At 40.7% G+C, this 234,988-nt stretch overlaps 2 protein-coding genes and 2 pseudogenes across 11 annotated transcripts; 2 read left to right on the plus strand and 2 right to left on the minus strand.

The window, feature by feature from the left end:
- The first annotated feature begins 4,066 nt into the window (after positions 1 to 4,066).
- Positions 4,067 to 128,424, plus strand: UPF2 (UPF2 regulator of nonsense mediated mRNA decay). Of its 9 annotated transcripts, none has more exons than XM_059711433.1 (22): positions 4,067 to 4,191; positions 8,310 to 8,689; positions 12,215 to 12,994; positions 21,763 to 21,923; positions 37,677 to 37,874; positions 43,613 to 43,765; positions 44,980 to 45,083; positions 53,977 to 54,062; positions 75,163 to 75,271; positions 81,898 to 82,011; positions 85,411 to 85,527; positions 89,258 to 89,443; positions 91,500 to 91,703; positions 92,583 to 92,858; positions 94,960 to 95,143; positions 103,203 to 103,342; positions 103,719 to 103,823; positions 104,132 to 104,230; positions 108,294 to 108,461; positions 118,072 to 118,213; positions 121,797 to 121,917; positions 127,147 to 128,424. In XM_059711433.1, the coding sequence occupies exons 2-22, from the start codon at positions 8,328 to 8,330 to the stop codon at positions 127,154 to 127,156; spliced, it is 3,819 nt and encodes a 1,272-aa protein (XP_059567416.1). In that variant the 5' UTR covers positions 4,067 to 4,191; positions 8,310 to 8,327; the 3' UTR covers positions 127,157 to 128,424. The 9 variants fall into 9 exon arrangements, with proteins under 9 accessions (XP_059567416.1, XP_059567425.1, XP_059567444.1 ...); XM_059711442.1 differs by lacking the exon at positions 4,067 to 4,191 and adding an exon at positions 4,658 to 5,245; XM_059711403.1 differs by lacking the exon at positions 4,067 to 4,191 and adding an exon at positions 7,111 to 7,379 and having other exon boundaries at positions 43,616 to 43,765.
- Positions 73,524 to 73,591, minus strand: LOC132223356 (U5 spliceosomal RNA; annotated as a pseudogene).
- Positions 109,633 to 109,834, plus strand: LOC132223242 (U2 spliceosomal RNA; annotated as a pseudogene).
- Positions 128,425 to 186,891: 58,467 nt separating the features above from the next.
- On the minus strand, positions 186,892 to 234,601 carry PROSER2 (proline and serine rich 2). Of its 2 annotated transcripts, XM_059711331.1 has the most exons (5): positions 234,468 to 234,601; positions 217,139 to 217,191; positions 211,437 to 211,656; positions 191,871 to 192,123; positions 186,892 to 189,778 (listed from the first exon to the last, which is right to left on the minus strand). In XM_059711331.1, exons 2-5 carry the CDS (start codon positions 217,156 to 217,158, stop codon positions 188,748 to 188,750), a joined length of 1,524 nt encoding a protein of 507 aa, XP_059567314.1. In that variant the 5' UTR covers positions 217,159 to 217,191; positions 234,468 to 234,601; the 3' UTR covers positions 186,892 to 188,747. The 2 variants fall into 2 exon arrangements, with proteins under 2 accessions (XP_059567314.1, XP_059567322.1); XM_059711339.1 differs by lacking the exon at positions 217,139 to 217,191 and having other exon boundaries at positions 234,468 to 234,589.
- Positions 234,602 to 234,988: the final 387 nt, after the last annotated feature.

Consider the following 234,988-nt stretch of genomic DNA (forward strand, 5'->3'; position numbering starts at 1 on the left):
AGCTCCTGCATTGAACGTCTGCCCCCTGGTGGTCTAATCCTACACATGCCTGTATCAGTGGTCAGTGCACATCATAGTGACTGGTCGTTCCACTGGTCATTCTGCCATTTGGTCGGTTTGCATATTAGGGTTTTATTATATAGAATAATAGCTGAGAATACTTTTTCCTTTTTTTAAAGCTTTATCTATATACTAGAGATCAGGTGCACGAATTTTTGCACAGATGGGGTCCCTCAGCCTGGCCAGTGATCAGGGCCATCTCGCCCAGTCCCGATTGGGGCTGATCAGGGCGGTGGGCAGGGGGAAGGGACCATGGGAGGTTGGCCGGCTGCAGGAGCTTGGCTGTGGGAGCACACTGACAACCAGTGGGAATCTCCTGTGTTGAGTGTCTGCCCCCTGGTGGTCAGTGCGCATGATAGCGACCAGTCGACCAGTAGTTTGGTCGCTTAGGCTTTTATATATATAGATGCCACCCAATACATCCATTTAACAAAAAAGAAACATCAATTTTGAGACATGGGATGTTATACTAAACATTGAAGCCCAGGAATCCAACTGGAACCTCCTGGTTCATAGGTTGACACTCAGCTACTGAGCCACACTGTTTGGGCGATCTTTCTTTCTTACGGCTTTAAATACTAGCTATGTTGATGATGCTCTGATGTCATCTCTAGGCCAAAATTCTCCTCTGATTTCCAACTACCAATTGGATATCTGTAGTTGGATAACTGGGACCTCCTAAATCTTCAGGTTTTATAAAATTTTGCACCAATAAAGAGGACTTTCCTGATCACCCTGCAATAGCCACATTCTTTTCTTGCCTATTCCTCTCCATATTTCCCTGTTTATTTTCTTTGCAGCATTTATTCTGTTTAACCTTTTACCTTATTTTTTAATCTTTAAGAAATAACCTATTTAAACATTTTTATTTATTGATTCAGAGAAAGAAGAAAGGAGAGAGAAACATCAATTTGTTGTTACACTTATTTATGTATTCATTGGTTGATTCTTATATCGGGGATCAAATCCTCAACCTTGGCATATGGGGACCATGCTCTAATCAACTGAGCTCTCCAGCCAGGGCCATTTAACTTTTTAATTTGCTTATTTAAAAAAATTAACCCTACAATGCCTTACTTCTCTTTTGGTGAAATTAATAGAAGCTGGTGTTAGTAAACTGATTTTCAATCTTACAATTCCATGAGAAATTTCAATATGGTTTGATAGCTAGTACTCCTATGTTTCATATACATAACATTTACATTTGTTTTAATGCACCCTCAACACTTAGATTTCTTTTTTTTTTTTATCCTCACCCGAGGAGTGAGGATATTTATTCCATTGCTTTTTAGAGAGTGGAAGGTAGAGAGGAGAGGGAGAGAGAGAAACATCAATGTGAGAGAGACACATTGATCGGTTTGCCTCCCATAGGTGCACCGAGAGATCAAATCTGCAACTCAGGTATGTGCCCTCACCAGGAATCTAATCAGAGACTCTGGTTCACAGGTCGACACTCTAACCACTGAGCAACGCAAACCAGGATTACACTTAGATTTCTTATTGAATGGATATAGCTCAGCACATTCATTTCAGAAACTGTTAAGAGACAGAGGTCAAGTTGTTGAAAAATTTCCACCAGAGATATTACATGAAGAGGCGGCTGCTTGGAAAAACAGGTAGGCCCGGCTGGCGTGGCTCAGTGGTTGAACAATGACCTATGAACCAAGAAGGTCACGGTTCAATTCCCGGTCAGGGCACATGCCTGGGGTTGCGGGCTTGATCCCCAGTGTAGGGCGTGTTGGATTCAGCCGATCAGTGATTCTCTCTCATCACTGACGTTTCTATCTCCCTCTCCCTCTTCCTTCCTCTCTGAAATTAAAAAAATATATGAAAAAACAGGTAGTTTAACCTAGCTTAAATTAGCTAAACTTGACACTGGCTTTAAAAACACAGCTAGAATTAGTTATGTTACAACAGACATCCAGCAGGGGACCATATAGTCCAGTGGTTGTCAACCTTCAGGCCCTTTAAATACAGTTCCTCATGTTGTGACCCAACCATAGAATTATTTTCGTTGCTATTTCATAACTGTAATGTTGCTACTGTTATGAATCATAATGTAAATATCTGATATGCAGGATGGTCTTAGGTGACCCCTGTGAAAGGGTCGTTCGACTGCCAAAGGGGTCGCGACCCACAGGTTGAGAACCACTGCTTTAAACAAACGAACAAAAAAGAATCATGACCAGTTTTGCACCTTTGTTTCTTCGGCTCCTGACTAGCCAAAGCTGACCGACGGTACGAACAACTAGTCAGATCACGTTGGCAGAATTTAGCACTGTTTCAATTAAAATCGGAGGCCAGGTGCACAAATTTAGTGATTTAAGAGGGAGTAAGTTGTGTGGATAAAATGATACCTATTTTATTTTATTTTTTAAATATATTTTATTGATTTCTTACAGAGAGAAAGGGAGAGAGAGTTAGAAACATTGATGAGAGAGAAACATCGATCAGCTGCCTCCTGCACACCCCCCACTGTGGATGTGCGCAACCCAGGTACATGCCCTTGACCGGAATCGAACCTGGGACCTTACAGTCCGCAGGCCGACGCTCTATCCACTGAGCCAAACCGGTTTCGGCTATTTTTATTTTTTTAAAAAATATATTTTATTGATTTTTTGCAGAGAGGAAGGGGGAGGGACAGAGAATTAGAAACATCGATGAGAGAGAAACATCGATCAGCCGCCTCCTGCACACCCACCACTGGAGATATGCCCTCAACCAAGGTACATGCCCTTGACCGGAATCGAACCCAGGACACTTCTGTCTGAAGGCTGACACTCTATCCACTGAGCCAAACCACACCTATTTTAAAGAGTCGACTTGGGTTCACATTTGGAAGTAACGACACACGAATGAATTAATTCAATTAAGCAAGGGAAATCACTCCATTTGTAATTTTTAAAATTTGTTTGCTAAAACCTAGTACTTTCTAAAGCCTGTATGAAGCCCAGCCGGAGTGGTTCATTGGTTCAGCGTGAACCTATGAACCAGAAGGTCCAGAAGGTCTCGGCTCTATTCCCGGTCAGGGCACATACCAGGTTGCAGACTCATCCCCAGTGTGGGGCTTGCAGGAGGCAGCTAATCAATAATTCTCTCTCATCATTAATGTTTCTCTCTCTCTCTCTTTACCGGCCTTCCTCTCTGAAATCAATAAAAGTATATTTAAAAAAAAAAAAACCTGTATGGAAAAAGCCTTGATTCTTTACGCTGAGGTGTTTCTATGTCGAACACCTACCACTACTCCTGTAAATTTCCCCACGGGACTTTCGTACTTTCTCCAGGTCACTCGTAAATCTAGACCCATTCCTAACCAACTCCTACCTTCCTCACCAGCTATATTCTTTAGCTTCTCCAGTTTCCAATTTCCTAAATCTTCACCCTCATTCCTCGAATTAGTACAACCAAACTTTCCCTTCTTAGATCTCTTCCTTGTGTTAACTCCAGGAAACTCCCACGAGAATCACGTGGCCAAACTTGTCCTTCACGGCGCTCCGTAATTCTCCTACTGTTCCACGCCCTTACTTACCTCCTGTTAGCCCCGCCCCGCCCATTCTCGCTTCCCCTCCCTCTCCCCTCTCCCCTCTCCCATAGGCCTGCGCTTGCGCATCTCCAATGCAGGCGCCTTCCCTTTCCTGGCGACCAATCCACTTCCTGCCTCCGGCCCTCGGAACACTCCTCCCCTCAGCTGGGGCCCTGGCTCGAGGTGCTGGTTGTGGCTGTCCTATTGATTGCCTGCCTAAAAAAATTTTCTCCTCTCATCAAGTGGACAATTCGAACGAGCCACTAAGTGTGTGGCTCTTATCTGAGCCTTTGCTCGCTATATACCACCTCGTCGCTAAGCTAAGGGCGTCGGTATGCTGGCGGATGGGCGATCCGAACTGTGTTCGATCTGGCAATTTAGAGGAGAGCTTCTTCCTTTCCGCCTCTCTCCGCCCCGCCCCCACTCTCAGCCTGTCCGCGCTGGTGAGTGGCGGGCGGGCGGGCGGGAGGGCCGGCGGGCGGAGGGAGGAGGGGGAGCTGAGGGAAGGCGGGCCCTCGACTGCGAGATAGGTGGGGGGAAGGGAGGGGAGAGCCCGAGCTGGAGTTAGTGCTGGGAAACCCGGGGCTAATGTTGACAACAGGCTCGAGGTGAGTCCGGAGAACCCCCTTCCCCTCCGCTCCAACGACCGGGGAGAAGTGGGTCTGAGGAGCACCGGCCTGGACTCCTACTCCCTGTGGTACCCAAGAGCCGACTCCTCAGCCCAGCGCTCCGGGGGCGGCAAGCAGGAGACGGACCGCGGGTCCAGCGTCGTCCTCCTCAGACCTCTTTCTCGGAGGCTCCCACCAATGCGGGAGCCCCTGGCCCGGGGCAGGCATGAGGGGCGCCTGCCCCACATGCGGGGGCTGGGCCTCGCGGCTGGAGGCAGGGAGCTTGCTGTGTCTGGGTGAAGGTGTTTGGGGGTGTGGAGTGGAGCGAGGGGAGGTTGGGGAAAGCTCCTTAGGAGCGGGAGGGAGGCGAGGGCGAGGAAGTGGGGAGGGTGCTTGTGTGGGAGGATGTGGAGTAGGGAGACCAGCCGGAGAGTTTCGGTCTTCGGGGTGAGAGTGTGGGGTGTGCAGTTAGGGTTGGGGCTCTGATGGTACTCGAAGGTGACCGCGGGTCCCCACAGGAAGGGAGCCAGTGGCGGGGAGCGTGGTCGGTGTAGGGACCGAGCGAGAACGGGCTAGTGGGAGATGCGTGTTTGGGGCCCGGGGGTCGGTGTGTTTGGGAATGGTGGGCATAGATGACCTGGCTTGCTGCTTTTTAGCCTGGTGAGCCGGCGAGTCTTCCCTTTGCCTTCACCCCCGGGCCCCTGGTCCTCTCGTTAGGACAGTGGAAGGAGCAGAGGATCCCAGCTTGGCCAAGCAGAGCCAGCTGATGGGCTCGGGGGCACACGCTGGACCGCACCTTCAGCTCTTTCTGTGTTAGGACTTGTGCGGAGTGATGCTTCAGACCGAAGTGGAACTCACCCTTCTCTTTTATCATAGTCTGTAGGTGTTGATAGAAATTGTACAGCTCATCGCGAGAACCGTTTTTGAACACCGGTAACATTTGTAGAAACTTTGAGTCTTTTATGCTAAGGATGGGCTTGACATTCAAAGACGGGTAAATAAAGCCCCTTTGCGGTGCCACCCTTAGAACATTTGAATAACATGGAATTAAAAGGTAAACAGCATTCTCTTACTCTGGAGTATTTTCAGAGCAGTCTGATTGTGATTTCATACAGAGTTTGCAAAGGAGTGTTTTTAAAAGGCAAACACCCCTTCTCTGCACTCTGTCCCCCAGGACACTGCGATGGTACCTGCTTTCCTAGTGAAGTAGTTTTACTTTCTTTTGGAAGTTGAGAATATATTTAGGAAACCAAATGAAACATAAAGCCCAAGGGCCAAGACACTATTTTGGGAGCTAAAAAGGTGGTTTTAAAAGTATGGGTTCCTTTTAAGGACCGTATGAATGTAATTGTATTCAGTAAAGTAACTTGTAAGAGCTAATTATATTCTAATTAAAAGATTGCTAATTTTTATCTGTTATTTTGAGATAGAATTTATTTAAAGTTCTAGTTTTTACTTGAAATAGTTTTTGAAACACTAGATAAAATATTTGGCTCTTTATTGAACATGGATTTATTAAAATAATTTAAAAGAAGTTTAGCATTTCATTAACTAATTTAATGCTCAGTTTAATCTTTTTAATTGGCATAATATAAATACACACTGATCTACATTATGTCGTTTGTATCTTTATTTTTTTGGCTTTTTAAATCTCAGTCAGGGTATATAGTGCAAAAGAGCACTGGACAGTGAGGCTTGACCCAGCCAGCAAACTAGTTGTGTAATCTTGGGCATGTCACTCTTCTGTTGCCACCTCAATGTAAAAATTGAGAACTGAAATAAATGAAAATCTAGTAGTCCTAACTCAAAAAATCTCTCATATGATAGTGAACTTTAGTATTCTGTGTGAGAGAATATAAATATTTATTAATGCGTCCTTTATGTTAGAAGTTTAAGAGCTCTGTAAGAAAGGTAGCAATATCCCCATTTTATTGATAAATAGACTCAGAAGTTGTTGCTCAGTTTCCAGGTTGCAGAGTTGGGATGCACACTTAAAGTTTTCCTGTCTTCAAAGCCTATGTTATTTTTTTTTACATGTTGCATTGCTACTTTTACATGAACCTTTAGATTTTTGTCATACTTTTTTGTTCACTGAAATTTAGTTCCAAGTATATACTTGGAGTATATGTTTGTAATAAAAGGATAAAATGATTCAAAGAAGATACCAGTACGAAAACTTAAGGGTCTTGTTTAGAATCTGTTTTAGTATACTCTAGAACAGTATCTAACTTATGAGTGCTTATTACAGTTTGGTGTAGTAGGCACTTAAAATTTCATTACAAAAATGAAAACTGTAAAGAGTCATGAACATTTGGGAGATTTTGTTGAGCTAATAAATGATAATCCTTTATCCTGTATGAATTTGTCAGATTTCAAGTGAATTTTTTAATGTTTTAAGAGTATTTGGTATCAATTTTATCTTAAAAAATAAGTCATAAATTGTAAATTTATTAATTTTATTCCTTGTATTGCTGAAATGTGGTTTGTTGATGCTTAATATCAAAATACATATTCTTTGTAAACATTTTTTATGCATATTGATGAATATCATAAATAAGATTGTATTGGTACCTTAAGAATTAACTTGTCCCGGAACTTTTAAGGTAGACTCTACCAAAATTTAAAAACATAATGTAAAAACAGCTTAACCATTATCAGGGACTCTTTCTACTCTGAGATACATAATTCTGTGATTTTTCTTAATATCTATCATGAAGTCTTCCAACTCATCATTTAGTACTCTTAAAGTTAATAACTTCAGTTAAGAGTATGGGTTCATCAGATTCCATCTCTGTCACCAGCTATAGGGGCCTTGGTCAGGTTACTTGGTCAAGTCTCAGTTTACGCATTTATAAAATAGGGAAAATAATACCCACCTCATAAAGATTTTAGTATTAAATGAGATAAAGTGTATGTTTACTATGGACCAGTGAGTGGTAGCTATTAGTATTCTCCTTTGAAAGTTTGCTTGCTTTAGGGCATAATATTTTCACATTAAAGATGGGTATATAATTGAAGCAGTATAAGAATTGATAACTATACTTTCCAGATAATATAAATGTTAACACGGTCTTGCCACATGTATAAGTTATGCTCTTTCATATTGCAATGATTGCTTAAATAGGATTAACATGGAGGAAAGTAAGAGAATAAAAGAGAAAAAGGGGAAGGAAGAGGTGACAGAAAAGGTACAGAATGACATGTGCCTTCAAAAATTACTCAAGTGCTTCTGCTGGCCTAGGTTTTCTTTCTCTGATAATTTATTAGAGTGCTGAAATAAATGCTGTGTGTGTTAATAAGTAATAAAATACTTGTTGCAAATGTTTTGTTTGATAATCTAGTTTTTATTGCTTTAATTTAAAACCTATATTTGAAAATATTTAAGAATACTGTGTAAGTCTAATTTTTAAATAAAGAACTAGGAAGTTAAACAGAAAATGCTTTGATTTTCTCATACAACTTTCACATGATTTAGGAGTTAAAACATGGAGCAATGTCCATAAAAATTATATTCTAAGTTAGAGATATTTAGTTTTAGAAATGAGTTTGACTATTAATGGAGAGGTTAAAAGTCTAGTCTAATTTGAGATAGTTGACAGTTTTTGAATTTGAAAGTTTCATAAGGTTAGAAGAATGAGATAACATTTGTATGTCTTCTGTTTTGTCAGTTGATTTGTAGGGGACAAGAACTCATGCTCCAATTTAAATTCTATTGAATATTACGTGAAATAGTGTCATTAGCGTCTTTTAAAGGATGTGAAATGTTGGGGTTAATACTGATTCAAAATGTCTGATACATTACTAAAATATTAATGATTAAATGATATTATTTTGCAGTTGATAATGATTGAATTAGGGTGCTGAGTATATAGAAGCTCCTTATGTTCTCTACTTTTGTTTCTGTTTGAGTTTTTTGTTAATAAAAAAGTACTTAGACATAGGCATAATAATGATAAAATGTGGAAAGTGACCAATAAATTATTTTATCACACAAATAGTATTCATTTTGCATGCATTTATTTAATCTCTCACAATTGCCAAATTGCATTAATATGTTCTGCTTAAAACAATAGTGTCATATTGCTAAAAAAAGTCACTGCATTCTTTTACTCTTACAGATTGTCCTGGGTAACATAATGCCAGCTGAGCGTAAAAAGCCGGCAAGTATGGAAGAAAAAGAATCTTTGCTAAACAACAAGGAAAAAGATTGTGGTGAAAGGCGGCCAGTGAGCAGCAGGGAGAAACCAAAAGACGAGATCAAGCTCCCTGCCAAGAAAGAGGTTATTAAGGTCCCTGAAGATAAAAAGAAGAAACTGGAAGAAGATAAAAGAAAAAAAGAAGACAAGGAACGCAAGAAAAAAGAAGAAGAAAAGGTAAAGGCAGAAGAGGAATTAAAGAAAAAAGAGGAAGAAGAAAAAAAGAAACATGAAGAGGAAGAGAGAAAGAAGCAGGAAGAGCAGGCAAAACGACAGCAAGAAGAAGAAGCTGCCCAGTTGAAGTAAGAACATTATTTTAATGATTGATGTGAGAAATAGGAAGGTGGAAACCTTTGGAAAAACAGTGATGATTTGAAATAAAACTTGGGGTGCAGTTCTTTAAGAGTTGGGAATATCTTGTATATTCTGTTAGTTTCACTGACTAGAGGCATGCTTATTGTGCTTTAATTCTTTGAATTAAGTAGTAGTAATCTTTATATATTTTTTGAGATAGAGGGTAATCTTAATTTGTTTTTTTAAAAAAGCTTAAAATTTTTTTTATGGTATATTCTCTTTTTAAGTTGAAAAATCTTTAGTTCTTAATGGTTGCTATTTGTTGAGTTCTTACTATGTGCTAGGCACTAGGAAGTGTATCAGTACATATACTTAAGACAGTTTTAATGAAGTTTTCTGATCCTCATATTACAGATTAATATAAGTTAAAGAGGTTAAGTAACTTGCCAGAGGTCATAGTAAACAGTGGTGCACTGTGATTTGAACCTTTGTCCTTAAGTATAATTATATAATGCCACCCATTCTTACCTTTATCTAAATTTATTTTTAACCTTGTAAATCTATGCAAATAATATAGTAAATAGTGAAAAATGAGGTAGTCTTCATAGGAAGACTACTAGGATGTAGTGTAAATGACAGTTATTGAATGGCAGGAGCTCTTCTCTTTACATATATAGCTGTTTGCAAACAAGTTGTTATGGATCTCTGGAGTAACTCAGCCATCTACTTTCTTACAAAAGTTCTTTAGTACCGTATTTCTATTTTTTTAAATAGAAATAGGGAGAGGGAGAGAGAAATATCGAGGTGAGAGCATTGATTGTCTGCCTCCTGCATGCCCCCTACCTGGGATGTAGCCCACAACCTGAGCATGTGTCCCGATCAGGAATCAAACCGGCAACCTTTCAGTGCATGGGACTGTGGCCAGTCAACTGAGCCTCACTTGCCAGGGCAGTACTTCTATTTTTAATGAGGAATTGACCCTTAAGTCTGGAAGGCAGTAGTAATGTATTCTAGGTTTGGAATATTCAGAACCATGATTCTTGAGAGTTTCTTGCCTTTTTTTTTTTTTCTTAAACAAATTCCTTAAAAATATATTTTTTTTATTGTTTTCAGAGAGAGGAAGGAAGGGAGAGGGAGCGGGAGATAGAAATCATTAATGATGAGAGAGAATCATCAATAAGCTGTCTCCTGCATGCCACCTACTGGGGATTGAGCCCACAAGTTGGGCATGTGCCCTAACTTCCTGGTTCATGGGTCCATGTTCAACCAGAGCCACACCAGTAGGGCTTCTTGCTTATTTTATATTTTCCTTTTCTTTAAAAATTCACAAAGGTATTTAGTTTCACTGTAACTTTTGCTCCCTCTCTCCTCAAATACAAAGAGTTTAAAACAACAACCAAAAACCCAACTTTGTTTTTGGAAAAATTCAACCATATGCAAAAATAGTATGGAATAATGAACCAATACTCCCTCCCTGCCACCCCGATCTGTGCAGCACCAACAATTATGTATGTTTGTTTGTTAATCCTCTCTGGAGGATATTTTTCCCATTGACTTTAGAGAGAGTGGAAGAGAGGAGAAAGGGGGAGAGAGGAGAAACATTGATGTGAGAAAGCCACATCAATAGGTTGTCTCCCACACATGCTCCAACCAGGGTGGGGAACCTGCAACCCAAATATGTGCCCTTGACTGGCCTTGACCTGCCTTGACCAGAACTGAACCTGCGACCCTTGGATTCAAGGGCCGGTGCTCTAACCACTTGGCCCACTGGCTAGGGCTCCCCTGGAGTATTTTAAAAGATCACATTATTTTTATTTTATTTTTTTTAAGATCACATTATTTTACCTGTACATTATTTCATTATATATCTTAAAATATTTTTAATATTGATGAAAATTCAGTTACTTAATGCAAATATATGCTGCACTCCTGCTCAAGTTATAGTTTCTTAAAGTATACTCATTATTAATCCTGTGTTTGTGTGTGACTGGGAGACTTCCAAGAAGTGCTCACATATCCCTGTTCCCAGTGATGGATGAAACTTTTGTTAACATATTGTGGCTTGTAGTGGGAAAAAAAATCAGAACTACAGGGTAGCTCAAGAATACTTATCTCAGGAAGATGAAAATCTACTTTTTAAGGAATAAGTATTTAAAAGTTACGTATTTTGGTATCTTAGAAACCTCAAAGTCAGATTATCCCCATTCTCCCACTCCTGCCCAAGCTATTTTGCTATTTCTGCAATTTAAACATGTTTCATCTTTTTAGTAGAAATATAGGTAGATTTGTTTTTAACTATTCTTTTTAGGATAAACTGAGTTTGTAGGGCTTTTACCATACAGTTTTCTTCTGGTTCCTTTCCAAATTTTTAAAGTTACACTTGAATTTTAAGACCCAATGTACAAGGTACTTAATTAAAGGTTTGGTTAATGCTTAAGTATGGAAAAATGGTACTTAATGTCTCAAAACATTTTTAATGTATTTTCTTTTTTTGTTGTTAATTCTCACCCAAGGATATTTTTTCCACAGATAGTGGAAGGGAGGGAGGGGGTAAAAGGGAGAAGAGACAGACAGAGAGAGGAGAGACAGACAGAGAGGCAGACATTGATGTGATGAGAGACACATCGATTGGTTGCCTCCTGCACATGCCCCAACTGGGGCTGGGAATTGAGAACCTGCAATCCAGGTATGTATCCTTGACTGGGAATTGAACCTGAGACTCTTTGGTGCACAGACCAATGCTCCAACCACTGAGAAACACTAGCCAGGGCAGTTTTAGGTTTTTTATCCTTCCCAAGCATATTATTTTATACTAGAGACTGGTGCACAAAATGTGTGCACAGGTAGGCTCCCTAGGCCTGGCCTGTGATCAGGGCTGATTGCGGCCTTCCTTACCCTGGCTGCCAGCTGCCGGCCGGGGCCTGCCTTCATTCCGTGGTGGTCAGCACACATCAGCAAGCAGTTGAACTCCCGAGGGGACAATTTGCATATTAGCCTTTTATTATATACTAGAGGCCCAATGCACGAATTTTGTGCACTGGTAGGGTTCCTAGTGGCTGCCGGCTGGGCCTCCCTCCCTTCCCCTGGCCAGCCCCACCCCCTGGTCCAACTCCTGGATGACTTCCCTGTCGAGGGGACAATTTGCATACTATGCTTTTCTTATATAAGGATTTTTCATATTAAGCATCGTGTGTTTTATCTGTTTTGTTTATTTTTTTCAGCTTTATTGAGGTATAAATGCCAAATAAAAGTGCTTTATCCACTTAGCTTACCAGTTGGCAGAATGATTTTTAATTTAGTTATTTGAAACATCTCCTCTACCATATATAGTATTATCAGTACAGAGTTCTTATTATCTTAAGCCATTAATAAAATGTCTTTAAAAGTAATGAAAGGGCCTTTTACATTTTTTGTTCTTATAAGATTGTGATGCTTATGTGATTACTTTTTCATTGACTTTCACCTTTATGGGTTTTGGCAGTGATGCTTTGAAGTAAACAGGGTATTTTACTTGTTTGCTTTTTTTTATATAGAGAGAAAGAGGAATCTCTTCAGCTTCATCAGGAAGCCTGGGAACGACATCAGTTAAGAAAGGAACTTCGTGGCAAAAACCAAAATGCTCCAGACAACCGACCAGAGGAAAATTTCTTTAGCCGACTAGACTCAAGTTTGAAGAAAAATACGGCTTTTGTCAAAAAACTAAAAACTATTACGGAACAACAGAGAGACTCCTTGTCCCATGATTTTAATGGCCTAAATTTAAGCAAATACATTGCAGAAGCTGTAGCTTCTATTGTGGAAGCAAAGCTAAAAATATCTGATGTGAATTGTGCTGTGCACTTATGCTCTTTGTTTCACCAGCGCTATGTCGACTTTGCTCCATCACTTCTGCAGGTTTGGAAAAAACATTTTGAAGCAAGGAAAGAAGAGAAAACACCTAACATTACCAAATTAAGAACTGATTTACGTTTTATTGCAGAATTGACAATAGTTGGGATTTTCACTGACAAAGAAGGTCTTTCTTTAATCTATGAACAGCTTAAAAATATTATTAATGCTGATCGGGAATCACATACTCATGTTTCTGTGGTGATTAGTTTTTGTCGACATTGTGGAGATGATATTGCTGGACTTATACCAAGGAAAGTAAAGAGTGCTGCAGAGAAGTTTAATTTGACTTTTCCTCCTAGTGAGATAATTAGTCCAGAGAAACAACAACCTTTCCAGAATCTTTTAAAAGAATACTTTACATCTTTGACCAAACATCTGAAAAGGGACCACAGGGAGCTACAGAATACTGAGAGACAAAACAGGTGATTTTCAAATGTTTCTCAGAATTGAGAATTTATTTTGGAGCTCATACTTAAAAATGTTTAAAGTCTTCATGCCTCTGAAAGAACTTGTGGAAAAGGGCTCATTGCAGGTGATTTCTTAACATTCCAGGAAAATTTCAAAGTGTAACAATATAAATACTCATGTTAAATGTGAGTCTATTCATAGATTTTGAGTCTGATTTTTAAAAGAAAGCTGGCAAGCGTATGGTGATTTTTACTTTGGATTTGTTTTCTTCTTGTGATTTAAAAACTCACTGTTGAGGGATACATTTTCTTTTCGTTTCTATCATTTTAACTTACCTGCTATTCTTTTTCTGTGTGTTTAATTATTCCCACTCTATAACAGCTTTGCTCTCATTGTTTTGTATTTTAATTTATTGATATCATTATTGGTACTTGCTCTTTTTTAAAAAATGGTTTTTTCATTATCGGTGGTATTTTAGATCAGAAATTTCGAAAATAGTGTACCAAATTCACTATGAAAAAAATTTAAAATACAGCAATGTGAGTTGCATTTATAGAAGTCTTCTAAGGATATCCGTTTATAATTCTAGAGAAATGATGTATGTGCATATGGTAATTAGTGAAGACACCTGATTTAGGTGCCACCTTTGTTCTTACAAGATATTATAGACTACTATGTAACATCTGTACCTAAGAGCCCTCAACAAACTAGAAGTTGATAGTAGTAATTGGTGGCCAGTAGGTCAGTTTCTTAAGAGGGCGGATTTGGAGGCAATAGCAATAGTGTTTGGCTGAATACTTTGCAACTGTTTAAAGTTTATGGTTGAAAGTGTGAAATTGCTATTGATCATGAAGTAATATGGGGAGTACATGTTTCTATTTCCTTAAGACTGCAGTTGGGAAGGACAGACTCTCAACTGCAGTGTAAGTAGTGTAAGTAGTTACCACTAGAAAGTGAATGATTTAACCAGAAGAGAAGACTAATACTGTTGTTCATGCCAATAATACAGTTAGGTCAGGATCAAGATAGGTGCAGAGGCTATGTGGGTAAACCTTTTGGTGGTTGATGGTTACTCAGAGGTGAGAATTTAAGATGGCAGTGGTGTTCCTCAATGTTTCTTAAAATTAAAATTAAAAAATCCTTGTTTTGTGGTTTGAGTAGTGAGGACTGTTTTAAACTTTGAAGGGGCAACCAGAATGTATTTACATAGTCAGTAATGAGTTAAAAAGGAAAACAGTGGTCCTTTATTAATAAATCTCGCATATTTAAGGCTTCTTAATTATGGTTTACATAGTGTTTTGTCATTTTTCTGTCTTTTTCCTTTTCACATATTTTACCTAATACATCACAACTGATTTTCTAAGTATGCTTTAGTTATTTTTTATTGGCTACTTTAAGGATTTTATGTATGTGTTTGCTTTTGATTGGCCTCTCAGAAGCATAGAGGCTAGAGAGATTCTACAATGACTTAACCTAATCACCCTTCCAGTGTAGCAATCCATTTTACAGGTTATATGACACAAATTTTTCTGTCTAAAAACCACTCCAAAGAGATTAGTGCTCTGAGCCATTCCAGTATTGGACACATGTATTTGCTAGGAATTCAAGCTGAAATTTAACTCCCCATGAAATGGTTCCCTTTAACTTACTACTTTTTTTCTAGTACAGACGGAATAAAGCTACTCAAACAAGGGCCATGACCTGTTTACCTGTTCACAGTGACTTAAGTACAGAAACTGAGGCCAAGCATTTAGACATTTTAATAGCAATTTTCCATTGTCTTGATATTGTTAACTGTATTTTGTAAGTGTCTGTAAGGACTGGAAAAAAATTATTCCTTTACCATAGATAGTTTGAGAAGCACAGGCTTCTTATTCAGATATTACTCATACTATCTCAAATACAGGATGGGGCAAAAGTAGGTATAAAGTTGTGAGTATGCGAGACAGACTTTATTCTTGTATTATCATTTATTAATTATTGTATTTTCCATATGTACAACTGTAAACCAACTTTTGTCCCACCTTGTTTTTGCAGATTGCTCAGATGTTTCCCTTTCATCTTCTTTAGGCTAAATACCTCTGGTTCCTTCAGTTTGCTCCATGATTTTCACATACTTCACTGTTCTTAGGACTTTTCTTTTGGATGCATAGGACCTACAATTCCATTAGTTTTATAGCTGCCTTGTCATTCTTTGGACTTGTTGTTAGGCTTATATACACCTAAAGCCTACTTTCTTTTTATTTTTTAAATATATTTTTATTGATTTCAGAGGGGAAGGGAGAGGGAGAAAGAGAGAGAGAGAGAGAGAGAGAGACATCAGTGGTGAGAGAGAATCATTGATCGGCTGCCTCTTGCATGCCCCCTACTGGGGATCTAGCTGGAAACCCAGGCAGGTGCCCTGACTTGGAGTCGAACTGTGACCTTCAGGTTCATGCAATGCTCAACCATTGGCTGGGCTAAAGCCTACTTTCTTAAATGAACTGTTGCCAAACCATTTCTTCACCTTGAGCTAATGAAAGAATTTTTTAAACCTGATTTCAGACTTACCTCTTGCAAACTTTATTTAGATGTTTTTGGCATAGCATTTTAACCTAATGATAATTTTGAACATTGATTATATATGTATTGTTAAGTGTACTTACCTACTGGTCACTTGCAGCTTGATAAGCAGACCTGTTTTTTCATTATTCAAGTCACCATGGAAATGTTGTACAGAAGGATATAGTGTTAAAGAGCACAGTTTTGTGGCTTTTCTCCAGAAACTTTCACACATTTAAATACAGGACCATTAATCTGTTAGAGGAGGTTATTTATTTAGTGTAAATTGATCTTAGCAGTATAATAGTCATTTTGTAATGGGAGATTGTCCACTTAGATGTAATAGTTTGGGGGATATGAAAATCTTAATCACAATATGGAAAATAATTGGCATTTGGCTTAATAAATAACACATGCTTTAGGATATCTTCACTTTGAGCAGTCTCTCGTAAAGTGATTTAAATACCTGACTGAGCAAAGACATGAAGAATGGATTAGTGCAGAGTCCCTACATGGTCTAATGTTAGTCTCCTTACTTCTAAGAGGGCATGTTACAGTATACTGTTAAAATGACCAGTTTCCAACATTTTCTCCCTCCTAATCATTATCTAGTAGGTGTTTTGAGGTTTTTCTACATCATGGGAATAAATTATGGGCAGTAGTTTTCCCCAGTATGGTTTCTCTTAAGCATGATAATGCTAGAAATCTAAATGGATATTTTAGACTCATATACAATTAAATTATTTTAAGCCTTTATTCAATGTCTGATAATGATGGTTTAAAAAAATCAAATATATGGTTTTCAGTCTATAAATCCCAAGTGCGCTTTGTCATTTTAATTAGCTTGGGAGATGGCACTATTCTTAGGTTGTGAAGTCTTAGTCTATACTAATTAAAGTCTATACTTAAATATTTGTTCAACCAATTAAAAAAATAGAGTAAAAACACCTCTGATATTTTCTTAAAGACATTAATGAATGATTGAAAGCCATACAGTAACTGAATGAGACTCACGTCTTGATTGTTCTTTTCTCATGTTATCTGGGCTGATACCATAGGTATTAGATAGCTAGTTCTGTTTCTAAGCCCCTAAGGGATTTAGCAAGTGATACAGCTGACCCTAGGGTTGGGTGAATTCTATTAACTTTAAGTTTATAAGCTTTTTGTACTTAAAACTATTTTTAAAAATACATTTTGGTTAAATGATTGATCTGGAGAGTATAATATTTATACATTTAAAAACATCATCTAGTAATATTTGCCAATTTAGAGTTAATAGCTTTACTTATTGGTAGATTTTGCTTTGTATTATATTCAATGCTCTATACTTGAGATATACTTTGTACTTTGAGGTATTATTCTCATAGAAGTAATATGACTTAGTATAACTTAATTGTGTAACAGAATTGTTTCTTGCAGTATAGTGAAATGTCAGAATTTTTGCCTGAATAATTTTGAAGTGTTTTAATTCTCCGCCCCTCCCCCCCCGCCCCCCCCCCCCCCCCCAATTGATGGGAATGGTGACAAGTTTCTCTATTCATTACTGGTGAATTACAACCTTCATAATTGCAAACAGAGTTCAGCAGCAGTAAGTGATTTGCATTAAAGTTTATTAAAAAAAGAAATGTAGGTAGAATGTAGGCTTTTCCTCAATTGTTAATAAATTCAGGAGGTTTTTTTTATTTTTATTATTAATGAAAATTAAAGAGACATTACTAATGCTGAAACTTAAAAACACATTAACCTTAAATTAAATAGTGTTACCTTTCACTTTCCTTCCAAGTAAGTTGTACCTTACCTTTTACAGGTAGATTGTTGGATAAGCTGTGTAATATTTAAGCACTATTAAGATGTTATGTCATTGTGCTTTATTAGACTCAGGGGCTTTAACAATTTTGTAACTGCTCTAAAATTGTTACCTCCTTGTAGATATTCTCAGATTCTGATTCAGTGACTTTGACATAGTTGTTTAAAAATATTTGATTGTCCTGACTGGTGTGGCTCTGTTGGAGCATTGTCTCATATACCAAAAGGTGGCTGGCTTGATTCCTGGTCAAGGTACATGCCCAGGTTGTGGGCTCCATCCCTGTTTGGGATGTGGCCAGGAGGCAATCGATCAATCAATGTCTCTCTCTCTCTGCCCTCCATCCCCCCCATTCCTCTCTCTCAAATCAATAAAAATGTGTCCTCAGGTGAGAATTTAAAAATCCTCTATAATAAAACCCTAATATGCAAGTGACCACCAGGCGGCAGACACTTAATGCACGAGCTGCCCCCTGGTGGTCAGTGTGCTCCCACAGAGGGAGCGCCACTCAGCCAGAAGCCAGGCTCACAGCTGGCGAGTGCAGAGGCGATGGCGGGAGCTCCCGCCTCTGTGGCAGCGCTAATGACCCCTTGTGGGATGTCCAGCTAGGGGTCCAGGACTGCGAGAGGGCATAGGCCGGGCTGAGGGACCCCCTCCCCCACACAGTGCATGAATGTTGTGGACTGGGGCTCTAGTACATATATGCCCAGCCAGCGTGCTCAGTGGTTGAACATTGACCCATGAACCAGGAGGTCACAGTTCCACTCCAAGTCAGGGCACGTGCCCGGATTGCGGGCATGTTCCCCAGTGTGGGGGGTGCAGGAAGCAGCTGATCAATGATTCTCTCTCATCATTGATGTTTCTATCTTTCCTCACTTCTCTGAAATTTGATTGAGTATATGCCTAACAGTGCTCTAGTTTCTTTTCACACAAGATTATATAAAAAACAAATTCTGAAATGAAACCAAAAGAAAATGTAAGTTAATACTCATGAAATTTAAGTTATTCTTGTGAAAATTTGACGGTGTGCTAAAGGAGATGAAAAGTAAAACCTAGTAGTTTAATTTTTTAAATATGTTTTTATTGATTTCAGAGAGAGAGGAAGGGAGAGAGAGAGAGAGAGATAGAAAATTGAGGAAAGAAACATCAACATCGATTGGCTGCCTCCTGCACGTCCCCCATTGGGGATTGTGCCTGCAACCTGGACATGTGCTCTGACCAGGAATTGAACTGGAGACCTCTTGGTACATGGGTTGATGTTCAACCACTGGGCATACCACCCGGCCTCTAGTAGTTTTTTTGGGTCTGCTTCATGATTACTTTTTCAAGATTTTAGCCATGTCTTCTGTGTTATTTTGCATGACTCCATAGGTCAAAGCTAAAATGGATTTTTTGTTTTCTTGTCAAGATTTTTTCCCTTTTTAATTTGAGTAATAGAAGATCAGAATAATATTGGCATTGAGGTTCTTGTCTTTTCAACAGTGGACTCTGGCTCACCCCCACCCCCCCTCAGGAAAATACTGTTTTACATTGATGTTATGATCTTAAATGATCACAGTACCCTTGAAAGAAATACCTCTATTTTGAATGTGATAAATCAGATATAAGGATTAAAGAGCTTGCCCAGTGTAACTTAGCAAGTGACAGAATCATTTTCTTTCCACCTCTTAATACTGTATTTTTCACATCTTCCTTAGTAGTTATCTTCATCTGTGTTTAGTGCCTGTACTTGTTTTTAAAGTGTCTAGTAAATACATTAGCCACTCAGTACTTACCAAATGATATCCAAACAAAAGTCAGTGTATGCTTAATTTCTAGTTGGTCCTTTTTTATATCATTGAGGATCTCACTAGATTTCTTGAGGGTCTCACTAAATTTATCGGCGGTTTCTAGAAGATTCTTGAAAAACCTTATAAACGTGGCCTTGAACTCTATATCCAGTCGTTTGCTTTCTTCCATTTCTGTCATTTGTGACCTGTTTCTTTTGTCTCCGCATTTTGACTGCTTTCCTGTGTTGATAGAGTAGCTTTCTGTGCTAGGTGTCCTATAGGGCCCAGTGGCTCAGCCTCCCCAATTACCTGAGGTGGACACTGTTGGTGCACCCCTTTGTGGGCTTTGTGCACAGTCTTGTTGTAGTTAAGCCTTGATTGTAGTTGGTATCACTGGGAGGAATTGACCTCCAGGCCAGTGGGCTGTGAGAATCAGCTGTGTCTGCAGTGGGAGGACTTCTGTGCTAGAGACACCCTTCTGGGGCAAGACTTGCTTCAGTGGGGCTTTGGTGCTCACTGAGTCTGCCCCCTGAGTGTGTCCCTTATGGATCTGAGGAGTTATAATCTGGATGGTCCCACTCTGACCACTGGGTACACTGGCTTTTGGATCTCTAAGGAGGTGCTAATTTAGCCTCTGCCTGAGGCTACCCAGCAGGAGCTATGGAGAGATCTGCGGATTCCTCTTCTTTGTTTGTGGTTTGGAGGTGCTCATATGAGGCCCAGCTGTGAAGCATTGCAAGCTGCTGTGGGGCCTTGGGCCTTCTTTTGGATGTTCTGGGTGTCTCTGATCCAGCTGCAGTTTTTTAGGTAACTGTAGATTGCAAAGGGCCAGGCCATTCATATGCAAATGCCTCTGCACACATCTTGGGTGGGGTGGGGTATCAGGGGATATACAGGGCGGAGCAAACAGCTATGGCTGATCCTCAGCCCTGCCCTAAGAGGCCCCGGGTCTCAGTGTCCCACAGTCATCGCTGCGAGCACCTCTGAGAGAAAGCTGCCCTCGAGTTCCGCCGATACCAGACAGTCCAGTTTCTCCCCGTGTGAGTCTGGGTCCCCAGAGACTTGCCCGGAAATGGAGTTCAGAGCAGTCGGGAGCTTGTGTCTCCCTCCCGATTGAAAAAGACAGCCGTGCTTCCAGTTGCCAGCCCTTTCCATGTGCGCCTCCGTACCTCTGCACTTTACTTCTGCACCTCCTCTAAGTCTCAGTGTGCTTTTCTCTTTCCTTCTAGTTGTAGAATTTCCCACTCAGTCAGCCTTCCTGTGGTTCTGGGTGATGTCCGTTTTGTCTTTTAGTTGTAGTTTTGAAGTGGTTGTGCGAGTCAGCAATTTCAGGTGTTTACCTATGCCGCCATGTTGGTTTCTCCTCATGACAGTATTTTTAAGAGGAATGATTTTTAGCCTGGATTATTATGGATTAACTATTAGACATTTTACTAATCTGTCCATACAATTATAAGGTTTAATGTATATTTAAATCATAAGAAAATGATTGACAATTTCTCATTTTAGATCCTAATAGGCTATATTTTGAAAAAAAATTGGAGTTAATGAATAGTAACTAATATATATATACATTGATCTATCTTGTGCTTGTAATAGGAACCGATATTCTTAAAATAGAAAGTGTTATTTGGAATGTTATAACATTTACACAAAAGTGGGTAGAAATGGAGTAAGATGGAGAAGTCTGGAAATTGTTTCAAATAAGCAGAAGTGAATAAATGTAGGCATGGTCTTTCTACTTTATTTTTTGTAACTTTTAAGATGATAACCACAAAAAATGTTCTAAAGCATTTTCTTCCTTGTTCATAGGAAAACTCAAATGACAAGGAGCTAAAACAACTTCATAGATATTGCTTTTGAAAATCACTTTATAATTTATAATTTACTTTGTGAAATCTGTCATATTTGCATTTAGATTTATAAATTTCAAATGTTACACTACTACATAAATATTTAATTAATTAAAAAAACTAGATCCAGTTATAGACATCTCAACCATCTATACTGATATAGTAAGATTTTTATTTCACTTTATATATTTTGAAAATTTTCAGTAGTTTTGCATTTCTAATTAAGGGTGGCTTATTAGTAAACTTTGCAGAGTGGAAGAGAAGTTGTGTCCTCTGCTCCTAGAGGTGACCTGGTCTTGGTTAAGTAGATTTTTCCATTAATATTTGTTACATGGAATAAATAACCAGTAAATTAAGAATTGGCTATGTGGAAGATAAGTGCTTTTTTCAAAAGATAATGTTGATTCAAATAGTTGCGAATGTTTAAAGATATTGGTTCTTTCTATAACCTGCTTTTGAAAACAAACTCACTTAGGTTATGTCAGGAGTTGTTTTAAGTATTTTTGATTAACTGTGTTTCTGAGGGGAGTATGGTTGTAATAAGATTAAATAATTTTTATTTAGTGGCATATTGTTATATTTTATGTTTGCAGGCATAATTGTTAATCATACTCATTCTTTGAAGAACCAGTATTAAAATGTAATTCCTTAGTTGAATTGTATACATATTTTAGTTTTTAGATATATCTTGAAAATATTAAGTAATAAAAATATGTTGTCAAAGAATACTGTGGTAATAAACTTGTGTGATATATGGAACATTACATGATCATATGTATTTTGATGGGATTATCAGTTTTAATTTTTTTTAATAGGCGTATTCTACATTCTAAAGGGGAGCTAAGTGAAGATAGACATAAACAGTATGAGGAATTTGCTATGTCTTATCAGAAGCTGCTGGCAAATTCTCAATCCTTAGCAGATCTTTTGGATGAAAATATGCCAGATCTTCCTCAAGACAAACCAACACCAGAAGGTAAGATATTCTTAAAAACAAATATTATGATATTTTAGTAAGTACTACCACTAAAGTGTGTTTTGCCAGATGTGTATTGAAAATTTAAGCCTTTTACATGCCTTTAAAAAATTGTAAATGCAGTAGTAATAAGACCTAATAAGAACCTTGAAAAACTATTTGAAATGCTCTGCTGAATGTAAAAGGCTTTAAACTTAGAGAATAATAATTAACTCATAATATTATGATGAGTTCCTTTGAGTTCTTTTGTAACTAATTTCCTTGGTTTATATCCAAGGGGCCTGTCGTAAACCATACTTGAATTATAGAAAGATTCACTTTATTTATCAAACTAGAGGCCTGGTGCATGAAAATTGTGCACTCAGCAGGGGTAGGGGGCGGTTGTCCCTCAGCCTGGCCTGCACCCCCTGGCAGTCTGGGGCTCTCGAAGTCCAGGACCCCTCGCTCCTTACTGCCCGCCTGCTCGGCTCCTTAGCGCTGCCTGGACCCCGGCTTCTGGCTGAGCAGCGTTCCCCCTGTGGGAACACGCTGACCACTAGGGGACAGCTCCAGCTCCCTGGTGGTCAGTGTGCATCATAGCAACCAGTTGTTCTGCCATTCGGTCAATTTGCATATTAGGGTTTTATTATATAGGATTGGTGATAAAATGCATTTGATCTTTGGAATTCTAGTATATCAATATCCTCATTTTTAATCTGTTTGTTTTCAATGCTATATTTTCTTGCCATTTAGAACTAAATCTTACCTTACAGTTTGTGATATAAATTGTTTATTATTACGATGATGATGATGTACTTATTTATTTTTAATCCTCACCCAACTAGTGAGAGTATTTTTTTCATTGATTTTTAAAGAGAGTGGAAGGGTAGGGGAAGGGAAGAGAGAGAGAGGGAGAGGAAAGAGGGAGAAAAACATCAATGTAAGAGAGACACATGGGCTGGTTGCCTCCAGCATGTGCCCCGATTGAGGGCAGCGGTTGAACCTGCAACCCAGGTACATGCCCTTAACTGGAAATTGAACCCAAGACCCTGTGCTATGCAGGCCAATGCTCTAACCACTGAGCATGCCTGCCAGGGCTGTTTATGATTTATGAGAGGAGCTGTTTTTCATATTATTTCAAAGGTGTTCTAAACTTCCTTTTTGATTATCCTTATGGTAGGTTCCTTAACATATTGCTCTAACCTGTCACACTAACTATTTGATAAAATAATTATATTTATGTTAGGTAGATAAGTATTAATAAATTAGTAATCTTTTTATTTTGTTTTTATTTTTGAAATAAGTTATTAATCTTAAAACTATCTGTCAATCCTATTTACTTAAAAATTTTAACAGGAAGTATTTGTACAGAGTGTGTATTATGTGCCGTCGAACCCGCTTCAACTCCTGATGACTCTGAATGAGTGATGTGTAGTGTCCTGTTCTCAACACCCTGCTCAGTTCCTATAGACTCATGCCCATAGCTTCTTTTTTTTTTTTTTAAACATATTTTTATTGATTTCAGAGAGGAAGGGAGAGGGAGAGAGAGATAGAAACATCAATGATGACAAGGAATCATTGATTGGCTGCTTTCTGCACACCGCCTGTTGGGGATCCAGCCCACAACCTAGGCATGTGCCCTTGATCAGAATCGAACCTGGGACCCTTAAGTCCGCAGGTTGATGCTCTATCCAAGTCAGCTAGGGCAGTGGTCGGCAAATTCATTAGTCAACAGAGCCCAAGATCAATAGTACAACAATTGAAATTTCTTTTGCGAGCCAAATTTTTAAAACTTAAACTATATAGATAGGTACATTGTTATTAACTTAATTAGGGTTCTCCTAAGCTGGCCTTTGCTAAAAACGTCCTCAATCTGATTGAGGTATGTTCGCTGAGGTCTCCCATCCACACACGTCTTGTATACTTGTTTCAGTTAGATGAGTGTGGATGGGAGAGTTGGAAGGGGTCAACCTCAGCGAATGTACCTCAAAACAGTGTACCTCCCCCGTGCTGTGTATCCCGTTGCCCGACCGACTGACACCCCCCACTTCTTCTAATGCCACTTCTTCAAAATAGACTCGCCCAGGCCAAAAACTGACTTCTGCACATGGGCCACGAAATTTCAATCGCACTGCCCGCATGTGGTATTTTGTGGAAGAGCCACACTCAAGGGGCCAAAGAGCCGCATGTGGCTCGCGAGCTGCGGTTTGCCGACCACTGGGCTAGGGCCATAGCTTCTTTTATGGAGTCAATTCATCTCATATGTGGTCTTCCTCTTTTCCTGCTGCTTTCTATTTCTCCCAGCACTCTTGTGTTTTCCAAAGCACCCTGCCTTCTCATGATGCACCAAAGTAGGGCAGTTTCAGTTTTGTCATTTTTGCTTCCAGTGATGTTTCAGGCTTAATTTGCTCTATGACCCACTTGTTCATCTTTTTGGCAGTCAAGGTATTGGTAGAGCTCTTCTCCAACACTGTATTTCAAATGAATCAGTTTTTTCCTGTCAACTTCTTCATTGTCCATCTTTCTCGTCTTTACATAGTAATTGGGAAGAGAAGGGTGTGGATGACCATTAGCCTTGGTCTCTAATGACACATCTTTGCTCTTGGGGATCTTTCCCAATTCTTCCGAGTCTCAGCCTTCTATTGATTTCTTGGCTGCAGTCTCAGATAAGTGAACCAAGGTAAACAAAATCTTTTTTTTTTTAATTAAATCTTTATTGTTCAGATTATTACATTTGTTCCTCTTTTTTCCCCCCCATAACTCCCCTCCTCCCAGTTCCCACCCCACCCTCCGCCCTCACTCCCCACCCACTGTCCTCATCCATAGGTTCACGATTTTTGTCCAGTCTCTTCCCACATCTCCCACACCCCTTTCCCCCCCAAGAATAGTCAGTCCATTCCCTTTCTATGTCCCTGATTCTATTATAATCACCAGTTCATTCTGTTCATCAGATTATTTATTCACTTGATTCTTAGATTCACTTGTTGATAGATGCATATTTGTTGTTCATAATTTGTATCTTTACCTTTTTCTTCCTCTTCCTCTTCTTAAAGGATACCTTTCAGCATTTCATATAATCCTGGTTTGGTGGTGATGAACTCCTTTAGCTTTTCCTTATCTGTGAAGCTCTTTATCTGACCTTCAATTCTGAATGATAGCTTTGCTGGATAAAGTAATCTTGGTTGTAGGTTCTTGGTATTCATCACTTTGAATATTTCTTGCCACTCCCTTCTGGCCTGCAAAGTTTCTGTTGAGAAGTCAGCTGACAGTCGTATGGGTACTCCCTTGTAGGTAACTGGGTTTCTTTCTCTTGCTGCTTTTAAGATTCTCTCTTTATCTTTTGCTCTTGGCATTTTAATTATGATGTGTCTTGGTGTGGTCCTATTTGGATTCCTTTTGTTTGGGGTTCTCCGCGCTTCTTGGACCTGTAAGTCCATTTCTTTCACCAGGTGGGGGAAGTTTTCTGTCATTATTTCTTCAAATATGTTTTCAATATCTTGCTCTCTCTCATCTTCTGGCACCCCTATAATTCTGATGTTGGTACGCTTGAAGCTGTCGCAGAGGCTCCTTACACTATCCTCGCATTTTTGGATTCTTTTTTCATTTTGTTTTTCCAGTTGGGTGTTTTTTCCTTCCTCGCATTTCAAATCATTGACTTGATTCTTGCACTCCTCTGGTCTGCTGTCGGGAGTCTGTATAATATTCGTTATTTCAGTCAGTGTATTCTTAATTTCTAGTTGGTTCCCCAATATAACATCGAGGGTCTTATTAGTTTTCGTGTAGATCTCATTAAGTTTATCGGCAGCTTCTAAACAGTTCTTGAGAGACCTTAAAAGTGTGGTTCTGAACTCTATATCTTCCATTGACAATTTTGTCCTGTTTCTTTGTCTCCGCATTTTGTTATGCTTCCTTGGTGCACCCCCTAGTGGTCTTTGTTCGCAGTCTTATAGTTAAATCTTGATTGTTGTAGCTAATTCCAGGGAGGGTTTGACCTCCAGGCCAAGTGGCTATGAGAATCAGCTGTGTCAGCAGTGAGAGAACTTCTGTCCTCTAGGGAGGTGCTAATCTAGCCTTTGCCTGAGGCTATCCGGCAAATGCCTCTGTGCAGGGCTTGGGCGGGGCGGGTCGCACAGGATCAACAGGGTGGGCGGGAGAGAGCAGTTATGGCGGCTCTCAGTCCTGTCCCCAGGGGCTCTGCCTCTCTGAGTCCCAGCACCCGCTACAAAGCTCGGAGAGAAAGCTGCACTCGCTCTGACCGAAACCAGACAGTCCCGCTTCTCCCGTTTGAGTCTGGGTCCCTAAAGACTCGCCCGGATCTGGAGCTCAGAGTCTGCGACTCCCTCCCGATTGAAAACGCCAACCGCCAGCCCGCTCCGCGCACTCCGCACCTCAGAATTTGACTTCAGCACTGCGCCTCCTCTGAGTGTCCGTGTGCGTTTCTCTTTCCTCCTAGTTGTAGGACTTCCACTCAGCCAGCGTTCCTGTGGTTCTGGGTGATGTCCCTTCCGTTTTTTGGTTTCACTTTTGAAGTAGTTGTTCAAAGCAGCAAACTCTGGTGTTAACCTATGCCGCCATCTTGGTTCTCCCCCAACAAAATCTTTAATAATTTCAGTGTCTTCATTATCTATGTTAAAGTTGTGTGTTTCTTCCGTAGTCATGATTTTTGTCTTTAATGTTCAAATGCAGTCCTGCTTTTGCACTTTCTTTCATGCCTATCAGAAGTCATTTGAAATCCTTGCAACTTTATGCCGGTAAGATAGTATCATCTTCCTATCTTAAGTTATTGTTATTTATTCTACCAATTTTCATTCCTTCTTCCTCTGAGTCTAGCCCAGTTTTGTATATGTTATGTTCTGCATACAGATTAAACAAATAGTTAAAATGCAACCTTGTCTGACACATTTGCCTCTGGGAGATTATTCTGCCTCCATATTCTGTCATGATAGTGACTTCCTGTTCAAGATACGGGTTATCCCTCAGGACAATCAAACACTGAGGCACACCCATTTCTTTCAGAGCAACCCATAGCTTTTCATGATCAGCACAATCAAAGGCTTTATTATAGTGTATAAAACACATAAACTAACCTGAAATTCTTGGGAGCACTCTGTTTTCCAGCAAATGCTCGCAACTAGATCTCAATATCTCTTCCTTTTCTGAATCCATCTTGAACATCTGACATTTCTTACACCATGTAAGGTCGAGGCCATTATTATTGTACTAGAGTAGTGGTTGGCACACTCGGCTCGTGAGCCACATGCAGCTCTTTGGCCCCTTGAGTGTGACTCTTCCACAAAATAACGGCTCTTCCACAAAAATACCGACTTCTGTGCATGGGCCAAGAAGTATTAATCGCACTGTACATGCGCGCCTGCATGTGGTATTTTGTGGAAGAGCCACACTCAATGGGCCAAAGAGCTGCATGTGGCTTGCGAGCCGCAGTTTGCTGACCACGGCACTAGAGGCCTGGTGCATGAAATTTGTGCACTTGGGCGTGGGGGGAGTCCCTTAGTCCGGATTATGAGGGCCCAGGCCAGGCCTAAGAACCCCACCAGTGCATAATCGGGGCTGGGGAGGGACACAGGAGATTGGCCAGCCAGGGATGGACTGTGAGAGGGCTCCAGGGCATGGCCGGTCCATCTCACTCAGTTCCAATTGGCGGGACCCCAGCAGCAAGCTAACCTACTGGTCAGAGCATCTGCCCTTTGGGGGTCAGTGCACGTCATAGCGAGCGGATGAGCGGCCTTAGCATATCATTAGCATATTATGCTTTGATTGGTTGAATGGCCGACCAGATAACTGGGCACTTAACATATTAGGTTTTTATTATATAGGATCACCTTACATATCACCTTACTTGTGTGGGAAATTTGAGCAATGGTGCTATTACTGTATTCCTTGGCATCTCCTTTCTTGATGATTGGGCTATATATTGGATGTTTTCAATCTGTAGGCCATTTTGTTTTCCATATTGTTGCCATATCTTGTTAGGATTTTAATAGATTCGGCACTTGTGTCTTGAAATAATTCCATTGGTATTTCATCTACCCCTGGTGATGTATTTCTTCTCAGTACTTTGAGGGGAGCTTTCACTTCATTTTCTAGAATTACAGGTTCTTCCTCATAGTAATCTTCCTCAAAGGTATCTGTCATTCTTTTGTTTCTTCTGTATAGATTTTCAGTATATTATTTCCACTTTCCCTTTTTTCTCTCCTAGCCAGATAGTGTGTTTCCTTGTTGGTTTTGTTCAGCATTCCTAAACTATGTTTGAATTTCCCTTTAATTTTTTAATCCTATGATAGAGATCTATTTTTCCTTTTTTATTGTTCTCTTTTATCTCTTTCTCTTTATGTGATAATTTTTGAAAAATTGAATGCTGGATATGAACCCTGCTTTTGTCACCTTTTACTTTTGCCTTTCATCGGTCTCTAACAATTTTTAGTATTTCCTCGATTTTTCCTCCTCCTTTTCTTCCTTCATTGTTTTAATTTTTCCCTAATAATATTTCCAGTTTTAGTCCACTGTTCTTTTGTTGTTTTTTTTTTTTGTTTTGTTTTTTTTTGTCAGTGAAGTTTAACAGTGCCAATTTTTTTTTTTTTTAATGTGGACTTTAAATCCATCAGGCATGTTATTTACATTTTATTTTTTTAGTGCTCTTCTTCACCTTTACTCTGTTTGATATTAACAGTTTATGGTTAGTACCACAGTTTGCTCCTGGTCTTGTTTTTGCAGAAAGAATACAGCTTCTCCTGCTTTCAGTTATGTAGTCCACTTTATTTTTTTATTAGCCATCCCATGATGTCCATTTATACAGTCATCTTTTTGGTTATTAGAAGCATGTGTTTGTGATGGACAAGTTACAGGTTTCATAGAAATCTGCATGCTGATCTACTTCGTTTCTTAACTCCTAGGCCACATTTTCTGATGACATTTGATTCTGCTTTATCTCCTGCTTTTTTGTCCATTTATAATTGTCCAATGTCTTGTTTTGGTGTATGATTAAATTCTTCTTGGATCCTTGTGTAAAAGCTTTCAATTTCGCCCTGGCCGGTGTGCTCTGTGGCTAGAGTGTTGGCCCACACACTGAAGGGAAGGAATGAAGGGATATACCTGAGTTTCAGGTTGGATCCCCAGCCCTGGTGGGGTGGAGGCGGAAGCAACCAATCAATGTATGTCTCTCACATCTGTTTCTTTCTCTCTCCTGTCCCTCTCTCCCTCCCTTCCACTCTCTCTAAAAAAAAAAAAAAAAAAAAAAAAAAAAAAAAAAAAAAAAAAAAAATCAGTGGAAAAAATTGAATGAGAATTAACAGAAAAAAGAAAGCTTCCCATTTCATCTTCTTCAGCCTCTATAGTAGAAATGTAGATTTGAATGATTGTTATATTAATTAGGTTTCTTGGAAGTCTGATAGATATTCTGTCAGACCTTGCATTGTAGCCCCTAACTTCATGTGCTCATCTTGCCTAAGTATTAAAGCCACTCCTTATCTTCTGAGTTTGTCATTTCCAAGTAGAACACTTTGTAGTTGCCCAGTTGGTAATGTTGCATTCCAGTCCCCTGCTAACTGCAGGCATTGCAGTGTTTAGACATTCCATTTCTTGTTTTATAATTTCTAGCTTACCTTGGTTCATGCTTCTCACATTCCTAGTTCTGATTGTATATGCTGTGCAGCATCGTACTTTTCTTTTGCCTTTGCACACATCAGCTGGTAGATGTCATTTTGGCTTTGATCTGGGTGTGTCATTAGCAATAATGCTCTTTTCTAGTAACTTGACTGGTTTCCGATTTGGGAGTCTCATCTCTCAGCACTATCTCATATTTCAGTTTGGACTGTCTTATTATATTATTTTCAAGGTAAAACAAAAAATTTAACAAAAAGAAAGAAGGAAATGCAATAGTGGCTTACCACTGCCTTTGCATTGTGTGGGTCCAAACCACAGGTGCTTGAGTCCCAATCACCAAACACATATGAGATGTAAGGGCCCCTGTGGGTATTTGTAAAGTATCTACACTAATAAAAGAGAAACATGCAAATTGGTGTCACTCTGCTACACCCACCAGCCAATCAGATGAGTATGCAAATTAACCCAACAAAGGTGGCGGTTAATTTGCATACACAGGCACAGATCTAAGACCGAAGACAACGTAGAAGGAAGCCAAGCTCTGCAGAAGGGAGCGAAACTGCGGAGAAGCAAGTGGGGTGGTGGAGGCGGGAGCGAAGCTTCGCTCCAGCCGCAGGAAGCCCTATTCTTGCAGGAATCTTTCTGCAACAGGCCTCTAGTCCTTTTATAAGAAGGTATTTTGTATTTTACATCCTCAATAAGAAATGCCTGTTGTATATTATGAATACATGTATTTTGTTATCCTATATAATAAAGAGGAATATGCAAGTGGTTATTACACTGTGACGGGTAACGACCAATCAGCAGGGCAGTGAGCTACAAGCGGCATAGAGCTACAGGAGGGCGGGGCAATGAGCTACCTGTGGCAGAGAGCTACAGGGGGGTGGGGCAGTGGGTGGAGAGCTACAGGAGGGCGGGGCAGTGAGCTACGCAGCAGCAGAGAGCTACAAGCAGTGGTGGGTGGGGCGGTCAGCTGAGGCAAGTGGCAGCAAGCTACTCGTGCACAAATTCATGTGCAGGGCCACTAGTATTTATATATAATTGTACATAATTTTGACTTTTTAATCTCCTTATCATTGAGCATTGAAATTTTGAATTTTTTAAAAGACAATTCCATCACAGAATTTGTGTTTTGGCGGAATTTGGCTGATTTCTCAGAATTTTCTCAGTAAATTTATTATATTTTAGAACACAAATATTTTCATGGTATTTAGCATCCTTTGGTATTTACTTGGTTTATTTCTACCAAAATTTTAGATAGTTTTTAAAAAAATGCTAAATGACTTTTCAAGTATTTTTAGGCATTTTCCACAGGTAATAGATCTTGACAAAATTTTGTCAATGTTTTTAAAAGATACTTCCACCACGTGTAGAATTTTAGGGTGAAACTTTTTTTTTCTTTCAGTACTTTGAAGCTGTTGCTCTATTGTCTTTTAATTCGCATTGCTTTGAATGAGGAAGCTGCTATCATTCTTTGTTTTTTACATAATGTATTTTTTTTCTGATTGCTTTAAATTTTCTTGATTATCACTGATTTTTAAGCAACTTAATTATATGTGACTTGGTGTAGTTGTCTTTATGTTTTTTGTGCTTGGGGTTCATTGGACTTCTTCAATCTGGGTTTATAATTTTTATCAAATTTTAAAAATTTGACTCTTCTTCAAATATTTTTTCTGTTCTTCTTTCCTCCTATTGAGATTCAGTTACAATTATGCTAGGTGGTTTGAAGTTGTCCTTTTTATTCTTAAGTATTTAGTTTTGTATTGGACCGTTTCTATTCCTGTGTCCTCAAATTCACTAATTTTTTTCTTTTACAGTGTCTAATATACTGTTAATTCAATGTAAAGATGAAGTTTTTATCTCTAGAAGCTGGTTATATTTTCCATGGCCTTGACCATGCTCAGTCTATCTTTTAGCTTGTGGAGAATATGAAGTATAGTTAGAGTAACTGTTTTAATGTCTTTATCTACTAATTTTACAATTTATACTATTTCTGCATTGCTTTTAGTTATTGATTGATAGATTGATCTCCTATACATTTCTGGTAATTTTTCTACTTCTCTGCATGCCTAGTGTTTTATTGGATGCATGCTGGATATTTTTTTATTCTCAGAAATACCATTGAGATTTGTTCTGGACCTAGTTAAGTTACTTGGAAACAATTTCATTCTTTCCAGGCTTGCTTTGTTAGATGGGATCAGAGCAGTTTTTATTCTAGGACTAATTTTCCCTATTAGTAAATAAGTATTCTCTTATACTGATTTCCCATGAATTAGAAAATTCATGAGTTATTATTTTCCCACTTTCACCTAGATTCCTCACACATAGAAGCTGATCAGTATTCAGCTGAATATTCAAGGGACCTTCTGCAAATCTTTGTGTTCCTTTCTCTGTGGTACTCTGTCTTGCAAAATTTAGCCACCTGGGCTAGGGTCTTGCCAGACTCTCAGCTCTGTCTTCCTCAACTCATGGAGACTGCTGGGGTCTGCCTGGCTTCTTCCTTTCTTGGCCCTGGCCCACAGCGGTCACCAACCTTTTGGACGTCACGGATCACCAGAGGTCTGTGGACCACCGGTTGGCAACTGCTGCTCCAAAGGTTTCCTTAATATCTTACCAGGTAATAAGCTAGGGTAGTTAATTGTAGGGTCACTTTCTTCTCTCTCAGGAATCATTTTCCTGTGTTACCTGATGTCTAAGTGTTTTGACAACCATTGTATTTATTGTTTGCCTGGTTTTCTGGTACTTCATCTTGGCCTGAAGAGGCCTAAATTTTTCAGTAACTAGAATACCTTTTTTACCTCACAGAAATGAGATTGTATCATATATACTATTCTGCAACTACATTTTTAAGTTAATTATATATCATAGAGGTCTTTTTATATCAATTTGTGTTGTCATATAATTGTTTTAAATTGCTGCACAGTAGCATTCTGTTGTATGATTTTGCTGTATTTACCTAGTCTTCTGTTGACATTTAAGTTATATCTGGTTCTTAACTATTTTAGTCAGTGCTATAATAAAATTTCTGTACCTATGACTATTTATGTGTATGTGTACTACTAGTATTCAGGGATAAATCCCTAGAAGTAGAGTTCCTAAGTTAAAAGGTTATATGCATTTTTTTTTTAAAAAATATATTTTATTGATTTTTTACAGAGAGGAAGGGAGAGAGATAGAGAGTTAGAAACATCGATGAGAGAGAAACATCGATCAGCTGCCTCCTGCACATCTACTGGGGATATGCCCGCAACCCAGGTACATGCCCTTGACCGGAATCGAACCTGGGACCTTTCAGTCCGCAGGCCGACGCTCTATCCACTGAGCCAAACCGGTTTCGGCAGGTTATATGCATTTTTATGTTCAATATATAATGCCAAGTTTTCTTCCAAAAAATTTACATCCACTAAGTATATGAGAATGAATGTTTTCCTTTGCTCTCACCACTGAGCACAGTAACAAGGGCAGAAATGATTTTTTTAAAAATATACATTGCAATATCCACCATCCCCCCCAACCCCCCCACCACCACTTTTTCTGTTGCCTTTTGACTTCGTAGTATTTTTTGCCTCTCAGGACTTGAATTGTTTTTACAATTTAAAATATTATGCAAATGCATTATTTTTAAAATTTTTAAAATATATGTGCATATTATAGAGTAGAAAGTGAAATTCTCCTATCATATCTATTCTGTTCTCCAAGATAACTATGGTTAACAGTTTGATATGAATCTGTTTAGACCAGCCATGGGCAAACTACGGCCTGCGGGCCGGATCCGGCCTGTGTGAAATGAATAAAACTAAAAAAAAAAAAAAAAAAAGACCGTACCCTTTTATGTAATGATGTTTACTTTGAATTTATATTAGTTCACACAAACACTCTATCCATGCTTTTGTTCCGGCCCTCCGGTCTAGTTTAAGAATCCATTGTGGCCCTCGAGTCAAAAAGTTTGCCCACCCTTGGTTTAGACTTTGTTATATATAAAATGTATATACAAAATATATAATCAGCTATCCTCCTCCTATATAATAAAAGGCTAATATGCAAATCGACCAAATGGCAGAACGACCAGTTGCTATGTCGCAGACTGACCACCAGGGGGCAGACGCTTAATGCAGGAGCTGCCCCCTGGTGGTCTTTGCACTCCCACATGGGGAGCGCTGCTCAGCCAGAAGCCCTGAGCTGGGCTCATGGCTGGCGAGTGCAGCAGCAGTGGCGGGAGCCTCTCCTGCCTCTGCAGCAGCGCTAAGGATGTCCAACTGATGGCTTAGGCCCGTCAGTCCTAAGGGATGTCCTAAGCCGGCAGTCGGACATCCCCCGTGGACTCCTGGACTGCCAGAGGGCACAGGCCGGGCTGAAGGACCCCCCGCCCCCGAGTGCACGAATTTTGTGCACCGGGCCTCTAGTTTATGTATAACTTTATTGTTAATTTATATAGAATATTATTTTGCATGATTTCTTCTTTTCTTTTAATAATGTATTTTTGAGTCTTCTGAGTCAGTTCAGATAGATATGCCTCATTTATCTTAACATCTTATTAATGTTACATTGTGTGTGTGTGTGTGTGTGTGTATATACACATACATGTACATATATATAGATTACTTCTTAGCCTGTATCATATAGATATTTAGATTCTTTCCAGTTTTGCTCTGTTACAGTGTTACAATGAACATTCTTGTAAATCTTACTTTATATTTTCTGTTATTTCTGAGGTATGATTGCTAGATGGAATCTTGCACAATCAAACATTATGCTTACTTTAAATATTGATAAACAATGATTAGTTATTCTCCCCTAGTACTATATCAGTTTGTACTCTAGTTAAGATATGAGAGTGCTTCCTTCCCTACTGTCATGTCAACATTTGTTGATACTAATCTTTTAAACATAATTTTATGGGTCAAAGTGATGTTTGTTTTAACATTATTCTGATTAACACTGAGGTTAAGGATTATACTTTCTTACTCATTTGTTTAGAATCTTTATTTTTCTATTGGGGTTTTGGTCTTATTTGAAGAATCTCTTTATATTATGGATATTAATTCCACTATAAAAATTGCCAATATTGTCTTCTAGTTTGTCCTTTGCTTTTGTGTATTTTCTTCATTAAACAAATGATAGATTTATCTATCTTTTCCCTTAGAGTATATGGGTTTAGTGTATTATGTTTAAACATATTTGTTCTAAGGCATACAATTAATGAGTTAGGGAGGCATTTTTTTGTTGTTGTTTTTGCTGTTATTCTTGTTTATCCTTAACAACTTTTAATGAATAATCTAATTTTTCCTAGGGTTATTTTTAATCTGTATTATCATTCTTTTATTTACAATTCTTATTTGGAGAGAAGCACAGCGAGAATAGATAAATTTCTGAATGGTCTCATGATTATGAAGTAGGATGTTTAATTACTTTTAATGCTCTGAGTTTAAGAATATATAGTTGCATATAAAGGTAGACCCAGGTGTGTGTATATGTGTGTATGAGTGAGAATTTATATATGGTCTTCCACTCCCCTGAAATATCTATGTATGCCTTTATCTTTTCTTTCCTTTTCTAATTATTTATCAATTGATCAATTATGGTAATCTGCCTTATACCAAGGGTTATGCCAAAAGGAGGGATGCTTCTTTTTTTTAATTATATATTTCAATTGTAATTTACATTCAATATTATTTTATATTAGTTTCCGGTATACACAGTAGTGGTTAGACAATCATATACTGTACCCAGTGTTCCCCAGATATTTCCAGTACCCACCTGGCACCATACATAGTTATTGAAATATTTATTGACTATATTCCCTATGCTTACTTTACATCCCTGTAACAATTTTGTACTTCTATATTTTATTTTTATCTTTTAAAAAATATGTTTTTACTGATTTCGAAGAGAGGAAAGGAAAAGGAGAGAGAGAGAGAGAGAAACATCAATGATAAAAGAGAATTACCTTTTGCATACCACCTGCATGCCCCCTACTGGGGGTCAAGTACACAAACCTGGCATGTGCCCTCACCATGACCTCCTGGTTCATGGGTCAACACTCAGTCACTGAACCACATCTACTGGACTATTTTGTACTTCTTAATCTCTTTAGCTCTTTCACTTCCTCCCCTCTGGCAACCCCCAGTCCACTTTTTGTGTCCGTGAGTGTGTTTCAGTTTTGTTTATTTTCCACATGTGTGACCCCATGGTATTTGTCTTTCTCTGACTGGCTTATTTCACTTAGCATAATACTCTCTAGGTCTGTCCGTGCTGTTGCAAAGGGTAAAATGTCATTCTTTTTTTATGGCCAAGTAATGTTCCTTTGTGTGTACTAGGTGTACCAGTTAATATTCTGGATTTTTTTCAATAGATGGAGTTATATATGTTGATATATAAGCAATTTGATATGTATGCTATTTTGTTGTATTGACAGCAAGTTTCAAAACCTCATGTCAAATTTGCTGAAGGTGTTAACATCATAGATATTTTTATATTTCAAAATGTCGAATTTCATGCCAAAAAAAGAGCATTTGTGGGAAGTTTTAATTCATTACTTTATTTTGAAGAAAAAGTTATTGTATACTTTGGGAAGCTTATGGTGAACATGCTCCATCTCAAGATACTTGTGAATGCTGGTTTAAACGCTTTAAAAATGATGATTTCGATGTGAATGAAAGACAAAGAGCGTCCAGGTCAACTGCAAAAGTTTGAAGACCAACAATTTCAAGCATTATTGGATGAAGATGCGTGTCAAACTCAAAAACAACTTGCAGAAAGATTAAACATTGCTGAGCAAACAATTTCTGATCGTTTATAAGCAATGGGAAAGATTTTAAAGGAAGGAAAATGGGTGCCACATAAACTGAATGAAAGATAGATGGTAACCCAGAAAGTCATCAATAAAATGTTGCTTCAACGGCACGAAAGAAAGTCTTTTTTGCATTGAATTGTGACTGGCGATGAAAAGTGGACTTATTTTGAAAATCCCAAATGCACAAAATCATGGGTTGATCCAGTTCAACCAACAACATTGACTGCAAGGCCAAATCGCTTTGGAAAGAAGACAATGTTCTGCGTTTGGTGGGATCTGGAAGGTGTGGTGTATTATGAGCTTCTAAAACCAGGTGAAACCCTTAATACTGATCGCTACGGACAACAAATAATCCATTTAAACCATGCTTTGATCGTGAAACAACCAGAATGTGCCAGAAGACACAGCAAAGTAATTTTGCTTCATGATGATGCACCATCACACACTTCTAAACAAGTTAAAGACATGTTAAAAGATCTTGCCTAGGAAGTATTAACCCACCCACCGTATTCCCCAGACCTTGCTCCTTCAGATGACCAGTTGTTCCGATTGATGGCACACACAGTTTCTGAGCAGCACTTCAAAACATTCGAAGAAGTGGAAAATTGGTTTTCTGAATGGTTTGCCTCAAAACAAGAAAAGTTTTATTTGGATGGTATCCACAAATTACCTAAAGATGGGGGAAATGTGTAGTTAACGATAGACAATACTTTGAATAAAGCACTTTTGATGTTTCTCTTGAAATTACCATGTTTTCTTTGATTACAAAATCTGCCATTATTAACCGGTTACATTAACCTAGTATGTACTACAACTTCTTTGTCCGCTTGGATTGCTTTCATATATTGGCTATTGTAATTACACTGCAATGAACAAAGGGGTGCATATGGAAGATATGCAAAGGGGTTTATGGTCTATTTGGGGAGATAATTATGATATAAGAGGATTGGGAGTCATAAAAAAGGCTTAATGAAGGAGGTGAGACTTGAAGCTGGATGTTTTAGAAATGTCCAGGGTTATATATTTTTTATCTTGGTTTTTAAGTTTCATGAAGGTAGGCTTAATATATCAAGTGGCTACTTGCCCTCATATTAATTGCTTAAAATATTGAAGAGAAAATCATCTTTATCCTATGCTGTCCTCTAGTCTGCCCTTGTTTAGAGCTTTATCTAAAACTATTTGTGATTTGATGTTAGAGATGGTTATGTGAATAGTCCAGAGTGCTTGTTGATTGAAGAAGCTTCTGTTAGTTGAACACTCAGGATTCATTAGTTATAAAATTGAAAATGTAAAATATCTTGTGATGTTTAGCATGCTTAACCTGAAATAGTTTTGATTCTCTGTGATTTATTTTTTTATAGAGCATGGACCTGGAATTGATATATTTACACCTGGTAAACCTGGAGAATATGACTTGGAAGGTGGTATATGGGAAGATGAAGATGCTCGGAATTTTTATGAGAACCTCATTGATTTAAAAGCTTTTGTTCCAGCCATCTTGTTTAAAGATAATGAAAAAAGTTGTCAGAATAAAGAGTCCAACAAAGATGATTCTAAAGGTAAATTCTAGAGGACAAATTTTTACATTAAGTGCTATAAAAATTAGTTTCAAAATATTATTCGTAAAAAAATATTTTTTAGTTACTACTTTTAAAAATATATATTTTTATTGATTTCAGAGAGGAAGGAAGAGGGAGAGAGAGAAACATCAATGATGAGAGTCATTGATTGGCTGCCTGCTGCATGCCTCCTACTGGGGATCGAGCCCCCAACCTATGCACGTGCCTGTGACCGGAATCAAACCTGAGATCCTTCAGTCTGCAGGCCGATGCTCTATCCACTGGAGCCAAACTGGCTAGGGCTAGTTACTAGTTTTATAATATGAACCTTGACTCATTAAAGGCATGGCAGAATAATACGGAATGGAGTTTGATATATTTTCAACAATGTCAAAACAATTTAATGTGAAATAATTTGAATATCCTACCTAATAAAGAGGGATATGCTAATTGACCCTCATGCTGTCACAAAGATGGCGGCGCCCACAGCCAATAAGGAGGTAATATGCTTATTGACTGCCATGCCCTCAAAGATGGTGGCACCAAGTCTCAGCCTCGCCACGTGCCTGTCTCTGGAGTCCCCCAGTCCCCTCAGCTCCCCAGCCGCCCAGGGCTGGCCCGAGGTGCAGGCAAGCCTCAGATGGCGGCTGTCCAGCCGCCCAGGGCCACCTGAGGCTCAGGTAACCAGGGCCGGCCGAGGCTTGCACTGCCAGCAGTGGCGGCAGCAGAGGTGTGATGGGGGCGTTGCCTTCCCCTGATCTCCGGGTCGCCTCCTGCCTCTGAGGGCTCCCGGACTGTGAGAGGGGGCAGGCAAGGCTGAGGGCCTCTCCCTCCAGTGCATCTATTTTCATGTACCGGGCCTCTAGTGTTTGTTTATAATAGTGAATTCATGTGAGTGCTTGATGAGATCTAAATTTCCCCCAGTTGGATGGTTAGGGACAGTGTTAGCTCTTTAGTGCTGTTTAAGTGGAATGCTCTTCCTAGGTTAGATATCCCTCTTTGTGAGGAAGAGCTACTTTAGAAAAATCACAGGTTTTGAGATCATCAGTATGGTGGAAGGTCTTGAATGCCAGTCAAACCATGTTTTCTAATGGTAATTTTGTGAAACCATAGAGATGAAGAAGAGATGGAAGGGTCTGGTGATGGATTTGGAGAGAGAGCAGATAACTTTTTTAAAAGTAATTTTATATTCTGTTGTATTTATTAGGGAACCCATTTAAAAAATAATAGCTAATAATTTTGATTTAATAATCTCTTTGTGCCAAATACCATTTTAGCACTTTATAATATACATAAGAATTTATTTAATCCTCATAATAATCTTGAGGCAGCTATTATTGTTATCCCTATTTTTTAGGTAATGAAACTGTGGCACGAAGAGCTTACATAATTACTCAGGGTTAAATAACTTAATACAGCTAGTAGATTTGAAATTTAAGCCCTGTCAGTGATTTGTGCTCTTTTTTCTTTCCTTTTTGAAAATATATTTTTATTAATTTCAGAGAGGAAGGAGATGGAGAGAGAGTTAGAAACATCAATGATGAAAGAGAATCATTGATTGGCTGCCTCCTGCCCCCTACTGGGGATCGAGCCTGCAACCCAGGCATGTGCCCTTGACTGGAATTGAACCTAGGACCCTTCAAGACTGCAGGCCAACGCTCTATCCATTGAGCCAAACCAGCTAGGGTGACTTGTGCTCTTTTTTAAAAAATGTGTATCTTTTTATTGATTTCAGAGTGGAAGGGAGTGGGAGAGAGAGAGAGAAACATAAGTGATGAGAGAGAATCATTGATCAGCTACCTCCTGCACGCTCCCCATTGGGGATTTTACCCATAACCTGGGCATGTACCCAGACCGATAATCAAACCTTGACCTCCTGATTCTAGGGCGATGCTCAACCACTGAGCCACACCGGTTGGACGACTTATGCTCTTAATTGCTGCATTATACTGCTTTTCAAATTATCTTAAGATTAGCAACTTTTGTGTTTTATACTAAAACTAGTAGCCCGGTGCACAAAAATTTGTGTACTCGGGGGTGAGGGTGAGGGGTGGGGCCAGACCCCTCAGCCCGACCTGCACCCTCTGTCATGTTCCAGGACCTCGGCCACTCCTGGCCTAGGCACAGGCCTACAGGCTTGGGGTGGACTGGCTCCCGAGGCCCCATTTTATCAAGAGAACAAAGTTGGCGTTAGTTACAGCCCTCACTGAATCCAGTCCACTGCATCTGTGCATACAACTGCCTCCTTCATGTGCCTGCTTCGCCCTGCTGAATTACTAACATCTTGAGGACATAGCTCTTTCTTATCCTGCTTCAACTTCAGTGCCTGGCCTGGTGCCAGGGACCTGAGAGGGTTTGCTGAGTGAGTGAGTGAGGGAATGAGTGAATGAATGAGTGAATAAGTGAATGAGCAAGCAGCTAGGGGCGGCCCCACTCCCGGCTGCCTGAAGCCCACCCCGGGAAGTTGCCGCCCTGTTCCCAGCTGCCCGGTGCCCCTCTCCTGGCTGCATAGTTCACGCCCTGCTCCCGGCTGCCTGATGCAAACCCCGGGAAGTTCCCGCTCTGCTCCCAGCGGCCCCACGCCCCTCTCCCAGCTGCATAGTTCACACAAGGCAAAGGTGGCCCGGGTTCTCTGCCTTTGCCCTGCCACCCGGCTCTTGCCTGCCGCCTGGATTTCCGATCACTGTCAGCGGCAGGCGGCTTCTTCTGTCCTTCCCCTTTCGCCTCCCATCATTGTGCTTATGTATGCAAATTAACCACCATTTTGTTGGCAGTTAATTTGCATATCACCCTGATTAGCCAATGGGAAGCATAGCGGAGGTATGGTTAATTACCCTTTTTGTCTTTTATTAGATAGGATTAGGAAGTATTATACTTTGCTTTTTATGTATAAATATTATAATTCACTAGAGGCCTGGTGCACGAATTTGTGTCATAGCGACCGGTCGTTCCTGTTGTTCTAGTTGCTTAGGGTTTTATATATATAGATACATCCAAAACATTTCAACACTCCAGTACCCATTAAGCAGTTTCTTCCCATTCCGCTCTTCCTCTAACCCCTGACATCTAACAATTTGCCTTCTATGTCTATGAATTTATCTATTTTGAGTATTTTATATAACTTGGAATCACACAATGTGTGATCGCTTATGTCTATTTTCATTTAACATCATGTTTTGGGGGTATATCCACATTGTGCCTTTACAAGTACTCCATTTCTTTTTATGGCTTTGGATGAAGCCATATTATATTCCATTGTGTGTGTATATACCACAATTTATCCAATCTTTGTGTCATTTGATCTCTCAAGCCATTCAACTGTTTACTGCTTTCTTTTTGGACCATTTCTTCCCTATGGCTTCTGTGATACTAAATCCTCCTGATTTTTCTTTCTACTTAACTTGGGCTTCCACTTTCATGTATCTATTAAATGTCAATGTTTCTTAGGGTTCAGTGGAAGAAGAGGGAATAGTCAGTTTAATAATCAAGTCTACTAATTTAATCTCTTTTTAAAAAATATAAATTTTTATTGATTTCAGAGGGGAAGGGAGAGGGGAAAAAAGAGACAGAAACATCAATGATGAGAGAGAACCATTGATTGGCTACCTCCTGCAAGCCCCACACTAGGAATCGAGCCTGTAATCTGGGCATGTTCCCTTGACCGGAATTGAACCTGGTACCCTTCAGTCTGCAGGCTGATGCTCTGTCCCAGGGGTGGGCAAACTTTTTGACTTGAGGGCCACAATGGGTTCTTAAACTGGACCGGAGGGCTGGAACAAAAGCATGGATGGAGTGTTTGTGTGAACTAATATAAATTCAAAGTAAACATCATTACATAAAAGGGTACGGTCTTTTTTTTTTTTTTTTTTTTTTTTTTTAGTTTTATTCATTTCAAACGGGCCGGATCCAGCCCGAGGGCCGTAGTTTGCCCACGGCTGCATCCTCTGAGCCAAATCGGCTAGGGCGAATTTAATCTCTTAAATGTATCTCAGGTGTTCTTTATTTTGACTATTACTATTCTGATCAAGGCTACGGTCATTTCTTATCCTCCTACCTGGCTGCCCTGTGTTTGCTCTTGCCCCCTCTATGCATTCTAAAACACGATTTTTACTCTTCTACCTGATATCTTTTAATGACTTTACATTTATTTGGAGTATAATGTAAACTTAACATTGTCTCGACCCTGCATAGTGTGGTTAGAGTCTTCCTCTTGCCCGGACAGTGTGGCACATTGCTTGAGTGTTGACCTATGAACCAGGAGATTACAGTTTGATTCGGGGTCAGGGCATATCAAACTAATCCCCAGTAGGGGCTGTGCAGGAGGTAGCCAATCAGTGATTCTCTCTCACCATTGATGTTTTTATTGCTCTCTCTCCCTCGCCCTTCCTCTCTGAAATCAATAAAAACATATTTTTAAAAAGTCTTCCTCTCCAGTTGTATCTGTTAGCACATTGCTCTTTTTTCTCCCTTTCAGTCTGTCCAGTAGCCAGTCTTCTTGCCTGTTGGTCTTTATGCAATTGTTCCACTTTGTGCTTGCAATCCTCTCCTCACTATACCCCACATGACTCTCAAGTGCATATTGGTTTAATTTCCTCAGATAGACTGTGCATTTCTTAAGGACAAAGGTCAGATTTTAAGCTTTTTTTGAATGTCAACAGTTTATTATAGTTCTGAATACATAGTGGCTAATCAGTAAATGTTGGTTTTTGATAATCAGACATCAGGAAACACTAGAGAGGGAGTATATGCACCATATGGGCAGCGATTTTGTCTTGGTGCTAAGAACACTACTTAGTATGTAGTAGGATTTTAAAGGAAGAGTGAATGAGAATATATTAGTCTTTCTTCATTTAGAAGCAGCAAAACCAGTCTATACTAGAGTTTTGATTCTCTCAGATATGGTATGGTATTAAGTATCAGTAAAACATTTCTGCTTTCAGTGCAGAAATTATGTGATTGGAAGACTGTAAGAGAAGATGAGGCTGAGAAATGTAACAATTTCATTTATACTGTAACTTCATCACTCTTAAGCATAAATTCTTGAACTCAGCATTTTTTGTTTTTTACTTAAGAAAATTTCAAACATAAAGTAAGTCTAATGTAGTAAACTGGTAATCACCTATTACCGAGCAGTAATTGTCAACATTATGCCAGTCTTGTTGATTAGGTTCAGTTCCTTTTTCTTTTTTATCCTTGCTATTCATTTAGTCTTTTAATAATTCCTGGCCACTTTTTGTTGCAGTTTTTTTATTTCCCCTAACTCCTGACTTCTAAATTTTAAGGATGTTTTCCTAATTGGTCTCTCTATATACTATTGTTTCCTATCTTTCAAATTTATCTTATATATTCTTGATAAGTTAATTTTCATATTTAAATGTTATTCTTATGACCCAGCAAAGGTTATACTGTGTAAAAGAAAAAGTCTGTACTCATCTTGGAGTTTGAGACCCTCCTTAACCTGAGTCTACTTTATCTACTCAACTTTATTTCCCCCTCATCTTTACCACAAATCCTCATATGTGTATGTCTCCATCCATTCATTTAGACGTTATGGTCTTGCTTCTTATTGAGCATATGTGTTTTATAAAATATGAATATATTAAATTTATACTCAAATGTTGCCAGGTAATATGTAGATTCTAAGACAAATAATGGAAATTTTGTGAATTTTTATCTTTTTTTGAAGCAGGATTTCAATATGACTTTTAATTCAGAGACTGCGATTCTTTGTCTTTAAGCAGAGGCAAAAGAACCTAAAGATAACAAGGAGGTATCAAATCCTGATGATTTGGAACTTGAGTTGGAGAATCTAGAAATTAATGATGACACCTTGGAGTTAGAGGGTGCAGATGAAGCTGAAGATCTTACAAAGAAACTTCTTGATGAGCAAGGTAAGCACTATTTTGACAAAATTTTTAATTAGTTTTTCTACCCAAAGCTCTAGCCTAAGAATGTGGATCTTTACTCATTAATTCCTGTTTTCCTTTTGTTTCCAAGCTATCATTATTTCAGAATTTGATTTAGAACAGAAACATTGTATGTCCCATATTATATGACTACAAGTTTTAATGATCATTTAAATTCTAACTATCCTAATAGAGATTTCTTATACTTCTCTACTTCCTAGCATTATTCTGAATTTATTTTAATTCTATAATATAATCTTTACAATCTTAATATAAATGTATCTGAGAGTTATTCAAAACGGTTGAGAGATAGCCCTGGCCGGTGTGGCTCAGTTGATTGGATGTCATCTCATGCACTGAAAGGTTGCTGGTTTTTTTTCCTAGCCAGGGCACCTAAATAATAAACAAACAAATAAGTAAATAGTAAATAGTAAGTAAGTAAATAAGTGTAAGTAAATAAATACATGAAATGGTTGAGAGATAAAAGACAACTAGTAGATCAGTTGATCTGTGATCATTTTATCTGTATTTACAATTAGTTTTATAGTCAATAATAAAAAATATTGTTAGTTTTATTATTTAGGATTCTTTATTTAGAAGGATATCTTCTGTCAGTATTACTTTTCTTTCTATTGGCTTCATTGTTTCCTGCTGCAGATTTTCTTTCCTGGTGTCATGAAAAGAGGGTGGGCCTGGCTGGTGGCTGCCCCATGCTCAAATCATACGAGCTAGTGACATAAAGGGAAAGAGATTCTCTCTACTGTCTATATAAGTGTCATGGAAGGACTTAGCTGGTGACCCAGGGGAAATGGAGGTATGCTGTGATCTAGCAGCACCCTCCCCCATCAGAATCCCATGGACTTACTTCAAAAGGCAGCCATGAGAGTGCTGTTAATTAAAGACTTGCAGGAAGGGGTGCTTGTTAGATAAAAGTAACAGATTTACTATAAAACTACATGTAATTTATGATTAATATTTTGTGTCTAATGCAAAAGTATGTCACTTTATTGTTTATCTGAAAGACTGTAGTGACTTGGGGTTGTGATTCTAGAGATACCCAAACTTTCTAGGGCCAAATCTCAAAAAATGCTTCATTTTTTTCATTGGTAAGAAAAGTGCTTTAGATTATCTATTTCCCAAATAACTAATAATTGCATGTTTTTATTCTTATATTGATCTTCTGTATTTTTTAAACCTAGAACAAGAGGATGAAGAAACCAGCACTGGATCTCATCTGAAGCTCATAGTAGATGCTTTTCTCCAGCAATTGCCCAACTGTGTGAACCGAGAGCTGATAGACAAGGTTTGATTGTCTCAGTATAACTTTACTGAAGCACATACACCATGTAGGATAGCTCTAATTAATAATGTCTGCAGTTTTTGGACTATTTTAGCTCTAGAATGAACCATTTCTTCAAATGGGATTTTATATTGGTATCCAAAATAAACACACAAATTTGGAGCCAATCTGTAGATGTTCAGTTTGGAAGTGGAACTGTCTCTAAAATCCTGTTGGCTTGACACTTCGTCACATAGGGACCCCACAGTTCGGAAAGTAGAACAGAAATTTTTAAAAGCTCTGTAGAGTACTGCTGTCTTCCTATATACTTAATGGGGGTCTATAAGGTCAAAACTTTTCATACTAATATTAAGGTATTTTTTTTTCCTTTTTCACTGTTTTTGATATTTACAAAAATGATTATGGATAAAGCCGCTGACATTTTTACAAATCAAAATGAAGTGGTTGTAAGCTGTACTCGTAGCCCTTGTACTTGTCTTTGCTGCCATGCATTTGAAATTTTAAAAAAATGCCACTTTCACTTAAGAGTCTCCTTGATGAATCCATACAAATTAGTCCTTTCATTTCATTTCAACTTTTGATTACCTGCCCTTTTAATCTGACAAAATGGGACTTCTGCTTTCTTAGAGTTGTCTGGGAAATATGACGTGTTTGAATTGCAAGCTGAACTAATTGTTTTTTGTTGTTTTTTCATAGAATACCATTTTTACTTGAAAAAACTGATGGCAAGACATTATTTTTTCCATCTTGGGTATTTAGCCATTTTTCTTTTATTTTCTTGTTTTGTTTTTTTAAAGATTATCATGATAGGATTCTGTTTGTAATCACTATGACCATTAAAATAATCTTGTATTCCACTCCAAAAATTTCTGAAAGGATTAGAATAAGTGTCAAAGTCACTCATTGCCTACAGTTAATGATATTTAGGATTAGATATGTTATTTGAAACAGACTAAAACAGAATGTGCTGAATTAGACAGGAGAAGGGATATGGGTAGATCAGTAAAATTTTATTGATCCCAAGAAAATAATATAACTAAGTTACCTAATGATAGGTAAGTAATGTAATCATCTAATTAAAAGTAGATTGCAGTTCATCAATTTATAAGCTTTTCTTAGTTTAATTTCCCAATCTATTTTATTAAAATACTCAGAATGGCCCTAGTGGATAGAGCCAGTTTGGCTCAGTGGATAGAGCGTCAGCCTGAGGACTGAAGGGTACAAGTTCGATTCCAGTCAAGGGCACGTACCTGGGTTGTAGGTTCCTTCCCGGCCGGTGCCCTGGTTTAGGCACATGCAGGAGGCAACCAGTCGATGTGTTTCTATCACATTGATATTTCTCTCTGTCTTTCCCTCTCCCACTCTCTCTAAAAATCAATGGGAAAATATCCTTGGGTGAGGATAAAAAAAAACTCAGAATAGCCGACAATTTTCTAACATGAACAAGATGAACCTTACACTTCAAGGAAAACAACTAAAAGTATTTATTGCCAACGAACACATTTGAGTTGTCAACAAAAATTAGAATTTTGGAAAACTTATGTCTACTACCATAAACTTGACAGCTTCCCAGTTTTTTCTGAGGAGACTTTATCCATGAGATTTTTTTGATGGGAATGGTGGTGATATTAAATAATATAATTTAAAAATAATATGTATGTGTTTGGAAGATCAGCATAACTCAGTGAACCATTCTTCTGAGTGATCAGTGCACAATGCTAACAAAGTTTTGCTTGGTTGTTAAAGATCCACTCAAAGTGCAAGGTAGATTTTAATCCAACAGCATGGAAATTTGATAAGATTTCAGATTCCACATTTCTCCTAACCCTTAAGAAACTACCACTTATCAAAGAATATTTAGAAATCCTGAAAAGGATATTAAAATTCACCTCTTTCCCAGTTATATATATGTGTAAAGTTGAATTTTCTTCATATAGTTCAGCTAAACACATCACAACAGATTTGCATGCATAATAGATAACAGACTTGTTATCTTCTAAAAGAGTGCCACTCGTCTGTCCCTAAAATTTTATTTTAATTGTTTTTAAATATGTCTTTTATTGACTTGAGAGACAGAGGAAGGGAGAGGGAGAGAGAGAAACATTGATGTGAGAAACATTGATCTGGTGCCCCCTAACAAACCCTGACCAGGAATCGAACTCACCATCTGGGCACGTGCTTTGATAGGGAATTTAACTGAAGACCTTTTGGTACGCAGGATGGTGCCCAACCAACAACCGAGCCACACTGGGCAGGGCAACTTTTTATTTTTTTATTTTTAATATAGTTACTTCAAAAAACTGTTAACTAATAGGTTTATTGGTATTTTTAAATGAATTGGTAAGTTTAAAGTTTCTCAGTTTTAATTTGTAACAGTAAATGCCAATAAATATAAGCCACATAAATGAAGTGCTTTCAGGTCTTGAATAATTTTTTGTTGCTGTTGTTAATCCTTACCCGAGGATATTTTTTCCATTGGTTTTTAGAGAGAGTAGGGTTGGGGGTGTGGGGGGGGGGGGAGAGAGAGAGAAGCATAGATTTTAGATGCATTGATTGGTTGTCTCCCACACACACCCCTATTGGGGCTGGGGATTGAACCTGCAACCCATGTATGTACCCTTGACCAGGAGGAATTGAATTCGTGACCCTTTGGTGCGAGGGCTGACATTCTAACCACTTAGAAACACTGGCCAGCATGGGTTTTTAATAATTTTTAAGAATATAAAAGGCTCTTGAGACCCAAAGCTTGAAAATTGTTGCTTTAGGCCATGGTTTTGTCAAAGTGTAATGTAATCTTTTATCTCCCTGACCCCCCCCCCCCCCCCCATCGTGCTTTGAAGGTCCCCTGTAGAGAGCTACAGAAGTTAGGTTATTTTTTTAATTTTGGTTTCTGTACCTCTTCTTCAAATAATTTAGATGTATTTCAATAACTATTGATATAATCAAACAGGCTTTAAACTCTAAATTGCCTTACTTTTTGCAATGATTAGATCAATATTTTCAAAACTTTGTAATTATAGATTTATTTCAGTTTTAGGTAGTCTAGCCCAGCTGGATGGCTCAGCTGATTTATACCACTAAGGTTGCGGGTTTAATCCCTAGTCAGGGTGCAAATGGGAGGCAACCAATCAGTATTTCTCTTGCATATCGATATTTCTCTTTCACCCTATATCTGTCTCTAAACAATCAATAAAAATACCTCAGGTGAGGATTAAAAAGAAGGAAGCCTTTTTTCTTTTCTTTTATAGAGTATATCAGAAACCACCTCTTAAATAATTGCTTATTTTTCTAAGTTTGGAATATGACTAAATCTTTCCCATGCTAAATTTTAATTTATTTATTGCATATAAACAGAGATGAAAGAGAAATACCTTGACACTCCTGCTCCACCTCCCAAACTCTATTTTGAGTACTATAATGAAACCTGAAGGTGGGAAAGATCTCATCAGTTTTCTGTGTTAGCAATATTGTTACAAATCTTCATGGGAAAGTATCCTTTAGTGCCCAGCTCAACATTAAGTGCTGTGGCCAATAATAGCCGTATATTAAATTCTAAGTTAGCTTTCTGAGGGTCAGATGAAAAACAGGGGCCCACTCTTCCCTGTTGGATTGGACCCTGGTGGATTCTTCTGGGAGTTAGCTTTCTCATGACAGAAATTTCTTCCATATTTTGTTGTCAAAGGTCCAAATGGCTTAAGAGGGAAAAGTATTTGGGAACTAGGTAGAAAAATCTAAGACTTTTTTTAACTCAATAATTAAGGTAAACTATATAACCTAAAATGAAGATTTCTTTTAGGTCACTTGGTAATGCTTATTTCTGCATGCATTTGATGATCAGAAGAATTTATTTTTACTTCATAAAATAAAAAAAAATGGTGTTGAACTTTCTTTCATTTACCTAAAACATTTTTTTTCTTTTTTTAAATTTTTTTAAATTAAATCTTTATTGTTCAGATTATTACAGTTGTTCCTTTTTTCCCCCCATAGCTCCCCTCCACCCGGTTCCCACCCTGCCCTCTGCTCTTACCCCCCTTCCCCACTGTCCTCATCCATAAGTGTACGATTTTTGTTCAGTCTCTTCCCCCACACCCCAAACCCCTCTCCCCTCCGCCCCCCCCAGAGTAATCAGTCCATTCCCTTTCTATGCCCCTGATTTCTATTATATTCACTAGTTTACTCTGTTCATCATATTATTTATTCACTTGATTTTTTGATTCATTTATTGATAGATGTGTATTTGTTGTTCATGATTGTATCTTTACCTTTTTCTTTTTTATAAATATATTTTATTGATTTTTGACAGAGAGGAAGGGAGAGGGATAGTTAGAAACATCGATGAGAGAGAAACACTGATCAGCTGCCTCCTGCACACCCTACTGGGTATGTGCCCGCAACCAAGGTACATGCCCTTGACCGGAATAGAACCTGGGACCCTTGAGTCCGCAGGCCGACACCCTATCCACTGAGCCAAACCGGTTAGGGCTATCTTTACCTTTTTCTTCTTCTTCCTCTTCTTAAAGGATACCTTTCAGCATTTCATATAATACTGGTTTGGTGGTGATGAACTCCTTTAGTTCTTTCTTATCTGTGAAGCTCTTTATCTGACCTTCAATTCTGAATGATAGCTTTGCTGGGTAGAGTAATCTTGGTTGTAGGTTCTTGCTATTCATCACTTTGACTATTTCTTGCCACTTCCTTCTGACCTGCATAGTTTCTGTTGAGAAATCAGCTGACAGTCATATGGGTACTCCCTTGTAGGTAACTGACTTTTTTCCTCTTGCTGCTTTGAAGATTCTTTGTCTTTTGCTCTTGGCATTTTAATTATGATGTGTCTTGGTGTGGTCCTCTTTGGATTCCTTTTGTTTGGGGTTCTCTACGCTTCCTGGACTTGTAAGTCTATTTCTTTGACCAGGTAGGGGAAGTTTTCTGTCATTATTTCTTCAAATAGGTTTTCAATATCTTGCTCTTTCTCTTCTTCTGGCATCCCCATAATTCAGATGTTGGTACGCTTAAAGTTGTCCCAGAGGCTCCTTACACTATCTTCATATTTTTGGATTCTTTTTGCTTTTTGCTTTTCCGGTTGGGTGTTTTTTGCTTCTTTGTATTTCAAATCTTTGACTTGATTCTTGCAATCCTCTAGTCTGCTGTTGGAACTTTGTATAATATTCTTTATTTCAGTCAGTGTATGCTTAATTTGTAGTTGGTCCTTTTTCATAACTTCAAGGGTCTCACTAGATTTCTTGAGGGTCTTACTAAATTTATCGGCAGTTTCACTAGACTTATTGAGGTTCTTACTAAATTTATCAGTGGTTTCTAGAAAATTCTTGGAAAACCTTGTAAGTGTGGTTTTGAACTCTATATCCAGTAGTGTGCTTTCCTCCATTTCTGTCATTTGTGACCTGTTTCTTTGTCCCTGCATTTTTTATGCTTCCCTGTGTTGATAGAGTAGCTTTCTGTGCTAGGTGTCCTATAGGGCCCAGTGGCTCAGCCTCCCCAATTACCTGAGGTGGACACTGTTGGTGCACCCCTTTGTGGGCTTTGTGCACAGTCTTGTTGTAGTTAAGCCTTGATTGTAGTTGGTATCACTGGGAGGAATTGACCTCCAGGCCAGTGGGCTGTGAGAATCAGCTGTGTCTGCAGTGGGAGAACTTCTGTGCTAGAGATACCCTTCTGGGGCAAGACTTGCTTCAGTGGGGCTTTGGTGCTCACTGAGTCTGCCCCCTGAGTGTATCCCTTATGGATCTGAGGAGTTATAATCTGGATGGTCCCACTCTGACCACTGGGTACACTGGTTTTTGGATCTCTAAGGAGGTGCTAATTTAGCCTCTGCCTGAGGCTACCCAGCAGGAGCTATGGAGAGATCTGCGGATTCCTCTTCTTTGTTTGTGGTTTGGAGGTGCTCATATGAGGCCCAGCTGTGAAGCATTGCAAGCTGCTGTGGGGTCTTGGGCCTTCTTTTGTAAGTTCTGGGTCTCTGACCCAGCTGCAGTTTGTTAGGTAATTTTCAGATTGCAAAGGGCCAGGCCTTTCATATGCAAAAGCCTCTGCGCACATCTTGGGTGGGGTGGGGTCTCAGGGGATCAACAGGGCGGAGCAAGCAGCTATGGCTGATCCTCAGTCCTACCCTAAGAGGCCCTGCGTCTCAGTGTCCCACAGTAATCGCTGCAAGGCCCTCTGAGAGAAAGCCACCCTCAAGTTCCACCCGCTGCCAGACAGTCCAGTTTCTCCCCGTATGAGTCTGGGTCCCCAGAGACTCGCCCTGAACTGGAGTTCAGAGCAGTCGGGAGCTTGTGTCTCCCTCCTGATTGAAAAAGACAGCCGCGCTTTCAGTTGCCAGCCCTTTCCACTTGCGCCTCCGCACCTCTGCACTTTACTTCTGCACCTCCTCTAAGTCTCAGTGTGCTTTTCTCTTTCCTTCTAGTTGTAGAATTTCCAGTCGGCCAGCCTTCCTGTGGTTCGGGATGATGTCTGTTTTATCTTTTAGTTGTATTTTTGAAGTGGTTGTATGAGACCACAATTTCAGGTGTTTACCTATGCCGCCATCTTGGTTTCTCTCTACCTAAAACATTTTGAAACAGGATTTTGAAAAACTTTTTACTGAGTTGTCAAGCAGCAGTTGTAACCAAAGCAGATAGACAGCACCAGTATAGGCATCTCTTGCTTTCATTTCTCCCCATAGGGCAGAACCAGTTAAATCTAAGAGTTAATATACATGTGAAGCTTTTTTTTTTCCTTTTTAAATTTCTTCAGATTTATTAATTCTGGCAGTTTTCTCACTCCTGTAGTCTTTTACCAAACACATTTATTTATTTTTTATTTTATTTTGTTTTAACGCTTAAAGTATTACAAAGAGTATTACATATCCCAACACATTTATTGAACACCTATTGTATGTACCAGGCATTGATACCCTTACGAATTTTTACTCTATGGAGCGTTTTGAACATTATAGTGGTTTTCTGTTTTTTGTTTGTTTTTCATCTAACTGGCCTTTGATTATCATGGCAGGAAAAGTGTTTATTGACTTCTATTTTTATAAAATTTACTTATATTATGCAGAGTATATGTATATTTAAAAGATAATATCTAAAATAGTTATTGAAGTACTTTTTTATTTTTTGTGTTTCCTAATGATGTTGAAACCTAGGCCATTATTAGTCATTATCATTTTTTTTTAAATATACTTTTTAAAGATGTTGATATGCAAGTTGTTTTTTCTTTTTTCTTTTGGTGTGTGTGTGTGTGTGTGTGTGTGTGTAAGATTGAAGTTTTTCCAGTTTTCTTATCTGAATACATGACCTTTGGGATTTTTATTAGTAGATCCAGAGTTTTTATTTTGAGTGAATTGCTTGAATTCTTAGTTTTTCTTTGTTATTCTTATTAGCCATAATCTTTAATGTTATAAAATGTAAGCTTCAATGACATTTATTACATTTCCTTTACAAGCAGAAGAAAAAATTAAATAGATTTTGCTCTCGACTAATATTGATCTAAAGTTTTAGTCTTGGTGGATATTTTCAATGTGAGCTGGTTTCCTAAGTTAAGCCTTATCAACTTCAGTTGTGCTATTTATTTCATCAGAAGTTTTAACCAAATGGGAGGTGTTTTATTATATTATCATCTATAGTAAAGGGTAGAACGCCAATTCAGGAAAATCTGAGAATCTTTTATTTGTATCTGATCTTCAAATCTACCTAAAGATTGGTATGAATAATAAAATAATCATGTGAGTCTATGGAAGGAAAATATTTGAGAAACCCAAAAGGATATTTGTTCATAGTATAGTCCTTTTTAAAGTATAACAAATTTGTTATTTTCTTAAACCAACTATACTGAATATTTTTTTAAAAATTAAAAAATATGCATGCCTACATTTAAAAAATACCAGTTACTTCGCATTGTTGTTTTCCAGTGGTTTCCCAGAACATATACCTCTCTTAGACTTTCTTTTTTATTTTTAATATTAAATTTATCTTTATTTTTGGAAGTATTACAGAAAATCCCTTTTCTCCCCCACTGACCTTTTCTAGCCCATCCCCTCCCCCTGCCCCAGGCCTTCACCACACTATTGTCTGTGTCCATGGGTTATGCATATATGTGTATAAGTTTTTGATTGATCTCTCCTTCCCGTCCGCCCCATCCTCCCTCCCCCTCCGCCTTCCCCCAGATTCTTCAGTCTGTTCCATCCTTTTGTCTCTGGATTTATTTTGTTCTTTTACACAAATATTAGATGTTAGACATGTTGATGAAATATTGAACATATTTTTGTTATTAAAATATAGAAGAGTGGAGTACTATACTAAATAACAGTTGTGTGTATTTATTACAGTCCTGTGATATGGTTTGTTTAATTAAGTTACTAAATCTGATTGCTGACACCGAACCTTTCAGTAATTGTCGAGGCACTTACTCTTACATGTTTCTTGGAATAATCTATGCTTGGCTCTCTTAACCTACTTTATCTTTATTCCTTTTTGATTATCTGGTTTAGTATTAGTAACCTATTTGGCTCCTGGTAACTGTCCTTGTAGAAAACTTTTCTGATATCAACACTGATTTATTTAACTTTAATGAGGTTAAAGCATTGATTGTGCATTTAATGTAATTATTTGCCAAACATTGCATGATCATCAATCTAACCACTCGAAGTTCTTTTTCTAACACTAGGTTGCAATTTAAAAGTTTATGAAACATATATTTTGAGATACATATGGACAGAGGAGTTTAAGCTCAGTGATCTTTTAGTTTGGGATATGCTTATAATACTAGTCTTTTAAAACCATTTGAAACGTTTAGGAACAAGTGGAAATCCATTGTAGCACCAGGATTTCTGTTTTTAGTAGCTAAATAAAGGTTGTTGTTTTTTTTAAGAAAAAGTTTGCTTTTTCTCCTATAGGCAGCAATGGATTTTTGCATGAACATGAACACAAAAGCAAATAGGAAGAAGTTGGTACGGGCACTCTTTATAGTTCCCAGGCAAAGGTAGGTATTTTTTTAAAATAAAGAGTCATTTTTTAGTGTTTTTACTTGCAGTGATGATTGTAAGATCAAAGTTTTTATTTAGTTACTTATTTAAAAATATTCCTTGTCAATAGACATTATTAGCATATTTTCTATAACTTGTTTCTCATTGATTTTTGTTCTTTTTGTCATTAGCTCTAAGTGGAAATATTTCTTCTGATGCTTTCCTGTTATTTTAAGAGAAAATATAACCTATTTTAAGAGAAATGATCATCTTTGCTAGAAGCAGTTGGTCTACATTTTTGCTTCTGAGGAGAAAAAAAATAATAAATGGTATATAAGTTTTTTGGAGAGTTTTATTTTGTGTAAAGATCACACTAATTGAATGTGTTCAGTTCTTGCTGTTGTATTTAAATGAAAATATTCAAGTTATTTTGTAGTTATGATAGTTTAGAATTGGAAGTCACATTAGCATGTGTTGCTGAGAATTCAAGTAGTATATTCAGTTGTGTGCATTATGTGTTTAGAGAATTCTAATGCTCTAAATTACACTAAATTAAATGCCTTACTTCATCTGCAAATTTTAGGACCACTTAAGATTTTTCACCTTAGGAACCCAGAGAAGATTTATTTCTGTTTGTTCAACAATAAGTAATTAAAGAATTTTGTTAACTATTATGATTACTATATGTAACATAGCCAAGATAGATACAAAAGATAAGAATTCTAAGGGATTTTACTAAAGGTTTCTTAAGCAAGATTTTAATTTGGTTCATTCATTAATAGGGGCCCATTACCTTTTAATGGTAAGATTTCTCAGTAAAACCAAATCACTGCTTTTCTTTTTTCTTTCATATTGGTTTTTATCTCTTCTCAACATCATTAATATGAGCATTAGGTTTTTTATTTTAGTGGGGAAAGGGAAATGGAATGTGCTAATATCATGAGTAGATAACAGTTATCTAGTTGAGAAAGTAAAAAAGATGAATGTTTTTATTACATAAAATTATATATTATATTTCATCAAATGCAAGATGCTATTAGTTATGAAGTGTACCATTATTTTATGTGCAACCAAGAGAGAAAAATATTGCCATTTTGAAGGCTTTGATTAAGAAGCATATTTCACTTTCTTACACATAAAAGTAGGTTTATAGTTATGAGTACACGAAACACCTAGTTTATTCTTGTGTTATTTATAATTGTATTATTTTCCATATGAACAACTGTAAACCTTTTGCCACACCCAGTATTTTTAAATGGGAAAAAGTGCATTTTGAATTGAGGAAATATCTTTTTCCTCATTATCTTGGACCAAATTTTTTCAAATAATGCTTTTTTTTACCTTCATATTTTTCTGTTCAACTGTTTTTTTAAAAAAATATATATTTTATTGATTTTTTACAGAGAGGAAGGGAGAGGGATAGAGAGTTGAAAACATCCATGAGAGAGAAACATTGATCAGCTGCCTCCTGCACACCCCCTACTGGGGATGTGCCCATAACCAAGGTACATGCCCTTGACCGGAATCGAACCTGGGACTCTTCAGTCCACAGGCCGACGCTCTAGCCACTGAGCCAAACTAGTCAGGGCTCAACTGTTTTATTTGAATGCAGAAACATGTATAATAGTCGCCTGGAATTATTTAACAGAATAAACCAAAGTTAGCAAAAATAAAAGGCTTTGTTAACAAAAGAAATCATGCAATAATATTTAAGTAGTTTACTTACAAAAGAGCATCTTGCTTCTTTGTATCCCCATTTCATTCTACTCCACCATTGCCTGCTTCCGTCTCCAAAAGAAAAAGTTCTCAAAAACTATGTACTACTGTTTGGTTCTTACGCCAGTTATTTCTTTATAGCTGAATTTATCTGCTTTTGGCTTAGCAGATTTCTGCAAATTAGAAGTAATTGGAATCTGCTAGAAAACAGAGCCTTGAAAGTAGTAGGAAGTGACAATTTATAGTTTGAGAGGAGAAAAAATAAAGATAACAAGTACTTAAAATGGATGTATAACATTCTGGAGCCATGAGTAAGAAACCACATAGTCTTACATATCTGAAATGTATACATATAATAATTTAGATTTTTGGTGTGTTGTTTTAAATCCTCACCCGAGAACTTTTTATTTATTTGATTTTAGAGAGAGAGGAAGGAGAGAGAAAAACATCGATGTGAGAGAGAAACATTGATCAGTTGCCTCCCGTATGTGTCCCAACCAGGAATCGAACCCATAACCTTTTGGTGTACTGGACGATGCTCCAACAGAGCAACCCAGCCAGGGCTAATTTAGGTTTCTTATACATCAGCCTAAGTGATCAGGAAAGATTAAGTTGTGTTCTAAACTTTTTAAAAAATATTTTTAAAATGGTTTTTAGAGAGGAAGGGAGAGGGGTATAGAAGTAGAAACATCGATGAGACAGGAACATCATCTATCGATCTGCTGCCTCCTGCACGTCCCACTCTGAGGTTCGAGCCTGCAATCCTTGGCATGAGCCCTAACCTGGACTCAAACCTGTGACCTCTTGGTTCCTGGGTTGACACTCAGCCACTGAGCTACACCAGCAGGGTTGTGTTCTAAAATTTTTTCACTCATTGACTAATTCAATAAGACAGTGATTTTCAACTTGTGTGTTGCAAGAATTTTTACAACAAAACATTCAATACTTGACTAGTCAGGGACACTGACCTCTTTTCCCTTAGATTGTCAAATAACAAAATGACAACAGCCAACACAACAATAGCTGTCTGGTGAGAATGAATCAAAATTATACAATTTTTTTTTTTACCAAATTGGCAAAAAATATATGTTTTGGTGTGCCGCAAAATTTTAGTAATTAGTGTATGTGCACCATGAGATGAAAAAGGTTGAAAAATCGCTGCATTAAGGGTTTGCTGTATACTGTGATTAGTGCTTTAGATACAGTGGTGAACAAGAGAGGTTTGACTCTTGTATTCATGCAGACTATAGTTTGGATAGAAAGATAAAGAAGCCTAAGTGTAATTACCAAGAAGAATCACAGTGTGCTTTCAAGTATATAGCAAGTGGAACTGATTGATTTATTCTTGGGTGACAGAAAGCTGCCTGGAACAAGGGCAGTTATTTTTTAAATATTTTTAGAATATATTTTTACTGATTTCAGAGAGGGAGAGAGAGACATAGAAACATCAGTGATGAGAGAGAATCATTGATAGGCTGCCTCCTGCATGCCCTGCCTTGGGGATTGAGCCCACAACTTGGGCATGTGCCCTGAGCGGAATCAAATTGTGATCTCCTGGTTCATAGGTTGATGCTCAACCACTGAGCCACGCCTGCTGGGCCTTAACAAGGGCATTTAATCTGAGTTCTGAGAAAGGAATTATCTAGACTAGGGGCGGATGAAGAAAGAGAATGTTGAAAGAGCATTTCTGATAGAGGCAACAGTATGTGTAAGAGCCAGAGACTTGGTATCAATTTACTGCAAAACTTCTTTCTTGGTTTCTCTGGACATTGACATCTAGAATAAGCTGCAGGAAATAGGCCCTGTTTATTTATTTTATTTTATTTTTTGCCGTTTTCTTCTTTATCTCCAGCATTTAGCACATTGCCTGACACCTAGAAGATGATATTTAATGCCACATTTCAGCTCCTTCCGTCTTAATTCTAGCCACTCTTGCTCTTGCAAAATCCTGATCTGTAATGATTTTCTTGACTACCCTTTGCTCTTTCTACTTCCACGAATCTGTTTTCTATTCTATTTGTGGGATATCCTTTTTTATTATTCTGAAAATCTCTGGCTCAGCCTTTAAGTCTTATTTAGCATCAGAGCTAAATATAGGCAGTCCTTGGGTTACGTCGACATACATCGTTTCGTGGTTACGTTGCCACCTCCCATTTACAGTATTTATTAAAAAAAAAAAAGTTCTGTCATTTTGATGTATGTACATATGTGCTTTATGTTTTTATTATTTACCACTAATAAAGGTCAGGAATTGTTATCTTTCCTTTAAATTATTTTTACTGTTTCACTTCATTTCTGCTGTGTATGTGCTCCATGTAAGTGATGTAGGTGCTTATGTAGGTGGGTTCCGACTTACAGCAAAAATCGCGTTATGTAGTAGGAATGAATCTCCGACGTAACCCGAGGACCTACTGTAATACTCATCTTCGCTGAATAATTGTCTTTATATCTTTTATGTAGATATAGGTGCTCTTTTATAGCACTTTCAACCTGTCTTCATATGAAGAAATACCACAATGTTGGTTTGTGCCTATCTCCCTACCAAACTGTAAAAACTATAAGCTCTTTAAAAGAGAAAACTAGACCTTTTCATTTTGTACATCCCCAACACCAAGTGTAGTGTTTTGTACCAAGTTAAGTGTTTGAAAATATTTGATGAGTTTATGTTAGTCATATGCAAATTAAAAAATTAATTTGGAAAAATAAGTAATACACCCATAGGGCTCAAAACCCAGAAGTATAAAATATTACATGCTGAAAAGTGTTCTTTCTGTCCTTGTCTCCCCATCTACCCAATTTCTACTCCTCCCAATAGGAAACCACTATCTTGATTCTTTTGTATCCTTCCAAAGTTTCTTTTGCGTCTAGGAAAGGAAAATGCAATTATAGATTTTTATATTTCCTGATTTCTACACAGGGGCAACTTATTGTACCTATTAATCTGAACTTTACTGTTTCCACTTAACAATATAGCTTGGAGATCTTTTCAGATCAATACATAATTTCCCTTGTTCTTTTAAAGATACATTGTTTCTTTTTATGTATGTACTATATTTAACTATTTTGGACATTCCAATCTTTACCATTACAATGTTGCTTTGTACTTACCCCTTTTTTTTCTCTTCTTGATTTTATGTTAGCTAGTAGCTTATTCATTTTAGATTTTTGTTAACCAAAAGAAAGAAAGAAAAACAGTTTCTGGGTTTATTGTTTATATATTTACTGTTTTACTATTTTCTTACTTATTATTTTTGGCTTTGTCTTGATTAATTTCTTCTTTTTTAGCTTCTTTCATTTATTTTATTCCTTTTTTGATATCTACACTAATAAAAGAGAAAAATGGTAATTGGCGTACGACGATACCCTTTTCATTGGCTAATCAGGGCTATATGCAAATTAACTGCCAACTATGATTGGCAGTTAACTGCCAACTAAGATTGGCAGTTAACTGCCAATAAGATGGCGGTTAATTTGCATATGTAGGCACAATGCAGGGAGGCGAAAGGGAAAGCAGGAAGAAGCCCCCTGCCACTGACAGTGATCGGAAACCCAGGGCCGCCTTTGCCCTGCCCCCCAGCCATGATCGGAGAATCAGGCGCCTTTGCCGCCCTGGCCAGTGATAGCAGGAAGTAGGGGTGGAGCCAGCGATGGGAGCTGGGCATGGTCGAAGCTGGCAGTCCCAGGAGCTAGGGGTCCCTTGCCTGGGCCTAAAGCGGAGCCCACGATCGCGGGGCTGCTGCAGCTGCGGGTCCCCGCTGCCTGAGCCGGACGCCTGCAACCGCGGGGAGCTGGGGGTCCCCTGCCCAGGCCTGACACCTCTGCCGGAGGCCTCAGGCCTGGGCAAGGGGCCGATCAGGTGATCAGAGGGTGATGGGGGTCTACGCCTCTGGCTGAGGCATCAGGCCTGGGCAAGGGGCAGAGCCAGCAATCGGAGGGGTCTGGGGGTCCCCTGCCCAGGCCTGATGCCTGGGCCAGAGGCATTAGGCCTGGGCTGGGGGCAGAACCAGTGATGGGGGGAAATGAGGGTCCCCTGCCCAGGCCTGACGCCTCAGCCAGAGGCGTCAGGCCTGGGCAAGGGGCCGATCCTGCGATTGGAGGGTGATGGGGGTCAACGCTGAGGGCTCCCAGTATGTGAGAGGGGGCAGGCTGGGCTGAGGGACACTCCCCCCCCACACACACCCAGGGCACGAATTTCGTGCACCGGGCCCCTAGTTTAATATATTGTCCTCTGAGCATGGTTTTAGCTGTATCTCTTAGTTTTGACATGGGGTGATTTCTGTGTTTATGTTTTCTAGAAATTCTCCAATTTTAGTTTCTTTATTTTAAAATTTTTATTTACCTATTTATTTTGGTTACCTAATGAGATGTTTGAGAGAGAATTGAAATTTCCAGATAGTGGGGCTTCTTGTTTTGTTTTCTGACTTGGTTAATAATTTACATACTTTTTGCACTTCAATAGAGAATACTAATTCTCTAATTAGTACTATTCTTTAATTGTTTTTACTCAATTTGAAATTTTTTGAAATTCTTTGTGGCCTATTAAAGTGTCAATTGTTATCAATACTCTCTGAGCACATTTTTAAAAGGTTACATTCTTTGTTTCATGTTGTAGAGTTAAATGGATTGATCAGGCAGTTTTACATTATTAAGTAACTATTTTATTAAGGTCTTGTGTTTTCTTGCCCTTTTTTTTGTCCATTTGCTGGGGTTATGGGCTGAGAGAGATGAATAGAAGACGAATACAATTGATATGTGTTGTTTCTTCTGGTAACTGCTATGTGAAGTAAAACATATCTCACACTTTTTTAATTATAAAGTGTTATTTGTCTTATTTAATTCTTTTTTGGGCCTGAATACTTATTTACCTGGTATTCAGGTTATGGATTTCTGCCTTTTTTTTTTCTTCATTCTGGTATGCTTTTTCCCTTTTCAGTCTTTTATAATCACTTTATTTTAGTTGAGTCTTTTGTATATTATTGAATTGAATTTTACTTTGAGATCCATTCTGAAAATGTTTCTTATAAGTTAGACTATTTATTACATTTTTTTACTAAGACAGATAAGAATTGAGTTCTGTTATATTATTTGTCTTCTCAATTTAATTTTTTAAAGTCTGTGATCTGTTTGTATTGTCTTACTTATTATCTTACATGTAGGTTTATATGTTTTCTGATTTTAGGATGGTTTTTCTATATTTGTTTGAGTAATTACTTTCATGATTACAGGTTTGTTTAGTAAAGGTTTATACAGTCTTACTGTTTGCCACCATGAGTATGATGATAAAGTAGCCTACGTTCCCTCCCCTTTTTTCTCTCTTCTCACCCATCTGATTTTAATTAATAATGTTATCTTCCTTAATATATTTTTTACTCTTTTTTAATATATTTTTTATTGATTAAGATATTACATATGTGTCCTTATCCCCACGTTACCCTCTACCCCTCCCCCCCACTCATGCCCTCCCCCCCCCCCCACCTCCCCGTTGTCCGTGTCCATTGGTTAGGCCTATATGCTTGCATGTAAGTCCTTTGGTTGATCTTTCCCCCTTACCCCCACCCTCCCCTACCTTCCCTCCAAGGCCCGACAGTCCAATCAATGCCTCTCCATCTCTGGATCAGTCCTTGTTCATCAGTTTATGTTATTCATTATATTCCACAAAGGAGTGAGATCATGTGGTATTTATCCGCTCTCCAGTTCCATCCATGCTGTGGCAAATGGTAAGAGTTCCTTTTTCTTCTTCCTCTTCTTAAAGAATACCTTTTAGCATTTCATATAATGCTGGTTTGGTGGTGATGAACTCTAGCTTTTTCTTACCTGCGAAGCTCTTTATCTGATCTTCTATTCTGAATGTTAGCTTTGCTGGATAAAGTAATCTTGGTTGTAGGTTCTTGGCATTCATCACTTTGAATATTTCTTGCCACTCTCTTCTGGCCTGCATGGTTTCTGTTGAGAAATCAGCTGACAGTCGTATGGGTACTCCCTTGTAGGTAACTGATTGCTTTTCTCTTGCTGCTTTTAAGATTCTCTCTTTGTCTTTTGCTCTTGGCATTTTAATTATGATGTGTCTTGGTGTGGTCCTCTTTGGGTTCCTTTTGTTTGGGGTTCTCTGCGCTTCCTGGACTTGTAAGTCTATTTCTTTGACCAGGTAGGGGAAATTTTCTGTCATTATTTCTTCAAATAGGTTTTCAGTATCTTGCCCTCTCTCTTCTTCTGGTATCCCTATAATTCTGATGTTGGTACGCTTGAAGTTGTCCCAGAGGCTCCTTACACTATCTTCATATTTTTGGAATCTTTTTTCTTTTTTCTTTTTCGGTTGGGTATTTTTTGTTTCTTCGTATTTCAAATCTTTGACTTCATTCTTGGGATCCTCTTGTCTGCTGTTGGATCTCTGTATATTATTCTTTATTTCAGTCAGTGTATGCTTAATTTCTAGTTGGTCTTTTTTCATATCCTCCAGGGTCTCACTAAATTTATCGGCGGTTTCCATAAAATTCTTGAAAAACCTTATAAACGTGGTTTTGAACTCTATATCCAGTAGTGTGCTTTCCTCCATTTCTGTCATTTGTGACCTGTTTCTTTGTCTCCGCATTTTTTATGCTTCCCTGTGTTGATAGATTGGTTTTGTGTGCTAGGTGTCCTGTAGGGCCCAGTGGCTCAGCCTCCCCAGTTACCTGAGGTGGACACTCTTGGTGTACCCCCTTGTGGGCTTTGTGCACAGTCTTGTTGTAGTTAAGCCTTGATTGTAGTTGGTATCACTGGGAGGAATTGACCTCCAGGCCAATTTGCAGTGAGAATCAGCTGTGTCTGCAGTGGGAGAACTTCTGTGCTGAAGGCACCCTTCTGGGGCAAAACTTGCTTCAGTGGGGCTTTGGTGCTCCCTGAGTCTGCTCCCCGAGTGTGTCCCTTATGGAGCTGAGGAGTTGTAATCTGGATGATCCCCCTCTGACCACTGGGTACACTGGCTCTTGGATCTAAGGAGGTGCTAATTTAGCCTCTACCTGAGGTTACACAGCAGGAGCTACGAAGAGAACTGCAGATTCCCCTTCCTTTTTTGGAGTTTGGAGGTGCCCTGATGAGGCCCAGCTGTGAAGCAGTGCAAGCTGCTGTGGGGCCTTGGGCCTTCTCTTGGAAGTTCTGGGTCTGTCTGTCCCAGCTGCAGTTTGTTAGGTAATTTTCAGGTTGCAAAGGGCCAGGGCATTCATATGCAAAAGCCTCTGCCGCAGCCTGGGTGGGGCGGGGTCTCGGAATCAAAGGGCGGAGCAAGCAGCTATGGCTGATCCTCAGCCCTTCCCTAAGGGGCCGCGCGTCTCAGTGTCCTGGTAATTTAATCGCTGCAAGCACCTCTGAGGGAAAGCCGCCCTCAAGTTCAGAGTTCTGCCTGCTGCCAGACAGTCCAGTTTCTCCCCGTATGAGTCCTGGGTCCCCAGAGACTTCCCGGAACCGGAGTTCAGAGCAGTGGGGAGCTTGTGACTCCCTCCCAATTCAAAAAGACAGCCGTGTCCTCAGGTGCCAGCCCCTTTCCGCGCGCTCGAGCCTCTGTACCTCTGCACTTTACTTCCGCAGCTCCTCTGGCTCTCAGTGTGTTTTTCTCTTTCCTTCTAGTTGTAGAATTTCCACTTAGCCAGCCTTCCTGTAGTTCTGGATGATGTCCGTTTTGTCTTTTTGTTGTATTTTTGAAGTTGTTGTGGGAGGCAGCAATTTCGGTGTTTACCTATGCCGCCATCTTAGTTTCTGTCCTCTACTCTTTTTTTTGTTAATCCTTACCTGAGGATATGTTTTTCATTGATTTTTAGAGAGAGTGGAAAGGAGGGGCAGAGACAGAGAGAGATAGAGAAACATCAATGTGAGAGAGACACATCGATTGGTTGCCTCCTGCAGGTGGCCTAACCTGGGCTGGAGATCAAGCCTGCAACCAAGGTACATGCCCTTGACTGGAATAGAACCCGAGGCCCTTCAGTCCACCGGCCAGTGCTATAACCATTGGGCAAACAGCTAGGGCTATTTTTTTTTTTACTCTTAAATGTGCTTATACTTGTATTATTTGTTAGCTTTGAATGATACTGAACTTTACAGCATTACAAGTAGGCACGGCAGACTTACTAACTTCCCATCTCTTTCATTTTCCTTCTCTGTGTTTTATTTCTAAGTTGATTACATATCCTAATAGGAACATAGCATTTACATTCTAATTTGTCACTCTGCCTCATTGTTTTTATCTCAGTTTTAAGGTTTAAAACATTTTAGCTCTCTGCCAGTCCTCTTTCTCTGGTTTCTCTAGTTATCTGTTGTTGTGCTGAAGTTCATCTTCTAATAATTTTCTCAAGAAGAAATATCCCTTGAGTTTTTGTATGTTCAGAATGATATATCTGTGGACTTTTTGCTTGGTCAGAAAAGTCTTTCATTTTGAAGATCTCTTTTGTCCCTGATCCTCAGGTGTCTTTCTACCTTGCCTATAAAATTTGGCTTGAACCTGAGGATTATAACTTGCTCCCTTAGGGAGGCTGGAGTGGTAAGATAGTAAACTGCTACTACCAGTGGTATGTTTTCAAGATTCATTCATGTTGTATCCTTGATTAGAATTTCCTTCCTATTTAAGGCTGAATAATATTTCATTGTATAGTCATGCTATATTTTGTTTACCCATTCATTTATCAGTTATTGGACATTTGGGTTGTATCTATTTAGCTATTGTGAATAATGCTGCAGTGACTATTTGTGTACAAGTTTTTGTGTACATTTTATGTTTTCAATTCTCCTGGGTACATATACCTAGGAATGGATTTCTGTGTCTTAGCAACTCAGCGTTTAACGTTTTTGTAACTGCCAAACTTTTCACAGTGGTTGCACCATTTTACATTACCAAAAGCTATGATTGAGGATTCCAATTTTTCACCACTGCTTGTTGTCTCTTTTAGCTTATAGCAATCCTAGTATGTGTGAAGTGGCATCTCATTATGGTTTTGATTTGCATTTCACTAGTGGCTAATGATTTTGGGCATCTTTTCATGTGCTCAGTGGTCATCTTAATTGGAGAAATGTCTTTAAATCCTTTGCCCCCCTTTTTAGTTATGTTGTCTTTTTTAGTTATGAGTTCTTTATATTTTGTACATGTCCCTTATCAGACATAATTTGCAAATATTTTCTCCCATTTTATGAGTTATCTGTTACTTTCTTGGTATCAATTACAAGTTTTAAAATTTGATTTAATCCATCTTTACAATTCTTAAAGGTTTTAACTTTCAATTGTGTTCTTCCTTCATTAAAGAAATAGCGGTTAGCCGTGGCTGGTGTGGTTCACTTGGTTGGAGTGTCGTTCTGTGCAATGATGGGCTGTGAGTTCAATTTCTGGTCAGGGCACATACCTAGATTTCAGGTTTGATTCCCACTTGGGGCATGTACGTGAGGCAGTAGATCAATGTTTCTTTCTCACATCAGTGTCTGTCTATCTGTCTGTCTCTTTCTCTCTCTCCCTCCCTCCTTCCCTCAATCCCTCCCTCTTGTCCCTCTCTCCCTTCCTCCCTCTCTAGAATTAAAAAAAAAATAGTGGTTAAAATAATCTCATAAGGCTGGCATTTTATTTCTTAGCCTATTAATTTGAAGGACTCCACAGAAGTGAAATCTAGAATTTCCCTTAATTGGATATTATTTTATAGTTAATTTATACACACACATAATTGAAATTTCACAGAAGTGTTTATATTATAAATGTATAAAGATTAGAACCACTCCTAGCACCTCAGAAACGCTCCCTCACCTAAATGAACTTCTGAGTAGAAAGTCAATCAGAATCAGAGAAAGTACCTAAGAATCTCTTAGTTCCTTGTTTTAAATATAGGTGAACCTGGTTATTGGTTTAGTTACTTTGAAGTCATATAGCTTTAACCAGATTTTAGCAGATGGATGTTCAGACTTTCTTTAGATTAATATAAACAGAATACTCTTCAGAGGTGGAATGCTTCCCTTGATTCTTAAACAACTTTTCCTGATACAGCTTTTTTAAGGAGAGTTTGCTGGAGTTTTTTGTTTGTTTGTTTGTTTTTAAGATAAAACACAAGTCACATTTATTAGAGTGTCCACAGTCAGCAATGGTGATCTTCTTGTTGGTCTTGCCATTACTGGACCCAAGCGCTCCATGGCTGTCACAATATCCATGCCTTCTTTCACCTGGCCGAAGACCACATGCTTGCCATCCATCCACTCAGTCTTGGCAGTGCAGATAAAAAACTGAGAACCGTTTGTGTTAGGTCCAGCATTTGCCATGGACAAGATGCCAGGACCTGTATGTTTCAGGATGAAGTTCTCATCCTCAAATTTCTCCCCATAGAATTCAGGGGTTCTCAACCTGTGGGTCGCCAACTTGTGGGTCGTGACCCCTTTGGGGCTCGAACGACCCTTTCACAGGGGTCGCCTAAGACCATCGGAAAACACATATATAATTACATATTGTTTTTGTGATTAATCACTATGCTTTAATTATGTTCAATTTGTTGTAACGAAAATACATCCTGCATATCAGATATTTACATTACGATTCATAACAGCAGCGAAATTACAGTTATGAAGTAGCAACGAAAATAATTTTATGGTTGGGGGTCACCACAACATGAGGAACTGTATTAAAGGGTCGCAGCATTAGGAAGGTTGAGAACTGCTGCCATAGATGGACTTGCCGCCTGTGCCATTGTGGCGTGTGAAGTCACCACCCTGGCACATAAATCCTGGGATAATTCTGTGAAAGCAGGAACCTTTATAACCAAGTCCCTTCTCCCCAGTGCTCAGAGCACAGAAGTTTGCTGCCGTCTTTGGAACTTTGTCTGCAAACAGCTGGAAGGAGACTCCGCCCAAGGGCTCACCTTTGCCGCGATGTGGAAGAACACGGTGGGGCTCACCATAGTTGGTCATGGGCGGCTCCAGGGCGGCAGCGTCTGCAAAGCCATTTTGCTGAAGTTTTTCTGAGAGACATTCTAATTGAACCTCCTCCCCGTCCTCTTGTTCAGTTCGGAAATACGAAAAAACTGAGTTTGTGGGAAATCTATTAGTATGTTATGTCACTTGATGGCGCTGTTGCTCTGGGAACATCAACATTCTGGAAAAGTCTCAGAATTTGGATGTTGATTTCAGAGTAAATGACCCCAGTCTTTTGTATGTTATATTTTATGTTTTTTGAATCATCATCTGTTTTAGTGTTTTCTAATTGACTGGTAACAGTGTTGTCTCTTATTTTTTCCAGACATTTTGAACACATAAAATTCATAATTTTCAACAGTTAAATTCTTTAGATTGTGTTGATTTGATTTCTTTCTCTTTCTCTCTCTCTCTCTCTCTCTCTCTCTCTCTCTCTCTTAGAGAGAGAAAAAGGGAGAGAGATGGAGAGAGAAATATTGATGTGAAATTAAGACTGGATAAGCTGCTTCCTGCATGCCCCCTATTGAAGATAGAGCTTGAAAACCAGGCATATGCCCTGACTGGGAATCAAACCGGCAAACTTTTATTGCACACACAGAGCCCAACCTACTGAGCAACACCCAGCCAGGGAAATTCTTTAGATTTTAAAAAGAAAAAACGAGGGAAATTTCTTTTAGAAAACTGTTTATGAGATAAAAACCTTTAAGAATGCCTTTTCCCCTCTCAGTAACGTGTGTGTTTGCTTCTATATTCTTGTTATTACTTGTACTATTACTTGACTGGATGTTTACTAACTTGATGATCATTAACTGCTAGGAGGATAGTTAAATGTATGATTCAGGAGACCTTGAAAGTATAAGTAAGGCTTTATTATTGTATAAGGAAAAACATTCTTTTAAAAGATTCACTCATTAACTCTTGTTAAAAATAATTATCTGTCATTTAGAAGATTCTAAAATTCAATTTTCAAAGAAAGGATGTAAGGTTACTTTCTAATTGACTTTTAGAAAAGTCAAATAATATATCTAGCTTAAATTTTAACAGAAATTTGCTCTTTAAGTTGATTAAAATGTTCTATTTATGTTTATATAACTTTAATGTGCTCAATAAAGAATTTGGCACTCCATTTTCTTTCAGGCTCATTTGTAGAAAAGACAGAAAAGCACACTTGTGCAGGACTAACATTAACAAAATATTTATGGTATTAGGGGTTTTATTTTGTGAAGTAATGAATGAAGAATCATAAAAGTTGAAAATTTAAATAGGGCAGGATGACATTTAGTTTCAACTATCTATTACAACTATCTTTTACAAAGTGTAATGGAAAAAGAGGGATGTTAGGAACTTGTTAGTTTGAGAACTTGTTGAGTTTAATAGGGGGTAGAGGATTCTGAGAGAATGGAACTTCCATGTAGCCAATTCCAATAGAAATAAAACACAGGATTACTAACTAGCTGGAAAGGCTTGAAAGAATTCAGATCTTCTAGGAAATCTTTAAACTATGTTTTAAATCCCTTCTGAAGCTGAAACCACTTATCTGTGTTGTTAGGGAGCCTGAAGGGATAGCACAGACTGCTTTACTTTAAAATAAATAGCTATACCTACCTTTCTTTGGGGGCTGGGAAAAAACTTTGAAGTTGATTCAGCTAATTGGAAAAAGGAAAAATGAAGCAAATTATAAGTGTCTTGTCCAGGAAAAGAAGAAAAAGGAAATGGCCTAGGTAAAAAAAAATTGATGCTAAGTTATAATCTGAAATTTTATTGAAAAATACATTGAAAAGACAACCACGATTAAAATTAACTTTAAAATTTAAAAACTTGAGCTAGTTCTTCAAAAAATCTAAATAGAGAAGCATTTAGAAAGCATAAAAGAACATTAAAAAGTTTATGAAATGAGCCAGATGATATGCTGGAAATACTTAAAAACAACTTGAAAATCTTAGTGAAACAGATAATTGTTTGGAATAAATGCAACATTTTTAGAATAATCCAAGACAAAATAGACAAGTCATCATGGGGGAAAATGTACAAAATTATCTGTTAATTTTGTCTTGAATAGATTAAGACTAGATAGCTTTATTGATTTGTTTTTTAGCCTTTATGAACAAGTAACTTTTCTGCTATATTGTTCATTCCAGAGCATGAAAAAGAAAACATGTCATATTATAATAGGAAGAAACAGGCAAAATTTATAACAAAAAAAGAGCCAGGAAGTTAAAAGTATTGACCAATCTCAGTTTTGAATTTTGTTATACAAATCCTAAGTAAACCACTAACATCATATTTAATAGTATATTAAAAATAAAAATCTAGCCTTGACCCGGTGGCTCAGTTGGTGAGATCATCATCTGTACACCAACAGGTTGCAGTTTCAATTCCAGGTCAGGGCATATACCTAGCTTGTGGGTTTGATCCTGGATCAAGTGCATACGGGAGGCAGTCAATATTTCTCTCACATCAATTTTTTCTCTTTTCTCTCTAAAACAAATGAAAACATATCCTCACATGAGGATTAAAGTCAATAAGTGTGTGTGTGTGTGTATATATATATATAATCTAGAATGATCAAAGAGGATTGACCTTAGGAATGAAAAGATATTTAAATAGGAAACCTATTAATATATATAATATTAGTAGTGAGAACTGTATGACTATTCTATTAAAAAATTTTTTTTGGTATTGATTTTGAGAGAGAGAAACATCAGTTTGTTGTTGCACTGATTTATTGATTTATTGGTTGATTCTTGTATGTGCTCTGACCAGGGATTGAACTTGCAACTTTGGCATATCAGGATGACACACACTCTAACCAACTGAGCTACTTGGTCAGGGCCTATGATTATTTCATTAATTGCATAAAAGGTATTTGATAAATGAACTTTTATTTGATAACATATGAAACTTGATCAAGTTTAATATTCTTATAAAAATAGGATGATGTTTTATAATATAGTGAAGAATAGACTAAAGTTAACAGTACACTTAATTGTGAGATACCAGAGACATTCATTTATCTAACAAGTGGCTATTAAGCACCTACTATGATCTAGGCCAGTGATGGCGAACCTATGACATGCGTGTCAGAGGTGACACGCGAACTCATTTTTTTGGTTGATTTTTCTTTGTTAAATGGCATTTAAATATATAAAATAAATATCAAAAACATAAGTCTTTGTTTTACTATGGTTGCAAATATCAAAAAATTTCTATGTGTGACACGGCACCAGAGTTAAGTTAGGGTTTTTCAAAATGCTGACATGCCGAGCTCAAAAGGTTCGCCATCACTGATCTAGGCACTGTTTTGAGAGCTGATAAACTGTCTCCCATGGAGCTTACATTCTAATGGGGAAGGGTGACAAACAAGATAACAATAAACTTTACAAGTAAGTAAATTATGTAATACTACAGGCCCTGTGTGCCAGTGGGGTCCCTTGGCCTGGTCTGTGCCCTCTCGAAATCTGGGACCCCTCAGGGGATGTTGGAGGCCCAGTGTATGGGTTCGGCCGGATCCCCGCAGGCCAGGCTGAGGGACCCCACCGGTATATGAATCCATGTACTGGGCCTCTAGTATGTATATAAGATCTTTGGTTAATCTCTTCCTGCCCCCTCTCCCCGCCTTTCCCTTTGAGATTCATCAGTCTGTTCCATGTTTTCATGCCTGTGTGTTGAGCGTCTGTCCCCACAGGTCAGTGCGTGTCATAGGTACCGGTTGAACGGTTGCTTAGGCTTTTATATATATAAACTAGAGGCCTGGTGCACAAAAATTTGTGCACTCAGCGGGGAGGGGGGTCCCTCAGCCCGGCCTGTGCCCTCTTGCAGTCTGGGACCCCTCGGGAGATAACGACCTGCTGGCTTAGGCCTGCTCCTGGGTGGTAGAGGGCAGGCCCAATCCCTAGGTACAGCCCCTGGTCGGGCTCAGAGCAGGGCCGATTGGGGAGTTGGGGCGCCACCCCCTGTCATGCACAGAGCAGGGCGATCGGGAGGTTGTGATTCCACCCTCAGTCACGCTCAGGGTAGGGCCGATTGGAGGGTTGGGGCACCATCCCCTGTCACACTCAAGGCAAGGTCGATGGGGAGGTTGCGGCGCCACCCCCTGTCACGCACAGAGCAGGGCCAGTCGGGGTTGGGGCACTGCTCCCTGTCACTCACAGAGCAGGGCTCATCAGGGGCGTTGGGGCTCTGTACCCTGTCACGCATAGAGCAGGGCCAATCAGGGGGTTGGGGTGCTGCCCCCTGTCACGCACAGAGCAGGGCCCATCAGGGGGTTGGGGCGCCACCCTCTATCACCCACAGAGCAGGGCCGATCAGGGGGTTGGGGCGCCACCACTGTCACACTCAGGGCAGGGCCGATGGGGAGGTTATGGCTCTACCCCGTCACACACACAGCAGGGCCCATGGGGGGGGGGTGGTTGGGGCGCTGCACCCTGTCACACACAGAGCAGGGCCAATCAGGGCGTTGGGGTGCCGCACCCTGTCACACACAGAGCCGCAGGGCGATCAGGGGGCTGGGGAGCCCCCCCCTATCAGGCACAGAGCAGGGCTGATCAGGGGGTTGGGGTGCCTTCCCCTGTCACGAACAGAGCAGGGTAGATAGGGAGGTTGTGGCCCCACCCGTGTCACACAGAGAGCCGCAGGGCGATTAGGGGGTTTGGGTGCTGCCCCCTGTCACTCTGATCCCAGTGCCGGGAGGCCTCTCAGCTCCGCTGATCCTGGTGCTGGGAGGCATATTACCCTTTTACTATATAGGATAGAGGCCTGGTGCACGGGTGGGTGCCGGCTGGTTTGCCCTGAAGGGTGTCCTGGATCAGGGTGGGGGTCCCCACTGGGGTGCCTGGCCAGCCTGGGTGAGGGGATGATGGCTGTTTTCAGCTGGTCACACACCCTTCAGGGTGGGGGTCCCCACTGGGGTGCCTGGCCAGTCTGGGTGAGTGGCTGAGGGCTGTTTTTAGGCTGGGGGTGACTGAAGCTCCCAACCGCTCCTTTTTTCCTTTTCTTTTTTTTATTCTGGGCCAGCTTTAGCTTTGAGGCTTGGCTCCGGCTCTTAGGCCTCCGCTGCTGAAAGTAGGTTTCTGGCCTTTGCTTACAATGTTGCGATCCTGCTGGCTGAAGCCTAGCGGACTAAAGTAGGTTTCTGGGGTTTTGTTTAGCTTCTATATTTGTTACATAGTTGCTTAGAGTTGCAGCTCAGAGGCCTGCAGCGGCAGACGGGGAACGTTGGAGTCCTCCGTCACTGAAGCAAGCAAGCCTCATGTTAGTTTCAAGCTGCCTGGTTGCCGGCCGCCATCTTGGCTGGCAGTTAATTTGCATATTGCCCTGATTAGCCAATGGGAAGGGTAGCGGTCGTACGCCAATTACCATGTTTCTCTTTTATTAGATAGGATGTTAGAAGGTGATAAGTTTTATTTTTGAAAAGCAGTGCAGGGTACTGGGATTGGGTTGGGTGGATTTGCAGTTTCAAGGGAGCATTCACAATGGGTCTCAATGAGGAGGTGTTATTAGGGCTGACTTGCTTCCTAGGTGAGTAAGCAGCATGAACAGATATTTGGGGAATTACAGCTGTACTGCAGCTAACTGAGAACAGCCACTGTGAAGACTCCGAGGTAAGGGCTTGCCTGCTGTGTTGAGAATTAGTGAGGGGCTGGTGAGAGCAGTGAGCAGGAGACAATAGTAGATGAAGTCAGATCAGTTTATGAGGTCACAGAAGTACTATTTGAGAGATTTAGAAATTAAGTCTCCTAACTCCTAGTGCATTACTCTTTGTTATCCCATGACTTTAAGTCATTTTAATTTTTCTTACCTGTAGTTGTGGCAGTTGGAAGCAATGAACCTAAGCATACATTTAAAGTCCTGTATTTGTATTTGGCAATTGATTATGTGAAAAAGAAAAAAAGTAAAACCTAATATTCTAACAGATAGAATATGTTAAAATACGGTATTCTCACTAAAGTTTGAAAATTTAGAAAGTAAATTTGGTATTAGTATGATTCTCTTTATTCAAGAAAAGTAAATGTTTGCCTCAGGCTTTTTTTTTTTGCAGCAGGAGCAGTAGGCATTCAGAAAATGATTACATATTTATGAGAGTATCTTATAATAATATCTCATTTCTGTAATATCAAGGAGTAATGTGACCCACATGTGTGCATTTTGTGTGACAAGAGCAATGTGCTAGGAGTTGGGAGACTTGGGTTATAAATCTCTCAAATAGTACTTATGTGACCTCATAAATTGATAAAACTTTTAAAATAATTTTTAGAAAACATTTTAAATAGAATTCACCATTAAATGTTTTGATTCAGCCCTAACCGGTTTGGCTCAGTGGATAGAGGGTCAGCCTGCGGACTCAAGGATCCCAGGTTCAATTCCGGTCAATGGCATGTACCTTGGTTGTGGGCACATCTCCAGTAGGAGTGTGCAGGAGGCAGCTGATCGATGTTTCTCTGTCATCAATGTTTCTAACTGTCTATCCCTCTCCCTTCCTCTCTGTAAAAAAATGAATAAAATATATTTAAAAAGATGTTTTGATTCAGATTTTTACATAGTGGATTGTATTTTTCATTGTTTCTTATGATGTATTTAACTTTGAGTTACCTACTACAAAGTCACCATGTTGTTTACTTCTTTCAACACCTGTTCCCTTCTGAAATAGTAATTAATAATGTCAACCTCATAGAATGAACAAGTTAAATAATGTATGTTAGATGCCTAAGACAGGACCTGGCAGATCAGTAAGAATTAAATAAATGTTAATTTTTAAAATAAATTATAATGGTAAAAGAAATATAAAGTTTTTGAGGCTTTTAGGCATTAATTTGAACACTTTCCTTTTCTTGACCCCATCTCCCCCCCCAAATTTTTTTTTAACTATTCCTCCCCACAGAAATCTTTAGGAAAAGGCAAAAGAGCTATGCGATATGAAGAGAAACCAGAGTATTCACCTTTCAAATTTTATATGCAGTCTTTCTTCCTTCACTATGTCCCTTCCAGCTAAGGCTTCATCTGTCCATGCTGGGAGTTTTCGAGATCTAATTCTAAGCTTTTCATGTTATTCAGACTTTTCTTTGATGATCAAACCATTTTCATGTAGTATTCTATAGTGATAGATTCCAGGATAATTACAACATAGGATTATTTGTTTGTGGTCTAAGTGGCTTTAAGCTGTTGTCATTTTGGGGCTCTTTTGTTGAATTTTTATAGTTTTTAGCTTCCTTCACTGTCAGCTCCCATTACTTGCTGCTGTCAGTGCAGCTGTTTGTTTATCTAATTATTTATTTATTTACTAGAGGCCCAGCCCAGTACATGAATTCATGCACCATTGGGGTCCCTCGGCCTAGCCTGCAGAATTGGGCTGAAACCGGCTCTCTGACATCCCCCAGGGAGTCCCGGATTGTGAGAGAGCACAGGCCAGGCTGGAGGACTCCACCGGTGCATGATTAGAGCTGGGGAGAGAAGAGGGAGGTTGGCCAGGGAGGGACCATTGGGAGGAGGGCTCCAGGGTGTGTCCAGCCTGTTTTGCTCAGTCCCAATCGGCCAGACCCCAGCAGCAAGCTAACCTACCAGTCGGTGCGTCTGCCCCCTGGTGGTCAGTGCATGTCATAGCAAGCGGTTGAGCAGCCTTAGCATATCATTAGCATATTACACTTTGATTGGTTGAACAGCTGAATGGGCACTTAGCATATTAGGCCTTTATTATATAGGATTAGTTTCTCGTTGCTTCTCATTTTCAGTGTCTAATCTGGTGAATGTTGATTCATTGGAAAATCAAGTTTTATAAAATAATGTCTATGGCAGGAATGAAAAGTAAATTTTAGCTGATGTGTTGATTTTGATTGGTAGTAGTTGCCTGGAATGTTGTGTTAAGCAGGATTCTGGAGCTGCATCCAAGTTTGATGAGAAAGTGCTCAGATAATAAAATGGGGTGGCAGCACTGGTAATCACATATTTGCCATTTATTGTCTAAAGTAAGAGTAAATAGGCACTGCATGAGAATCTGAGAGGGTTCTATAGTGATTAAAATGCGTAAGTTAGTATGTGGGTTGTGATATGATTTTGACCCTTAGATGCCTTTTGGATTATTGGTTACACTTTTACTTTAGACATTGAGGTTTCCAAATAACTTATCAGTGGATAAGTAAAGAAAATGGTTTAAAAGGATTCTGCTTGGCACTATTTAGTTTAACTTTGTTTACTTAGTAATTATGTGATTAAAAATTTAGCCTAAGTATTTTCTTCACTTGATATTCTATCAAAATTGCATACTAAGTAAAATTGCAAATATGTGATTAAAGCACTGGGTGGAAAATACCATATTGTTAATAAGCTTTCACAAAGCAAATTGAATTTCTGTGTACTTCATTATGATGGCAATAAATAAGAATGTCTGTATGATTATTAGTTTTTTAACCATTAATTTGTGAATATATCTGAGGAAGTTTAAATTTTTTAATGAATTATTTCTTCTGTCTTTCTTTTTACACATATCACATATAACTTTTGCAGGTTGGATTTGCTACCATTTTATGCAAGATTGGTTGCTACATTGCATCCCTGCATGTCTGATGTAGCAGAGGATCTTTGTTCCATGCTGAGGGGGGATTTCAGATTTCATGTATGTATTTAAGCATTTATTTTATAATTTACATAGATACATATACTTAAAAGTTGAGTGAGGATTCTTTAGTTTAAGAATATGATTTATTATTGGTAAGCATATTTTTGAAATCTGATAGTGGCCTAACAATTCAGAATCTAAGTCTGAATTTTTTAAATATAAATTTACTCAACAATCCTGAAATGATTAAGTGATATTACAATTTGGGGTTGAGCTGCTGCTGCTTTCTTATTTCTCCATTGTAGGTACTGCCCTTTTTGATTTTGTAAAGTAAAGAGGGAGCCAGCAGGCCTCATTGGTGTTCCCAGAAGAAACATAGGATTGGCCATTACCAGTCAGGGCACAGTGCCTATACGATGCCTGTTTAGGTATTGGGGGTTCAAATATTTGGGGCATATGAGGTTCCACAGAGGATGTGATTTCAGTGAATACTGTTGTAGCCCATGTTTTTATTGATTCTTGCCTTAAGAATCTTTACCTTGGTGAATTCTTTAAAAAGTACCCTGGTAAAGTACTAGGGACCTGTTAGCAGACACCTTCCTTCCCTTTCTGGTCCCAGGAATCTTAACAGACTGCCAGTTAGTGGTTCTTCAAAACCCATATTACCTAGTCATCTTGTGGAGGTGATAAAGTTACAAATATAGTCCTGAAAAGAGTAAAATGATATGTTAGGGGTGACTGAAAGTGAGCATTGGTAGGTTTTGAAAAGACGTGAAATTCAAGTGTTTATGTTGTTAGCCAATGGAAAAATTGTGTTTACAAAATTTAGCTTTATAGTGAGTTACTTGGAATGCAAATAAATGTTTGCTATGCGCAGTATGCACTTTTTATTGCACTTGCTTTACACAATTCACTATTGCTGAGCACTTAGAGAACAATTCCCGAGGTCAGGAATCTTACCTGTAGTTGGGGAGATTAAGCAGATAGTAAGATTAAGCACTCACGGAAGCAAGAGAGAAATAAAAATGTAAACCCTAAATATATTTGATATTATAAGGAATTGCATGTTTAATTGCCAAATGACTCTTTGAGAGTCATTACCTTGAGTTCAGAGGAAGGAGTGTTAGTGATGGGCTTCTTGTTCTAGGTGTTAATCTGTTAATATGATATTTGTAGTTAAGATTTTTCTGGGCCGCTTCTGCTAAAGTATATTTGAGATTTTCATAGTATTAAGTAATGGCACGTTTCTATGTTTAAAGAAGTTTGGAAGCACTGAGATCAAGAAAGTAAAATTATTTTATTTTTGTTTTATTATAAGAAGTCTGAAAGCTTTGATAGGGTAATGTGCATTGTGACCCTTCTGGAGGGGGTTAAATAGGTAGTCGCTCAGAGAACACGCTTTGATAAATGCTGCTAGTTCAGGGACAGATACATCAGAATTCATGATATTCTTGTTGATATATTTAATCTCATCATACAAATATGAAACTTTTATTAGCAGATAGTAAGATTGTATTTTATTGAGTTATATGCATACACCCTTAACTAAATTCAAAATTAAAATGCTACACCAAGCATAATTAGTGCTTTTGGTGAGAAACTTAAAATTAAGAAAATTCTATTCATGTATGCTTTCCCTCTCACCTTTAAAAATTGGGAAGAGAGTTTAAGGAACTGGCATTTTTTTGTTACTAGAAGAATATCAGTGTTAGGAATATACTTTGGTAACCACTCCTCTTGGGGGTGAAGGGAGGAGAGAAGAAACACCTACTTTTTCCAAGATCTGTTTGTTCCCTATCCCCAAATCTGCACACTTTGCCAATGACTTTTTATTAGGCTATAAATATGCTTAACACTAATATCCTTAAATGAAAATAAAATAATAGCAACAACTAAACTTATCTCAAACAATCCCCTCCCCCCATACTCTTTCATTTCCTTCTTGTTCAAGTTGTTTAAAGTATACTTGGCTCTTCTACTGACATTTATCCTTTGTTCTATCATAGCACCCTGGCAGAGACCACCAGTGTCTTCCTAATTGCCTTATGTTAGTCAATATCTCTGCAAATTCTAAACTGCTGGACTCTTCTGCTTTTTAGGAAACTGTCATTCTGGCTCTACCACTTGCTAGTGTTGTAACTTTGGCCAAGTTACTTAAGTGTTTGAAACCCCAGTTTCCTTGCCTATTAAATGGGGATAATAGTTGTATCTTTAAAAACATTGTTTTTTATGGATTAAATGAGATAATGCATATAAAGTTGATCCCACAGTGCCGGGGCATAGATATCATTATAATAATAATTCTTCTCTGCCACCACTTTCTCCTAGTTCTTACTTATGACTACCATTCTCAATGTCCTTTGCTCTTTTTTCCAGCTGAGTTTATGTGTTGGTGTTCCCCAGACTTTCTTCCTTCACCCTCCTTTTTGACGGAACACATTTTACCTGGGGTTCAGTTAACATCTATTTCCCAGCAACCTCCAATACATATCTCTTGCCAGAACCTCTCTCCTGGTGCTTAGTAAGTTCTCATGTACGTCTAGCTAAATATGTTCATAAACTCATTAATTTCTTCTAAAAAATGTCTTTATCCTTCTCTTCCTTATATCAACTTCTATATTCTCCCTGTAAATTTGTGATATATTTTATCTGATCACTAAGAGAAATACCTCTGTTTTGCCCCTCTGACATTTAGGAGCTAGTGGTCACCAAATTCCGTTGATACTATTTTCTAAAACACCCCCTCAAATTTATGGTCTCCTTTTCATACTCACTGCCACTGCTTTTTATTTTCCAGAGCTTGAAATATGATAATAGCTTTTAAACCAGGTGTCCAAATCTCTGCCTTCTACCTAGCTCCATCCTATTATCACATCTGATTTTATTTGACCTAGCTTAAGAAACTCACCTGAGAAATAAAGGTGGTTAGCAAAACTGTATGAAAAACATATAGTAGTCAAAGAAATTCTAGTATTCTAGTTAAAACAACAGATTTGCTAATTTGACTAGTAGAAATGAAACCATTCACATATACTATGATTGAAATTTGGAGAATGAATTTGGCAATATGTTTCAAAATCCTGAAAGGCATTCATACATTGGACAACTCTGGGAATCTGTCCTAAAAATTCTATATACCCCCAACGCTGTATTCACATTATGAATTGTAATAGGAAAAAGAAAACAGAAAATAACACAAAAGCCAAACAATGGATTAAGAAAATGATATAGAGCCATTGAAAGTGGTATTTACCAAAAAGTTTTCATCTCATAGAGAAAGCACTTTTAGGGGGGAAAAAGCAAGCTATAAAATCTTACACATAATAAACTTACAGTTACATTAAAATGTATTATCAGTATGTTAGCAGTGACCGTCTTTGAATAGTGAGAAATATTTTTTCTTTTCTAATTCTCTAAATTTTTAGCAGAGTCTACTTCTTTGATAACGAGGGGACAACTTTTACATAAAAATAAACATATCAGCCTCACTGATTGACATTTTTTTAAAATTTAAATTTTTTCCCATCACCATTAATCTCCCCTATACCCTATTCCACCTCCACCCCTGTAATCACCACACTGTTGTTTGTAACTGATTGACATTTTTAAAATTAGTGTTCTCTTAGCTTTTTGAGTAAGCCTCTCGGTAAAATAAGTTAACCACATATTCCAATATAGGCCTATTTATTTATAAATTAGTATGCCTTTACAATTGTACCAAATATTTTATGTACTTTCTAAATCATATAAAAGTACACTGAAAATTATTATATCAAAACAAAAACATAAATAGAAGTTCTAATACCCCATACCCTAGTACAGCCGTGGGCAAACTACAGCCCGCGGGCCGGATCCGGCCCGTTTGAAATGAATAAAACTATTGAAAAAAAGACCGTACCCTTTTATGTAATGATGTTTACTTTTAATTTATATTAGTTCACACAAACACTCCATCCATGCTTTTGTTCCGGCCCTCCAGTCCAGTTTAAGAACCCATTGTGGCCCTTGAGTCAAAAAGTTTGCCCACCCCTGCCCTAGTAGATCAAGAGTCTTGCCTATCTTACTTTGTAGATTAGTGGTCCACAGAATAAATGTTTTTTTAAAAGGAAAATGTACTTATAGATTTAGTGCCTACTTAGTGTTTAGCCTATAGCAGATTTTCCAAAAAATTACTTGAGTGATTATAAAAATAAAGTTTATATAAAACAAAATGAGCAAGTTATGGTGAATAGAAAGTATGTCTACTTAAGATGACGTTTAAGGGTGCGAGTATTCTTTCTATAGGGGAATAATGAATGATAGGCCTTGGAAATTCTTTTTATATGTTGACATATCTGAAGAGTTTTTATTAATATTGCATATGAATTTAGTTACTCAATCTCAGTTTTAGCTGTCAATAAATAAGCTGTAAGCACCATTTTTGCTAAAGATGATTAATTATATAAGTAAAATTTTATGCGACATTAAAGTATATATAAAAATTAAACGTTGTTAATTCATCTGTACGTACTTTTGCAGAAGTGTTTTGACATACCTTTTGATCTAAAGGAGTCAACAAATGAGACTGGAAAATACTGAATGAGGATTCAGAATGAGTTAGTCTTTTTTTATAAGTGACAGTCTTTTGAAAAGCCTTTTTTTTCATCTGAAAATGAGGGAATGAGATCATTGACTTCTAATACTTCATTTAAAAATTCTATAATTTTGTTATGTTAGTGAGATTGTATCTCCTTAACCTCAATAATGTTTAAGAGTAATTGTGGAAAATACACTGTTACATGTTTTGAAAGCTGTAATGCTCAGTAATACTTAAAATTGTATGATACTCCACTGCAGTTGTTAAGAGCTTTCGCATCCAGAATCACCCAAGGAGATTTTTAAAAACATATATGTATTTCCCAGCCCTACTCCCCATAAATATCGGTGTATCATTTTTGAAATGCTTTTTTACACTTTTTTTATTTCTATATTGTTTTAACTCTAAAATAAACACATGCTCAGTGTTCATGATTAGAAAATATAAACATATAAAGTAGAAAGAAGGCAGAAAAACCACATAATTTCATCACTTAAAAGCGAATCCCAGTAATATTTTAGTATATTTTCTTTACCTTTATTTCTCCGTAGTTTTTCATGGATGAATTTATATTGTATGTACAATTTTCCATTCTTTATTTCTCACGCAGAAACATTTTACAGTGTCATTTAAAACACTTCTTATACATTTTAAAGGTTGTATAATCTTTTGTCCTGTATATTACTTGCTTATTATCAAGTGAAGTGTAGTTATCATTACTGCCACCATCATCATCGTCATCCTTATTTTTATCCCTATTTTACCAAGTGAACCAACGGGTTCAGAGGGTTTATGTGAATTGTCTAAGATCATATACCCTCAAAAAATGGCATAGAGTGACCATAAAGGCTGAGATGTTCTGACCATAGATATTTTGTTCTTTCATTTCTGCAATATATGCACAAACATTAAGCATTTTTATTTATTTGTTTACTCAGTAAACATTTAATGTCCATGTATTAGTGATAAAAATATACAAATATAGATAAAATTAATAGTAGCTAATAGTTATTGGACTCTTCTTGGTCTTTGTAAGTACTTTTGCGTGTGCTGTGCATGTACCAATTCACTTAAGACTCACAACACCCCTACTAGGCATGTTATTTTTATTATTTCCATTATACAAATGAGGAAATTGAGGCATAGAATTTGAATAACAGCTAGTAAATTATGGAACTTGGATTTAAACCCAGCAAATCTTGCTCAGGATCCACATTTGTAATCTATCCTAGGAGTTCACAAAGTAAGAAAAATTAATAATTTGATCTGATGTATTTGTTAAAGGGTCTTTATGAAGGCTGTACTCTTTTCTAAATTGCAAAGCTAAAACAGTCCATTTTATTCAGTATAATTTTGTTTAGTATTAGAAACTAGAAACCAGAAACCAAACTAGGTTTGGTTTTCTGATGAAAATATAATTCTGAGGTTAAATCCAATTACATTTATCTTGAGGTGTCTGTTCACACTGTATTGCTGTAATAGGATTTTGTCATATTCAGTATTTCTTCAAATGTGTGCCTAAGTAGGAGGTTATATTTGCAAAGGACTTGAACTTTAATATATGGCTGTGACTGCTGATAAAAGAGAATAGTTATTATATTGGAAATTTCATTATAATGAATTTATAATCAAAAATGCAATATATAGTTTGTCACTATAATACAGTAACTGAGCCTTAATAATATTTTTGCTTAAATGAGCTTTTGGTGTTCATTGTTTATAAAGCAGCATCTCCTAAAGTGTGTTCCTTATGATATTAATATAATGGAATCTTAACTAGTCATTGTTAACATTTCAAAAGGGGGATTTATGTTGCCAAATAAATTTGAGAAACATTTAATTAAGTTAAACAGATTTCTTATTTTGTGATCCTTTTAGCCTTATAAAATGCATTATTTGACTATGGAACTGTTTTTGCAAAGCACATCCTGGCACTGGTGTTATACAGAGCTTATTTTGCCTTAATGTAAAACAATTTGAATATAGCAGGAAATTATACCAAATTTACTTAAAATATTTAGAGTGAGTTCAGTCTCGTTAAAATAACAGTTCTTACCAGAGATTTCAAAGTGTTAATTAGCTAAGCAGTATCTCTTTTAATTTGTAGGTACGAAAAAAGGACCAGATCAATATTGAAACAAAGAACAAAACTGTTCGTTTTATCGGAGAACTAACTAAATTTAAGATGTTCACAAAAAATGATACACTGCATTGTTTAAAGGTTAGTGCTGAATTATTTGAATTATTTTTAATAGACAAATTTAAAGTTTTTGTTACAGATGCTAGAAAAAGTGAAATAATTAAGAAATATTTGATTTATACAAAGGAAGGCAAGAAGGGGGTAAAAAGGAACGTTAAACAGGTGAGCAAAATAGAAAACAAATAATAGCCCATCCGGTTTGGCTCAGTGGTTGACCTATGAACCAGAAGGTCACTGTTTGATTCCTGGTCAGGGTACATGTCCTGGTTGCGGGCTCGATTCCCGTTGTGGGGCGTTCAGGTGCCAGGTGATCAGTGATTCTCTCACATCATTGATGCTTCTATCTCTCCCTCTCCCTTCCTGTCTGAAATCAATAAAAAAAAATATATATATATAAAAAGGCATTTGCTTAAAAAACAACAACAATACACCACCACCACTATATGCTACCTATAAGAGACATACTCTTAAATAGAAGGTTGGGCAAAAGTAGGTTTACAGTTAGAATATGAGAAAGAGCGGGTTTTTTTGTATTATTTATTTATTATTGTATTATTTATTTGTATAACGGTAAACCTATTTTGCCCACCCCTTTATAAAAATCAGAAAGACTAAGGTAGAAAGATGGGGGAAATATACCATGGAAGCACTTTTTAAAAAGACACCTGGTTTCATTATTATCAGACAAAGTAGCCTTTAAGGCAGGGGTCCTCAGACTTTTTAAACGGGGCCAGTTCACTGTCCCTCAGACCATTGGAGGGCCGGACTATAGTTTAACACATTGTATGCGGGAAACATATTTATACGTTTTATGTTGACTGGTAGTAGAGCGCGGGACACGTATTAATATGTTTTTTATAGACTAGCGGTAGAATGCGGGTAATGTATAAATACGTTTATTTTTATACTTTTTTATTGCTCTAAAGGGATGCTAACATGCAGATATACGAATTCCAAAGGACAAAATTTGGGTCTCTAACACATACAATGGTGAATTATGTATGTACTTCCAGGTATAACGGTAATCTATTCAACTGCGTAGAGTCATCCCTTCACACAATTCTCTGCCTCGCCACGCATTCAGTGTGATTCTAAGAAAAATAATTCAGTACACATTTTATAGTAAATCACAAAAAGTTTCATTGAAAAAATATGTAAAACTAAAGTTATCGTAATTTTACTGAACGTTGCCATTTGTGCAAAAAATTAGCAAAAATGGCCCGCGCCTCCTATTAGCGCATGATAAAAACTACCCGCAAACAATGTGTTAAAAAAACACTATGAACAAATTCCTATGTACACTGCACATATCTTATTTTGAAGTAAAAAAAAAAAAAAATGGGAACAAATACAATGTTTGTATTTGCATGTGGCCTGCGGACCATAGTTTGAGAACCCCTGCTTTAAGGGATGAAGCTGTATTAGAAATAAAGAAGGTTAGTTGGCCCTGGCCTGTGTGGCTCAGTTAGCTGAGTGTTGTCCCATGTACCAAAAGGTCACTAGTTTGATTTCCCATCGTGGACATGCTCAGTTGTGGGCTCGATCCCCAGTAGGGGGGAGCAGGAGGCAGCCAATTACATCAGTGTTTCTCTCTTACCCCCGCCCCTTTCCTTCTGCTCTAAAATCAATAAAAACATATTTTTAAAAAAACTAATAAAGAAGGTTAGTTGATAGTGATGAAAAGGTCATTTTAACACGAAATTGTTACTTCCTGAATAAGTATACATCTAATAATGTAGCTTCAAAGTATATAAAGAAACAATTGGCAAAAGAAATCTAATCTAATAAAAGACAAACATGCAAATTGACCATACCTTCGCTATGCCTTAAGCCAAGCCCACCAGCCAATCAGAGTGACTATATGCAAATTAACCCAACCAAGATGGTGGTTGGCAGCCAATGAGCTGGAGTGAGCAGAAGAAGGCTTGGTTGCTCCAGTGATGGAGGAAGCCAAGCTTCCCACAGCCGGCTCGGGGCTCCACTGAAGGCAACAAAGTTTCAATTATAGAAAGTAAATAAATACCAGAATAAAGAAAAAAAGGAGAGGCTGGGATCTTCCATCGCCAGGGGGCTTGGCCAGCCTGAAAACAGACCTCAGCCCCTCACCCAGGCTGGCCAGGTACCCCAGTGGGGACCCCCACCCTAAAAGGGGTGTGACCAGCCTGCAAACACCCATCACTCACCCAGGCTGGCCAGGCACCCCAGCGGGACCCCCACCCTGATCCTGGACACCTTTCAGGGCAAACCAGCCAGCCACCACCCATACACCAGGCCTCTATCCTATATAGTAAACAGGTAATATGCAAACTGACCCTAACAGCAGAAGGACTGGGAATGACTGGTCACTATGACACACACTGACCACCAGGGGGCAGACGCTCAATGCAGAAGTTGCCCTCTGGTGGTCAGGGTGCTCTCACATGGGAGGAGCTCTGCTCAGCCACAAGCCAGGCTGATGGCTGCCAGTTCAGCGGTGGTGGTGGGATCCTCTCCTGCCTCCTCAGCAGCGCTAACGATGTCCCACTGCAGTTTAGGCCTGCTCCCCACTGGCAAGTGGACATCCCCTGAGGGCTGCCGGACTGCCAGAGGGATGTCTGATTGCCATCTTAGGCCCAGTACCCCAGGGAGCGGACCTAAGCCAGTAGGTGGTCATCCCCTGAGGGGTCCCAGACTGCGAGAGGGCACAGGCCGGGCTGAGAGACCCCCCCTTCCCCCCGAGTGCACAAATTTTTGTGCACCGGGCCTCTAGTATATACAGAATTGAATAGCACAATTAACAGTTTTGATGTATTTGGCACTATACCCAGTAGAATCAGAATTTACATGGAAAAATATTCATGTTAGTCAAAACAACCAAGATATCAAATGATGTGATATGTCTGAATCTATTTGGTTTAGAAAATATGCATAGAAAAAGATTGGGAGAATAAATACTACCAAAATGTTGTGGTAATGTGTTGTGTTTATAAATTTTATACAATAAGTCTTTTGTAGTCAGAATATTAAAAATAAATGCTATTTAAACCAAAACAAAATAATTTAGAGAATGTAAGCTATATATGTGATGTGTTTAAATATGTGACATTTAATAATACATTTAGAAAGGGCTTTGATATTAATTTCCATATATCTATCTAAAACGAGCGGTGTCAGGATGGCCGGGTGGTCTAAGGCGCCAGACTCAAGGGACTCCCTTACCTAAAACGAAAAACATTAAATATATTGAAGCTTTTAGAAAAGATTTTTATGGCAAAACACAAAAGATGTCTATTGATGAGGACTGTTAAACTAAAAGACTAGCTTTTGTTTTTTATACTGACATTTTTAAAATTGTTACACACATTAGAAATATAATGTTTTTTTTCTCTAATAGGCTTGAAGTATTGTCTTTGTGGTTTTTCATCATTATTATTATTACAGATGCTTCTATCAGACTTTTCCCATCACCATATTGAAATGGCATGTACCCTATTGGAAACATGTGGAAGATTTCTTTTCAGATCTCCAGAATCTCACTTGAGGACCAGTGTACTTTTGGTAAGGGTTTGAGAATCCTAACAAGAGCTTGAGGTTGTTGATTTACTTCAGGGGTTAAAAATGTTGACCAGTCCCTGCTTGCTCTGTCATAAAAACATAAACTTTTCTACCTTAACTAGAACATCCTATACATATGAGCTGCCATTTCTGGAAAGCCGTTGGTATTTTTCTCGCTTGGCTCTTAGTGAGTTAACAATATTGTGAATGGGGATTAAGTTTAACCAAAGATAACTTTAAAAAAAATCTTTAATGTTGAAATTATTATAGATGTAGATATCCCTCCCCCCCTCCCCATTAACCCCTTCTTGCCTGCCCCCGCCCCAGGCCTTTACCACACTATTATCTGTGTTCATGGGTTATGCACATATGCATACAAGTTCTAACCAAAAATAACTTTGATAAATGATACAAATGAGCAGGTACTCTTAATACTATTATGTTAGGTTGGTGTGCCATAAGCACATCCTATATAATAAAAGGCTAATATGCAAATCAACTGAATGGCAGAATGACCAGTTGCTATGGCAGGCACTGACCACCAGGGGGCAGATGCTCAACGCAGGAGCTGCCCCCTGGTCGTCAGTGCTCTCCCACAGGGAGAGTGCACTCAGCCAGAAGCCAGGCTCATGGCTGGCGAGCACAGCGGCGGTGGCAGGAGCCTCTCCGGCCTCCGAGGCGGCGCTAAGAATGTCTGACTGATGACTTGGGCCTGCTCCCTGCAGGGACATTCCCCTGAGGGCGCAGGCCGGGCTGGGGGATCTTCCCCACACCAGTGCACAAATTTTGTGCACCGGGCCTCTAGTAAATTATAAACAACATATATAATTAAATTTTAAAATTAAAAAATATAAAATATAAGTCTAAAAAATTACCTTGTGAGAGAAGTTATTTCATAAGTTAATTAGAATGGTTAAATGAGCATCAAGTTTATTAATCAATTAAGTTATTATGCTTATTGGTAATATTCATGCAGTTTGCTGATAGCCTTTTGCCGGTTTGGTATTAGTGTTCAAGAGAGCTCTGGTTTAGGAATCCCTGGGCATACACTGTCATTACATCAGTGTTGCTGTTACAAAAGTCTTGATTGTGTCATTTTCTCTAGGTATCTTATTTTTTTAGAATCCAGTTGTAAGCCTGAGTTCTCTGCCAATAATATTTAAAAATGAAGAAACATGAGAATTTATTTCTCCTAAACGAAAATATTAATGTGAAGGCCATGAAATAGAATTGATTTCCAAATTCTCTTTAAGTTTATATCATATTAACCATATAATAGTTATTCCAAGTTCAAATTTTATAGTAACATTGAGAAAATTCTTCCTCCTCTTTGGCTCCTACTGATAAGGTTAAATGAGACACTGCATATAAAAATGTATTAATTGAAACATGTTCTTATTAACCAATGTTACCCAATATATTTAATTAAATAAAAATGTAATAGAGATGCTAGCAAAGCTTGATTTTTATTATCTACTTTTTATTTATAACATTGAATCCTTAATATTTACTTTTTGCTGGGGAAAATATTTACTAATTGTGGTAGTATGGATGAACGTCACATTGCTGAAAACCAGAGTCCTTCCTGTCTGACTGGTTTTCTTGGTTCAGTGGATCTTTTCCGCTCTTACAGCAAAAGAAGCTAGCCTTTATTAGTGATTCTCTTGCTTTCTGGATAGAAATCTTATTTATCATTTGACGTTTTTGTGAGGCCTATGTGTCAGGCATGTTTAGGAGAAGTGGTACAAAGTATACAAAGTGGTCCATATCTAGTGCTAATTCGAATACAGTGTTGTAAGTGCACTAATAGAGCTATGCAGAGAACAGTATGGGCTCATGAGAGGGGAGAGGGTACTTAAGCTAGACTGATGAACCAAGAAATATCTTCCCTAACAGCTTCATAGTATTCACTGAATACAAACTCTTATGTCAGACGCATGGGGTATAAAGATGAAAAGATAGTCCATGCTCTCCTGCAGTCTAACTCAGACAGAGGAGTAAATAGGCAATTGGAATACATGTGTAAAAGCAATATAGGGCGTAGATAGAAGAGACATTTAATCTAGTCTTGGTATGTCAGGATAAGTTTCCTGGAAAAGTGGTGTTTATTTTAGAGACTAATCTGAGTCTTCAAGGCAGAGAAGAAAGACGCATCTAGTCAAGCAGCTGCAGATAAAACTGGAGAGGCAAGCAACAAAGTAGATTTATAAAGAGCCCTGAGTCCTTTACCAGCAGTTTCCCTCTACACACTTAAAACCCAGAGTTCTTACCATGTCAGCAGAGTCTGTTATTACTTAGCCCTCTCTACCTCTCATATCTCATTTCATGCAATTTCTTGTGGGCAACCTCAATGGCCTTCTTTTAGTTCCAGTAACATATAACTCTCTCGCCTCAGAGCCTCTGATCTTGCTATTGCTTCTGCTGTGAATGCTCTCTCCATGGCTCTTCTCAACCTTTTGTCATCTTTTGGGTCATAACTTAGATCTCACTTTCTTAGAGAGGCTGTCCCTACCCCCCTCTACCTAAAGTATAAAGTAGGCTTCTCATAACTCTCCATCTTAGTGCCTTATTATTTTTCTTCATACCGCTGATTACAATTATTATTTAAAAGATTGTAAGTTTTTTTGTTGAATTGTTTTTTCTGTCTTCTTACGTCACACTGTTAGGCTTCACGAAGGTAGGAATCATGTCTGTCTTATTCACTGGTAGTAGTGCCTAGCACATAGTAAGTGCTAAGTAAAATGTTTATTAAATGACTGAACAAATTCAGTAATCTTAGTGTTTAGTACAGTGGTTCTCAACCTTCTGGCCCTTTAAATACAGTTCCTCATGTTGTGACCCAACCATAAAATTATTTTCGTTGCTACTTCATAACTGTAATGTTGCTAATGTTATGAATCGTAATGTAAATATCTGATATGCAGGATGGTCTTAGGCGACCCCTGTGAAAGGGTCGTTTGACTGCCAAAGGGGTCGCGACCCACAGGTTGAGAACCGCTGGTTTAGTATGATGCTATTTTAAGAATTGGGAGTGCTGTTTTAAGATCTTCAGCTACTCAGTGGTTCTCAACAGGCATCTAGTGGGTAGAGGTCAAGGTCGCACAAAAACATCCTACAATGCACAGGACAGCCCCCATTCTCCCACAGCAAAGAATTATCCAGTTCACAATGTCAAATTGAGAAAGCCTAAAGTAGATGATGATTGACTAGATCTGTGTTTTTAATCACCTTCTCTGAGTTGATGCTCTGGACAAGATATAAGACCTTGGGGGCTTTTAGTTTTCTTATCTATAGAGACATGTCAGGTTTATCTGGTACAGTATTGAATGGCACAAGCTCTGAGAATAATTTTTTTTTCTCAGTTGTTTGTGGGACAGCCAGCACCCCTTTATTCATATTTTTGGTTCTTAATTTCAATCACTCATATATATGAAACTTGTCATACTCAGAGGTCATGTAGTTTGGCAGAATTATAAATTACATTTGTAGCAAAATTCTCTGAATAAAGGCCTAAGACCAAGCAGTTATTAGCTAATTTGTTATAAACAAATGATCAGTGGCATAATAATTAGTCTGCTTGCACAGTCTTAGAAATACAGAAGTACCGACTGGTTGTTTTTTTTCTTTTTCTAGACCTTTATCCTAAAATCTTATCACTGAGAATAGGAGTTTTGTAGGAATAAAGAAATTTTAGAATGAAAGTATTTTGACTAGTGTAGACTTTTTATTTTAGGAACAAATGATGAGAAAGAAACAAGCAATGCATCTTGATGCAAGATATGTCACAATGGTAGAGAATGCATATTACTACTGCAACCCACCTCCAGCCGAAAAAACAGTGAAAAAGAAACGTCCTCCTCTCCAGGAATATATCCGGAAACTTTTGTACAAGGATCTTTCCAAGGTCACCACTGAGAAGGTAAATCTTAATGGAATCATGGAATAATGGTCAACGTGAGATTTGTGGTAGTTATATAATATTCAACTAAATTTTTTTCATCCTAATGATAATAGTATTAAAAGCAGTGTACTTTCCTTCTAGCCTGTGCATGAAATTTTAGGTCAGGGACATATATTTCAGTTTTCCTAGATCAGTTTATTTATAAATTGCTTCAGTGTCCCATAAATTATAGATAAGAAATGCAGGTACTTTGCATTGTTCACATTTTGTAAATGGAGAAATTAAAGCAGAGCTGTTCAAGTCGCAAGAGTGAAGTTTAGGAGAGTTGGGATCAGATCCCAAGTTCCATTATGATTGACTCTATACAAATCACGCTAAGAAATAATTCATATGATGATACATAATATATGGGACAATATTTTGTTTTCCTATATGATAACTTCTTAATTAAAGGGGCCATTCTTCTAAATTAAATTTTTTTTGAAACTCTGACTATGTCTCATATTCTGTACAGAATATGAGACATAGTCAGTTGAATATGAGACATAGAGTTTCAAAAATATATATAACATCAAAATTTAAATTTGCCTTTACATATTTTTCTTGAGAGTAGGGGATCTTAACCTTGAATGGGTGTTAGGAAGCCCATGGCCCTCTGAAATTACATAGTTTTGAATTCTGGGCCTGTCTGTATTTTGTTGGAGATAAGGTCTGTGGCTTTCTTTGGATTCTCAACAGGAGTCACTTTCCAGAAAAGTTTAAGAACCACTGATCTGTTAACTGAATTATTGTAGTTAGTTACCTTACTAGAAACCTCACTTTTAAGTAAGATATGTTGAGCAAAACATTTCTTGGTTTATTCTACAAGTTGAAACACTACAATGTAGAACTTCTTTCTTTTTAGGAGATAAAGTAATGGAAATTAACTTCTGGACAGAAAATACATCTGGGGAGGATAAAATGAAATAATACATGGGTGGGAGAAAAGGTAATAGGAATGATAGTGCAGCTTTGATAATTGAAACCAACTTTCAGAGTGTCGGAAAATAGTTGTTTGAAACAATAAGGATTTTGATAGCTGTTTAGAATTGACTAGAATTGTAATCATTTGGTAAAACTTCCTGTAAGCAGATCCCTTTTTTTGTAGGCTTATTATTAATTTGTGGACTATAGAGAAAATAAGTTATATGGGGCTGATAAGGGAGAATTGCAATTTAATGGTTTGATAGACTATCAAATATAGAAAAATAGAGAATACTTATGAAGTTGAGATGACATTAACATTGCCAGTGAAGCTGATATGAGAAAATATTTAGTGCTTAAAAGATGGATTGTGGATATAGAAATGAAAGGACTACTCTGCAATCTGCCAATAATATCTATATTCTTTCAGAATCAAAATGGATAGAACTTGATGATAGGTAGAGCTCTGCTAATTATCTCATTGACAGTATGGTCTTTGAAATCGTAATACCTAACTTTTATGGGGTATTTATAATGTGGCAGACATTTTCCTACATACTTCACATGTTTTAACTTGTCTAATCCTCACAACAAACTAGTAAGTACTTTTATTATCCCCCCTTTTACATATGAGGAAACAGGACACTGTAATGTCAGTCTTGAGGTTATGTCTCCATTTTAAGTGATCTTTTAACCAATTAACCTTGGGTTTATTTATTTATTAATGGAAATTTTTGATTTTTAAAAGAAGTGTCTAAGATTATTTAGATTAAATGAAGCACAAAAGAAATCTTATTTTTGGTGAACCTTGAAAATTTCTTTCAGTGACTTTAGTGTATGAGTGTATACTGTTAGCTTGATTGAAGACTTAGAAACTCTAGGAAATACGGGGACATTATAGAAAGCTGGAGGAAAAATGTGAATACCATTTGTCAATAATTAGAACAATCTCATGTTTAATCTCTAATGTGAAAAATCTGATAGAGGATCTCTGAAGTATTTCCCATTTCAAAAGTTCTTTATCTGCATTATCATAATAACATATCTATATTATTGGGTATATTGGATAATATACTTGTCTAGTAATTTAAACAAAATTCTCTTTGTTTAGGTTTTGAGACAGATGCGAAAGTTGCCCTGGCAGGACCAAGAAGTGAAAGATTATGTTATTTGTTGTATGATAAACATCTGGAATGTGAAATATAATAGTATTCATTGTGTGGCAAACCTCTTAGCAGGACTAGTGCTCTACCAAGAGGATGTTGGAATCCATGTTGTGGATGGAGTTTTAGAAGATATTCGATTAGGAATGGAGGTAACACAAACTTTCTTTAAAGTTGTCAAATTGGAGTTTTGGAAGAATTTAAATAACTTTTAAATCCTATTATTGAAAAATAATAATTTGAAGACCTTCTTTTATCTATATGGTGTCTTTTACTATTACCTCTTCAGAATTAGTGGTTTCTTAATAAACCCTGCTGTTCTAGATTTACTGTGCTTCCTTCTCTCAGGCTAATCCTGGGGTTTATTTTGCCTCTTTTTCTCAAGTCCAGTAAAGCTTATTTTGGAAGAATATAGTACATTTTTATTATTTCTGGGTTACTATTGGGAAAATAAATTTATTAATTAGAAGAATTGTAATCATTTGGTAAAACTTCCTGTAAGCAGATCCCTTTTTTTTGTAGGCTTATTGTTAATTTGTGGACTATAGAGAAAATAAGTTATATGGGGCTGATAAGGGAGAATTACAATTTAATGGTTTGATTGACTATCAAATCAGTTCACTTAATGATAGCTAAATACCAAATTTAATATTTAACATATTTTTTATTAAACTTTAACATTTTTTATTAAACTTTTAAAAAAATTGATTTAAATAACATCTATTGGCTGCCTTCCACATGTGCCCCAACCAGGAATCAAACCTGCCACCCTTTCATGCATGGGATCAACAGAACTACACAAGCCAGGACTTTTTTTTTTTAACATTTTGTAGATACACATTTCCTAAAGAGAGAAAAAGGATACTCACAAGTGACCACCTTATTAGAAAAGAAGCAAAGAACCCATTAAATTTTCTCTGTTCAGTGTTTCTTCAGTAATTGATACTGTCAAGTGACAGAGGGGAATTTTGCCTCTTTTTACCACATTACTGTTCTTTAATGCAAATCTTGTGTGTGTTTTTTTCTTTTAGGTTAATCAACCTAAATTCAATCAGAGACGTATCAGCAGTGCCAAGTTTTTAGGGGAACTTTATAATTACCGCATGGTGGAATCAGCTGTTATTTTTAGAACTCTTTATTCTTTTACTTCATTTGGTGTTAACCCTGATGGCTCTCCAAGTTCATTGGACCCTCCTGAGCACCTTTTCAGAATTAGACTAGTGTGCACTATTTTGGATACTTGTGGCCAGTACTTTGACAGAGGTTCCAGTAAACGAAAACTTGATTGCTTCCTTGTATATTTCCAGGTATATAAGCTGAAATATGCAGTTTGGCACCATTTAATACATTGGTTGTGTTACAAAAATATTCGAGCAGAAACATTATAGCATTCGCATATCACATATGAGATATGTTCATAATTAGACTAAATTTGATTTATTCTTCCTGCAAAGATGCTTTAGAGATTTAACAAATTTGATGAATTTTATAATATAAACATTCTAATTCCATTGTAACTTTTATGATTGATTGTTAATTTTGAAAATTATTTTGGTATACTTTATAAATTTGGAATGGTAATTTATGAATTATATTTGGTACATAACTTATGAATTAAAAAACTTGTGATTTTTATATGTACATTTTTATCACTCATCTGTGTTCTGGTTTTACGTATACAATTATTTTTAAATGATATAACTTTTTTTTTTTTTTTAAGAAAAAACTCACTCTGGGGAAAACGTTTTTAACATGGAAGAAACTCTTGAGTTGTGCTTTTCATATCTTAATTTTAGTTAATTATGTAAGCTTATGATTTAGAGCAAGTGTAGTATAAATTGAATTCAGGTACAAATACAGAGATGTTTCTACAATTCCTTTAAAGTAGGTGTTCCAAAAGTTAACTTTGTAGGTTGGTTATTTGGAACCCAATCACTATTTCCCATAAAATACTGAGCAGGGTGAACAATTCACTGTTGAATTGTCTAGATGTTGTTGAAAGAAGGTATCAGTAGTACCATTAAAGTCTATATGATCACTACTTCTAGTATTGTTTTCACTCATCCATTGATGAAGAAAATACATGTAAAACTAAAACTGGAGGTGTAAAAATACATCCACATAATGGCTGGTGTTAAGTGGGGGTAAATGTTCTTGGGGAAGAGCAGTTTATTAACTTTATCCTACCATGAGGAAGGGGATTGCACATTTGAGAATCAGATTTCCTTGGTCTCTAAGGACTGTCTTAGGTTTGAGACTGCCTGTATTGAAAACCAATTTTGCTGCAAAGTGTTAGCTGTAATTGTCAGCATCCAAAGTAGAATCTCTTTCAGAAGAGAATCCTTATTTTGCATTTAATCTGACATCCCAAGTGGAGAGAAAAGAGCTATCCCAAAATATCCAAGAGACAAAGAGACAGAGGCATTTTCCACATTGATTAACAGGCAGAAATATGCAGCAGGCTTAAACTTGAGGGGATGAAGTAAGAAGTGAGGCCTGGGGATGAGGTCAGTGTGTTCTGCCTAGAACATAGAGTGAACAGTTATGTCTTGGAAGGCTAGGTAGAAAGGATCACCCATAGTAGTGCTTCTAAACTTTAATGTGCATACACTTTACCTGGGAATAGTATTAAAATGCAGATTATTATTAAATTGGTCTGGGGTGTTGACTTGAGATTATGCATTTCTAACAAGCTCCAGTTGAAGTCTGCAATTTTGAGTAGCAAGGACCTAGAACAAACTGGGGAAAGAAGAGTGAAGCACCCAGAGGATTACCTTTTTATACACAAGTAAATTCCTGGGTTGTGCTCTTCAATTAATGTTAACTTACAAAGTATAAAACAGAATGAGGGACCCAGGTGGGAGAAGAGAGGGAAAATATCTAAACAGTGCCATGTACACAGTAGGTGTTCAATAAATGATTGTTGATTAATGATTTTTATATTTAAAACCCTATATATTTAGATACTTTAATTGACCTTTTTAAAATTCAAAGCAGGTATTATAGGGAAAATGATGAACATTTATCAAAACTATGTTTTTGAATCTGGTTGTTTTGTAAACTTTAACATTTAAACCCAGTTTGGGAGTGGGGTTTCTGGCTTGTTCCATTATCTGAAAATTTATTTGGTATTTTATCCACAATTTTTCCTTGTCTTTAAAAAGATTATGACAATTATAATAAAACAATATTTAGATTCAAGTCACCAAATGGCTTAGAAACTGTGTAGATGGAGGGAAATAATTGGAATTAGGATCATTGCTGTCGACCATTAATGAAAATGGTAGGTGTCTTGTACAACTTTTTAGCTTAGTTGTTATAGTTAGGTGAAGTCACATTACTGATTATTATTTAAAATATTTTGTTATTAATATTTTATAGCTAAATTTATTTTTTATTTGTCATCAGCGTTATGTTTGGTGGAAGAAAAGTTTGGAGGTTTGGACAAAAGATCATCCATTCCCTATTGACATAGATTACATGATCAGTGATACACTAGAACTGCTGAGACCAAAGATCAAGCTTTGTAATTCTCTAGAAGAATCCATCAGGCAGGTACAAGACTTGGAACGAGAATTCTTAATAAAACTGGGTAAGCAATTAATTACAGAGAGACAATGAAAGTGATATTTGGCAGATTGTTTTTAGAATTTGCTTTATAATGTTATCAGACTTTACCTTTGTATACTTTCCATTTTTATATTGAGTGTTACATAGTATTAGGTAAGACATATGGTTTTAATTAGAGTACCTCTTACAATACAGTATGTAATTGCAACAAGCGTTATTTCTTAAGACATTGTAGGCTAGAAACTATAGAAGGGGACACCTGTTAGAAGTTTGGAACTACCCTACAGAATTTCAGACCTTATTCACTGGGAGAGTTGTCTCAATTTCTAAGGACTAGAGAAAATGTGAGAAATATGCTACAGGAGAATTGGTCTATTTACTTTCTCTGTGTCCTTTTGAGATTGTTGTGGAAGAAGAGGTAGCTCTTAAAAAAAATATGCTTATTGATTTTAAAGAGAGAGGATGGGAGAGGGATAGAAATATCGATGAGTAACTCAGTCGGTTGCCTCCTGCACGCCCACTACTGGGGATCAAGTCTTCAACCGGGCATGTGCTCTGACCAAAAATAGAACTGAGGACCTGTGGGTTCATGGGTTGATGCTCTACTACTGACCCACACCGGCTGAGTAGGAGTTAGCTCTTGAATCACTCTCATGAGGGACTGTAGGAGCTAACTAACTTTGTCAGTGGAAATAACTGGAACATGTAATCTTACTACTCTGATTTACTTACAGATACTTATTAGCAGGTTTCATTTTAGTCATTTTAAAATGACATGTTTTCAGGCTATTAAGTTAGTATTTTATTTCCTGCTAGCACTTGGGACCCATAAGGCTGTCATTAGGAGATTCTTACCTTCACCAATTATATTAATTGTATAAATTTGCTACATTGCATATCTGAAGAACTACTTTTCATGGTGAAAGCATTTGTACTTTTTCCCCTCTAAAACTATTTTTTCACATTACATCCAGCATATTAATAGGGTTTCTTTCTCCATAGGTAAATTCTCTTTTGGAGAATATGATTGCTGTTATCTATTTGAGCATTAATTTTAAAGGTGCTTCTAATTACGCAACTACTAACTTTTCTTACTACTCAAACCATAAAGACATATGTGCTTCTTTTTGTACTTTGCCCCAAATCATCTACTTTCTTTTCCTTTTTTAGACTTCTAGTTGTATAAAATTATCATTTTAAGCAAAGTGCTTATTTATTTCATTAACTTTTTATGCTTTGAAATAGTTGAGTCTTAGCCTTGTTTCTCAAAGATCTTTATGAATGATGCTCTGTATAGTGGGCATGAGGGAATACTAGTGTGACACCCAGTTTGGTAGCAGTAAAGAGAGCAATGTGCTTTATCCTTTATTGATTGAAGGTTAAATTAAAGGACATCAGACTCTCTTGAGGAGTCTGTTTAGAATAGGGAAAGGGAACAATAGGTCAGCGTTTGCAAGTGAAACTCTATAAAGATGATTGCAACTGGAAATTATGATATGAAGTTGTCCCAATTTAATTCTGTTTTAAATAGTCTAAGTATCAGGAAGAAGAGCTACATGAATAAACCTATATTAAATGTATTTCCTATTGATTAAATCCAGAAGATAATACAGAATCAAGGGCCTTTACTAGTTTTTCTGATTCAAGCACTTAACAAATTCATTATCTCAGTTTTATAGCAATATAATTCTAGCATAATAGTTAATGGATAAACACTAAAAATTTCTCATAATTATGCTTACCAATAGTTTTAGATAATTTTTAATATTATTAAAAGTAATACATGTTCATGGCAGAAATTTTGAAAAATAACAAGACAAAAATCACTGATACTCTATACTTAAGGATAATTATGTATTAACATTTTGATATATTTTCTTTTGTTCTTTAAATTTTTTTCTAATGTTTATACAGTTTTGTAAGTGGATTTCCCCTACATAATACATTATGAAATTTCTTCCTTGCATAAAGTATTTCTCTAAACCTTTATTATATTTTTTAAAAACTGGCTATATTCCTTCATATAAATGTACCATAATTTATGTAATTCCTGTTGTTTGACACAGATTATTTCAAATTTTGCACCACTATAAATAACACACTTGACTTATTTTCTTGTGCATCTTGATTTCTTAGTATAAACAGAATTATTGGCAAGTACATTCTCTTTAAATTTAATAACAAAATTAAGATGGTAATAAGCAATATTGTTTAATTCTGGTTTGGAAGTTCTAACTAGTCCTAAATAATAATGGCTAATATGCAAATTGACTAAATGGAGGAATGACCAATCGCTATGACACGCACTGACCACCAGGGGGCAGACACTCAATGCAGGAGCTTCCCCCTGGTGGTCAGTGTGCTCCCACAGGGGGAGCGCCACTCAGCCAAAAGCTGGGCTCACGGCAGGCGAGCGCAGTGGTATTGACGGGAGCCTCTCCTGCCTCCATGGCAGCACTAAGGATGTCTGACTGAAGGCCTAAGCCATCAGTCAGAAATTTCCGAGGGCTCCTGGACTGTGAGAGGGCACAGGCTGGGCTGAGGGACCCCCCCCTCAATCCCGCTGAGTGCACGAATTTCATGCACTAGGCCTCTAGTATTATAATAAAAGGAACAAAAATGAGGGAAATAAAAGTAAAAAAAGGAAAGAAGCCATAAGAATAAATTATATTATAAACTTAAAGAGTGTATTTCATAAATTAGAAATAAAATCTGTAGGATAGACAATAGGCCCAGAAATTGTCCAGTTAAATTCAGAACAATCATTTATGGTGAGCCAGGAATATTAAAGATAGGATAAGGGCAGCAGGTGAGCATTTGGGAGGAGAATTTGATAGAGAGCCACATCTTATATCGCCAAACTCGAGGTGGTTTAAAGAGTTAAATATTTGCCCTAACCAGTTTGCCTCAGTGGATAGAGCATCAGCCTGTGGACTCAAGGGTCCCAGGTTTGATTCCGGTCAAGGGTATGTACCTTGGTTGTGGGCAAATACCAGTAGGGAGTGTGCAGGAGGCAGCTGACCAGTGTTTCTCTCTCATCGATGTTTCTAACTCTCTATCCCTCTCCCTTCTTCTCAAAAAAATCAATAAAATATATATATTTTTAAAAGTTAAATACTTACTTTTTCGAAGTTAAAAATAGATCTGATTATCAAATATTTTCAGAGGTTAATTTTCTCAAATTTAAAATGATAGAAGAAAGCATATGTGTAGATTTAGGTTTTTAAAATGTACAATAAAAATTAATATGAAATTAGTTTTCTTGCTAAGTTGTTAACACTTACATAAAGAACACAGGTAAATTGGTAATAAAATAGAATACCCCAATAGAAAAATGAACAGGACATAATCAAATAAGGGAGAGCAGAGAAGAGTTGGTGTTTTTATTGAGTACTGCCTGATTGCAAGAATGATAGAGGAAGGTAATGTTACTGATTTTTGACAGATGAGTTTAAGTAAGCCAAATCAAAATACTAGGTTAAGCAATCAAGTCAACTCTGCTCTTTCTGACATGTTAAGTATATGGGGGAAATGCTCAGCATGTCTAGTAAACAGAGAAATGTAAATTAAAACACAATCTGAAAGGAAGTACTATAGTTTGTTACCATCTCCGTTATGAGCGTGAAAATGGAGGCACCAAGCATCTCAAATTTAAGAGGACAGTATTTGATTTCTATCTTCAAGTACACTTAATTCTGACACACACACTTAAATATTTTACTGTCTAGAGTTTGCATTTTGTCATCTCTGTTTTTTATATATACACTAGAAGCCCGGTGCACAAATTCGTGCACGGGTAGGGTCCCTCTGGGTGGCCTGCAGGGATCGGGCCGAAACCCGCAGTCCAATGCTGCCTGCAGCTCCTACCTGCTGCTCCTGCTCATCCCGGCCCCACTGTGCCTGCCGCAGGCTCGCGCCCAATCAGTCCCGATCAGGAGAGGCTCGTGCTGCCAAGCAGCCCTCGCCAGCCATGAGCCCTGTGTCTGGCAACCTCCCAAGGGGAGTGGCTTGTGGGATCGGGCTGAAACCGGCTCTCCGACATCCCCCAAGGGGTCCTGAATTGCGAGAGGGCACAGGCCAGGCTGAGGGACCCCACCAGTGTGCGATTGGGCCAGGGAGGGACAGCAGGAGGGCTCCGGGGCATGTCCAGCCCATCTCACTCAGTCCCAATTGGTTGGACCCCAGCAGCAAGCTAACCTACCGGTCAGAGCGTCTGCCCGCTGGTGGTCAGTGCACATCAGAGCTATTGGTCAACTGGTCAACTGTCTGCCCCCTGGTGGTCAGTGCACATCGTAGCCAGCAGTTGAGCAGCCTTAGCATATAATTAACATATTACGCTTTGATTGGCTGTTTGGTTGCTCTGCCATTTGGTCTATTTGCATATTACCCTTTTATTATATAAGATTTTAATTTGCATTCTTTACTTTAGATTGCAGTGCCTTATGGTTCAGCAACTGGATCGTTATATAGTTTAGCAAATGTAGAATATAATATTTATAAATAGTTTTTGAAACTAACTTGCAATGAAAATGAAAACATTATAAATAGCATGTATTTTCCTTACAAATTAGAGGTGTGATTATCAAAACAAAGACTTATACAATACTAGAGGCCCAGGGCACGGAATTTGTGCACGGGGGGGACCCCTCAGCCCAGCCTGCACCTTTTCCAATCTGGGACCCCTTGAGGGATGTCCGACTGCCGGGTTAGGCCCGATCCCAAGGATCAGACATTTCTCTCACAATCCTGGACCGCTGGCTTCTAATCGCTCACCTGCCTGCCTGCTTGGTCGCCCCTAACTGCCCCCCCCACCTTGCCGGCCTGATTGCCCCTCACTGCCTGTGCATGCCAGCCTGATTGCCCCTAACTGCCTCCCCCTGCCAGCCAGGTTGCTCCCAACTGCCCCCTCCCTACCGGCCTGGTCACTCCTAACTGCCCCCCTCTGCCAGCCTGGTCACCCCCAACTGCCCCCCCACCCCCCCGCTGACCTGGTCGCCCCCAACTGCCCCCTCCCTTGCCGGCATAGTTGCCTCTCACTGCCCCCCTGCCAGCCTAATTGCCCCCAACTGCCCCCCCTGCTGGCCTGGTCACCCCCAAACTGCACCCCCCCTGCCAGCCTGGTCGCCCCTAACTGCCCCCTCCTTGCCAGCCTGGTCACCTCATGCAGCCTGCTTATTCAGTCATTTGGTTGTCCCTCACTAACTCCCCTGCTGGCCTGGTTGTAGACAGCCATCTTGTGAGGGCTTGAGGGTTAATTTGCATATTACCTCTTTATTATATAGGATAGTTCTTCCCATGGCACATTTTAAATGGATATAACAAGCGTGTGATGGTATGTGAGTTTATCACCACTGTGATATTTTATTGAGAATACTTAGATTCATACAGTCCTAATAACTTTTGCCCCTGATAACTTTTCCGATATTTTGCTTCTTCATGTCCCTATAAATAAATAAAATCCTATCTAATAAAAGACAAAAAGGGTAATTAACCGTACCTCCGCTACGCTTCCCATTGGCTAATCAGGGCGATATGCCAATTAACGGCCAACAAAGATGGCGGCCAGCAGCCACGCAGCTGAAGCGAACAGGAGTCTTGCTTGCTCCAGTGATGGAGGAAGCCAAGGTTCCCGGCCTGCTGCGGCCCAGCTCTGAGCCTGAAGGCAACAATGTTTCAATTATAGAAGCTAAACAAACCCCAGATACCTGCTTTCAGCCAGTCGGCCACGGCCTCAGAGCAGGGAGCGCCAGTGATTGCAACAATGTTTCAATTATAGATGGTAAATAAATCTCAGAATAAAGAAAAAAATTAAGAAAGGAGAGGCTGGGAGCTTCAGTCACAGGCCAGCCTGAAAACGGCCCTCAGCCCCTCACCCAGACTGGCCAGGCACCCCAGTGGGGACCCCCACCCTAAAGGGGGTGTGGCCACCCTGAAAACAGCCATCAGCCCCTCACCCAGGCTGGCCAGGCACCCCAGTGGGACCCCCCACCCTGATCCGGGACATCCTTCAGGGCAAACCAGCTGGCCCCCACCCATGCACCAGGCCTCTATCCTATATAGTAAAAGGGTAATATGCAAACTGACCCTAACAGCAGAATGACTGGTCACTATGACACACACTGACTACCAGGGGGCAGATGCTCAATGCAGGAGCTGCCCTCTGGTGGTCAGTGCACTCCCACATGGGGGAGCTCTGCTCAGCCACAAGCCAGGTTGATGGCTGCTAGTTCAGCGGTGGTGGTGGGATCCTCTCCTGCCTCCTCAGCAGCGCTAAGGATGTCTGACTGCAGCTTAGGCCAGCTCTCCACTGGCAAGTGGACATCCCCCGAGGGCTGCCGGGCTGCCAGAGGGATGTCTGACTGCCAGCTTAGGCCCAATCCCCAGGGGAGCAGGCCTAAGCCAGCAGGTGGTCATCCCCGGAGGGGTCCCAGACTATGAGAGGGCACAGGCCGGGCTGAGGGACTCCCCCACCCCCGAGTGCACAAATTTTTGTGCGCTGGGCCTCTAGTTAACATATAAAGTCTATTTCTTTCCATGAAAACTAATAAATAGTAGATAGAAAATATTTAAGTTAAATGGAATTTAAATCTGAGACACCAACTTTCTTTCTCAGTATTTTCCATGTAAAATAGATCTCACTGAGCTTCATCCATCTTCTCAATTTTTTTCAAATTTCCAAACTTGAATGTATCTACTTTAATCACTCTGTACTTCTATATTTTTCTGTTTTTTTAAAAAAATGTATTTTTTAAATTCAGAGAAAAAGGGAGAAGGCGCAAGAGGTAGAAACATCAATGATGAGAGAGAACCATTGATTGGCTTCCTCCTGCACAGCCCCTACTGGGGATCGAGCCAGCAATCGCAATCAGGCATGTGCCCTGACTGGGAATTGAGCCGTGACCTCCTGGTTCATAGGAGTAATTTTTTTACTTTTATTGGTTGGGTTATTAAAACTCTCTGGGCTTCAGTAGTCCTCATAAAATGGAAGGGTTAAATCACATCATTAGTAAAATTTCTTTCTGTGCTAATTGACCAAGATTCTGTGAGTAAATAACTATTTACTAAACACCTACTGTGTATTTATCAATATATGGTCTCTGATAAGTTTTGAATATGCATATAAAAGAAGTTCTTTGTTTTTAAGGGACTTCTAATCTAATGTAACACTTCTGAAATAATTTTAAAAATATTACATGGTGTATATTCTTAAATGTAAAGTGCTCTGATAAACTCTCCAAGTGCTTTAGAAGCAAGTAGGGGGCAAAGTAATGGAATTTATATTGAGAAGAGTATTGATAAGCAAGATTGCACGGTAGTGTGCTTTTTAATGACAAGAATCTGACCTCACTACAGCAGAAGGCATGGGAGAAAACATGGGAAAGGGATCCGATGAAGCCATATTATGTGCCTCTTGAAAGTAGAGAAGTAGTTTGGCATTCAGATGATAAGAGGAATTAAGTAGATAGTGAAATGTGGATGAACATGGGGAGGTGGAAGCAAATTCAAGCCAGGGAGTTCCCTCAGGAGGAGAATACTGTTACTGAAGGAAAAAACTAAGTTCTGTGGTGGCACAGCTGCTAGGTGTGTCAACATATTGCTTTGCCTTTCCTTAGTCCTGATTTGCAGACATTCAAATAGATAGTCGAATGTGATTTCTCCATTAAAGTGACAATTTTATATCTTGAGTTTTTAGAGATTCTTGAAATATTTGATTAAAAAGTAGAACTGAAAAAAAAAAGTGGAAACGAGGTACATTCTATATGGCTGAGGTAGCATCTTATGTGCTGCTACTTTTTGCCTTTATTTTTTTGAGACTGATATAAACAGTTTGAAGCTCTAGAAAAGGGGAAAATGTGTTTTTTTCTTTTTTGTTAGTGACTAAGAAATATATCAGCTGAAATGAAGTTCTGTTTAATTTTTTAAATGTTTATCAAAATAGTTTAAAATTCTGTTCCTATTTTACTGTTGTTCTGAAAAAAGTGGCTATTGAATTTTCTTAATACATACTTTTAAATGAAGTGGTATTGAAAACTTGCCTTTATCTTTTTAAATGTATTTTTCTACTTTCTTCTTACTTCAAGGCCTAGTAAATGATAAAGATTCCAAAGATTCTATGACAGAAGGAGAAAATCTTGAAGAGGATGAAGAAGAAGAAGAAGGAGGAGCTGAAACAGAAGAACAATCTGGAAATGAAAGTGAAGTAAATGAACCAGAAGAAGAGGTGATGACTTTTATTTATAGCAAATAGGTACATTTGTACTAGAGTATTTTGACTATATGAGCAAAAACTTTCTTTATAAAATAAAATCTACCCCTCAGTTGCATTATAGCAAATGTAACTAATAGTATCTCTGATATAAAATCTCTGTATTAATTAAGGGTTTTTAAAAAGTAAATACTGATCATAAGATTGTTTTTATTATTATTATTTAATCAGAGAGGAAGGGCGAGGTATGTAGTAATTGTTGCCCGCTGACTTTGCTCTACATTTGGGAATAATAAAGAGTTATACAGATGTTTCAAAATCGTTTTAAGGCATGTAAAATGTAATAACCCTTTTCAAAATCTTTTAATCATCTAATGTCAAATAATTTCAGGAGGGTTCTGATAATGATGAGGAGGAAGGAGAGGAAGAAGAGGAAGAGAATACAGATTATCTTACAGATTCAAATAAGGAGAATGAAACTGATGAAGAAAATACCGTATGTATGGCTGAAAATTTGCTTCTTGAAATTGTGCAACATTTTCATAGTATTTCAGTTTTAGCCACCAAAGTTTCATTTCTTATAATTATTGAAAACTATTTCTTTAGGTATTTATTTTCAATTTGTTTTCCTAAATACTTTTCTTTAACAAGTTATTTTAATATTTATTAATGTTATATATTTTACTCACTCATTCCTTAAGTATGTTAAACAAGTTAAGTCATCAATACAAAAGGCTCTGTTATACAAAACATTAATGTTAAAATTTTTGGTCTTATTTCTTGGTTTTGTTTTATTTTAATAAGGAGGTGATGATCAAAGGAGGTGGACTTAAGCATGTACCTTGTGTAGAAGATGAGGACTTCATTCAAGCTCTGGATAAAATGATGTTAGAAAATCTTCAGGTATGAAATGTTGCTCTAGTCCAAAATATCTTCTCAATACAAAACATTGCAGCACATTCAGTTCTGGTTAATAGGAGGGTCTCTACTATCTAAACATTTGCCTCTGCAGCATTTTCCTTATTTGTACAGTTTGCAGCTGCCAGTACTTGCATTTCATGTCCTGATTTGTAACTTTCTTTAAGATAGTGTGGGGATAAATGTAGTAAATATAAGACCTGGAATAGAGTAATTTTATTGTACCAACTTTCACCTTTTCTTCCTGAATCATCTCTAAGACCCTTTACTTGCAGTTTGTTTAGGAGTCATACTTTGCAGAAGATAAGTATTTAGGGAAATTTAATTTTGTAAATTCCTAAGTTTGATATATAATTTGAATAACAGAAATACTTAAAGGAATATTAGTTATTTGATGTTTAAAGAAGTGTTAATTGTTTAATGTATTCATGACATTAATACACTGGATTTTAGAAAAAGCTCCATCATCCCAGTAATTTAGAGTAATAATGTCTTCCTATAGAGTTGCAATCTCATAGACTGTTTACTTTAGCCCTATACATCGTAGCTGTTGTTAAACACTTTGGTGACTTGACAAGAGTGCCTTTGTTGGAATGGTGGGGTGAAAGCTCCTTGGGGTGGGTTTAGTGGAAAATGAGAAGGGAGGAGGTGAAAATGATGGATAACAGATGTAGCTAACTCTTAAGGAGTTTTACTAGAAAGGGAACAGAGTTAAAAGAGGAGGATTGTTATTGAGATTAAAGATATTAGAGTCTGTATACTGGTGGGGAATAATCCTTGAGAGAAAAAATAATGGATTTTACTTTTATGGATGCTACTAAAGCTGGAAGCTATGATAATGTACAAATTACTACTAAAGGGATAGTAGGCCAATTTGCTTCTTGCTACCTATATAAAAATTTGTTCATATATCTAGAAAGCTCTTAATTTATTAAATAAATCTTATTCATGTCACTTAGGAGCACAAATCAAATAAAACAATCATTATAATCTATACTCCATGTGATAAGATAATAAAACAATTCACTTCATAAAGTAACTTTTCCTATCTTACATGAGTCAGAAGCCACTTACTTATTCATTTGTCTAGCAAGTATTTATTGAGCACCTACTGTGTACTTAACACTGTGCAGCAACAGGTTTACTACAAAGTAGTATCTAAAAACAGACCTGCTTTCTACTCAGAGAATGTAGTTTTATGGGGAAGGCAGATATTTAACAACTAAACAAACACATACTTTCAAATTTCGATAAATATTCAAGAATTAATAGAACAGTGCTTTGGTAGAAAGTAAGGGAAAGAGCCTTCTTTAGATAAGATAATCAGGGAAGGCATCTCTGAGATCATGACTTTTATTTTTAAAATAATTTTATGGGGTATATATAGGAGATTTTTAAAAATATATATATATTTCTATTGATTTCAGAGAGGGAGGGAAGGAAGACGGGAGGGAGGGAAGGAGAGAGGGAGGGAGGGAGAGGAACATATATCAATGATGAGAGAGAATCATTGATCAGCTGCCTCCTGCATGCCCCCTACTGGGGATCCAGCCTGAAACCTGGGCATGTGACCTTGACCAGAATTGAACCTGGGACCCTTCAGTACACAGGCTGATGCTCTATCTACCAAGCCAAACCGGCTAGGGCTGACTTTTAGAAAAGAGAGGTAAAATGGAGTCATTTAGGTGAAACAGGGGAATGATTTGTTGAAGTTCCTAGGCAGAAAAGAACTAGAAGGTCAGTATTAATGGAACATCGTCAATCTGTGGTAGGGTGGCACAGCATGAGAATGGATTATTGAACGGGACACCTTTGGAGTGGTTTAGCCGTATATGGAGGTGCCGCAAACAAACTAAAGCAGGGAGACTGATCAGGGAGGCTGTTGTGGTATGTGACATGATGGTCATCTGTCTTGATAATGCCAGGGCACCTGGAGAGAAGTCTGTATTTGAGCTGGATTTATTTGGTGCTTGATTGGGTAGTGGTATGGGGGATGAAGAGTCAAGGATGACACTCAGTTTTTTTAGCTTGGGCCACTTGCTAGTCTCTCTGACAGTCAACAGGGGCAGAGTGCTCAGGCATTCCACTTGGCCATGGTAAGTTTGAGAAGCCTGTGGAGATGTCTGGAGATCAGAAGAGGAACATAAACGGAGTAGTTGTGAGAGCATATTTAAAGCCATGGCAATGCCTAAATCACTCAGGTGTAAAGTGAGAGTAGAGAGAAGCAGATTCAGAGTTGAGCCTTCAGGAACCCCAATGTGTAATCCTATATAATAAAAGGCTAATATGCAAAATCTATACAGCAGAATGATCGGTTGCTATGATGCGCACTGACCACCAGGGGGCAGACACTCAATGCAGGAGCTTCCCCCTGGTGGTCAGTGTGCTCCCACAGGGGGGCCGCCGCTCAGTCAAAAGCCGGGCTCACGGCAGGTGAGCGCAGCAGTAGTGGCGGGAGCCTCTCCTACCTCCACGGAAGTGGCAGCACTAAGGTTGTCTGACTGAAGCCCTAAGCCAGGGGTGGGCAAACTTTTTGACTCGAGGGCCACAATGGGTTCTTAAACTGGACCGGAGGGCCGGAACAAAAGCATGGATGGAGTGTTTGGGTGAACTAATATAAATTCAAAGTAAACATCATTACATAAAAGGGTACGGTCTTTTTTTTTTTTTTAGTTTTATTCATTTCAAACGGGCTGTAGTTCGCCCACGGCTGGCCTAAGCCATCAGTCAGACATTACCGAGGGCTCCCGGACTGCGAGAGGGCACAGGCTGGGCTGAGGGACCCCTCTCAACCCCTCTGAGTGCATGAATTTCATGCACCGGGGCTCTAATTTATAGATAATTTACAAATCGATTCATCTAACATGATCCTTTCAAGTTTTAAGTAAAAAGTTTATAAATCTTATGAACCTAGGAGAACATCAAGCAAATTCTAACAAATTAGAACTTAGAAATAAAAAACAATAAAATCTTACACCTTTATTACCATTTTGCTTGATTTGCAAGTCTCTTGCAAATATTGAGCCTTTATTAAAAGACTATTTAAATTGTAGTACAGCCATTTGAAACCTTCATGGCTTTTCAGCATTACCTGCTTAGCTTTGAATAATCATATTTAGCTTTTTCCTCATTTGTGCTCCATTCATCAGACATAGAGGTTTATTTGGAGTTCCCTAAATGCACTGTGCTGTTTCATATCCTTATTTTTGCACCAGTTTTTTCGGTGCCTAAATTTCCTCCATATCCCATCTGCTTAGAAGAAGTCGTATGAAGTCTTTAATGTTCTCAGATGTCCCATTTTTATTCATTTTTTTGTGAAATCTCAGCACCCATCTATCCATTCCCAGTCAGCCAACTCCATCTCCAGCACAGCTTACTAGTATATAACTTGGATGAATCATATTTAATTAATGAGTTCTTTGAGAGTAGAGACTGTTCTTTTAAATATTAAAATCTCCAGCCTAACACAGTAAGTCTTCAGTGAAAGTTTGTTAAAATAAATTGGTTGATAAATCTAGTGTAAATGTTAAAAATAATTGATATTAACAAGCAGGAACTTAATGTGAGCATTAATAGATGCCATTTATTTGGAAATTTGAATTGAGTACTTGCTGTGCGTAAAGCATTGCTATAGAACACTAGGGAAAAGGGCATATACAGTGATGAAACCCACCAGTCTTGTGGGGAGAGTCACAAATAAACAGGCAGTTATGACACGAAAATTATGAGGGAAGGTGTATGCTGTGATTATGAATGAAAGGGCACAGTATATTAGAGGAACAGGGAAATTTAGTAGAAGCAACAACATTGTGTGTTTGGCATGGAGAGGCCGGAGTGACAACCAGGAGCCAAGTCACAGTTCTTCCAAGACAGGTTAAGGGTTTGGGGGCCACGCAAGACAGTGGTTTCATCTCTATTTCACAAAGATTACTCAGACTCTAATTATTGTGATTTAAGAAATATAACACTTTATGAATTGTTTGCAATTTACATTGACATATGTCAGTGTGCCTTGGAGTATTTATATTCTTTCATTTCTGTCTTTAAGCAACGAAGTGGCGAATCTGTTAAAGTGCACCAACTTGATGTTGCTATTCCCTTGCATCTCAAAAGTCAGCTGAGGAAAGGGCCCCCACTTGGTGGTGGTGAAGGAGAGGCAGAGTCTGCAGACACAATGCCATTTGTCATGTTAACTAGAAAAGGCAATAAACAACAGGTAAGAAACTGCCCACTGTATTCGTAATTGTTATCAAATATAAGGAGTAACTATATTTTTTAGGTTCTAAATTGTTTTTTTTGCCTACAAGGGGAAAAGAGTTGGAAATATTCAGTGGTAGAAATAATTTCATCTAGTATATATTCAGAAGACACATCTCTGACTTGTACAGAATGGTATTTTTGAATGGAAAGGACATTTATTTCAGTAGGGAAGGTTCCTAAGTGTGCTCATAATGGGAAAGGAAAAAATGACAGGTACATCTCAAAAAACTGCTCAGGCCCTGCCCAGATAGCTAAGTTGGTTAGGGCGTTGTCCCTATACACCAAGGTTGTGGGTTCCATCCCCAATTAGGGCGTATACCAGCGGTCCTCAAACTTTTTAAACGGGGGCCAGTTCACTGTCCCTTAGACCGTTGGAGGGCCGGACTATAGTTTAAAAAAAAACTATGAATAAATTCCTATGCACACTGCACATATCTTAGTTTGAAGTAAAAAAACAAAACGGGAACAAATACAATATTTGTTTGTAGTTTGAGGCCGTAGTTTGAGGACCCCTGGCATATGCAGTAATCAATCAATGAATGCATAAATCAGTGGGACAACAAATCGATGTTTCTCTCTCTCTCATCTCTCTCTCTCTCTCTCTCTCTCTCTTTCTCACACACACACACACACACACACACACACACCCTCTTCCTCTCTTTAAGAAAAAAAAAATTGGGTAAAAATTTTAAAAAATAGGTTGATAATGAAAAAAAAGGAAAATTCTCAATTGTCACGGTTTTTCTTAAAAATAATTGTTTTTTGATCATGAATGCGTCTCCATTCTCCTTAGATTGCGTCCCTCTTCTTTCCTGTACTTCACAGATGACACTCAGAATCATTTCCCTGACTACTAAGCTGTTACTTCAGGGATTCATACATTGACAGCTTACATCCTGCTGAGGGATTTAGACAAACATCATATACTTGCAGATAGTGAAAAGTGCTATGAAGAAAATAAAGCCCAGCTCTCAGACACAACTCTAAGATATATCATGCATTACAAATGCTGTAAGAACATTTTTGAAATCAAGCTGTTGCTTAGAGTTGATGGAATCTTGTGATAATTGACAGCATTTTCTTGTTTAGTGGTATGTAAAATAATCTTCTAATAGAATCTTAGATTCATCGCTTCTCGGCCTTTTGGCTAAGATCAAGTGTAGAATCTTAGATTCTATGAAATAGGGTAGCTACCACAGCTTATCTTAGAGTCCAATACCTGGCTCCCACACTCATTCAAATAGTCATTTAACAGATATTTATTGTTTACTTGCTACGCACCATGTACTATTTTATGTGCAGAACATTAGGCAGGCAAACAAAGTCCCTCCTCTCTTGGGAGATTTCATTCTATTTGTGGAAGGCAGACAATAAAATACATAATGTCAGGTTGGTAAATTGCTATGAAGGAAAATAAAGCAAGATAAGAGGATAGAAAGCGACTGGGTTGGGCCATGAGAGGGAGATTGCTAATTTAGGTGCATGATCAGGGAAGACCTCTAATAAGGTATCACCTATAATGGAAGGGATATTCTGTTCCCTCCCTACCAGTGCACTCTCAAAGAGATGATTGCCTAAATTTTATCTCTGCTTTTGTCATGTAATTTCATAGTTACACAAAGGATCAAAGTTGCACAGTATACCATTATTTTGCTGTAGTGCAGGTAAATCTTGTGATTCAAGAACTATATGCTAATTAGAATGTGGAATGAACGCTGGAAAGGGTTTATATCATGACTCATTTTAATAGTTAACTTCAACTTAGGTTCAGAGCCCTGTTGTAACTTTTTCAGACACTGTCCTCGTAATTCCTTTCCAGCCATAAGGTCTTTCTTCATTCTCCAATTACGGTGCGTTCAGGAAAGTTTCACCCTGTCCCACCCACAGGTCAAAGTTAAACTCTCGTCTGTCCTCCACTCATTCTCTGGAAAAATTAGGAATTCTTTGAACTTCGCACACCTGCTGTCCTCAGTGCACATGGAACTGCTAGTTTACCACAGTTATCAGGATACTCAAAGTTCAGACTTTTTGCTTTTCTTGGGACTAAGTTTTCTGTGTTCGACTTTTCTATTTCTGTCATCACATTTCAGGTCTGCTTCATTTTATTAGTTTTTAAAAGCTTTCAGTTCTTAATACCAGATGTTTGGGCGCCAAAAAAGGGGTGTTTTGCCTCCCCTCCCCTATTTATCCCCCTATATCCTCTTCCACCTACCCTCACCCCCAATCACCACACTGTTGTTTGTGTCCATGAGTTCTTTCTCTATTTTTTTCTTTTTTGCTCAATCCCTCTATCTCCCCAACATCCTTGCCACCCAGCAGAACTGTTTGCCTGCTTTTTATGAGTCTGTCTCTATTTTGCTTGTTAGTTCAATTCATTAAATTCCACAGATGAGTGAAATCATATGGTGCTTATCTTTCTCTGACTGGTTTATTTCACTTAGCATAATACTCTCCAGGTCTATCCATGCTGTTGCAAAGAGTAAAATGTTCTTCCTTTTTACGGCTGAGTAGTTTTCAATTGTGTAAATGTACCATCGCTGTTAAAAAGGTGTGTTTTTTTATCGCTTCTTGGCCTTTTGGCTAAGATCAAGTGTAAAAAGGTGTGTTTTTTTATTGTGAAGGGCAGTACATACAACTTCAGTTAGCAATACCTTGGTTCCTATTCCCTTGCAGCTCTTGCAGCTCCTGAAGGAATATCATTACACAAGAGTAAATAAGTTTTTCATTTGTCCCTCCATTTTGTGAGGCACACATGAAAATTCATTATACCTTTGTCATCTTGTTTACCCCATATGACCTTTTCAGAATGGATAGGCATAAATGAAATAAAAACCTGTCTTAAAAATACTTTTGCGCTTTGAACAATAAATTTATTTTAGCAGACTTAAATTCTAACTCATATGGTTCAAAATAAGACAGTGTGCTTATTTCTTAGAAGGAATATTTTTAGTTTAAAGTGGGTAGATTATATACTGTGTAACCCATGTAACTTTATACAAAATGAGAAGTCCTTCTTAAAATGTAAAATTTTAATTCTTAAGGAACTAGTTTTATTGAACTTTATTAACATTCTCAAACGTGAAGTGAGAGTTCAGAGTACTTGGTTATTAAGTACATTTTAAACTCAAACTTTATTTGGAATTTTGGAAAATCTTCAACTTTATGAACATTATTTGAAGAAACATCACTGGTCTTTTGTGGTCTGAAAAAGAAAATATATTTTGTTCAGATTTTTATTTCTTTATTTGAGTTTTGGGTGTTGGCCCTTTGGTGCAATGGTTTTTCTAGAAATGTGAAATGTGTTGCCTTTATAGGAATCTTTGGTTCTTAAGTGAAAGATCTCTTTGTGCACAAATTTGTGCTCAGAAATAACTTCCTCCTGTAGTCATTAGGAAAACAAAAATTTATACCATTGAGGTGAGTAGGTAGAAAGAAAGAAGGATAATTCTATTGATAATTTATTTCTAGGTTTAAATATTTATAAATTAGAATACTGAGTTGAAATAAAATGTTTTGATTACTAAAATGTTTTAAATTAATAAAATCATGATGTTTTAAAGCTATTTAATTATTTTAAACAAATGCACAATATATTATAGTTTAATGCTTGTAAACAACCCTTTTTTCAGTTAATATTTAAAAGGAATCATTTGTTTTACATGTCTTTTGATAGTAATTGATACTATCTGTCATAATAACTTGGGATTATGTATATGTATTTGGATACATATATGTATTTTTTCTCAATTTCAGCTACAGTTATGAAGTAGCTTTATTTTTAAATTTATTTATTTTTAATATATTTGTATTGATTTTAGAGAGGAATGGGGGGGAGAGATAGAAACATAAGTGATGAGAGAATCATTGATCATTCATCAGCTACCTCCTGCACACCCCACACTGGGAATTGAGCCTGCAACCTGGGCATGGGCCCTGACTGGGAATTGCACCTTGACCTCCTGTTTCATAGGTCGATGCTCAGCCACACCGACTGGGCTAAATTTATTTTTTATTGTTGACAGTTTTATAAATGTCCCCCATTTCCCCCCCACTTTTCCTCCTCCACCCAGCCCCTTTCCCCACCCCAGGCCTTCACCACACTGCTATCCATATCCATGGGCTATACAGATATGCATATAAATTCTTTGGTTAATCTGTTTCTGTCCCCTCCACACACCTCCCCTCTGAGATGTGTCAGTCTGTTCCATGCATCCAGACCTCTGGACCTGTTTTGTTCATCAGTTTATTTTGTTAATTGAAGTAGCTTTAAAATACAGTGTAAATCACCATTACCCATTATCATATTCCAGGAAATCTAGTTGAGTGACTATAGTTTTTGCCATCTAATTTGCTATAAAGTAGTACCTCTCAAAGTATCTTAGCAGCTTTATGGTAAAGGCACATGGAGAGGGTGGCGTCAGAAAATTTGTCTCTTGTGCTCCCTGTATTTATTACTGTCACTTTTCTATTCTTTTAAAGCACATACTACTTGAGAACTTTCCCTTTTGTAAAACTTGTGTCAGGTCATAAAGTGTTTTTGTCTTTTATTTATAACTAGAGGCCTGGTGCACGAATTCATGCACTAGTGGGGTCCCTCAGCCTGGACTGCAGGATCAGGCCAAAACCGGCTCTTTGACATCTCCTGAGGGGTCCCGGATTGCAAGAGTGTGCAGGCCAGGCCGAGGGACCCTATTGGTGCACAATCGGGGCTGGGGAGGGACGCGGGAGGTTGGCCAGGTAGGGAGGGACCGTGGAAGGGCTCCAGGTCGTGTCCAGCCTGTCTCGCTCAGTCCTGATTGGCCGAACACCAGCAGCAAGCTAACCTACCAGTCAGAGAGCGTCTCTCCCCTGGTGGTCAGTGCACGTCATAGCGAATGGTTGAGTGGCCTTAGCATATCATTTGCATATTACACTTTGATTGGTTTAACGGCCGACCGGACACTTAGCATATTAGGCTTTTATTATATAGGATTATTTCCCTTTAGAAGATAACTTTCTAGAAGAAATCGTTAGTCTTAGAAATGAATAGAAAGTCTTTATTTTTCACGTTTTTTATCAGATAGTTCCAGAATTTATTTTGCAATATTTTATGCTGTTTCATTAGTATGCTTAGTACCATCATCATTAGGCTTGACATTACTCATTTATGAAGGAAATTTTAAATGTTGTTCTCAGTAATCTCATAAGGGGAAAAAATGGCCACTCTATTTTCTTTCTGAGTGTGTTAATATGACAGATAAAAGCATATTAGAATTGCAGCTTGTGATTTCATGGTGATCAAGAAATTATCCATCTACATTTCTTATTGGGCTGGTATGATTGAGTACTTTGTAAAACAGTACTCTGTCATTCGCTCTGTGTTTGCATATATTTACCCTTGCCATCTCAAATAAGTCATCTTATTTGATACTAGGAACAGAGAATGTCTTAAAAGCTAATAGATATTTTATATTTTACTGAGTCAATACTCAACATTGCCTAGAATTTCTACCATAATAAAAATAATAAAGTAATTGTGATAAGAACAATAAGTTAAAATCTATTGATTTCATACTATACTTTAGATGTTCTTTTATATGCAATTATATCTTTAAAATTAATATATTAATTTATGTATCTCTGTCTGTTGATTTATACTAAAAAGGTACGTTTTACTTACCTTTACCTTGGATATATCTGCTAACCAGATTTCTCAATGGTTCTATTAAGAAATTACTTTAAATCCACATTCTGGAAATTATTCTCATAGTTATAGTCTTCCTCTCTAGAATTTGACATTATTCCCTCTTGTGTTATAGTAATTTGTCCCAGCTCTCTTTACAATGTCTACTTTAATGAGGCTTTTTTTCTACCAATAGTTTATAGCACCTGAATTTGAAATACAGGTGCAACAGAATGCTTTCCACATGAATAGTGCTGGAAAAAAAAAGAATTTCACTATGAATTACTATGACATTAAGATAACTACTGTTTAACAAGGGTAAATTTATTATGTTTTGTTTCACATATTGGATGCATATAAACTCATTCTGAGCTGAACTTTTTCATTAACTTGGGCAAGTCCTGGCAGATACAGTGCATTCTGCTATAGATCACTACACAGGCCTAAGGACAGGTGTATGGATGTAGTTAAGGATTTCAGTTTCTGCTTGTTGGTTATCAATGTCATTTTTCTAAGAAGGTGATTTTTTTAAAAAGTGACTTGTGAGTTTATTTTGCTAGTAGTTTTATTTTCAGAATGTATAGGAAATAGTGAGGGAGACTGTTATTCTGAACTTCAATACATTTAAATGCATTACCAATAGGTAATATTTATGGAGTACCCATAATGTGCTAGGTACTATCTTGTGCACTTTACGTATTTTTTACATACTCATTTAATCCTCACAGCAACCCTAAAAGGTAGTATTGATCTCCTCATTTTACCTATGAGAGAAAGGACATTCTTAACTGATTAGCTAGGTCACATTAATAAGTGATAGGGCAGAGATATGAACCCAGTCTGACTACAAAAATTCAGCACTGCCAGGCAAGTAGGTATTTCATGAAATAATTGATTGTAATGTAGAAATGAAAGGAAACTTGGAGAAGGGGCAGAAAAAAAGATAGTATAGAATTCATAATTGTGAAAGCAGGAAAAATTGCCCATCATCAGACCCATATACACTAGAATTAGGAAATAAGCAGCCTACAACCAGCAATTTTTAAAGGAGATATGGTTCAATAAAATGAGGTGCTTTCTTAAAAAACTGTGTCCAGGGTCATGGGGACAAGTAAGGGTAAATCCCACTGCTTGTGGAGAGGGTGTGGGAAAAACACCATTAACTTTTCTTTTTATCAAGAAGAAAGATTTCACCTTGAAAGGGCAAATTAAAGATTGAGTAAAATCACATAGTGTCAAAAGGGATAATTTATTTATTTTAAATGAGTCCTAGTTTTCAGGCATAAACAAATTATATTCTCAAGGACTAAAAGACTCATAGTGGGCAAATATTTCCTTTTGCAAAGAGCAGGAAAAATAAATTCTGAAAACTATACAGTCTAGTAAAGTTGATGTCAACTTTTAGCATAATTCTAGATTGGGTTTTAAAATAGATGGTTTTGGTGATTAGGAAAAGAAAATTAAAACTGAAAATATTACTGTATACTCACTAGAATGGCTAAAATAAGCAAGTATTGACAAGGATGTGCAGGAACCAGAACCCTCTTCCACTACTAGTAGAAGGGTGCAGCCACTTTGGAAAACATTTTCGCAGTTTCTTAAAAAGTAAAACACTAGCTAATTCCAGCAGTTTTCATTTAAGAAAATAAATGTGTCCACATAAACATTTGTACGTGAATGTACAACTGTATTTATAATAACCCAAAACTAGAATCACCAAGTGCTATCAACAAGCAAATGGATAAACAAATTGTAGTATATTTATACTAGGGAATACTATTCTACAATAATTCTACAATACAAAGAAATGAACTGCTGATACATACAACAACATAGTTGTATTTCAGAATCATTGTGCTAAGTAAAGAAGCTGGATAGCCCTGGCCAGCGTTGTTTAGTGGTTAGAGAGTTGGTGTGTTCACTGAAGCACCTCAGATTCAATTCCCAGTCAAGGGCACGTACCTGGGTTGTGGGTTCGCACCTTGCCCCGGTCAGGGCGCATACAGGAGACAATCAGTTGATAGATGTATATCTTCCTTCCTTCCTCCCTCCCTCCCTCCCTCCCTCCCTCCCTCCCTCCCTCCCTTCCTTCCTTCCTTCCTTCCTTCCTTCCTTCCTTCCTTCCTTCCTTCCTTCCTTCCTTCCTTCCTTCCTTCCTCTCTCTCCCCCTCTCCCCCTCTCTCCCTCTCTCACTCTCTCCCTCCCTCTCTCCCTCTCTCTCTCCCTTTCTCCCTTCCTCTCTCTCCTCTCTCTTCTTCTCCTCCTCCTCCCCCCCCCCCCGCCTCTCTCTCTCTCTCATCTTTCCTTCCTTCCCTCCCTTCCACTCTCTCTGAAAAGCAATGGAAAAAATATCCTCAGGTGAGGATTAACAAAAAAAGCGGAAAAAAAAAAAAAAGCTGGATAAAACAATATGGGTTGTATAGTTTAATGTATATAAAATTTTAGAAAGTGCAAACTAATCAATAGTGACAACAGGTCAGCAGTTACCTGGGGGTAGGATAGAGGAAGAGGTGGGTTACAAAGAGGGACAAGAGGAACATTTAAAAGTGATGAATATGCTCATTATCTCATGTGTATGTGTATGTCAAAACTCATCAAAGTTTACATTTAAAATATGTACAGTTTACTGTATGTTAAGTATGCCTCACTAAAGTTTTTTTTTTTTAAAGATGGTTTGAGCTCATAATAGAGAGTAATAGTTGCAAAGAATTCGTTATATCAAACTTAGTTCATTGGGGAGAGGGATGCGGTTTATGCTGGTAGCTAAATGGATTACCTTAAATATATTTTTGTTTCAATATGTGGGATATTTAATTATCTGTATTGTGATAAATACAAAATGTAGTTAGTTTGGTTTGTAGATTGTTTCACGACCGCACTTAATATTTTTCACTTCATTGTATCTGGCTTTAGTGTTCTGGGTATTAACATTTTAAGAAAAACATTGACTATGTACATCATAAAAGAGAATAAATACCAAGAAAGGACATCTGAGATAATACAGAGAATCAAATTGTCAACTCAGATTCAAATGAATTGGCGTCCTTGTGCAGTTTTAAGCTTTACTAATAATTTTAAGGATGCAGGCGTTTAAAAGGCATAGGTCAATCAGGCAGAAGTTTGGGATTCTGAGCACAGCTGTCCATGTCCTTCCTTTCTGCATCAGACATGCCTTTGGTTCAGAGTATTAGAGGAGGTCTCTTTAAGTTAGGGGTGCAAATTATACCCAGCAGAGAGAATTTAGGTTACAAAGCATCTCCATTTATTACTCAGATAGTTGCATAGGTTTTATCTTACTTTGTTTACCGTGCGCAATTATAAACCAAGGACATCCTGCTAAAAACAAAAACATTCCATAGATAAGGACTCTCTTCCATAACAGAAATAGATCTTGTATGTCAGTTCCTTAACTCTTCCTTCTTTCCAACATCACAGCTATCTTGAGAACTATGAAGGTCTGTGAATACTGAAGGTGGGCTAGATTTGTTCAGTATGGTTCAGGAGGGCAAAACTGGTTCCAGAGGATAGAAATGAAAAGGATGAGATTACAGTTTGCTACATTAAAGCCTTTCTGACAATTATATGAGAAGGTCTACAAAATGGAAATGCTCTCATTGCTAGGTGTGTGCTGCCAAACAGGGTGCAGGGAAGAGGAGCTTCTGCTTTTCATGCAGGTTGAACTTGATGGTCTCCACTTCCCATCCAAATCTAATAGGTTTGTCTTTAATAAAGTAGTATTATTTTCTGTATATGTTATTAGATTTTACTGTCTTTACTGACTTACAGGAAAGGAAAGACATTATTTTTCTAAACTCATTTAATTCTACTTGCTATTTTTTTTGAAATCTTTTTTTCCCCTCTTGATTTTCACAAGTCATTTGTGATTTCCTTTTCCCCCCCTCAGTTTAAGATCCTTAATGTACCCATGTCTTCCCAACTTGCTGCAAATCACTGGAACCAGCAACAGGCAGAACAAGAAGAAAGGATGAGAATGAAAAAGCTCACACTAGATATCAATGAACGACAAGAACAAGAAGATTATCAAGGTATAAAACTATTTATAGGACAGAAATATAAAAATTTGATTCCTTTAGGGTTTTTAAAATATAGAATATAAAAGATATGTTGACCTTTTCATACTGTGTATATATATATATATATATATATATATATATATATATATATATATTTAGTCTGAGAAGTTGAATGTTTTTTGTAGTCCATTCTATCTTCATTTTTTTCTCACCTATTTGTAAAATAAAAATAATTGTCATCATAATTTGCTAATTCCATAATTAATTTAGATTCTATACCATTAGAGCTATGTTTGCAGATGAGATAATAAATTTTTAATCATGTTGTCAGCCAAACTGTGAGCAAATTAACTCAACAAATATTTATTATCTTTTTTTGCCTATTTGGGAATCCTGGTCTTGAGGAACCTTTGTTCCTTCTGATTTGAGGGTATGCTCAAATTAGACTCTACTTTTATATAGACATACTTCACATTCTTGGATTAACTGGAACCTTATGCAAAGAATCCATGGATACCTCATAAGCCAGCTTTTTGGCATCTCTGTGGCACCCAGATTCTAGAGCCATAATATGGTCTATATATATATAAAAGCCTAAGCAACCAAATGACCAGTCGCTGTGATATGTACTGACCACCAGGGGGCAGATGTTTAACACAGGCGCTGCCCCCTGGTTGTCAGTGTGCTCCCACAGCCAACCTCCTGGGGCCCCTGCCCCTGGCCAAGTTTTTGCTGCCCTGATTGGCCCCAATCGCTGGCCAGGCCGAGGGACCGTACCCGTGCACGAATTTGTGTACCAGGCCTCTAGTTGTTTATATACTAGAGGCCCAGTGCACAAAGATTTGTGCACTTGTGGGGGAGGGGGGTCCCTCAGCCCAGCCTGTGCCCTCTCGCAGTCTGGGACCCCTCAGGGGACGACCACCTGCTGGCTTAGGCCTGCTCCCCCGGGGGGATTGGGCCTAAGATGGCAATCAGTCATCCCCCTGGCAGCTCGGCAGCCCTCGGGGGATGTCCACTTGCCAGCAGGGAGCAAGCCTAAGCTGCAGTCAGACATCCTTAGCGCTGCTGAGAAGGCAGGAGAGGCTCCCACCACCACCGCTGAACTGGCAGCCATCAGCCTGGCTTGTGGCTGAGCAGAGCTCCTCCCCTGTGAGAGCACCCTGACCACCAGAGGGCAGCTCCTGCATTGAGCATCTGCCCCCTGGTGGTCAGTGTGTGTCATAGTGACCAGTCATTCCCAGTCCTTCTGCTGTTAGGGTCAGTTTGCATATTACCCTTTTACTATATAGGATAGAGGCCTGGTGCACAGGTGGGGGCTGGCTGGTTTGCCCTGAAGGGTGTCCCGGATCAGGGTGAGGGTCCCGCTTGGGTGCCTGGCCAGCCTGGATGAGGGGCTGAGGGCCGTTTTCAGGCTGGTGGGCAACTGAAGCTCCCAGCCTCTCCTTTTTTTCTGTTTTCTGTTGTTTTTTATTCTGGGATTTATTTACCTTCTATAGCTGTCACTGGAGCTGAGAGCCGGCTCCAGCTCTGAGGCCCAGCTCCAGCTCTGAAGCTGCGGCTGGCTGAAAGCAGGTATCTGGGTTTGTTTAGCTTCTATAATTGAAACATTGTTGCCATCACTGCCGCTCTAAGCTCTGAGGCCGAAGCTGGCTGAAAGCAGGTATCTGGAGCTTGTTTAGCTTCTATAATTGCAGCATTGTTTCTTAGACTGCAGCTCAGAGGCTGGCAGCGGCAGGCAGGGAATGTTGGCTTCCTCCATCACTGGAGCAAGCAAGCCTCCTGTTCGCTTCAGCTGCCTGGCTGCTGGCTGCCATCTTGGTTGGCGGTTAATTTGCATATCGCCCCGATTAGCCAATGGGCAGGGTAGCGAAGTTACGGTTAATTACCATGTTTGTCTATTATTAGATAGGATTGTACTGACAAACTGTCTTAAAAATATATATATATATATATATATATATATATATATATATATATATATATTTTTTTTTTTTTTCTATTGATTTCAGAGAGGAAGGGAAACGGGGAGAGAGAAACATCAATGATGAGAGAGAATCATCGATTGGCTGCCTCCTGCATGCCCCCTACTGGTGATTGAGCCCACAACCCAGGCATATGCCCTAACCTGAATCTAACTGTGCCCTCCTTCTTGGTTCATAGGCTGATGCTCAACCACTGACCCACACTGGCCAGGCTGACAACATGCTTTTTTGTGCAAGAAATTGTTGTGTAAATAAATACTCAGTTTTCTGTCTTTAAATCCCACATCTAGCATCTCCTCTTGCAGTCGACAGCATTCTTTTTTAAAATAATATAATTTTTTATTGTTGAAAGTATTGCATGTCTTCCCCTTTTTCCCCCATTGGCCCCTCCAGCCCATGCCCACCCCCCACCCCAGACATTTACCCCCCTATTGTCTGCATAGACAGCATTCTTAATAATCCTATATAATAAAGAGCTAATGTGCAAATGGTCCTCGCGCTGGGGCCGGGGGACCTGAGGCTGCGCCCCCCTGCGGGGCTTGATGGGGGTGGGGCTGGTCGGGTCTGGGTCTCGTGCGATTTCAAGGTGCGCACGGGTGGGTGGGGACTTGACTCTGGGTCCTGCAGCGCACACCCGCCTCTGACAGGAGGGAGATTTTCATATACATTTTGCTAATTTTCTTTCATCTCTGACACTTCTATTATAGAGGAAGGACAAATAGCAATATTAAAAATATTTCCTCTAATTAATTCCCTCTTAATGTGCATGAATTTCGTGCACTGGGCCACTAGTCTATATATATAAAAGCCTAAGCAACCATCCAACCGTTTGGCCAATTTTCTAGTAGCTATGATGCACAGTGACCACCAAGGAGCAGATGCTCGGACCAGTAGAAGAGGGAGCCTGATTCCTTGTGGAACTGGCCGTGGGTTAGGTTGCTGTTGGGGCACTGTTGGCCCCAAATCTGCTTCACCCGTACCCTGAACCCATCGGGGGATGTTGGAGGCCCGGTGCACTGATTTGTGCACTGGTGGGGTCCCTTGGCCTGGCCTGCACCCTCTCACAATCCAGGACCCCTCGGGGGATGTCGGAGAGCCCAATCCCTGCAGGCCAAGCCGAGGGACCCCACTGGGCCTCTAGTAAATAATAATAGCTAATACTCAGTATAACTATGGGCCAGACACTGTTTTATGTACTTTTTCAAAGAATTTAATCCTCACAATTCTATAAATGATTATTATTCACATGTTACATTTAGGGAAACTCAACCCAAAGTTCACAAGTAATTAGTAGCAGCGCTGGGATTTGAACCAATACTATCCTGTTCCAAACACTGCTTGTAATTACTATATACTGCATCTCATACTGTTTTACTGCCTCACAAGATACTTACATAGAGCCAAATTGACAATAAGGGAGACATTGGGTTTTAAAGAGTGCATCTCATTTCTTGATATAATCTTTCAGTATTTAATCATTTTAATCTGTTTAATGGTCATTTTTCTTTAGTCAGCAACCTGACTGAACTTGATCTCCCTAGGGTTTTATATGCTTCATGGGGGAGAACATTTACCAGAGTTCACCACCTTTTCTGTTTTGCTCCTCATGACAGAAATGCTGCAGTCTCTTGCCCAGCGCCCAGCTCCAGCAAACACCAATCGTGAGCGGAGGCCCCGTTACCAACATCCAAAGGGAGCGCCTAATGCGGATCTAATCTTTAAGACTGGTGGGAGGTAGGACTGTTCCTCTCATTTCTCCCTTAGTTCTTCTGTGAATAAATTAGGTAATTCTGGATTATAGTTAATGATAAAGACCTAATTATTAGCAAAATAGAAAAGTCTGTGTTGTAGGTATTTGAGAAAAGAAACCTTATTTATAAAATAGTTACAGGTTTTTGGTTTTTTCTTAAGTCTTGATTTCAGCCACACTGATTTTGGCTTTCACTCTCCAAGGGGTCTTTTCCGTTTTTAAGTTTTTTCTTTTGCAATTTTAGAGAAGACTGGTTTATAGATTAGTCTGAGAGAAACCATAGGCTTTGTGTTAGGATCTCTCAGGTCAGTGTTTAGTCATCTTAATATTTACAAAAACTCAAAACCTGCTTGCTATACTTTCAAGCAAGCAGGTTGCGTTTGTTTTGAGTTATTTTGTTTGTTTTTTAAATGATGAAATGTCCTGCTGGGATTTATGTCATTTCTACTTGAACTTAAATTGCTAAACCTTAAATAATTAAAACTCTATAAGGAATTTCACATAGAACATGTTTCCTAATAAAGCCTCTGTTTTTTTTTTTTTTTTTAAATCTGCTTTTAAAGAATGAAATTATTCAAAGATATTCTGGGACCTCATCTAAAACTTATACCATCAACTCAATTTTCTTTCTTGTTGTCGGGTTATGACCCAAAGTGGCATTAGCTTTGCTGCTCTTACTGAGCTCTCTCTGAGGATTAGTGTTTAGGCTGAAGCCATACAACAGACCCAAGATGTCACCTTGTTTTGGGGGGCAGATGAACAGGTGTAGAAGGAAGTGTGCTGGGAGTAGTAGCAGGAGTAGCTTATTGTTGAGGAGAGTCATGAAAATGCAGATGTTGTTTGAACCTATGTCTTTTACTCACTAATATACTTGTGTGTTCCTAATGATGGTTTTCTTTGAACTATATGTTCAGGCAACTTGAATCAAATTGAAATTTAGAAAATTGGTTTGTCATGACTGTTTAGGGATCTGTTTTTAACGTCTATTAGCTATAATGTTTTTAGAAATTCAAATTAGAAATGCTGGGGAAAAAGGAAAAGAAATGCTATACAAACCCATCTAATTAAGCATAGTAAGATATTAGGTTATATTTAATTACCCAAATTTCATTAAAGTTCTTTAATAAAATCTTTGATTGCTGCCAAAATGTAGAGGCAGCTAGCTAGATTAACATGCCATGGAAATATTAGTTTCCTGCTTTTATATTTTTTTAGAGTAGCTTTAAATAAATATCACAGTGTTCTTGATAATATCTGTTTCCTTTTTTTGTCTTGTGATTGGAGGAAAGAATTGTTAGAATATTTTTATCCTGATGTTCTCTATCAAGTTCACCTGTCCATATTGCAAGTGTAGCATCTTCCTAATTGATACACAATTGATATCTGTAGTAGGGTTTGCTCCTCTCAACTTACATGCATCCAGCACCTACCAGGGATTCAGTCCTACACTATGGAAAACTAAAAAATTGGGGGAAAAACATGTTAACCCTCAGTCTATTTATATAGTCCACTGGGAAAACCAAGTACAGGTAACTTGAGAGAGCTAATTCTGCCCTAGTCATATCCTTTAAAAAATCATTGAAAGTCTGTTAAGTACCAAGCATTTCTTAGGTGGTAGGGAACAAAAATATTGGAAAACAGTAGAGTAAACTTATATGTTATAATGGATGTATATATGAACACAAAGGCATGCCTTTCTTAATTTGGCACCAGTTTTTCAGTCATTTTTCAAAATTTTTGTTAACATTTCTGTTTTTATTTCCTCCCTCCAGCTCTGCCTGCCCCTAGTTAGGCAAACTTGGGAGAATTGGCCACATTTGTTCTTTCTCACCTTTCACTGTGAGGCTAACTGAAATCTGCTGTCTTCCTGCCTTTTCACTGAAACTGCCTTTCAGCCACCAAGCTGCCTCTGAATGCTTCGTTCAGGAGTCTTTGAGGCTATCAGAGCACTTAGCATGTGGACCATCCTTTTCTTCTTGGCACACTCTCTTCACTTCACTTGGCTCTGCTGTCTTCTAGTCTTTCTTTTCTTTCACTGACTCCACCTACTTCTGTCTCCTTGTTCCTTTCTGGACTTGCCTCTGCCTAGAGATACTGTGTCTTTAGTTTCTGACTATATCCAACTATCTTCTAGACAGCCACCTAAATGTCTCAGAGGAACTTAAACCTCAGTGTGTCCCCAACCCCCAAGCCACTCTGCTCCCGTTCTCTGGCTTAGTGAATAGAAACACTGCCCACCCAGTTGTTCAGACTACAAATTTCCCTCAATTTCCATATCTAGTTAATTAACAAATTCTCTAATTCTACTGCTGTATGGCTCTTACACTTTCCCATTTTATTCCACTTCTACTGCAAGATCCTAGATCCAGCTACCATCACCTCTCATTGCATCATTGCCAGCAGCCTCCTGATCTACTTCTGTTTCAGTTTCAACCCCTTCTATTTTATTGTCTCTGCTGTACCCACAGTGTTCTTTCTAAAATGAAATCCGCTGTTTGATTATGTGAGCTCTTTAGTGGGTCCTCATAGCTTGTAGGATAAAGTCCAAACTCCTCCACTTGGTTAACATGTTGAGAGTGTACTACCTTATTGGTTTTATCTCTTGCTATTTCCCCCTCTACTCCCAACCAAGCTGGCCTTTTAGTTCTTTTATCGTTTTTTTACCTCCCTCTGTTTGGAACCCTCTCGTGCTTTTCCCCGGGCAACACTGCTCCTCCAGCAGGTGTCTCCTTGGTATTCTAAAGTCTGACATAGGTCAGTATGTATTTGCTGCCCTGGCTCAGGGTCTTTCCAAAGACACTGCTAATCACTTGCTAGCTTGCCTATATTCCCCGTGAGGTTGAAGAATGGGGGCAGAGGCAAAGCCATTATAATTCCTCCGTAGCTTTTAGTGCCTAGCACATAGATGCTCAGTAAATATTTATTGAATGGACAAAGGGTCTTTTACAAGTCTATGTGTAGTCATTTAATAAACTTTTTCCACCTGTTCTGCTCCCTAGCTCTTCTCCCTCTTATTTCCTGATTTTTTTATGAGAATCCCAACTCTTGAGCTACCCTCTGTACCTGGTTTAACTATCTTTTTAAAATCATAACTCAAAAAGTAAAATCCTAACTTGTCCATCACTCTTGAAAATGGCTCTCTGCCAACTATTGTGATATTTCCAAAACTAGTGCTGCTGTTACAGTGTCCTTGGGATAGCAGTGTAGAGGAACAAGCAGACATGTAAATGTGAGCTTTTTTTAGTCTGTTGAGCACCAAATGTTTTTTAAACTTGTTTTTAAGTGAACAAATGTAGTCACACTAACTGATGGGGTGGATTTTCCTGGTGGTTTGGTGCCTCTTTGTTTTCTTTTATTTTTAACGCCGGGCCAGACTTAGCAGAAAGATGTATATGTAGAGCAGTGGTTCACCAGATGTCTTCAGGAGAACATGCTGAGTGGGGAATTCCTATACAAAGGAATAAAAAGAAAATTCTGTGAATGAGGTCTCAAAAACTGTTTTCAATTTGGCTCTTAACCTAGCTAGTGCTTTAAAAATAAGTTATTAATATTGTTGATGCTATATGGCAGATAAAGGGAAGATTATTTAGAAACTGGTTATCAAACCAGCTTAATGTTTTCCTTACCTGTGGATTTTGATAAGGTTCTGAGGCATTATGGTTTTTTTCATTTTCTAATCAGGATTGAAAGGGGCTATAAGTTAAAATCTCAGTCTTTCTCATGGGGTAGTAATGCTCTAACATTTGTTTATAACAAATTAAAATACCAGAAATGCTCTAAGTAAACAATTATCTGGGTATCTTATAGTGCAGAACAAGGTTGTTTTCCACTCTGCTAGTGTTGAAAAAACTACAACTTAGCATCTTTGGCAGGTGTTAGTACTAATGTGGTTAATATGCTGCAAATTCATATGGATTATATCCCTGCTCCTTAAACTTTAAAATATGTATTTTAATCATCTTGACTTTTGTTAAACTGCTGGTTCTGATTAGTTTCTAACAAGCTCCAGGTAATATTAAAACTGAGTAGCAAAGGGTTACAGACTATCAGACTTTTTTTAACCCATCTTAAGGAGAATGTGCATATTTTATTAGATATTCTTTTTATGTTCTTATTGTAAGGTTAAATAAGTGATAGTTTTGTTAAAAATAGAGTCCCTCTGGAATCCAGAGTGTAAATTATAAGTACTTTTTGGGCTCTTACATTTTTTAAATCTCTCAGAATCATTGTTTGCTTATAAACTAGTCAAGTGGCACCCCCTACACTATAAGTGATATAAGTGTGTCTTATTTACCAAGGACTAGGAACATTTTTTGCCTATCGTTCATTGAATTTACTTAAAGTATTCTATTTTAGACCATTGCTTTCTCTTGATTTCAGGAGACTTTTCTCTTTCTCTCAGGGAATACTTGTGTTAATTAACCTTTTTACCATTTAGTTCAGTTCTGCATGAATATGTACTTTTTTATATTTGGATTTTATTCTTTGGAAGTTTCTTGCTAATGTACTTGTCTTGTGGAAAACTGATTGTTAGTTTGCTAGAGCTGCCATAAGAAAGTACCACAAACTGGGTGACTTAACAGAACTGTTTGCCTCACAGTTCTGGAGGCCGGAAATCCAAAGTCAGTGTATATGCATAGTTGGTTCCTACTGACGGCTGTGAGGGAGAACTGTTCCAAGCCTCTCTCTCAGCTTCTGATGTTTTGCCAGCAATTTTTGGTGCCCTTTGGCTTCTGCATCATCATCTGATCTCTGCCTTCATCTTCATGGGCAGAATTCTGCTTGTGTGTCCAAAACCCCCCTTGTACTAAGGACATGGTTATACTAGATTAGGGGCCCATCCTACTCTGATATGGCCTCTTCTTAACTGATTACATCTGCAATGACCCTGTTTCCAAAGAAGGTCACATCCTGAGGTACCAGGAATTTAGACTTCAACATGAGTTTGGAGTGTACACAATTCAACCATAACAAAAATCACAAATTCTCAGCATCTTAGAAAGTAGTTGTAGGAAAGATACCCTGATCACTGTCAGAATTGCTTTTTTTAGTGCCCCTTTTCAGGCTCCTATTGTCTTAATCCAATAAGAGTTTGTGTGCTCTTTAAAAAGCACTGATTAGTAAACAATGGCTGGTGGTATTTAGGGGTTTTTTCTTGCCAGAGGTTTGTCCTCAGTACTAGTTCTTTAACCTTGCCCTGTTTGTGCTTCTAGGAGACGTTGATCCAGCAGCACGTGTCATTTCATTAGGTCCTGTATCTGATGTTGTGGATAGTGGAGTCCTCCAGCAATTGAATGAGAGCAGTGGACACATCTCAGCATGTCGGTCTAGAGAGTTGCGAATCTGAACAACCTGGGACAGGCTGGGGCCATGAGGCAGAAACAGCAGCCTCTGCCAACACCGGAACAAGCCGCTTCCAGATAAGGCATAAATGGCCTTTTGTAATGGAAATCACGTGAGGGTTAATCTTCTCTGAGAATGGCAGTCAAGAAATGAGATGGTTAACTTGACTACTGAGCAGTTACACCCAGAAGAGCGTCTGAGATGACTGAGCAGGAGAAGAAGTGATTGTAATGGTAATGGTATGGGGGAAATGAACTTGAGTTTTAAACTTGATTTGAGTTACAGTGTCTCTGAATTGAACATCCCATGTTGGAAGAAGATACATTTGGGGGCTCCAGAACTACAGTAGGAAAGTATAGCGCAAGCAGTAAAATCTTCTAGTAAAAACTTACATGCAGGACAACAAAATGATGAAAAATATCAAAGTACCAGATAATCCACCAGGAAGGCTTTTGTTTAGGAATTTGTTTCAAGCGGAACAAGGGATGAGGGACAAAAATCAGTTTTATCCATCAGAGTCAGTGATATAAAATTGCCTATTTGGGTAAAAGAAAAATGTGAAAGACTGTTAGTATAACAAAGAGCATGGATTCAGATGGCTTAGGGAAGTCACACCAGCCCGAGAAGAGGGATTCTGAGCCCATTGTAAGTATCATTGAAAACAAATGTGCCAGTCAGCATGTCACAGAAAATGGACGAAGGACAGCAAGAAGTGGATCAGAAGATTTTGTTGACCTTCATGGGTTTACAGCCTCTGTCTCTAAACAAAGTATGGAAACAGTAGAGCTTTTATTTTGCTTTTGTTTTTGTTTTGTTTTGTTCCTTCCCCCTCCCCCCAAATAGAAATGAGGGTTCTTAGTCTGTTTCTGGCAATCTGTTAATTTATTAGGATAGTTGTCTTTCGTTTGCTTTTCAATAGGCATAGTAAATTTAGTTAAAGAGCACATCTGTATGCTACAACTTGATTACATCTTTTTTCTAGCTATTTTGCATTTTTTCTTTTACCATGTTTCAGTTTCTGCATGTAGAATTAAATAAGAAACAAAACTTGTAAAGTTGTAACATTTCACATGGAAATGCTGCCCAATCTTCACCAGCTTCAGAAATCTGACCTTTGCCGATGCTGCAATAAAGTGTTGTAATTTAGATATGCTGTAGTTGGGTTTTATTTGGTTTTGGAAACCTACTAAATGGATAAATCAGTATCTTCCAAGGTCATCTTCATCCTTTATAAAGTTGTCTCAGAGACAATTTCTTTAGCATGTCACTAGTATTGTTGCTCTCACTTTAGCATTCTGTATTTGCATTGTTTTCCTGGGTGCCTGAGTTATTAGCTTACCTTTGGGTCAGTACAAAAAGTAGCCTGTGGAGTTTAATGGAGTAAATAGGCTTAAAGCTAATTGAGATAGAAAATGTTGGCATGGCACAGTCTAACATAAGGAGCATTTATGTTTTTACCAGAATGTGTGCAAACCTGGGTGATACAAGCCATTGTAAGGCAGGCAACTCAGAAAGGAATCACAAGAACCATTGTTTTCCATTTCTTTCTAGGTGTTCATTCCAGGGCTGACTTACACGATCCAGAAGAGTGCCTGTAATCACTATTGCTAAAATTTTTAAAATTCAGCTGAGAGTCATTAGAGTTTGAAAAGAAATAGAATTTTAATTTTATAAGAAAGTTTTTAAAGTCCTTAACAATTGTTAACCCTGTTCTCAAACACTTCTCACCATCTTCATTGCTGACCTATATGCTATTTCTTACTACTTTGTGTTGGGGAAAATGGTTTACAATTTTGTCATTTCTGTTTTAAATTGTTGGGGGGGAGCCAGAGAGAATTATACTGTACACTGAGTGGCCAGATTATGACGACCACCTGACGTTTGTAGGCAAATTAGCTATAATTTCGCGCTGAATTGCTAGAGGGCCAGACCATTATAAATAGGGAAGCAGGTTGTTTACCACGACAGTAGAAGTGATTTTTTTCTGAAGATATGGGTAAACACCGTGATTTAACAGCCTTTGAACGTGGGATATATTTGAACGTGAGTGGCCAGATTATTATGACTACCCCATCAGTACTTCGTTGGGCCACCTTTTGCTTTCAATAATGTGGTGATTCTTCTTGGCATTGACTCCACGAGATGTTGAAAGGTGATGGGAGGAATCTGACACCATGCCTAATGAATAGCACTGTCCAGTTCTGTGAGATTTGATGGTTGTAGAACCAGCTACAACCTGATGGCTCTTTTAACTTTGTCCCACAAATGTTCAATTGGATTGAGATCTGGTGATTGTGGGGGCCACCTAAGCAAGGTAAAGTCTCCCTCTTGTTCTTGAAACCACTCCTGCACAATACGAGCACCGTGGCATGGCGCATTGTCTTGTTGGAAGAAGCCATCTCCATTGGGATACGCCATCAACATGATAGGATGAACTTGATCAGCAACGATACTTAGGTATGTTGTGCTATTCAGATGTTATTCCACATGAATTAAAGGGCCCAAATCATGCCAGGAAAACATGCCCCAAACCATAACACTGCCCCCACCAGCTTGAAGGATTGTACTCATGCATGTGGGGTGCATGCTTTCCTGCTGTTTCTGCCAAATTCTCACTTTGCCACCTGCATGATGCAACTGGAAACGTGATTCATTGGACCACATGACTTTTTTCCAATGCTCGACTGTCCAATCCTTGTGTTCCTGTGTGAATTGGAGACGTTTTATCTTGGTAACTGCCGACAGCAAAGGTGTTCGAACAGGCCTTCGGCTTCCATATCCCATACGATGCAGTGTACTGCTAATTTGCCTACAAACGTCAAGTGGTCATAATAATCTGGCCACTCAGTGTATATATACCCCACGTTCAAAGGCTGTCAAATCACGGTGTTTACCCATATCTTCAGAAAAAAAATCACTTCTGTCATGGTAAACAACCTGCTTCCCTATTTATAATGGTCTGGCCCTCTAGCAACTTCAGAGTGAAATTATAGCTAATTTGCCTACAAACGTCAGGTGGTCATAATAATTTGGCCACTCAAGTGTATATAATATGCACAACGCAGAGGATATCTGAAAGTCAGCTGTAATTCACCTTCATTCACATTTCATATGTCATCTAGAAAGAACAATTGTAGTGTGTTTTGGGAACCATAAAGAAAGATCAAATAAGATGGTACTTTACTCAGTTAGATTACTGTAACAAAAATAGCTTACTGGTGACCAAAAGATTAGTGATATGTAAGGTAGATTCTGTGTTAACCACCAAGAAGCTTGCTTATATTAGAAGAAAAAAAAAATGGAAAGCCACCTGATTTTTAGAAAATATTGTTATTCTCATAATTTTGCCAGTCTTTTGGACCTCTCCCCCTTGTGGTCTACCAAAGGAAGCAGATGTTAGCAAATCAGGTGTTAGCTGACAGACTTTGCCCTTTAATCCTTTGATCCCAAAAGGATTAAAGGGCAAAGCTAAAAAGACCTCTGGGAACCTAAGAGTCTGTCCTGGTGAGAGCTGCCCAGGCCCTTGCATATTCTTAGTCTCTATACTTGACCCATGGAAAAAAACCTGATGGCTAGACAGAAGAAAGGATACACATAGCACGCAGTATCTAGAAAAGCCAAACAAGAAGCAAGACTAGAAAAGAAAAGTGAACACATAAGCAAAACACAGAAATATAAAGAGGAGAGATCCTGGCCCAGACCCTGCGAGGCCCTGAGGTGGTGGTTCTGGAATGGGTGGAATGTTAGCATTAGAAGAAACCCTTAGTTGGTAGAGGTGTGAGGGCTACTCCTTTCAGTGCTGTGAGATCAGTCATTGGTAATGTCAGAGTTTTTTGTAATGAATAGAAATAACTTCATTAAAAGAAGGAAATAGGCCTAGAGTGGTGAGGCCACCAGCAAAGAAAGGCAGACCTCAGATTTCTTAATAACTGCTGCCATGTCATAAAATCTATATGTATAAAAAGAGGAAATATGCAAATTAAGCTGGGATACCATAACGGGTCACAGCCGGACAGGAGGAGGTTGCGTGTGCAGGTGAGGCCGGGAGCGGAGATGGAAACAGAGCCGGGGGTGGGGGGCGCTGGCTAGCCCCCGTGCCCTGGCTTGGGCCGGCTCCCCAAAGCCAGAGTGGACACAGGGACGGGTCTGGCCCGCAGCCTCTGTGGCTAGGCGCAGGCCCGGAGAGGAGACGGCGGGCCCCGTTCCCGTGGAAGCAGCGTGGCTCCCGCTGAAGCAGCGGGCGGCCTACTGCTCATGATATCGTGCGATGGGCTACTAGTACCTTTATAATACTCATACTGGAATACCTGAGGTAATGGTTGTTTGTTTTTATTGATTTCAGAGAGGAAAGGAGAGGAAGAGAGAGATAGAAACAACAATGATGAGAGAGAATAATTGATCGGCTGCCTCCTGCACGCCCCCCACTGGGGGTCAAGCCCAAAACCCAGGCATGTGCCCTTGACCTGAATCAAACCCAGTACCCTTCAGTCCACAGGCAGATGCTCTATCTACTGAGCCAAACAAGCAAGGGCTTTTCTTTTTTTTAAATATTTTTTTTTAATAAAAGGCAGAGATGAAATATAACTTAGGTTCCATTACAAAATGGCTTTAAGTTTTTTACATTCAATTTTTTACTTCCAACTGTCCAGAAGCCAGTACAGTAGGTCCTTGAGTTACGTCGGAGATCCGTTCCCTACAGTGTAACGTAAGGCAATTTTCGCCGTAAGGAACCCACCTACATAAGCACCTATGTCACATGGAGCACATACACAGCAGTAATAAAGTGAAACAGTAAAAAATTAAAGATAACAATTCCTGACCTTTACTTGTGGTAAATAAATAATAAAAAACATAAAGCACATATGTACATACATCGAAATGACGAAAGTTTTTTTTTTATATAAATAAATGGGAGATGGCAACGTAACCATGAAACGACGTACATCGAGCCCGACATAACCAGAGGACTGTCTGTATATTATTTAGTTGCAAATGAAAGATGCCCTATTTAAATTCTCTTAAACTCATGGGAGATTATTGTAAGGATCCTAAAGTTTGAAGCCAAGACAAGAATGTTGTTGGGCTTTAGAAATGACTAAATGCAGTCTCAACTCTCATGTGTGCTTTCTGTCTCAGCTTTAGTGTTCCTCACTGTCTTAGTCTGTTCTGGCTGCCATAACAATACCACAGACTGGGCAGCTTAAACAGCAGGCATTTCTCACAGATTTGGAAGCAGGAAGCTTGAGATCAAGGTGCCAGCATTATCAGTTTCTGGTGAAGCCTTGGCCTGCGATTGGCTGCTTTCTCAACTGTGTCCTCATATGGCCTTTTCTCTCTGCAAAGGACACCAGTCCCATCGGGTCAGGGACTCACCCTTATGACTTCATTTAATCTTGGTTACTTCCTTAAAGGCCCCATCTCCAAATACAGCCACATTGAGGGTGGAGCTTCAATCTATGAATTAAGGGGGAAGAGAGGAGACACAATTAAGTTCAGAACACTAACTGTAAACTTGGCTGCCAAATGTCCCTGACTTTCATGTCTTGCAGGTACAGAAGTGACTGGTGCTCTGCAGCAAAATCTGCATACCCACAGAACTGCCAGTCCCACTTGGCATAGGTGTCTGTCCTTGGACCAGTGATTGTGGTCATGGGGGTGGGTATGGCCGCTCTCCAGGATCCTCATAGTTACCTGGGGAGGACCACTTCCTACACTCACTATGCAAAATTGGGGCTCTCTCAGGTTTTAAATGTGGATTTTCCACATAGCTGTACGTGTATTTCTAAAGCTTGGTTTTTAAAGAATTCTGAATTTTTTTTATCAATACAAGCTCTCATTAAAACATCCTTTTTATTCTATGGCTGGCCCCTGGGTGTAGTTGTCCCAGCTTTCAATCTGGTGTTCTTCCCTAGACATTAAGACAAAATGGAGGTGGAGTCAATTTACAGTAAATTTAGAAATCCTTAGCATGTTACAAGTAAAATCATATTTTTGGCATTCTTATTTAAGTGTGTGTGTGCGTGTGCGTGTGTATGTGTGTGTGTTTTACTTTGGAAGTCCAAAGGAAACTTGACCATCTTCTGTTATCTCTATGCTTCTTTCTGGAGGAGTAACTGAAAATTGGATTATTTTTCAATTGTTTGTTTCCTTGGAAGTGGTTCTACTTTATAGTTACTGGAAAAGCACTTCAAATTCTGTTGAGTGTGTGCATGTATGTGTATAAGGACTCATGGTTTTACCCTTTCTTTGGCTTCCTACATACTGTATAGTCAGTTTTATTTGGGATGCATGGGCACACAGTGTAATATGTATAGATCATGTATCATAGGAATATACACATGAAACCTATATAATCTTAACCAACATTACCTCCAATAAGTTTAATTAAGAATAAAATAAGACCAAAATATTTATATAAATACTTGGCAATCAATTGGAAGAGAAAGGTTTGTTGACAAATACTTATTGGTACATTCTGTATCAGAGACTGATCTAAGCACTGGGGATATACACTGGTGGGGAAAAAATCCCTGTCCTCATGGAACTGACATTCTAATGGGGGAAACAGACGACATGAAAAACTCAGTTAAATTAGTGATGATACCTGCAAAGTGCTTACTGCAAGGAGTGGCACATAGGAAGGATTTGTTTGATGATAGCTACTGTTATTATTACACATTTGCATCTGCTGTTTCCTCTGCTGGGAATATCCTGTTCTGCATTACTTGGCTCATGCTACTTGCCTCTCAAAATTCAGTACAGACTTTGCCTCCTCTAGGAAACCTTGCTATGTCCTCACTACCCACCATTTGATTTAGGTGCTTTTCTTAAGCTTTATTAAAATGCCTCTCTGCCTGCCTGCCCACCCCAGGGAGGGAGTAGATGAGGTTTACAGAAGTGTGGTTGCTCTGCTGCTGTTTTGCAGAAGAGACAAGCAGAGACTCTTATTTGGGGTCTAGAAATGGAGGATCCCTGTGAAGTGCTCAGCAAATGCTTCCCTCCAGACTATGGGAATTCTGAAGTATCTGCTCAACCCCAGGAAGTGCGTGTGGCCATGTTTTGAACCACTTGGCCCTGCCACATTCAGAACAGGACTTCTGCCCTTGATCCAAATTCTGCCTGACCTTTGCTATTACTTGCCTCGCCTGGCTTGATCAATTGAGTTCAGGAATTTGGAAAGTGAAAACAGGTCCCACTAGTCTGCCATTTCCTGGTTCTCACTGACTCTGGATGGTAGCAAGGCAACTTCGGGGTCAGTGCTGGCAGGAAATTTCTCATCTGGGTTGATGGGTAGAGAATGTCATTAGTTTCATGAACTGTTTGCTTTGCAATCGAAGAGGTGAACAGGTGAGCTTCATGTATTTCCCCAAGAGCGCTATGCACCTGTATACACTTGCCATTGGGGAGCACTCAGGTCTGGTACATTTTTTTCAGTAGAGGCCCAGAGGCAAGAGATACCGACTAGGTTCTGAGGGGCAGTGAAGGCACCAGGCTGACTATGGTCCTTCACTCACTCATTAGATGTCTATTGAGCATCAGCTGCAATATTTCCTACCTGTATGACCTTGGGTAGTTATTAACCTCTAGGCCTCAGTTTTCTCTTCTGTAAAATGAGGATAAGTTATTAGAGTTGGGTGAGGAATCAGTGGGATGGTGGACATGAGAGCCCTAATACACTGGCTGTTGTATAGTGAGTGCTCAGTAAAGGTTAACTGATAGTAGTGGTAGTATTACTACCACAGCTTCTATGTACCAGATACACTGTTGGATACAAAGTTGACCAAGCCAACTTTGCCCTGGGAGAATTCATAAACCCTTCAGGTGTGCAAAGAGTGAATATGAAGTTCAATAATAATTTCCAGTAAACTATACTTGATTGCCCACAGAAAAATGTGCCTGAACAGCAAGCAGCAGGAATGCCACCTTTCAGGCCACTCTGACCTGGACCGAGTCCTGTGTCCTTGCCAAATCTATACTAATAAAAGGGTAATGTGCTAATTAGACTGGATAGACCGGGCGTCCTTCTGGACAAAGCCGCAGCGGCTGTGAGGGCCGAGGAGGGCTGGCGGCCGGCAGTAGCAGCAGCAGTGGTGTGATGGGGCAGCGCCTTCCCCTGATTGGCTGGTTGCCTCCTGCAGAGGGAAGCCAGAGGCAGCAGCAGTGGTGGGATGATGGGGGCAGCACCTTCCCCTGATCTGCTGGTTGCCTCCTGCACCAGGATGCCAGACTGCGGCTTAGGCCCACTTCCCATGGAGAGTGGGCCTAAGCCATCAGTAGGACCTCCTCTGAGGGCTCCTGGACTGTGAGAGGGGTCAGGCCAAGCTGAGGGACCCCCCCTTTTCCACCTGCCCCAGTGCACGAAGGCCTCTAGTAGAGAAATAACGTCTCTATTCCCCAGAAATCACTGGCCACTTAGATTCAAGCATAAATCTTTCATTTTCTCATGAATTTTTTCCTGTATATTTCTTCCTCAACAGGGGTTGGTGCTTGATTTGAATATTAAAGACAAATACATGGCAGTCCTAATTCATATGACTCCAAAAGTATCATGGCAGTTCCTGAGTCCAGTGTCTCCAATAAGAGTGAGCTATTGGGTCAAACCACCCTGAGGGTTTTTCTAAGATATATCATGGGTGGGGGTCAGATGGACAAAATTTCAGAATGGCCTTTGGAAGAGATGGGGATCCTCAGAACCACATAGGCCGGTGACTTGTCTATCAGCAGACAGAGTGGGCCAGGAAAATGCTCCAAAGTCATCTTCAGATTGTGGTGGATTTTTGCTGGGCTTCTTGAGGGCATTAGCAAAGAACAGGAAGTGAAAGGAGCCAACCAGGAAGCAGTTTTGACATGAGAAAGCAGAATTGTTTTTCAATTTAATCAGCTTTACCCCTTGCTTGTGTGTTTAGCACAAGGGCCTGAGGGGATTGGCTTTCAAATCAGTGAGCCCACATTTACTAGGACTTCTGTGTGCAGAGGGGCCATTGATTAAGCATTGAGACTAGGAGGAATTGTAGGGAATGACCCAAATCCTTTAGTAATTTATAATCTTGTTCAAAGCCACACACGGAATGTGTACCCTCCCACATCAACACAAGACCAGCTACCACACTGCCCCATACCATGATTCCAGTGTGGTGGGGTGCTGGCTGTGAGCTAGACAGAGCTGACTGGCATCTTGGTCCTGCCAATTACTGGGCAAATTTCTTAACCTAAGCTTTGTTTAACTCATTTTTGTACCATGAGAATCAAATTATTAATCTTTCAAGTGGTTGTGAAAATTAAATGGAAAGCATTCATCACTCATGAGGTCACAGCAATACACAAAGCAAAATCCTGCTTCTATGGCACTTAAACTCTAGAAGAGGAGACATACATAAATGAAATATTCAGAAAAATACCAAGTAGAGATAAGCTATGATGGGAACTGTGATGTGCCACCCAGACTGTCTTCTCTGAAGGCCTTGTTCTAGGAGCACTATTGGCAAGCAGCCTTGAGCTGTCAGTTCCTTCTGGGATGGGCTCAGCTGCAAATGTTGCTGGAGATGGCCTAGGGAGGCCCACATGCAAAGACTGATCAGTAAAGAAGTACAAAGACCTGGCCACCCTGAATCCAAGTCCGGGGTCATTCCAACTGCAGAGCTCCACATGGGAGCTGTTGTTGAGTCTGCATCACAGCCAACTTGCCCCTCTTGCCTCCCCTTCTTGCTCCTCTTCCACAGTTGTTGATCCCACAAGAACTCCCTAATGAACATCCTGTGCTCTCAACTCCTCTTAGGGTCTGCTTTCCTGAGACCCAGACTGCAATCCAAGTACTCTGTTGGGTGAGGTGCTGCGACTGCTTGGCCTTTTGAGATTGGGCCTGTAGAGAAAGAGTGCTCCCTGCAAAGACAGGCTGGACTGTCTTGAAGATGGGGAAAAACATCCCAGACAAGATAAGGGAGAAAAGGAAGAGCATGACTTATTTGAGTAACTGAGGGAAAAAGTGAAAGGTGGAAGAAAGAATCAGAAGAGATTTGAGAGGCAGGGCTTGTATCAGAGAGGACTTTGTCAGCCAGGACGACAAAGTTGGATTTTCTTTTAGGTATGACACAATTGATTTGATCTGATTTTAAAGGATCACTCTGGCTGCTGAGTGGAGAGCGAGATTGAAGGGGCTAAAGTAGGATTGGGGAGACCTATGAGGAGGGAACAACTGGAGACAATGGGTGTGATGGTGGAGAGAAGGAGACAGATTCAAGATACATTTCCCAAGTAGAGCTGAGAGGACTTGATGATGGAGTCTATGAAGCAGGGGTGGTATGAAGGGATTGGTGGGCTCATGGCCTGAGCAATTGAGTGGATGGGGTATTGAGAAGGTACACAGACAGTCCCCAGGTGGTGTCACTCATTGAAAGGGAGAGCTGTCAGGAGGCTCCCGCTTCCTTCATTTGACTAATTTGCATAGCCTGGCTCCATACCTAATGTTTTTACAAGCTGCCAGTGAAAATGGCCATGGTTAAATTGACCTGGTTCCTGGAGACATCCTGGCCTGCAGGTGGGAAGGCAAAGGTCTTAGCCAAAGAGCTGAGATGACATTGCTCTGGGAAAGGGAAAGGAGCTACAAGAAGAGGGTGGGAGTGCTCTTTTTTAGAACTACTGTTCTATGTGAAGCTTTTAGAGCTCAGGCCCTGCCTGTCCTCTTTGCACCCTCAGGCTGGGGCCTGAGCCTGGGCCTGAGGAGTGAAGGTAATGCTGGGTCACTGGTGAGAAAGGGGCTGACTGTAAACTGATCTCTTTCTGTTGGGCCTGACCTGGATTTTCCTTTTCCTTTAATTTGACTTTTGTTTGTTTGCTTTGCCTCTTTTCCTGAGAGGCTCTGAGACATAACAGAGGCAGCACAAGCTGTAGGTGTTAGTGGTACTTGCTCACCTGCATCAGGCTAGAAGTATGTTTGTGTTTCTACATAATATGATCCCATGCATAGAATCATATAACCCCATTACAATCAAGATACAGAACTGTTTCATTGCCAGAGAGGAGCTCTGATATGCTACCCTTTGTCACCTAGGATATTAGAGGTCCTAGAGAAACAGAAAGGATAGGCTATTATATATAGATTAGAGGCCCAGTGCACAAAAATTTGTGCACTCGAGGGGGGTGGGTCCCCTCAGCCTGGCCTGTGCCCTCTCGCAGTCTGGAACCCCTTAGGGGATGACCACCTGATGGCTTAGGCCCACTCCCTGGGGGATTGGGCCTAATCTGGCAGTCAGACATCCCTCTGGCAGCCTGGGAGCCCTCAGGGGATGTCCTCTTGCCAGTGGGGAGCAAGCCTAAGCTGTAGTCGGACATCCTTAATGCAGCTGAGGTGGGAGAGGCTCCCACCACCACCACTGTGCTGGCAGCCATCAGCCTGGCTTGTGGTTGAGCAGAGCTCCCCCTGTGGGAGCGCACTGACCACCAGGAGGCAGCTCCTGCATTGAGCATCTGCCTCCTGGTGGTCAGTGTGTGTCATAGTGACCAGTCATTCTGCTGTTAGGTTCAATTTGTATATTACCCTTTTATTATATAGGATAGAGGCCTGGTGCACAGGTGGGGGCTGGCTGATTTGCCCTGAAGGGTGTCCCGGATCAGGGTGGGGGTCCTGCTGGGGCGCCTCGCCAGCCTGGGTGAGGAGCTGAGGGCTGTTTGCAGGTTTGCCCCAGCCCCTTCAGGATGGGGGTCCCTGCTGGGGTGCCTGGCCAGCCTGGGTGAAGGGCTGATGGCTGTTTGCAGGTTGGCCACAGCCCCTTCAGGGTGGGGGTCCCTGCTGGAGTGCCTGGCCGGCCTGGGTGAGGAGCTGAGGGCTGTTTGCAGGCTGGCCACAGCCCCTTCAGGGTGGGGGTCCCAACTAGAGTGCCCGGCCATCCTGGGTGAGGGGCTGAGGGGCTGAGGGGCTTAGGGCCGTTTGCAGGCTGGCCACAGCCCTTTCAGGATGGGGTGTCCTGCTGGGGTGCCTGGCCAGTCTGGGTGAGGGGCTGAGGGCTGTTTTCAGGCTGGCTAAGCCCCCCAGTGGGGACCCTCACCCCATGAGGGTGTGGCAAGCCTGGGTGAGAGGCTGATGGCTGTTTGCAGGCTGGCCACTCCCCCCAGCCACCCAAGCTCCCAGTGGAGGCTGGCTGGAAACAGGTATCTGGGATTTATTTGTCTTCTATAATTGAAACTTTGTTGCCATGAGCGGAGGCCACAGCTGGCTCAAGGCAGGCGGGAAGTTTGGCTTCCTCCATCACCTGGGCAACCAAGCCTCCTGCTTGCTCCAGCTCAGTAGCTGCTGGCTGCCATCTTGGTTGGGTTAATTTGCATATAGTCGCTCTGATTGGCTGGTGGGCGTGCCTTGGGCATAGCGAAGGTAGGTCAATTAGCATCTTAGTCTTTTATTAGTGTAGATAGATATGAGGAGATTTATAGGAATTGGTTTATTCAATGATGTAGGCCAAGAAGTCTCACACTCTGCCTTCTGCAAACTGGAGATATTGGAAAGCAAGTGGTATATTTCAGTCTGAATCTGGAGGCCCTGGAACTGGGAGCACCATATCTGAGGACAGGAGAAGACTAATGTCTCAAGTCAAGCAAAGAACAGATTTGCCCTTCTCCACCGTCTTGATCTATTTAGGCCCTCAACGAATTGGATGATACCCACATTGGGATGGCGATCGATATCCTTTAGTCTATTAATTCAAGTGCTAATCTCTTTCAGAGAAACACCTTCACAGATAATGTGTACTAGTGATTTTTTTCATCCCTTAGCCCGATCCAGTTGACACATAAAATGAACCATCACACCTAGAAATTGCTAATCTGGCCTCATCTCTATGGTTTTGTCATTTTGAAAATGTTATATAAATGGAATTATACAGTATGGATCTATGATGCCCTTGAAATTCATCCAAGTTGGTACATGTGTCAGTAGCTTTTTCCTTGTGATTGCTGAGTAGTATCTCATTGTATGGATGTACCAGCATTTGTTTAATGATTAACTCACTGAAGGGCATGTAGGTTGTTCTCACTTTTGGGATATTCTAAATAAGACTGCTATGAATATTTGTGTGCCATTTTTTTAAATTGTGGTAAAACATACATCAAATTTACCATTTTAACCATATTTAAGTGTACAGTTTAGTGAATGTACAGGTTTTTGTGTGAGTATAAACTTTCATTTCTCTGGGACCAATGCCCAAGAGTACAACTGCTGAAGCACCTGGTAAGTGGATGTTCGGTTTCATAAGAAACAGTTGCACCATTTTCCATTCCCACCAGCACTATATGACAAATCCCAGTTCTCTACATCGTTGCCAGCATTTGGTCTTACTACTGTTTTTCATTTTAGCTACTATAATAGGTGTGCATCTCCTTATAGTTTTAATTTGATTTTCCTAATGGTGAGTAATGTTAAACATCTTTTCATGTGTTTATTTGCTAATCAAATCTCCTCTTTGGTGAAATGTCTATTCATGTCTTTTACTTTTTTAATTTGATTATAAGCAGTCTTGCATTTGTGTTTTTATTGCTTTTGTGTTTTTTAATTTTGAGAATTCTTTTTATAGATTCTAGCTACAAGTCAGATATGTGGTTTTCAAATACTTTTCCCTCCATCTGTAGCTTGTCTTTCATTTTCTTAACAAGGTCTTTTGCTCAGCAAAATTTTTAATTTTGATGAAGTCTTATGCATTTTTTAAAATTCTTGCTTCAGGTTATGATTTTATTGGTTTTTAGAGAGAGAGGGAGAGAGAAACATCTATGTGAGAGACAAACCAATTGGTTGCCTTTTGTCACACTGGATGATGCTCCAACCAACTGAGCCACTCAGCCAGGGCCAACGTATCTTTATTTAGAATAAATTATCCCTTTGATATTCTATTCAAGATACATTCAAGAATTATACTCTTTGCCTAGCCCTTGATCTCAAAGATTTTCTGCATTCTTCTTTCCTAAAAGTTTTATCATTTTATGTTTTACATTTAAGTCTGTGATCCAGTTTGAGTGAATTTTGGTGTAAGGTGTGAGGTGTAGGCATTTTTATTTATTAATTGCTTATGGATGTTTAGTTGCTCCAGTGCCCATTTGTTGAAGAGTCTGTCAATTCTCCATTGGATTTCTGTTGCCCATTTAAAAAACAAACAAACAAACAAAAAAACCCACACAAAACAAACAAACAACAAAACCACAGAACATACTTTGTGGTTCTATTTCTAGGTTCTCTATTCTGTTCCATTGGTCTCTATGTCTGTCCCTCTACTAGTGCCACACTGCCTTGACTACTGGAGCTCTATAGCAAGCCTTGATATTGGGTAGTGATTCCTCTCATTCTTCTTTGTCAAGATGGTTTGATCCAATCAAGTTTCTTTGCCTTTTTCTATAACTTTTAGAATAAGCTTGTCTATGAATACAAAATATTTTCCTGGGATTTTGATAGGAATTTCATTTTTATTTTTGAGATATTGTGAATGAAATTATTTTTTAGATTTTGTATTCAGTTTTTCCATTGCCAATATCTAGAAATACAGTTGTTTTTACATTGACATTGCTTGACCCTTTAATTAGTTCTAATAGTTGTTTTGTGGATTCCTCAGGATTTTCATCATATAGAATAATGTCATCTGTAAATACAGTTTTACTTCTTGCTTTCCAATCTGGATGTCTTATATTTCATTTTCTTACCTAATTGCACTGGATAGAATCTCCAGTATAATAATCAGTAGAAGTGGTGAGAATGGACATCCTTGCCTTGTTCCTGATCTTAGGAGAAAGCATTCTGTTTTTCACCGTGCAGTATAATACAGAGAAAACCAAGTACTCAGTACGAGGGTCCTGAGAAGCGGTGGTTTGTGGGGAAGCACTGGACTTGATTGCAATGTCTGTAAGGCGGATTCTCTGAAAGGTCAGGGGCCTTTGAGGGGACCTTGCCAAATGCGGCAGCCCCCTACCTTGACTTTTCCAAACAAGTCCGATCCCCCGGGGTGTTTTGCTAGAATCTCTCTGTTTAGTCTTTAAAGACCCGACCTTGTAGAAGCATGTACTTTCTCAAGGATACTTACCCTACTGATTGTATCTAGACCAGTGGTTCTCAACCTGTGGGTTGTGACCCCTTTGGGGGTTGAATGACCCTTTCACAGGGGTCGCCTAAGACCATCAGAAAACACATATATAATTACATATTGTTTTTGTGATTAATCACTATGCTTTAATTATGTTCAGTTTGTAACAATGAAATTGGGGGTCACCACATCATGAGGAACTGTATTAAAGGGTCGCGGCATTAAGAAGGTTGAGAACCACTGATCTAGAGGTTAATTTGAGTTCAAACTGTTGTTACAATAAAAAGCCAACAAGGCAGGTGAACAAGGCTGCTTTTACTTCTAAAGTAAAACAGTCCCTTAGCCTCTCTTTCATAGAAACCTGTGTTGGAGTAATCTATTCATCCGTCACTCAGGGTCTGCTGGTCAGCCCCGGCAGTGGTTGGGTGAGGGCATTTGGAAGCCTTTCCAAAGAGACTAGTTGGGAGGTGCATGAACTCACTAAGGCCAGGAAATCTGTGAGTGTCCTGACATTTCAGTACTGGAACTGACAACAGAAGAGGTTGAACTCAGTACTGATGATAAAGTGCAGGCTTTGCTCTGCTTCTCCAACAAGGTAGCTCTCCTCTCCATCCTCACTGTCCCCAAGGGAAGCCAGGCAGCCTCCAAAGGGTCCTGTGCCATCACAGACTTTATCTCTCTCCCCTTCACTCCAGGATGCAGAGCAGATGGGAAAACTCCCCATTATTCCAGGGAAGGATGCCAGGAGAAAGCATGTAAAACTCTTGTCCTCAGGCGCCTGGGGCAACTGCCACCAATGGGGGTTCTGTGGCTCTTTCTGTATTAAGAACCTGACCTTCATTTGTTCCTAACTCCAACAATCTGTTCACATGTTTAAATGTATGTATCCAATGCCAGCTAGGTGCAAGGTATCTTTTGAGACATGGTATGGGATGAAATAGACTAAAAAGATCCTTATTCAGACCTTTATAATTTACAACAGAGGGATGAGTTTCAAAAACTTAAACCCCAGGAACAATGTGAGCTCTGTGATAGGAGAGGCATAAATTGAGTACTGTGATTGTTCCAAGGAAGGAAACAGCACATGTGTGCATGTGCCTGTGTAAGTCTGTATAGGTGGGCTTGGTTGGGGCAGGTGGGATGGGGTGGATTACAGGCAGTGGAGCACAGGCAAGCTGAGCACTAAAAGTTGTATAGGATTTTGACAGACAACTGGCAGGAGCTTTGGGGATACCTTAGAGCAGTGATTCTCAAACTCTCATTGGACATGGGCCACTTGAGATCTTGTTAAATACAGATTCTGAACAAAGGGTCTGGGATAGGGCTTGAGAGTTTTGACAAGCTCCCAGGTAAAGCTGATGCTGCAGATTGGAGGGTCACTCTAAGTAGCAAGGATATGGAGAACAGCTATTATGATTTGGCTGGAGAATAGTGGGAGAGAAGGAGAGAAGAATTGAAAAAGTAGTTAGAGGCCAGATTCCAGACTGAGGAGATTGAACTGTATTTGGCAGGCAGTGCACAAGCTCTGAAGGTATTTGGGCCATGAAGTGAGCCAAGTCAGACTTTAGGCAGATTAGCTGAAAATCACTCAAAGGAGAAACAAAGCAGGGACAACTAGAGACATAGTTATTTTTTATCCATCCATCCATCTATCCATCCATCCATCCATCCATCCATCCAACCATCATCTATCCACCATCCACTAACATTTATTAGGTAAATATTGTGCTCCAGACACCAGGGAAGGATAAAGAAAACCCAATTTCATCCCACACTCCCCAGGGATCCCAGAGCCTAGTGGGATTGATGAACCCCATATTATGTGTGCAGGTTCGACAGGAGCTCAGAAGAAGGGAGCAGGCAAGAAGCTTCCTGAAGGAGAGGACCCTTGAGAGCTTTCATAGAGTCAGTGGGAGTTATTTGGATAAAGACAAGCAGTTAGAGGGATCCTGAGCCAAAGCCAGTGGCAGCAGCGCAATGCATGTGGGGAGCTGCTGGGAGTTTGGGGCTGAAAGAGTTTGAGGCCAGTGAGGGCTCCAGGGGTGTGGCGACAAACAGCAGGGACCAGCTCTGGTTATGTCAGTGTACTGGAGGCTCATAGGACTGACTGGAAAGTTGAAGAACCCAGCTTAGGTAGGCACCGAAAGTCAGGCCCTGTCCCCACATCTCTGAGTGAGTAAAGTGTGGTCAGCCAAAATCACAGTGCCCATTTTTGGAAGTCATAATGGTAAGTAGAATCTATAGAACATTTATAGATTCTATAGAACATTTATAGAGGCACCGTGCTAAGTGCTTTACACGTGTAATTATAGGGAATTCTACCAGTAACCTTAGCAGGGGACCCTACATTAAGATGAAGAAACAAGACTTCAAGAGGGTCTGTAGTTGGCTTGACATTGCCCAGCTACCAGGTGATGGGGCCTTGATAGAAGTTAAGTCACTGCTCTCCAGAACCCAGGTTCATAACCACTCAGAGAGAATAAAAAGGGAGGGTTCAGATCAGCTGTGGACCAAGGGAGTGGTACTCAAGGTCATAATGGGGGGATGGGCCTCTGTTAGCTAAAAGCCTTGGTAGTTGCTTTGGGCCAAAAGATGTAACAAGCAAGGTTTGGAAGGAGATCATCAAACTGACATGGCTGTAGAGCTTGTCATAGAGATGACTTTGAGGTTTGGATGGGGGAACAGAAAAGACCCCCAGGAGAGGGGCACTGATGAAGCATGTAGTGAACCACCCCTACACACACATTCACTATTCTCTCGCTTTTCCTCTCTCTCTGGTACCCTAACCCTTCAGTTCTTTGTGGCTCTGGGTCAGGGGCCCTTTGTCAGTAGAGAGATTGGGGTGGTGAGTAGGGGCTGGTGAAGGACGGCAATTGATCTATACCTGAAAAAACACTGCAGAAGAAACTCACTGACATAGACGATATCAAAAACAGAGCTGCTCAGAATCTCTGGAGGGGCTGGGGGTTACTGATTTTCTCACCAGGGTTCAAACCATCTTAACGACTCCAGGATGACAGAAGAGAAGGGCCTGTCTGCCTGGGCTGCTATAATCAAGTCTCATAGACATTTAGTTCCCACAGTTCTGGAGACTGGAAGTCCAGAATCAAGGTGCCTATGAGGCTGGGCCCTGGTGAAGCCTCTCCTGGTCTTGCAGATGGCCTCTCCTCTGTGTGTGTGTGTGTATGTGTGTGTGTGTATGTGTATGTGTGTGTGTGTGTGTGTGTATGCAGCAGGGAGAGATCTGGTGTCTCTTCCTCATAACGATCCCAGCCAATGGATTAGAAACCCACCCAAACCACCCCATTTAACTTTAATTATGTCCTTGGAGGCCCCATCTCTAAATAGAGTCACATTGGGGGTTTATTTAGGGCTTCAATATGAATTATTTGGGGGGGGGGATACATTCAGTTCATAACAGGCCCCAAGAGACCCTCTAGTCTAGCCTCTATCCTCATTTTACTGATGAGGAAACTGAAGCTCAGAGAGGTTTGCTCAAGGTCACACAGCTAGTTAGAGGCACAGCCAGAATTGGAAGTCAGGCCTAGCCTCTCCCAGACATGTGGAGGAAAGGGCAATGTCTTCTAGCTTGTGTGCCTGCATGTAGTGAGGCCTGCTATGGGTGTGCCCTGCTGTGGCTGCATGTAGTGAAGCCTGCTATGGGTGATTATGTGAGAGACAAGAGCAGAGGGGAACAGGCCCACCCTGAAACCTGGAGGATTTAGCTTAAACCTCAGGAAGACTTCCTGTTTGAAAAAGGTGTGAATCATTGTGGCCAGCAACAATTATGGGGTTTCTTCTTCCAAAAATGACAGAAAGTTTGGGAAAGGAGCAGAGAATAGACTCCATAACTGCTTAAAGATCCTTCTAGCCTGGCCGGCGTGGCTCAGTGATTGAACGTCAACCTATGAACCAGGAGGTCACAAGTTTGATTCCTGGTCAGGGCACATGCCTGGGTTGTGGGTTCGATCCCCAGTAGGGGGTGTGCAGGAGGCAGCCAATCAATGATTCTCTCTCATTATTGATGTTTCTATCTCTCTCTCCCTTTCCCTTCCTCTTTGAAATCAATCAATAAAAATATTTTTTAAAAAAATATCCTTCTAGATCAGTGGTTCTCAACCTTCCTAATGCCGCGACCCTTTAATACAGTTCCTCATGTTGTGGTGACCCCAACCATAAAATTATTTTTGTTGCTACGTCATAACTGTAATTTTGCTACTGTTATGAATCATAATGTAAATATCTGATATGCAGGATGTATTTTCATTGTTACAAATTGAACATAATTAAAGCATAGTGATTAATCACAAAAACAATATGTAATTATATGTGTTTTCCGGTTGTCTTAGGTGACCCCTGTGAAAGGGTCGTTCGAGCCCCAAAGGGGTCGCGACCCACAGGTTGAGAACTGCTGTTCTAGATTCAGGTTTCTATGATGCCATTAAGTAACTACTCAACCGAAACCATCTGAATCCAGAAGTCTTGCCAGGAGGAAATAGTTACTGAAAAAATGTCCCTGTGCATACCTTTGGCCCAGCAGCTGCCCTTTGGGGTGAAGGCAGTGACTGGGCATATGTAGTAGGGCTGTTTACCTTGGTTAGGCAATGCAGATAAGTTGTCCTGTTTGTATTTGCAGATGGAGCTAATGTTTGGGTGGGCAAGGCCAGGCCAGAGCAGGCAGGAGGAGCTGGCACCAGGTCAGGGTCCTCCACTGGGGCCAGGGGTGAAGAGGGAGGAGCAGCCACAGTCCAGCTAAGCGGCCCTATTTCCACTGCAGGCGTCCAGGCGTCCTTTTCCTGTCTGCTCTGTGCTCTCCTGGACTTCTGTGTGTCAACCCTTAACTTTCTCTTTTAAATTCTCTCTCTCTCTCTCTCTCTCTCTCTCTCTCTCTCTCTCTCTCTCTCTCTCTCTCTCTCTCTCTCTCTCTCTCTCTCTCTCTCTCCTTCTGCCCCTCTATCCTTACAACACACCCCTGACAGCAAAGTTCTGCACTGACCCAGGCCCAAAAGACTTCTTGTTGTGGATAAGAAAATATTTTCATTAGAAAATGAACCTGAGTAATCCCTTTCAGACCCACAAATGCCATTTTCAAGAAAATAGGAAATCTGACTTGTTGGGTAATGAGAGTGACTGCCATTCGGAACACCGTCACCCCTGACTTGCAGGGGAGAGCATGGTCTCTGGAGAGGTCACCTCAAGACCTAAGAATCACTAGGTCTGTTCTTGGTACAGCCTTGTTATGACCTGTGCTCAGTGTTTGCTAACTCAGTGTAACAACGCCATTGCCCTTGAGAAGACTAGGAAAGACAGGCAGAGTGAGGAGGTCATCGCTGGACAGCTGCTGGCTGCCAGGCCCTCACCCGCCCCACGCCTGTGAGGGCACAGCTAACATAGATCACATCCTCCCTTTATAAAGAGATTGAAAAGACTTTTTGCAGAACACAAACCAGTTCTCTCAGAACCTGCTTATGGGGTTGAGAGAAAGCCACGTTCTTCGGGACCCCATGCTCAACCCCACACCACATCTTCAATGGAAGCGTTGCCTTTCACCAGCTGGCAGATGAGGAACTGACACTGGGGGTCGGGGGGCTGGGGCTGGGGGGCGCATGATTCTGGTGACGCAGGGCCCGGTTTTGGATTTCACTCAGCCTCACTGTCCCCTGAGGCAGCTCCAGGTAAAGACTGTTGATTTGGAAAAGGTGGTCAAGGGTGCGTAGTGCTCATTCCACGGGTTCGGTTCACTAAAGAAGTGAGGGCACCGAGCAGAACGACCTCTGCAGAGGTCGGCCAGCTTCCTGCTGAAGTGGCAGAACGTTTCCATCTTTGGGCTGCTTTGTTTACTGGGGTCTGTGTGCCCCTGCCAGCACAGCTGTGGCTTTGCCACGCCCCGCCCCCCAGGTCCCATCCTGTGTGTGACCTAGATCTCAGCTGCAGGAATGGAGAACGTAACCTCTTTGAATGAGCTCTTGTATGCCTTTGACCAGGGGTCCTCAAACTTTTTAAACAGGGGGCCAGTTCACTGTCCCTCAGGCCGTTGGAGGGCCGGACTATAGTTTAAAAAAAAAACTATGAACAAATTCCTATGCACACTGCACATATCTTATCTTGAAGTAAAAAAAAACAAACAAAAAACAAAAAAAACGGGAACAAATACAGTATTTGTATTTGCATGTGGCCCGCGGGCCGTAGTTTGAGGACCCCTGCCTTTGACCAACATGTTACCCAGATGGGGCAGGATATCTGGATGGTGCCCCCCCCCCGCCCCCCCCCCCCCAGCCCTTTGACCTTAGATCTATGGATGCAGCCTCAGCAGCCCATCATCTCCCCCAGGGCATCTTGATCCCCACCCACAGGGTGTAGGGTGGGGTGGGGGCACTGGTGTCAAATGACAGGTTCTGTGCCCAGTCCTGCTTGGTTACTTGCTGACCTTGGACCTTGGGCTCTCTATACTTTAACTTCTAACCAGTGTCACACGCTTGTCATGGGAAGGAATTCAGGTGACCCATGTAAAGCCCTTAGCGCAGCGCCTGTTAATCACCGGTCCAGGTGGACTCAGGACTGGCTCTGCGAGGTCTGCGGCATCACTCGGCAAGGAAGACAGGGAGTCACATCTGAGTGTAGGGGGTTCTGGAGGGCTTTGTCAGATGGAGTCTTAGGGACTTGGCTTTGGCACAGTCTTACCTTGGAGGGGCTTTGTGGGCCCTAAACCATAAACTTGGCTTGAACAAGTGGACTCCTTGCCTGCCCCCTTTGCAGACTGAGGCCCAGGGGTGTTAGTAAGACCCCATCCCTTTCCAACAGGCCCAAAGACATCTTGAAGGGCTCCTGGGGTCCCAGGGGCACACTCGGCAGGCTACTCTAACTTCAGAGGAGCCAGCTTGACCCCTTCCCAGACCCCCGAGAAATGGAAACGCAGCCGCAGCTGGATGGATGCAGCCGCCGGAAGTGGAGACAGTGCAGGCGGCAGGAGAGGGGCTTCCCAGCAACCGACCTCTGGGTCCCGTGTTTAATCCACAAGACCAGGAGCTGTGATGTCATTTCTGGCCTGGCCTGTAAGTCACCTTTTGGGTGGCCTGGCCACCTGTACCAGGGCCTCTTCCTCCCTGAGGGCGGGGCCCAGGCAGCCCAGGAGCTGAGGCTTAATGAGGAGGATTGGTGCCTGGAGGTGAAAGGATTTCCAGGGGAAGCAGCTCAGGCTGATCATTACTGTGGCCTGAACTCCCAGCCAGGTCCCAGCTGGGTCTTGGTCTCCCTGGGGCTTCCATGGAGCCTTCTCCTGGCAAGGGGACTCAGAATGGAATGTTCTGGGACCAGCAGGTGTGTAACAAATGCTACAAATGCTTGCTCAGTGATGTCAGAGGATAGGCTGGCCCCAGGCCAGATGCAGAGGTGAAGGCTGACTGCTAATCCCAGCTTCCCTTCCTCCTCTTTGTCCCTTCTGCTGCCCTTACCCATCATGGGCCTCTTTCTTTCTCCTCTCTCCTGACCTTGAAACTTTTCCTCAGGAAAGGTGGGGGTGGGGGTGGGGGGGGGGTGGGCTGTGTAGGGGTGGGGTGCATTTACACTATAGTTCAGTGTTCTTCTATTCCCCTATCATTTCTGCAACCTTGACATGACCTTAGTCTTGGGCTTCTGAAACTGGGATAATGAATCTCTGGGGTTATTGGTGATGTGCCAGGGGTAAACAAAGCTGTAGGATAACCTGGGACACCTTCCCCATCAATTTTATTAGGTGATGAGAAAACAATTATCTCTTGAAATAGTCACAAATATGTTATAGAGTAGAAAAAAGTTGCCTGAATTATAAAGACAAATAAAAAAGTCTTATCTCCATAGACAGCAGATAAATTTATTTCCTCAAGACTCAGAAAAGCATAGCTCCCACATGACCACCCTGGCCACTGACTGTAGAAACATTCCATGATGGCAAGACAACCCCCTCCGGTCATTGCTAATCTTGTTGGCAGATGATGGGTTCGTAGTGACTGCTGGTACACAAGACTTATATGCCTTTCTGAACATTTACATAATATTTTAAAATTAAGTTTAGACCTTCTATAAGTGTAAACTCATATCATCCATTCTGAACCTAACACAGAACTTGAAGGGCTGTCACAAGAATGTTCTGCATTTTTGAGCATGTGTTTCCTTAAAGATTTAAAAGTTTTAAGATGTGCAAACATGACTGAGCCAGGTGTAAAACTGAGACATCACAGGGAAAAACTGTTAGTGAACCCTAAGTGCACAGCCTAGGCTACAAGGACAAACAACACTACAAGGACCACAAAGATGGATTATGAATATTAAAGCAAAAGAAGGATGCTTGGCAACCAGGAGAGAGGGCCACCCCCAGACAGGTCAAACAGGGCAGGACGTGAAGAGTCAGGAAGCTGCAAGCAAGGCTGTCAGGAGCCCGTGGTGACGGGGGTTCCACAGGGACCCAGGACTGTCCTCATTCTGCACCCACATCTGCTGCAACACACGGTGCACCTTTGAAAGGAGAAAGTTCCCTAGTGTTTCAAAGTCAAAGCCACAGTGACTGACTTTTGACAGAATCTGCTTTTATTTCCCAAAGCTTCTGTTTACTCTCAGATGACTATGTATTGCTCTCAAGATGTCCAATATTAAAATTAGTAATGGATACTGGAAGAATAAGATTAATTGCATTTATGGTGAGATAAGTAAATAAAAACACACTAAGGTTTTGTTAAGGACTCCCTCTGATTTCACTTCTGGAGCCCATTCCTGGAACTGGAACAAGGGCGGAATCAACCCCTGCAGGGTGACTGAACCATCCTTGGAAGTACTCCTTTTCCTCCTGAAATTCCCCGCATCCCCCCCCCCCCGCCCCCGCAGCGTCCCCTCAGCACCCCAGCCCCAGGGAGTGGTACTGGAACTGGAACAAGGGCGGAATCAACCCCTGCAGGGTGACTGAACCATCCTTGGGCTTCATATGGACCACCCGGAGCTTCTGATTCTAGCACACAGCGGCGCCCTGCCTGCCTTCCTCTCCTCTGGCTCTGGCTGTGCTGTCACTCATGTGGTCACAAGTTGGCCAGAACATAGCACGATGGGAAGAAAAGCAAAACAGACCAGCCAGGTACTCGTAGGAGCCCTCTCTGGATTGAGTGCCTGTGTGAATTCTCTGGGGGGCATGCGGGGATAATAATTTTTCTCCCCCTTGTTTATAGAAAAGCCAGACACAGCAAAGGCTAGAAGAAAAATGAAGGAAAACATTGCATATACATACAGAGAACCTTCTCTGGATGAAGAGTTAATTATTGATGTCCTGTGCCTAGCGCAGAAGTAGGTCCTTATCTCTATCATGAGGAAACGGAGGCTGAGAGATTGAGGAAAGGAGTGGCTCATGTCCATCAAGGCCTTACCACAGGCCAGGCAGTGATATATATGTGTTAGCACATTTACTACTCACCAATCCCATCACAGAAGCACAGGGATCTCCATTCTACAGGTGGGAAACCAAGACTGGAGACACCCGGGAAATTTACCCATAGTTCCAAGCTAATCCACATTGGAGCCAGGACTGGAATCTAGAAATGCTGGCTCTGAAGTCCGTGTGTTTCACTGCTGTGCTGCACTGCTCTGCAGATCAGGGAGCCAGCAAACACAGGACTGAGTTCCTGGGTCTGTCTCCTGCTGATGCGATCGTGAACAACAAAGGCCTGAGGCCAAATGGGGCCTCCCTTAGTCTGGAAGGATGCTTCAGACTGGCTGCATTAAAAAAAAAAAAAAAAAAAAAAAAAAAAAAAGGCATGATGCAGCTGCCAGCCAGCCACGAGTGCAGCAGACTCCTCAGCATGGCCTCTGAGGACGGTGTCCCCACTGTTCTTGGGCATCTGCCACTGACACTGGATCCACACCTGGGCAAGGGTGGTTTTGATCTTTCTCTGCCTGCCACTGGGGCTGGCTCCGGCTCGTGCTACAGCCTAGGCTGCCATGAGGACTGGTTGATGAGCTTGGGAAGTCACCCTTGGCCAACACAGGCTTGGTTCTCCTGGGGGGCCACCCCTCTGTCATCACCCCTCCCTGGCCAGATGGGGGCAGGTAGTGTCTCTGTGTGCAGAAGGAGGTGCCGGGTCAGCTTTTCTCCCAGATGGCAGAGCAGGAAGCCCCAGGGACCGAACCCAAAGAAGGATAGATGTGAACTAGACAACAGGGAGGGTGTGAAATGTTAGGGCTGATTTTTGAGAGGGACTGGGGGCGGGGAGGGGGCAGAGGGACACTGGTCCAGTCTGGCTCGGATCCAGATTGCAATTCTGAGCAGAGAAAATTGGGTCCAGTTAAGACCTGAAAGTGCTAGGGCTGGAGAAAAATACTTTCCTGCTCATTCTAAGCAACTAAAATGCACAATTGGTGCAGTAGAATTGCTAGTCGACACCCCAACATTCATTCTCTTTTATTTATTTATTTATTTATTTATTTATTTATTTATTTATTTATTTATTTATTTATTTATTTATTGTTGGCAGTATGGTATTACAGATGACCCTCATCACCCCCTTTACCCACCTCCACCCAGCCCTCACCCACCCCACCCCACCCCAGGCCTTCCCCACACTATTGTCTGTGTCCATGGGTTATGCATATTTGTTCTTTGGTTAATCTCTTTCCCTCCCCTACATCCCTCTCTCCTCTGAGATCCATCATTCTGTTCCATGCCTCTGGACCTATTTTGTTTGTCAGTTTATTTTGTTCATTAGATTCCACATATAAATGAGATCATTTGACATTTGCCTTCCTCTAACTGGCTTATTCACTTAGCATAGTAATCTCCAGGTCCATCCATGCTGTCGAAAAGGGAAAGAGATCCTTCTTTTTCACAGCTGCATAGTATTCCATTGTGTTAATGTACCAGCGCTTTAAAAAAAAAAAAAATGACAGCACTTGTCATTTGTTGATTTATTGATAGTAGCTATTCTGGCAAGTGTGAGGTTATACTTCATTGTTGTTTTAATTTGCATCTTTCTGATGATTACTGATTTGGGGTTGATTTTTTTCATGTTTCTTGGCCATCTGCATGTCCACTTTGGAGAAGTGTCTATTTAGGTCCTTTTTCCATTTTTCAATTGGATTGTTTGTCTTCCTGGTGTTCAGTTGTATGAGTTCTTTGTATATTTTGGAAATTAACCCCTTATCAGATGTATCATTGGTGAATAAGTTCTTCCACACAGTGGGTTCCCTTTTCATTTTTTTTTTTTTTTGTGTGGTTTCTTTTGCTGGGCAGAAGTTTTTTATTTTGATATGGTCCCATTTGTTTATTTTTTTCCTGTTTCCCTTGCCCTAGGAGATGTGCCAATGAAAATTCTGCTACGTAAGATTCTGAGATTTTACTGCCTATATTTTCTCCTAGGATTTTTATGGTTTCACAACTTACATTTAAGTCTTTTATCCATTTTGAATTTATTCTTGTGTATGGTATAAGTTGGTGGACTAATTTCTTGCTTTTTTTTTATTTCCCTTTTCAATTTTTGTATCCTGCAACTTTTTCAAATTCATTTATTAAATCTAGTAGTTTTTTTTTATGGAGTCTTTAATGTTTTCTATGTACAATATCATGACCATTTATTAAAGAGACTGTCTTTACTCCATTATATGCTCTTGCATCCTTTGTAAAACAATTAATTGAGCATCAGGGCTTGGGTTGATTTCTGGGTTCTCTGTTCTGTTCCATTGATCTATATGTCTGTTCTTGTGCCAGTACCAGGCTGTTTTGATTACAGTAGCTTTGTAGTATAACTTGATATCTGGTATTGTGATCTCTCCAACTTTGTCCTTCATTCTCCAGGTTGCTGAGGCTACTCAGGGTGTTTTTGGTTCCATACACATTTTTTGAATATTTGTTCTAGATCTATGAAATATACCGTTGGTATTTTAATAAGGATTGCATTGAATCTGTAGATTGCTTTGGGTAGTATGGACATTTTAATGATGTTAATTCTACCAATCCATGAACATGATATATATTTCCATTTGTATCTTCATCTATTTCCTTTTATAATGTCATACTAGAGGCCCGTTGTAGGAAGATTCCTGCAAGAATAGAGCTTCCTGCGGCTGGAGCAAAGCAAAGAAGGGAGGAAACCCACTGAGGCGGGCTTCACTCCCGCTCCCAACCACTGCGGCTGGGTTTCTCCTCCTGCTCCCAGCCTCTGCGGCTGGGTTTGCCCTCTCACCTCCTGCCTCCCACCTCCGTAGCCTTGGCTCTGTTCTGACTCTGCCACCTCTACTTAGCTCCCTTCTGTAGCGCTTCACTTCCATGTTGTCTTCAGTATTTTCTCCCAGCCGGCATATGCAAATTAACTGCCATCTTTTTTGGCAGTTAATTTGCATATTGTGCTGATTAGCCAATGGGAGGTGTAGCGAAGGAACGGTCAATTACCATGTTTGGCTATTATTAGATAGGATAGTTTTCTGAGTACAGGTCTTTTACTTCCTTGGTTAAGTTTATTCCTAAATATCTTTTGTTGTTGTTCCAATGCTAAATGGGTTTATTTTTTTTAGTTTCTCTGAGAGTTTATTATTGGTATATAAAAATGCCATTGATTTCTGGGTATTAATTTAGTATCCTGCTACTTTGCCAAATTCATTTGTTAAATCTAGTAGATTTTTGATGAACTCTTTAATGTTTTCTATGTACAATATCATGTCATCTGTTAATAATGGCAGTTTTACTTCCTCCTTTCCAATTTGGATGCCTTTTTTTTCTTCTTCTTTTCTGATCACTGTGGCTAGGACTCCCAGTACTACCTATAGATATACAGGCCTAAGCAACTGTTCTGACCAAATAACTGGAACAACCAGACCACTGGCTGGTAACTATGATGCATACTGACCCAGACCTTGCTGCTGGGCCTGGACAGCCCTGAATCCGGTTCACCCACACTCTGGACCCAGACAGGAGGGAGGAGGGAGCCTGATTCCTCGTGAAATCGGCCATTGGTTAGCTTGTTGCTGGGGCCAACCTTCTGCGGTCCCTGCCCCAGGCTAGCTGCCCCGCTCCCCATCGGCCCTGATCACCAGCCAGGCCAAGGGACCCCACGCATGCATGAATTTGTGCATTGGGCCTTTAGTGTTAAATAAAAGTGGTGAAGTGGAAATCCCTGTCTTATTCCTGTTTTTAGTATATATATTTGTATTGATTTAAGAGAGGAAGAGAGAGGGAGAGATAGAAACATCAATGCTGAGAGAGATCACTAATTGGCTGCCTCCTGCACGCCTCCCACTAGGGATCAAGCCTGCAACCCAGGTATGTGCCCTTGACCTGAATCAAACCTGGAACCCTTCAGTCTGCAGGCCTATATTCTATCCACTGAGCCAAACCAGCTAGGCCTTGTTCCTGTTTTTAAGGGAAATGTTTTTAGTTTTTACCCATTGAATATGATATTGCCTGTACGTTTGTCATATATGGCCATTATTATGTTCCCTCTATCCCCACTTTGCTGAGAGTTTTTATAAAAAATGCGTGCTGGCCCTAACCGGTTTGGCTCAATGGATAGAGCATCTGCCTGCGGACTCAAGGGTCCCGGGTTCGATTCCGGTCAAGGCATGTACCTTGGTTGCGGGCACATCCCCAGTGGGGAGTGTGCAGGAGGCAGCTGATCGATGTTTCTCTCTCATCTATGTTTCTAATTCTCTATCCCTCTCCCTTCCTCTCTGTAAAAAAAATCAATAAAATATATTTTAAAAAAAATGCGTGCTGGATTTTGTTGAATGCTTTTTCTGTGTCTATTGATATGACCATGTGATTCTTATGCTTCATTTTGTTTATATGATATATCATAGTTATTGATTTGTGAATAATGTACTAGCCTTGCATCCCTGGAATAAATCCCACTTGGTCATGGTGTCTGATCTTTTTAATGTTTTGCCAGATCTGATTTGTTAATGTTTTGTTGAGGATTGTAGCATCTATGTTCATCAGGATTATTGGCCTGTAATTTTCTTACTTTGTAGTGTTTTCTCTCTTCTTGAATTTTTTGAAATAGTTTAATTTTTTGAGGAAACTCCATACTGTTTTCCACTGTGGCTGTACCAGTCTTCCCTCCTCTTGAATTTTTTGAAATAGTTTGAAGAGGATACATGTTAGTTCTTCTTTGAATGTTTGGCAATACTTGCTTGTGAAGCCATCTGGTCCAGGACTTTGGTTTACTAGAAGTTTTTTTTTTATTTTTTATTACTGCTTCAATTTCATTAGTTGTTAGCCTATTTAGGTTTTCTGATTCTTCCTGATTAAATTTTGGAAGATTGTATATTTCTCAGAATTTGTCCATTTCACACAGGTTGTCCAAATTATTGGCATATATTTGTTCATAATATTTTCTTATAGTACTTTGTATTTCTGTGATGTCACATGTTACTTTGCCTCTTTCATTTCTGATTTTATTTATTTGGATCCTCTCTCTTTGTTTCTTGATAAGTCTAGTTAAAGGTTCATCATCTTGCCCTGGCTGGCATTGCTCAGTGGTTAGTGCATTGGCCCATGGACCAAAGGGTCATGAGTAAGATTCTCAGTCAAGAGCTATTACTTGGGTTGCAGGTTCTCTCCCTGGCCCTGGTTGCAGGAGGTAATCACTTGTTGTACCTCTCTCACATTCATTTCTCTCTCTCTCTCTTTCTCACTCTCTTCCTCCTCCCTTCCTTCCACTCTCTCTAAAAATCAATGGGAAAAATATCTTTGAGTGAAGATTTTTAAAAAGGTTCGTTAATTTTGTTTATCTTTTCAAAGAACCAGCTCTTGGTTTCATTGATCGTTTGTATTATTATTATTATTATTTAATTTCTATGTCATTTATTTATGCTCTGAGCTTTATTTTTTTCTTCCTTTCATTTACTCTGTGCTTTTCTTGTTCTGTTTCTAATTTGTTTAGTTGTAGGGTTGGATTTTTAATTTGAGCTTTTACTTTTTTCTTGAGGTAGGCCTGTAATGCTATGAACTTCCCTCTCAGGACTGCTTTTGCTGTATCCCATACATTTTGGGTGGTTGTGTGTTCATTGTCATGATGCTTTTTTATTTCTTCCTTGATCTCATTGGTATTCCATTCATTGTTTAAAACATGCTATTTAGTCTCTGTGTGTTTGAATATTTTTGAGTTTTTAAATTGTAGTTGATTTCTAGTTTCATGCCATTGTGATCTGAGAAAGTGTTTGATATGATTTCAATATTCTTGAATTTATTTAGACTTATTTTATGTCCTAACATGTGGTCAATCTTTGAGAATGTTCCATGTGCATTTGAAAAGAATATACATTCTGCAGCTTTGGGATGAAATATTCTGTAAATATAAATTAAATCCATCTGATCTAGTATGTTATTTAAGGTCTCTGTTTCCTTGTTGATTTTTTATCTGAAAAATCTATCCAGTGATGCCAGTGGGGTGTTAAAGTCTCCTACTATGACCTTAGTCCATTTACATTTAAGGTTATTATTGATAGGTACTTATTTATTGCCACATTTTTCTTTATACATATATTCCTCTCATTCTTGAATTCTTCTTCTTCTTAAAGCACCCCCTTTAACATTTCTTGCAATGCTGGTTTGGTGGTAATATATTCCTTTAGCCACCCCCGCCTCCTGTTTTTTAATTTGCCTGGAAAACTCTTTAATTTGCTTTCAATTTTAAATGATAGCCTTGTTGGATACAGTAGTCTTGGACTCAGGTCATTGCTTTTCATTACTTTGACTACTTCATACCATTCCCTTCAGGCCTGAAGTGTTTCTGTTGATAAATCAGCTGACATTCTAATGGGAATTCCCTTATAGTTAACTTTATCTCTCTCCTGTTGCCTTTAAGATTCTCTCTTGGTTTTTAATGTTTCTCATTTTAATTATGATGTATCTTGGAGTGAGTCTCTTTGGGTTCTTCTTGATTGAGACTCTCTGTGCTTCCTGAACTTGTATAACATTTTCCTTCACCAGGTTGGGGAAGTTTTGTCATTATTTTCTTAAACAGGTTCTCTATTCCTTGTTCATGTTCTTCTCCTCTGTTATCCTTATGATAGGAATGTTGTTACATTTCATGTTGTCCCAAAGTTCCCTTAAACTATCCTCTTGTTTTTTAATTCTTTTTTCTTTTTGCTGGTCTAATTGGGTGTGTTTTTTTTTCTACCTTGTCTTCCAAATAACTGATTTGATCCTCTGCTTCATTTCGTCTACTTTTGATTACTTCCAGTGTATTCTAGATATCAGATATGGTATTCTTCATTTTTGACTGGTTCTTGTATATAGTTTCTATTTCCTTTTTCATGCTGTTGTACTTCCCACTAAGTTTCTTGTAATTATCAGGAAGTTCCTTGAGGATCCTTATAACCATTATTTTGAGCTCTATATCTGTTAGATATCTTGCCTCCATTTCATTCAGCTCTTTCTTTGGAGTTTCCTCCTTTCTTTCACTTGGGGGTTATTTCTGTGTCTCCCCATTTTTAGCATCCCTTTGTATTGGTTTCTATGTATTAGATAGAACTTCTATGCCCGCAGTCTTTGTGGGGTGGCCTTAGATCATAAGTAACCTGTGGAACCCAGTGGTGTAGTCTCTTTTATCTTCTAAGCTGGATGCTCTAGGAATGTCCCATGTGTGGTTTATTTCAGCTCTCTGGTTGTAACTGGGTCTTGATTGTTGTCCCGTTTGTGGGTGGGATCTCCCCTCAGTCTGGTTGACTGTGAGGCTCAACCGTGACCACATAGCATGAGCTGTCGTGCAGGTGCTGAAAGAACAAAGCAAAGCAAAGCAAAGCAAAGCAAAGCAAAGCAAAACAAAACAAAACAAAACAAAACAAAACAAAACAAAAACATACACAAGACCCCTACAAGAACAAAAATAACAACCGCAAAAGAAAGAGAAAAAAGAACAAAAATAATAAAAGAAAAAAATATGTATAAGAAGAAAAAAAAAGGGGGGGGAGGAGGAATATAAAAGAAAAGAAGGGAGAGAAAATATAAGAATAAAGAATAGGAAAAGGAAAATGGTATAAACAATCTCTTACGGTCAAGGGCCAGAGCAGATGACCTCCCTCTGACAGCCACATGTGTCTCCTCCTGCTTTTCACAGAGTGGGTGGCCTTGCTCCCTCTCACTTCATGTTAGCTTCTCTGAGAGACCATCCTCCCCTAAAATGAATGCCTTTGTCTCATTGTCCTTTCATAAGTACTATTTACCTCTCTCCAGGAGGCTTTTCCAGATGAGTTCCTGCTACACCTGACCTTTCCTCTGGACTAAACAGGCTGCATAAGGGCTTTTCTTGCCCAGAGGACCTGAAAAATAGGTGGAAGATTCTCATTCATCTGGGTTTAGCCCTGACCATCAAGTCCACGTCAAAATCCTATTACTTTTTCTTTTTTGCTATCAATGTGGAATTTCCTGGTCAAGGGAGGGTCAGAGTGGAAGGAGCTCCCAACAATCTTCTCCTCTGCCCCATGTATGAAATGCATGAGCAAAGGCCCATTACAACACCTGCTCTGTTTCAGCTCCTCTTCTGTGAAAGGAGGATAATAAAACCCTTCCATGCTGTTTGATTCTTGACTTCCCTGCTATTTGAGGATGGCAGTTTTCTTGGCTTATTCACTTAGAGACAACTCAAACTTCTACGGAAAAGTTGCATGTAGGTTGTATTTTTCCAGAGCCATTTGGGAATATATTGTTGACATGATGCCCCAAGACCCCTGAATATTTTGGCCTGTATTTTTTACACACAAGGACATTCCTCTATGTGACCACAACACAACCATCAAATCAAAAAGTTAATGCTGCTTCATTCCTACCATGCAACCATGGTCTCCTACTCAAGTTTCCTGTCTTCCCAATAATGTCCTTCTTTAGCAAAAGGATACAGCACAGAATCATGTGTCCCATTTAGTTGTCACATCTCTTTAGACTCCTCCAATCTGAGATGTATTCCTGGGTCTTTTATTGATGGAAAGTTATTAATCTTTTTTTTAAATTAAATCTTTATTGTTCAGATTATTACAGTTGTTCCTCTTTTTTCCCCCCATAACTCCCCTCCTCCCAGTCCCCCCCCCACCCTCTGCCCTCACTCCCCACCCACTGTCCTCATCCATAGGTGCACGATTTTTGTCCAGTCTCTTCCCGCATCTCCCACACCCCTTTCCCCCCAAGAATAGTCAGTCCATTCCCTTTCTATGTCCCTGATTCTATTATGATCACCAGATTATTTGTTCACTTGACTCTTAGATTCACTTGTTGATAGATGCATGTTTGTTGTTCATAATTTGTATCTTTACCTTTTTCTTCTTCTTCCTCTTCTTAAAAGATACCTTTCAGCATTTCATATAATACTGGTTTGGTGGTGATGAACTCCTTTAACTTTTCCTTATCTGTGAAGCTCTTTATCTGACCTTCAATTCTGAATGATAGCTTTGCTGGATAAAGTAATCTTGGTTGTAGGTTCTTGGTATTCATCACTTTGAATATTTCTTGCCATTCCCTTCTGGCCTGCAAAGTTTCTGTTGAGAAATCAGCTGACAGTCGTGTGGGTATTCCCTTGTAGGTAACTGAGTTTCTTTCTCTTGCTGCTTTTAAGATTCTCTCTTTGTCTTTTGCTCTTGGCATTTTAATTATGATGTGTCTTGGTGTGGTCCTCTTTGGATTCCTTTTGTTTGGGGTTCTCTGCGCTTGCTAGACCTGTAAGTCTATTTCTTTCACCAGGTGGGGGAAGTTTTCTGTCATTATTTCTTCAAATAGGTTTTCAATATCTTGCTCTCTCTCATCTTCTGGCACCCCTATAATTCTGATGTTGGTACGCTTGAAGCTGTCCCAGAGGCTCCTTACACTATTTTCGTATTCTTTTTTCTTTTTTCTTTTTTTTTTTATTGCTTAAAGTATTACAAATAGTATTACATATGTCTCCTTTTTTCCCCTCGCCCTTGAAATCCCCTGGCCTCCCCTACCCCCCAGTGTCTTATGTCCATTGGTTATGCTTATATGCATGCATACAAGTCCTTTGGTTGATCTCTTACCCACCCCCCTCCTGCCCTCCCACCCTCCCCGGCCTTCCTGCTGTAGTTTGACAGTCTGTTCGAGGCAGCTCTGCCTCTGTATCTATTATTGTTCAAAAGTTTATAATGGTCTCTATTATCCATGAATGAGTGAGATCATGTGGTATTTTTCCTTCATTGACTGGCTTATTTCACTTAGCATAATGCTCTCCTGTTCCATCCATGCCGTTGCAAATGGTAAGAGTTCCTTCTTTTTTACAGCAGCATAGTATTCCATCGTGTAGATGTACCACAGTTTTCTAATCCATTCATCTACTGATGGGCACTTAGGCTGTTTCCAGATCTTAGCTATGGTGAATTGTGCTGCTATGAACTTAGGGGTGCATATATCCTTTCTGATTGGTGTTTCTGGTTTCCTGGGATATATTCCTAGAAGTGGGATCACAGGGTCAAATGGGAGTTCCATTTGTAGTTTTTTGAGGAAACTCCATACTGTCTTCCATAGTGGCTGCTCCAGTCTGCATTCCCACCAGCAGTGAGCGAGTGTTCCTTTTTCTCCACATTCTCTCCAGCACTTGTCGTTTGTTGATTTGTTGATGATAGCCATTCTGACAGGTGTGAGATGGTACCTCATTGTTGTTTTGATTTGCATCTCTCAGATGATTAGTGACTTTGAGCATGTTTTCATATGTCTCTTGGCTTTCTGAATGTCCTCTTTTGAAAGGTGTCTATTTAGATCCTTTGCCCATTTTTTGATTGGATTGTTTATCTTCCTTTTGTTAAGTTGTATGAGTTCCCTATAAATTTTGGAGGTTAGGCCCTTATCAGATATGACATTGGCAAATATGTTTTCCCACACAGTGGGTTTTCTCGTTGTTTTGTTGATGGTTTCTTTTGCGGTGCAGAAGCTTTTAATTTTGATGTAGTCCCATTTGTTTATTTTCTCTTTAGTTTCCAATGCCCTAGGAGCTGTATCGGTGAAGAAATTGCTTCGGCATATGTCTGAGATTTTGTTGCCTTTGGATTCTTCTAGTATTTGTATGGTTTCCCGTCGTATATTTAAGTCCTTTATCCATTTTGAGTTTATTTTTGTGTATGGTGTAAGTTGGTGGTGTAGTTTCATTTTCTTGCATGTATCTGTCCAATTTTCCCAACACCATTTATTGAAGAGACTATCTTGACTCCATTGTATGTTCTTGCCTCCTTTGTCAAATATTAATTGAGCGTATTGGTTGGGGCTGATTTCTGGGCTCTCTATTGTATTCCATTGATCTATATGTCTGTTCTTGTGCCAGTACCAGGCAGTTTTGAGAAGAGTGGCTTTGTAATACAGCTTGATATCTGGTATTGAGATCCCACCTACTTTGTTCTTTCTCAGGATCGCTGCAGCTATTCGGGGTCATTTTTATTCCAGATGAATTTTTGGAGAGTACGTTCTAGGTCTGTGAAATATGCCATTGGTATTTTAATGGGAAGTGTGTTGAATTTATAGATTGCTTTGGGTAGTATGGACATTTTAATGATGTTGATTCTACCAATCCAAGAACATGGTATGTTCTTCCATCTGTTTATGTCTTCCTCTATCTCTTTTTTCAACGTCCTGTAGTTTTCTGAGAAGGGGTCTTTTACCTCTTTAGTTAAGTTTATTCCTAGGTAGCTTAATTTTTTTGGTGTGATGGTAAATGGGATTGCTTTTTTAGTCTCTCTTTCTGCACATTCACTATTGGTGTATAGAAATGCCATAGATTTCTTGGCGTTAATTTTGTATCCTGCTACATTGCCGAATTCTTTTGTTAGGTCTAATAGTTTATTGATGGAGTCTTTAGGGTATTTTAAGTATAATATCATGTCATCTGCAAATAAGGACAGTTTTACTTCTTCTTTTCCAATTTGGATGCCTTTTATTTCTTCTTCTTCTCTAATTGCAATGGCTAATACTTCCAGTACTATATCGAACAGGAGTGGTGAGAGGGGGCATCCCTGTCTTGTTCCTGTTCTTAGGGGAAATGGTGTTAGTTTTTGTCCATTGAGTATGATGTTGCCTGAGGGTTTGTCATATATGGCTTTTATTATGTTGAGGTATGGTCCTTCAATTCCCACCTTGCTGAGAGTTTTTATCAAAAATGGGTGTTGAATTTTGTCAAATGCTTTTTCTGCATCAATTGATATGACTATATGGTTTTTTTCTTTCAATTTGTTTATGTGATGTATCACGTTTATTGATTTGCGGATATTGTATCATCCTTGCATCCCTGGGATAAATCCTACTTGGTCGTGGTGTATGATCTTTCTGATGTACTGCTGGATCCGATTTGCTAAGATTTTGTTGAGGATTTTGGCATCTATGTTCATGAGGGATATTGGCCTGTAATTCTCTTTCATTGTGTTGTCTTTACCAGGTTTTGGTATTAGGGTGATGCTGGCTTCATAGAATGAGCTTGGAAGTGTTCCTTCCTCTTGGATTTTTTGTAGTAGTCTAAGGAGGATAGGTTTTAGTTCTTCCTTGAATGTTTGGTAAAACTCCCCTGTGAAGCCGTCTGGTCCTGGGCTTTTGTTTGCTGGAAGCTTTTTGATGACTGCTTCAATTTCTTCCATAGTTATTGGCCTATTGAGATTTTTAGATTCTTCCTGATTAAGTTTTGGAATGTTGTATTTTTCTAGGAATATGTCCATTTCCTCCAGGTTGTCTAGTTTGTTGGAGTAGAGTTGTCCATAGTATTTTTTAACAATCATTTGTATTTCTGTGGGATCTGTTGTTATTTCGCCTCTATCATTTCTGATTTTGTTGATTTGGGTCCTTTCTCTTTGCTTCTTGGTGAGCCTGGCTAGAGGTTCATCAATCTTGTTTATCCTTTCAAAGAACCAGCTCTTTGTTTCATTGATTTTATGTATTGTTTTTTTGGTCTCTATGTCATTTATTTCTGCTCTAATCTTTATTATCTCCTTCCTTCTGATCACTCTGGGCTTTTCTTGTTGCTCTCTTTCTAATTCTTTGAGCTGTAGATTTAGATGATTTACTACCATTTTTTCTTGTTTGTTGAGATAGGCCTGTAGAGCTATAAACTTCCCTCTCAGGACTGCTTTCATTGTGTCCCAAAGGTTTTGGATTGTTGTGTTTTCATTGTCATTAGTTTCCAGGATGTTTTTAATTTCTTCTTTGATCTCATTGGTAACCCAATCAATATTTAATAACGTGCTATTCAGCTTCCAAGTGTTTGAGTATTTTGAGTTGTTTTTATTGTAGTATATTTCTAATATTATGGCCTTGTGGTCTGAGAAGATGCTTGGTATGATTTCAATCTTCTTGAATTTGGGGAGACTTTGTTTGTGACCCAATATGTTGTCTATTTTTGAAGATGTCCCATGAGCACTTGAGAAGAACATATATTTTGTGGCTTTGGGGTGAAGTGTTCTGAAGATGTCAATTAAGTCCATCTGATCTAGTAAGTCATTTAGGATTGCTGTTTCTTTGCTGAGTTTTTGTCTAGCGGATTTATCCAGTGATGTCAGTGGTGTATTAAAGTCCCCTACTATGATTGTATTGTTGTCGATCTCTCCCCTGGTATCTTCCAGGAGTTTTCTTATGTATGTGGGTGCTCCTGCATTGGGTGCATATATGTTTATCAGGGTTATATCCTCTTGTTGTATTGATCCCTTTAGTATTATGAAGTGGCCTTTCTTATCTCTTGTTATGGCCTTCACTTTGAGGTCTATTTTGTCTGATATAAGTATTGCTACCCCAGCTTTTTTTTCATTTCCATTTGCCTGAAAGATATTTTTCCATCCCTTCACTTTCAGTCTGCGTGAGTCCCTTCTAATGAGGTGGGTTTCTTGTAGACAGCAAATATATGGGTCATGTTTTTTTATCCATTCAGCCACTTGATGTCTTTTGATTGGACCATTTAGTCCATTTACGTTTAAAGTTATTATTGAAAGGTACTTGTTTGTAGCCATTTCTATTTTTTTGTGTGTGTGTGGCTGCTTTCTTTCTGGGCTTTTTAGTTCTTCTTTTTACACCAGTCCCTTTAGCATTTCTTGCATTGCTGGCTTGGTGGTGATAAACTTCCTTAGCTTTTTTTTGTCTGTGAAGCTTCTTATTTCCCCTTCAATTTTGAATGATAGCCTTGCTGGATAGAGTATTCTTGGATTCAGCCCTTTGCTTTGCATCACTTTGTAAATTTCTGTCCATTCTTTTCTGGACTGATGTGTTTCGGTTGAGAAATCATTTGATAATATGATGGGGGATCCTTTGTAGGTAACTCTCTGTTTCTCTCTTGCAGCCTTTAAGATTCTGTCTTTGTCTTGTACATTTGCCATCATTATTATGACATGTCTTGGTGTGGGTCTTTTGGGGTTTATCTTGCCTGGGACTCTCTGTACTTGTGTAACTTTTTTCTTCCCCATATCTGGGAAGTTTTCTGACATTATTTCTTCAAATGGATTTTCTAATCCTTGCTGCTCTTCTTGTCCTTCTTGCAGCCCTATTATGCGTATGTTACTTCGTTTCATGTTGTCCCGAAGCTCCCTTAGGCTCTCCTCCTGCTTTTTAATTTTTTTCTCCAGTTGCTGTTCAGATTGAGCTTATCTGCCTTATCTTTTCTCTGCCTTATCTTCTAATTCACTAATTCGGTTCTCTGCTTCTTCTAGTCTGCTGTTGAAACTTTCCATGGTGTTTTTGATTGTAGCTATATCACTTTTCATTTCTTCCTGATTCTTGCATAGGTTGTTGATTTTCTCATCCATCCGGTGAATGAATTGTACAACCATTATTCTGAATTCTTTTTCTGTCATGTTGTATGCTTCAACTTCATTAATGTCCTTTCTTGGTGACTCCTCATTGTCTTTCCTCTGGGTGTTGTTTCGTCTCTTTATTCTGATTATCTCCCGATGGTTCAAACGTCGAGTTGCGTGGGCCTGGGCCATGTGCAGTGGGAGGCTCCCACCACCCTAGTGTCACTGAAGAGCTCTGACACTAAGATGTGTGGTTGTTGTGGGTTGGTGGGAACCAGGCTCGCTCAGAGTCAGTGTTGTCAGCGCTCAATGTGGCCTCGTATGCGCCCTTAGAATCAGGGACCCTGCCTGCACCGTGCTGAAACAGAGACCCCCCTGAAGCGTGTTGAAAACCAGAGCCCCCTAGCATGTGCCAGGAGTCAGAGTTCCCCAGAATCCAGTATCAGAGTCTCTGTTGCTTCGCGCGACCTTGCCTTGAGAATCAGGGTCCCTGTGTGCCCTTGCACCAGGAATTGGAGTCACTGGCTCTTAGTATGAATGCACAAGAAATCAGGATCTCAGACACAGGTGAAAAGAAACACAGTCAAGTCACTGGTGCTTGGTGCTGCCTCCTGCCCAGAGAATCGGGCTCCCTGGGCCTGTGATACGCGGGACAAATTCCCGGTGTTCGCGCGATTGCTCCGAGCCCAGGGCTCAGAAGCTGGCAGTGCAGGTAGGATCAGTTCCAAGGTGCTCGGGCACTTCCAGGCTAAAGTTCCTGGAGCGCTGAGGCCCCAGCAAGGGGTGGGTCTATCAGTTAGTTACTCTGGCGCTGCCCGCAAGCCTGCAGGAAGGGGGGATGGACTCTGTTACTCACGGATCTGCCGCGGGGATTTCTGAACTTTTGGTGTCCGCAGGTCTGTAGCTGTGGTCGCAGGTCTCTGTCCCCCGTGGCTGCAGGGTCCTGGTATGCGTCTGAGATCAGACTGGGTGGTGCTGAAGCCAGGATCCTAGTCTCAAGCAGCTCTGTTTCCCAAGATGGCGTGGTCGCCGTGCCTGTGATGGCCGCCCAGGAGTGTCCGCGCAGGGAGCGGGACTCCGCCGCCTAAGACTGCCTGGTTTAGCAGCTCCTTAGAAGACCTGCAGAATGTAACTGTCCCTAGCTCATACACACACACCACCCACGTCCACACACTCCTCTATCACTTCCTTGCGCTCTCACACTCTCTCTCTCCCTACCTTCCTGCTGGTCGCCATTTTGGAAGTCCCTCACTCCTCTGAAATGTATCCTTAACTGTAAAAGTATTGATTGAAAAATGCTCCGGATTCTTTTTTCATTTTGCTTTTCCAGCCGGGTGTTTTTGCTTCTTCACATTTTGAATCTTTTACTTGATTCTTGCGCTCCTCTGGTCTGCTGTTGGGTGTCTGTATAATATTCTTTATTTCAGTCAGTGTATGCTTAATTTCTAGTTGGTTCTTTATCACAACATAGAGGGTCTCATTAGATTTCTTGAGGATCTCACTACATTCATCGGCAGTTTCTAGAAAATTATTGAAAGACCTTAAAATTGGGGTTTTTAGCTCTATATCCTCCATTTCTGTCATGTTTCTTTGTCTCCACATTTTTTATGCTTTCTTGGTGCACCCCCGTGTGGTTTTTGTGCGCGGTCTTGTTGTAGTTAAGCCTTGATTGTTGTCAGCAATACTGTTGTCCAGGCCAACTGGCTATGAGAGTCAGCTGTGTCTGCAGTGGGAGAGCTTCTGCGCTGGATCTCTAGGGCGGTGCTAATCTAGCGTTTGTCTGAGGCTATCCGGCAAATGGCTCTGCGCAGGGCTTGGGCGGGGCGGGTCCCCGGGGATCTACAGGGTGGGCCGGAGCGAGCAGTTATGGCTGCTCTCAGTTCCATCCCTAGGGGCTCTGCCTCACAGAGCCCCAGCAACCGCTGCAAACCTCGGAGAGAAAGCTGCCTCACGTTCTGACCGATGCCAGACAGTCCTGCTTCTCCCATTTGAGTCTGGGTCCCTAGAGACTCGCCCGGATCTGGAGCTCAGAGTCTGAAACTCCCTCCCGATTGAAAACGACAACCGCGCCCTCCGCCGCCAGCCCGCTCCGTGCGCACTCCGCACCTGAGTATTTCACTTCAGCACTGTGCCTCCTCTGAGTCTGGGTATGATATTCTCTTTCCTCCTAGTTGTAGAATTTCCACTCAGCCAGCCTTCCTGTGGTTCTGGATGATGTCCGTTCCGTCTTTTAGTTGTATTTTTGATTGGTTGTTCGAGGCAGCAATCTCCGGCGTTAACCTATGCCGCCATCTTGGTTTCTCTCGAAAGTAATTAATCTTAACACTTCTGAGCATTGCTGACTCAGTTGTTAATAGAGTTTGAGCTTTCTGACATTGTACTTAGATTCAGGTTGTGAATCTTGGGTAGGAATAGCTCAGACATGGTGCTGTGCTCCCATTGGGTCCTCTCAGCTGGTGCATGGTTTCCATTGGTTCTATCACTCATGTAAGTGATCCCCTCATTAAAGTTTGTCTGCTAGGTTCTCAAGTGAAGCAAGTTTTTATTTGTAATTATTAAGTATTTTCTGAGGAGGTACATTGAAACTCTGAGAATGTACAGTTACTCATCAAATAAGTACAGTTAATTAATTCTAAATATAATTATAAATATATCTAATTAACATAATTAATCAATTAACATATGTGTAGACTCATAGTTTTCTATTTCATCCTCTGGGTCATGACTCATTATTATTATTATTTATCTTGATGCTCAAATTGTCCCAGATTTAGTTGGCAGAGCCCATTTAAGCTGGCATCTGTATGTTTTTGACATCTCCCTATCATTCTTTGAACATTTCCTGACTCTCTGGCACAAAAATATATCCTAGGCTCATCTTGTAGGTTCCCTGTGTAAGCTCTGGAACAGATCATTTCTCTTAGGAGCGCTGGTTCTTTTTAGCGGAGCACCAGTGGTCTGACTTAATCAGGTTCCTCCTCAGTGCTTGGACTGTCTGCTCTGTCCTTATAGAATGCAATTTGAGCAAGAACCCTGCTAAGTCAGAATATCAAAAGCCTACCTGCCTCAAGATCTGACCACCTTTGATGTCTGATCAGATTCCTCTTCCCTATTTCCTGGCATGCCTTCAGCAAGAACTGAATTGAGTTGGTCCAGCAGGAATGCCCCTTCCCCTGGTATTTTCGTTAGTAAGTTTCCATCCTCTGATCCCCACCTTGCTCCTGGATGCTAACCCCACTTATCCCTGTTGGAGTTGGACTTGAGTCTGATTTCTCTCCCCGTTTATATGTCTCCATTGCAGGAGCTCTCCTTGAGTGGCCTGCCTCACTGTCCCTAACAAGCATCGTGGATCATTTTTCTTTCGCAGTGATATTCAGAAGCCAGTACCTGGGCGCCAAGTGTGCTCTTGGATATTGCATTGTCAGTGGACTGAGCTTGAGAACATGCATCTACATTTACATCCATGTTTATTACTACTTCTACCAATGTAGATTGAACACCTTGAGTGTACACCAACATCTTCATTTCCAACCCAACACCAAATGGGTCATTTTAGTTTTCTCCTTGCATTGTTGTAACCCACTGCTCAGGCAGGGAGAAAGCTGCTCCCATTGTCCTTAAATGGTCGACTTATTTGATCACTCCCTCTGTGTGTGACTAACTTCTCAGTACGCTGCTCCCTCCTCCATGAGGATGCCATCCCTCCCCCTCCCCTCCCCAGGATCTGACACCTGTCGTAGGCCACCTGCTCCACAACAGCTCTCCTAACCCCCTTCCCTGTGAGACATCGTGCCCCCAGCCCCACGGATGCCTAACCTTCCCTGGCCCCACCTTATGGTTTTTGGACAACATGGTGAGGGAAGGGAGAGGGCGGAAGAGGCTATGAGTGCCTTTGATAGCCAGAACATGGTAGTCAGGCGTGACAGTGTCTGAAACCAGAAACCTGTGGTGACACCTCACGCGGCTGTCCCCCTGGGACGGAGACTTTCTGGCTGGGTTCATCTGTGACCCTGTCTGTACTTCGGAAAAAGAGTAGCCTTGTACAGCACTCAGGAAAGGAACAGGTCTTTTTCTCCTTCTGTGCTTTCACTTTAGCTTCAGGTCTCGTTACATTTTAATGGTCTACCAGCTTCAGGGCTGGTCAGGAAATTTTCCATATCTCCCCCTGGTTATTCATGCTTTCTGAAAGCAGGACTGGTGCCAGCAGCTTCTAGTCTGAATCATCTAAGCTTCACTTTTGCAGCACTCGCCCCCAGGAATCCAGATTCCAGGGCTGGTCGCCACAGGGGGCCGGGAGGGCTGGGTTGTTTTAGGATTTCCCTCAGATCCTCTTACAGTTTGCCCTTCTGGAATATAGTTTCTCTTTCCCAGAGGAGGGAGATAAACCAGGTGCCAGAGGACAGAAAAGACTCCGGGAAGCTCTTGTAGAGATAATCTGAGACTGATGGAGACTGGCAGCCCTGGAGGTCACCAAGTCAGGAGCCCATTTCCATGAGGCCAATGAAGCTTAAAATTCAGGGCCCCTTGCTGACATGGGCACTTCCAAAGCCCGTGCCATTAGGAGTCACAGTTTTGTAGTCTTTGTCTTAAAGAAGCCCACCCCCAAATTGTCCAGGCTGCAGGCCCCACAATCTGGGCCAGCCCTGGACCTAATGACTCCCACCCCTCTGAGGCCCAAAAGGAAAGGACCCAGTGACAGGACCGTGTGCGTGGGAAAGTAGCTCAGTGTCACAGTAGTGGGCAAAGCTGATGGAGTTCACTCTCAGCTCTGACATTTACCCGTGTGGAATTCTGGAAGTTACCTAACCTCTCTGTGCCTCAGTTTCCTCCAGTAAAGTGCCTCCCTCACCTCACAGGGCTGATGTGAGGATTAAATACATTCATCTATATATATGAACTCTATCTATCTATCTATCTATCTATCTATCTATCTATCTATCTACCTATCATCTATCTATTATCTATCTACCTACATACTTATCATCTATCTGAAACAGGGAGGGAAACACAGAAAGCATCCCCAGAACAGCACTTAGACATATTATCCATCCACTTGGTCCTCTTTATGAAATGCTGCCATGAAAGTCACATGTCCTGCAGCTCTTGCTCTTCCCCTCATTGCTCAAGGCCAACGATTGTTCCCTAAGTTCTTTGCCTTATTTAAGAAAGGTTTAAAAGACTCATAAGGGTTTCAGGCCATTTCAATTCTAGGATCATTTGTCCTGGGCTGCTTTTCCAGGGAGCAGTTTGGCCTCTCCTGGCCACACACACTTCTGTGTGCCCATCAGCGGCTGGGCCTGGGCTGCCCCTGGGCCTGGGCTGCCCCTGGCTCTCGGCTCCAGAGCCAGGAAGGACCAACTATCTCCTTCTCCGGGTGGTGGAGGGGTGGGGGGAAGGGGGGGGGGGAAGAGAAGAGGTTGGGACGACTTGGGAGGGATTAGGATTAGGGTTTAGGGATAAGGATTTAAGAATGTTTGCTGGCTGGGAACGTGAGGTGGTTGTGAACCGGCTTGTGGAAAAGCCTCAAACACCAGCCTCAGAAGACTCTTAGCTGGGAGGTGGCTCTGGCTTTGGCCTGGGAATTCCAAGCTGCCTACAGGGAGACGGACCATGTGAGAATTCTGACCCCTCGTGCCCCCGTGCCGCCTCGCCACCTCTTCCCTGCGGCCAGAAGCTGAGTGCTCAAGCACTTGAACTGCATGTGCGTTTCTGCCTTCTTCCTGGGCCAGTCTTGCGACACCAAGAATGAGCAACAGACATGGTTGGCGGAGGCCACCTGCCCCAGGCCCTGGCAGAGCCCACGAGCTCAGCTCCTCCTGGAAAGAAACCCTCTCTAGGTGCCAGCCTGTCATCCCCAGCGCCCTCTCTTTTCATTCCCCCTTCCCCGTCCCGTGCGTGCCCTCCAGGCTCTCCACCACCTTTTCCTCCACGTCTGTTTCTCCTCCCTGCCTCCTCACTGCCAACCTGGCTTCTCTGCCCACCCATCAGCCTCTCTCCCCCACTCCTGCTTCAAGCCGAGGGAACCAGAAGGGCTGTGGCTCTTCAACTAGTAGGGGGAAGTCCTATAATTTTCATCCAAAATGAGGTCCTTTTGAAAATAAAAGGGACGGTGGACCAACCAGCACAGATGGGGCTGCCCAGCCACACTGGGCTCTCTGGTCACCCGGCTCCAGCACCGCTCAGTGAGTGCTTCACCAGCCTGCACGGGCCTGCTCCCTTGTCCTTCTGGAATAACTGCAACACCTGCTCCACTCAGTGCAGGCAGAGCTCCGCCTCCTCTGACCTCCCCTAGTCACTTGAGCCAGGTTATCCTGGCTGGCTAGACCAACTATTAAATTTTCAGGAACTTTACAGGCCAGCTGTTCCACACAGCCATAATCTTAAAATTCACTGAGATGAACTTATAATTAAATATGGTAAATGCTCTCAATTCATCATTTTCTAATTTTATTGCTACTTTCATGTCCTTGATATTATTTATTTATGTCCCCTGTGTCTGTTTGGTGGAAACAGCACAGGCTGATTGACTACTTTGCTTGTCTTCCCAACGCTGTGTTCAGTAACGTCAGGTTGGTGGCTGGAAATTGGCCACAGTGAGTAGTCACACCATTGGCAACTGCTTTACACCGGGGCTTGATTTATTGTTCTGATAACAGTCTATACATGTAAGACAGAAAATGTTAATAATGCAGATTAAACTTAAAAGCATATTGTTTCTGTAGTCATTACATTGTGAATAACATGAGCAATCGAGGGAGTATTTCCCTCTATTGAAAACTTATCAGAATGAGCAAAGAAGTTGCTAATGTCATTAACAAATGAGTGAAATTATGAATTCATAATGCTGAAGCCAAAAGAGTTTTCATTTAATAAATACAATTAGTATGAAAGTGAGAAATAGTTTACCAGAAAATTACATCCAAGATTTAAGGACAATAAACTTATTGGGGAAAGAGCTGATGGTGATGCAAGTCCATGGTTGAATCCTAGGTTTGGCAAAAATTGAATGCATTCTGTGAGAACCAATGGCTATGTGGAATTTACAGTGTAGAGTATTGTATATTTCAGCATTATTTGTAAGTTGTGTGTTACACATGCTTTATGCCTGTAAATTTTATAGTAAACACATGCACGTTTAAGCATGTATACATGGTTATTCAGTCAGTTGTTAAACACTAGCCTGCACAACACTGCCCGCCACCTTGTCCAGGTTGGGTCAGGTACCTCCTTTGCTGCTCCCACAGAACTGTAGCATTACATCCTTCTGTCTGTCTCACCCACTGAACTTCTTGAGGACAGAAGAATCTTTGTAGCTCCCACTTAACATAGTACCTGGCAGAGATTAGGTGCCCCTCCCCAAATGTAATGAATTAATTCATGAATTTAACAGCTGAGTGGGTGAAGGTGATATGGCACATACTCCTGGGCAGGGACTGCATTTCGGCCCTCTCATGGTGAAGTGTGGCGTGGGATAAGTTCAGTCATGTGATGTGTGTGGTAGGAGGGATGTTGGCCACTTTCAGACAAGACCCTCCAGTTGCCTCTTTCTTTGGCAGCAGCAGGGACCCTGAAAGCCACGTGTTCCTGGGAGTGTGGTCACATGGTTGAGAGGTGCCTGACCCACAAGGTGCCTTTGAGTAAAATAGACAGTTTTTTCATGAAGCCACTAAGATCATAGGTATTACTTGTTACCACAGCATAGCCTCATCTATCCTGACTAATTCAGTGAGGAAACTGAGATGTGGGAGGTGACGTGGGCCAGGTTGCATAGCTTGTTGGTGGCAGGCCAAGAGCCCATCTTCATTTTCCCCATACATACTGGCTCCCCCTATAGTTTTTCAGAAATAAAGTGTGAATTTAAGGTGGGTTTTGTTTAAAGCCCCATTTCAGAGAATAACTGGTTGGGGCCCACTCATGGTGAGTCCTTCAGAGGTACCAGCCAGCAGGCACACCCACCAAACATCCTCTGATTAGAAGATCAGCAGGTACAGCTGGTGCTGGGGATTAAATCTACCATTAACTGTCATTAGCCTGGCTGTGGTTTCTCCCACAAGCACCCCTCCCTTGCCCTGTCATTTATCACTGCTCTCAACTTACTGGGATAGGTCTGGTTCTCAGATGGAGAGAGACCCAGCTTTGGAAGTGACACTCAGAGCACAGCACTTGGGGCCTCTCTTAGAAAAACTCAGTTCTTTCCTGCAACATCTCCCCTTTGCTCTCACACTGCTACACACTCACAGCACTTCTGACACCAGATGGGTGTCAGTTTTCCCTACACCAAGCAACTCTGTGACAGCAGCTGGGTGTCCTACAATTTAATTCAATTCTGACACTTAGATCTACCTGGAGGCCATGTCAGACCCCACAGGTTAAGGGTCCAGTCCAAGAGACTGACCCCCATTTAGATGTCATAGCGAGGAGTAGGGCCCCAGACCACTCACAACTTCTGTCTGACTTGGCTATAAATTGGAGGTTTCTATAGCCCCCTCCTTGGCTTTGATTAATTTGCTAGAGTGACTCACAGAACTCTGGGAAATGTGTTTACTAGTTTATAAAGGACATGAAAAAGGACACAGATGGACAGCCAGGCGAAGAGCGATACAGGGCGAGGTCTGGGAGGTGTTCCTGGTGCTCTCACCACTCAGGGATTTATAAGGGCCTAGGAGTGCAGTGTCAGGGACAGAGTCGAAGAGCAAACTTTAGAACAAGAGATGCTCCTAGTGCTCTGTTTTGGGAACTCTGTGCCAGGAACCAAATGCTGAGGTCAATATATGTACTTTCTCTTCTGTCACAGGCCCGAGAGGCCAAGCAGAAGAGAGAGGGCCCTGTTCACAGCTGGAGAAACCTTAGCTCAGTTCCACAAACATTTATGAAGTGTGGATTTTGAGTCAGGCCTAGGCTATTTTGTATAGTATATGAATGGCATAGTATAGCAAGCACATATAGTACATGAGTATAATACGTGTAGCATGATATAGTATTAGCATAGTGTGGTAGCATAGTATTAGCATAGCATAGTGTAGTATATATAGTATAATGTGTATATTATACTAATATAATAATATGTACTAATATAGTGTTAGTTTAGCATAGCTCAGCATAGCATAGCATAGCACTCTTTTTTTCTTTTTTTCTTGTTCCTTCCTCCTTCCAAATGTGGCAATTTTCCATTTCTTTGATTGCAAACTGTGATGCTAGAACCATCTGGCTGAAGCCCTGAGTGGTGGGGTGAACTGAGAGGTGAGCTGGCCCATTCCTGACTTCTACCTGCCTGGAGACGGCATGGCCTTCCCCATCCTGGGCCCACCCACCCTGCATTTCATCCACGTCTCTCCCCCAAGCACTGCTCTTGGCTTTTCTGCTGTTTCTGTCTTCACTTCTGGGATGTAAGCTCCCTAAGAGCAGGCCTATTTTGTCTTTGTTTCTGTTGTGCTGTATCTCAGTGTCTGGAAAGGTGCCTGAATGTTTGTTGAATGACAGCTAGACTGCAGACCACGTGGGCAGGGACTGCCCCCCTCGCTCTTGGCCCTGCCTCACACAGGGTTTATGTCAGTGATTGCACCTAACAGATACAGCCCATCCTAATTGCGTTAGTTCCAACTTGTCTTTGGGTCTTTGCACAGGCCGTGCCATCTGCCTAGAACACTCTCCTCACCTTCAGTCCCATTAACTCCTGCGTACCCTTTAAGTCAGCTTGGCCACCTTCTCTGACTAGAAGTCTTCCCTGATCGCTCCCCCCTTCTCTGTCCCCTGGCCTCTGTATTTCCCCTTTACGGTACAGACATGCCTTCTTGCAAATACTTTATTTGTCTATTTTCTCCCTGTACTGCCAGCTTGGGAGGATGGGACCATGTGTTTCCTGCTCACCATTATATCCTCAGCCCCTGGGGCACACATCATAGGTGCTCAAATACTTATAGGATGAATCAATGGATGGCAACCACAGCCAACATGTGATGTCTTCATCCATTCAGGGAGACCCAGGGATGCAGTGGGGGATGCAGGCCCTTGTCTAGTGGAAGGTTCCCCTGATCATCTACCCCAGAACTAAGAATGTGGCCCAAGTTTATTTTTTCTCTCTCCCCCATCCCCTTTCCCAGATAGCATTATCTGCTTTCTAAATTATGAATGTAACATATCCATATATATAAAAGCCTAAACGACCGAACGACTGAACGACCAGTCAACCAGTCGCTATGATGCGCACTGGCCACCCTGCAGATGCTCAATGCAGGAGCTGCCCCATGGTGGTCAGTGCACTCCCACAGCCAACCTCCTGCAGCCCCTTCCCACAGCGACCAACCTCCCATGACCCCTCCCCTGTCAGACAGCCCTGATGGCCCCGATCAGGGCAGCCAGCCAACCTCCTGCAGCCCCTCCCCCCGGCCAACCTCCCATGTCCCCAATCAGCCTCAATTGCAGGCCAGGCTGAGGGACGCCACCTGTGCATGAATTCGTGCACTGGGCCTCTAGTACTCATTATAAGACTCATGAGCTACTTTTGTCTTTTATTATTCACACACCTATTCAATAGAAGAGCTATTAATTGAATACCTACTGTGTGCCAGATGCCACACTAGGCACTAGGGAAGCAAAGATAGGTAGGACCTGGTCCCTACCCTCCCAGAGATTACAGTGCAGCACCTATTCTGCATCTTAGGCTACTCTACCCAACTGTGCACCTTAGAAGAAAGGACTTGTTTTCTGTTTACTAGCCCAGTGCATCAGAATCACACTTGTTAAAACTGTTCCTGAGTCCCTGCTCTGGAGTTTTTCATTCCATGGATGAGTGAGTCTGCTAACTTTCACTTCTAAAAATGTCCTAATGATGTTTATTTTGCCAACTAGGGGACTATACTATGTGAACCATTACCCTAGACCAGCCGTGGGCAAACTACGGCCCGCGGGCCGGATCCGGCACGTTTGAAATGAATAAAACTATTGAAAAAAAAGACCGTACCCTTTTATGTAATGATGTTTACTTTGAATTTATATTAGTTCACACAAACACTCCATCCATGCTTTTGTTCCGGCCTTCCGGTCCAGTTTAAGAACCCATTGTGGCCCTCGAGTCAAAAAGTTTGCCCACCCCTGCCCTAGACCCTACTGCTCTTTCCGTTTCCAGAAATTTTGCACATCCATTGTCTCATTTAGTCTCTGAATCTCTCACCCAAGCACCTAAATTGCACACAAGTGATGAGAACTAAGGCCAAACTGTAAGCCTGAGGCTTCCCATGGAATGCTGTCCGCTTGAAGTGGTACCAGATGGCCTCTGAACGGTCTCCCGCCATAGGGATATTAAGAAAGCTGGGATGACGCCCTAACTGGTTTGGCTCAGTGGATAGAGCATCAGCCTGCAGACTGAAAGAAAGCTGGGATGGGCCCAGGTGGAGGAAGAGGTTGCATGGCAGAGGAAGGCTCCAGGAAGGCATTTCTGGGGAAGGGAGGGCAAGGAGGGAGGGAGACAGAGTCTGTTGCTCCATCCTGGAGGGAGAACTGGATCTGGGCTATATGGATTGAGAAGCAGCCAGTTGGAGGAAAAGCTATAGGGTCCCCCTACATAGACCACGGAGGAGAGAAGGGTGGAGATGATGCTGCAAGGAAGGGGGCGTGTTGGGGGACCTACTGACCCAAGGCAGGTTTAATTGGGGCCTGGGTCATTCCACCTGCTTCTCAGAGACCTCTCTGAGCTCTGGCTGGCAAGGCCACCCTCCTCCTCCAGGTTCTGCCCCAGCACCTCCTCCCAAAGGCTGGCTCAGAGTGTGCTGGATGGGGTGGAAAGTCTGAGGGCCGCAGCCCGGCCAGCCCAGCAACTCAAAATAAATACTTCCTCCTTGGCAGCCTCAAGGCGGCCAAGTGGCTCTGGCCGGACAATCCTCCAGTGTTCCCTGGAGCCTTTGGGGCGCTGGGCTGGGCTGGGCACTTCCTCATCTGGGAGGAGGCTGGGGAGGAAGGGCCCAGCTCTGAGTGGACAGAGGAAAGAGACACGGCAAAGTGTGAGCTTGGACGGGGGAGTCCTCCGATGTTGTGTATCTAAGCAGGAAGCCAGACCTGGCCAGCCTCAGGGGAGGGAAATAAGCTCTGAAGACCTATTTTTAGAAAGTGGCAAAACGCTGCTTCTCAGTCGGCAGTGGAACTTAAATCTAAAACTTACTTCTTTACTAAAGTAATTGAAGTGACCACTGGACTGCATGTAAGAACGCGACTGTGTGAGCAGTGGAGCCTTATGAGGCTGTTAGGCTGGCGCTGCTCACCCTCCATGCTGAGGCCTCCCTCAGGCCATTCCAGAGAGCTGCACAGGAAGATGGTGTCCTTGTGGTGGCATGGTGACGGTGGTGGTGATGGTGATGGTGGTGGTGACGGTGACGGTGACGGTGATGGTGACAGTGACGGTGATAATGATGGTAATGATGATGGGGATGGAGATAATGGTGATGATGGTGGTGATGAGAATAGCGATGGTGATGATGATAGTGATGATAATCGTGGTGATGAGGAGATGATAGTGAAGGTGTGAGCCAGGCATACACTTGCCATATTGGTCTCATTCTGTCCTTACTACTCCCTATGAGGCAAGTATGGTTTGTCCCCATTTTTTCAGATGAAGAAAGTGAGTCTCAAAGAGGTTAAGTCACATAACTAACAATTGTAGGACTGGGATTCAAACTCAGGTCTGGATAACAACAAAGCCTGCTCTGTATGAACCCATGAGAAAACACCAGAATTGGAAGAGGTGACACTGAGTCCAATTCCTGCTGCTTTCCTCTCGCAGAGCACTCACCAGTCTGCTTGCACGCCCCCCCCCCCCCCCTCCTGCCACCCAGGAGGTGGGAGCTCACGTCTGGTGAGCAGCCCTTCTATTTTCAGCCAGCTCTAAATGCTATACAATTCCCACATGGAGCTGAAACCTCTCCACGTCATCTCTGTGGCCACATGGAACTATCTGTCTATAACAGCCCGCAAGCCTCTGGAGGCGGCTCTCAGAGCCTCTCAAACATTCTATTTGCAGGTTTGAGAAGCTCAATCCTTTCGGCTGTCCCTGCTCCTTCTAAAGCGTCACAGGTCTCAGTGAGTCTGGGATCAAGCAGACTACACTTAGAGCAAAATATAGCTTTGAAGGTGGATCTGGTTTCTAGAAAGAGCAAATGGTCATTTGGAAACAGGACTGAGTTGGATGACTGAACTGAGAAAAAACTTAGTTTAAAAGATAAAATTGAGCCATTTTAAAATCTTGCCTAAACTGGCACTGGAATTCCTTGAAGAATTTTTCAAAACCATAATTTAAACAACAGTAATATTACTAGATGAACTGTAGAACCTCGCAAGGCAAGGAGATGCTTAGTTCTCTGAAAGCAGACACATTCCTGGTACAACATAGACAACAATTTCAACAGTGCCACTTACAAATATCGGCTGAGTGGTAATAATTTATGACATGATTGGAGAGAGAGCACCAGTTTGTGCTGCAATTGTGTCATGGCTAGACTGTGGCTTGAGATTTTAAGTGGTGTAATCAAGGCTACCTTAGCGCTGTGCTGAGGTGTTTGCCTGAGCCGGTGGCCTCTGTGGGGGCAAGGCTGAGGCCTGGCACGGGCAGCGGTCGTGCTGCTTGCCCTGCCCGGAGCACTCCTGCTCAGTGCGGCCAGGCCCTGGACCTCCCACTGGTGCCTGCTTGCCTTTGCGGGAACATGCACAGCTTCAGAGGTTGCCAAGGAACAGACTGGGCAGCTTCCCCGTGAACTTAGTTAGCTGTGCATTGGAGTTGTGCACACGGGTCGTTGGAAACCACAACGGGCGATTCCTGTTTCCAGAACCAAGTCCTGAGTAAGGGAGAGGGATGGAGCCAAAGGAGCACCTTGGAACCGGATGCTCCAGGCAGAGGTCTGTGCAGCGGATTCAAGGAACCCCAGCCAGGCCGGCAGCGCCCTTCTCAGGCCTGGGACACGGCCTGCTCCCTTCCTCTTTCTAGTTCTGTCCTGCCCACTGACATGCTCTTCCCAACAAGCCTGACTTTGCAAAGACATTCTTCGCCTGCCTTTCCTTCTTATCCCTAAACACAAGTCCCCAGTCCCTATCAGGGAGGAGCCATAGTGAGTGGGGGGTAGAGCGTGAGGAGAGTCCAGAAACGACTCCATGGGAGATGAGAAAGGCTCTGTGGAAGAGACACGGTGGCAGCCGGGTGACGCCGAGGTTAGCCCCGCGCGCTCAGGAGAAGGGACAGGAGGAAGGCGTCGACCTTGCACAGCTGCTCAGAGGGCGCGGGAAGCAGGGCGTTGGCAGCCCGTGCAGGCAGGGCATGGGCCCAGCAGCCCCCAGAGGTGCTGGTGCAGAGGAGAGAAGCCTGGATTACCTCACCCATCGGTGAGAGGGTGTGACAGCCGCACCTGGGAGGCAGTCAGGTAGCGCTCAGCACCACTCGCAGCGGATGGAGACGGCGCAACAATGGGCTGCGTGAATGAATGAATGTTGTCATTTCAGCTTCGCCTCCTAAGCTTCATCAATGAAGACAAGTTTCAAGCAACATTTTACATTATGAATATTTTAATTCAGTTCATTTGGCTTTTAGGATTGGACTGAAAGATAAAGAGCTTTACTAAGTTTACTGGGTTGTGAGTTTGGAAGAGCTCGATCAAGTGCACCCTGAGCTCTGAGTTTACTTTCCAAACAAGGTACCTGGGCCCTCAGAGCCCTCACAGCTGTCAATATATCCCACCGGGAGGAGAGGGGCCCTCCTGAGCCTTCCTACTCTTTGAAATGGTCTATGACAGAGTTATTTCCCCCAAATTCAAAATGCTTAGACACCAAACAAATGGCCAAGCAAAAGGATAAATTTGGCCCTAATTCACGGACCAGGAACTTGTACAACAGGAGAGCTAGTTGGATGTCCAAGAGACCATGTAGCTTCACAAATGCAGACAAGTTTCAAACAACTTTTTTACATTATGAAAATGTAAACTTGTCAAGGGTGTGGGTTCCACGAGCAATTACCTAATTCTGTAATGGCCACAGAGACCTGGGCGTGTTGTTGGTGACAAGGACAGGCTTCTGCTGCAGGTCTCAATGCTCAGGGTGAGTAAACAACAAGTCAGAATGCCAAGGATGGAAACCAGCCCAGCTCTGAAGGAGGCAGTGTGTGGGCATGTGCAAGCGTGTAACACGTGCAAGCACACACACACGTGCGCAGAGCTCCTTGTTCTCTGGAGCCCTTTACGCCTGACACATGGATTCCTTGTTCGTTTAGCCCCACCCCTTACAAGTATTTCCAGAACTTAGGTTACTCCTCTTGGCAGCTCTGCTTCACACACAAATACCTGAAGTTTATGAAGTGTGACCTGTTTATCAATGACTGCACTCCATTAACCTCAGCTTCCAGCCCAGTCAGACCAGCACAGCTGCCGCCACCTCTGAAGGCAGGGGAGGAGGAGTAGGGGTGATCACCGAATCTGAACTAAGTCACCAAACTAGGAGCTTCAGCACCCAGAAAGGAGACCCCAGGCCCTCCTCAAAACTGGGAACTGCCCTAGCTGGTTTGGCTCAGTGGATAGAGTGTCGGCCTGCAGACTGAAGGATCCCGGGTTTTATTCCAGTTCAGGGCACTTGCCCGGGTTGCAGGCTCAGTCCCCAGTGGGGGGTATGCAGGAGGCAGCCAGTCTATGATTCTCTCTCATTATTGATGTTTCTCTCCCTCTCCCTTCCTCTCTGAAATCAATAAAAAACAAACAAAAAAACCCCCCAAAAACAAAAAACTGGAAATGCTCGCTGAACCTCACTCAGAAGCCATGTTCTGCTGGGGAAATAGCTGGCCTCCAGGATCTTGAAGAGCAGCGGGAATCAGGAAAACCTACATTAAACTCAACCAGCGAGGCTGGGGGATTCCTCCCGACTCCGCTTTGCTCTAGATCCCAGTGTGTCCAGAGCAGAAGGGCCTGTGTGGGGCCACGGCGGACAGATCTAGGGGACTGCCAAGGAACCAGGAGGCGAAAAGCATCCTGAGAGGATTGCTCAATTCTCTCAGAGGGGATGGGCGCTGCTCCCACCTCCTGCTCCTTAGGGCGATTTATGGACCCCCCAAGACCCCGCCCAGGTCAGAGAATTACTGCATTTGTCACTTAGGCTTTCCAGGTCACTTCTAGAAACCACCATGTCCCCCCTTTTTAGCTCATTGTTGAACAGAAAGTTCATGCTGTTTAGATAAGAAGCCTGAAGTGAATCTGTACAGAGCAAGGTGACCAGGGTTGAAGGGATGTGCCCTACGGGGCAGGCGCTGCCTGGCTCCTAGGGTCACTGGTGGCCCCCTAGCAGGACAATAACCAGGAGGGAGAGTGAGCCTGCCAGTGGCAGCAGTGACTGGCATTTCTTAAGTCCTTTGAATTTGGAATGTGTACAATTTATCTTTCTTTGAATAAACAGACACACAAAGGCTAGTCATTTTTATGTTAAAAAGTGTAGGGCAGGGAGTGCACTTTGGTTATTAAACTTTACTTGTGTAGACAGGGGGGTGTTTACCGCTCCCCCTCCCCCCCCCCCCCCCCCCCCAGCGCTCTTACTATCAGAGAAGAGGGTGATTGTGGCATTTCTGGCGCAGGAGGGAAGGCAGCAGCTGGGGAGGGACTGGGTCAGTGTGCCCACGCCCAGGCAGCCCTCTATTTCGAATTCAGTCACAGAGTTCCAGTTTTCCCAGGATAAGGCAGCACAGAGCTCGGCTTTCTCTTTTCTCAGATATCTGAATGCAGGGCTTGTCCAGCGAGTAGATTAGAAAAAGATACGGAACTTGTTCCCCATGCTTTAAAGCAGGGAAAAAGCCTTGTTGTGAAGAGAAGAAACAAAACCTGTTTGGTGACTTGTCATTTCAATGAAAACACAACCCTTTCACAGGTGAGCATTCCCCATGCTCCTCCCCTTCCTCCTGCCACCCAGGAGCTGGGGAGCACAGGTCACAGGTGGGGGCAGGAGGAAAAACAGAAAACAAGCCCTGCTCCTTCAGAGAACACAAGGATTTGGTGCAAACATTTAAGAGCCCAAGGGAGCAGTTTACTAAGCTTGTCTTGTCAGGGGGATAAAATACACTCAGAGATGCCTTTTATGTTTTCTTGTCTGACCACTGTGGCTAGGACTTCCGTTCTATGTTGAATAAAAGTGGTGAACCCTGTCTTGTTCCTGTTCTTAGGGAAAATCATTTTAGTTTTTGCCCATTGATGGGCAAATTTATGGACCCCCCCTACTCCCGCCCATATAATGTTGGCTTAGGTTTGTCATATATGGCCTTTATTATATTGAGGTATGATTCCTCTATTCCAGGGATGGGGAACATCCGGCCTGCAGGCAGTAGAAGGCCCAAGAAGTCATTTGGTCAGGCCCTGCCAAGGCATTGGGGGTGAGTTAATTAAATGTTTGACCAAATATAGCAAGCTGATTTTTAAGTTGATAATTTTGTATGGCCCGTGAATTATGTTATAAATATCCAAATGGCCCTTGGCAGAGAAAAGTTTCCCCACCCCCAAGTCTACTCCCACTCTGCTGACAGTTTTTATCAAAAATTGGTGTTTGATTTTGTCGAATGCTTTCCTGCATCTACTGATATGATCGTATGATTTTCCAAATTGGAAAGAAGGATGTAAAATTGTGATTATTCACAGATGACATGATATTGTACATAGAAAACTAAAGATTCCACACAAAAAACTACTAAACTACTAGATTTAATAAATGAATTTGGCAATGTAGCAGGATACAAATTAACACCCAGAAATCGATGGCATTTTTATACACCAATAATAAACTCTCAGAAAGAGAAACTAAAAAAACCAATCCCATTTACCATTGTAACAAAAAAATTAAGATACTTAGGAATAAACTTAACCAAGGAGGTAAAAGACCCGTACTCTGAAAACTACAGGACATTGAAAAAGAAGATAGAAGAAGACATAAACAAGTGGAAGAATATACCATGTTTATGGATGGGTAGAATTAACATCATTAAAATGTCCATACTACCCAAGGCAATCTATAGATTCAATGCAATCCCTATCAAAATACCAACAGCATATTTCACAGATCTAGAACAAATACTCCAAAAATGTATATGGAACGAAATAGCCACAGCAATCTTGAGAAAGAAGAACAAAGTTGGAGGGATCACAATACCAGATATCAAGTTATACTACAAAGACACTGTAATCAAAACAGCCTGATAATGGCACAAGAACAGGCATATACACCAATGGAACAGAACTGAGAACCCAAAAATTGACCCAAACCTTATGCTCAATTAATATTTGACAAAGGAGGGAAGAGCATGCAATGGAGTAAAAACAATCTCTTCAATAATTGGTGTTGGAAAAATTGGAGAGATACATGCAAAAAAGTGAAAACAGACCACCAAATTACACCATACACAAGAATAAACTCAAAATGGATAAAAGACTTAAATGTAAGCAATAAAGCCATAAAAATCCTAAAAGAAAACATAGGCGGCAAAATCTCAGAATTTTCATCAATATATCAAATAGCAGAATTTTCATCAATATATCGCATAGGGCAAGAGAAACAAGGAAAAAAATAAACAAATGGGACTACATCAAAATAAAAAGCTTCTGCAGAGCAAAAGAAACCAGCATCAAAATGAAAAGAGAACCCACTGCATGGGAGAACATATTTGCCAATGATATATCTGATAAGGGGTTAATTTCCAAAATAAAGTACTCATACAACTCAACAAAAGGAAGACAAACAATCCAATTTAAAAATGGGCAGAAGACCTGAATAGACACTGCTCCAAAGGGGACATACAAATGGCCAGGAAACATGAAAAAATGCTCAAGGTCACTGATCATCAGAGAGATGCAAATTAAAATCATAATGAGGTATAACCTCACACCAGCCAGAATAGCTACCATTAATAAATCAATAAGCAAGTGCTGGCGAGGAGAAAAAGGAACTGTGGTACTCTGCTGGTGGGAATGCAGACTGGTACAACAACTATGGAAAACAGTGTGATTTCCTCAAAAAAATTAAAAATGGAACTTCCATTTGATCCAGTGATCTCACTTCTAGGAATATATCCTAAGAAGCCAAAAACACCAATCAGAAAGAATATAAGCACCCCTATGTTTATAGCAACGTTATTTTCAATAGCTAAGATCTGTAAACAGCCCAAGTGCCCATCAGTAGGTGAATGGATTAAAGAACTGTGGTACATTTACACTATAGAATATTATGCAGCAGTAAAAAAGGATTTATTTTTTAAAAATATTTTTATTGGTTTCAGAGAGGAAGGGAGAAGAGAGAGATAGAAGCATCAATGATGATGGAATCATTGATTGTCTGCCTTCTGCATGCCCCTACTGGGGACTGAGCCCACAATGATCAGAATGGAACCAGGGTCCTTTCAGTCTGCAGGCTGATGCTCTATCCACTAAGCCAAAGCAGCTAGGGCAAAAAGAAGGATTTCTTAGTCTTTGAAACAGCATGGAAGGACCTGGAGAGTATTACGCTAAGTGAAATAAGCCAGTCAGAGAAAGACAAGTATCATATGATCCTGTTCATTAGGTTCCATCTAATGCACAAAATAAACTGACAAACAAAAAAGATCCAGAGACATTGAAGCATGAAACAGACTGACGATTCTCAGAGGGAAGGGGGTGGGGGGAGAGAAGAGACTAACCAATGACCTTATATGCATAGCCCGTGGACAGACAATTGTCGGGGAAGGCCTGGGAGGGAGCAGGAGCAGGGTAGAGAGGGGCCATGGAGGGGGGGGGGGGAGGGGACATCTGTAAATTTTCAACAATAAAGATAAATTAAAAATAAAATAAATAAAACCAAAACAGTGCCTCATTCTGCCACTTCCTTTAGGGAAATGGCATAGCAGTTACAAGTTCCTTGCTCTCTTCATTACTCTTGAATAAACATAAAGAACTGATTTCTTAGATCCTCTGTACAAATACACCACCATTTAATCCTCTGAAAGGTCAAATTTCACATAGTTAGAGATGTGGGAATTTAATAAAGAGAATACATTTCTGATTTTTTATAAATAAAAAGGTCAATCCTAAGGGCTCCATAAGGCCTTGTTTATCAGCTACATGAAGCTCTTCACGAAAGCTCATTTCAAGTGGGGACCCCACAAGGGGGCTCACCTCCCATCAGGGATTCTGAGGGAAGAAGCCTATATTGTCCAAGTCTGGACAAGGAGCCAGCACACAGCTCGGGTGGGGCCCCAAAGGGAGAGTGTGGGCTGGAGAGAACAGCACCAATCTACATTTCTGCTAGTTTTGTGAAAATAAGTATACACACCAAGAACCAAACATAGGAGAGGGAGGAGGAGGAGGGACTGAGCAGACCCTGTTACCCTGGCAACTGCAAAGTATTATAGTCTGCAGAGGAGACTCTAGTTGGGCCATTTACACATACCTTTTTAAAAGCCAAAGAATTTCCCCCCTCATTTTACGATAAAGAGTTTCATAAAAATGGAGACCGATTTACAAATATCACTTGAAAAAAAATTGGGCACTTAAGATTCATCTTTCCTTTTGATTACAATTTTGCTTTGAATTATGGTCCTTAAAATTTCTTTGAAGGTGACCCTTTAAGAGTGTCCTATCATGCAGTATGGCAAGAAAACGAATGTCCTTCAGCAAATTAGTTGTTTTGTTAACATGATACGTACACAGACAGGTTACTTCATTGGCAACCATAATTTGAACCTCCAACAAAATATATGGCTTTAATTTCTAGGGTTTGAACACAAGACATGACCAGAGCAATAGGTAGAAGTAAATACAGGAAATTATGAATAAATATAAGGAAAGAATATAACATTTAAAAGAAAATAATTGAAAATAAATATAAAATGCAAAACGAAAGTTGTTTGTATATAAGATAAACCTAAATTTATTTTTCAAAATTATCATTATGAAAACAAATATACTACATATAGTCAAGTTCACCTTAATCAAATGACATCATAGAATAAGATAAAAATAAATCAGCCATATCAAGACTCTCTATTTTAAACACTGTGTATGGCATCTCACTTAGTAAGAAGATAATATAGCCTTCAATAATCCTTTAACCATATCCAATATAAACGAGTAAAATAAAAACTACTTTAATACCTATTTAAATTAAGACCATCAAGAAACTGGCTGAGATACTAAATACTGTAATTCTAAGGAAAAAAAAAATTACAATCATTTTCTGTAACTTACAAGGCAAATCGAACACTATGAAAAAAATGTCTTTCACATCACATTTGAATTTAAATAATACTCACCAGGAAAGAAACAGATTCTGTGACAGTGGCTGAGCCATAACAACAAAAGGGCGTGATATCTAAGTGTGGCCCTTCCCAGTCTATTTTTAGAGGTTAAAGACGCCAGCCTTGAATAGTTTGATAATAATGGTTGTGGTTAGAACTCAGCGTGTAAGACAGTTTGAGAGTAAACCAGCTCTTTTCATTGCTGTCATCTAGTTCGCCGTCTTTTCCCTTTTAAATTAATCCTGAGACCTTGCCCACAGAACACAGGGGATCTGAAGAGTCGTTTGTTTCCTCCTGTTTACTAGCTACCTTGGAACATGCAGAACTAAAATTAAGTCATAAATTAAAATTAGGTTAAAATCAGGTGATAAATTAAATCTTTGAAAATGTTCTTCATTAAAAAGTTTTTAAAAACTATCTTGCTTACCTGCAACCTTACTCGGAAAATTACTTTAATTGGGAACAGGACACACATTGCGGAGGAAAAAGCACTTGGGTTCAGCGAAGTATCCTGGAGATGTGTCCTTAAAGGCTTCCCTGTGAGGAAGTCACAATTCCTATGGCACCCATCCCAACGCTGAGTGTCTATCAAGAGTATCGGGTTTTAAGAAGTTTATATATAAGTAATGATAAATGTATATGTGCCAACACAATTCCTATCTATGTATATGTTAACATGTTTCTATAAACATATTTTATACATGTATATACACAATAGACGCTCATACACCTATCCCCCAACCACACAGACCCTTCAGTGTGATGAGACTTGCTTTCTTGAAATTACCACCTTTTCCACACTCAACCTTTCTATTCCACTCCCATAACTCAAACTTATAGTACACCAGACTCTAAAGGTTTCATTTCAATTTTCAATAAAAAACTAGGCAAACCAAATTATATCAAGAAACAAAAGCATATTTAGGGCTAACATATTACCCTATACCCTTCAAAAAGAAAAAAACCAAAAATGTATTGTAAGACACTATGAAAATTTAACACTCAGTTTTAATATTTTCTTAGAAAAAGGAGAGGAAGTCCCTAGCTTAGAGAATTGAGTATAAGAGATCTAAACTGGCCTTCATGTCCATTTGCTTGGGATCAAAGGTTAGGTTAGAGACTCAAGAAAAGCAAATTGGACCCAATCCCCCTTCTCCTGAATCTACAAAATAGATGGCAGTTACAAATCATAGAAACCTATAGCTCTTCAAGGTTATTATCTGAGTTCTTAGAAAAAAGAAGCTCTGGTGCTGACCCTTGTTTACAGAAGGAAATCCCAGCCCAAAGGTGGAATGGGAGGGGCAGGCACCCAGCCCGGACTGCTGAGTCCTGGTGCCCGCCATCGCTCGTCCGCAGCAGGGCACAGCTGCTGGGCTGTTGTGATTGCTCTTCACGGCGCACAGTCAGTCATCTTAGGCCGAACGAACCTGGCCGTGCGCGCCCTCCAGCCCCTGGCGCGCCGTCACAGGCTCTCTTTCAGCAGGCCGAGCTTCCGCAGGGCCTCCCGGCGGGCTTCCTCGGTGGAGCCTCGGCCGGCAAACTGGACGGTGACGCCTTGGGGTCTGAGCCCCACGGCCCTGGGCAGCGAACCTGATCGCTTCCTAGCATCCTGGCTGCAGTCCGGCTGCCGGTGCTCATACAAGCTCTTGCTGGCGTTCTGGCGTGCAAGCTTATTGGTGAGAGCCGGGTCCGGACGGAAAGTGACCGTTTTCCCAGTAGAGAAAAAGGGACCGGGCTCGCTCTTTAGGACATCGTGGATGTTCTGGAAGCCATTCTCCAGGGGTGGGGTCTGCTCTGTCTGCACGCCTCTGGACCGCTGACTGCTGGTCTGCCCTCCTGCCTGCGTGGACACAGCTTCCTGGACGGGGCCTGGCTTGCTCTGGCCACACGTCCCCTGCTCTGGAGAGACGCTTCTCCTCCGCTCAGTGAGCTCACCCTTTTGGGCCCGATCTTCTGTGTCTCCCGTGGAGAAGAAAGAGACTCCGTTAATGTTGGCCAGGACCCGGGCTTTCCGCTCCTGCACGTTGACCGCGGCCTTGGAGATGGTCTTGTTGAACTCCTTCCCGGCGCTGTTGGTCACACTGATGTTGCTCGGGAAGCGGTGGATCTTGGGCGCAGGCTGTGCCGTATGTCTGTGCCACAACAAGTGGTCTCCATTTCGAGGGGCCACGAAAGTCAGTGTCCTCCATTCCCCAGGCCTGCCCTCCTTGGAGGGGGAGGTGGGTGAAAGGGCTTCATTTCCTGCCAACTTCTCAGAAATCTTCTGGGCGATAACAAGCGGAGTAGGAACTGAACGGGGCAGTTTGGGGTGCTCTGCAGGAGGAGAAGAAGAGAGCTGCTCTTTCCTGGGGTGGGCCGGCGCTGTGGGGACAGGCAGGGAGGGTGGCCGAGGAAGGACCTCTGGAACGGTGCACCCTGGCCCGGGAGAAGCCTCCACATCCTGTGCCCCGCATTCCAGGACAGGAATGTCTTCCTTTCCAGCAGGTCCAGCCCCTGAGAAGTAGGCAGAATCCTCATAAGTTTATGTAACTTTATGTAAAAATAAACACATTACATCTCCCCCTGAAACGCAAAGGGTTTCAAAGGGATATAATACCAACTTCAACAGTACCTCCTGTAAACTGAACTCTATCCCTGTCCCCTGGACTAACAAGAGAGAACAGAATACATGGTTCTCATAACCACAGGATGAGAAGAATGAACCAGTGATGGTGAAAGACTGCCAGGCAGAAATGGTCAGTACCTGGGAAGTATACCGTAAAAGCAAGCTCCTGAGGACCCATCCGCCTGAGGCATTCATAGGAAGAAACAGTAACTTGCCTTAGCAGGGATTTTTACAAAGGGGAAATGGAGGCTGGGAGGTGATGTGGCACATCAACAACTCCATCGCTTTCCTCCATGACATAGAAATGTTTCGCGACAGCCCCAGGTAGAGCTTAATATGCCAGTCTTGGAGCCTTGACTAGATCCTGAACATACACTGATCACAGATCACCTAATACTTTTCTGGACTTGGGTTTATACACCGTCTCCAGCGGCAAAACTGTAGGCCGCCTCATTTACCTTTGTACTGCAGAGTCCCACACAATGCCTGCCAAAGGGGAGGCACTTAAAATTGTTATGAAAATGTCATGTTAGGGAATTGATGGGCAAGGTGGCTTCCTTTCAAAGTGTGTTCTCCTTGGTGCCAACCTATGATCTGACATTTTTAAAGGAACAGCTGGTTCAAATTTATTTTAGAAACTATACTTCAAAAAAGTGTGATAAAAATGGGGGATTCATATTAAGTCTCTTTTCTGAAGAGATGGCTGCAAACTAAGCTCCATCTCTGGAATCTATAACCGTAGCACAGTGATGGCGAACCTATGACACACGTGTCAGAGGTGACACGCGAACTCATTTTTTTGGTTGATTTTTCTTTGTTAAATGGCATTTAAATATATAAAATAAATATCAAAAATATAAATCTTTGTTTTACTATGGTTGCAAATATCAAAAAATTTCTAGCCCTGGCTGGTTTGGCTCTGTGGATAGAGTGTCGGCCTGCGGACTGAAGGGTCCCAGGTTCGATTCCAGCCAAGGGCACATGCCTGGGTTGTGGGCTCGATCCCCAGTAGGGGATGTGCAGGAGGTAGCCAATCAATGATTCTCTCTCATCAATGATGTTTCTATCTCTCTCTCCTTCTCCCTTCCTCTCTGAAATCAATACAAATAAATTTTAAATGTTTTAAAAAAAAATTTCTATATGTGACACGGCACCAGAGTTAAGTTAGGGTTTTTCAAAATGCTGACACGCCGAGCTGAAAAGGTTCGCCATCACTGCCGTAGTATGTAAAATTTTGTGTAACACACAGCCCTGCTTACAAATAAAAAAAGGAAAAAAAATATTTATACAGGCTCATGACAAATGTCAGTATTTTGTAGGTAGCCAAGCAAAATTATTTTCTCTTCTTTTTCCTCGTTACTAATCCTTATCCCCTTGACCACATTTATTTCTAATATTTTTTCCAATTAGGAAGGAAAATGGAAGAAAATTTTCTCCTTGTGCCTCTGGTTCTATCACAGGACCCTTTCGATGACACCCTGAGTAAGGCAAGGTACAAAGAGGACGGTGAACTGAATTTTTCTTCTGATCATTTCCTATTTTCCTGAACCAGCTGACTTTTCAGTTTAAATACCTCCCCCTTGGCAACCATGCTACAGCTGTAGGGATATAATCTTGCACAAAAATTGAGATCAAACTTCAAGGGCTAAAATACAAGTACCTCCTATGTTTTCTTTCTATAATGAATTATTACCTGGAAGCCATTTTCAATTTTCTTTATATATATAAAGTTTATCTGTATGACAATGAGTTTCATCCTTAACTCTAGCCCTTCTGGAATTCCCCTTCATGTGTGGTCATCCTAATATGCTAAGAAAACATCTATTTAGCTGTACAAACTATGAAGATGATGCTTCTAACCTACAAAAATCTGGTAAGTCCCAACAGCTCCACACGGGCAGACACAGAAAGCAGTGCCTGTGTCGTGCAAAACACTAACAAAGCAAGCCAGGGTCTGGGGACTGGCGCTTCACGCCTCACCTGCTGCTTCAGTCACATCCGGGGGGCGCTCGGCTTCCCCGGCTGCACACACTGGCTGCACTAAGTCAATGACATCTTCTGGTTCCAAGTGGCCGGGAGTGCTCCCTTCCAGAGACTTTGAGGGCTGGCAGTGTACCCCACTGTCACACAGGACTTGCTCCTCAAAGTCGTCCTCCAGGGAATCAATAGTCTCTTCAAAAAACAGGATGACATCCTTTTCCTCATGTGTGAGGTACTTCAGGCTCTCATCATCCTATAGAATAGGGAATTTTTAGTCAGGTACTTAACATTCTACTCTTAAATATTTTCAAGCAGCTGAGAAAAACCTCTAACATGAGAGACAATATCAAAACAAAACAAAAAAATAAAGCAAATTATAAGAAACAAACTATGCAGAATGATGAACATTTCAAAAAGATGATCATTAATATCTTCAGAGAGATAAAAATATAATGCTATTAAAAAGTAGAAAACAAAAGAGTTCTTAGAAATTAAAATTATGACAGCAGAAGTCAAAAACTAAATAAAAGCCTAGAAAATAAAGTAGAGACACTGGCAAAGTACAACAAAAGTAAAAAAAAAAATCTTTTTAAATAGAGAAGAAAAAAAAACTAGAGGATAAGTGTGAGAGAGAGGGCCAACATCTGAGTAATGAAAGTTCCAGAAAAAGAAATCAGAAAAAAAACAGAGGGGAAAGAATTATCAATATAAATAAGTAAAATAATACAAGAAAATATTCCCAAACAGAAGGATCAAAAGGGACCATCAGAATAACCTAAAGAACAAGAATAACATAGAATAACATTATTGTGACATTTCACTACACCAAAGACTAAGAAAAGATCCTAAAAGCTTCTCAGTGAAAAAAGAGGCCACATTACAAGAGATCAGGAATCAAAACAGCACCAGACTTCTCAGCAGCAATACTAGAAACCAGAAGACAATGTTGTCATTCCTTCAAAATTCTGAATGATCTATAGAGCTTCCGGACAAGATGGCAGTGTAGGTAAATGTGGTACTCACATCCTCCCACAACCAAATCAAAATTACAACTAAACTACAGAACCATCATTCAGAACTGCCTGAAATATAGCCAAACAAAATTCTACAACTAAGGATGTAAAGAAGAAGCCACACTGAGGCTGGTAGGAGGGGCGGAATGTGGAATGGGCTGGTCACACACCCATGTGTGTTAGATAAAAATGGGGAAGGATATCTTGGCTGGTGAGGTTACCGCTGAGGAGCCAGAGATCCCAGCCCCACACCAGCCCCCTCCAGCCCAGGGTTCCAGTGCCAGGTAGAGAAGTCCCCATAACTGCTGGCTGTAAAAACCAGCAGGAAGTGAGGCTGAGTGAGAAGGAGTGGTGCTAGAGTACAAGTAGTGTCTCTTTTTAAAATTTTTCTTTCTTTATTGATGGATTTTTAGAGTGAGAGGAGGAGAAAGAGGGAAGAAGGGAGGGAGGGAGAGAGGGAGAAACATTGATTTGTTGTTCCACTATTTATGCATTCATTGGTTGATCTTATATGTGCCCTGACCGGTGATCAAACCTACAACCTGGGGGGATGATGCTCTAACCAACTGAGCTACCCAGCCAGGGCCCTAGGAGTTCCTCTTAAAGGGCCCACACACAGACTTACTTGAACTCACTCTCTCTGAGCTTCCTCACTGGGGCAGCAGCTTGAAAGGGACTTACAGGGAGGGACTGAAGTGTCTGGCATCAGGGTGAGAGCTGGAGGGGCAGCTTTCTCCCAGACAGAAGTGCTGGCAGAGGCCACTGTTCCTTTTCGGAACCCTTCCCTCACAGTCCTGGCAGGTGGCACCATATCTGAGACTCCATCAACCTGGCCATCACTGTCCTGCCCTGGTGATTCCCTGAAACCCTGCCACCACCCAACTTGTGGGCCCACCCAAGTTATTTCCAGTGTTTTTTCCCCCCATACAAATAGATTGTTGTGGCTCATGCTTCAGACTTTCCTAAAATCTCTCAAATAAGCAGCATCTGGTCTCAGTGTGCCCTGTACCTCTCATGAAGTGGCAGCCCACCTTGGTTTGCAGCTTGGCCGCTCCAAGCCCAACACAAGTAAAAGCCACCTGCAGATTGCTTTGTAGCTCATGCTCAGTGACCCTGGGCAGAACACAGGTGATAGCTGACACTGGCTTGTATCTCCTGGGAGGCCCCAGAGCCAGCACACCCAGTGGACAGCTTCGGACCGAGTTCAAGTGTCACCATCCAACCACCTCCATAAGTGGCACACTCAAGAGGTGGACTCAGTGGGCACCAGAGTCCTGCTGAAGTAAATCCTGCTCTTTGGTTGAGCCCCTGCACAGTTGATCCTCCATAGTGGTTGATGGTCACAGCCAGTCTTTGCAGCCAATTGACCTGGGGATAAATCCCTCCAATTGATTGCCAACAGCAATCAAGGCTGAACTACAACAGGAGGGTTTAAATAGCCTACAGATAGGGGTGCTCACCTGGAGTACCCAGTTTGGGCAAACGGGGAGGTTGTACCACTGGATCCTACAGGACACCTACTACATTAGGCCACTCTGCCACCCGGAGATGTCGTAACTCTACCTAACACATAGAAACAAACACAGGAAGGCTGCCAAAATGAGGAGACATGTCCCAAATGAAAGAACAGAACAAAACGCCAGAAAAAGAACTAAATGAAATGGAGACAAACAATCTACAAGATGTAAAGTTGAAAACACTGATTATAAGGATGCTCAATGAACTGAGGGGAAGAGTAGAAGAACTTAGTGAGAACTTCATCAAAGATTTAGGAAAGAAAACAAAATAAAAAGATATAGAAAACTAAGAATAGAGATAGAAAACATAAAAATAAACCAGTCAGAAATGAAAAGTACAATAACTGAAATGTAGAATACATTACAGGGAGTCAGTAGAGTAGATGAAGCGAAGGATCAAATACATGATTTTAAAGCAGAAAACATTCAATCAGAACAGCAAACAATAAAAAAAATAAATGAGCATAGTGTAAGGAGCCTCTGGGACAACTTCAAGTGTACCAACCTTCTCATCATGGGGATACTGGACAGAGAAGAGAGGAAACAAGAAATTGAAAACCTATTTGTAAAGCTTCCCTAACTTGGTGAAGGAAATAGATATATAAGTCCAAGAAGCACAGAGTCCCAAACAAGATGAAACCAGAAAGTTTCACACCAAGACACATCATAATTAAAATGCAAAAGGTTAATGACAAAGAGAGAATCTTAAAAGTAGTAAGAGAAAAGCAGTTAGTTATCTACAAGGGAACTCTCATAAGACTGTCAGATAATTTCTCAACAGAAACTTTGCAGGCCAGAAGGGATTGGCAAGAAATATTCAAAGTGATGAACAGCAAGGACATAACCAAGGCTACTTTCCTCAACAAGACTCTAATTTAAAATTGGAGGAGAAATAAAGAGCTTCCCAGACAAGAGAAGCTGAAGGAGTTCATCACATCAAACTAGTATTACATAAAATGTTATAAAGGGCCTTCTATAAGAACAAAAAAATATAAAAATATGAACAATAAAATGTTAATAAATACATATCTACCAACAACTGAATCTAAAAAATAAATGAACAAGCAGACCAGTAACAGACTCATAGATATAGAGAACATTTTGACAGTTGCCAGATGGGAGGGGGGCTGTGAGGATGGGTGAAAAACGTGAAAGGATTAACCAGTACAAATCAGTAGTTACAGAATAGTCATAGGGATGTAAAGTACAGTATAATATTGTAATAACTATATGGTGTCAGATGGGTAGAAATTTATCAAGACGATTACTTAGTAAATTATATAATGTCTAATCACTGGGGTACACACCTGAAACTAATATATTATATATCAACTGTAATTGAAAAATAAAAAAATGACTTAGAATTTTTAAAAATTCCAAATGAATTCAGAACTAAAATTTTATGCCTAACCAAATTTAGGTTTGAATGAAGATGTTTTTAAGAAATGCCGGGTCTAAACAATGGATCTCCCACATCTGCCTTTGTCAAGAAGCTACTTCAAGGGGGTGGGGAGTAAGGTTGTTCCCCTAGACAAAGGAGGAAACCAAGGAAAAGATAAAGGAGCCAGGAAACAGGAGGATGAGAGGGAATCCCTGGACAGCGGCGGTATCCCCAGGATGTCAGCCATGCAGTGAATAACTAATCTAGTTCAGAGGAGGCCAGAGGGCTACAGAGAACATGAAGACAGTAAATAAAACTGAAACAATTATGAACCATAGAAAAACATTTAAAGCTATGAGAAAGCATATATCTACAAGTCAATTTACCTGCAGCAATACACACACAAGCACACACACACGCACACACACAGATATATTAATTCTATTAGTATTTATAGTAGCAAGAAAACAAGCAAAACAAGAAACAACTAAAATGTCCAATAATAAGGTATTATGATTAAGTAGATCATGGCACATTCACAGATGGAATATTATATAGCCATTTAAAACGGTGTTTTCAAAAGAATATAATGTTCCCCCCCAAAAAAAAACCCCACTAATTTTCATGTTTCATTGTTCCTTCAAGTCCTTGTCCACATGCATATATATTTTGCATAGATAACATGTACAAGTTGTTATTATTTTGCTTTTTACCTGTATAGTTATTATGATTACTTTTATATGTAGCCTTCTCTCAATAACTACTGACTGTGATAGTTATTAGCTGGTTTTTACAAATTCAAGAATACAATGTTTAGTGAAAGTAATGCATACAGAAAAAAGAGTTGTTTTGATGATTTAATTTAAATGTATACATTTAAAATATGAACACACATACTTAAAGGATACTTAAAGGATATATAGTCAAATGTCAAAAATGAGGAGAAATGAAGGTAAATTACAAAGAAACAGGTGTGAATTAAAAGTCGTTGCTTTTGGTGAGTGGCAGATGGTAGAAGTATTCATGGAAGACTGATGCATTTCATAAACCTTATGAAACTATTAGACTCTATACTGTGCTCATGAACTTTGATACAACAGCAAAAACTACGGTGGAAGCAAAGGTGACTAAGAGCTGCTCCACCTGGTACAGAGCAATGCTTTACCTGCTGTGATCCACAGACACTCACATGCCCTCCTACCCAAGCATCTAACTTCCAGGGCCTGTAATCTTCACAATTTGAAGTGTTTTTGTTGTTGTTAATCCTCACCCAAGGATATTTTTCCATTGATTTTTAGACAGAGTGGAAGGGAGAGGGAGAGACACAGAGAAAAACATCTATGTGATAGAGACACATCGATTGGTTGCCTCCTGCATGTGAGCGAGCCTGCAATAGAGGTACACGCTCTTCACCAGAATCAAACCTGGTATCCTTCAGTCCGCAGGCCGATGCTCTAGCCACTGAGCCAAACCGGTTAGGGCCAAGAGGATATTTTTTCATTGATTTTCAGAGAGAGTGGAAGGGAGAGAGGAGAGGGGTTGAGGCAGAAGGAAGGAGGGAAAGAGAGAAGGAGAGAGAGAGTGAGAGCAAGAGAGAAACACTGATATGAGAGACACATCAATTGGTTACCTCCTGCATGCACCTGCCCCGACCAGGGCCTAATATCAAACTGCAACCGAGGCATGTGCCCTTGACCGGGAATTGAACCCTGCGACCTTTCGGTCTTCAGGTTGACACTCTAACAACAACTGTCTAGGTCACTGTTATATATACACTAGAGGTCCGGTGCACGAACTTCATGCACGGGGCGGGGTGGGGGGGGCGCGGGCCCTCAGCCCGGCCTGCACCTTCCAATCCGAGACCCCTCGGGGGATATTCTACTGCCTCTCGCAATCCGGGACCACTGGCTCCTAACCACTTGCCTGCCTGCCTGCCTGATCGCCTCTAACTGCTTTCCTGCTGGCCTGATTGCCCCTAACCACCTCTGCCTCGCCCCACACCCAGGACCCAGAATTCCCTCCTCCTGCTGGTCGCAGGCACCCAGGACCTAGGCTGGCTTCACCTGGGACTGCGGGGCAGATGGCTTGTCCCTCTCCTAGGCTGCAGGTGCTGGCACCCGGGACTGCGGGGAGGGGGCTTGTCCCTCTCCTGGGCTGCAGGCACAGCTGCTGGCACCCGGGACCGTGGGGACCGTGGGGACCGTGGGGTGTGCGGTTGTCCCTCTCCTGGGCTGCAGGTGCAGCTGCTGGTGCCCAGGACCATGGTGCGGGCGGTTTGTCCCTCTCCTGGGCTGCAGGCACAGGCGCAGCCGCTGGCATCTGGGACCACAGGGTGGGCGGCTTGTCCCTCTCCCAGGCCGCAGCCTGGCTGGTCCCCATTCCTCTCTCCCCCGTGTTGAGTGTCTGAGCTGAGACAGGGTGAGGGTGTGATGACCATTTGCATATTAGCTCTTTATTATATAGGAGATTTCAAGGTCATGGCCTATTGGTCCATATGGAGGAGGAAAGAAAGCTGGAGCCCTAGCAGTGGTGGTCCCTGCCTGACTGTTGTGCTTTCAGAAGCAGGATTTGTTAACTTAGTTCCCAAAGAACTAAGTGGATAGAAAATGAGGATAAACAAAAACAATAGCTTTCTTGGGAAGGGTTGCATTGAAGAAACCCTAAGTTTGTCCCTATTATTTGGAAGGTAGCAGGCTGACAGCAGAAATTTTTTTAAACTTTCCTTTCTATAAATGGTATTTTCGATGCATCAATGTGGAGTAAAAGGAAGCCCTTTAAGGCTACAAATCTCCAGATGCTAAAAGAATTATACAGGAAACCATATGTTACATATTCTGCTTGCCATGTTGACTTCAGGTAATGGCTACAAGTCTTTAAGGGAAAAAGTGCATACATTTCTACCGAATATGTATGTTTTGAAGAAGTAATTTCTACTATGTTTAAACTAGAAAAATAAAAATGCTAAACCTACCAAAGGAAATGTATGCATGCTGTCCAAGGCTCGCTGAGGAAACAGAGTCCTACTCCCGCTGGTGCCTATGCAACCTGCACAGACGACGGAAAATGTCCATTTCCCACTGGCGCTTTGAGAGGAATATCCTGACAAGTTGGATAACAAAGCTTTCCAGTGAATGTTACAAATAATTAGAAAAGTCAACAAGATTGGAGTAAAGATTTGGGATAGGAGTGTTCATTTTTTTTGGAAATGGTAGAGAGAAAACCCTTGTTTTTTTAAACAAAAAAAGTTGAGAAGGCTTAAAATACTCATACTAAACTAACTCTTACCTTAAAAAACTACTAACTGTAGTTCTTAAACTTTTCCTTTTGTTTTGCTTTTCTTTTAAACGAGAAATTTGGTTTTACTGCAGACTAAGACAATTGTGGCAGCTCCTTGTGAAGGAGAAGATAAGAACCAGCAGACTCATCTCCATTTCAAAAGAACAAATAAATCATAAGAATGGCCCAGCCGGGTGTAGCTCAGCGGTAGAGGGTCGACCTAAGAACCAAGAGGTCACTGGTTTGATTCTGGGTCAGGGCATATGCCCAGGTTGCGGGCTTGATCCCCAGTGGGGGGTGTGCAGGAGGCAGCCAATCAATAATTCTCTCTCATCATTGATGTTTCTATCTCTCTCGCCCTCTCCCTTCCTCTCTGAAATCAATAAAAATGTATTTTAAAAAAAACTTAAAAAAAAAAAAAAGAATGATTATGATGGCTGAAAAGAGTTCTTGAGATGAACCAAGATCTCTTAACCAGTAGTCTCCTAGGCAGGCAACCTTGGGCATTTGTTCTGGAGGAGTGTGATTTGATATTCACATTTTCTTCCTACAGACCCCAAAATGATCTCCCTGACACTTGAGCAAGGCTAAGCTGATGAGAGAATGTCCTGCAGCTGAAGCAAAATAGGGCCGAATGAAGAAAATAAAAGTCAGTCTCTTTGTAGTTCCTGACAACTTTAAATGCTCTACTTACTCCAGCAACCTCATGAGAAAGACCCTGAGTGCATGTGGCGTTTCCCACAGTTCCAGGATAGGGTTTAATTATGGTTCTTTCTAACTAGTCATTGTTGTAATTTTTCACTATGGCTAACTTAAACCTGTACTTCTGGCCGGAAAGAGACACAAACAAACCAGCAAGGAATGAGATATGTGTACAGTTTTGATTATAGATCTAAGAATAATGGCTTTGAAGGATTACAGTTGAGCCCCATGGCTGCCTTAAACTGGCAATATTATAGAGATCTTGATTGAGATGGAGCTGCCATAGTGTGTGGCACCGTACCTCCACCAGAGCCCCATAAGCTTGGGTCACAATGTCCTAGAGCTTCCCCTGGCTGTCTTGTGAGTTCCTGGAAAGATTAAAACTGACTTTTATTCCATCATCTATTAGTTCTTATATGTAGCAAGCATTTACTAAATACTGAACTTTAATAAAAGCTATTTAAGCTCTGTCTTAAAATGGCTGTTTTGACCAGCAAGTTTTTGGTTCAATCTGGGTAAGGAGACAGAACTGAAAGGAAGATGGGGTTACTACTGACCAGTTCTGGTTCTCCTTCCCAGGCCTGTTCTGTTTTCTCTCCTCGAGATCATCTAGCAACAAGAGTGTCAGATGCTAGTGTGCTCCTCAGACTCCAGTCCAACCTGACCATGAAGACAGCATTCCCCCTGCCGGCTTTGCCTTCTTATCCCATGACTAAGGAGGGTGGCCAAAAGACATCGAAGGCTCTGCAGAAGGAAGGGATTAATCGGGAGCTGACAACTGCTGTCTCATCACAGACTCATTATGCAACTTTTGGGCCACAACATTTGTCAGCTAAGTGAGAAGGAGGGTTACGTGACAGTTCACTGAATATTAAATCTCCAAAAGCTCAATCATGAATTTGGGTCATTGTTTTTGCCCAAGTTAGAGATAAAAATGAACAGGAGGTATGCTTGGGATTTTGGGATGTTTTCAATCCATCCCAAAGAAGCACCTATATTACTTAATTTCTTAAGAACTATGGACAGTAAGAGCATCCCACTCTTCAACTAGCCAAAGCATATTCTTTTCTAGAGGAAGCTCCAGGTGCATGCAGGGAAGAGCAGACTTCATTCACGTCTACATTCAGAATATGAACCGAAGAACACTGGAAGTATTCCATGGTGTCACTGTATCACAGCTTTTTTATCCATTCAGCCACTGATGGGCACTGGGGCTATTTCCAGATCTTGGCTAATGCAAATAATGCTGCTACGAACACAGGAGGGTAAAGAAGAAGAAAAAGAACACTGGAAGGAGACAGCATTGTGTCCCTGGCAGTGGCATCCAGGGTGTTTATGAGATACACAAGTGTTTGAGATACTGGCCTTAAGAGGTTAAGAACATAGCAAAGCTTCCTTTGTCACCTTAAAGGGCTATCATTATGAAGGTCTCCGAATCCTTTTTGAATCTCTTATTTTGGTTCTGAATCACCTCTTGAGGTAGCAGGTTCTAGAGCCACACTACCAACTTTGCAAAGACATGCCACCTTGTATTATATGAAAGCTTCTTAAATTTCAAAGGAAAAAACACATTCAAAAGGTATCCTCTAAGTCAAGTATTTCAGAATTTGGCCAATTTGTTCTCCTTCTAATTAAAACTTTCATTAGAAAAGGTTCAGAGAAAGAATTCCTTATAAGAAGAAAAAAATACATACACAAACACAACTAGCCTCTTGAGTGCCTTCACACACTTCCCTGTGTGGCTAGCCATGACAACTCTATTTAAGCAGCTACTTTAATTTTCAGCTGGCATTGGCTCAGGAGAAAAGTTCCTAACAAACAAAGATCTGTGATATTGCAGGCAACATTACAAGTTTTTAAAAACTTTTGGATACTCTCATGTAATATCAGGTATTGTCTTTTATCTTCTTTTAAAAATAACTTTTGCTTAAAAGAAATACTTGCAGTTGGAACTAGGTTATCTTTTACTTAAAGAGCTCTCCAAGAGGTACACTGAGGCCTAAAAACATTGTTACTAATCTTTTATGGGGTCAAAAATTAAAGGACAGAAAATTGAGAAACTGTTATGGTTGAGTCTCACTCTAAAGAGATGTCATAAAAAGACCCTGTGATTTAAAATAAAATCATATAGTTCCTCTCCAAACTTAGACTCCCAAAAAATACAGTATGAGGGTAAGAAAATTTTTTTTTTAAGTTTAAGAATCTGTACCAGTGTAGATAGTTCACTGATTCAGGGCACCTAGATGCTAAGAGAGTGCTTTGTGAAAGTCAAATGTTCTATAGTTATTTGGAAAACTTTAGTTGCCATCCTATCTAATAAAGAGGGAATATGCTAATTGACTGTCCCACCCTCAAAGATGGCGGTGCCCACAACCAATAAGGAGGGAATATGCTAATTGACTGCCATGCCCTCAGATGGCGGTGCCCACAGCCAATAAGGAGGGAATATGCTAACTGACTGCCACACCCTCAAAGATGGTGGCACCCACAGCCAATAAGGAGGGAATATGCTAATTGACTGCCACACCCTCAAAGATGGCGGCGCCCATAGCCAAGAAGGAGGGAATATGCTAATTGACTGCTATGCTCTCAAAAATGGCGGCGCCCATAGCCACAAGATGGCGGCGCCCAGTCCCCTCAGCCCTGCTGGGGGCAGGCCGGCCACTCTACGCACCTGCCTCTAGAGACCCCCAGTCCCCTCAGAATCCCAGCCGCCCAGATAAGATTAGAATGGAGATACAAAGTAGCAACTTTCCTTCCCCAAGTCCAAAACACTGGACATACTTGGGATCACATTCTCTTCTAGGAGGAGACAGAAGGCAGGTATTATTTCAATTCTCTATCAAGAGGCCAGCACATATGAAAATGAATGTTAAAGGCAAAAAAAATAATCCAAATACCCTGACTCCTAATGCACTGCACCCATTCCTTTAGAAACCACAGTCATCTGATGATCATTCTCAATTTTATTCCAGTACCACACATAAAAAATAATCCTTTAGACTACTGTGCTCTATATGAGAGTAGGAGTGCTTCCTAACTACGCTTTAAAGAATATACTCCAATTACCAGAGTATTAATTTATATTTCTTTCCTACATATTCTTTTAATACATCTTTTAATATATTCTTCATGTTTTTTTTAATTAAAAAATTAGTCCCAAATTCTCCATTCTTAAGGATTTGTAGGTTCTGATATTTTCAGAGAGTAATTTATAATATATTTTTCTTTCAGTGAATCAAATAATGTTTATTACATACTACCATGATAATTTAAAAAAAAAAGGAGATTCCAAAATGGCAGCAGAGTAAGTAGAAGCTACACTGACCAAACTGGAAATATAAGTAAAATATACAGAAACCACCCTGAAAAAATCAACTGGAGACTAGCTGAAGAGAACCCTGAAAACAAGGACAAAAAATGGAAACCACATAGAGACCAGTAAGAAGTGTGCAGGCACAAAAGGGCTGGCCAAGCTCCCACAGACAGCAGCTGAAGTTCTGGAGGGATATCTCAGCTGGCAGGGTTGCGGGGGGGGGTTGGGGGGGGGGACGGTCCCACTGAGAACTCTGAGGTCTAAACCCCAAGCTGAGCTCTCCAGCCCAGAGCATCAGAACTGAGAAAGGTGCCCACAAAACATGTGGCGGTGAAAAGCAGCAGGGGTGCTGTCTACCAGTGAGAGATGGCTGGAAATGCAGGCACCGTCTTAAAGGCCAACACACAAAATTTCATGTGCAGCCACTAACTGTGGGAGCTGGCAAAGGAAGGGCAGAGAGGACTGGAGCTATGTGAGGAGAGTCCAGGGTTGGGGGCTTTGGGATTGGACCTTGCAGAGCAGCCACCACAGTTTCCTGTGCTGAGTAATTCCCTCAGGCCACAGAGGACAATTTGTCTGTAGACCTTTGCTATCCAGGCAGAGTAAAGATATAGTATCTATGAAAAAAGACCGGTCGGAAATAATGACATAGCACTAGTAAAGAACACATTGGAAGACATACACAGTAAATTTAGGGGAAGCTGAGGACCAGAGCAGTGAATTAGAAGACACAGAAGAAAAAAAATCACTCAATCAGAGAACCAAAAAGAGAAAACAATTTAAAAATGGGAGGACAGCTTAAGGGAGCTGTGGGCCAACATGAAATGTAACAATAGTCATATAACAAAGGTGCCAAAAGGAGAAGAAAGTGAGCAAAGGATAGAGAACATGTTTGAAGAAATAATGGCAGAAAATTTCCCTTACCTGGTGAAGGAAAAAAATTACAGAAGTCCAGGGGGTATAGAGATTGCCAATCATGAAAAACCCAAACAGATCCACACCCAGACACATCATAATTAAAATGCCAAAAATTAAAGGCAAAGAAAGAATCTTAAAGGCAGCAAGAAAAAGCAATTTGTTACCTACAAAGGAGATTCTATAAGGCTGTCATCAGAAACTCTACAGGCCAGAAGGGAACAGCATGAAGTATTCAAGGTAATGAAATGCAAGGATCTGAAACCATGATTACTATACTCAGCAAGGCAATCATTCAAAATAGATGGTGAAATAAAGAGCTTCCCAGACAAAAAAAGTTAAGGAGTTTATCACCATCAAACTAGCACTGCAAGAAATGCTAAAGGGATTGCTGTAATTAGAAGAAGAAATAGAAACATCGGTATACAGAATTAAAATGGCAATAAATAAGTACCTACCAATAATAACTTTAACTGTAAATGGATTAAATGCTCCAATCAAAAGAAATAGCGTAGCTGAATGGATACAAAAACATGACCCAACTATATGCTATCTACAAGAGACCACTTCAGAAAAAAAGATGCAAGAGGATGAGAGTGAAGGGATAGAAAAAAATTTTCCATCTAAATAGAAACAAACAAAAAACAACTAGCGAAGCAATACTCATATCTGACAAAATAGACTTCAAAATAAAAACCATCACAAGGACAACAAAGGTCACTACACAGTACTGAAGGGATCAACCCAAGAAGAGGATATAACCCTGGTAAACATATATACACCCAATATAGGAGCACCTAAATATATATTTTTTTAAAAACACCAAAAACTTCTAGAGGACTTTAAGGAAGAGATTGACAACAATACAGTATTAGTAGGGGACTTTAACACCCCACTGACTTCACTGGATATATCTTCCAGATAAAAAATTAACAAAAAAAACAGGTAAAAAACTAACAAGGAAACAGTGACTCTAAATGACATACTTGATTATATGGATTTAATTGATATTTGTAGAACATTTCACCCCAAAGCTGCAGAATATACATTCTTCTCAACTGCACACGGGTCATTCTCAAAGACAGACGACATGTTAGAACATAAGACAAGTCTCTACAAGTTCAAGAAGACTGAAATAATATTAAACATCTCAGATCACAATGAAATGGAATCAGAAATCAACTACAGTAAAAACCCTCTAAAACATTCAAACACATGGAGGCTAAATAGCATGTTATTAAACAATGAATGGATTAACAATGAGATCAAGAAAAAAAAAATTTCCTAGAAACAAATGAAAATAAACACACAACAACCCAAGATTTCTGGGACATAGCAAAAGCAGTCCTAAGAGGGAAGTTCATAGTACCACACCTCAAAAAAACAAGAAAAATTGCCTGGCCGGCATGGCCCAGTGGTTGAATGTTGACCTATGAATCAGGAGGTCATGGTTCATTTCTCTACCAGGGCATATGCCCAGATTGTAGGCTTGATCCCCAGTGGGGGATGTGCAGGAAGCAGACAATCAATGATTCTCTCTCATTATTGATGTTTCTCTCTCTCTCCCCTTCTCCCTTCCTTTCTGAAATCAATAAAAATATTTTTTAAAAAAACAAGGAACATTTACAATAAACTATTTCGCCCTACAACTTAAAGAATTAGGAAGAGAACAACATGAAAAGCCCAGAGTGAGTAGAAGGAAGGAAATAATAAAAAATTAGAGCAGAAATAAATGACATAGAGGCTTAAAAGATAATTTTAAAAATCAATGAAATCAAGAGCTGGGTTCATTGAAGTGATAAACAAGATTGATGAACCTTTAGCAAGACTTATCAAAAAACAAAGAGAAAAACTGTGGTACCTCTACACAATGGAATACTACACTGCTGTAAAAAAGAAAGAATTCTTACCATTTGCAACAGCATGGATGGACCTGGAGAGCATTATGCTAAGTGAAATAATCCAGTTAGAGAAAGATAAATATCATATGCGCTCACTCATTTGTGGAACATAATGAACAACATAAACTGATGAACAAAAATAGATCCAGAGTCATAGAAACATTGAACTGACTGTCAAGCCTGGGAGGGAAGGTGGGGGTGGGATGGGTGGGGTGAGGAGGGTAAGAGATCAACCAAAGGGCTTGTATGCATATATATAAGCATAACCAATGGACACAGACAATAGGGGTGCGAGGGCCTGTGCTGGGGGGTGGGAGCAGCTAGGGAGAAATGGGGGAAAAAGGAGACATATTTAATACTTTAAACAATAAAGAATTTAAATTTAAAAAAAGAAACAAAGAGAGAGGACCCAAATAAGTAAAATCAGAAACTAAAGTGATGAAGTACAACTGACACCACAGAAATAAAAAGGAACTACTATGTAAGAAACTACTATCAACAACTATATGCCAATAAGCTGGACAATGTGGATGAAATAGAAAAATTCCTAAAAAAATACAATTTTCCAAAACTGAATCAGGAAGAATCATAAAATCTGAATAGGCCAATAACAACGGAAGAAACAGAAGCAATAATTAAAAAAACTCCCAGGAGACAAAAGCCCTGGTTTGGATGGGTTCATAGGGGAGTTTTACCAAACCTTCAAAGAACAATTAACACCTCTTTCTCAAACTACTGGTATTCCCCAAAAAAATTCAAACGGAAGGAACTCTTCCAACCTCTTTTTCTGAGGCCAGCATTATCCTAATTCCAAGTTAGATAAAGACACCACAAAGAAAGAGAATTACAGGCCAATATACCTGATGAACATAAATACTGAAATCTTCAACAAAATATTAACAAATCAGATTCAGCAATACATTAAAAGATCATATACCATGACCAAGTGAGATTTATTCCAGGGATGCAAGGCTGTTACAAAATTCACAAATCAATAAATGTGATACATTACATAAACAAATTGAAAGACAAAAATCATATGATCTCATATCAATAGTCGCAAAAAAAGCATTCAACAAAATCCAACGTCCATTTTTTATATAAAATTTTCAACAAAGTGGGAATAGAGGAATCATATCTCAGCATAATAAATGCCACATATGACAAACTTACAGCCAATGTCATACTCAATGGGCAAAAACTAAAACCATTTCCCCAAAGAACAGGAACAAGACAAGGATGTCCGCTTTCATCACTTTTTTTGACAAAGTACTAGAAGTCTTAGTCACAGGAATCAGACAAGAAGAAATAAAAGGTATCCCAATTGGAAAGGAGGAAGTAAAACTGCCATTATTTGCAGATTACATGACACTGTACACAGAAAACATTAAAGACTGCTAGATTTAATAAATGAATTTGGCAAGGTAGCAGGATATAAAATTAACACCCAGAAATCAATGGCATTTTTATGTACAATAAACTCTCAGAAAGAGAAACTAAAACAGTAATTTAGCACTGCAAAAACAACAAAGATACCTAGGAATAAACTTAACACTAGATTGCCCAAGGAAGTCATTTTGACTGCTTTTTAATTTCAATTAGAAAAACAATTATGTATATAAGGACACAATGTCTTAGAATTTTGTGACTTTTTGTACAACATATAAATGCGTTTATTAATAACTAGAGGCCCGGTGCACAAAAATTTGTGCACTTGGGGGGGGGTCCCTCAGCCCGGCCTGTGCCCTCTCACAATCTGGGACCCCTTGGGGGATGACCACCTGCTGGCTTAGGCCCGCTCCCTGGGGGATTGGGCCTAAGCTGGCCGTCAGACATCCCTCTGGCAGCCCAGGAGCCCTCAGGGGATGTCCACTTGCCAGCTGGGAGCAGGCCTAAGCTGCAGTCGGACATCCTTAGCGCTGCTGAGGAGGCGGGAGAGGCTCCCACCACCACCGCTGTACTGGCAGCTGTCAGCCTGGCTTGTGGCTGAGCAGAGCTCCCCCTGTGGGAGCACACTCACCACCAGGGGGCATCTCCTGCATTGAGCATCTGCCCCCTGGTGGTCAGTGTGTGTCATAGTGACCAGTCATTCCCAGTCGTTCTGCTATTAAGGTCAATTTGCATATTACCCTTTTATTATAGAGGAGTGCCTGGCCAGCCTGGGTGAGGGGCTGATGGCTGTTTGCAAGCTGGCCATAGCCCCTTCAGGGTGGGGGGTCCTGCTGGGATGCCTGGCCAGTCTGGGTGAGGAGCTGAGGGCCGTTTTCAGGCTGGCTAAGCCCCCATGAGGGTGTGACCAGCCTGGGTGAGGGGCTGATGGCTGTTTGCAGGCTGGCCACAGCCGCCAGCCACTCAAGCTCCCAGTGGAAGCTGGCTAGAAATAGGTATCTGGGATTTATTTGTCTTCTATAATTGAAACTTTGTGGCCATGAGCAGAGGCCACAGACAGCTCAGGGCAGGCGGGAAGCTTGGCTTCCTCCATCGCCCAGGCAACCAAGCCTCCTGCTTGCTCCAGCTCCGTGGCTGCCGGCCACCATCTTGGTTGGGTTAATTTGCATATACCCACTCTGATTGGCTGGTGGGCGTGGTTTAGGACATAGCGAAGGTACGGTCAATTAGCATCTTTGTCTTTTATTAGTGTAGATTGTAGTTACCTCCCCCTCCTTCATTTCCGGTATATATATATGTGTTATACCTATATTGCCCAAAAGCAGTCATTTTGACGGCTTGGGGAAATTTTAAATAATCAAATGACTCTTATTATTGAATTGAGTAAATTTCTTATATGACCAGTTCGGCTCTGTATTGAAATAACAGTTTTCATTTTTTTTCGATTACCGTCACATGATAACATACAAGTACATGATAAATTGTTGATACTTGATAAATTGCAGTTGCTCAATAAGCTAAACTAGTCCTTGTTATTCGAATCTTTATGCAGTGATACTTGTTCTAATAAGTTGTTTATTTTATTTCTTTTGCACCCTAAATTCATGAAAGAAATGTCAAATAGAAGTGAGTTATTGGAAAAGCTAAGGAACATAAGTGAAGAGTGCTCCGATATTATTCTTTCACAATGCAGTCATTTTGACTGCTTTTGGGCAATATAGGTATATACTAAGTTTCAGTCTTTCTAGTGTTAACCAAGGAGGTAAAAGACCTGTACTCAGAAAACTATAGGACATTATAAAAGAAAATAGTGGAAGATACAAACAAATGGAAAGTATATATCATGTTCATGGATTGGTAGAATTAACATAATTAAAATGTCCATACTAACCAAAGCAATCTATAGATTCAACACAATCCTTATTGAAATACCAACGGTATATTTCACAGATCTAGAACAAATGTTCAAAAAATGTATATGGAACCAAAAAAGACCCCAAGTAGCCTCAGCAATCTTGAGAATGAAGAACAAAGTTGGAGGGATCACAATATCAGACATCAAACTATGCTGCAAAGCTATTGTAATCAAAATAGCCTGGTACTGTCACAAGAACAGGTATATAGATCAATGAAACAGAACAGAGAACCCAGAAATCAACCTAAGCCCTGATGCTCAATTAATATTTGACAAAGGAAGCAAGAGCATATGATGGAGTAAAGACAGTCTCTTCAATAAATAGTGCTGGGAAAATTGAACAGGAACATGCAAAAAAAAAAATAACAAAACACACAAAAAAGAAACTAGACCACCAACTTACACCATACACCAGAATAAATTCAAAATGGATAAAAGACTTAAATGTAAGGGTGAATGGGTGGGTGGGAAGAGATCAACCAAAGAACTTGTATACATATATACATAATCCATGGGCATAGTAGACAATAGAGTGATCAAGGCCTGGAGTGGGAGCCGGGGATGGGCTAGAAGTGGTCAATGGAGGAAAAAAAGGGGGACATATCTAATACTTTCAACTATAAAGATTTAAAATAAATAAACCAATAAAAATATAAATTAATTAAATATGCAAGTAGGAATCCATTAAATTCTATCTCACTATTAACTGCCCTGTATACTGTATATATCATTCTTATATTCAGCATAATTGGGGTTAATTTTAGGGCTCAGAGCATCTGAAGGAAAATCGTGTTTGCACTAGAAGTAAAATCCAAGGTTAATTCCCTCTTGTCCTTCCCTCTGTGAATATAAAGGTCTCAATCCTGAAAGATGGATATCCTGAGAAGTGGGGAGTACAAAAAGGTCATCTCTTAACTTTAAACTGAATACTCTCATTTTGAAAGTTCCCAAAGCTTGTTGATGATAAGTAAGGATTTGGATTTGAAAGAAAGGGGTACAAAAGCATTTATCTTTGTAAAGGAGATAAAAATCTGTTTTAAAGTGAGTTTGTTTTTACCATGTGAGGAGTTTCTCTTCCTTCAGATCTTTTTTCTTTTAAATATATATATACTAGAGGCCCAGTGCATGAAATTCGTGCACTTGGGGAGGGTTCCTCAGCCCAGCCTGCGCCCTCTTGCAGTCTGGGAGCCCTTGGGGGATGTCCAACTGACAGCTTAGGCCTGCTCCCCACCATCAGTCGGACATCTTTAGTACTGCCGCAGAGGTGGGAGAGGTTCCCACCACTGCCGCTTGCTCACCAGCTGTGAGCCCAGCTTCTGGCTGAGCAGTGCTTTCCCTGTGGGAGTGCACTGACCACTAGGGGGCAGCTCCTGCACTGAGCATCTGCCCCCTTATAGTCAGTGCACATCATAGCAGTTGGTCATTCCGCTGTTCAGTCGATTTGCATATTAGTCTTTTATAATATAGATTTTATTATATCGTGTACTCGGGGACTAGGGGGGGTCCCTCAGCCCAGATTGCGAGAGGGCACAGGCCAGGCCAAGGGACCCCACCAGTGCAGGATTGGGGCTGGGGAAGGACGTGGGAGGTTGGCCAGCTGGGGAGGGACCGCAGGAGGGCTCCAGGGCATGTCCAGCCCACCTCACTCAGTCCTGACTGGCTGGACCCCAGCAGCAAGCTAACCTACTGGTCAGAGCGTCTGCCCCCTGGTAGTCAGTGCACATCATAGCGACTGGTCAACCAGTTGACAGTCTGCTCTCTCGTGCTCAGTGCATGTCATAGCAAGCGGTTGAGTAGCCTTACATATCATTAGCACATGATGCTTTGATTGGTTGTTCTGCCATTCAGTCTATTTGCATATTACCCTTTTATTATACAGGCTGTATATTTTATTGTTGATAGTATTACAGATGTCTACTATTTCTATCCCTCCACTTTACTTCTCTCTGGTCTTTTGAACTGAAAAACAGCAGGCCCTGCCTAAGTTTGTCAATTCCCTGGGTCTAAGCAGCCATGTTATCAGCTACAGTGAGATTCTCTTCACTGCTGTGGATAATGCTCTATATTTGTGCAAAATTTAAGATGATTAAAAATTAAATGCCATTTCACAAAGCAAGTATTCCAAAACATCAAGCTAGTTAACCCAAAATAACGTGATAAGATCTTCCTTAAAGGGAAGGAAGTTGGGGCAAAGCCAGCCAACCAAAGTACATCAAAGCATTAAAGGAAACCATAACTCACCAAAGTGAGACTTCTGGAGCGAGAACTGCTACTTCGACTCTCCAAGCTGCCCCCTCTGCTCAGGTCACTGAGCCTGCAGCTGGGTGACAAATCAGAGTCCATCTCTGAAGAGTCTGATTTCTGGTGGTTTACTGGCATCCCCACATAAATGTCGGCCAGTGGCTTGATCACAAGAAGAGGGGAAGGGGCCAGTGTTCCATTCTGACGTCGTGAATCACTTCTAGAGAAACCAAGCACAAGCAACAAGGGTTAGTGAACCTAAGGAGTAAATGCCTTATTCTCCAAATGAAAAGCTCAGCATGAGTAAGAGTCATCTAGACTTAGGGCCTCAACCATTAAGGCAAGGATAATTAGGAACCCCTAAGTCAACTAGTTTGGTGATGCTCATTTTCATTTCTCCTTTACATCCTCTCCATTATCAAGATGTAAGAATTATTATTTTTTTAAAATATATTTTATTGATTTTTTACAGAGAGGAAGGGCGAGAGATAGAGAGTTAGAAACATCGATGAGAGAGAATCATCGATCAGCTGCCTCCTGCACATCTCCTACCGGGGATGTGCCCGCAACCCAGGTACATGCCCTTGACCGGAATCGAACCTGGGACCTTTCAGTCCGCAGGCTGACGCTCTATCCACTGAGCCAAACCGGTTTTGGCTGTAAGAATTATTTTTAAGGAAAGACAGATGTACTAAAAATTGCTTTGGTGCAGATGATTTGATAGAATAATGTGCTGGCACCTTCCTCTGCACTTAGGCTCTGTACTTTCATGCTCAGAGTCAAGTTCTCTCTGTGTGGCTTATTAATTCTAGTCTTTTCTGCTTCAGACACCACAAAAACTATAGCTCCTTTTCCAGCTTCACGACAGTTTAGAGTTTAGGTGAAGTGACAAGAGTTATAAATTACTAATGCAAGTTTGGTTGACTTCCCCAAGATTCTAGACTTCTTTGGAAGCCATATGCTATTTTAATTTCTACATAAAATATTGAGGTCCCATAATTTAATAATATCAGGAAGTTCATGTTTTTACTTTCAGGAAGAAAGACACTGAAACTGTCCCCTATAAGCCCCTCAATTTCACACAGTCCACTGACTCTTTTTTAAAAATTTAATATATTGGGTAACATCTATCTACATAAAAGCCTAAGCGACCATCGCAACCAAACGGACAACTAAACAGGCTGCGTGGGGCAACCAGGCTGGCAGGGGGGTTAGTGAGGGACGACCAAATGACCAAGCAGCAGGCTGCATGAGGCAACATGGCCGGCAGGGGGGTTAGTGAGGGGTGACCAAACAACCGAGCAGTAGTCTGCATGGGACGACCCGGCCAGCAGGGGGTTATGTGGGACGACTGAGCAGAAGGCTGCGTGGGGCAACCAGGCCGGCAGGCGGGGCAGTTGGGGGCAACCAGGCCAGTGGGGGGGCAATTAGGCCGGCAGGCAGAGGCAGTTAGGGGCGACCAGGCCAGCAGGGTGGGGGCAGGTAGGGGCAATCAGGCAGGCAGGCAGGTAAGTGGTTAGGAGCCAGCGGTCCAGGATTGTGAGAGGGATGTCCGAGGATCGGGCCCAAACCGGCAGTCAGTCATCCCCTGAGGGGTCCTGGATTGGAGGGTGCAGGCTGGGCTGAGGGGATCCTCCCCCACCCTGCACAAATTTCGTGCACTGGGCCTCTAGTTGGTTAATAAAATTATACAGGTATCAGGTATACAATTCTACAATACATCACTTATGTATTGTATTGTGTATTTACCCCCATAAGTCAAGTCTCCTTCTAGCGCCATTTATCCCCCACTTTACCTTCTTCCACCTCCCACCACCTCCCTATCCTCTGGCAATTGCCATACTGTTGTCTGAGTCTACTAGTCTTTCTTTTCTTTTTCTTTTTTTGAAACTGGGATCCTTCAGTCTGCAGGCCAACACTCTATTCACTGAGCCAAACCATCTAGGGATTTTCTTTACTTTTTAAAAAAATAAAGTACAAGCACATTGAAAGTTCGCTTTTTTTAAAAAACTGATTTTAGAGAGAGGAGGGGGAGAGAAAGAAACATCAGTTGCCTCCTGCACTTGCCCCCAGGGATCAAACTGCAACCTGGGTATGTGCCCTGACTGAATATTGAACCCACCACCTTTTGGTGTACACGATGACACTCCAACCAATTGAGCCACACCAGACAGAGTGCGTCTTCTTTTTTCTTTGCTTAATTCCTTCATCCTTCTCACCCAGCCCCTAACAAACTCCAACCCCAGCCAGTTGATTGTATTCATGAGTCTGTCTCCACTTTGTTTGCTAGTTTGTTTTGTTAATTAGATTCCACATATAAATGGAATTATATATGGTACTTGTCTTTCTCTGACTGGTTTATTTCACTTAGCATAATACTCTCCAGGCCCATCCATGCTGTCACAAAAGGCAAGATTTCCTTCTTTTTTTTATGGCTAAATAGTATTCCATTGTGTAAATGTACCACAGCTTTTTCCCCCTTTTCTTTTATATATATGCTAGAGGCCCAATAAACGAAATTCGTGCCAGAGTAGGCCTTTCTTCCCCTTGCTGCTGGCATTGGCTTCCCCCTGGCACTGGGGACCGGGGCTTCCCTCGCAGCCCTGGCTTCGTCTGGAACGTCCTGTGGTCTAATTAGCATATTATGCTTTTATTATTATATATATTACTAGAGGCCCGGTGCACAAAAACTTGTGCACTCGGCGGAGGGGGGGTCCCTCAGCCCGGCCTGTGCCCTCTCGCAGTCTGGGACCCCTCGGGAGATAACGACCTGCTGGCTTAGGCCTGCTCCCGGGTGGCAGAGGGCAGGCCCAATCCCTAGGTGCAGCCCCTGGTCGGGCTCAGAGCAGGGCCGATTGGGGAGTTGGGGTGCCTTCCCCTGTCATGCACAGAGCAGGGCAGATTGGGAGGTTGCGATGCCACCCTCAGTCACGCTCAGGGTAGGGCCAATTGGGGGGTTGGGGCACCGCCCCCTGTCACACTCAAGGCAGGGTCGATGGTGAGGTTGCGGTGCCACCCCCTGTCACGCACAGAGCAGGGCCAATCAGGGGGTTGGGGCACTGCCCCCGTCACACACAGAGCAGGGCCCATCAGGGGTTTGGGGCACCGCCCTCTATCACCCACAGAGCAGGGCCGGGGAGGTTATGGCTCTACCCCATCACACACAGAGCAGGGCCCGTGGTGGTGGTGGGGGTTGGGACCCCACCCCCTGTCACACACAGAGCCGCAGGGCGATCAGGGGGTTTGGGTGCTGCCCCCTGTCACGCTGATCCCGGTGCTGGGAGGCATATTACCCTTTTACTATATAGGGTAGAGGCCTGGTGCATGGGTGGGGCTGGCTGGTTTGCCCTGAAGGGTGTCCTGGATCAGGGTGGGGGTTCCCACTGGGGTGCCTGGCCAGTCTGGGTGAGGGGCTGAGGACTGTTTTCAGGCTGGGGGTGACTGAAGTTCCCAACCGCTCCTTTTTTCCTTTTTTTCTTTTTTTATTCTGGGCCAGCTTTACCTTGAGGCTTGGCTCCAGCTCTTAGGCCTCCCCGGCTGAAAGTAGGTTTCTGGCCTTTGCTTACAATGTTGCAAATCTGCTGGCTGAAGTCCTGCAGTATTTGTTACAATGTTTCTTAAACTGCCTGCTCAGAGGCCTGCAGCCACAGGCAGGGAACGCTGGTTTCCTCCCACGATCCTCCGTCACTGAGGCAACCAAGCCTCATGTTAGTTTCAAGCTGCCTGGCTGCTGGCCACTATCTTGGCTGACAGTTAATTTGCATATCTCGCTGATTAGCCAATGAAAAGGGTAGCTTCTCTTTTATTAGTGTAGATTGATTTCAGAGAGGAAGGGAGAGAGAGAGAGAGAGAAATATCAATGAGAGAGAATCATTGACCAGCTGCCTCCTGCGTGCTTGTTGAGTAAGACTCCCTTCCACATTCTGCATGGAGTAGGGTTCGGTATCTGAAAGAGGAGCCGCACAACAAATGAGAGAAAAAGACAGGAGATAATTTTGCAATATTGGGGGACCAGGCAGGAAAGTCCCGAAGGACTTTCTCTGATGCTCAGGCCGCTCCAATCTTTTATTGATCTGGAGTAGCCCTTAGGGTAAGGAGGTTTCAATGACACACAGATCAGCAGACAATTTCCAGGAATAGACAAAGTATCTGATTAGCTCATCAATAGATTTCCTCGAGTATCTGATTAACAATAATCAACAAGGATCTACATAAGTATCTAAGGAATTAAGTGAACTAAGGTGGGGATGCTTCAACTATTATTACCTAAATTAACTGGGTGGTTCACAGTTCTGACCTTTGCTAGAACTTCAAAGGTTACTAGCTTTTGGGGGGTCTCTGTCTAAACTCAGCTAGTGAAGACAATGAATGGACTCCGGCACATGCTCCCAACTGGGGTTTGAGCCTGCAACCCAGGCATATGTCCCAACTGAGATTCAACCCATGACCTCCTGGTTCATAGGTCAATGTTCAACCACTGAGCTACACCAGCCAGGCTGTACCACAGCTTTTTTATCCACTCATCTACTGATGGACACTTGCCCTGCTTCCAAATCTTGGCTATTGTAAATAATGCTGCAATAAACATAGGGGTGCATATATATATTCTTTCAAATTAGTGTTTCAGTTTTCTTTGGATATATTCCCACAGGTGGAATTGCTGGTCATAAGGCAGTCCCATTTTTCAGTTTTAGAGGTACTGCTTCCCAGAGTGGCTGCACCAGTCTGCATTCCCACCCACAGTGCATGAGGTTTCCCTTTCCTCCACATCCTCACCTAACACTTGTTTGTCGATTTCTTGATGTTAGCCATTCTGACAGGAGTGAGGTGCTATCTCTTTGTGGTCTTAATTTGCATTTTCTGATGATTAGTAATGAAGAGCATCCTTTCATATGTCTATTGTCCATCTGTATGTCTTCTTTGGAGAAGTGTCTATTCAGGTCATTTGCCCATTTCTTAATTGGATTATTTGGATCTTTTTTTCAGTGTTGAGTTTATAAGTTCCTTACAAATTTTGAATATTAAGTCCTTATCAGCTGTATTGGTGAATATATTCTCCCATTCAGTGTGTTGTCTTTTCATTTTTTTGATGGTTTCCTTTGCTGTGCAAAACTTTTTAGTTTGATGAAGTTCCATTTGTTCATTTTTTCCCTTGCCCAAGGAGATATATCAGAAAAAATATTGCTATGAGAAATGTCCCAAGATTTTACTGCCTATGTTTTCTCTTAGGATTTTTATGGTTCCAAGTATAAAATTTAAGTTTTAATCCATTTGAGTTTATTCTTGTGTGTGTGGTCTTAGAAGGTGATCTAGTTTCACTTTTTGTACATATCTTTCCAATTTTCCCAACACTATTTATTGAATAGTCAGTCCTCTGACTCTTTTAATAGGAGATCAATTCAGCCTCTGAACAACAGACAATTGATTTCAACAAAACCTTCTAGAAGACCAAAGAAGACTAATAGAAAATAAGCCTCCTGTGGATTACATATGACCTGATACTATGGCAAGTGAACTAAACTGAAAATACTGCCAGGATGCCTTATGAGCCTCTTTAAGGATACTGAGGGGTACGTGAGGTAAAATAACCATGGGTACAATTTAGTGTGTGTATGTGTGCATATGGGATTGTGCTCATATGTGTATTAACTTTTAATAAAAATATGACTAATTATGGAGAAAGCCCATTCAGTACTGCATACCTTTCAGAGGACCTTGTCATTTAAGACCACTGTGAAATCTTCTCAGAGAAACCCTGAAAACATTAGAACAGATTAAAAAAGAAACTATTCCCTACTCCATTTCTCATCATTTTTTTCAGATGTATCAGCACAAGTCACATGGCAATTTAAGAGCAAGGCGAGGGAACAGAACATTCTGAGCATATATACTTTCTATAAGTTGCCATTATTCCCAATGGTTAAAAAAAAAAAAAAAAAGACTTAAGAAAATGTTAAAAGTTTAAAATTTGTTTACTAATAAGAAAGCCTAAGCAATACACAGACTTTATATAAGCCACCTACACAGCCAATAATATGCAACTCAGAAGTTAAGATCCTTGGTGAAACTCACCACAGTGTTCAGTCTTGTAAGTTAAATGCCTGTAATGAATCTAGAATACACACAGACACACACACCACACACACAGTGGACATAAAAGTGACAGTGACACTGGTGACAGTGGCCGGTGACAAAGCAAGGCAAATGCAGATGAGGATGTCATCGCTACATCCTTGGGACCCGTGATTAGCTTCAGCCCAAGAAAAGTGGGAAGACAAATGCAGAGAGGACAAGCCAATGTTTAGATTCCTTCTGGTCTGTAGATTCCTTCCCACTGACTCAGCTCTAATTCATTCATAGATTAAGTAAATCATTGCTCCAAGGAAAGTAGGGGGTTGAGGGACAGTAAGTCTTTCCCTCACACAACAGTGAGATGAAAGACAGGGAAGTGAATACCCATTCACCTACACAATGAAGGAACCCGGTGGAACCACCTAATGGGTGGGAAAGGGTTTGGAGCTTGGCTACAGGTCAGTGCAGTCAGAGCCACACTAAGGCCCTCACAGCGTGGTTGCAGGGCGGTAATTTACCACACCATTTAAGAGCACACCATTTTCTTGTGTTCCTATAATTTTAAAAGTTATTCTGTCACTGTAAAACGGTGGTTCTCAACCTTCTGGCCCTTTAAATACAGTTCCTCATGTTGTGACCCAACCATAAAATTATTTCGTTGCTACTTCATAACTGTAATGTTGCTACTGTTATGAATTGTAATGTAAATATCTGATATGCAGGATGGTCTTAGGCGACCCCTGTGAAAGGGTCGTTCGACCGCCAAAGGGGTCGCGACCCACAGGTTGAGAACCGCTGTTTAAGGAATGGAGAACTAGGGGCTCCCAAGTCCTAGTTCCCAGGAACTCAGAATATAGAATTCTATGGGAGGTCCACTGTGGAGAGAGCAGAGTTTTCTGAAAGGGAAGGGCAAGGAAGCAGCCTTCTTCTCTGCTCTGCCCTGGAAAGGGAATGTGATGAGAAAAAGAAGCAGGGGACAAGGAGCAGATGGGTCTGACAGCAGTGACCACAGCTGTGAGTCTATGAAGGTCATTACCACTTTAAATATTTAGTCTCAAGGAATAACTCTCTGGGTCTGCAAATAGTGCACGTTGTAAAAAGTGGGACTCGGGTCAGACACAGATGAAGAAACTGACTTTTACCAGGAGAGCAGAACAAGTATCACTAAGAAGTCATGACAAAGCTAACACAACAGGAGCAGAAATGTGAACCACACACGTGTGTTTTTCTATTTATTCTCTTCTACTTCCTGTGTTTATTTCTCTTTATTTACCAGTAACATCTTTTTTTTGTTGGGGAGTAGGGGGAGGGGTAAAGTCTGGTTTATCCATTGAGCAGAGAATAAGAGAAGGTGTCAAGAGATCTGCAGTCTTAGTAAATCTACATCTCCCAAGCATGGCTGGTCAGGAGGCAGCAGCTGTCCAATCTGAAGGTGCTGGGGGATCAGGTTGGGCGGAGGTTAGTGAGATCAGCGAACCCTCTGAAGTGAGTACACTGAAGCCAAGAAAGGAATGAATGCAGCTCTTCTTTTTCATCTTCCCCTGGACATTCCTGAAAGACTTGGAATGACCTGGATGGTATGCATAAAGCCCTCCTGCCACCATCACCTCACTCCATCTAAGTTCCAAACAGCCACAATCAGGTCTACAGAGCAGCCCAAATAACTAAGTCTTTCCATCATTCACCTGAAAATTCTGGTTCTGGCCAAACCCCAGGGCTGAGTTATGTTAGGCAAAGATCTGCCCGCAGGCACAGTGGCTGTCAGCTTCCACACACAAAGCCACCTTTGACTCCTCCCTTATCCCCCCCTCACAATCAACCGCTACAAAGCCCTGTTGCTTCTTCTGGTGCAATGTCAGTTGTATCCACGCCTTTTCTGGTGCCACCAATTCAGCACCGTTACACCACATGTCTGCATTACTGAGACAGTCATCTAGATCTCCTCGAATTTTCACTCTTCTCTGTACTTTTCCTTTATTCTTCGGCTGGATTAATCTTGAAATACCACTTTGAGGTCACCACTCTCCTACAAGCAATCACCTTTCGCCCACTCCCCATAGGCTTCAGAATCAAAGTTTCATGCAATTAATCAGTATTTGCTTCAATTTGAGTGCTAGCTTCCTTTCTAGACTAAGCATATTCTTTTGCTTACTTGTTTTCCTGCTTCACACTGGGTAAATTCTAGGTAATTAATTCTGCCACATGGGGCCAACTGTAATGGAAAACGACTGTGTAAACCGTAGTCAGTGCCATCGTGGGGACAATGGCAGCACAGAGGACGGTGTGCAAAGCTTCCTGAGAGGGCTCAGAGGCTTCGCAGAAAGGTGACAACGAGGCTAAGCCCTACAAGATGTTTCAGATGTAAGGAGGCTGCTAATTAAACAAACTGCGATCGGCACTCCAAACAGATAAAAAGAACAAGCAAAGGCCGGGCTCCTGAGTCCTAGTTCCCAGGAACTGAAAATAGAGAATTCCATGGGAGGTTCACTGTGGAGAGAGCATTTTCATGGTTTCACTTTTCATATTTAAATATCTGATCCAACTTGAATTTATTTTAGAGTAGAGACTTACTTCCCTATCCCTAAGCCAAGAAAGTTTCCTAATTACCCAAATGCCAAACATTGAAAAATTCGTCTTTCCACAGTCTTGAAATGCTAAATGTTATATTATACTAAATATTTATGTCTTAGATTCTATTTCTGAATTTCCTAGTCTGCTCCACTGATCTTTCTATTCATTAGGACTCAAAAATGCAAATCTTAAGGTGAAAATTTCAATAGATCTACCTATATAAAAATTAAGGATATCACAGACAATGTTAACAGAAAAGTGGCAGGCTGGTAGAGGAGTTTACTGTGGCTAAGAAAATGAATTGATAGCTAGAATACATAAAAAACTCTTGAAAATCAACAAGAAAGACAGGAAACTCATTAGAAAAAAGGAACAAGAACTATGATTAAGCATATATGAGAGAGAAAACCCAAGTGACTAAACAAAAGAAGTCCAAGTTAAAAGGATGTGGTAAAATTGGAACCCCATGTACTACTGTTGAGTGTTAAACTAATACAACCATTCTCTAGACTAATCTGACACTAGTTACTGAAATTAAACATGTCCTGTGAGCCCCCAATCCCACTGCTCTGTCTACTCCAGAGGAAATCTCTCTCAGGAAAGGAGGGTAACACTTGCAAGGTTGGTTATAGTGTTGCTTGCTGCAGAGCAGTGCTGGCAGCAACCTAGGTTCATAACCCACTACGAACTCTAATAACAAGTAGAAACCTGATAAATGCTTTTACTGTGGAATACCGTGCATCAGTTGGGAGCAATCAAATGGACAATGGCATGCACAGATATTAATATGTGTTGAGTGAAAAGTTGTAATTGTATTCTTAGCACAATTCCACTTATATAAATTTAAAACAGACATAACACTGTATTGTACATCCATACCCAGGAACATATGCCACTGGGTGAGTGGGGTGCGCCACTTGATTATACCATAGTATCATCTGGTCTGTTATTCACTGAAGGCCTCCTGTTTGTCACGCACCTGACTCCTATTGCTGGAAAAATGGAAAAGGATGATTTGGGTTTGAAGAATAATTACTTATTAGATCATTTTATCACCTGGGAACCTTTGAAGGGCCCAGTATCTAAGAAGATGATATAGGACTGATCAGTTCTAATTTAATGAGGAAAAAGAGAAGACAATCTAAATACTGGGGGCACTTTCAGATGGAAGTGCTGACAGTGGCATGGTTTTAATAGGGAGAGAAAGAAGCCATGAAGATGAACTTTTCTCGGATCACAAGTGAGCTAAAACTTTGCCGGGGAAAGATTGACCCGATCCAATTTATGGAAGAATCTAAGCTGGAACTATAAATGGATTCCCTCACATTCAACTATAAGGCTTGGTACCTTCTAGGTGGGGGGAAGGAAATCATATCCTGTAAGACTTAGATTCCCAACAGGCAGGCTAAACAAAATCACAGGGGTGATTATTGTCTATGCTAATTCTGAACATGAATAGGAAACTTATCCACCTTAACCAAGTGATGTGGAACTAATTTTGCTTAGCATGTCTGTAATACACTTTAAAAGAGAACTCTCCAACTCATTGCCAAGGTAAACTCTTCACAAAAGAGAATATCCAGGTGCGAATCCTAGGATTCTGAACCCCATGGACACCATGATACAGGTTTTTAGGGCCTCATCCCTGTCTAGTCACCCACTATTAACCACAGTGCTAAGGTACAGGCAGCAGAAGCACAGCTTAGCTGGGAAAGGGGTAGAAATAAGCTTCTTAAAAATCTCCCCCGTCTCCTTCCCATGTCAGACTCTATACTAGGGCTGGATCAATGCTCCACCTAAGCCCTACCCTTTGATCTCTCATTCTCTCCTACTTCCATTCACAGGAATTTTATGAAGACTTGTTGCCAAATCTACAAAAACAACCTTGGACAGAAACTATCTTTAAAGCTATACCGTAAGAAACCCTAACAACCAAGTCATTATTAAAAAAAGATAGGTGTTTCTTAACCTTTAAGAACATTAAAAATGAAGGAGTTTTACAGTGGAATTGTTTCTGAGCCATGAATGGGCTTTTTCATATGGTTAAGCAGTGGGTGGAAATAAAGAGAATGACCATCTTTGGTGAAAAGTACAAACTCTTTGATGAAATAGTCAGTGAACACAAAATACTAACATTTTTGGCCTTAATGCTAGTAGCTCTAGACAACATATGTTCATCTCAACATGTATTGATGTGATAGGCACTTTGCTCTGATTTACTTAAACAAAGAAGAAACTTTTATAGTTTCTCCCTGGTTCTGTGTTAATTCCTGTGACATGTGTTGACAAAAATGAATTTTATAATAAGAAATTAACTAGGTGATGGAACTATAAATTATGCCAATACGCTTTTATATTGTTTTAATAGAGGCCTGGTGCACAAAATTCGTGCACCCTCTCCAATCTGGGACCCCTCGGGAGATGTCTGACTGCCGGTTTAGGCCTGATCCCACAGTCGGACATCCCTCTTGCATTCCAGGACTGCTGACCCCTAACTGCTCACCTGCCTGCCTGCCTGCCTGATCGGCCCTAACTGCTCACCTGCCGGCCTGTCTGGTCGCCCCAACTGCTCTCCCCTGCCAGCCCGGTCGCCCCTAACTGCTCTCCCCTGCCAGCCTGGTCGCCCCTAACTGCTCTGCCCTGCCGGCCTGGTCTCCCCTAACTGCTCTCCCCTGCCAGCCTGGTCACCCCTAACTGCTCTCCCCTGCCGGCTTGGTCTCCCCTAACTGCTCTCCCCTGCCAGCCTGGTCACCCCTAACTGCTCTCCCCTGTTGGCCTGATTGCCCCTAACCACCTCTGCCTTGGCCTCTGCCACCGTTGCTTTGTCAGGAAGGACGCCTGGAAGATGTCTGGTCTAATTAGCATATTACCCTTTTATGAGTATAGATTAACCCAATTCATAAGTTAAAAGGAAACTGAGTACTGAAGTTCTTTCTTTATATTATTCACCTTTGATCAGGGCTTTCAAAACATTCTTGACTAAATTAACCATTTCATTTCTCACCTAAAAATAATTTATAGATAATCTCCATAAAAATGAGTTTAGTCTAGTTATCACAGCACATCTGATAATTCTGAGCAAAACTCAGTTCAAGCTCCAATTTATACATGAAGTACAGTCTCTGTAACCTTCCATCCCTCACTGTACTAAAGATGCACAAATAGATATGCGTACTCTACTGGCTGACCCAGTAGAGAGATACAAGTAGTTGTTGGTCCTGTAGTTAATTTTCTTCCAAGTTTTCTATTGTCCAAAACTTTGCTAAAAATAAAACAAATGTTCAGTCCAACATTCACCAGTGAATTTCAAGTAGTACTTAAATAATCTCTTTAACATCCTGGATTACTTTTGATACCACAGGCCTGACAAAGTTGGCACTTTTCATTTTCCTAATCAATGCTTCCAGGGAACCTATCTGTAAGAACAGAGGGCTTGGCTTTAAGTGACTCTTTAGAATCTGCCTTAACCTCATCTCTTCAACCTTACTTTCCACAATATAAATCCTTTCTCCATTCTGGTGCCCTGAACGTTCTGCTCAGCTGTGAGCCACATTGTGACTGCTTCCTCTGTCACTCTCCTCTCAGTCTTCAAAGCCTGTCTCAAAAACTGTGCCAGATCTTGTCAAACCTTCCTTCACAGTGCTCCTCTTCACTGACCTTGATCATCACATCTGGTTTCTTATGCATGTAATTTTTTTTTTCTCAATTAGACTATAAGCTCCTTGTAGGCAAAGCTCTCTCTCTTTTAATGTAGCCACAGGATTTTGGAAAATATTTGTCACAAAATATAGACTTAATTATCCATTACAAAAACAAAATTTATATTTTAAAATTCTAAAACCATCTTATTTTCATAAAAAAATTAGAGTCCTTTAAATAGACCTCTGATCTAAAAGGAAAGCTTAAACACTTAGGAGTGTTTCGAACATGTTCATATTGCTGTGGTGACCATCCTTTATCCTTTATCCCCTATATTGCATATAGAGGCCAAATCCTTCAAATTTAGGAGAAATTACTCTCATTTAATCTATGGATTTCAATCAAGGGCAAGTGGGAAACAGAAGGTGGGGAGAGGCGGGGGGCAACTTTAAATACAGCCATAGAAAAGACACTTCACTTAGCTTCACAAATAATAATATGTGAAAAAACTGGTACCAATAAAAAACTGGTACACCAGCCCCACTAAACCAATAATGCTCCAAATGTTAACATGTAATAAATATCACTATGAATGCATGGCCGTGTACATCTGCAGATGCAACCCATGGCCAAAATTAACTTCAAAAATGGATCTCCACACAAATAAGCTGAAGTAAAATAAACATGTAGTAACTTTTCTTTAGATTGGGCTGTTTCTCAAAGTCAAGAAACCAAAAACCTTGGAAAGAAAAAAATGCTTCCAAAATTATTTAGTAGGCAAACTAGCAAACTAGGACTGTCTTCCTGCACTGCAAATAAAAGGGAAATCCACCTCAGCTTGAGGCTGGCTGGTGCTGGGAAGGTTGGGAGTGCAGAGTTAGTTTTGTTCTGGAGTTTTCAAATGTTGATGTGCTTAATGGTTTAGCATCTGCTTCATGATGTTGCCTTTTCTCTGATTGGATTTTTTCTTTTCTTCTGAAATGCCTTCAGTAAGAATTTAGGACCTTAAGCTCTAACTGGCACTAAAGGGTATTAAATACAATTAAACACTTTAAAGGCTAGTAATTTTACTTCTCCAGAGCAATTACCATGCTTTCATTTAGATTTTTTTTAAAGCTCTTTCTGAACAACGTAGAAAAACAAGGTTATTTCAGACTGTCTCAACTGTGAATAGTTTCAACTATTAATAGGAGGCAGTATTTTCCTCAGGGCCATACACCACATGAAAGTAATTGATTCGCCTACACTAAGCAAACAAGTTCAGGATAGAGGCCTTGCCTCGGCAGGCTGGTTCGCAGGCCCTGAGGGAAGAAGTCTCCTACTACCAGTTTTCTATCTATCATTGAAGAGAAAATGTGGAAATTAGATTTTCCTAACGTAGAACCTCACCTGAAAACAACCTGGCTAGATTTCAGTTTAGTACCTGGTAACAAAACCTATGACCCAGGAGGAAGCAAACAGACAAACACTACCAAGGGGAAAACCTAGTTCTATTGGATGAAATGTTTGCAAAGATAGACCCTTCAAAATTTTATTCTTAGCTCATTTAAAAAAATGACATTCTACATGCCAATTGCATTTCTGGATTCTTTGGCAAATTAAAAAAAGAAGAATATTCCAGTTTCGGTTGTTCTGTTGTTAAACAAGTTTGTGTGCTTTCTCTTTATTTATTCAGCAAAAACTACGAGAGCTCCCATTAAGTGCTGCTTTGGTGAGATAAAATGTAGTACTTCTTACTTAGAAGTAATAATTATACCTTATTGTTTTATAATGTTGTTGTTTTTCTGAGAAGCTCCAAATTCTTAGCTAAATTTTTCATTCATTGTCAAATAAAAACAAAGCTGACTTAGAGCATGTTCCTTTAGCATTGGAATTTATAAACCCTGGTCAGACTGGAAGCAGACATCTTACTTATGTATCTTATCTCAAAGTGAACAGATTTAAATCCAAGCCAGGGAATGCGCAGCTCACACAAGACCTGCTGGGTCAATCCACTGCATCAAACTTTAATCTTATCTTCCAAAATCTCTTTGCTAGCCCTGTTCGGGGAAAGGGAATAAGAACATTTAACCTGTGGATGTGTATACAGGGCTCCCTTCTCCTCAGACTCTTCTTAGATACTCCCTGGAAACCTAGTAACAACTAGCTCAAATTACTCATTTCAAATCCAGGCCTTTGGGCACAAACTCATATCCCAATTTTAATAGAGAGGAAGAGATAAGAGATTTTTCAGTACTTTTTCAAGAAATGGGGACAACCAAACGTTTGTTGAAAAACCTGGATGACTCCAACTAAGAGTTAAGATGATACTAATATCAGAAATTCAAGGACTTCAAGGACTGCCTATTAACCACTCTGGGAGAAAACACAACCTTTCAGTAGCTCAACAGTGGAGTCTGACAATTACTTAAGTCATGACAAAGGCCTCTAGGTAAACTTCACACCTTGGAAAACCAAAGGAAAACCAACATCCTGATGAAATGAGAATTAGCTGAGAAATACTATAAAAACCGTATATTTTTATGTGAATTTTCAAGTTCACTATTTTTAAAAATTATTTAAAATTATAATTGGCATACCATATTAGTTTTAGATGTACAACACAGTGATTTATATATCTTGCAAAAGTGACCACCACAATAAATCTAGTACCCATCAGACACCAGGCATAATTATGATGTTACTGACTATATTCACTATGCTATACTGTACATCCCCATGACACTAACTTTATAACTGGCAGTTTGTACTTAATCCCCTTCACCATTTTTGCCCATTTTGCTCCCCACCCTCACCAAATTTGGTAACCATCAATTTATTCTCTGTATCTAGGAATTTGTTCCTATTTCATTTGCTTGTTCTTTTTTGGAGGGTTCCACATAAAAATGAAATCATATGGTATTTGTCTTTCTATGTCTGACTTATTTCACTTAGCATAATATCCTTTAGGCCCATTCATGTTGTCATAAATTGAAAGATTTCATTCCACTTTATGGCTGAGTAATATTCCAGTGTATATATGTACCACATCTTCCTTATTCATTAATCTATTGATGGACACTTAGGTTACTCCCATATCTTGGCTATTATAAACAATGCTGCAGTGAATATAGGGGTGCAGATAACTTTTTGAACTAGTGTTTTGTATTTCTTGAGATAAATACCCAGAAATGGGACTGCTGGGTCATAAGGTAGTTCTATTTTTAATATTTTGAGGAACTGCTACTGCATTCCATAGTGGCTGCACCATTTTACAATCCCACCAACAGTACATGAGGGTTCCCTTTTCTCCTCATCCTCACCAACACTTGTTCTTTGTTAAAATTGTGATAATAGCCATTCTGACAGATGTGAGGTGATCTGCATTTCCCTGATGACTAGTGATGTTGAGCATCTTTATATGTACCTCTATGTCCTCTTTGGAGAAGTGTCTATATAGGTCCCTGCCCATTTTTAAAAAATATATATTTTTTATTGATTTTAGAGAGGAAGGAAGAGGGAGAGATAGAAACATCAATGATGAGAGCGAATCATTGCTCGGCTGCTTCCTCCACGATCAAGCCTGCAACCCAGACATATGCTCTGGGAATCAAACCACGACCTCCTGGCTCATAGGATGACGCTCAGCCACTGAGCCATGCCAGCCAGGCTACCCATTTTTTAATTAGATTGTTTTTTTGATGTTGAGTTGTATGAATTCTTTATCTATTTTGCATATTAACCTCTTATCAGATGTATCATTTGCTAATATCTTCTCCCATTCAATAAGTTGCCATTGCATTTTGTTGGTGGTTTCCTTCACAATTATTAGATTGAATAATGTAAAGCTGTCATTTGTGTAGTTCAAAAATAGTTTAAGATCAGTAATTTTATATAGTTAACTTAATGTTTTGGCATTGAACTGATAATTAACACTGTAAAAGAGCGAAGTGTTTCTTGAGATGAAATTTTGATTTTAATATGGTTTTACTAGAGGCCCGATGCATGAAATTCAGCCCAGCCTGTGCCCTCGCACAGTCCGGGACCCCTTGCTCCTTACAGCTCAACTCACTGCTCCTTAGAGCTGCCATGGAGGTGGGAGAGGCTCCCACCACCGCTGCTGCGCTTGCCAGCTGTGAGCCCTGCTTCTGGCTGAGCGGTGCTCCCCGTGTGGGAGTGCACTGACCACCAGGGGTCAGCTCCTGCCTTGAGCGTCTGCCCCCTGGTGGTCAGTGAGCATCATAGTGACCGGTCATTCTGGTTGTTCTGCCGTAATGGTTGCTTAGGCTTTTATTATATAGATTACGTGTTGATACTAAAATATTTTCCTCAGAAGATATCGCTAAAATCATAATAGAGATCAATAGAAAGAAAAGTCTAATATACATAATATTTTCCTCATACACATTTTAAATATATATGACTCATAAAGTGAAGTTGTCTGCATTAGCAGGAGCTCAATCGGTACATTCACTGGTTTCCAGTGAGTGTGTGGTACAAGTTAGCATATGAGGAAAGTGAGGTCCAATGCCTGCAAGTTGATTTGGCAAGTCAGAAAGAACTGGATCTATCCTAGGTCATTAGCTCTCCACTCTAGAATAAAATAAAAGTTTTAAAAACTTTTTTGCACCAAAACTTCTATTTGACATTTTTGGTGCCCTCCCCTTGTTTGTACCATCTTATCTTCAACTTTCTGTACTCCCTTCCACAACCATGATCATCGCACTCAACTTCAAGTTATTCCTTCATATACAAATGTCTACTGCACAGTAAACCAATACAAATCTGCTATCACAACCCTGCACATAAACCTTCAGTGCTGAATGTCCCAAAGTCAAGGCTAAAGTCTTCATCATGATAATCAAAGCCACACCTCTACCATTTGAATTTTCCACTATCCTCCCCTTGAGGCCCAGCTCCAATGCTACATTCTCCAACAGATGTTCTGACACCTATGCAAGAAAGTATCTCTGTCCTCTGCTCCCAAAAGACTTGTGGGCCTCCGGGATCAACTCATATTTGACATTTATTTTCTCTCCTTTACTAGATCATAGCTTCTCAAGAACAGGGAACACACCTTATTCATTTCTATATTATCAGTTGTGCTTCCCATGGTAGGAACATAAATGTTTGTGAAAGCTCTTCAAACCCTCTGAATCTCTTATCTTTAATTATATATTTACTGTTGAAAGTATTACCTATGCCCCCTTTTTTCCCATTGACCTCTTCTAGCCTGCCCTTGCCCCCCACCCCAGGCCTTCACCAGCTATTGTCTGTGTCCATGGGTTATGCATATATGCATACAAGTTCTTTGGTTGATCTCTTTCCACCCACCCACCCTCCCCGCCTTCCCTCTGAGATTCCACAGTCCTTTCCATGCTTCCATGTCTCTGGATCTATTTTGTTCATCAGTTTATTCTGTTCATTAGATTCCACATATGAGTGAGATCATGTGATACTTGTCTTTCTCTGACTGGTTTATTTCGCTTAGCATAATACTCTTCAGGTCCCTCCTTGTTGTCTGTCTCAGAGGATAAGAGATCCTTCTTTTCTACTGCTGCATAGTATTCCGTGGTATAAATGTACCCCCATGTTGTTTGTTTTTTCTCAACTCATCTACTGATGAGCATTTGGGCTGTTTCCAGATCTCAGCTATTGTAAATTGTGCTGCTATGAACATAGGGTTGTATACATTCTTTCTGATTGGTGTTTTGAAACCCTCTGAATCTTTACAGAAAATACCATATGCACCATTTTGGAAGGAAATCAACCAAACTAACCAGTTTAGTCTAATATATAAGAGCACAGACATTTTTTTTTTTTGTACACAGATAATTCCTTTAAGTAGACTGTGCGAAATAAACTATTTTAAATACACTCACAGAATTGGGTTTGTAAAGGAAAGCTGTGGTGAATCATTAATTCATAATCTCCAGTTTCAAGGTCTGAGAGGGGCTAAGACAACCGCTTAATCCTGCCTCAAATTTTACTGACTAGGAAACCAAATTCCTAGGATCACACAGCTATTTAGTGATGACACCTGAGGTGGATCCCCTCACTTTCAGTTTAGTACTGCTCTTTTCCCTATGCTAGGTTCTACTGACCTGTGAGGTCAAATGTAGTGGAGTCTACTGACCAAATAAATAAATAAATTGTAAGCTGCAAACATCAAAAGCAGAAGCAAAAGAGGACTTAACATGTTTGTATGCACAATTACTATCTCAATGCTCAGCACACTGTAGGTGCCCTCACAGTCTACAAATATTACCGAATAAACAGATGAACACCCCAGGCCTTTGGATCAACAACTAAAATAAGCAAAATTTTAAATATGTCAAAGCACTAGTCAGACAACTAGTTTCCTAGAAGTAACAACAGAAGCCTGAAAGAGAAAAACAGAAAAAAAATAGCAAAACAACAGAGTGAATATTTGAGAAGGAAGATCATATACAAACTGAGCCCTATAAAAATAACTAAGCTTAAGCTAATACAAAAGAGAATCAAATTGCTCAACAAATATTTCTCCAAAGAAGATCTATAAATGGCCGACAAGCACATGAAAAGATGCTCAACATTATTAGTCATTAGGGAAATATAAATCAAAATCAAAATGAGATACTACTTTATGCCCACTAGAATGGCAATTAAAAACACACACACAACACCCTTGGAAAAATTACAAGTGTTGGCAAGGATGTAGATAAACTGGACCCCTCCTTACATTGCTGGTGGGAATGTGAAATGGTGCAACTACCATGGAAAACAGTTTGGTGATTCTTCAATAGTTTAAACATTGAATTACTATATCTGCCAGGAATTCCACTCTTAGGTTTACTAGCAGACCCAAAATAACTGAAAACAAGTGTTCAAACAAATGCTCATAGCAGAATTATTCACAATAATCAAAAGGGAAAACAACCCAAATATTCAAGAACTGATGAATGTATAAACAAATTATGGTACATCCATCAATGAGATATTATTCAGTCATAAAAACGAATGAGGTACTTATACATGCTACAGTGTGGATGAATCTCAAAAGTATTGCTAAGTACAACAAACCAGACACAAAAGGCCACATACTGTATGATTCCTTTATATGAAATACCCAGAACAAACAAATTCATGAAGAGAGAAAGCAGATTAGAGGTTGCCAGGGACCAGAGTAGGGGAAAAATGAGGAAGTGACTGCTAAATAGATATGGGTTTTCCTTTGGGGGTGATGAAAGAGTTTTGGAACTAGATAGTGGCGATGGCTGCATAACATTGTGAATATACAGTTATTTACACTTTAAATATGTGCAGTTTATTGAATGTCAATTATAACTCAGTAAAGATATTTAAATAAAAAAAAAGATGGGAAAAGATACATCAAACAATAATAACAACAGCAACAATGAAAAGATCACTTCTGGCTATATTACATGAGGCAAAATAGACTTGAAGGCAAAAATCCTCAGTAGTGATAAAAGTAACTATGTAATGATGAAAGTTCAATTCCTATTAGACTTGGTATATCTAACAATATAAACTTATAAATGCATATTGTCAGATACTAAAATATAAAGTTGTACACAGAGGTGATCTCAGAGTACCAGATGTTGTCAAATCCCCCATTATAGTGGGATCTTTCAATATAGCTCAAGTTATAAACAGGTTAAGAAGATACAAAGTTAGTGAGGAATAATGCAGTTAATAAAGTTCATTGAATGAGTATCTGTAGACCTCTACAGAAAAAAATAAACACATATAATGTGAGTGTACTGAACTCCACTGATTTATACACTTTAACATGATAAATTTAATGTTATGTGTATTTTACTGAGAGAGAGAGAGAGAGAGAGAGAGAGAGAGAGAGAGAGAGAGAGAATATGAATCAAGTCTTTACAGTGCTAGGGTCTTTGGAAATATCCAGTCTGAGTGCATTCATAAAGAGCTATCACATCCCGCTCCAATAAGGCAAGGTGCAGTGTTCTGCCCGATACATTTCTTTACCTGTCTGCATGGACTGAAACCCAGCACCTATTTTCTTAAAACAGGCTTCAAGATTAATTCCGTGAGTCCCCAAGAAGGACAGGGCATTATTTTTAAAAAATATGTTTTTATTGATTTCAGAGAGGAAGGAAGAGGGAGAGATAGAAACATCAATGATGAGAGAGACTCATTGATCGGCTGCCTCCTGCATGCCCCTTATTGGGGATTGAGCCCACAACCTGGGCATGTGCCCTGAATAGGAATAGAACTGTGACCTCCTGGTTCATAGGTCAACTTTCGACCACTGAGTCAACCCAGCAGGGCAGAACAGGGCATTATTGAGAGGTGCAGCTTCACTGTGGTTCGCTACAGAGGCTGTTATCAGTGACTCCACTACATTTGACCTCACTGTGTCAGTGTGAACAGAGGCTTTTCTACAAGGGCCCCTGGGCTCCTTCAAAGATCCAAGGGGAGAATGCTGCAGGATATTAGAAGGAGGGAGAGTTGCAGAGCCCATCATCCTTAGAGCACGGGTAGGAAGCCACCATCACTGCCACCAGAAAGAGCATGGAAACTGAAATGAAATGCTGCCCTTCACCAGCACAGGAAAGAGCTCAAGTTCTGGGATGCTCCTAGGATTCCCTGGCACCTTCCCCCAAATGGCCTCGGTGCCACTGGCAGCTGTCCCACAACCATGTAGATAAGATGCACTTGAACTTTTTGTTCCAGAGGATCTCCTGTTCTCTGCTTCACCCAAGCCTTTCACCTCTCTCCCTTCAGACTTCAAGGCTTCCAATCCACCTCTTGTAGTTATTTGAGATGATGGTTAGAATCAACACAGGGTGACAACTATAGGCTCCTTAGGTGTCTGAGAACTTTGGAACCAGGGCCAGGTGTATCTTCAGCTCCTGAGGATGAATTACTTGATCTGGTTTTGATCAGTTTGGGCCATATGGCTGTTATCTATATGTTTGTATGTTCAATGACTAGCTCAGGGCTCTGCACACTGTCGGTGCTCAGACAGCCTACAAAGGTGGCTGGACGAATTAATGAACAGCAGAGCCTGCACCAAAACAGGCAAATCCCCCTGCCACAAAGAGGCCATCAGGGAGTCAAACACATTCAAACTTCCTTAAAAGCATCCCTCTTTCCAGCCTTTTCTAACTTAGTATTCTCATTTTGGCTTTCTGATCTCTAGTAGTAGAGAAAATGTGTGACTTTTAAATGATTAGCATCCACGAATTTCAGAGGAAAGCTCATTTGAAGTGCTGTTACCAAGAACTATATCCAGTCACTTAAAAATGGCTAGTACTGATCTGGGCAAGAAAATACACAAGATTCCATACATACGTTGTCAAGTTTGGCAGGAGATTTTAGACAACTTCCACCCTTCCCACCCAATCCCAAGTAAATAGGGCATTTGTTTGTATTTCCACATTGACCTCATGAAGGAAAATACCTCCTCCACCTAGAAAAACAATCTAGCATTCAGACATGGAACTTTGAGGGCAAACCTCGCAGTGCATGTTAGAGCACCAAGTATGTAGTGCTTAAAAAAAAATAAAGCAGAAAAGTATCTTTAATAAAGGTTTCTCCTGAGAGCATTTTCCTCAAGTTTACACTTATACCTGGTATACTATTTCTATACATTTCAGAAAGACAGGTTAAAAAAAAAGTGTTCTCCATTAAAATTGGAGATAGAAGGAGCCTTATTCCTATGGTCTCCAGCAACAGACCTGAACGGTTCAATCTGTTGGGGGGGGGGGGGGTGTGGAGACACACACATAAAATCATTTTCCTTTACTCAGTTTAAGTTTTCTGCTCTGCACCAACTCTTTTTAACTTGGCAAAGAGTTAAAAGTTTTCTGAGGTTAGTTCCTGCGGTTAAAAAAAAAAAAGCTAAATGCTTAAATTTAGACTCTGTAAAACAATACTGGGAACGTTTCAAAGCTTTGGAGAAATACTGGAGTTTATTTTATTGCCTTTTATTAAATTGCATCACATTTTCTTCCCTTTTTAATCCCTCCTGCCCCGGCTCATTGGCAGATCCTACACGTGCCTGTGTGATTCAGTTACCTGTTGGGGGTCAGAGGTTGTGGAGTGGGGTGGGGACGAAAATCCACTGTTCATTTTCAGCAGGACCCGGGTTTAACAGGTGGCTTTAGCCGCCTCCTGCCAGCATTAGGCTCTCACCCTCCTCTCCGCCTAGTAAGGGACAGAGCACCTACGGGAGTTCGCGGGCCACGGCGGCCAGTGGGCGACCCTCCCTCGGTTCCAGGAAGGACGGTGGGGGCAGGGGAGGCGTGTTAGGAACACCCGGGACCCATCTGCGCCCAAAGCTAAACACGTATCACGGACGCCCCGCAACAGGACAACCTGGGAGTAAAAAACGCCGCGTCCTCCACACCGCCCTCGACCGGGGTGCACTCGCACCCCTGAAATCCCAAAAGAGGGACCGGGTTTCCCGTGAGTGAGGCCACCGGGTTGACCACGGTCCCTCGGCTTGCTCCGGTCTTTCCTAACTTCCAGGGTTCGGGACAAGCGATGCGGAGGAGAGGGAGAGCGCGCAGGAAGACATCCTCGCAAGGACGGCACCGCCGGGAAGAGTGGGAAGCGCAGGCAGCGGGTCACCAGAAAAGGGGTCACCCCTGTCTACCTAAAACCCACCCGACCTCAGCCTCCCTCATCACACTCCAAATGCCGCCCGGCTCGCCGACGCGCCAAGGGAGGCGACCGGCTGCCAGGACGTAACCCCACCGCTGGAATCCCGCCGGCGACAGAAAGGTCCCCACTCACCCGGCATAGGCCCGCTCCCCGGGGACCGCAGGTGTCCACCCGGCCCGCCACCCGGAGCCCTCGCACCGCCGGATGGCCGGTCGGCTCGCGCGCGTCTCGCCAACAGTCCCAGGCCGCCCCGCCGCGCGTTCTCGCCGCCGCCGCGCGTGCACGCCGCCCCCACTGCCCTGCCCCGCGCGCTTCTGCGCGCTCCCCGCCGGCGCACGCTCGCCCCCGCGCCTTGCGCCGCCCTGCGGCGCGCTCACTGCCCACCGGCTGCACCGCGCGGTCAGCCTACCCCCAGTGCGCGCTCCTGCCGCGCCCACCAGCCGGCTCGGCCCCCGAACACACAGCGCGCGCCCGGCCTGGTGGGACAGCCCCGCGCGCGGCCGCCTCTAGCTGGGATCCTCCGACTCCGAGTGAGGTTTGAATTGGAGACCACCCGAGTGAACCCCCACCGCCATCTCTGAGTTATATATACGCGTAGAAAAGCGATAGGGGTTTGCGTTGGAGGTTTTGAAGAAATGGGACCCCCCCCCCCC

The sequence above is a fragment of the Myotis daubentonii genome, chromosome 1 (genome assembly GCF_963259705.1).
Source record: "Myotis daubentonii chromosome 1, mMyoDau2.1, whole genome shotgun sequence".
Lineage (NCBI taxonomy): Eukaryota > Metazoa > Chordata > Mammalia > Chiroptera > Vespertilionidae > Myotis > Myotis daubentonii.

Bases quoted from the DNA above. Each gene is read 5' to 3' on its own strand.
- UPF2 (XM_059711393.1), top strand. From the start codon at position 7,323: ATGGAGGAAAGTAAGAGAATAAAAGAGAAAAAGGGGAAGGAAGAGGTG. The intron at 12,995-21,762 runs GTGATTTTCAAA...TTTTTTTAATAG, and splicing joins AATACTGAGAGACAAAACAG to GCGTATTCTACATTCTAAAG. The intron at 43,766-44,979 runs GTAAGCACTATT...TTTTAAACCTAG, and splicing joins GAAACTTCTTGATGAGCAAG to AACAAGAGGATGAAGAAACC.
- PROSER2 (XM_059711331.1), bottom strand. From the start codon at position 217,158: ATGACAAGGTCCTCTGAAAG. The intron at 192,124-211,436 runs GTGAGTTATGGT...CCTATTCTATAG, and splicing joins GCTCCAGAAGTCTCACTTTG to GATGATGAGAGCCTGAAGTA. The intron at 189,779-191,870 runs GTGAGGCGTGAA...CCTACTTCTCAG, and splicing joins GGATGTGACTGAAGCAGCAG to GGGCTGGACCTGCTGGAAAG.